This window comes from Zalophus californianus, chromosome 12 (assembly GCF_009762305.2).
Source record: "Zalophus californianus isolate mZalCal1 chromosome 12, mZalCal1.pri.v2, whole genome shotgun sequence".
Taxonomy (NCBI): domain Eukaryota; kingdom Metazoa; phylum Chordata; class Mammalia; order Carnivora; family Otariidae; genus Zalophus; species Zalophus californianus.
The window spans coordinates 48,517,003-48,765,216 of NC_045606.1; the positions used below are offsets into that span (position 1 = coordinate 48,517,003).

Sequence of the window (248,214 nt, forward strand, 5' to 3'; positions counted from 1 at the left end):
TATATGTCATGCTAAATAGACATATCAGGTTACATAATTAAAAAATAATAATTCTAATAGCAGATAGCGTGAATGATACAGCAAGATCTCTTGTAAAACCTTACTAATTTGATGTTGAGCTGGAGTAGGTTAAGATTCACTTTTTTTTAATTTAAAAGAAAATGACTTAATTTTCATCCTTTTCAAAAAATACACAATAAAACATGGCTGATAGAGAATTGTCAATTAGCAGTTATTTGTAACTAACATAAATGAATAAATATAAAGGATTTGTAGTTAAAATATTTTTTTTTGCAACTAGATATTTCCAAAGACTCTATGTATGTCCATGTTTAACTTGGGTATAGCACACTACAAGTATTATTTATTTGCATATGTGCTATTAATTTTCCTTTCGTTCTTGTTATTGACATCTATCTATACCTCTAATGCATGTATAAATATCAATATTAATATTTATCTTCTATTTATTGAGCCCCTTGAAGAAGTACTTTATTCATAGTGGCAAAAATAAATTTGGTAACAAATCCTTTATGAATAGATATTATGAATGTGAACTGGAGGTCAGACTCTGCTAAAATTATCACAATTCACCATTTTGAAATGATAGTTACTAAGGCGAGAAGACAATTATGCAGAGTTTAATTAGATAGGAATATGTGAGTTAACCGGAGGGGGAAAAAAAACCCTGAAATATAATCAGCAATTCAGATGCAAGTGCTTTTTAGCATTTTGAAATAATAACTATAAAGCCACTCTTTCTGTTGACTTTTAATTTGCACTTCTCTGGAAGCCTGATTGTATCCTAGGCCTTTCTTATTGATTGCTGACCTTTTCCTCTCATTTGATGTCAAATCCCATGCCACGAATGCATCATCAATGTAACAAGGCCCAAAACAGATTAGTAAATTGAATGTGACCATGAGAAATAGATCCAATTCTTGACTTAGCAGAGACTACAGAAGTCTTTTCTCTTCTTATTCCATTTTATTTTTCCTAGTACATTCATTTACCAGTTCACAACTAGCAATCAAATCAGTGATGATTTCAGCATATTATCACCAAAACTTTTGTTTCGATGTTTTCTTATAAGAGGGTAGCAACATAGTCTTCTTGATTGTGAAAAGCTATTGTCAGGTCAAGTCCTTTTTATGCCTCAGATTTTGGAACACAAATTTTTAAGATTAACTCTAAGGCCATCTACTAAAGGTGCTATCTAGTCGAGATGGAAGAAATGACTAAAGTGTCTTAAATTTCTATTATGTTAAATATCCTATATGGGGCAATGATAAGCAACTGAAATAGACATATGAAACAATATATTTTGGTATATTAAACCTATGATATATTATCATGAATGTCTCAAATATTAATATGATGATATAATATGATATAGTTTAAGATCTAGTTAGTAAAGCTGGAAGATAAATCAATAGTGGACTATGAATTGTCACTTTATCTAATGGTACAACAGTTAGCATTATTATAAAATCTAAAGATGTCTTCTGTCTTTATATATGTTGAGACTCTTCTACCTCTCATAGGAAAGGGACAATATTAATGTTCTTATTTAACTCACTGTGCCATGTGTAATATACATGTGACTTTTAAACTTGCAATTACAAAGAATACAACCTGCTACAAAAGAGTGCCAAGGACCCCTTCATGCTCAGAATCCAAAAGGGAAAACCCAGAAGATCTTATCAGTACATAACCAAGCCCCTTTGGTTCTCATTTGGAGTTATGGGATAAGTCATTTGATTGAATTGGTACATCGGTCATTTATATATATATAAATATATGTATATGTGTGTGTGTGTGTGTGTGTATACATATATATATATATAAAAAAATCTGGTTTAAGACTTTGATTAAGTTGCTTAATATTATAACATGCCAGACTTGAAAACACTGAAAAATTAGTTTTTGTTTTCTTTGTTGTTTTTATTTTGTTTTATTTGTTGTTTGGGGGGCCATGCAATAGTATTCAAAATTCTCCCAAGATACGATAGTGATTTTTTCACAATTCTTTTCTCAAACTTAGCTGCATGTTGGGATCACCTGGAAAACCGTAAAAACTGCTGATATCTGATTTCTACCACCAGAAATTATGACATAATTTGGATGACAGCCTGGACATTGGGTCTTATACTATCTCTGCCAGGTGATTATAATGGGCAGCATACCTGGCATCATGGGTGTATATAAATATGATATTCTCATTACAATTCACTGCTGGATTGCCACTTAACTTTTTAAATCATCCCTTTGCTGAAAAGATTGTCTCTCTTCCTCTCTCTCCCCTCTTAACTGCAGAACTTTCTGTCAAAACTGAAATGTGACTTATCAAAAAAATCAGTTACTCTGCTACATATATTCTAATTTTTATAAACATGTACCTTTTCCATACATGTTAAAGGCAAGGACAATAGCTTTTAGCAGTGTTTATTTTTGTTAAAAGAAACTTATGGAATTAAAGGTTAAATCACCTTCTGATTGCACAGATTAAACAAAAAAAAGTATTACATATTTCAGCTTTACAAAGCATCTTATTGATTTAAAAAGATCCATACTATTGATAAAGTTCATGATGTCACATATATGTAATAAGGAGACTAAAATATTTATTTTACATATCTACAACATGTATTCTCATATTTCTAGATCAACCACAAATCATACAGGAAAATATTTAGGTACATGGAAAAGCTTCAAAACATAAAAAATTAACATTTTGAAAAAAATCACACGTGAAAGCTCATTAAATAATAACATTGACAAATAAATAGTTCATCAGTTTTACTTATTAGCTGCTGCCATGCATTTCTGGCATTCCGTTCTAAGCAAGGGTAAGCATGCAGGGTATAATTTCCTACTATGAGACTGTCAAAAGCTACAGGGCTGATTTTTGAAGTGAAATGTCACAATATCTTGCCCTCTTTCAAAGGGGATCACTCATGGCTACTAAACTGTTCCCATGAAGATTACAAAAAAAAAAAAAAAGCACCTTTCTGAAGTGTTACTGTGAAGACTCGTGGCAACTATTTTTTTTAACTTTTTAATTTTGAAGGGGTTTTGTTGGGGATGGGAGTGGGGATGGGTTGGGGAGTGCAGGGTAAACGAGAAGCCCTTTTCTGTTTTAAAAAAGTAACGATTCAGTGATGTATACAGTACCACCAGTCTTTCAAGAACCGTGGGGAATTAAATCTACAGGTTGCCTGGGGTTTAAATGCAAATCGCCCTCCTGGATATGCATACATCTTGAAAAACTGGAAAAGGAAAAGCTCTTCCCAAAGAAGGTCCTGATACTTAGGACAGCTTGGTGGGTTTGATCAAAGCAGAAAGCATATATTTTCAAGTAACAGAATAGCAATGGCAGGCTCGAGTCTTCCAAGCAATCGAATCTGTAAAGCAGATGGTTACGAGTCAGTCTAGTTCGGAGAGTCTGAGGTCTAACTCAGGCTGTGCTTGCTGGATTTGCTGGCTCTTTTCCGCTCTCTGTGGTGCTGGGCTGGCTTGGCAGGCGACATGCTCTCAAAGTTGTGACTGGACTCGTTGTGCTGCCGAGTGTACCTCTTACATTTGCAGGCAGTGACCACTGTGATTTTGTAGGTGCGCGTGCTGCCATCTTGGCACTGCAGCTGGATTCTCTGGGTACGTGTTTTGTCATTGACACACCTCCATTCCTGGGAGCTCCTCCTGCTCCAGTACTTTGTTCCATAGCCTCCTCCAATCCAGTTGGGGAGCACAGGCAGGGGCAAGCACTCACCAGCACACACCAGCTCTTTCAGAGGGCTAATGCTGGTGCACTGGCCATCAGAGATGTATTTGGTGGAACGCAGTTCCCGGCAACCCACTTGAACTCGAGCTGCAGGAAACAGAAAAGAATGTGCATTGAAGACAAGAAGCAAATGAACACTTAAAAAAAGAAAAAAGTAATCTGCAGTGACAAAAATTGTATCCAAATGATAGCAAACTGTTAAATAGAAAGTGAACCCCGACTTTATTTTCACAATGCAAAAGTCTGCCTGGATGATATAGAGATACTTTCATGAAAATTATCGGTTTACATGGCTATATATCTTTTGAAACAAAATAAACTAGGCCTGATTTCTGTTTTCATGGATAACGTTAGCTAACTGCTTACTAAAGTATTCGAAAATCCCATTTTTTTTAAGACTTATTCCCCAGCAGGGGTTAAGCAGCTCTTACACTTGTGTAAAATATTCATTCTTCAGTAAGCTAAAAAAGAGCATAACGTTCTTTTTCTCACAGGTCGTATCAGTTAATATTTGCAAGTGCTTTTAATTAGTTTTTTTTAATCTACTGGGAAAATGTGGAAAGTATTTAAATATTGTGGACAATGCATATGCTCTCTACAATATTTTGTTTCAATTAAAAATTCAGCTGCAGAGACTCATACATACGTATGTGTACAAAGTCTGACGTTTTGCATATCAAACTTAATAACTACATTTTAAACATAAATTCCCAAGCTATCTTTTAAAAACAAATATTAAAATGTTTGAAATGCAAAATGTCACTACAACTCAAAATTTGAAGAATATAAAAGCTCCCAAATCAGGAACGTATGGTTGCCATAACAACTTGGCTACATTTCCATGAATTTTATGGCAGAAAAATGCCTAACATGTCTGATTTACAACTGCAAAAGGAACCATGGTGTGTTTGTTTCCTGAACATTGGTCATGGCAAACTTTTTGTTTAGGTATTTGAATTTGGTAAGTATGTTCTCTAATTGGCTGTTTCTGGTTGCATGCCTTATGTAATTAAAACAAAAATTAATCTTGAAATATTTGAGTTTTCCTCTCCATTGCTTTGTTATCCAAACTCGAGGAGAATGGCCTATAACAAACTTGAAAAGAAATCAAAGCTTCTTAACCAGAAAGAATGTTTATAAGTACAGACTGCCGAAATTCGAAAGATAAAAACTCTAAGGATCATTGAAATGGCCTTGCCCTGAAGTGGAAAACCGAAAGCTAATTTGGAGGAGATACTGACTTAGGAGTTGTACTTTGTCTCTCTGCCTCAGTACTTTGGAGGTGAGAGATGTAGCCTAAAGGGATGCAGTAGTTTTAAGACAATTTATGTAGCTACACACACATCCGTACACAGTGCGGGAGTAAAATGAAAGAGCAAACTATTTGGCTGGTCAGTGTGCTCTGCCTGTGTGACTGATTCCAGCTTCCCTTCCTACATTTGCCTTAGGAATGCACCTGGAAACAGCCAGAGATGATTTTGACTTGACTAGCTTTTTGTTCCCGTGTACACAGGGACTCGGCTTTTTTGCAGTGACAGCTCAGTGACAATGAATACCCACCCCATTGCTCCGTAATCTAATAATAAGCAGATTCTTCCTGTGTACCTAAAAGCAACTCTCTTCACGAAAGTCAAAACACCTTGGTTTTCTCAGGAAGACATTAATAGTCATACTTGCTTTGCCTTTTTCAAGGTCAAAGCTACTTTTAGCAGTTGAATGGAGTTGAGATGGAGCAAAAGACGTGGGTCAGATTTCCTGGGCACTGTTTCTCTGTGTCTCTCTTAAAACCTGATTGTTAGCATGGGAACTTTTCTTGAAGGAAAGAAGTGAAGCAAAAGTTAGGAGAAGAAATTTGAATCCCTCCAACTAGTGGTTCATTAGTGTGTCAGTTGAGGAAACAGAAGACAAAACAAATACTTGCTGTACAAAATAGTATTGTCCTGTTATTATTTTAAAACTCTAAAGTCACAAAAGTTTCCCCAGTCTTTCACAGAAATATACAATTACCCAAATCTTGAACTGGTTAATAAGTAATTATCACAGAAAAATATGATTCTCCAGTATTTTTAGATACATCTCTCTTTTACACCAAACATCATCAAAACTCTCAACTATTTCAGTGGACATATTTTAGAAATCTGTGTGAACCATCTTTTTTTCCGGAAAGCCTGTGATTTCCTATACATACTTTGCTTAGTTATGTTTATACACTTTACCACAATTGCACATGTCCTGAAATACACAGAAACCAACCTGAGTTTCAACTATCCAGAACACTTTTTTAAAAAAATTCTCATTTTGCACGATTTTTAAAAAGCAACAGTTTAATTCCTAGAAACATTTTCTTTTTTGGATGCTTGATAGAACTTAAGTACACGCCTGCATTATCAAACCACTGTTTCAGTTATATTAACTTTGTAGGGAAGAATGCCAATCCACACATGCAGTAGATTACTCCCAGATTGTTTAGCAAAATATACATGGTTCAGGTTAGTTAGCAATGAAACAATTCTATAGGAATGTGAGCTAATGCTACCAAAAAAAGAAAAAAAAAACCCAAATCCAGGCAAGTAAAACACACTTACTGTTCCGATCCAGTCCAGTGTTACTGAAATGCCTGCCTCCATTTCTGGCTTGATTCATCGTGCTGTTGCTGCTGGTGTGTGCTGGAACAGGTTTAACCACATGTGAATAAAGGATTTCTGTGGCATCATTTTTAAAAGCCAAACAGCTTTTCATTAGGATGCATGCAAGGGGAATGAGATAGAAATGAATGGCAGGAGGAAGCATGGTGAGGAGAGGATTTGCTTGGCTGAAGAGCTGGTTAATTCCTTTCCTTCTGCTGCTTCTGCACTGTAACTGTGAAATTCCTCCTCAAGGTCCCCTTTATATATCCAGTGAGGTTTGGCGTTCATTCAGGTGTAAAGTTGTATAGAGCTTCAGAGTGAAAACACAGAGAAGGGGTGGGATCCCTACATGACCCTGCAAAAGAATTTTACCAATGGAAGAGAAGACTACAGAAAAGGAGGAGCTTGGTATACAAATTGCCTGAAATTTCAGAGTTGGGCTTCATCAGTTTCTGGGAGCTAAAGCAGTCAGGCACATTCTATAGCAACTCCAGAGTATCTCCCTCTCTGCCATTTCCTTTCCTGAATCTAGTTCACATTCGGGTTTAATTTAAATGAGAATGCACTGCTGTTCATTTGAAGAGATTTACATTCCCTCAGTTGTTCTGTACTCCCCTCAGATTTTAGAGTATTGAGGGTAGGGAGTGGTCTCGTCCCACATAATAGGAGGAATTCGTTTGAGTTTTGTGGGACTTGCACAAAGCACCTATTAAACATATTTTGTTTCTCAAGAAGCAAACCAATATATATTTTTTCCCTTTAAAGTATAAGGCACACGGAGCTCAAATCTGCCCCCTGGACACACTTAAATAATGCAGCTTTGATCTGCATGAGCCGCTGCTCTGCTAGGTAAATTATTGCCAGGGGTTCTGTGTGGAGAATAATGAGCATAGCTCTTTCTGCATTAAAGTGGCTACTATCAATTTTCATCTGGAAAAATATGTCACAATCATGAACATTCATAGCATGATTTTGCATGAGAAAAGCCATTTCTGACAGATTATGGCTTAGCAAATTCAAAATAATTTTTGCTAGGTTTTGCATGTGCTGCATAACACACGTTCTACCTGTATTTACCAAGCATTTTGTTCATTGCTTCCTTTGACTCCGCTGCCCACGTAAGAAATGAGTACTTTCCTGAACTTCTTTATCCACACCTGCAACAGATGTGCCATTTACACTGCGATTCTCCATTCCTTAAAAAAAAAAAAAAAAAAAAATCATGAAATTTCATCTGATTTATGGGACATTTTGACTGGAATAATTACACACTCCGAACCCTCTTTGCCGTTTTAGATCTATTTTTGCCTTTTGTGTGGTTCTGAAAATGACCTCATAGCATGGATATTTTGTATCTCTAGCCTTTATAAACTTTTAACAGCTATCCTATCTATCTACTTACCCATCTATCTACCTACCTATTACCTGCCTATCCATGGTGCCAAGTGGCACTATTGACAAGGAGGAATAGATAATTCTTTGTTGTGGGGTGCTGTCCTGTGAATTTAGCTCTACACCTGGCTTCTACCCTCTAGATGCCATTAGTATAGCCCCACCCCCTCCATTATAACAAAAAATGTCTCCAGCCTTCGGCAACTATCCCCCGCAGGCTAAAATCACCCTAGTGGAGAACTACCGATTATCTATCCATCTATCTCACTATAAAAAGAAAGTAAAATTAAGAATAAAAGACTAATTATTTAATAACACTAAGAAATTACGAGGGTTTTTTAGAAGAAAAGTATTATTATGGTTTTGTTATTTAAAATCAACTACTTGTCTTTTAGAGGTAGATACTGAAATATTCTTCGATGAAATGATACGATGTCTGGAGTAAACTTCAGAAATAATTTGGGAGGGGATTAGTTAGAAATGTGGGCGAGGCAAGACTGGTTTAAAATGTAGTTATTAAGTTTGATATGCAAAATTTCAGACTCTGCACACATATGTATGTAGGAGTCTCTGCAGCTGAATTTTTAATTGAAACAAAATCCTGTAGAGAGTATATGCGTTGTACACAATATTTAAATACTTTCCACATTTTCCCAGTAGATTAAAAAAAAACAATGTCAGGGTTAATGGTTGTTAGGACTGGATGGTGGATATTCTATTTACTCTTGTGTATATTCAAAATTCTACATGATCAAAATTTTAAAAAACTAAAGTAAAACAATTCAATTTAATGTGTATGGCTTAATAACAGATCCCTATCCTAACGTTATATGTAGTCGTTTATTCGAACATCTTTTCTGAAAAATAAGATAGCAGTTTACTGCATGCACATGGAGATTATACAATAGGCATCCATCTAAAATACTAACAAGTTTTTATACTACTTATCAGGGTACTTGATATTAACTATATGAAGTATGTTAATATTAACCATTGACCAGTAGACCTAATGCCTAAAGGAAGTAAGAGGGTCAAAGTAATCTAATCTCTTCCCCATTACCAGTGTGTGTGTGTGTGTGTGTGTGTGTGTAGGAGAAGACACTTTAATTTGCAGTTTATTATGGTGGGTTAATCAGTTTGACTGAATTTATTTATAATTGTTAAATCTGAGCCTAGTATTCTGCCTGATAATACCTCAGGCAGAAGCAAATTAGGGATGAGGGCAATATAGTTGGTGCATGTGGATAGGAAAAATTCTGAGCTCTTAGGTCCAATACTTCTCTGGGGACCAAATTAGAAAACTACTTTGATAAAATAAAAATAATCATAAATTTGGTATTTAACAGTTCTTCTGTCCAGTTTAAAACTATTTCATTAGGAATAACTACAAACTCTAAGATTATGGGTAGAAATATTTGATATAATTGATTAAGAAAGTATTCCCCTGAACAAACTATGTTCTTTTTCATCTCCAAAACTCTGTATGTACATGTTTCTCCTTCTGCTTGGAAAATCTTTCTCTAATACTTTCCTCATTCCCTTCTTCATTGGCTAATACATGTCTTTCCTTCAAATCTCACTTTTGATAGAACTAGAACCAAGGAAACTCCTTTGCTGTCTACCTCCTCAAGTCTGGAGTCATCAGCCCATCCATTGTGTCAGAGTGGCTAGTTGTCTGATGGCTTTGAAAGCCTTGTGATACAAGAATTATTATCTTATGGATAGTGTTGAATAAGTAGATAAATTAGTTGTTCAAGAAAAATAGAAAAAACTATCCTTTCACGTACTCAGAAACTGGTTAATATTTGTGGTAGGCAGTCATAAAGATGGCTCCTAATAATCTTCTACTCATGGTATTTACACCCCTGAAGCAATCTGCTCCCGAATGTGCATTGCACCTAGTCACTAACTGCTAATGAATATAATATAGTAATGAGATGTGAATTCTATGATTAGGTTACCAAAGGACTATGACTTCAGACTTCCTTACTGGCTCTAGCTCTCTCACTTGCTTTGCTAGGAACCAGCTACCATGATGTAAGCTTTCCTGTGGACAGTTGGCACAGGGGTCAAGGAATGGATGTCTCTTACCAACAAGGAAATGAAGTCTTCAGCCAAAGAAACCGTGAGGACCTGAATTCTATCAATAACCACATGGGTGAGTTTGAAAGCAAATCTCACAGTCAGTCTTTCAGGTGAAGCTGCAGCCCTGGCTTAGGCCCTGTGATGTTACAAAAGTCTTTAAGCCAGAGGCATTCACAAAAACTATGAGTTAATAAATGTTGTTTAAACTAAGTTTGGGGGTAATTTGTTACATATCCATAGATGATACGATATTATCTGTTTAAAAATGAAGATATAGTAATTAAACTAGTAATTTTGTGAATAATGTTAGAGCCTTGGAAGCTTTAGATGTGTAACCATTCAATATGGTGACTGGGCAACTTCCGTTCTTGGGGCTTTGAAACCCATTTTCCAGTCCTCAGCTGAGTTATCAATGTTGTTCTGTTATTAACTATCAAATAACAATATAGAATTACTACTATTGGTCTGATGGGCAAAAGCTGGAAAGTAATTTTAATGCTTTACATAGTATTGTTGATCATGTGAGCCCTAGCACTAGAATCAGAAAATCTAAATTTGAATATTATTCCTGCTCTTTATAATCTCTTTGAACTTGGTTATAGTTCATGAAACTGTCTAAGTTGGTTGCTTCATGTGTGAAACATGACCAAACTTACCTACCTCACTCAGGAATAAAAAACATGAAAATGTCTAGCATAAAACCTGGCCCAGAAGAAGTGTGGAAAAAATAGTCACTGAATATGGTTTAAGAGTACTGTTTCTCATTAGAGTCTTTGAATTTAAAAATGAGTTTGGAAAGATTAGAGAAGTCCCCAACAAATACAATTAACTCAATTTAAGGTGGAGAACAAAAGTTAAAAGGAAGGAGATTGTTTAGCTTAATTAAATAAATAATAAAAAATGTGTAAATGTTTTTTGCTTAAAAATAATTAGCCTGACCAATTGTTTCTTTTTTTTTTTAATCTCTGACAGGGGAAGAACCAGAATAAATTTTTATTTATTGAATGCAACAATGACCTATATCTGGTCCTCTGTGGATTTAAACTATGTTCAGAGAGTTCCAGTTAATAAGATAGAGCTTGTTAACTGGCAAAGCAATTGACCATCATCAGTTTAGAAGAAAAAGAAAACTACTATAGAATCCTCAAGCATAAAAATCCTTAAAAAGAGGATGGATTAACATCTTTTATTCATTTCACAGCATTATGTGTTGAGCCCAGTATTTGTCAACGACAGGGCAGGCCAGGGTCTGCAAAGCTGAATGGAGCTTGCTGTCTTCCTTTTCCCAAAAGTTCCTGTTTAGAAGTCCACTAAAGGAATTCCCCTTAACCTGATCCTTCTGTACGATTTTTTTCCTCCCTCATCACCTTTATTAGTTGTCTCTTTATTTTTATTTTGTTTAAATGCTTTTTGGTTTTATTTGTAAAATAAATGTGTTTTTGTTGCTGTTACAAGCTGCCCCAACATAGATAACATTTATTGATATAATGCCCAGTGTCACCTGAAATAAAACCCAAGTGGAAATTCCAACTCCAGTGGATGTATTTCTAGATGGAGTTCTCAATCTTGGCCCTATTGACATATTGGGCCAGATAATTGTTTTTTATGGGAGCTATCCTCTATATTGTAGCGTGTTTAGCAGCATTCCTGGGCTCTATCCATCAGACACCAATTGCACCTCCCTCACCTAATTGTGAACAACAGAAGTAGCTTCAGACATTGCCAAATGTACCCCTGGTGTGCAAAATAGGTCTGGGTTATAAACTACTGGTCTAGGCAAATTCTCCAGTAAACTTCCTAAAAATGCCAGCAAGCTACTATTAAGGAAAACCTCCCATGCAAGCTCTAGGGAGGAGGTGAAGACAGTCAGGGCTTCCATATGATTGTACAAACTAGGGAGAGTAGTAAGTTGTCCTTTCCACTGGCCTTTGCTACCTCCCACGGTAGGAACCGGTGTCCTCACCGTGCGTTCTGCTCATGCAAGTCCCTGAACTCAGTGTGACCAAAGTTGGTAGCATATTAAATAACCTGTCCCCAATAGTGGGAGCTAGAATTAGTTTTGTTCCACAAGCTTGATAGTTGTTCTAAAACCATATTTTACCTGGCAACTTGTTAAATATGCAAATTCTGGGCCTGACCTCAGACCTTGAGTCAGAATCTTCTGGCGTAGAACCCAGGAAACTGTGTTCTAACAAACTCTCCTAGTCATTGTTATACATGCCAACGTTTGAGATGCAGTGCTCTAGAATACACCTGTGCTCTGTCCCCATAGTCTCCATTACGGTTGCCTAATCTGTTTAACTAGGACTCTGCTCCAGATTCTTCTAGTCTGCACAGTCTGATGACAGCCGGGCGGTAAACCTTAGCTCAGTCGGCCAAAACCGGAACTCATTTTCTTTTCCTGTATTTATTTCTCCCTAGGGCCTGGATACTCTTGGTGTCTTCCAGTGACTGATTAATGCCTTGATCCACAGAGATGGACACGACAATTGCTACCTATAGTGAAATCATTGCTCACTAGAAATTTTGGCAGCCATATCTGATTCTCACAGATCTCAGTGTTGACCCAGATTTAGGCAAAATACTTTAATCACTGTGCTTTTGATTGTTGTCCACCAACCTCAGGAGCATTCCACAGACACCTCAGGCTCCTAGCCCTGGCAACATGCAGTCTGGCTTCACTCTTTCCTGGGGAATCTCTTATTCAGGTACCAGTGGGTCTCCTGGCCAAGCCTAAATCTGTTAGGTCCTTCCATCACTAGCAGAGACTTAATAGTTTGTAGCTCCCTGGTATGTCAGAAAACTGGAGAACAAAAAGAACGTAGTAGAGAAATGGGCCCAACACCACTACAGGCTTTTCTGGGAAATTAAGGTGCTGCAGAAATTTCTGATTTCAATTCTGATATATTTTTTAATTTTTTAATTTAATTTTTAATTTTTTTTCCAATTCTGATATTTTTAATGAAGTAATCTGCTTCTAAGTTATGTACAGGTGGAAGCTGTGGTGTAGGGGCCGTGCCACTACCATGTAGCTGGAACCAAGGGTATGTGGTAGGGAATATGGAAAACGAGCGTGACTGCATTGATTAGAAAGGGAGATTGGAGCAGGTCATTGACTTCAATCCTGCTTTGCGGGTTTGGAAGTTTGGATATAATTTGGTAGACAATGGAGAGCCATTGAAGGATGTGGATGTGGATGTGTGTTTATTTTTAATTTCATAAAATAAAAACACCATGTAACTTACACCCGGGTAAAGTGAGAGAAAATTTCCAGTACCCAGAAGTCCCCCTCCTGTCCCCTTTCCTAGTAACCATTTCCTTCCTCCTGGCTAAAATAAATGACTGTTCTGATTTCGGACGTCAGTTACTAATTTTGACTGGTCATTGTTGTATACTATTGCATCACATAGAGATCCACAATGTATTTATCCAGTCTAGACTGGATGGATTCTAGCTTGTGACTATTAAGAATAAAGCTGCTATGAACATTCTTGTACCTGTCTTTTGAGGCATCTATAGATATACATTTTGTTAGATATAACTCTGGTCATAAAATGCATGAGATTGAGGATGTTGTATATTCAACTTTAGTAAATAATAACAAAGAGTTTTCCCAAGTGATCTCATTAACTGAAATGTCCACTAGCCCTGACAGATTTTAAGCAGGGGAAGGCCAAGACCAACACCGTTTCAGGACACTGAGTCTAGCGGCAATGTAGGAAATGGGTTAGGTGGAATTACACTGGTCCACAGGAAGGGGGCACATTATTTCAAGAACTCAGGTGAAAAATAATAAAATCCTAAACTTGAAGGAAAGAGGAAAGCCTAGGAAAGAGATTAGAGACACTGAGGAGGTAGGTTTGCAGGTGGTTGGAAATGAAGACAAAGGTGAAAACAAAGTCTTAAAGCTGGGTGACCAGGAAGACTGAGGTGTCCGGGGAACCAGGACTGAAGAATTTATAGAGTTTAATAATGAGTTTAGGGGCGCCTGGGTGGCTCAGTCGTTAAGCGTCTGCCTTCAGCTCAGGTCATGATCCCGGGGTTCTGGGATCGAGTCCCGCATTGGGCTCCCTGCTCCGCGGGAAGCCTGCTTCTCCCTCTCCCACTCCCCCTGCTTGTGTTCCCTCTCTCGCTGTCTCTCTCTCTCTGTTGAAAAATAAATAAAATCTTTAAAAAAAAAATAATGAGTTTAGACTGGGTTAAGATGACATTAGGGTCCTGGTGGGAAGCCGAGAGAAATGGTCTAAAAGACAACTAGAATCAGAGCTCAAGAAATCTGTCTGGCGACTGACAGCAAGTTCAGTAGGATGCTTTCTTAGAGTATAATGATAGAATTTGGTTTAGAAACCTTTTGTCAGGTAACACTAAGACTTTCATTTACATATCCATTGTCATCTAATCCTGCCCCAGGTTTTTTTTAAATCTAATTCCCTACTTTTAGTAATTCCCAAGTAGTATGAACTACTGTGTAGATATATTTCTACAAGTTTATTAAATGTAAGCCTTATGTTTTATGTGAAACCATAAATAATAAACATCTCTCAACATCCCTTTTTTATTGCCTAGATAGTCACTGGGCTTAGTTCAAGCTTTCATCGTTATTTGTCTGGGCTGCTTCACTGATCTCTCGTCTTCCATTCTTATCACATTAAAATGTACTCTCCACAAAAAGATCCAGCAGGATCTTTTTAAAATGCATATCTGAACATCTCATTTAGGCAAGGGAAGCAAGGGCAAAAATGAACTATTGGGACTTCAGCAAGATAAAAAGCTTTTGCACAGCAAAAGAAACAGTCCACAAAACCAAAAGACAACCGACAGAATGGGAGAAGATATTTGCAAATGACATATCAGATAAAGGGCTAGTATCCAAAATCTATAAAAAACTTATCAAACTCAACACCCAAAGAACAAATGAGCCAATCAAGAAATGGGCAGAAGACATGGACAGACATTTTTCCAAAGAAGACATCCAAATGGCCAACAGACACATGAAAAAGTGCTCAACATCTCACAGCATCAGGGAAATCTGAATCAAAACCTCAACGAGATACTGCAAGCTGGTGCAGCCACTCCAGAAAACAGTATGGAGGTTCTGCAAAAAGTTGGAAATAGAGCTACCATACGGCCCAGCAATTGCACTACTGGATATTTACCCCAAAGATACAAATGTAGGGATCCGAAGGGGTACATGCACCCTGATGTTTATAGCAGCAATGTTCACAATAGCCAAACTATAGAAAGAGCCAAGATGTCCATCGACAGGTGAATGGATAAAGAAGAAGTTGTATATATATATATATATATATATATATTTATAATGGAATATTATGCAGCCATCAAAAGGAATGAAATCTTGCCATTTGCAACGACGTGGATGGAACTGGAGGGTATTATGCTGAGCAAAATAAGTCAATCAGAGAAAGACAGGTATTATATGACCACACTGATATGAGGAATTCTTAATCTCAGGAAGCAAACTGAGTGTTGCTGGAGTGGTGGGGGGTAGGAGGGATGGGGTGGCCGTGTGATAGACATTGGGGAGGGTATGTGCTATGGTGAGTGCTGTGAATTGTGCAAATTGTTGAATCACAGATCTGTACCTCTGAAACAAATAATATATTATATGTTAAAAGAAAAGAAGAAGAAGATAGCAAGAAGGGAAGAATGAAGGGGGAGAAATCAGAGGGGGAGACAACCATGAAAGACTATGGACTCTGAGAAACAAACTGAGGGTTCTAGAGGGGAGGGGGTGGGGGGATGGGTTAGCCTGGTGATGGGTATTAAAGAGGGCACGTACTGCATGGAGCACTGGGTGTTACACACAAACAATGAATCATGGAACAGTACATCAAAAACTAATAATGTAATGTATGGTGATTAACATAACAAAAAAAAAGTCCCTCACCCCCCATCATGCTCATGTTCTCTCTCAATTTCTCTCAAATAAATAAATCAATTAATAAATTAAAATAAATTGTTAGTTGATCCTTTTACTTGCAGAACAAACACCTTCATGAGCCAGCTACTCTCCTTTCTTGCCATTCCGTACTTATTTTTTTTTTAAGATTTTATTTATTTTTTTGAAGCAGAGCGAGAGAGACAGAGCACAAGCAGAGCAGATGGGCAGAGGGAGAGGGAGAAGCAGGCTCCCCGCTCAGCAGGGAGCCCCACGTGGGGCTCGATCCCAGAACCCTGGGATCATGACCTGAGCTGAAGCCAGACACTTACCCAATTGAGCCACCCAGGCGCCCCATATTTTATGCTTCTATCATAGTTTTTCATGCTCACCATTTGATTCAATGCCTTTATGCCAATCATTCCTACAAATTTTCTTTCCATTATTCAAAATTCTGTCCTTGGAAGCCTTTATTGAATATATGGACTAAATTAACAAATAATGAGAAACAAAGGAAAGGACAATTGGGGGAAAAGGAAGCTTTTCTGAACATGAGGGAGATAGGTCACTGAGAATTATGTATTACAATTTAAAATAATATAAAGACATTGATTTTAATCACAGTAAAATCATGGGATTTACATTTCTAACACTAATATATAGTGCAATGCGTTTAAGATCAGTAAAATTATTTAAAGTATAATAAAGTATTAAAGTAGAGAAAAGAACATATGCAGATTTCAGCACAGAATATTATTTAATTTATGAAACTTGAAAGAGAATACTGCTTTACATTTTTAAATTTTCTGAACAAGTATCCTTCCTAATGCTTTCATGCCATTAATAAGAAAATTAACCTGATTACTTCATAATATTTTGCCTATTGAAAGATTTATTGAACAAATACAAAAATTATTCTATTATGGAAAAGAGTCACATCAGATTTCTACCTTTTTAAAAACTGGGGTTAAGAAATTCTGAAAACACACATGCATGTTGTAAAAAATGTCAGTAGTTCATCGGGTAGGATAAAATCCACCTCTTTCCATTTCTCTTCCAACCCCACTGCCCAGAAATAATCACAGTCAATAGTTTCTTGTGATGTTTTCCAACATTGTCTGCATTTACGAGCACATTTAGGTATATGCATATGTGTGTATATACATACACTTATATATTTTTAACTTTTGTCATAAAGACTGGACCATGCTATACATTTCTCAAATTACATTGTATATCTAGTGACCTATGTTGGGCATCTTCATATATCAAAGCATACAGATTCATCCCCTTCCTTTTAACCCTAACATTGGATGGGCTATACGTATGTGACATAAACTATCCATTAATTCTCTACTGATGAAATATTTAGATTGTTTTTAGATGATCTCCTTTATATATGGGGCAGGATATTTGCTCTGAACAATTATTTAGTCCCTGTTTCCCCCTTTTCCTTCATCCAGGCAGTTGGGGAGGGGGTAGAATTGGGAGTGAAGGAGTGGAGTTGGGTATGTGTGCTTCACGAAAGACCGGAAGACAAGTTCTACTCTCTGACGGTGTACGGGACAGGTGGTTAGTCTTCAGAAAGGCATGAGAACCACCTTCTTTAGAGTTTCCAGGAGGGTATGTAATTCCAGAGCCTCTGGACCTAAAGGGAGCATTAGCCTGGACATGGATACCTTGGTAGTAGCCAGTGAGGAATGACTGCAGATGATCAGTGCCTAGAGGAACTTCCCGAGTGCCTTGGCCTTATGGAGGAAATTCTGCAAAGCCCTTGATGAGGCAAAGGGAAGGAGAGAAAGGAACATGAGGGCCAGGGTTCTAAATTAAATCGATTTAAAAATATAAAGAAATGCATGTATATTTTTATGTATTTAGTGTATATTTTCCCACATCTAACCTCCTATCCTGGAATTCATACCATCTTCATAAACATTGGCAATTTCCAAAATACCAAGCTATTTTATATATTTTGATATTTTTCAAGTTGCATTTTAATTCTGGAGACTTTTTATCCATAAGAGGATAGTGCCTTTTCATTGGTCAAAGAGAAAATTCCCATTTGAGATAGTGTTCTTTTATCTTGACATAGTTACATGTGGAATTTTGTGATATCCGTTTGCTCTCTTAAAATATAATTCCAACAAAAATAAACCATGCCTTTACTACTTTAAGGATCTATTATATCACTCTGATTTCACACTGACATCAAGCATAGTTTGGAACACATAATATGAAAAGAAAAGATTTAATAGTTTATTTTGAAGAGAAAAAGTAGTTTCTTTATGAAGAAGCCATGCCTGAATTATGACCATTAATTTTTTGTTTGCCATTGCTTTTTACCTTTAATTGGTACTTTTGCAATCTTTATTGAAGGCTTTAGCCTGGGTTTAAGGTTGGCAAAAGATTAAGTCAATTAAAAAGCTCATGGAAACTATTTAACCATTATTCTCTGATTAAGAAGCATTGATTAAAATTGCTTTCAACAAGGAAAGACAGAGAGGATCCTTAAAATGTCTATGGCTTAGAATTTTATTATGTCAACTAACAGTTTATATTGCCTTCAGGCTTCATTCTGCAGCCTGTTTATATAGCAGTTGGGGGCTGTTGGCCTGACAGTGCTTGGGGAGACAAGGCTCCTCTGTCAAACAGCCAAAGAAGAACTTGAAACAGACTGGGGAAAGTCCACTCCTGCCAGGACATCGCAAGCTGTTCAGTGACCATCTAAATGTCCTGCTGGGTTTGTTGCCATACTTGGTAGTCCCGGGAGTCTGGGTAGCCTCAGAAGTTGAGCAAAACAAAATACAACTGTGCGCGGCCACGCCCTAGGGTGACTGTCTCCGAATACCATGCAAGTCGGAGGCTGAGGCACTTGAAAGGCTTGCATCCCTGCAGATCAAATCTTCCTAAGACTGAGCCTTTAAAGACAACCCTTAAGCACATAAATGTTGTCATTTACAGCACTGTTTCCGTGCTATTTTACCTTTCCAATTCTAAAGGTGGCTAATGCACACGATAATTACAGTTCCTTAAAATTTATTCACTCTGGAGTAGATCAGCTCAGAAGTGTTGGCACAGTTTCAGTGTTCCTTAACAACTGCTTGCCAAACCACTCTTTGATCCAGTGAAATCATCATATGATTCAAAACAAGGCCTACAGCCTTTCAAGAATTCACATCTTAAATCCTCGTCTTCATTGCCCAACCTCCCCATGTTCGACCCAAAAACTGATTTTTCCTTATCAATGCCAAAAGCATGAGTTTTTTTTCCCTCCCATGGGATTAATATGCTTTCTTTGTTCCCCTTCATTTACCACTGTAGCTAACACATACTGAGTGCTTCTTATGTACCAGAGACTGTGGCTCGCCCTGCAGTGATAGAACGAAGCTACCTCCCTTAAATTCACCGCACAAGATAAAGACAGTCAAACGGATAATTACAGTATGGATCTAAGTCAGGGGAGGAGAGAATCAAAGACTAGAAGTAGAGCTCAAAGCCAGTGGTGAGGACCACGAAGATTCCTAGGGGACGTAGAATTCTGAGTGAAGTATTGAAGATCAACAGAAGCAGGCAAATGAAAAAGCAAGTGAAATGCAGTATTCTAGACAGAAGAAATCGTGTGTGCACTAAGGTCAGGCAGTGAGAGAAAGCACAGCCCTGTTTAGAAATGAAAACTGTCTTGTTTGGCTTGAAATGCCTCACATGGACAAGTTAGAAGAGAGGCAGGAGAATTAAGCACTGCAAGAGTATGAATAACCACATTTTGTCAACCTAGGGAGTTTGAATCTTATTCTAAAGTCAGTGTGGGGGCACCTGGGTGGCTTAGTTGGTTAAACGTCTGCCTTCGGCTCAGGTCACGATCTCAGGGTCCTGGGGTCGAGGCCCGCATGGGGCTCCCTGCTCAGTGGGGAGCCTGCTTCTTCCTCTGCCTCTGTGATCTCTCTCTCTCTCTGTCAAATAAATATAATCTTTAAAAAAAATAATAAAGTCCGTGTGGACCCCTAGAACATTTTTGAGCGAAGAAGTGACACAACTGGCTTGGGGTTCTAGATAGATAACTCTGAGGGATTGTAGAAGAATTTTAAATTCAGAAATATTTAGCATAGGGTGGGTGGACACACCTCAAATCAAATGGAGAACTGAGGAGAGAAGCCAGGTTTGGAAACAGGGCTGGGCCGAAACTGAGGGTTCAACCATCACCTCTGTGGGTCAGGACTACCATAAAGAAAGAAAAACTAAGGAGGAAAAACAGAAAAGGACAAGGAAATGGGGGAAATAAGGGGACCGGAGAACTGGAGACAGAAGAGGGGACCAAGAGGGGGGCAAGGGGGAAGTGATCTGGAAGAAACATTTGCTGCACAAATCATAGCTCTCCTCTTGGGGACAGAAGAGGGGCAGGGAAGTCAGAGTCAGGGTATTCCAACAGCGTTCTTTTTCTTCAAAAAGACACAAATTATTTTCTTTAAAAAAAAAAAAACACTTTATTGAGGTATGACTGACATAAAAAAAAAGCTGTACGTAGGTAATGTATATAACTTGACCCCTGTGAAGCTATCATTCCAGTCAAGGCCGTAAACTTCGCCATCACCTCCCGAAGTTTCCTCCTACCTCCTTAATTTTTTAAATTTTTGCCCATGTATTCTCTTTATTTCTGTCCCCGCGTCAGGTTTTGGGGTTTTCTTCATAACTGTGTGTTTTGTAAGTGTTGTCATAATCCTATTTTATGTTTTAGACCGCAGTTGAAATGAGTTTCTTCCATCATATTTTCTAAATGTTCATTGAAAAGCTGCAGAATTAGATCATTGATCTTGTAACTGACCACAGTACTGATACTGTGTAATACTTCTTTCAGTGACTCAGTATTTTCTGGTAATCACATCGTCTGACAATCATAACTTTGTTCCTGTCTTTTCGATATTTTATATTTCCTCCCATCATGTATCGGTATTTATTCTTCTAATTAAAACTTTCCCCTCACCAGTGTTAAAGCAGCAACAATGAGCAATCTTACACTGTTCCTGACTGAACCGAGAAACTCTAGTCTTTCATCCTTAACATTCATGCATGTAGTTGTATTTTAAATGGACACTTTTTAGTTGTCTCTAATTCTTTGATAATTTCAATACACTGGGGCAAACCTCTCTGTGCATAAATATTTGTATTTCTTATTGTTTCCTTAAAATGGGTTCCATGATGTTCAGGACCTGATGTCCAATTGTTTTCAGAGCTTCATGTACAAACTCACCTGCAGTGCAGAAGTTCCACCTTTAAAAGCCTTTAGCACTGCCAATTTTTTAAATCCCAGATATTTAACTAATAAAGAATATTTTAAAATTTAATGGGGGAAGAAATACTACATGTTTTCATTTCTTTGCTCATTACTGCATTTGGTGCTTTTTTTCATTTGTTAATTGGCCATTTTTAATTATTCTGCAAATTATTCCATGTTTTTATTTAGCTTAAGTTCTGAAAGCATAATAAAAAGAATGATTCCTTGATTATTGTATGTGCTCATTTTAGCACTTTGGTGAATAATGCCAATCGCTTTTCAAAAATATTCTATTGTATAATCATCAACCATATGTGAAAATGCCCATTTCTTTCGATCCAACCTAAACCTGAGCAGAATAATTTTTTACTGAATTGTCAATTTAGTAGGTGAAAACTATCTATCTTAAATATCACATTTTCATCTCTAAAACTGTCAATGAACGGGACCATTTTTCATGTTTGGCATCAGATTTTTTCTTCCTTTATACCTTGTCTCTTCATCTTCAAATTGTATTTACTTTATTCTTTCTATTTATTTGTAAGAGGTCTTCACCTATGAAGTTACTAATGCTTTATCATGAATAAAAAGTATTCTCTCAGGTTTTTGTTTGCCGTTTAATCGTGCTGATGGTTTTCCTTGCTCCTTGTCCTGAGCATTCCTGTGCGCCTCCTCGGGCTCCAGCCTCATCTCTTGTTCCAGCTGCTGTGGCGGAGTCCAGTTCCCTGCTGGCGACACCCAGCTTCCCTTGGGTGTAGCCTGAGAGCATTCACCTGAAACCCTTTGCCCCAATCCCCTTGCTTCCTGCTCTGGGCTCTCTCTGACCTCAGAGTAGCATACCCCCAGGAATGCTCTGGTACTCATTTTTGCAAACTGAAAATGTGGAGGAATCAATATTCTCTGGTTACTGCCACCTTTGATGAATGAGGTTTGGGGGCAGTGGAACTTTTTCCTTTTCCCTTCAAGTGGCTGTTTGGAGTCTTCTCAGAATTTCTCTAGGGATCGAGTAATCCAACACACAGAAGGTAGCAAACTGGATTATGTACCCCTGCATTGCCTGTTTTTGCTGACCTATATTCCTCCTTCTGTCACTCACTCAAGCAGTCTGTGATCACATTTCCCAATAAACTACCCACACGTGGATCTCTGTCTTAGACTCTGCTGAGAGGCCACTTCCATTGGGCAATCGTATATGATTTTTGCATACAAGATTTATGTGTGTGGGGGGGCATGATCACATATATATTTCATTTATTTTATGGTTTCTGACTATATCTTAAAGCTTATAAAGGCTTTCCCTATCACCAGGGTCAGATAAACATATATGTACATTTTATTCTTTGTGATTCACAGACTTTATTATAAAAAGTTTATTTGGGATAGGATGCAGGTAGTGATCTTTTTTGTTATGTTCCCCCCTTCAAAAAAAATTTTTTAAAGATTTATTTATTTACTTCAGAGACAGAGGGAGAGAGCATGCAAGCAGGGGGAGGGGCAGAGAGAGAGAGAGAATCTCAAGCGGTTTCCCCTCTGAGCCCAGAGCCCAAATCAGGGCTCAATCCCACCACCCTGAGATCATGACCTGAGCTGAAATCAGGAGTTGGATGCTCAACCAACTGAGCCACCCAAGCACCGCTCAGAAAAAAAATAACGATTTTTAAGTAAATTAAAAAAAAAAAATCTATTGAACATCTAAACCTTTCCCACTGATTTTGTCCCTTAACATTTCAGAGTTTCAGGAGAATTACAGATTAATCAGAAGAGAGTAAGCCTCACATTTCTACTCAACTTCACACGTACCATAATTATGATTTAATTAGCAAAACATCCATAAATGCAAAGATCCACGGAAAAGGAGCAGATACACTAGATTTAGGTGCTTTTGCTTGGCTTGTCAGTCACTGGACTGACAGCTGCTGGTGACCCTCCACACAGAGGTTTGTCATAGCGGAGTGAACGGTCCACCTCCAGCTTTGTTATGAGTCTTAAAGTTTTGGGGTTTATATCTTACATATTTGGGGTTTATATCCTCATCCCAGAAGATCTTACATCAACAACCTAATTGCTTCCATTTATGGACATTTTTATCAGCATGAAATTATCCAACTTTTCTTTTTTTTTTTTTAGAAACCCGATTATCAGCAAGTCTACAGGACAGTACCCTGATATTCACAAATTATATCATTGCCTTCACCTTCCGAGTATCTCAAAAAACAAAACTGCTGTCCCACAGTCATGCACTAAATATTTAGGTGAGCAGGAGGTTGTTTTGGCCTTCAGATCTGTGTCACTGAGCTTTCGATCTATCCCTATGACAGTACTACCAGGGATCACTGAGGCTTTTAAAATATGTTTTAATACCTGACAGAGCAAATCCCTTCACATTATTCTCCTTTTTCAAAATTCATTGGCTCTTCGTGTTTGCATAATCTTCCAGTTAAGCTTTAAAATTACTTTGTCAAGTTCTCCCCAAAATGTGGCAGACACGGAGGTGCATCCCCCCAGCTGCCTTTCAAGGACGGGCTTGTCGCCCATCTGTGAGGACTGCATAGACACCTTCCAACTGGCAATTCCTCTGGGGTCTCACACTTCCAGAGGCCACCTCCATTGGGTAACTGGGAGAAGTGCTACTTGTCAAAAGTTCAGAAACAGCCAAAGTGAAACCCATGAAGCACCGAAGTAGCAATTAGTGAAATTTTATTGTGCACACACTGAAAAGACAGTTTGCAAAAGAGGAATATTCAAGCCAAAATGTGGAATGAGGCTTGGGGCTATTTTGTTATAAAGTAGTCTGCATAGTGAGGAATCAGTGACTGTTTATTCTTCACAGCGATTGGTTATAATAATTAGAATTTTCTTAAATGATAGGAATGGGTCAGAGGTTACCTCATACCAGCCTTGAAAAGCAGTTTAAGTTTCGCTTTTGATTTTCAGAGGCATCAGCAAGAAATGGCCCAGGTCGCATTAGTATTGGAAAATATGCTAATTTAAGCTTTGTTTGTGAGACCACACTGGTTTTTCTGCTCAGGGAATTTTCAAGGTTGGTCCCTATTTGTTTTTATTTTAACAATTCTCCCCTTTTGGCAGGCTGAGAATATGACCAACCAGAACAGCATTAATCGTTATTCTCGGTTAGCACCATGGATGTAGCCAGGCTGAAGAGTCACATATTTGCTGTTTCCATTCGTTGAGTCATCAGGCCGGAGGGCCATGTAGTCATCGTCTTCATCATTTATGTGGTTATTGTTGATTTCACCCAGTTGTTCAATCCTGATGGATACCATTTGTTGGGTGAGTGGCTGCCGACAGGCATTTAAGGCCCCCAAGAGTATAAAACATACCAGAGAGGTTAATCTGATGACTATAAGATCAACAGCCAAGGATTGAAAAATTCCCCAGAGCAGAGACTCCCAGGAACCAAGACTTAAACAATCAAATAACTCAAATGAATTATGATTTTTAAATGTTATTTACACTGGCACAACATGATGTATTAGCAATCATATATCCCCACGATTACTTGGGACAGAATGAGTGTGAGGATATTTTATTCCAAGGGTGGTATTTAAATGCACTTCCACCTAGATTAGGCCTCAATACAATGTGAGCAATCAGGTACTTTAATGAGATGCATCTCTATGGAAACAAAAGAAAAACAAAAAATAGTTTGAACAAATTAAAAGTTCTGTTTGAGTTTGGACAGCAACCGGTTGAGAAAACTTCTAGATGTCAGAAAATTTCACAGCATCTTCAGATGGAGCGAGGGCAGACAGTGACCATTGGACAGATTTCCCTAGTTTGCAGTATAAATGTCTCTGGTGATCTTACTAAGTGGCCACATAGCAACAGGCATGAAGATTGGAAGATTGTCCACACACAAGGTGTTGTGCTGATTTCTCTAAAGTTTTTTTATCAGGCTGTCTAGCTCTACCTTGCTTGACTTCAGGAAAATGACAGTTTTAGTTTTATAGTAATTCCAAGTCAAAAGAGTGGGAGAAAATTGCAAATTTTAGTTTGGAGAGTTCTAGGCAAATATTAGAGGAAATCCTAAGAATTTAGGATTCAGTCCAGTTTACAGGTAGAAAACAAAACCTCAGAGACAATTAACAACCCTAGAATCTGACATCCACAAAGGAGTATTACTGAAACATAATTTTTCTTCTCTTTATAATCATCCCCATTTCTATCAAAGATAACCATAGTAACACTGATCTGTTTGCAAATTAAGTCTAGTTTCAATAAACTTGGCCTGAGTATTTACATACATACAACAAGAATAGTGATTGATCATGTAGGTACTTTTTTTTTTTTGATCACGTAGGTACTTTTAAATCTGCTTTGCTGGAACTTTTCATAAGGACTCTCAGATGCGACTTTCAAAAGCCTCTTGAGGCTAAGAATCCAAGCCAAGGACTTGTCCAATTGTGTCTTGTTATAAGGAAAACAGATTCTTATCAAATTATGCAAATACATATATTGTCATGAAAAATAAGAATATTTAATAAGGGTTTCTGAATTCTGGAAGGATCAGGTAGGGAGAAAAAGAGAAATACTTTAACTTTGGTTACAAAGATACATTACAAAATTACAGGAAGTTATAGATCACTTAAAAGAGTGATCACAACCAAAAAGGCTGTACTTTAAATCTGGAAAGAAAAGCACTGAAGAACCAGCAATATTTTAAATGAAGTCATAAAAATTGTAATATTTTCATCAGTTCATTCATCTTATGTAGTTAATTCTTGTTTTGCTTCATCTTCAGTTAACAGCTTTATAAATCCATCAGTTTTCCATTAGAATTTTAGAAATTCTTACCCAGTTCATTGTTACGATCTTAAAGTTCTCAGAATCTTCTATTTTACAGTACTTGTCAGGCTCTCTTCCATGAATCTCTTTGAAGATGAAGCATTTTATCTGGAGCACGTTTGCAAAAACATCAGAGTAAAACAATAACCGTAAATGACAAAAGACATACACATAGCCACGGTTAAGGATCTTGTGAGAGTTTACACACACACACACACACACACACACACACACACACATACACAGGGTGCAATTGACCAATATTTTTATGACACACATTTTTAAATTATGACTGATAACATTATAACTAGAACACACCAGATTTTTAGGAATTTTATATAATTTATGAATTACTTACTTTAATGATATATATCCCATATATACAATCTAAGAAGATTCAACATTACTTTTTTTTATCTTCTTTGTATAGGATTGGGAGACTTCTTTTTAAAGTCTTTCCTGGTTTTCTTGTGTCTGTTTATATTATTGGTTTCTTTATTATGAATAGGACTTCTTCATTTTATTTTTTATTTGATCCCTAATGTTATAAATTAATTTATAGATAACATTATATATGTTATAAAACATTTTTAAATGTAACTTTACTGAATTCACTTACAAAGTATGCTCATTTAAAATGTTGCCTACGGGGTGCCTGGGTGGCTCAGTCAGTCAAGTATCTGCCTTCGGCTCAGGTCATGATCCCGGGATCCTGGGATTGAGCCTCATATCAGGCTCCCTGCTCAGTGGAGAGTTGGCTTCTGCCCCTCCTCCCCATTTGTGATCTCTCTCAAATAAATAAATAAAATCCTTAAAAAAATAAAATCAAACATTGCCTACATTTTTCCTATCAAGCTTCCTCTTTTCCTTCATCATAATTTTTACCTGGCTTAATGAAATTGTAACTATGATATATCAAAAAGATTTCATTCCAGTTTTCCACATTTAAGAATCATCTCAATAATAATAGCATCCACTGAGTGCCTCTAATGCATCAGGCAATGATGCATGAATGGTCTGGTGATATTACATACAATACTAACAGCCACCCTCCAAGGTTACATTATAACCTATGCTTTTTTTTTCCCTAAAGATTCTATTTATTTATTTGAGAGAGAGAATGAGATAGAGAGAGCAAGCATGAGAGGGGGGAGGGTCAGAGGGAGAAGCAGACTCCCTGCCGAGCAGGGACCCCGATGCGGGACTTGATCCCTGGACTCCAGGATCATGACCTGAGCCGAAGGCAGTCGCCTAACCAACTGAGCCATACAGGTGCCCCATAACCTATGCTTTTTAATAACGCATGTAACTCACCCATTAACTGTTGCCAGCAAGTTATTGAACCAGGAGTCAAACCAGGGATGATTTTATCATAAAATAAAAAAATCTAAAGTCTCTTTAGGCAACATAACTAAACTAAGCCTTCCTGAGTTTGCTTTTACTTTGTCATATATAAATATTTAATAAGTATATACTATATATATATTTAATTTTAATAATATATTTCAATTTCACTACACATACACATATATGAACTCCATGAGTAATTTCTGAAAGCATATTCTTTATACAGCATTCAAACAAAAAGCATAGGGACTGAAAAATTTAATTTCACCTTCACCTTCCTCCCAACCAAATGCCTGCTCTTCTCCAGCAGTAACTCCTATAAACAATTCTCCATATATCCTCAAAAGCCTTTTTTATTAATTTATATATTCACATGGATACACACACACACACACACATGAATTTGCATATATACATACTAAGTTATATATAAATTTATTTATTGTACTTGTTATTCAACTGAATTTATACTTTTGTAACTTGCCTTTCTTAACAATGTCTTTAAGTCTTTCCATGTCCTACAGGAAATCAACTTTGTTCTCTTAAGCTGTTCGGGACCACCTTACCAGCACTCAAGCCTCCTGAAAGGCCAGAGACAACTTAGGCAAGTGTTTGATGAAAACCGGAGCTCCAAAACCAAGTAGAGAATAGAGGCAAATTATTTGGAAGACAAATCTTTGATTATTATAACTAACATTTACATACACACATATCTGCATGTATATATATATATATATATATATATATATATATATGTCAACTATTTCCATCTTACATTAATTTGGTTCACTGGAAAATTAATGAATTCTTACCATATTTTTGTCCCCCAAAACATTCTATCTTGGATATTGCATTATTTAGAACTAAAATGTGGCCATATGTACTATAAATCCAAAATCACAAGCGCTTGTATAAGATCGATTTTTATTCTTCTACCCTTAATAACACAATCTGAATTGCACACATCCCTTCTGTTCATATCTCATTGGTCTCAAAATCCAGTCCACATGGTCACATCTAGCTTCAAGAGGGTTGGGGAAATTTAATATGGGCCATCATGAACCCAGCTACATTTCATTTTCCTGAGGAGTAAGGGCAGAACTAGTAGACTATCAAGGCTGTGCTCAATAACTTCATGATTCAGCTTCGAAAAACACCCATGTGACCACTTTTACAGAGAAGTTTCTTACTTTTCTTCTCCTTGATCTAATCCCTTTTTAAAAATTTCTTAAAATGTAATTGAAAATGCTGGTAACCCAAAATGAGAAACCTAGTTTTATCAAGTTTACCTTTCTTTATCTATTATGAGGTGGATCAATATCTTCATTAGAATGCTCATAAGTTACTCATAGAATCATCTGTCCTAACAAATATGTATTGAGCAATACGTTCTTATGTCAGTTCTAAAAACACACGACAAATAAAGTAACAAATAAGTTCCCAGTGTGCCGTGCATGTATCTGTATTATATAATTTCATCCGAATCATCTGAATTGATAAATATTAGCGAAGAAATAGAAGCCAGGTTATCTACAGTATTTCTATCCTGAAAAAAAGAATTGTGTATTTCTGACTTAATTTAACATTTTGTTATAGCATGCAAAATGTAAGGTCTTTACAAGAGTGAAATAAAACAGAAAGGAAGATTAATATTCCAACAATCTTATAGCCAAGAAATTGTTCACATAATTTATTTGAATAATACATCAGATAGACTGAAATATGTTACACACCAAAATTAATGTGCTTTAAAAGTTAAAGAACAAATCTGACTTGAAAGAATAATATGAAACTAAAATAGAATGAAAAATGAATTTGAAAATGAATTTCAAGAATTCAGGACAGCCTATCATGTTGATTTTATACATTCAAGCCCAGGTATTAGAGGGGAGGCATTTTTTTTACTATGAGTTCAGCTCATCAGTGTGTATTGAGGGTATATATTGATGACAGGTCACAAGGGAAGAGCCTTGGGAACTGACTTTATGGGATAACAAAGATGGCTTAAGCTCCTGCAAATTTTTCCAATAGGGAATTGTTTTTTTTTTAGTTCTGGATCATAAGCAACATACTCTGTCAGATGACATTTGTCCTTAGGCTCTTTGCACCTAAGAGGACACTGACAAATTTATATACATGTTTCTCTCACTTGGCCTCATGCAGCATGATGTGAGTTTCTTCAAGTAGATGCATTTTCTGACACTAGCATTTACTTTCTTGGAAAAGAACATTCAGACAGTAAAGCATATGTCTTTCTGGGTTAAAAATAAAACCTCCCAAGGAATACCCCAACCAGATTATGCTACATGTAATAATTTGCACAATATGCACATCTGCCTCAATTCCCTACAGCCCATCTGCATATTGCATCTACTGACCCAGTAAGCACAGCATTCCATAGAACCATGATGTGTAGGAGTCCAGCAAGGTTCAAAGCAAGGACAAAGTAGACGTGTTCACATTTACTACAGAGTGATAGGTGTGGGGGTGAGGAGCGCTGACAGCCCTGAGAGGCCACACGTCCCCATTTGAACCAGATCTTACTTCCAAAACAGAAAAAAGGCCAAGAAACACAAACGACCAAGGAACCTTCTCATGGCTGTTCTGACTCATGTTATTCCTCTGTGGTCGCCAACTCTATGACACTAAAAAGGCTGATACAGAAGAAAAGGAACAAATGGGGCAACCCATGTCTCCTTTTCTTATCAGCTCTTCCTGCTCGTTAGAATGCCACAGGTAGAGAGCTTTGGTAGAATGCTCACATATGAAGAAGTGAAATAAAAAGTTGAGTTAATATTGGGCAGTGTTTCTACTCTTCTGGTAAGAATGAAATACATAAGCACACACGGGTTATGATATATGAATTGCAGTGATTTCATTCATTCTGCATATGAGCCAAATGCTTCTGTATCTGCATTTAAGACTGACAAGGTATGACATGAAAATGAATAAAATTCATATTAAAATTTTTTTTAAATTTAGCTTTTCTTTGCTCAGAACACATGAAATAATAAAAATAACAACAACAACAAAAAAAAACACCCACCATGACGGGTTGTGAGAGAGACTGCAGAAAAAAGGGAGAGAGAGCTTTATATTTTAGTGACTTTAATGGAAAATTTCCCACTTTTTGAACAAGTGGCCTCATGCCTCGTATTTTCACTTTGCTTTGTGCTCCACAATTTATGTCACTCCTGTGTGAGCCCCAGTGTATGTGCCCCTCAACAGCTCTACAATATGACGTAGACTGTTGCCCTTTTTATGTCACTTCCACATCTGATTCTCTGTACTTCCAAAATGTTTGAGGCACCGGGTCTCCTTTAATAAATTCTTTATCTGTTTAATCTAGATGGATTGGGTTCCATATTTTTGCAGATAAGAATAGCAACAATAGCTAAAATGCATAGATTCTTACTTTATGGCCAGCACATAGTCACATAATAATAAGATAAACACTATCATCTATATTATACAGATGAGAAAATCCAGGGTTAAAAATCAAATAAGTTGTCTGAGTTTCACCAGCTAATATATCCAGGGCCAGGATTTCAACTCAAGCTGTCTGATTCCAGCCCTGTGTGGAGCCACATTTATATTACCATTTGTCCTCTTAAAGATTGTTGATCCCCATGGCAAGAATTTGACTAAGTCTTAAATAGGCACTGTGCCACCTAAACAAATAGCCATTGTTAGGAGCCAAGACAGTAAATGTTTGAATCAAGTCTTATTGCTGAACTCATAATTCAAAGGGACGATCCAATAAACTGTCTCTTCTGAGAACCACGTTGGTGGTGATTAAGAGTGTTCAATGGCTTTTATGTCTCTGGGATTCACTGTCTCTGGATTTTATTTCCCTCGATTTTACATGATTTGACCAGCATATGATTACTGATTAGGAAAGACAGACAATGGGAGGAATTTGGATGGCTTTAAATATAATTACCCACCTCCTTTTCTGTGTTAATCAGAGGTGTTAAAATAGCTTTCTCAGCAAGTTGTTTTCATGCTGCTGGCTGTTACCGTGGCTCTTACTGATGTTCATGCAGACACCCTGGCAGAGTACAAAATCATGTCATTACAACCAATTCTTGGAAGTTTATGCACCAGTAAAGGAGGGCAAAAAATGTTGAGATTGCTGATATTTGGAAGCTTACACAGTATCTACCTGTAGGAAGTTTACTATTCCATGAATCCCTCATTCTGGGAAAATGAAATCACTCTAACTTCGGACACATGTCATTTCAGTCTTTGGATGCTTCTCATTTTTGCTGATACAAGGGAACACAAGCATGGTGTTTTTAAAAAAGGTATGCAACGTACTGTAAAAAAAAAAATAACATGTAATGTGGGCTAAGCTGTGCAAGTTAAAACACTACAAACCACAAAGGTGAGGATCATAGGACAAATATTTCTTTACCAGCAATGGGTGGGATGGTGTCTTTATGATTTATTCTAAAATAACAAAACAATCTGAAACAATGAAGTGTTTCTCTGGGCCTCATGAATATATATGAATTCAGTTCATGACAGAACAAGTCATTGGCTCTCTCTGCCAAACAGCCAAAAGGGGATGATTGATTGTTTTATGCACAACCTCGCAGACTCTGAAGGTACTGGAAAACTGTGATGAAAGGCAAAACAGTGCCAAAAATGAACATAACTCTTCAATAGTATCACAATATTTATACTGATGACCAGAAGTATTTGAGAGCTCAGAATCGCAAACTTCCCAAACTCACTACAGATACCCGTACAAACTGTTTCTATCGCTTCTTTAAACAAAACTCGTACTGCCTTGAAAGTGCACTAGAAAATAGACTTGTTTAGGTTTAGTTGCTGACTTTTTACATAGTGGTGGGTTCATGTTTTCATGAGAATTTTTTTTAACCATAAGTTAATATGTGGTTTATTTTATTTACAGTTGAATAAGGAAAATGTCCCTTCCTGAAGTGTAAATTGCCTAATTATTTTTACTAGATTTACTAGAACCTAAAACTATATCTTCATATAATTAAGTAATCATCTATTTCTGCAAACTCATTTTTCAAATTTATGGGTGCTTGAAATTATTTTTGGGAAAAGGGATTGCATATAGTGGCCTTTATCAATAATTACATTGTCTTAATTTAGATTCCCCCAAATGCAGATCCCAAGACATGGAATTAGATTTATTTGAAGGACAACCACAGGAAGCAGAAGAAACAGGAAGAAACAGGAAGAGGGAGGACAAGGAGAGGCCAGGCCAGGCTTGTGTTCCCGAGACCGCTGCTGTCGGAAACGGAGACTCCATATTGCCGGGACCTCAGAGATGGACAGGAGGCCCCCTCTTCCATTGGAAGGACAGGTGCTGAGTGTTGATCCCTTAGCTACAGTTCTCCATTAAGTTGAGGGTTCCTGCTGGGACGTTAAAACCTTTTCACTGTTGGGCTGCAGAGGTACAAGTTGAGAAAGCTCCCACGGCTTCAAAAAAAGCTCCAAGACAGAAAAGTAGAGACCTTCCTGGCTAGGGGTGCCAGTAAAGTACAAGATGCCCAGTTAAATTAGGACTTCAGATAAAAAATAGTAAATACTTTTTCATTATATGTATTACATGAGACATAGTCACACTAAAAAATTATTCATTATTTATCTGGGCAAACTTTCTTCTTTTCTTCTTCTTCTTCTGTTCCTTTTCTTTTCTTCCTCCTCTTTCTCCTTCTTGATTTTCTAAATCTGGTAACTCTTCTCCTGGCACATGCCTGAGGTAAGATGCTGTCGTCCCGAGTCTGAGATTGTCCAGAATCGTCCACCACTGCCACAGTTAAAATCAGAGGTGGGCCAAGGGCAAGATGAAGCAGGGCACCCAAGCATCTGCTACATGTATTATTTTCGATGCCTAAATCTACCTCACTTTATCAGACAGAACACCACATACCCCGTCCTTACGTATCTTCATTTTTCAGATCACACTTCCACTGCTAATAGGGCTCCTCTTAAAGTCCTCATAAATAATCTTTGATTTGTTTCTAAGCACAGCACCAGTGTTGCCTAACCAAAATTATACAACCTGTTACTTATCTTTTGAGTCCTCCTCAAGTCTTCTTAGCCTTGCTCATGACATCTTCTTGTCACAGTGTCATCCCAGATGCCCCATGTGCTACGGTACGTGCTAGTCCATGCCTTCTAAGGAGCAGATGTCAAGACAGAACTAAATATGCAAGAGATAAATCTGAGGCAACAACACCTGTGAGGGGAATCTGGAGAGGGACAGGGGAAGGGGGTGCCCGTTAGACCCTAATGCTTGTCCCACCTCAGGTGAATGAGAGAGGCAAAGCAAAAGGATGGGAGGGAGAGGCTTGGAGTGCAGTATAGTGGTAAGAGATTTTGGCAGGGCCTCGTGAAGTCATCCTTCAGAGGGGTCCTGCAGCCCACAGAACAGAGCTTCCCATTTGTGACCCTGCCAACTCACTCACTGCCCAGGAATGACTCCTGGGAAGCATGGCCTCGGCGCAGACAGGGATGGACAGAGGGGCACAGAGCTGGCGCCCTGGCTCAGCTGGGCTCCCTGCAACCGCAAACACAGCAGGCTCGCTTTCACAAGCCAGGGCGACACCCCAGCTTTCACCAGAAGGGGTACAAAGCACACACCTGCTAAACACATACTCATTAACTGACTGACTACCCTGTATAGAGATAATTTTGAAAAACACTTAAGGCTCATACGTATGAAACTGAAGTAACCGTGCTATCGGATTTGTAGGCATGTTTTGGGGTAGAGAAATTATGTAGCATTTTTTAAAAAAAAATCACAGCCACTTAGACATCGGCTTCTTTCATCTGCTCCTTCGAGGTGTCTACTCCTTTTAAGTAATAGACACCGCAAGTTGTGGACTGATGGTTCTAAATCCACCCACTGTCCCTGCCATGTCATCTCTGGCTGCCCGACCAGTCTCTCTAAAAGTTAGTGGTTTGAAACAATAATAAGCGTTTATTACATCTCAAGTTTCTGTTGGTCATGAACTCAGGGCTTTTGTTGGCAGTTTTCACTCGGAGTCTTTCCTTCCGTTGTAGTTAGCTGTCTCCTGGTCCTGCAGGCATCTGAAGGCGGGGTTGGGACTGGCGGATACATTTTCGAGGGGACTCACTCATGAGACTGGCAAATTCGTCTCGGCGGTTGGCTGAGGGCCGCGGTTCTCTGCACGGGGCGGTTGAAGTTTCCTCACAGTGCAGCTCTAGGGACCTCCAGAGCAAGTGCTTTAAGAGATGAAGGGAAAGCTGCACATGACTTACACGACTTAGCTTCGGAAGGCACACGTCCTCATTTCCACCACATCCTGCTGCTCACACACAGCTAACACACAAGGGTATGAACACTGGGAGACAAGGATCACCGCGGGCCATCTCGGAGCTCATGTGTACATTAAAATCTCCTGCAGAATATTTGCATCCAGAAGAAATTATATTACAATAAGAGTGCTCAGAGTACTGAAGAATACAGACCGACGACATCTTTCACCAGAGTTAAACTAAGATTCGGTTTTCTACTTGTATACACAGCCAAATGCAATCTTGTTTCCGTGTTCTACCCTTCTAGGAAGGTCTAAAGCAAGGATGTTAAGTGGGTAGCTCAGAAGCAGAGTTCACCCCAAAGTCATATAATGTGCATATAATGACTATGCAATTAAATGCCTTCAAAGGAGCACTGGTTCTCCACTCCGACACCACTCCTTACAATCTTAAATCCTTTAAGTTAGATATTATCCGCCTGATCCCTAAAGGCATTGCAATCCCTGCCTAAGAAGGGGGAAATTATAAGCATAGAAAAGGCTGGGGGTGGGCAGCAGGGGGAACAGAGGGACAAAGTATTCCTGAAGCAAGATGAGTTGGCTGTCCTCCTTCCGGGTAGAGGAAATTATAAGAACAAATAAAATCTTGGCAGTGTCTTGAAAGATTGAACACAGGCAAAAGAGCAGTGGTCTTGAGAGTGAAGCCCGTTAAACACTAAAGTAAGGAAATGGAAACTCCTTCTCAGGAGGTCTTTAGAAATAAGAAAGATTCTAATCTGCCTGGAAGAATTCAGGTGTGGTTTTTCTTAGGGGTAAATGGGTTGGTTTATATAACTCACAAAGTTTCTTCTGTGATTTTTTTGACCTCTTTCTATGACATTTTAAAAGTTAGCACCCGCTCCCCTCGCCCTCCCCACACACAGAGGCCCCTAAGGTGCAAAGTAGAACATGACTACCATGAAGTTCAACAATTCTCTATTCTGGGAAGTGGGAGACCACCCAGGCGAGCAATGATAGGCTACTGCCTAAAATCTACATATTTGGCTTGCTGTAAATTGTCATCTTATTCTTCCATTTGTAGAATAATTGTCAGAGTCTGATCATTAGTATTATTCACAAAATGTTTCTATTGTTTTGTATCTTTTCTCCCTAAAAGTATTCCCTATGCAAAAATATTCTGATTTTTAGAATACCCAATAATATATACGTATTTTTTAAGCTCAACACTTCTAAGTAAGGAAAAAAGAGCTGTAATGTATGCTTTATCCAAGCCTCATCATTTTCAATGTGTGTGTTCTCATGTGAAGAAATCCAATGCTTCTAACATATTCTTCAAATGTTATGTTTTCTTTTCTAAACAAACAATGTGATGATCAATTTCAACCTTATGCCCAGGCTTCTATACAAGTATGTTTCCCATTAAACTTCATCATAACTTTTCAAAATATGTTTCTCAAACAAATCAAGATTCTTTTATCCCTGCATAGCTAAATAGTCTTGATTTAATTTGAGAAAAATTTCCCATATCAGAGGTCAACAGACCTTGTAGATGTGTGAGTGCCACTATGAAAAATGTCAATGCACTAAGGGAAAGATAGACTATACATCTCCTTCTATATTCAAAATCTAAAAACTCCTTAATTCCTATTCTCTTGTGTGATGCTACAACTTTCAATGTGTTCACTAAGTGAGGCTTTTTCTTCTGGCTTTATTGAGGTATAATTGATAAATACAATCATAAGATACTTAAAGTACACATCATAATGATTCAACATACATGTGTATTTTGAAAGGATTCTCCCCATCAAGTTAATTAACAGAGTCATCACCTCACACATTTACCTTTTTTGCAGTGGTGGAAGGGCAGAGAACATCTAAGTTCTACTCTTTTAGCAAATTTCAATTATACAATACAGTGTTATCGACTATAGACACCATGCTATAACATTAGATTCTCGAACCTTATTCATCGTATAGCTGAAAGTTTGTATTCTTTTACCAACCTCTCCATCACCTCCCAGCCCCTGGTAACTACTTTTCTACTCTCTCTGTTTCTATGAGGTTCCACACAGAAACAACACCATGAAGCATCTGTCTTTCTCTGTCTGGCTTATTTCACTTAACATAATGCCCTCAAGGTCTAGCCACGTTGTCCCAAATGGCAGGGTTTCCTTCTTCTTTGTGGCTGGATAATATTCCATTGCATATATATATACCACATCTTCTTTATCCATTTATCTGTTGACAGACTCTCAGGTTGTTTATATATCTTGGCTATTACGAATAATGCTGCAGTAAACATGGGAGTTCAAGTATCCCTTCGAAATCTTGTTTTTATTTCCTTTGGATACATACCCAGAAGTGGGATTGCTGGATCATATGGTAGTCCTATTTTTAATCTGAAGAATTTCTACACTGTTTTCCATGGTGGCTGCACCAATTTATGTTCCTACCAATAATGTACAAGAGTTACCTTTTTTCCATGTCCTCACCAACACTTGAGATCTCTTATCTTTTTGATGATAGCCATTCTATTAGGTATGAGGCGAAATCTCACTGCGATTTTGATTTGCATTTCCCTGACGATTACTGCTGTTCAGCACCTTTTCATTTACCTGTTGGCCATCTTATGTCTTCTTTGGAAACGTGTTTATTCAGGTCCTCTGCCCAATTTTTAAATTGGATCACTTGGCTTTTTTGCTTTTGAATTGTATGAGTTCTTTTTTTTCATATTGACCCTTTATCAGATATAGGAGCAGCAAACATTTTCTCCCATTCTGTAGGTGGCTTTTTCATTTTGTTGATGGTTTCCATTGCTGTGTAGAAGGTTTTTAGTTTGATGTAGTCCCGCTTATTTATTTCAGAGTATTAACTTAATATCCAAGTCATTTACTTTCTTAATTGTGAAAATTTTCAAACTTACAGCAAAGTTGAAAGAATTTTATGGTGAATACCCATATGTCCATTACCTTTTACCATAATCTTATCATTAGTTTTTTACCATACCCAGGCCCATTTTCATAAACATAAAACAACTACCAACCCTTACTCATCATAGTCTGACACACAGGTGACCTTAAGATTTTCTGCTGTGTTACCTGTGTATGCCCACCAGACAAGAAAATTTGGAAAAACTTAATATTCTGTTTTGTGAACTATAATGACAGTAGAATGAAAAATAACAATGACTATAGTGGATTGAAACATGTGAAAATCCATGAATTCATACTAAAACTTTAAGAAAAACTCATTGGTCATCCTTGGAGGTTTCTACTACCAATCCACCGTTCTGAAAATGAATCAATAAATTGAAAAACAAAAAGCGCTTTTTCTGTTGTGCTGGTACGAATGGTATTTCTGGGTAACACATCGTTGACAAGAGAAAGTTATTTATAGAGCTAATAAATACAGAGAGCTAATAAATACAGAGAGACTGCAAGAAAAGTCACCATTTTGCAACCCTTGATGGAATAAAGAAATTAGGCAATATCAAAGGCACTAAACCTTTAGGGAAAAGGTGGATAAGAATGTTACAACAGGATCATCTGGCTGGTGACTCCTGAATCTGCAGATCCTTCTTAGGATCACCAAAAACAGGGACACCTGGGTGGCTCAGTCGCTTAAACATCTGCCTTTGGCTCAGGTCATGATCCCAGGGTCCTAAGACTGAGTCCCACATTGGGCTCCTTCCTCATCAGGAAGCCTGCTTCTCCTTCTGCCTTACAGCTCCCCCTGCTTGTGCTCTCTCTCTCTCTCTGACAAATAAATAAATAAAATCTAAAAAAAAAAAAAAAAAAGATCACCAAGAAGTCAGAAGACATTGTAGGTCCCCTGAATGATGTAATAAGATGTACAAAATGCCATCTATAAAGTATTTCTTTAATAGGATGTTAAGAATTTAATGATCTATTTTGTAACAAATGTGAACCAAGTAAGGAATTTTACACTGACCAGTAACAAAATTGACTCTCTTTTGAGAAAAATGAGATTCCTTTAAAAATTTTTGCAGTTAGCCAATATAAAATTACTGGAGCATAACTTTTTTTTTTAAAAAGCAAGACTTTTTGTTTATTTTAAAAATATACAGTAATCTTATAATAGTGAAAAGTTTTTAAATGATTTCCCACTTCCAGGGATTCTGAGAGATTCTGTATTCTCTCCCTCCTACCCCAACTTCCCCTCATCACCGAGTTAGGAATCTTCATTTAATGGCAGGGGTTGGGGAGACAGCAGACAGAGAGGAAGCAAGAGGTCCCAGGACATCAAAGAGTGAGACGCAGAGGCAGAATGAATGTGGGAGCTGCCCCGAGCCTCCTCTACCTAAAAAATCGCCATTTTTTTTTTCACTACAGTATATAGAGACAAAGCATCAAGGGAATCATGCCCAGACAGATTTCTGGCAGGATCTGCCTATGACTGGAAGAGACAGAACAGGGAGAGGATCTACTAGATCCGAAGCAAGCAGATCAAGGAGAGGAAATAATGACACTCTCAAGTGGGGATTGTAGATTTCAGGTTCCGGGAGCATGCAGCCCCTCCATCAGCCTCTGTAGACAAGCAGGAGCTTTCCCTAAACATGGAGGGCACAAGTGCCTCACTTCTTGGGAAGGCTAAACAAAGCTTCATTGGGTAAGTCACTGCAAGGAGTCCTGGAGAGATTTAGCTGCAGCTTCAGGTTTCTCAGGGGTCTTGTGGAAGCCACAGAGAAATGAGGTCTCACGGATTAGGCAAAGCCTCCTGACAGAGGCAAGAATTTGAGATTAGAGAAGAGACACAAGTGGCCAGAAAGGGTGGTAGTGATGATGAACAGAATAAATGAGCAGAAGTTAGGGCAAGTGCTGCCCAGTGTGCTGATCTGGAGGGTGGAGTCTCTGTAGCAGGCAGGGAACCAAAAAAATGCAGAAGGCTAGAGAAAGATGAGAAAAAAGGAGAGAAAGTGTCAGGGGGTAAAAAGGATGTTAGGGGGGAGAAAGGAAAAGCACATAAGCATGGAAGTAGATACTATAGAGTATAAAGATACTTTATACTTCAAAAATAGAAAACACTTACCCCTAACATACCCTAGTAGAATTACATTGAGGTACAAATATCTAGGTAGACTCAGGTTACTTTCTCCCTAAGATGGGTCATTTTTATGAGATATTCAACTGCTTGAGGTTTTTTCCCTCATAAATGAACACTATTCTTTGCCTTAAAAAACCCTGTAATATAGCCCAATTGTATTATTCAAGGAGAATAAATACAGAAGCAATTTTGCTAGAAGGCTGTTCTTATTCCTTGTTAAGGATTGGCTTCTATTTCAAACTCTGCCCCATGCCATCTGCTCTTTCCTCCCAGCCCGGGCTCAGCATACTCTCTGACGGTGGCTGTCCCAACAACGGACCTGGGTCTCCGCAGACTAGCTGTAGCCTGGTGTGGGAATTCCATCCTTCCCTCTCACCTTTGCTCAACTCCCCGACTCCATTCCAGTGTCTTCCCGATTTTTCATACTTCAGGCTTTGCCTCTCTCTCATTGGACTTTGCAGTATGATTCTATTCACCTAGATGTGACTTTTAAATATTTGCTAGTAGCTTTTCATGCTCTGGCTGCAGCAAGAGAGAGGAGAAGAAGCCCGCACGAATTACAGAATCCTGGCAGTCTTCAGGTGGGTCTGAGCCCAGCTTCGATGCATGTCAGGAGCAACACTATGGCAGGTCAGTCTTTGCTGGGAGGCCCTGCAAAACATTATCTCCTAGACCTTGTTCTCTCGGTCCTCCTGCTGCTAGTTACGGAGGTTACCTGCCTTCATCCGACCCAGCACTAATGTCTAAAAGAGTGATTCTCAACCTCGACTGTCCATCAGAGTCAAGGGGTGGGGCCAGCTTTAACAAATACTGATGCCAAAGTCCTGGCCTCAGGGATTCCATTGCAATCAGTTGGGGTGCTGCCTGGGCTCTGGGATCTTTTAGATCTCCCGATTTTTATCATACAGCCAATGTTGAAAAAACTGCCCTCAAAACATACCCCAGAGTTCTAGTTGCCTAAGTGGTCCTCCACTATTACCAATCCCCCATTCATTTAAACTATGGAGGAAAGTGGACAGGACATAGATAACTAAAATATCATTTACTAATAAAGTAATAATGCTGGAAATGATAGTCAGCCTAAGTGTATCAACATGCATTGGAACAAAGTAGCATTACCTTAGCCCACTCAGATAAATTAACATGTCATCTAAACTGTCCTTTTTGGCTGCAAAAAAAGATGTTCATGTTGTACTTGGCACAATGTAGCACATAGAAAGACTGCGCCTGGGTGGCTCAGTTGGTTAAGTGACTGCCTTCGGCTCCGGTTGTGATCCTGGAGTCCCGGGATCGAGTCCCACATTGGGGTCCCTGCTCGGCGGGGAGTCTGCTTCTCCCTCTGACCCTCCCCGCCTCTCATGTGCTTTCTCTCTCTCTCAAATAAATAAACTCTTTTAAAAAAGACTGAAACCAGAAATAGGTGTATTCACAATAAAAGGTCAAAGCCAGATCCAATTCAACAGTGTTACAAAGTGTATGAAGAGAGGATCTCAGGCAGTAAATAGGGAAGGACCCAGAGCTGTGAGCACAGAATGTGGGGCCACTGATCAGGAACAGGAAAATGGAAAAGACAAGAGACAGTTACTAGATGATTCCAGTGCATTCTAGTGGAAGGAATATTGTACAAAGGCTGATCAGTATCTGCCTACTTGTGCTGTACAAGTATAATTCTGCACCTGGCGGGCTTGCAGGTCCTCATAAAATGTTTCACTTCATTTTCCTTCAAACGTGTTGTATCAGTGGGTGTAGGCTGAGCTATCCTGCAGTGACAAACAATGCCTCCCCCCCAAAATCTCAGAAGATAAGTATCGCAAAATGTCTCAGCCATACTCTCGTCCTCTCATCGGTTGGGAGTAGCTAAGGGGGAAGCTGTCTTTTTGTGTAGTTGTCCTTCGGGAGCCTAGACTGATGAAGCAGCCACCGTCTCAAATGCCGCCCACCCTCATGTCGACAAAATAAGCATCCTGGATGATATTATACTGCCATCTAAATGCTCCCACCCAGAAGTGACCCAAATTATTTCTATTTACAACTCATCAGCAATTATTAGTCACCTGGCCCCATTCAATCAGAAGAGAGCAAAGAATTTAACCACGTGCCGCAAAGGGCGGGGGGTGGGGTTGGGGAGCAGAAATAAGACACACGGCTCAAAGGGTACTACACCTTCACTGGGAAAGAGTCAACTTCTTCCTGTTTTTCACAGACCCAACTATGGACAAAGATACCTCATGTTGTATCACTGAGTTGTATTCACTAAAATGTAATCTTAAGGAGATTTTTATTTTTTATTTAAGTCCCTAGTGCTTAAAACAGTGCTTGTATTATAGGAGAGTTTAAGCAGATTTTTTTGGGTAAATAAAATTCTTGTGAGAAGTAAGAATGGACAGAAAGAAGAGAGCTAATGGTAATGTTATTTAATAAAATCACTATGGCTAACTTGCTCTTCATTATTTCAAAAATCACCACATAAGAAACTTCCAGAGTCAAAGGATTCACCAAAGATATTGGAATAATGCTATCACCACTTCCTCAAATTGCTCCAGAAGGCTTACCCCAATTAAGATCAAGTACAAATTCTGTCATGGACTATGCCCAATATCCCATGTTTAACCACAAATAGCCAAGTCAGCCTTAAAAATTTAAAAAAGGGTGGGGGGGGGCGCGAAGCAAAGAAGATGATCTTGACCTCCGAGATATCGATCTCAAATCAAGTAAGATTTCATGCTCCTGCACCTGGATGGGAAATCACAGTAATTTATATCGATCTGAATTTTTCCTATATTAATCTATAAATTTAACACAACCCCAATTGGACTTTTTTCTCCATAAAATTATTTCTGTTTCAATTTCATCAAGTTTCTAAATTCCATAGGTTATCAAATTTTACCCAAAATGATATTTGCTAAACAGATTGATTTAGGAAAATGCTGAAACTGAGTAGTGAATTTGCTAAGAGATGAAAGCATATGAGGATAACCACACTACCATCTTGGGAGAAGCCTTGGAGTTCTATCCTCTCCCACCTGGGGCCACCGTCAGAGGGTAGCAATGTAGACTTCAAACATGGGGACCTTCCCCCTTTACCAGTCCCCAGGACTCTCCCAGCTATTTTGTGGACCTTGTGACCAGTTAGAGAGGCCTCAGAAGGGCCAGGCTGAGTCTTCCCTCTGATCCTGGGCTCAGGTTCTTGGCTGCATGGGGACAAGATCTGCCCTTGTGCAGTTTAACACCAGCAGGGAGGCCCAGTGTTACTCATATGTTGACAAGGAACATCGTATGATAACTGATATGAAAACAGAAGAAGTTACTATGACAGAAGGGCTCCAAGACTCACCTATTTGACCTGAAATTCTGGAAGTTGGTCCTCGTCGTCAGAAAGTTTCTTTCTGACGATGGTTCAAAAGCAAGAGACTGTCAAATTAACCCTAGCCACTCACTCCCACGCCAAGAACTGAGTCTCAATGCTGTGTGAGGGCCCCCACACCAGCCACCTTCCCAGAACATGATGGAGGTTCCTGAATTCTCCTGAAGCCAGATGAGAAGATTTTGAGTAGACCTTTCATGAGTGAGGGCTGGCCAATCCACAACAGAAGCTCCACAAGGGACAGCTGAGTCTCTGGGACCCATTTGAGCTTTTCCATCTGGTGAGGGACCCTCCACGGTTCCAAGCTCTGTGCAGCATTTATCTGAGATGGGCTGGTAGGCACAGGGTTCCTGCTAACCCTGAAAAGATGAGGGACCCAGCTGAGCACACCTGGCCTAGATATGCCTGATATCACCTTGGAGCTGGTCTGGGCAGCTGATCTCCCTGCATGAAACTGAGATATGAGAGCCCTCGCCTCTAGCCTGTGGGATCTACCCCATCCTCCGAATAGCATAGACCTCCTGAGCATTCTTCTTCAGCTGACCTGTTCAACCTTTCCTTTCTGTTGATACACCTCCATCCCCTGACATTCCTCTTTTCATATCCCAAATTCTGCTCTCCTCACCAGACTGTCCACCAGACTGTGGACATTTGGCTGGAATCTTTCTACCCTGCTTTGGGCATTTATGAGTTTATCCAAATGGTTCTCTTTATAATCCGTAGATGGTCCTTACTCAGTTTTTACAGCAAACATTGTGTGATAAACTAAACATTTTTCCCTGTCAATAAATGCGACTCGATTGCATCATTCTTCAATAGCTGTTTCATTTCCACAGAACGGATGATTCATTAATCCTTTCTCTTCTACAGTTACTTCCCAGTTTTCTCCTATTAAAGATAATACCGCAGTCAGGTATTTTTCCCACAGATCAGCACACACTCCAGAGAGGAAGGGCAAAGGAGCCAGGCTGCCCGGGAGTGGGTCGTGCCTGTTCCACTTCCCCGATGTGTGACCCTGCACCAGGTACTTAACCCTCTGAGCCACATCTGTAGGCACTCATCTGTAAAAAGAGCCTGTTGGGGAAATTTTGCAGGTAACGTAGCAACCTCAAAGATTAATTGCCGCTCAAAGTTGCCTCCTTGCAACGCACTTATGCTGGGGACTGATCAGAGGTACCGTGACATTAACTCGTAAAAAAAAGCAACTATTTTCTTTTAAATTCAGCGTGGGGGCCAACGAGACCACATTCTTATTCTATTTCCAACTTACAGGGATCACTAACCAGTTTTAAAAGTTAAAATGTCCTTTGAAATTGCTATTCTCCATTTCTATAACTTGAGATACTGCTGATGGGTGGGGAAATAGTTATATATTTGTCTTAATGTATGGAAACCACACTTATTAGCTGTCTGTACTATAGTGACAGGGTGCACGCACTATTGCAGCTTTCTATTCTGACACCTTTTTTTTCCTGTGAGTGGAAAAATCTCATTGCTTTTTTTTTTTACTACTTTGTACATAGCTATTTGCCATTCTTTAAATAGATAGCTATTTGTTATTCTTTAAATAGACTGCTATAAAAATTGCATTGAGCAAAGTTTAACTCTTTCTGGAACAGAACACTGTTGGGCCAGCAGTCAGTCTCCGCAGGATGAAGGAGGGCACGGGTATTGGAACCCAAGGGAGTAAAGGAGGTGTCCATCCCTACAGCGGGCCCATACAAGGATTCAGAGCCTCGGCCCATTGCCGGAGCAGCCGCAGGGGTTGGGAGAGGGTAGATGGGAAGACAAGTGTGTACAGTGTGAGAGTTCAAGCCACATGAGGATCATGTCCTTGTGGAAGAAGTGCAGCCAGTGGGTGGTGCAGAAGCTCTAGCAGGGGGAGGAGGGCATCTATGTGCATCTATGTGGGAGTCCAGGCAGATGAGTGTGAACTATACGCTTCCAAACAAAGTGAGGGATGAGTCCACCTGGCAGGGAAACCTGAGAACACATCGGAGTGGATCTGGATTATCTACCGATCCTAGCAATACCACTCCCCCTGCCAGTGACTGATTTTAGGTGGGCATGTGACCCTATTCTGGCCAAGGACACGTGGAAGGGAAGCAGTCAGGAAAACGTTGTCCCTCTCCTAAGGTGAACATGAAGGAAGTCCTCTTCTTCCCCTCAGTAGTGACATATCAGAATGTATACCTGGAGCTGCTACTACTGTCTCGTAAGGGGAAAGGCTAACTGAAAACCTGAAAAGAAAGCCAACATAGAGGAGTGCAGGATTTATTTTATTTGTTTATTTTATAGAGAGATAGCGAGAGAGCACGAGCAGGGGGAGCGGCAGGCAGAGGGAGAGGGAGAAGTAGCCTCCCCGCTGAGCAGGGAGCCTGATGCGGGGCCCGATCCCAGGACCCTGGGACCATGACCTGAGCCCAAGGCAGACGCTTAACCTACTGAGCCACCAGGCGCCCCGAGGAGTGTAGGATTTAAAACGAGCAGAGATCTAGAGCTCTGGTCCTGACTATTTAGAGCCTAGAACTGATCTCCCCCTGGACTTCTTGTTAATGGACGCAAGATATTTCCATGCTGTTTAAACACGTAAAGCTTAGGGTCCTGATATTATAATAAAAACATCATAACTGATGATAATCTCTTTACTCCAAACCTGACACCTGTCCATGACAGTGAGTCTGCTAGTGGCCCTGTGCATGATGAATCAGAAGGACTTACACTCAGGGTTACTGGAAGGAACAATCAAGAGCATTTACAGATAAACAGGATATGATCCAGGGTATGGGAGCTGCCATAGGAAAAAACTATAATTAGACTGTGATTTTCCGATGGGTCTCTCCTAGGTGGAGTTCGAAATGACAGCCTCAGGGTCATTCTATCAGTTAAATAAAGCTTCTTAAATTATCTTAATTAATACAAAGTGTGAACTTGTTATGTTACCATTGCTGTACAGTTTAGGTGTGATCCATATCAAAGTAATAAAATGAAGTTAATAAAAAACAGTTTATTCAAACAAGAATAGTATATGAAGACAATGATGCAGGAGGAAAAAAATAGCTGTAGGGTAAGAAGAAGTTAAGCTCTGGAAGCTAGAATTTCCTAGCAAAGAAACTGTCAAGTTTACCAGTGCAGTAACGTCCTTGGTAAATTTTCTTGTCAAAGGATTTCCGACAAGCAATTCCTGAACTTTTAGAGAAAACATAACCAAAAAAAAAAAAAAGCAAGAGATCATGTCAAAGAACAAAATAATTTTGATAGTAGCAATAATATTCAGCATGGGCCACACCAAGATAAACAATTATGGGAGTGCACATGTAATACTTTGAGTCACTAATTTGCAAATGACAAAGATCGGAAATAAGGGATTTTCTTCACCCAAAGACATCCTAGTTACTAAAGCTATGATACAAAATATAACAAAAGTCAACAAAAGGAAATTGAAAAAGAATGTATAGAGACAGGATGCAGGACATTTTTCACCACCTAATATTATAATAGGTAGATGGATTAACTAACTATACAATCTGACTTCGAAAATATAGAAAAGATTATTTAAAATAATGTTATATAAAGGGCTTAGTTGACTTCCTTTTGTTGAACGGTATTCACACTTTAGTGACAGAATTTTTAAAGTTTATGAGCAAAAGTAGGAATGCAGTAAAATAGTTTTTAGACCACCTACATTTAGCATACATTAAATTACACGACACATTCCTTTTAGTAAATGCTCTTTCTATAACGTTCATTCCAGTTACTGACAGAAGCTGCAAACAGGATTATGATATTTAATTAATTCAAAAATGCAGCTGTACTTCAAGCTCTGGCAGTTATCCAATTACTGTAATGTAGATTTTTAGAGAGAAAGAGAAAGATACAATGCTACCAGAAATAATTTCACATTTTCCTTTCAGTTATTAATTTAGTGGAGGGGAGGGGCAGAGAGGTCAGTAGGCATAAGCTCTAGGCAAGTGTTACAGTAAAAATTAGGGTCAGTGTGGGCCAGACGTAGAACCAAGAAATAACACATATATGTGAAAATGCCATGACATTGTGAGGTTCACCCTCACGATAGTATTACCACATCAACGAACTTGGTTGGACTTTTGATTTAAAGTAGGGAAATCTAATGCAAACTAGCTTAAATCAAAAGGAAAGTATACTGACTTGCATAACCAAACTGCAGTCAACCAAAAGCAGGTGTGGAGCTAGTGGCAAGGGGGGACTACCATTAGACTTGACCTTCTCTTGTTCTGTATGTTAGCTGTATTCTCTTCTACTGTAAATCCACTTTCTATGTAGAAACATGGCTAATAGCAGCTTCTAGGCTCATACACTAATAGCTTAATGATAAGACAATAAAAAGATTTTAGGCAAAAACTCTGGTTGTACTGGCTTCTGTGGTGGACCAGTACTTGTGGCTAGGTTGTGAAATCTAGTTACATTTAGGTCCCCACATTTGGACCAAAAACTGTGCCCAGGGAGGTAGGGTCATGTCCTGCCTATTCTAACTCATTTGTGCTTTAACCAAACTTCTCATTATAAGGATAAAATTCATAAAGACAGATAATAGAATGGTGGTTGCCAGGGCTAGGGGGAAGGGGAGTTATTGCTTAATGGGTTCAGAGTTTCAGTTTGTGAGATGAAAAAAGTTTTTGGAAATGGATGATGGTGATGGTTATATAACAATGTAAATGTACTTAATGCCACTGAACTGTACACTTAAAAGTGAATAAAATGGTAAATTTTAGGGTGCCTGGGTGGCTTAGTTGGTTGGGCGACCGCCTTCAGCTCAGGTCATGATCCTGGAGTTCCGGGGTCGAGTCCCGCATCGGGCTCCCTGCTCGGCGGGGAGTCTGCTTCTCCCTCTGACCCTCCCCCCTCTCATGTGCTCTCTCTCTCTCATTCTCTCTCTCAAATAAATAAATAAAATCTTTTTAAAAAAGTAAATAAAAAAATAATGATAAAGTATAAAAAAGAATACTCAATAGTAATATGCATAGGATAAGTTCTAATTAGTATTAATTAGAGAAGGGGAAGAAACAGTATGTAGAAAATCATCGAGTTATAATGATAACCTGGAGAATGGGAGAAGATATTTGCCAGTTCTGTATCTGACAAGGGTCTAGTCTTAGGAATATATAAAGAACTCTTAGAGCTCAAAAACCAAAACCAAATAATCAAACAAAACAATGTAAAAATGGGCAAAAATCTTGAATAGACATTTCTCTAAGGAAGATACACAAATGGCCAACAAGCACATGAAGAGACTCTCAACATCTTTAGTCCTTAGGGAAATGCAAACCATACTGAGTGCTGACAAGGAACAGGGAAATTCAAACCCTCATACATTGCTGGTGGAAGTAAAATGGTGCAGCCATTGTAGAGAATAGTTTGATGGCTCCTTGAAAAGTTAAACAGAATTACCCTTGACCCAGTAATTCCACTCTTAGGCATACAACAAAAAAATTGAAAACAAGTGTTCCAACAAAGATTTACAAATAAATTTACACAGCAGTGCTATTCACAACAACCAAAAGATAGAAACAACCCAAGTATCCACCAACAGTAAGTGAGAGAACAAACTGTAGTATATCAATATTACTTAGGAATGTTATTTAGCTTTAAAAGGAATGAATTTTTGATACATTGTAAAACATGTATGAACTTCCAAAACGTTCTTCTGAGGGAAAAAAGACCTACCTATATTATTCCATTTATATGAAATATCTACAACAAGTAAATCCATAAATAAAGAGTAGATTATTGGTTACCAGGGTGGGAGGGAGGTAGCAGGGAGGGAGAAACGGGGAATCACTACCGAATGGGCATGATGAAACTGTTCTAGAACCAGAGAGAGGTGATGCTTTCATAACATGGTGAACGTACTAAATACCAATAAATTGTTCATTTTTTTAAAGATTTTATTTATTTATTTATTTATTTATTTATCTGATAGAGACAGAGATTGAGAGCAAGCACAAGCAGGGGGATCAGCAAGCAGAGGGAGAGGGAGAAGCAAGCTCCCCGCTGAGCAGGGAGCCCGATGTGGGGCTCGATCCCAGGACCCTGGGATCATGACCTGAGCCAAAGGCAGACGTTTAACCGACTGAGCCACCTAAAATGCTCATTTTTAAATGATGTTTATGTGAATTTCACCTCAATAAAAAAAAATTTTTTTCTAATGATCATCAGCATATAAACTTTAAGACCCCTTCATTTTCTAGACAGAAAAACCAGGAGCCTTCCAATAAGAATTTCAGTGCTTTTAAGTATAAATACTACTTGACAGGTTATATTCTAATTTCTTAATACTTGACTTTCCACATGGGGTGATTGTTAGGAAAGTGATATCTGCCTTATCCCACTATAGAATATACCTTATGTTTCTAGAGACCTTTTTATCCTTGTTCATGGTATTGGATTATCACTAGCCTTCAATACCTGTTATGTACCTTCTCATTCTAAAAGGAATATACAAGTCACATACATTAAGTAAATACAAGGCCATTGATTTGTATTCAAATAAAGGCAACCAAATATTGATTTCACTGATTAGCACTGAGGTGACTGTTACTGATTCTCTATTCCAACTCACCATGTACAACTTTTCTTTCTTTTCTTTTCCTTCTTCCCCCTCTTTTCCCTTGCTGTTTGCATCCGTCTGAACTCTTGGATGTCCTTGAAAGAAACCCTAATCAAGCAAGGAGAAGCAAAAAAAAAAAAGAGGAAAAACTGCTGGAAAGGCAGAACCTCAGTAGTGATGGAGCCAGAAACTAAGTCTGCATGCACCCCTCACCCATTATCTCCCAATTCTACCACTCTTCGTGTGCTGGCTTTCCATTCCCAGCCCAGCCCCTTTACGTGGCTGGACACATACCTGGCGGCACCTGGTTCACTGCCTTCTCTTCAACTCATTGGGAAGAGAGGGCGCCCCCAACCCGGGCTTCTGGGGATGACCAAATGCATGACACCTGACTCTGGAGAGATGTGACTGACAGCAGTTTATCAGTTCCCTGTCCTCACAGCCCAGGGGACAGGACACTGCAGGCCACGCAGCACTACATGGGGATTGTGCTCTGGAAGACAGTGAACAGCCAGGGCCTTTGGGAGGCAGACTCTGTAGTAACAAGAGGGTGAGATGCCTTGGTTCCTACACAAGAAGGTGATTGGATTGTTGGAACAATTCTCTGAGCTTGCAGGGAAGTGAAACCTGCTACTTTGGGGTAAGCGGCAATTGTATTTGTTCTGTTGGATAAGGATGGTTGCTTGGCTAAGAGATTGTATCTCTAGGAAGGGAACATGCAGTTCAGTCATTTTAGGCCCTCCTAGTTTTAGATATTAAGGCAGCATGTAATACTAACTTCAGGTCTTACACCACATAGCTTCCTTTCCCCTTAATTCCAGCTGGAAAAATCTAGGAGTAATTATTCTGCTTAGCCTATTTTGGATTATATTCCCACCCTTGATACTAGGAGCCTTGAGAGCTATAATTATCAGCCTCCCTGGGCCATACGATCAGGGATAAAGCAGTGCCCCTAAAGAAGGACACCTCTTTTCAAAAGAAGAGAAGATGAGGGCGATCAAAAGACAACAATATAATTCCTAATCACAATTATGTCCCTTCCTTTGCTACTCTCTTCCCTTTCTCTCTCTGCTTCTCTACATTTGTTTTCTTCTTTTTTCTTGTCTTCACCCTCTGTCTTCTCTTTTCTCTCCACCCCCTTCCCTTTTGTTTTTCTTTCCTTTTGCTCTCTCCTCCTTCTCCTTTGTTCTATTCTTTCACTCCCTTTCCCTGATTCCCCCACCGTTTTTAATAGTTCATGCTTGCAAAAGCCACTCACAGCCACCACCTATACAAATAGTAGGAATCTGGTGGCCTTGAGCTTGATTTCTGCTTCTTACTTCATAAGCCAGATCTCTAGGTAAAGGGTAAAGAATTGGGCAAAACCTAAATGAGCTGTTTGTCTATCTTTTCTATCCAAATTTAAGGAAAATTGCCAAACATCTTGGAAACTGTACCCTAATTGTGGAAACACATTTTCCTTCTTTGTTATAATATAAAATGAATTCATGAAACAAAAATTATTTTCTAAAACTTTAGAAGCATTAAACTTGCAATGCAAAAAGCCTCTTCATGTCTTTGTACTTCTTCTGAAAAAGATTTCTTCTGAACTATTTCCAAAATGTAGTGCCTATAATTAAAATGATTGTTGAACTTTTGTCTCCTATTTGTTTTGTGTGAAGAGTTGGTAAAGAAAGCGTCATTAGTAAGAACCTTACAACTGAATAAAGGCAATAAAGGGCACACAGTTATTAGTCAATAAGACAGTTTGGAATTCTGTACCAGGGTAATTGAAACACTTTGGGCTCTAAGCAAATAATAGTAACATCTTTAATGATCCATTTGAATGCCAGTCAGTATCAAGCTGAACCAAACACAATTAAAGTATGTTTAGAGCTATGCGTGCTAACACCATTTGCTTCGTAACTTCCTTTCTTTGGAGTGTCTTATTCACATTCTCCATTCCTTGACAGAGAGTGTGATTTATGGGAGGGATTCAGTCAATTTCAATGCCTGACTGAATGAATGAATGCATAAATGAAGGACGTAGGGCCATGTAAAATAGCTTCCTCATGCAGAAAGAAGAGCTCTTTAAATGGCTTGATGGCCCAAGTCTGGCCACACATGGTAACCCAGGCTTCCTGGAGCTAGTATGGGAGTCTCTTCCTGTCACTATAGTATGTAAATAAGAGCAACAAAAAATCTGTCCCCAAGAATTTTGGATGTCACTGCTAACAGCGATCTTATTATGCAAAACTAATCCAGGCCATAAAGGAAAATGACTTCTAAGCTGAGTCTTCATTCTCTGTACTTTAAAAGTTATGGGAGTATGGAGAAGAAAATCTCAGCAGTTTCAGATGCTTGAGTTAGAAAGAGTCTAAGAGAAACCTGTTATTTTAAGAGGTGAAACGGAACCCCCAACATTTTAAAGTATATATCACATTTGAAAAAGCTTTCACAAAGAGATGAAAAAAAACTTATTGACTTGCTAATAGTATTCATTCAGTGATGGTTTTTTTTAAGTCAACACAACTTAGATTAAGTTGTAGTTTAATAATAAATGTTTTAAAAATTATCTTTCAACTAAATTACCATCTATTATGATAAAAGAGTTAGGTTTATGTTTACATCTAAACATGTGGTTGCATGTAGCTTACATTCCAACAGTAAATTTGGCTTTCCAGATTTAAATATTAATCTGGAAATTGTTAGGATGAGAAATTTTGTCAAATTTTTACTACATATGGTAACAGGGGACAAGAATTCTTTTGAGAAGAACTGAGTTGACCATAGACATATAGCTTTTCAGACCTCTTTGTACTTGTAATTTAAATTCATATATACATATTTAATATACATGTAATACAAAAATAGACATATAAATGTATAATTAGTTACCTATTGCTGCATAACAAATTACTTCAAAATTTAAAAGCTTAAAACAACAAACATTTATTATCTCCATTTTGAGCATCCGGAATCTGGGTGTGGCTCAACTGGGTGCCCCTGGGTCAGAGTCTCCCAGAAGGATACAAGCCAGACCAGGGCTATAGTTATCTGAAGGCTTCAGTGGGGGGGATCTACTCCCAAGCTGACTCACATGGCTATTGGCAGGCTTCAGGTCCTCTCCAGCTTTTGGCTAGTGACAACAATACCTTCTCATGTGGGCCTTTCTCTATGTCAGCTCACAACATGATAGCAAGTTTATCTCAGAGCAGACCATAGAACAAGAGAGAGGGGGCCCAGGACAGAAACCACAGTCCTTTTGTAATCTAATCTCAGAAGTGATATCCCATCCTCCTTCCATATTCTATTTATCAGAAGCCCATAAATCTGGCCCATGTGCAAGGGAAGGGAGTAACACAAGGATGTGAAAACCAGGAGGTAGGGATCACTGGGGATATTTTAGAGGTTGTCTAGTGTGTGTGTATGTGTGTGTGTGTGTGTGTGTGAACATGTATGTATACACACATATGTGCATGCACACACTCACACATATGTGTAAGTATATGTGTGTATATATACACTATACACACAATCCCCACACATTTATATAGAGAATTTATGCTTCAAATGCCTGATTGTGACATCATGTGTATGACAAAACATAGCCCTCCTGCTAGTATTATCAAGACTTCTCTGCCAGTTTAGGATAAATTTCTATCAACAACTCAAGAAGTCTAAATTGAACCCAGTGAAGGAAGGGTTAGTAATTTTAATGATACCACACAATGAACTCCTATGATGGAAATTGATTTTAAAGAATTGTATGACATTTCCACCCAGTTGCCATTTCTAGTTTCAGGCAAGAGGTCTTCTGTCCTAGGCCCCATGATTTAAGAGCCCTGCTCAGGTCTTCCTCTGAACTCACCATCCCCAATCCTGCCCACCCCAAGGGGCAACTGGATGAAACCACCTGGAGTTCTTGCCCCCTCATCTTTTCACACTCTATATCTAGAACCTGATAGGCATGTGCTCCTCTAGGCACAAGGAATAGTTTAAGGGTGGCTATGTGAGGTCATAGATAGAGCTTAGACATGGGACACATTGATCTTGGGAGAAAATGTGAAATCACACAGAAACCAGCACAGGTTTGGAATTGAAAATTATATTATTTGGTGAAGCTATAGTTCTGTCTAGAGGTTTTTAGCTTTTCCAGAGAGTATAGAAATGTTTCCAAACCTGAACCACTTCCTGTTCCTATTCAGGTAGCTATTTGGAGGATTGTGTGTGAATTTTGAGAGGAAATAAGGTATGTAAGGAAGAACTGGAAATGGCTATCTTTCTGCGAGAGTTCAAGAACTAATATATATGGGCAAATTTCCTTTAGAACTATGATGATAAAACATGTCATGGGGTTGTGGAGAGATTGATGCTTCCCTATTAGCTTAGAACCCACCATCCTTCCAATAATTTAAACAATGGCAACACTATCAACATCAGGTGATAGCATGCTGGGCATGGATCCCAGAGATCGGTGAAAGAGTACTTTGGGGACAGAGAAATAAAGTTTATCTCAGCAGTCTGAAGTGTAGCAGGCATTAGCCAGGGAGAGAAAACAAGGGAAGACAGTTGTGCAGGATGCTAAAAGATGACTTGAGTCATTGGGTGACTTCAAGGAATAACCGGGAAATTCTATAGACCTAGCTTGTAGGGCTTCAGTCATTTCGATCTGCATGTTCAAAGTTAAGCAATTAACATGAAATGACAACTCACAGAAAAAAAATACAAAGGACCAATAAGTATTTGAATGACACTCAACTTCACTAAATAAGTACAAATTAAAACATCGAGATAAAATTTTTCTCCAATTAGATTGGCAAAATTCAACAAAATATCATCCTATAGAGAAAGAGACACACATATATACCTCATTAATACCATCAAAGAATTTCACCTGATGTAATACTCAGGATCACAAAGACGCTTCTTACAGCATTGATTATCATAGCAAAAAGAAAAGAAAACTGGACAACATAAACGTCCATCAATAGAGTAATGCATAAATAAACTGTAACAAACATTACAAGGGAACATTATGCAACAATTCAACTCAGTAGTTTGGGTTGAAAGATGGAAGATCATGAGATGGTAAAGAGAAACATGAAAGCTGAAGAACAAATTAGAAGGATGTATTCCATTAAACAACAACTACAACAACAACAAAAACCTACACAGGCAGAAGCAAGTTAGCAAGCCAGTTTCATACATGCTGGCAGATGATAGGAGACTTCTGGGTCAGAGACTAAGGACAGTTTACTACTCACAGTAACAGCACAGCCCGAGTATCAGTATTTGCACCAATTCCAGCCACAAATTCCAAAGGGCAATGAGAAGCAGGCCAGGTGATGTGGTCACGTACGTGGGTGGTGTTAGAGGAGAGGAACACCAAACTTAGAAATCTTAATCTTTCATACTGGGCAGTAAAACCCTGCCTGATCTTATCTTTATTATAAGGGAAGAAGACATTGCCTTTATTATGCTGCTTAGTAAAAAAACAAAAAACAAAAACACACCGACTATTTGTTCAGGAGGTAGACACTACATCTTCCAAGGGTGTTCGTTATAAAAATTTAAAATATAGTGCTGAACAAAGGCAGTCAGTGACTCCTTCTATAAGACTTAGAGTAACCTGAAGGACTCATAGAGAATTACAGGAATTCTCAATATTCCATTTCATTCTCATTTTGTGTAAGCAAAAAAAATTGTTAACTGTCAACTAAAATGATATTTTACCTAAACTTATAACAATGAAAATGTTGACACTGTGCTTATCAAATATCATAAAAAAGATATATTTTTATACATATAAGAATATGTTTTGATTGTGGCTGATATGTTGCTCATTTAATGCAGATTCTCCACAGTAGAAAACGGCTGATAATGATTATTTCATACAATAAATATTTTTCACTCACTTGGAAAAATAGCATCCAGACTAATTATTGGAATTACTCAAGGCAAAATTAAGAATATTTTTTAAAAATTATTTAGCTTTTATGATAACCATCACACCCATAATTTTTTTTCTCACACATTTTCCACTGGAAAATTCTTCTTAAAAAACAATCGCATGTCAACATCTCAACATGAACTTTTACTCTGTGAACAGTACATACTATTTGTCTAGAGGAGTGTTAAATAGTAGATTTTTGAGCTAAACTTCCAACTTGTTCATTTTACTATTGAAGACACTGAAGCCCAGAGACATTAAGTGACTTGAAAATGGCCAACAACTAGTTAATGTCAGAGCTGAGACCAAACCCCACATGCCCTGACTTGGAGCACAGGCTCTTTCTTCTTATCCAAAGCCACATACATGATATGATAGAGCTTTCAAACTGGGGTATGCACACCCCTGCAGGCAATGGCAATATGCCAGGGAGGTAAAGCCACAGGATAAACACAGGGTGTCTTGCTTCAGTGTAAATATTACTCAAAGATTTGAGGGGAGGTAAGGGAGCAACTTTATTTTTATATTAAAACAAGATTGATTGTAAAGCAGAATATACATTTTACATGGATTTTTAAAATTTCAAGCTGAATTCCTCAGGCTCTAATCCCATCTCACACAAGGTAAAAAAAAACAAAAAACAAAAAACTCTCTGCTCACTCTGCTAGGGATACTTCTTTTGTAAAAATTTTGCGCCACCAATATGAGGATTTCTAGGAAGTTCCTTTTTACCAAAAAAGTGCTTCGCTAACCTCCATCTTTGACATTCTGTAATTAAATTTGCATTACTTTAGTCCTTGTGATCAGTTAAATTGTGAATTTTGGGGCGCTTTGGTGGCTCAGTCGTTAAGCGTCGCCTTCAGCTCAGGTCATGATCCTGGAGTCCCAGGATCAAGCCCCACATCGGGCTCCCTGCCCAGTGGGGAGTCTGCTTCTCCCTCTCCCACTCGCCCTGCTTGTGTTCCCTCTCTCTTTGTGTCTCTCTCTGTCAAATAAATAAATAAAATCTTAAAAAAATAATAAAATAAATTGTGAATTGTTTTCAAAGAGAGAATACATTAAGACCTTATAACAAATGAGTTTCTGAGTTCCTTTACTAAGAATAGGGCTTTTTTAAAAATTCTCTTTCTCTTCTTGATAGAGTAAAAAGATTTAAAAAATAAAGGATAAATTTTTAAATGTGATTTCAGTAGACATTAACAGATCAGTAGTTTACTTATGTAAGACACTCTGTAAAAGTATTTTGCATATGATTCTAAAACTCACATTTGTGTAATGTACGAAGTTGAACAAAAAGTATGTATTTCCATTTTTTCATGTAGCAGATACATGAATGATATTTGAAATTCTATAACCCATATTTAACAGCAAAAATGGGAGACAAGAGACCAGAAAATTATTTTATGCATTTTCTCAGTGGATCATTCCTCTCAACTGATTTTTATTTCTGGGATATAAAAACCACTTCAACAATTGTTCTCAGATGATCCCTCCTTCTGTGATAACTTGGAAGACTTCTACCCACCCACCTCTACCAGACCCTAACACATTTCAGAAGTACTAAAAGAGTGTGTGTTTGATTTCCCCGAGACATTTTTAAACGCTCTATTCCAACACCAGCATTTTTTTTTTAATGCAAGTAGCCTGACCTATTTCTAACAGCTACATTTAATTCTAGATTGCAAGTTCAAATTTGGACCCAAGAAACCAGTTCATTCAATTGAATAAACATTTACTGAATGCAGTGTACTAGGCCCGGGCAGAAAATAGTGATGACACGGAGAGAATCCTGCCTCCAAAGTGTCCCAAGCTAGAGGGGAACAAAACTCACATAAATAAGATCATAACATAGCCTACACAAGAGGTTCTAAATTAAACAACAACAACTTGAAGATTGGAAAAAACTTGTCAAATAGTGGCTCAACTTACCCATTTTCTGCCAGAGGGAGGACTTCTCAGCTACTAAACCAAAATGCACTTACCCTTCACTATATGATCAGCCAAGAGTTGCGCCTGGGATCTGGGGCTCCTTGATACTGCCACCTCCACCTGCATCCTGGGACTGGGGCTAGGATGAGCCAAGTAAGACACTGGCCTTAGTACAAAAATGTAAAGCAACCAAACTCAGCAATCAAAACAAACGTCTTATGCAATATTTTTTTTAGAAATTCAAAATTAATACAACAGCATTCATGAAGAGCAGAATGTCAAAATTTTAAATAAGGGCAGGATGAGCAGTCCTAATTTCTTTTTTCTTTTTTGCTTCAGGCTCCGCTAGGATTCTGCAGGGCATTCCTTCACCCCCACCCTCCACATGTGGCCAGTGGTACATCTCATCTTCAGAAAGCTAAGTTTTCTGATATTTAGAGCTCAGATCAATGAAATGATTGTTAGTGGGTGATTGACAATGGGGTGCTCTGACGTAGCTGATCACCTGACCTCTGGCACCCACAGCAAGCTTCACCACACACGGGAGAAACGTGACAGTGTCCTAGGTACGACACGGTGGGCACTGCAGGACTACACGTGAAAACGTCATAGAAGGACTGGCTTCAGAGCTTCCCTAGTTTGGATTGGCTTTTAAAGTCGCCGAGATGGCGGTAGCTGTTGGTAACGGAACAATGAACTGTGGGGCTGGGTTGGGTGGATGGTAGGTGCTGCTCGCCTCCCTGGTGCCCTGATGGCCTGGGACCTGAACCGTCTGCCCCGCATCTCCCTGCACTCTACGAGCCTAGTCAGGGCTCCGGAAGTTGCCCTCGAGATCAGCCGCAGGGTAAGCGTCACCCCCTTCTCCGGGCCACGAGCCCCCCCCCGCCGGGTCCCTGCGCCAAAGCCCCAGCCAGCTCAAGGCTGCCCCTGGGGTCGGCTGGAGGGGGTGGGACAATGGCAGACCCCCGGCCCTCCACTGGGGCGAGAAGTCTGTCAGCTCCAGGGTAGGGTTTGGGGATACCTCTGATCCCCGCTGGTGGACTTAACGTGAACCTTTTCTGGCTTACCACCTGCCGCATATGTAACAATGGCCGTTTAGAGATTAGATAATAAAGCCCTAAATTTGGAGTCTTGACTCTCCCACAAATATAAATAACCCAGAAATGCCGTTCCCCTAAAGTGCAAGTGGACACATGGAGGAGGAAGGTTTCTTTGATGAGCAGTACAAGCAGCGTTGAGGGCAGTTAAGATCGAGGCTTCAAGAACGCTTGAGCGGGAAAAGCTGTCAGAATTGTTGGCCACAGGAGCTAGCCAAGGGCTGAAGAGTTCTAGGAAGTGTCTGGGGAGCCTTGGGGCTGCCCTGTAACTCAAGGCTGGGGCTTCCGTAAGGATCTGAAAGCTACTCACACTGAGTCCTGATGAAGCTGCGGTGCGTGTGGGTTGCATGCAGCTATAGGAATCTATCATTGCAGTACCTGAGTCAGCAAAGAGAATGTTTTCTTCTATAGATTTTCATACAGACTTCACTCTTCTGGGCTTTTATAATCCCACAGTTTTCAAATACGTTTTTTTATCTAGATCCTCAGGAAACGGGCAAGGGAGGAAACCTCTGTTCTCCCTGTGCCAGAATCATCCACACCCCACTTCCATGTTGGATTGTGTTTGGTTCCCTGTTTGGTTAGTGAGTTAATTTGAAATCTGACTGACCCCCCCGTGCCCCCCCCATCAGACAACTCTAATTGTCCGAATTCAATACCTCTTCTGAGTAATATCCTCTACTCCCCTACACAACACTGCAGATTCAAATTCTACCTTCTTGAAATTTGCTTTCTGGGCTCCCACTGTGCTCTTGTTTCTCCTTCTAACTTTGTAACCATCCCTCCAAACCTCCTTCCTTCTGCTTTCGCAGCTTGACTCCCTACTCTCTCTAAATGTGTACACTTCCCAGAGATCGAACCAGGGTCCCACTCCCTTCTGTACACCGACCTGACTGGCCAGGCTGTCCATTCCCAGCCTGATACCTCTGCTGAGCTCCTTTCTTCCACCAGCAGCTTTCTGGTGGACGCCTTGACCCGTGTGTCTCACCAGGACCACAATTTCAGCGTTTCCAGCTCAATTCATCTTCCCTTCCAAGTCACTTCTCATCCCCATATCATCACATTAGCATCACCACTTGTGACTTTGCTCGCCCTTATTCTCTGCCCCATTATTTGCCAGTTTCTATCAATTGTCTCTGCACACCCTCTGTCACATCTGCTCACTGCTCCTTCCCACTTGCCACTCTCCTGGCGCCTTGCCTTGATCGACCAGAGGCAGCCTTGCTTCCTGTCTGCAGTTCTCTGGGCACCTCAGCCCATCATACACATTGCTGTTGCAAAGTTGAGGCCTTGCTGCGTCAAAAGATCCATGGGACCCAGGTGTGCATAGACAGATAAACAGAAAAGCAAAATGTAGTGTATACCTACAATAAAACATGATTCAGCCTTAAAAAAGAAGGAAAGACTGACACGCACTACAATTTGGATGAACCCCGAAGACCTTATGCTGAGCTAGATAAGCCAGTCTCACAAGGATAAATACTGTCTGATTCCACTTAGATGGGTCACCTGGAGTAGTCAAATTCACAGAGAGAGAAAATAGCAGGGTGGTTGCCAGGGGTGGGGGGAGTGGGGGGAAGAGGAAGGGGAAAATGGGCAGTGAGTGTTGAATGCATACAGTTTCATTTAGGGAAGATGAAAAACTTCTGGAAATGGATAGTGGCCATGGTTCCACAGAACTGTACAGTTAAAATAGTAAATTCCGCATTCTATATATTTTACCACAATAAAAAAAATAGTTCAGGGAAAGAATGCTTGTTGTATTCATTTAGATGAAAGGAATATGCTGCTCGTGAAGTTGTATGTTGATTGGGAACTGCAACTGCTCCACCACGGATTCACTGAAATTTGAAACTTCTTGGCACGTTTTTGGGTTCTTTGGTACTTTGACATTAATACTTGTTACTAGATTCATATGAAATTTTTGGTTGGAAAAAAACATACCATGATAAAAAGCTGCGTAAATAAATAATTATACCGGGGATTTACATATTCTGCTGAAAGTTTCAATTTCCTTTTTTATCTCTGAATTTTCAAAGTTTGACTTAAATCCTTAAATATTCATTCCATGGCTAAAATTTTCAAAATTTGTATTAATTTCTGAAGACTAACCTAATAGGTGCTTATTTTAAAATATTCAAATATTATTTTTATTTTTGTCAAATAATTATTTTTAAATGTATTGCTCAGAACATGAAAATCCCACATGATTTCAAGTGATAATTTTATTAACAATTTGGAGTGTGTGCATTTTGTATGCATATAAATGTCATTGGTGGTACAGTTGGTTAAGCTACAGGCTAAGGTCATGATCTTAGGGTCGTGAGATCCAGCCCCACATGGGGCTCCACAGTCAGCACGGAGTCTGCTTGAGTTTCTCTCTCCCTCTCCGTCTGCCCTTCCCACTTGTGCGCTCTCTCTCTCCCTCTAAAATACATAAATAAATAAAAAATAAGTGTCATTGGTAACAAAAATAGTGTTAGACATATACCATCAATGGCATTTTTACTTTTGGATGTGTAGATATCTATATCTATATATTTTTAAGCTACTACACAGGATTCTATTGTGAAGTTACATGTTAATCTAACCTATATTCCCATTAATATGAGGTATATTTCACAAATGTAGATAACATATGCTGAGATAAACAGTGAAAATCAAATCGTGTATGTGTGCACACGCACGCCCTGCTATACTTTGGAGTGCTGGATGTAGAATGGCAGGATCAAGTTAAAAGCACATTTATAACTTTCATAGTGGTTTGCAAAGTTTTAATTCTACTTTGACTGGTCTTTGATATCCCAAAAACTTTGACACAGCTGAGATTGACTGTGTATAGTAGAAGCCAATAGTTTAGATGTTTAAGTTAAACCATCCAGACCCAGATGTGGAAGCCTCCTCCAATAGGCTTTTTCCAAGCCCTAAATTCATCTTGCTCTTTATTGAGTCACAAAATACCCTGATGGAAATGCCTCCACCTGAGCCAGTGAATTCTCTGAGCCCCAAGATTCAGCTTGTGTGAGAAGGTAACAAAGGAAGTTTGGGATACAAATTAGCAGCGACACTTAATCCCTAATATATCTATCTTTCTCACTTCTTTTGATATGTGTTCATCCCATTAAGTAATCTAACTTTTATTAAAAGTCTTCTACTAAATAAAAAAACTCTTGTCAAAATTTCATCAATCGCTTGCTGACATCACAACCTCACCCCCCACAACAAATCCCAACTGAAATTTGGTCACTGTTTTGACTCTGATAATTGTCAGATTCCAGTAGTGCAACAATTATACTTCCCACTTTTATTGTGTCTTGTTAGCTTTAGTCCTTCATGGCAAATTATAGATGGGCTTTAATTTTTCCATATCATCTTAGGCCATGTGGCTTGTAAATGTTATTTTGTAATCTAGCAAAGGCTCTTAAGAAGAAAAAGCAAAGCGCTTAAATTGCTATTGTTGGATTTGTATTTTCAAAACAAAGCCTATGGGAATGAAAATTACTCCCCAGCTAAAATTTCCACGGTGCAAGTATGTTAGTAACTGGTGAAAAATGAAGACACGGTTCCTTTGCAAAGAAAGGGAAATGACATTTATTCACTGATGCATTCGTCTGACATTTATTGAGAACTCAGTGTCAAGCACCTATATGATAATGTGCATTGTATCTTATACTCCACCTGCAATCATGATACCAAATATCTTCCGTAAATATGAATTCTTCATGTTTGAAAGAACATTTAAGAATATTTAAAGACCAAATCACTTTGCCTCATAGAGAATCGAAAACTTGTTTTTGGTGCATATGGACACATATGCATTTTTTTCTCTTTGATTAAAAATTATTTACACATCTGTGCCCAGGCTTAAGGATAATGAAATTCAACCACAAAAATGATTAAATAGTATATAATTGTAGTGTTGGAATTTATCAGTTTAGAGTGGTTGCCTCCATATTCACCTTTCTTTTGATCTTCTTGTAGACGTTATTGTTATTGACTGCAAATGTCTCCGTATTTTTGCTCAATGGAATGTGGCTTGACAGATTAATTATATGTTATCAGGCAGTTGAAGATCAACTAAAGATATGTGGCTTCAAGAGGGATGCTGATGTCTTTGAGCTGTTCCTTTCTCAAAAGTAAGTGTACTTTATATAAGAAGTAGAAGAGCATCATATTATGTTTCACAGATTCAAATGTTCTTTTTTAAAAAAGATTTTATTTATTTATTTGTCAGAGAGAGAGAGAGAGAAATAGAAATAGAGAGCAAGCCCAAGAAGGGGGAGCGGCAGGCAGAGGGAGAAGCAGGCTCCCCCCTGAGCAGGGTGCCTGATGCGGGACTCGATCCCAGGACCCTGGGATCATGACCAGACCTGAAGGCAGACATTTAACTGACAGACACCCAGGTGTCCCAGATTCAAATGTTCTTTTCCATTGTTTTCCCCAAGGGCTGGATAGGCAAGTACCACACTCTAATTACTTTACCATTCATTGGTGTCCACGGTCTCTATTAGAGAGGCAAGATGGAAATGGATAAAAACAAAGATTATGGAGCCAGGCTGAGTTTGAAGCCCAGCTCTGTCTCTTCCAGCTGGGTAATCTTGGGCATGTCATCAACCTCCCTGTTAGGGTTGTCAGGTTTAGTAATAAAAATACAGTAAGTCACATGTGAATTTCAAAGAAACAAATGAATGTAATTTTTCTTTAGTATTAAGTTTGTCCCACACTTCCTTGGGTTTCTCTGAAATTCACATGTAAATGGGTCTCATATTTCATCTGGCAAGACTCCTGCCTGAGTATAGTCATGCTCTCTTCGTCACAGGGTTGTTAGGTGAAGATTAGGTAAGTTAGTAGGAGATAAAAGAGGGCCTGGTACACAGTAAGCACTCAATGAGCATTAATACAGTTAATAATATTATTATTAGAGAATAATGGCTCATTATACCCCTGCATTATAATAATAATCCTATGATACTATACCCCGAGCCAACAACCCCTGTACTATTTTACTAGTAAGTAGGAAACCTTCTGCTTATGTAACAACCTCCTCCAACTCCCCAAGGTGGCAGCCAGCAAAGTGGGTTCTTCTCCTGCAGAGCAGTCACAGGGCCTGAGAAAGAACCCAGGGGTAAGAGGAAAAGGAAGTTATGGGCTGGATGGGACTCTGCCACCACAATTTTTACTTGCCTACAAGTGACATCTGTGCAGCTAGACTTAGCATTTAATAACAATGACCCTATTCCTACTCTTCTTTCCCCCCTTTCATGCCTTTTAATCTCTATGAACTCCATGTATGATTTTAAAATAGGTTTGACATATTTCTACTCACATGTAAACTTTGGAACTCAGCTACTCTTTTTCTTTTTCTTTTTTTGGAACTCAGCTACTTTCTAAAGAAGATGTCCTACTTTATCATTGAGGTTAATCACTTTATCTCTGGTGATACGAGGAAATCCTTTATTAATACACATATTTCTTTTGTTATGTGTATATACATATATACATTTTCAGATTCTAAGTGTGGAGAAAAATATTTATCTTGGTAACAGTCCTGAATCTCTTGGTAGTAAGGGGAAAAATAGCTGGCCAATTTAAGATTTTTAAAAATATATATTTTAGAATGGAACAGGTATGGTAGATAATTCTGAAACACTTATTTTTTTTTAAGAATTTATTTATTTATTTGAGAGAGAGAGAATGAGAGAGAGAGAGCACAAGAGGGTAGAGGGTCAGAGAGAGAAGCAGACTCCCTGCGGGGCAGGGAGCCCAATGGGGGTCTCGATCCTGGGACTCCAGGATCATGACCTGAGCCGAAGGCAGTGGCTTAACCAACTGAGCCACCCAGGCACCCTCTGACACACTTAAAGTCACTCTTTGAATCTTTCTACAGATAGTTTTAGAATAACAATACATATTTTATGTGGTCAAAAGATTGCAACTCTAAGCCTTTCATGATTTTAACAAGAGTACACTGCAAGGGTAAGTAGAGAACGATAAGAAAAGCTTTAAAACACTAGAAAAAAATTAGAAATATTGATCCTCTGATGGTGGGAAATTAATGGTCTTCTCCAGTGAAAGACAATACATTTTATATCCCAAGAATACTAAGTTACCATTTAATCCATCCGGGTACAAAAAAAAAAAAAAAAAAAATGTTTCTCAGTCCAGACACCAATACACTGGGTAAACTAGGTTATTTGCCTGAGTCTCTGTTGCCCTGGGTGTGTGTGTGTGTGTGTGTGTGTGTGTGTGTGTGTGTGTGTGTGTGTGTGTGTGTAGGGAGAGATCTTGTCAAACATCTCCTTGAGTAATCATGGAGAACATATACAATGATGCAGACATACTATTGTCAGCACGAGTCATTGCCATCATTAGTCGAATTTCCTCTTTGTCTTCCATCAGTGTCACCTTGAAATGCAACAGCCCATTATTGATTTCGAACAGGTTTATGTGCAGAACTAACCCTTCTGACCTGAGTTAAAATCCCTTTAAAAGGGAATCACTTTATTACATTATGTAAATAGCTGGAAATTCAGCATCAATCTCACTAGTACAGGAAAATTAATGACATTAATTTGACACAGGTGATATTTCAAAGTATTAATGTATTAAAATATCTTTTCTGGGAAATCCTTGGGGAAATACTCTAAGTGGGGCTTGAGTTTCTCTGCTACCACATAATGATTGTTTTATTTTTCACGGGAACAGATGAAGCCAACGTATTATCTTTTTTGCCCAATGCAATAATTTAGGTGTATCAGGATCTAAATGCTTCTTCCCAGAAATAGGCTACATATCTACAGTGAGAGAGGAGCATGCATTATGTGTATAAGTCTCCTATTAGAAGTTGCTTTGGAAGAGTCTGGAATATTTCATTGTGCCAGAGGAACGCTCAAAGACTAACAGTACCTGTCTAAAGGACGTGTAGTCTGCTTGAAGTCTTTTGTTTGGGATAATTTGAGAATTAAAAAAAAAAAATGGAAAAGGATTAAGAAAAAGCTTCAAATACAAGTAGGGTGGGAAAGAGAAAGACTGAAAGAGGAAGGGGAGGGCTGGATGTTCTTTCCAAGTTTTTATTGAAATCGCAGGTAGTTAACATACAGAGTAATATTAGTTTCAGGTGCAGAATTTAGGGATTCCTCACTTACATAAAACACCCAGTGCTCATTACAAGTGCCTTCCTTAATACCCATCACCTATTTAACAGAATAACAGCTAATAAGTGTAAAAAGAATGAGAGCATGGGAAAAATCAGCATTGTATAATCCCAAATCTTCTGACTGAGCAAGGACCATCAGCTGAAGCGAAAGTGAATAAGTGGTTGGGGCATGAGACGTACACATGGTCGTCGGAGGTTTGCCCACAGATTACTTCTCAGTGACAGCATTTGTACCCTTACAATGAAGAGACTTGGCAGACGCAGCCCAAACCAAGGGGCTGACCTTCCTTCCCCAAGAGGGTGGGACAAAGTGACATTACTTGCCGCCTCCTGTGATGCAGTAATCACCAGCTTTGTTCCTGAAAAATGGTCCACCTTGAAGTTAATCATGAGGAAGCAAGCAGACAAACCGGGAACGTAAGACATTCTATCAGACAACTGTCCTGGACTCTTCAAAAAGTCAATGTCAAGGTAATAAAAGGAGAGTATTCTAAACTTAAGGAGACTAAGGGATTATATCAACTGAAATGCGATGCATGAATGTCAATGGGATTCCGGATTGAAAAAACACAAACTATTAAACAACAACAACAACAACATGAGGACAACAGGGACAACTTGAATACAGAAAAGAATGTCAGATGATATTTTTGAATTCAAATTAATTTTTAGGTGTGATAACGGTATTGTGGCTATGCAGGAGGATGTCCCTGTTTGAGGGATATGCTTGCTGAAGTATTTAGGAGTGAGAGCCCTAACGATGATAAGTCTGCAATTTATTTTCAAATGATTCAGCAAGAAAATTATCAACCAATACGTACATACGTTACATAGATAAGAGAGAGTGACCTAAAGTGTGGCAAAATATTAAACATTATGAGGGCTACACAAACTTTCATTGTATTATTCCTTCAACTTAGTTTTGATATCTTTCAATATAAAAACGTTGTTGAAAGGGGTTTCTTTCATTTAGAAATATTGTTTGCATGATTTAAAAAGTATGTTTTCCTAAAAAATTTTCCTTAAAAATTTCATAAAATTTTCATTAAAGTATTTCAAAAAAATATCAGCTCCTCAGTATCCCAAAGTTAAAAAAAAAAAAAAACTTGTGAAAGGATGTTGCCACAAATGAGTTAATATATGTAACATTGATGAATCTTAGTATTGGTGAAAGGCTTGGAAAACTGCCTGGCACAGAGGGTGTGCTCTCTAAGTGTTTGATGCATAGAGACATGTACGTATACATACCTGACCCGGGCACAGTTTCTGCCCTGAGAAATAAAAGAGATCTGAATATTCGAGCCCACAGCAATCAAGGACCAACTATCCTCAGGGCTTTGCCCGATTTGCTGATCACTCCCCCAAACCACCCCATGCCTGTCCCTTTGCTGAGAAAGCAGCATCAGCGACAAGATTCAGGATCACCTGCACAGTTCAAGAAGGATGGTAATATTTTGACTCCATATTTAATAAACAACAAGGGAAGAATAAAACACTTCACCTGGTCTCTGTCTCCTGGCACACGGTCATTTACACATCTTAAATACAACGTGGCCAAGATCTGGACGAGCCCAAAGTAACAACCTTGCAGACGTTGTCCAAGTAGGAGCCAATAGTGTTTCGACATTTAGGTGCAAATCCAATGTCTTCCACACCTTTCCCCCTCTGCCCTGACCCCAGTAAAATCTTTTTTTTTTTTTTTCAAATTAAGGTCCCAATAAAAGTAATCATAATGAGGTGTAAATTTCTAGTAATGTGATAAAGTGTTTCCTTCAGTATTTCCTTTAAACTGGTTGACAAAAATCTTAATCCAAATGAATAAAGTTTTAATGATGGTATTTCAGAAATGAGTAGGTAGATGTGCCAACAATTTTGAAAGAACAAAGAGAGGCATTTCCAGTTATTCCAAAGTCCTACTATATAACCTACCTTACCCATGAATAAATTAATTGTTGCTAATGTTTACTTTTTCTTTCCTTTCCAGGGATCTGACAGAGGTCATTGATCTATCTAGGTTTAAAAAATTAAAATACTTATGGCTACAGCACAACAAGGTAGTGTTATATTTTATCTTTAAATAGCTCTGTAACTAAATCACTATCTTATTCTCATGTTTATGATGGAATTAATCTTAAAAGTATTAATATTTTGTACTCCCAACTTTAGGTAAGAAACTTTAGACACACACACACATACATATACTACTATATTGACTAGCACAATTTGTGAGATGGTATCAGATTGCAACTTTACTTTCATCTCTCCTGTCCTGTCAAAACTGCCCAGTGGAGGTTATTTCTTCCTGGACTCCTGGAAGGAAACTTCGACAGTCTTAGTGACTTTTCTCATCTCTCTTATGTAATTCAAAATCTTATAGTCCACTGGAGTCCTAGTCATGGTTCCAGTTCAGAAATGAGACTGTCAGGGCTCCTGGGTAGCTGAGTTGGTTAAGTGTCAGACTCTTGGTTTCAGGTCCAGTCAGGAGCTCATGGATCATGAGATTGAGCCCCGAGTAGGGCTTCATGCTCAGCAGGGAGTCTGCTTAAAGAGTCTCTCTCTGCCCCTCCCCCCACTTGCTAGCTAGCATGAGCGCTAAAATAAATAATAAAAGTCTAAAATTAATTAATTAATTAATTAATTTTTTAAAAAGTCTTTAAAAAAGGCAATGAGAATGTTTAGGAGAGTATATTAATTCACTTTCAATCTTCATTTGTAAATGAGACATCTCCCTACATCCCCTTGCTTATCCAGCTGGGGTTGACTGCAGGTGCCTTTTTCATTAGCTAGGAAGGTGTACCTGGTTGTTTTCCTCTCCTTTCCCTCTCCCCAGCCTTACCCAGGGTTGATATGGAATGAGGAGGTGTGGAGGGAGGGCTGGAGAGAAACAAAGTTCTTAATCTGATCTGTACCATCTGGTACTAACAGATCTTCAAAGTCAACTTCTTTTCTCTCAGTGGATTATTCAGAAGTAGGTTTCTTCAACTCTAATTCCTCTTCGCTGGCCACTCCTGACTTCCCCTCCCCTTTTATGCCAGTCGTACCTACAACTGACAGTCCCTGGGCTGTGGCAGACTACTCTCTTGGGTGGGATTCCTTGTAAAGTACCCCAGATCAATATGCCTTCCATGGCCTGGCATGCACTTTCCAGCACTCACACACCTTTGTCCTACTGTCAGAAGCCAAGGGGGGTGGTTACCTCCCAGCTGCTACCCAAGCTGATCTAGTTTTCTCAGGAACTGCCAGACACTAAGCCAACATGTCCCCAACTGCAGGGAGCTCTCGTCAAGGTCACTGAGTATGGCCTTTAAAGCTTCTCTTAGAGGCTAAGGTACAGGAGGCGATGCCCTCCCACTGCCTCCCCTATAGTGGGTGTCTGACTGGGGCTCCAAGTTCCCTCCAAGGCAAAGAACGGGGCTGAACTAAAATGCAAACCCAAACAATCATTAGAGTTAACTAGTCAGTTGGTTATTCTCAACTTTCAAAAATTTGACATTCCAACAGCTTGTATTTTTGTTCATTATAAATTGATGATCCAGTCTGAACATTTTGAAGTTAGACTTTCCAACACTAGTTGATTAGAAAGAAATAATTTCACTTTTCAGCAGTAGTCTGCTTGTCAACAGTAGCCCAGACTCACAGCCCTGAATCCCTAAGCAGCCATGTTTATAAAAGCATTGCAATATTACATGGCATTTTCAGTCTTCTTTTTTTTTTTAACCGACTAAGTGGGAAATGGAAAATGAAAGTGCTTTTCGTATTAAGTGTAAGCATAAGTCTCATAAGCTTGAAATCATTTCTAGGAGAACAAACGCAATTACCTTCAAGACCCAGGCGACTAGCAACTGAAATGGAAAGTGCACGCACCACTTAAGGGCACAGAAGTTTAAAACTCTTTTAAACACCCTGCCAGAAATTATCCTGGGTCACAGTGTGTGACCTCTGATTAGAAAAAGATGGAAGTCATCAAAAGCATGGCACAAATGACTAATCTTTGTTTTCCCTGTGTGCCTCTTGTGAGGGTTCAGTTCTTAAGGAAAGAACATGGGGGAGATATAATTAGGATTTTTAAAAATAATTTTTGACTTTTGGTAGTAAATACCATCCCATCTCCAACCATTGAATTTTCATACACAGATACATTATGTACATAGGAAGGGATTGTATATGCTGCCAACTATTTCACTTTCTTCTGTTTCTGAAGGGCAGTGGGTGGGGAAGGAATGCAACAAGAGGCTGAATTCTCTTCTTGCGCTTGGCTCTTTCAGTTCAACAAACTATATTATTTCCAAAATCATCATCACTTAACTTTGTTCTTTACAATAACAGACTTATTTAGTTCATAGAACGCTGAAAGGATAAGCTATCCAAAATAAGTTTTAAGTGTTACTTGGGTAAGTAAAAAAGCTCATGTGGGTTTTCCTATTGGTCAGTAACTGACTGGTTGCTAAGCTGCCTGAGTACTCACACTCCATGAAAAATTAAAGTCTTAGGGCACCGGGGTGGCTCAGTCAGTTAAGCGTCTGCCTTCGGCTCAGGTCATGATCCCAGGGTCCTGGGATCGAGCCCTGCATCGGGCTCCCTGCTCAGCGGGGAGCCTGCTTCTCCCTCTCCTCCCCGCTTGTGCTCTCTCTCGCTATGTCTGTCACTATCTGTCTCTCTCTCTCAAAGAAATAAATAAAATCTTTAGAAAAAGAAAAATTAAAGTCTTATTCAGAATCCCAAACTCTGGTGAGCATGTTAGATATGATAGTACTTCACCAAAATTCATATGTAAAAATTTGATTATTACTTTTCTTTAAAATCGAGACAGCACTAGGATCACCACTAAGAAGTCATTATACCAGCATAGAAATGGTGTGGAGAAATATGGTGAAAAACATTAACATTGACATAAGAATGTAAATATTTAGAATTGCAACATTTTGTTAACAATGATCTGAATTTGTGATCAGCATTGTTCTTAAACTAGTGAATATCTTAAAACTACCCTCTATCTGGGAAAAATGAAGGCACAAAGTAGTAAAATGAACCCATCTTTGTTGTTTATTCATTTATTCCATCAGTAATTTTGTTGAGGTGTATGTACTGGATATTATTGGTTGTCCATTCAATATCTATTTTCTCTTTTTACCTATCCAGCAGAATCTGGATTTAGGTTTTGGTATATATGTCTCCTTTTTCCTCAGGTAGGTGACCCTATCCCCAGTTCCAGGGAGTGGATCCTGAACTGTCTAAGCCATTTAGTATAGTCCCATCATCCTTGTGAGTAGCTAGTCGATGAATGGGAACATATCCCAATTATGGGAATAGAGACATAGCATCTGCATGGAGGTTTCACGAGGGGTTTCCTCATTCCTAAAAGCAAGCACTAGAAGAGAGGTCCTTCATTTCCCTGATGTTTTCTTGCCTGGATATGAAGCAGGAACCATCCCATCAGCTTGAGAATGTATGTGACATTTAGAAAAAAAGCACAGCCCAGAGAATCATTGCAATACTAAGAGTGAGGCTCTCACAACCTCTGGACCTCTTGGTATGTGAGATAATAAAGGTTCTCATTTATTAATGGGCCAGTTTGAGTCGAGCTCAGAAATTACCTGGAGCCAAAAGCCTCCTATCTGATGTGGCCTGTTCTGTACTTGCATTAGGCCATTGATAGAATATATAACAATAAATGTGATGGTACCTGTTCTAATAATAAAATTAAGGGCAGACGGAATGGCTGTGCTTGTGGTGAGGGCAGAGCATTTGCAAACTGCCTGGAATGGAATGCCAGAAAGTAATAGTCTTGGGAAGGCAATGAACATAGTTTGATGTATTTGGAACCTAACATGCTAGGAGCGGAGGCACTTCTCCCCATTATTACCTAGTGGGTGATCAAACTGGAGCTTCTGGTCTGACCCTGGACTAGTAGATGAAGTAAGTACAAGTTGTTTCCAATGTCCCAGCCTTGCTAGATTTGCTCAGGCAACTCTGGTTCCTTCAGGATACTCTCTGAGGGCTTACTTGCTCCTTGTACTGCATCGTCAGTCGCTAGTTCTGCATCACCTCCGTTTCTGGGTCACCTTTTGCTTGGCTCCCCTCACAGAATCAGTGGGAGGCAGCTGCTCTTAGATGCATATTGACTGAGGCCTTCTAAAGGCTCCCTTCCTTGTCTCATCTTCCAGTAAGCCTGACCGAGGGAATTTTAGGTCACCATCAATCCTTTCCAACCTTCCACGAGAAGTAGAGTGACTTGCCTTTAACACTACAATTTCAAATGGTCTGCTCATTTGATCCATTTGTGTTTGGGCTAATCACCTCAAAAATTTTCTTTTACACATATTCAGTAATGAACTCATAATACTGGTGCCACAATGCTGTTATCCTTTCATTTCTGGAAGAACTAGCAGTCCTTTGGTATATTGCATTTGGCTTAGATTAGAAGAAGCATTTGATTAGACCAAGCAACAGTCCAAAATGGAATCTGAGTTTCTGCCATGTAGCAAAGGCCAAATAGGTGACAAATTTTACAAACCAAATTCAAATAAAAATACCTCTTCTGGCAAAGTCATTGTTTTTAAACTTCATCATCTAAAAAATCATTGAAATACTTATTTATAATAACATGTTCCATACTAACTGACCAGAGAATGCTCCGATTAAAATAAACAAAATCACTTTAAGAAAGATCCTGGACTCATTCTTCTATGCCACTAAGATATGTTACTGTTTCCCAAGATGAAACCAGAGAGAGAGACAAACCATAAGAGACTCTTAATATCAGGATACAAACTGAGGGTTGCTGGAGGGAAGGGGGGTAGAGGGATGGGGTGGCTACGTGTTGGACCTTGGGGAGGGTATGTAGTTATGGTGAGTGCTGTGAATTGTGTAAGACTGATGAATCACAGACCTGTACCCCTGAAACAATACATTATATGTTAATAATTTAAAAAAAAAAGATATGTTACTGTTTCCTATCTCCTAAGCAGTCAGCACATATTGAGAATTTGGTAAATAGCACCATTTTGTATGTATTAGAAAGGAACATTGATGTACAAAATTAGCAAATCACAATTTAAAAAATGAAATAATCTTTTTTAATGTGCTATGTTAAATAGTTGTAAAGAATTCTTTGATTTACTACTTTTTTCCAAGTACCTTTTACAACATACATCATGGAATTTTAGTTGGTTCCTTCAGTAAGGTTTAGGTATCTACATATTTATTTATTCATTTATACATAACATACTTTGGTCCAAAAAGCGATTTAGAGCCACACAAATCCCATAGTAGAGCACAAGAGCTGTTAAAGAATAAAATGAACTAGCATGCATTCCACATAATTTGGGCTCTTACATGTTTCTGTTGCCTCAGGGCAACATTAATTCTATCCTTTATGTCAACTTTGTTGAAAGAATGATATTTTGCCAAATATTTAAAACCTCTTCAAAAAAAGTAAGTCAATATAAATAACCTAAATAAGGCTTCACTGCATGCTTGTGAAATTCATAGATATCTACACTATATATCTAGTTATGATTTAAAATGATTTAACCTTAAAATAAGGTAATAGTAGTACTCATACCTCATGAGTTTGTTGTGAGGATTAAACAGGTATATATTTGATATATATATACCACCGAGAAGATGTTAATTTTAAAATATTTTGAATAGAAAATATTAGTAGTTTGAGCAATGGAAAATTTTAGATTGAGTATTGGAAAATATTCTATATGCCAATATATACAATTTTAGTTGGTTCCTTCAATAAGGTTTGGGTACATATATATTTATTTATTCATTTAATACCAAATATATCTTGTTCTAAAAACAGCTTAGAGCATTTGAAAAATTAAATTATTTTTAAGGTGCTATTTTAAATATTTGTAAAGAATTTTTTGAATGGCTACTTTTTTCCCAGTAGCTTTACAACACATATTATGGAATTTTAGTTGGTTTAGTATTAGTACTTTGCCGGACATATATGTTGAGAGATGAGTTTTCTATTTTTTCCCATTTTATGCCAAATATTTTTGGATGTATTTTATTTGATTTTGTTTTAAAGATTTTATTTATTTATTTGACAAAGACACAGTGAGAGAGGGAATGCTAGCAGGGGGAGTGGGAGAGGGAGAAGCAGGCTCTCCGCTGAGCAGGGAGCCTGCTGCGGGGCTCGATCCCAGAACCCGAGGATCATGACCTGAGCCGAAGGTAGACGCTTAATGACTGAGCCACGCAGGCGCCCCTGGATGTATTTCAAGCATGATTTTTGGTGAAAGACATTGCTGAAATAGTAGAAAAAATAATTTATAGAGTATTTTCCATTACTCTTTAACAATATTTTCCATTACTTCAAAGTATGTTCAAAACTAATGTCTTCTGGTTACTTTATATAGAGGTTCCTCTATTTTAATGAACCCAATTATGATGTACTATATGACAGTTTTTGATTTGAGAATCAGACAGACTTGGCTTTGAATCCTTGCTCTGTTACCTTGAGAAAGTTGTTTAACTTCGCTGAGCCCAGTTTCCTCCTAGGTAAATAGGGATAAAACAAGTAACACAGGTCTATTGTAAGCATCATATTAGATAATGTCTGTGAAGCCATCTAGCTAGGGGCCAACTGATAACTAGCAATTAATCAGTATGACTCTCCCCTCTTTCCTTGACTCTAAATCAGCAGTTCTGAACAAGAAGTGACTTTGCGTGCGCACGCACACACGCGCGCGCGCACACACACACACACACACACACATCTTTCCCTTAAAGCAGACGTATGCCAATCTCTGGAGACACTTTTGATTGTCCCAAGTGGAGTGTGTGTTACTGGCATCTAGTGGGTAGAGACTAGATTTGCTATTAAACATACTACAATGAACAAGACTGCCCTCCCAACCCCAACAAAGAATAATCTGGCCCTACATGTCAATAGTTAGAGAGGTTGAGAAGGCCTGTTCTAAAAGAATGCCTCCTTAATTTTAAATTCATGCTGGCATATTTTTTTCTCCACTAGTACCTCAGGGGCTACCTATAAGAGCTTTACATTAAATGGAAGTACTCTCAGGTCTCTCTCTCTCTCTCTCTCTCTCTCTCTTTAAAAAATAATGGTTAAGTAATAATCGCTCTTGTTTACTGAGCACTTGTGATGTCCGAGCCCTGAACTAAAATAAATGTTTTGTGAAATGTCACATTCAATATAAATCCTATGGTGATCCTTCAAATTAATAGTGTAGATTTTTCTAAATGGATAATTATAACACTATATATATTTTATATATACCATTTACTTTAACAATGGCTTGAGTGTCAGAACAATCAGCATGTCTTCCAGTTCTCATTCCTAGATGTTGACTTCAACAGCTTGCTACACTGCAATATCTATTCAGTCCTGTGAATTCTACCTTGGAGCTGTCTCTCAATTCCCTCTACTTTTCTTCTCCCGCTGCAATTACTCTCCTCTGGAACACCACATAGTCTTCTGAGTTAGTGTAACCCCCTTCTCATTCAACTCCTGCCATTATACTTACTCTCCCTTCTAAACCATGTTCTTCCTTGCCAATTTCTTTCTAAAATAAAATCAGACAGTCAAAGTCCTCTGCACAAAATCTTGTAATAGCTTCCAGGGTCCTCATGAACTAGCTTTATCTCTTTCCACTCCATTCTCCTACCCATCTCACCCAACAAACTGTGCAGTCTTAAAACCCCAGTAAGCATGGCCCAAAGAATATTAATGCTCTTGGGAAAACCATGATTCTATAATCAAGATGAAACTATTGACTTTATTAGTATTCTTCATGTGTTAATAAGTAAGGCAAGAGAAATTAAACCCTTGAGTAATTAGAAATGTTCTGTTGGTGTGTGTTCGGGCAGGCAACTGGAAAAGAAGAGAAGAAGTCATGGTTTCGGCCAGGGTTTGTTGTCTATACTTGTGTCAGGTGTGGCTATCATTCGATCAGGGAGTGGTGAGTGGAAGGAAGGATGGAAGGCAATGAGTTGCCGTCAGGAGGCCAGTAGGAAGAGGAGAAAGGGAGAAAAAGGCAATTGGGGCCCCCGCACCCTCTTTGCGTCGCATGGTCTCCTACCTGGGAGGAACGTAGTCACTCTCGTGATGTAAGAAAAGCTGTGGGAAATTGCTGGTGGTCCTCCTGCATGAGGGCTGACATAATTGGTTGCAGATGAATCTGTGAAATGATGAGATAAGCAGCACACGTGCCTTTTATAGCCTCATAATTTGTGAATGTTGCAAACGCACATTAAAGAAAACGCATTAAAAGAAATCAGTTTTGAAACTTTGCATACAAACCTAAAATAGCTTTTCTGAGCTATGTCTCAGGACTAAAATTTGAAATAAATCCTCTAAATTAGATGCATCGGCATCTATCTGAATCAATCCATGGAAGGCCAAAACAGTTCTACTTAACTGATAACAATAATCGCTATAAGCTTTAATAAACACCTAAAACTAGTTTATAATCATGAACATATACTTCTATATAGGAAGTACTAAGCACATGGTCAGTAACTACTTAATGGGAATATTCTCCCTGATAGATCCTGTATTAGGTAGAAAGATCGTCTTATATTTAACTTACTTGCTGCTTTTAGAAGATACCTGACCCACCTCTATGGCTCTACCATCCTCATAACTCAAACAAATTGTTAAACTGTATAGAGGTTGTAGAGTCAATATATATATATTTAAAACAGAGTTCTCTTTGCGGAGTAACAGTCACTTCTGACCCTCAGTCTAGAGTTGAAGACCCCGTTTCTTATATACGGTACTTAGTGATTCATTTGGGGAATTTTCTAGACTGCTTTTGACTATTTGCAGTTCATAGAACTAAGTTTCGAATCTAATCTTAAAAGTAAGATGTGAGGGGCACCGGGGTGGCTCGGTCGATTAAGCATCTGCCTTCGGCTCAGGTCATGATCCTGGGGTCCTGGGATCAAGCCCTGCATCGAGCTCCCTGCTCATACTATATCCCAGAGGAGGGGCTCCAACCCAGGATCCTGGAATCATGACCCCAGCCAAAGGCAGACCCTCAATGACTGAGCCACCCAGGCATCCCTTTGGGGATGTTTTTAAATTTTTATTTATTTACTTATTTGAGAGAGAGCACATGCACATGAGCAGGGGGAGGGGTAGAAGGAGAGAGAGAATCTCAAGCAGACTCCCCTCTGAGTGTGAGCCCCGAGCTTGGTCTTAGGACCCTGAGATCATGACCTAAGCCAGGCGCTTAGCCAACAGAGCCACGCAGGCATCCCTCAAGCATGGTTTAGTATGCCCTGTTGGACAAGGGCTGATGCTTAAGAATGATTGGAAACGTGGGATGCCTGGGTGGCTCAGTCAATTAAATGTCGGCCTTCAGTTCAGGTCATGATCCCAGGGTCCTGGAATGGAGTCCCACATCGGGCTCCCTGCTCAACAGGGAGCCTGCTTCTCCCTCTGCCTGCCACTCCCCGTGCTTGTGCTTGCTCTCTCTCACTCTCTCTTTCTCTGACAAATAAATAAAATCTTAAAAAAAGGGGGGGGGGTGCCTGGGTGGCTCAGTTGTTAAGCATCTGCCTTTGGCCCACGTCATGATCCCAGGGTCCTGGGATCGAGACCCGCATCGGGCTCCCTGCTCACCAGGAAGCCTGCTTCTCCCTCTCCCACTCCCCCTGCTTGTGTTCCCTCCTTCGCTGTCTCTCTCTGTCAAATAAATAAATAAAATCTTAAAAAAAAAAAAAGATCAGAATTGTACCAGGGAGAAAGTCATGCAGGCAAGAGAAGGCATCACTCCTACACAGATGCAGAAATGGCTTCAGCATTGAGGAGAAAGCCCCTGGCACATACCAGTCCCTAAATAATGTGTGATGCTGAGTTCGTGGGTACGGGGGGCCAGATCTACTGCCAGGGGCAGAACTGTGAGAAGCAAGGTTAGAGCAAAGGGGTGAGGCCAGATTACAGAGGCATCTAAAACTATGCAAGAAGTTTGGGAGAGACAGGATGAGAGGTGTGTCTTCAATTAGCTGTAACATCCTTTTCATCGCAATGCCTTCAAAGACAATCCAGATGGAAATTCATGGCCAGACCAAATGGTCAGAAATCTTCATAAGAGCAAACATCAAGCTTCTATGATCTTATTATAATTTTATAAATATATATGTATACTCACATTTATTTATAGATATATAGATATATATACACATATAATTACTATAGAAAGTATATTATTCTCTTTCATTTTCAGCTCCAGGGAATAACATTTTTAACTAGAAACTATTGTCTGGTAGAGCTGTATCTGAACAACAATGCCATATTTGACATAGGAGGTATGTCTTAAATGGTTTCTGCTGATTTAATAGATTTTCAATTGAGTAATAACTGGTAACTATCGTACTGCTAATGGTATGCAAAAATCTGTTTGAACATTTCTGTTGAAAATATGTGATGAAATCCATTTTTTAAAATGTCCTTATTTACACTTCATTTTGAAAAATGTGCTTCAGATTACAGTGTTAATGTAATATTGTCATGAGCCTTATTCAAAATGTAAAAGAATCTTTTTTTTAAATAGAAGTTTTGCCATTCTCCTGCACAGTTAGACACAAAGTGGGTATTAGGGAAGCAAATTTTAATGATATTTGGGAGCATTAATAAACATAACTTTATAAGTGGTCTTAATGTTTTCAATGGCTATAATTTTTACCAGCCAAATTCTTTCTCTTTTCACTCTGAGTTAATTTTACATGTGTAACTATCTCTAAGTTGACAATTTCAAGTCAGGTACAAAAGTACATGATTTACTAGGATCATGATATAAAAAGAGATACAGCACAAAACATTTGCTTTAAATATCATGTATCATAGAGTCAAAATGTAAATTTTACGATCCACCATGATTCTATGTACCATGGAGAAAGAAAATCTTGCCAATTGAACTATGATGTGGCTATTGTAAAGACACAACCCACTTTCATTTCTGTTAAAAATGTGCGAATATGTGAAATTTAGAATCAACAAAAGTGATATGAATATGTGGCTTCCTGTTGTGTAAAGAAGATATTAAGCTGAGCAATCTGGGAGAAGGTATTGAGTTAAGTGAGCAATTTTTCCCTTGATTGGCCTTATTAATCTAACACTGACAAAACAAAACACAACAAAAAGAAGAGTAAGGAAAATAACCCCTCCGAAATCAAACAAAAAAAAATCATTGCTACAGAGAAAAAAACAGAAAACAATAATAGTGGAAAGAAGTTGGCTCTACATGTCCACATCACACTCAATTATTCGAATTCTTGTGCTTTGTTGTATTCTTAATGATAAATCACATTATTCTTAATAATGACTCCTTGTACCAGCTGAAATGTATTCTTTGCTTTTGTTTAGTTAGCATGTTTAATTAACATTAAAAAATGTTTAAAATCTTGTAAAAAAATGTCTTTCAGGCCTGCACTCTCTGCCTTCATTGTACTTACTCCTGCTACACCACAATGAGCTAACAAACATTGACGCCACAGTGAGGGAATTAAAGGGGATGCCAAATCTGAAGATCCTAAGTATTAGTTTGTTTGTTTCTATGGCCATAAGTTAAAATAGTAATAACACAGGGCGCCTGGGTGGCTCAGTCGGTTAAGCATCTGCCTTCAGCTCAGGTCATGATCCAGGGTCCTGGGATCGAGCCCCGCATCGGGCTCCCTGCTCAGCGGGGAGCCTGCTTCTCCCTCTCCCACTCCCCCTGCTTGTGTCCCCTCTCTCACCGTGTTTCTCTCTGTCAAATAAATCTTTAAAGGAAAATAGTAATAACACAGAGGACAGGTGTCATTTTTTAGTTTAAAATCGATCAATGTTTATAACGAAATATTCTTTTTTTTTAAAGATTTTTTTTTTATTTATTCATGAGAGACAGAGGGAGAGAGAGAGAGAGAGAGAGTGAAGCAGAGGGAGAAGCAGGCTCCCAAGGAGCAGGGAGCCCGATGTGGGACTTGATCCCAGGATCCCGGGATCATGACCTCAGCCGAAGGCAGATGCTTAACCATCTGAGCCACCCAGGCGCCCGAAATACTTAAATATTCTTGAAAATGAGACTTAATCTTACTCTCTTTTAAAACATGTTGTTGCAAGAATAACAGGTGGAAAAAATGTTTTGAGAGATGACATGGCATGCCAAAGGGAAGTGACGAAAGCAACAAAGTTTTACCTGTTTAAATCTGTGTGTTTGGTTTTATCTCAGAAGTAAGTTTTAGCACACATTCTGTGATTCCATTTACATGACATGTCCAGAATAGACACACCTATGGAGATAACCACACTGAGCACTAACTATTTTTAAATACATTCTTGTTTGTCCAGGACTGGAGGACAGAGAGGACTGGGGAGCCATAGCTGAAGAATAAGGGGCTGGGGGTTCTTCTAGGGGTGATGAAACTGTTTTACAATTGACTGCAGTGATGGTTGCGCATGTCTTCGAATATACAAAAAACATGAATTATATACTTACAATGGGTGAATCATGTGGTATATGAATTATATTAATAAAGCTGACACCAAAAGAAAAAAATTAAGTTTTTTTAAAGTTTTCCAGTGGGTAAACAGCAAATTTTATTCATGTATATTGAATCACACCCAGCAAGGAGGGGACCTACATAGTGGAAGAAAGTGTGAAATGGGTTGGAAAAATAAATAATACAAAGTTCTTGCTCAATAAGCTTATAATCTTGAAGGGTAAATAACCCATGCACGATTGCAACAGAGGATAAATGTTTCTGGGTGTACCAAGGGAAAAGACACTCAGACCGATGAGTGGGTTTCCGAATTTGAGAGTTAGGAGACTTGTTTATATAATGTCATGAAATAGATGTGGTTTTTTTCCTATTCATTTTCTATTCATTTCTCAGAATTGCCTGAAACAATGTTTTGAATATGTGCAAACTGGTGTTGATGGTGAAGGTTCTGATCAGATCGATACATAGAGTAATTATAGTTTTCATATGCTTTCAGTGCTAATCAGGAACATCTACTATGCTGAGGAAAAATGACTCATGTGCTTATACGTAGATTGTTCAAACCCAAATATTAAAATTATACCAAGTTCATGGGAATTCCATGTTTTTTGTTGTTGTTGTTGTTAATCTAAAATCATGTTGATTTTTCCCTTTGGAAAGAAGTTGGAGACAGATATTCACAAACATACAATAATCTGAGTTGATTCCCACATCCCACTCTCCCCTCAGCATATCCACTCAGGCCAGAAACTGGGCAGTTGGTTGAGACCATCCACCCTCCCTCACCGTCCTTACTCACTCACTAGTTACTATGTACCTATCACCAGCCTTTCTTCTCTGCTTCCCCCCATTTAAATGGGTTTTCATTATCTCTGGTTACTTCCCATCTCGTTCTTCTCAGAGCACAGGTCCAAGGGGCGCATTTCTATTGACTACACGCAAGATGATGTCCCCTGGAGCTGGCAACATGGCCGCCTTGCCACCTTAGACATCTTTTAACATGCAAATAATCCCATGCTTATTTTTGAAACATGGTAAGGTCTATGAAAGACTCAGGACTGGCCCGTGTACTGGAATTACCTGGCCCTTGTGTGCTGAGCAAACACTTCTGTGATGAAAAGACTGACTATGCTGGATCTGGAACTCTCATGTATCTTCATTTTTCCATAAAATGGGCTACTAGCTTGCTCTCAGGATCACCTCAAATATTAAGCTAACTCTGTAAGACATGTTTTTAAAGAGCATTTCTTGACATTAATGATATTTTGAAGCAACGACAAAAACAAAAATGGTTTTACTGTGGATTATGTAAATTAGATGATGAATTAAGATGCTCACAAACTAGAAAGTCTGCTAAGTAGTAAATAGATTTTAACAATGTAACTGACATTTGAAACAATAATCGTTATAACAACAACATATTTGAATGTCTTTCCTGTTGAGAAAATGCTTTCTTATTATAGTCTCATTTAAATCTTCACAGCAATCCTATGATGTGATTAGAATGATTTCCTCTTGAGTGGTGGGAATGCAAATCTCTGAGTTTTAACCAAACGACTAAGAAATGTCGAAACTTAAACGCACGCCTTGTTTCTTTGTTTCACATTTATTCATTCACTTGTTTAATAAATATTTATCATTTATTCATTCATTCAGTAAATATTTATCATGCATTCACTACGTCACACTCTAATACATGGGGACACAGAAGTCCCATGGTTTGCGGTTTTATAACTTTCAGCCTAAATACTTTTAGAGAGCTGAAGGAGCTTGATATGAAACTAATTGGATGATGTGCTAAATGTAAGAACTCAATAATTTGAGCAAATTTATTTTACAATACAAGATTTGGAAGTTAGCAATCAAGGTTGTCCTATCATAGTCAACAGGATTATGCCCTGAACGAAGGTCCCTGGCCCGGGAGTGAGTGGAGTCTGAAATCCAGTCCATGCCTCCCTTGTTAAGCGTGTGTGCACAAACACAGAATTGTGTCAATCCTGAGGTGGGGTACAGGAGTGCCTTTTCTAGTTTTCTGAAAGGCTGTTCTGCCAGCCTGGTATTATAATGTCCCTATCGTTACTTGTCACAACAGTTTAAGTGACCTCTACTTAAAATCATAGTGATTGTGGCAGACCGCCTCTGAGATGTTTCCTGTCCATAACAGAATCACCATGATTCTTCAGAGGCTCTTCAGGTTCTCCTCTCTCTTCGGTCTGCAGTCTCAGTTCATTTGAGGAGGAACATTGGTGTTAACAGCAGTGGCATTTAATAAGGAACTTGATCCTGTACAGAAACTCTTCGTGGACAAGATTAGAGAATACAGAACAAAGCAACAGGCGTCTGGAGGACCCGTTGATACTGGCCCAGAGTACCAGCAAGACCTAGAGAGGGAGCTTTTTAAGCTCAAGCAAATGTATGGTAAAGCAGACATGAATACGTTCCCGGACTTCAAATTTGAAGATCCAAAATTTGAAGTCATCGAAAAACCCAGTCCTGAAGAAAGAATGTAAAATTTATTTGGTAATTTGTCCTAGATTAGTTGTACAACTGTATCAGAATAAACATACATTTCTCAGCAGTAAATAAATAAATAAATAAATAAATAAATAAAATCATAGTGATTGTAATTCAAGTTACATAATTACAGTGGTTCCAACTGAGAATCTTCGTAGCGAGATCTTTTTTTTGAAATGGAGCGAATGCTCTGTCCAATTTCCCAAAAAAAGCATTTTTAGAAAAGTTTTGGTAGCAAATAATGCACACTGTGAACACTTGACCCATTTTGGTTAAAAATATTATATGGGAAAAAGGTTCTCAAATGCTAGACTACTAACTGTATTTGGGCAGTTATGTGCCCAGATTCAGTTTCTGTGAGCCTCATTTGCAATCACGGATTAGATTCAGCTCATTAATTGAGAGATCCATGCACTTTCAAGTGCTAAAATTTTTGCCTTTTCAAGCCCTAAAACCATATAAAATGCTCAAGTGTTGTTATTATTCCACTCCAATTACAAGGTCTTCAGAGGGTGAGAAAATAGCCTGGAGGGGAAACCTTTAATCCATTTCAGCATTTTCCCCTCCACTGGCGTTTACGGGGAGGATTTCCAAGAGATGGCCCAGGAGACACGGGGCTGGGAGCTTCAGGGAGGCCCAACCCAGCTGCGGAGTGTGAGGTCCTGGGAACTGAATTCCCGACTTCCAGGCTGAGTCAGGAGGGCCCCGCCTCTTCTCTCCAGGCGGTCTACCTTTCCACACCCTTCCTCTCCACCTTTGTTTTCCTCTTCCCTCCCTTTCTGCAAAGTCTCTCTAAGTCAGGATCTACTTCCTGGCTGATGACTTTCCCTTACCTCCCGTCTCTCTGCCTCTTGCCCAGCACATGGGGAAAACACCACCACCAGCAGCCACAAAATACTTACATTCTCCTGTTCCTAAAGTTTTACTCTCCTCATTTCTCTCAAGTTTTCTTTGCTTCATTAAGCTCCACTGTTGGAAAGTACACTTAGACACCTGCATTCCTTAATTTTTAAGAGTTACTTCCTAGCAGTGCTTTAAGGATTCACCATAAGAGACAGAGTGCCCCTTTCTGGAGAGGGTCTCCATTTTCTTCAGGTTCTGCTCTTAAATGTTTTCTTTCCTTCTCCACTTGGCCCCAGTCCACTGCTGACCGCAAATGGCCAGGGGCTGAAGAGGGACACTGAGACCAGGGTGGGACTATGATCTCAGTCTCTTCATTTGAGCCTCTACCTGAAATGCCCTTCAAGGTGGGACAACTCCTCCCAAACAACAAGACAGAACAATCACCCAATAAAAAGAGCCAACTGTGTCTTTGCTGTTTGTGTTGAGGAAGAGAATATTCTGACCCCTCCAACTCTCTTCATCCCCTGCTTTAGTCCAAGCTCGCTTTTCAAAAATCGGGGATGATTTCTGTATTCAGTACAAGCATATGGTGTGCAGTGGCCCACAGATTTTAAAGCAAGATGGTGTTAACAATGGAGATGCTGACCTTATTAAGTAACCTTGAGCAAAAACCTCAAAAATCGTAGTGTCTGACCATTGACAGCTAAACTCACTCCTACAGGCTGTTCTGCATAGACATAGAACACAACTGCTTTTAACTTCTCTGTATCATTTTCCCCATATATTAAAATGGATGTTTTGGGGCACCTGGGTGGCTCAGTCTGTTAGGCATCCGACTCTTGATTTCAGCTCAGGTCATAATCTCAGGGTCATGGGATCAAACCCCGTGTCAGGCTCCGTGCTTAGCAGAGTCTGCTTCTCTCCCTCTCTCTCCCTCTGCTCCTCCCCATGCACTCTCTCTCTCAAGTAAATAAATAAGTCTTTTTTAAAAGTGGATGTTTTGGTACGTTATCAATCACATCCACTTTCTTCAAAGGTGGTCTTAAACCATCATTTAAATGATGGTTCTTAATTTAGCTTTTAAAGTTTTAAAAAATTGAAGTCAACTGTTTAGATTACCTTTTTTCTCCTCTGTTTCAATAATAAGTAGCTTCATACATGTGACTCATGTAATTCAAGCTTGTGCAGTAAGGTAGTACAGACATTTTGATATATTATTGGATAGATGTAAATTGCTTAGACTCAGAATCCCAAATTAAGATAAGCAAGACAGTGCTGGCGCCACCGAGGTATACTCTATAAGTAGCCTAGAGGGAAAGTGGATTAAATAGTATTAACCTATTGAAAGTGAAAGTGTAAGCAATTTCGCTTCATAGTTTCTAAAGGAATGTACCCATACTTCACGGAAGGCTTTCAGAACTTTCAGACACAGGAAACCGATTTCATGTCTGAGAAACTTAATTTGTGGTAATTTTATAGCATAAATCAAAAACTCATAAATCCAAAATGTTAAATGTTTAATAGTACAAAGCGGGGGGAAGAGTTGAAAATAAGATTACTTCTTTCTAAAACTTAAGAGCAAGGAGAAAAGTGAAAAATCATAAAGGTGAGATGCCTCTCAAATTATTTAATTCTATTTTTTTAAGTTAATTTAAGCAGAGGCAGAGCTAACAGTCCACTGTTCTGACCTGCTGTCCCGTAGATTTTACATTAGGATGAGATAAACGGAGGGCCACAATAAGCGCATCAAGTTTTCAGTATTGGCGACACGTTCTTAATAAGTCATGTAACAGCAGTAAATCTAAATTTGATGTTTTGTTTCGCTGAAGCTAGAACGTTTTCAATTTACATAAAGAAGTGGCTTAACTAAAGACTAGGAGAAGAAGCCAAGAAAAGAAATGAACTAGGAATATTCTCAGAGGGAAAAGAGTATGAAGGGGATGCAAAGAGTGAATGTCATTCGTACATGTCCTATGAGCATCCTAGGCAGATTTGACCCCCGGCTGCTTGAACGCACAATAGGGTAATGAGTTGTCAGATGTGATTCTCCAACACAGCAACCGCAGAGCAGACTTCTGCAGAAGACTTTGTGACTTTTTCTTCCTCCTGTACTCTCATTAACAACAATTGTGTTTTGCTTTTCCATCACTGAAGGAGGTTCTTTTCTCTTTTTGGCTCAAACTACAATGCATGATCCCTGTGGATCTTTTAAAATCTGTCCTTATTACTGGTTTAATATACATCCGTTCTATCTGTCCAGTAGTTATAATTATTGGTTACCATTTTAAATTCCTTCCCTTTAAGATTAAAATGTAAACCCTTTTTGTCACTCAAGAAATCTTGCGAATCTTCCATTTCAGTGTTCCTCTCCTTTCCACCACTGCATACACATTCCCTCTTTTTAAATTCTTGGTTGCTCCTGGCTCTCCAGTTTCTTTTATGCCTTCCTCATTCTGAGAGCTTTTGTTTATGAGCTACCAGGTGTCTTCCATTGCTTGATTTAAGTCCTTCTAAAGCTCAAGTTTTCCACAGGGAAGAGCGATATGGAATGATTTCATTAGCCAGAAAAGTTTGTGTTTATATGATAAATATCAAAATGTTTTATAATCTACAGGGAAAACATCTACGTGATTAACTTTTTCAGTTTTTAGCAAAAATTCTTGTGCTCTAAGCACGCCCCCGTCTTCTTTATGTTGCCAATTGTTCTTTCCTGGGCTTCTAATGATTAATATTTTCGTGCTTTTATCAAGCCTCTCTCTATTTTACAGTCAAACGTCACAGCACTACTCCTAAATTTAATATGTGCCATAAATGAGCCCCGTTCCGTGATGTGATCATACAATGGCCGGAACTCTTTCTACTACTGCCACCTAGTGGTTCTCCTCCCCAGACGTACTTTCCCAGAAGTGTCTGGAAATTGCATGTAGGCAGAATCGAAGAGCTAAAGATACCCACGTGGCAATCATAAAAGTGTTATTTCACATTGTATTAAAGTAACCCTGTTTAATATATCTAGGGAAGAACAGAAAAGAGACTTTACTCCTTCCCTAAAAATGAAACTCTCACGACTTCTAGGTGAGGGTTTTTAGAAATGTACCTACACGCGGACACGTAGGGCGTGTGACGTCAGCCACGCCAGGAGCTCTTCCACCTGCGCTTGCCTCCCACCTGCAGCCACCCGCAGAGACAGCATGATTCATTAGCGATTCCGGCTCCTGAGCGAAGGAGTCAGAGGCACGTGCGTGTGGCCAGAGGGAGACACGATGCAAGATCAGCACCTGCTCAGCTCAGCTCCTGCTGAGATCTGAAGCGGCTACTGGCCTTTACATACTGCGAACTCTGTGCAAGTTTTTTTTTATTTTTATTTTTTATTATGTTAATCACCATATATTACATCATTAGTTTTTGATGAAGTGTTCCATGATTCATTGTTTGTGCATAACACCCAGTGCTCCATGCAAAACGTGCCCCCTTGAATACCCATCACCAGGCTAACCCATCCCCCCTCTAGAACCCTCAGTTTGTTTTTCAGAGAACATCGTCTCTCATGGTTCTTTCCCCCTCTGACTTACTCCCCCTCATTCTTCCCCTCCTGCTATTTTCTTCTTTGTCTTTTTTCTTAACATATGTTGCATTATTTGTCGCAGAAGTACAGATCTGCGACTCAACAGTCTTCTGTGCAATAGTTTTAAGTAGAGAAAGAAAAGGATATGAGGTCAGTGGCCTGCATCTCTGCCCATCTCCACACCGCACCTGTGTGATCTTTGAGACTGGAAGAAGAGAACCAAGTGAACAAATGAAAGAACAGGATCAAGACCTCCACAGAAGGGTCGCCTGGGTGGCTCAGTCAGTTAAGCGCCTGCCTTCGGCTCAGGTCATGATCCCAGGGTCCTGGGGTCGCTCCGCATATGGGGCTCCCTGCTCAGTGGGGAGCCTGCTTCTCCCTCTCCCTCTGCCTGCATGTCCCTCCTCTTGTGCTCTGTGTGTGTGTGTGTGTGTGTGTGTGTGTGTCAAATAAATGAAATAAAAAGACTTCCACGGAGCTGTTTTCTTGCTCTTCCTTTACTAATTAACTTAAGGACATGTTAAAATTTTCCTCGTTTGTGGTAGATTTGGGTCAACACTATGTCCCCAGTATCTTGCACAGTTCTTCGTATATATATAGTAAGCATTCACAAAATATTTGTTGAATGAATGAATTTCACAAATGGGAAATAAGTGCTGCTCTGAATAAGTGAGATGAGTGGGGCCACTGGTTTGGTCTATGAAGCAGAGTTTTACATGTTCATACGTTTTGTATTAATTCTGCAATTTCCTATATTTTATCAAGTGATAAATGAAACCAGTTTTGAAATCTGACATCTTAATTTGGATTATTTCTTTGCAGCTCTCCACCAAAACCCTTTGTGCCAATATAACCTGTACCGTCTATATATAATCTGCCACCTTCCGGAAGTAGAATTTCTTGACCGAAAACGTAAGGATACCTCTTGCAGAGAAATATTTGAAAGGCAGTCTTATAACTCACTAGTTTAAAAATTCTGAAAGTCTTTGAAAATAATTCTTTGTAAGTGAAAGTTTTTCAATGATTTATTTTTGAAATTTTTGTTCTGTGAAATTTGCCCTAGGTTAGGAATTCATTTCTCTTGATCCCTGTATTGAAAAGGCCATCTAACTGAGTGTGAGAATAGGTCTCCTCATCCTGATTTTGACATGAATGTGTTGAATCATCTATTCATCTATTCCCGGCATTTTAGTGTTTTATTTCAAAAATGAGAGAATTGGCCTAAAGCTCTTAAGGCTTATTTAAGTTCTAAAAATTGTATTCTTTGAAATTCTGTAAATATATATATATATTAAAACATATATTCAATGATAACTTCTTCATGAATACATCTTAAACATTGTAGATCAACTAGTATGTCTGATTTATATAAGCCACAAAGATAATCAACCTCACCTCATTATACTTTACATTTTGGGGGAGCCTCTTTTACCTCCAAGTATATTACCCATCTCTCTACCTATCTATCTCTATAAGTTTGAACAGTCTTTTTTTTTTTTAAAGATTTTATTTATTTGACAGAGACACAGCGAGAGAGGGAACACAGCAGGGGGAGTGGGAGAGGGAGAAGCAGGCCTCCCGCCAAGCAGAGAGCCTGATGCGGGGCTCGAACCCAGGACCCCAGGACCATGACCCGAGCCAAGGCAGACGCTTAATGACTGAGCCACCCAGGCGCCCCTCTTTTTTTTTTAAGATTTTATTTATTTATTTTGACAGAGAGACACAGCGAGAGAGGGAACATAAAAAGGGGAGTGGGGGAAGGAGAAGCAGGCTTCCCGCTGAGCAGAAAGCCCAACGTGGGGCTCGATTCCAGGACCCTGGGATCATGACCTGAGCCGAAGGCAGACGCTTAACGACTGAGCCCCCCAGGCGCCCCCATAGGTTTGAACATTCTTAATAATTAATTACTAACTTCCTAATGATGATATATAAAACCTACATTTATTCCTGTTATTCCTCACAGCCCTGAGGAAATGAAGGAATATATCATAGTTGTGATTTCAGTCATCCATGGTGATGTGTTAGAAAGTGTTTGGGGTGCATTAGGAGTATCTGTGCCTTGTGGCACGATGGCATATATTGAGCATCAGTAAGATTATGGAAATAACTTTGATTGCCCTTCATGGTTTTGACGGGGTGTTCACATATAGCATAGCTCAGATAAACACATAATTGAAAGTGTTGAATTGTATTCTGAAAGCCTCTGCATTTCTATAATGCTATGCAATAACATTACTATTTGCATTTGTCAGAAGTTACAGAAGATGAAAGAAGAGCAATGATTACCATTTTTCACCATGAAAGAACTCGTATCATTCAATCAATAGCATTCAGAGGAAGAGTAGATGCCTCATGGAATCCTAGAGCACCATTTAAGCAAAAACCAGCCCAGAGAGTACCTCCAGGTATTTTGAAAAAAGAAGAAAAATGAAATTAAAATTCCTCAGACTTAGGCTAATTTGATTGTAATAGTAACTGCAATTTATAATAAGCAAAGCACCTACATAGTGAAATGAATATTTTCCAATTTTATTAGTCTAATTAAAGCAATATGCAATTTTATCTTCATGTGTTTAAATTATTAAATTAAGTGAAGTAATGTGATAACAATGAGATATTATCTTGAAGTTCTTCAGTATCTAGTAGGCTCAGTAAATAAGCTGTGGTTGTTACTATTACCACTATCACTGGACAATTTCACCAATTAAAGCTATAAGTTGTTGATAACATGGAAAAAAAGTATTAAGAAGAAATAAAGATCATCTGCAATTCCTTCACCCAGAAATAATCGCTGTTAATGTTTTGGTTGGATTCATATACACAGTCATCATATATAAGTATAACTTGAATATCTTCAGTGATGTTTCATTTGTTGGAATTGAATTTCTTCTATGTAACAGAAATCCAAGTTCAATGACTTAAGGAAGCAGAGATTTTTCTCACACAGCAAAGAGTACAAAGGTAGGGTATTCAGTGCTAGTGCAAAGTTCAATGATATGACCAGTGTTCAAGAAAATATCTATCTTTTGTTCTACTCTAAGTGTGCTTTTCGGTTACAGGGTGGCTGTTAAACCACCAGGCATCACAGGATGTAAAAAAAAAAGGTGCAAAGACAAAAACCTTCCCTCGCAACACTTTGCCCCAGAGACAAACATAGGTTTGCAAAAAATAAACCAAAAAATATTTTCTAGAAGTGAAGGAAAAAATGTGAATTGGGAAATAATTTTGAAGAAATTACCCAGAAGGCAGACTAGAGAAAGCAAGAAATAGAAAATATTAGTTAGCTGTTGAGACAAGGAGACACTGGAAACAGAAGGTCCAGTATCAGCTTATTTTTCCTGCAAGGAAAAAATAGAGAAATTGGGCAGAGGGTGATGTTTGAACTGATAATGACTGAGGATTTTCCAAATTTGATAAGCTATGAATCCTTGGATATCCAAAGACATAAATAATGTACAATGATGGAAATCCACACCAAGGGCAAAATGATCTAAAAGTAGAATGCAAATGGACATTACCTATAAAATAACAGTTTATAGATTCACAACAAGCTCCCCAATTGCAATTATAGAAGTCACAAAACAGTGATCCAAGACCTTTAAAATGCTGAGGAAAAGTAATTGTCAACCAAAAATTCTACAACTAGCTAAGTTAGTCAAAAATGAGCAAGAGATAAAAAAAAAGATGTCAAAATCAAGACTTTCCCCTCAACTTTTTAATGCGAAATTTTCCTAATACAGGAAAACTTGAAAGAATGTTAAATACCTACATATGCCCATGTATAATTTAATTATTAACATTCTGCCATTTTCACCCTTCATATATGAGGCTTTGCCTTTTTATTCATGAAGGACCCCCTCAGAAGATTCTAGTTACATCTGATTGGACATCACCAAACTCAATGTAAACTGGAAAACATCAAAATACCACTGAACCATTTGAACGTTTCACTGGTAGACATCATGACTCTTCACTCCTAAATAATTTAGTCTATAAGTTTAAAAATAAGGATACTCTCCTATATGCCCACAATGCTGCCATCATACTTAAAAAAATACTTTTTGTACTCGTATTATTTAATATATAATAATATTCAAAGCTTCCCAGTTGTTCCAAGATGGTTGCTATCTGCTTTTTCAAACCAGAAATCAGTCAAGGTTCATAATTACATTTGGTTGTTATGGACCTTTATTCTTAAATTTAAAGTAGATTTCTAAATTTGTTTCCATGCCTTTTTTAGGGACTCGGCCAGTTACACTGTAGAATGCATCAATTTGTATCATTGTTTCTATGAGGTGTCATTGAACTTGTTTCTTTAGCGACTCCATGTCCCAGAGAATGGAAGAAGTGTCTGTAGGACATGTTCTGGATGCAGAAGCGTGTAGTGTAGCACAGTGGTTCTCAAAGTGTGGTCCCCAGACCAGTAACAGCAGCGTCACTTAAGACCTCGTTACAAATGCAAATTCTTGCCCCCAAAGAGATCTACTAAATTAAAAGCTCAAGGATGGGACCCAGAAAGCTATGTTTTAACAAGCCTTTCAGGTGATCCTGATACACACGCTAGTTAAAGAACCACCAGTGTAGAGGCAAGAGCACAAGCTTTGGGATCCAGATTACCCTAGGACTGAATACCAGCTGTGTTAGTAATTAGAAGTTTTATTAATCTGGACATTAATTTGCTTCAGCTTTCTGATTTTTAAAAATAGGGACCATATCTTCCTCTGGCTGTGATGACACTTAGTATGGAAACATTGCAACACCTGCTCAGCCACCTATCAAGTGCATGATAAATTGAGCTGCTCTTAGTCTCAACCTTGGTTTTCCTTCAACTTCATGTTAAGATGGCGCAAACTGAATTTTATCGGATTAGTGCACGTGAGCCATGTCGTGCTAGGAAATGACTCTCTGGATAGAACATCTCCACTCCTAAAAATAGCTTACACAATAACAAGCAATGTTAAGACCACCCCCTCTGTTACTCGGTGCTACAGTTGTTACAGGTGTAAGGAGGACCGCTGATCACCATGTTTAGCACTTTTCTTTGGTGCAACCAGATTGCTGAAAAAACCATTAGCATTTTATTCTCTTTACTACTTTTCTGTATTAAGCCTCCAAAAACAAAATCAGAGAAAGAAAGAATAGGGAGAATGTTTTATTGCATTTGAGAGTTGTTCTTAATTCATAGCTACGTTGACTATAGCCCTCCTAAAAATTGGCATGACTCTAATCTTCTCATTTCCTACAAAATGCCGGTATGACATAGCAACTAAATAGTATTTTTATTCCAATACTTTAGCTTGGCTTACTTTAGCTTATCTTAATAGCTGACCATGTATAATGAAACTAATAAAACCCGCTATGTAGGTTTTTAAAATATGGCTTATAGTTTTATAGTTTCTATATTTGCTTTAATATAAATCTCATCTTGCTGTGACATGAACATTTAGGATTCTGAATTCTTTTACTGGAAAGAAACCATACCGAAAACTGTTCATAAGGCAATTTTAACACCACATTTTAACACATTTTAATTTCATTATCTTTAATCTTAAATTGGGAAAGAAACCAATTATATTCAAATAGCTTGAGAAGCAAAGGTCAACTTGGAGTTTCTTCAAATCCCAGCTATCCATACTTGTCAAATACATGAGTAAAACACAGGCACCTGTTTCCACTAATGTCTTTGGTGCTTATTGCATGATAACCAATAACCTCAGAATCAAAATGCTGTGGGCTTTTATATGGCTTTAAAGAAGTAGATATTTGCAGGTTTCCCACCAGCTACCTAAATGGGGAAAGACATTAAGGGCAGATTAAAAGAAATGAAAATAGGGGCAACTGAGTGTCTCAGTCGTTTAAGCAGCAGCCTTCGGCTCGGGTCATGATCTCAGGGTCCTAGGATCGAGTCCCACGTTGGGCTCCCTGCTCAGTGGGGAGCCTGCTTCTCCCTCTCCCTCTGCTTCTCCTTCCGCTGGTTCTCTCTTTCTCTCTCTCATGCTCACTCTCCCTCTCTCTCTCTCAAATAAATAAATAAATAAAATCTTAAAAGAAATGAAAATATCAATAAAATTTTTAAATGTCTACTAGTGGTCCAAGTCAAACTGCTGCATTTCTGTGATATTTGCTCTTCTCCCCTAAACAAGACAGAACTCCAGGTGCTGAGACCAGGCTGGGGGATGATGTCCCAGAGCCTGGGCCTAGCAGCTGAGGCATGTGTTAGGAAGAGTGAAGGAGAAAACCAAAAAGAAAGTCGGGTAGACTGTTTAAAAAATGGTAGTTCACCACAGTGGGTGAATCCACATATAAGGCAAAAGGACAGATTCCAGAGAAAAGTAAAAACTAAAAGTTTTTTTTTCTAAAGGTTTATTTATGTATCTGAGAGAGAGAGAGGAGTGGGAAGGGCAGAGGGAGAGAGAGAAAATCTCAAGCAGACTTTGCGCAGAGCATGGAGTCTAACGCAGGGCTCGATCTCACAACCCTGAGATCATGACCCGAGCCAGAACCAAGGGTTAGATGCTTAACTGATTCTGCCACCCAGGCGCCCCCAAAATTAAAAGTTTTGAACTGGGGGATCGAAGGCTCAGGAAGCCAGGCTTTAAAGACATCTCTGATTCTGGGTAGGAGTGACACCAGGCATACCCCGAAAAGCAAATGCCAAGTGTTCTTTGTGCATGAAGCCTCAGAGAGGTACCAGAGGCCAGTGTGAGATCTGGAGATTGGTTGGGAATTGAGAAAACTGCAGAGTCAGAAGAATTTGTGAAGGCGAAAATCAGCAGTCAGCAGAGCATGCTGTGGAAGCCAGGTAGGCACCATTTACATAGAAAATAATAACTGGGGGCCACTGGCGTTGTGCCATGGAGTGTCCTGGGCTAAAGACATAAACTAAAACTGGGGCGCCTGGGTGGCTCAGTCAGTTAGCATTCCAACTCTTGATCTCAGCTCAGGTCTTGGTCTCAGGGTCGTGAGTGCAAGCCCTGTGTTGGGCTCCACGCTGGGTGTGGAGCCTATTTAAAAAAAAAAGAAAGAAAGAAAGAAAGGAAGGAAGAAACTAAAACCACTTTCTTAGGGAGACATCATAAGGAAAAATACATTCCAGAGAGATTAAGAATCTAAATGTAAATGAATTAAAAAGTACTGAAAAAAAAAACTTTTATAATTCTGAGAAGGCCTGTCAAAGCTTTACATAAAACCCAGGGCCATAAAAATGAAATGTTGACAGATTTAAACTACATATAAATGAAAAGCATTATATGATGTAGGAACAAAATTAAAAGACATAATAGAAAGAAATCTTTGCAATATATACAATAGGCTCCCATTATATTAAAGTGTTTCTATAAATCAATTTGTAAACTCCAAATTAAAAAAGTGACAAAAGCTATGGACAGGGCATTTAGAGAAGGAAATAAAGGTGTTGTCTAATGATCAGCCTTACTAGTGAGCGAGTAAATGCAAAATAAAACAATGAGATATTATTTTCATCCTGCAGATACATAAAAGTTGAAAAGGTTAATAAAAGTTAATAATTAAGGGAGAAAAAGCACAACTTGTATATTATTGATAAGAGTGTAAACTAGTTCAACTTTCTTGGAAGACCACATGGCAATAGGGCAGCATCCATCAACATATAAAATGTGCAAATCATTCAACATAACAATTAAATATGAAGTCTCTTTTACAGAAGTATTTGCACCTAAGAACAAAGATTTACATGTAAAGCTGTTCATTGAAACATTTTGTGTAATAGAAAAAATAGTGAAAGTACTCTGGTCCTTCATAGAATATTAAGTTATGATACATTCATACAATATGAACTGTTGTACTTGAGAATTATTCTATGATAAATTGAGTATAAAAAATACATCATGGAGAAATGTAATGCAGAGTACTAACAAAATTGGAACTGGGTATATGTACGTGTGTGAGTACACATGTGTATGCACATAGGAGGCTGGAAACATACATACACAACTCTCAATAGTGATACCTCTGATAAGAGGGATGAGAAAGATCAAGAGAAGTTTCACTTTCTACTATTTTCCTGTTTATATTCATTATAAGCAAAAGGTGCACTTTGTAACTTAAAAAATGTAGGAGGGGCACCTGGCTGGCTCAGTTGAAAGAGCATGGGACTCTTGATTTGGGGTTGTGAGTTCAAGCCCCACAATGGGTGTAGAAATTACTTAAAAATAAATAAATAAATAAAATGGAAATTCTAAAAAAAAAAAAAAAATGTGTAGGAAAAGAGTCTGGGGAGATCCAAAAGGGAATGGGAGCCTTGGGTGACCCATTTGTGAAGGGAACAATGCCATGAACTCCTCTCATAAGGCAGAGGCTGTGTGCTCCCTGCTGCTTGTGGATTGGCAGGACTCATATTGTGGGCTTCGGTGGCCCAACAGGTGCTGGTACGTTCCATGTCTAGCCTGGCACTAGCCTTTGGAGAGGAATGAACAAAGCAATGACAGTCTCTGGAAGATACCATAAGAAATCCCGGCTTTGAGGACTAGCCTTTGAGCTCCCAAAGCTAGGGAAGATGGAGATTCTTGTGATCTAGGATTTGTTTATTCAATTTCTTTGAGGTTAATGCCAAGAATCCAAATGGTTTAAACTGCCCTAAATATTTCTCCTCATTCGGTCTGTTAGTCCATTTATAGATGTGTGTGTCTATCTGAAAAAAAAAAAAAAAGATTGGTTTCTGCATGAGACTCAATATCTTAATTACAAAAATCCCCACTTGGATTCCACTGGTAACTTAATTGATTAAGCATTCTGTTCTCAGAGTTTTGAGATCTGTATTGAATTAAAGAATTTGCCTCAAAACCTAAGGCAAACCCGAGGCACTATATCTAACAGAAAAGTTCAGTTTGACTTTAGGTATCAAGGCATTTTTGAAGGATTGAATTATTCATCTAAATAACCATTCAAAAAGCAGAGAGTTGTGCTCTAGACTTTTCCTTGATAGCATTGTTCCATTGTTTTTAAATGCTGAATAAACATTTGAAAAATACTGATTTAGAAATGTATTTTTTTTAGATTTTGCATTTGCGAATAATGTAGACAAGTAAGTATTTTTTTACCTTTACTTTTATTATCAAATTATTTCATGACTGTGTTGACTTTAAATTATCTTCAGTTCCCAAAATAGATTTTAATGAGTTAAAAAATGAATAACTTCAATAGATCGGGAAAAAAATGCCATCTTTCTGTGATAAATAAGCTCAAGCTATTTATTCATATTTGATATACTTATGTTTTTAATATTATTATTATAACCAGGAAAAAAATGAAAGGCTGATTCAATGCATAAAAAATAAAACCTAAGACTTACTAGCAAATTACAAATGTTTAATATTCCTCCAAATATGTTCAGTGAGAGCAGTTATGTAGATTAACATTTTATATTTTCTGGAATTTATATTCTCAATAGCAAATACTTCATTAAACTATGGAAAACATTTCAAATTCATGAATATTGATAAACTTTAAAAATCATCATTCTTTTTAGATTTTGCACTTCGGTATTTTTTTCTTTGGATTCAGATTGAAAAATATTATCCCCAAGCACATTTATAAAATAATAGCAAAATGTAGAGAAATTTTAATGTTCTAACAAAATGTTCTTAAGATAATAATAACGCATACGACATCTACAAATATTTTAATCATCTCATTTAACACTGGTTTCAAATCATAAACACATTCACGTGTGAGATCTAAATGGAATAGCCAATCCCAAATATGTTCAAAAACTGAATTTTAAAAAATAAACAATATATATGGTAAAACTAGCATTCCTTATTCTACAAGTCATTTGTCGGTAGAGGCCCAAAGTTATTTGTTAGCGGTAGGAGGCTAAAAATGGCATAGAAGGGGGGGGCGGAGCAAGATGGCGGGGGAGTAGGAGACCTGGATTTCGTCTGGTCTCAGGAATTCAGCTGAATAGGGATCAAACCATTCTGAACACCTACGAACTCAACAGGAGATCGAAGAGGAGAGTAGCAACAACTCTCTGAACAGAGAAGCGACCACTTACTGGAAGGTAGGACGTGCGGAGAAGTGAATCCGAGGCGATATTCGGGAGGATAGACGGTGGGGGAGGGGCCTCCGCCGGCCGCTTCTGGCCAGTGATAGAGCCGCGGAGCACAAAATCGGACCTTTTAGAAGTCGGCTCCGCTGAGGGACGTCACTCCAGTGGCTAAGCGGGGGGTGGAACCCTCGCGGGACAGTGTGGTCTCAGGACCCTCGGGGTCACAGAAAGACCGGGGGTGCCTGAGTGTGGCAGAGCTCCCAGGTATCGGAGCGGGGAAGCCGGCTGCAGAGACGGAGCCGAGGCGCGGGCTCTCAGCTCAGGGTTGCCATAAACTGTGACCCGCGGCCCAATCGGGCCACTGCTCCTCCAGCAGGGACCCAACAAGTGGCAGATCCGGGGAGACTCCCCTTCCTCCCCGGGGAGGAGCAGCGCGGGAGCGCACCGCAGGGATCTGCTGGGTTTGGAGACTCCACACGGGGTCGGGTGCCAGAGATAGAAACACTCGGTCACGGGCCGGGTGAGCACGGAGTGCGGCCGGAGACCGGGGAGACGGGAGTGACTGACTGCTTTTCTCTGGGGACGCACTGAGGAGCGGGTCCCCGAGTTCTCGGCTCCTCCGGGGCAGAGATTGGGAGGCCGCCATTTTCATTCTTATCCTCTAGAGGAGCACGGAAAGCTTGCAGGGAACAAAAGCTCCTGAGAGCAAACCGGAGCAGCTTGCTTAGCCCGGACCAACAAGGGCGGGGCAATTCCGCCTCCGGCAAAGACGTTTGGGAACCACGGCAACAGGCCCCTCCCCCAGAAGATCAGCACGAACAGCCCACCAAGAGCAAGTTTACCGATCAATGAGAAGGGAGAACTCCACCACTAGGGGAATACTGCACATAGAATCCATGGCTTTTTAACCATGATTCTTTAGTCTTTTCAAAGTTAATTTTTTTCACTTTTTTTTTAAATTTTTCTTTTTCCCTTTTTCAACCAACATCTTATCAATCCCTTTTTTAAAAAACGTTTTTATTTTTCATTTTTAGAGTCATAGTCTATCCCTTCATAGTAGTTACCCTTATTTTTGGCATATATATATATAAGTTGTTCTCTGTTTAAAATTTTGAGATACAGTTTCTTCTAAGAGATCAAAATATACCCTAAATCTCTAGTGTATGGCTTTGTTCTAGTCTCCTGCCTGATCACATTCTCTCCCCGCCTTTTTTTCTTTCTTTTTTTTTAATCCTCTTCTTTCTTTTTTCAAACAACTTCTTACCAATTCCATTTATAAAATTTTTTATAATTTTCATCTTTACAGTCATATTCCATCCCTTCATCGATTCAACCCTTATTTTTATACATATATAAATTTTTCTTTCTTTAAAATTTTGGGAGGCACTTTCTCCTAACAGACCAAAATACACCCAAAATCTAGTGCATGGCACTGATCTATGCACCAGCCTGATCATATTTGATCATATTCTGGTTTTGTTTTTATCTTTTTCTTTTTTTTTTCTCTTGCTTTTTTCTTTCTTTCCCTTTCTTTTCGCCTGGTTTCAGGTCTTTTCTGATTTGTTTAGAGTATATTTTCTGGGGACGTTGTTACCCTGTTAGCATTTTGTTCTCTCATTCATCTATTCTCCTCTGGGCAAAATGACAAGATGGAAAAAATCACCTCAACAAAAAGAACAAGAGGTAGTACCGACTGCCAGGGACCTACTCAATATGGACATTAGTATGATGTCGGACCTAGAGTTCAGAATCATTTTTTTAAAGGTACTAGCTGGGCTTGAAAAAAGCATGGAAGTTATTAGAGAAACCTTTTCTGGAGAAATAAAAAAACTAAAATCTAACCAAGTCAAAATCAAAAAGGCTATTAATGAGGTGCAATCAAAAATGGGGGCACTAACTGCTAGGATAAATGAGGCAGAAGAGAGAATTAGTGATAGAGAAGACCAAATGATGGAGAATAAAGAAGCTGAGAAAAAGAGAGATAAACAACGACTGGATCACAAGGGCAGAATTCAAGAGATAAGCAATACCATAAGACGAAACAACATTAGAATAATTAGGATCCCAGAAGAAGAAGAAAGAGAGAGAGGGGCAGAAGGTATATTGGAGCAAATTATAACAGAGAACGTCCCTAATTTGGGGAAGGAAACAGGCATCAAAATCCAGGAGGCACAGAGAACCCCTCTCAAAATCAATAAAAATAGGTCAACACTCTGATATCTAATAGTAAAACTTGCGAGTCTCAGAGACAAAGAGACAATCCTGAAAGCAGCTCGGGAGAAGAGATATGTAACCTATAATGGTAGAAACATTAGATTGGCCACACACCTATCCACAGAGACCTGGCAGGCCAGAAAGGACTGGCATGATATCCTCAGAGCACTAAACGAGAAAAATATGCAGCCAAGAATACTATATCCAGCTAGGCTGTCATTGAAAATAGAGGGAGAGATAAAAATCTTCTGGGACAAAGAAAAACTAAAGGAATTTGCAAAAACGAAACCAGCCCTACAAGAAATATTGAAAGGGGTCCTCTAAGCAAAGAGAGCCTAAAAGCAGCATAGATCAGAAACGAACAAAGACAACATACAGTAACAGTCACCTTACAGGCAATACAATGGCACTAAATTCATATCTTTCAAAATTTACCCTGAATGTAAATGGGCTAAATGCCCCAATCAAAAGACACAGGCTATCAGATTGGATTAAAAAACAAGACCCATCGATATGCTGTCTGCAAGAGACTCATTTTAGGCCCCAAGACACCCCCAGCTTGAAAGTGAGGGGGTGGAAAACCATTTACCATGATAATGGTAAAAGAAAGCTGGGGTGGCAATCCTTATATCAGACAAATTAGATTTTAAACCAAAGACTGTAATAAGAGATGAGGAAGGACACTATATCCTACTTAAAGGATCTAGCCAACAAGAAGATCTAACAATTGTAAATATCTATGCCCCGAACATGGGAGCAGCCAATTATATATGGCAATTAATAACAAAAGCAAAGAAACACATTGACAACAATACAATAATAGTGCGGGACTTTAACACCCCCCTGACTGAAATGGACAGGTCATCTAAGCCAAAGATCAACAAGGAAATAAAGACTTTAAATGACACACTGGACCAAATGGCCTTCACAGACATATTCAGAACACTCCATCCCAAAGCAATGGAATACACATTCTTCTCTAGTGCCCATGGAACATTCTCCAGAATAGATCACATCCTAGGTCACAAATCAGGTCTCAACTGGTACCAAAAGACTGGGATTATTCCCTGCATATTTTCAGACCACAATGCTTTGAAACTAGAACTCAATCACAACAGGAAAGTCAGAAAGAACTCAAATACATGGAGGCTAAAGAGCATCCTATGAAAGAATGAATGGGTCAACCAGGAAATTAAAGAAGAATTAAAAAAATTCATGGAAACCAATGAAAATGAAGCCACAACTGTTCAAAATCTTTGCGATACAGCAAAGGCAGTCCTGAGAGGAAAGTATATAGCAATACAAGCCTTTCTCAAGAAACAAGAGAGGTCTCAAATACACAACCTAACCCTACACCTAAAGGAGCTAGAGAAAAAAACAGCAAATAAAGCCTAAACCCAGCAGGAGAAGAGAAATAATAAAGATCAGAGCAGAAATCAATGAACTAGAAACCAAAAGAACAGTAGAACAGATCAACGAAACTAGGAGCTGGTTCTTAGAAAGAATTAACAAGATTGATAAACCCCTGGACAGACTTATCAAAAAGAAAAACATGATCCAAATCAACAAAATCATGAATGAAAGAGGAGAGATCACAACCAACAGCAAAGAAATACAAACAATTCTAAGAACATATTATGAGCAACTATATGCCAGCAAATTAGATAATCTGGAAGAAATGGATGCATTCCTAGAGATGTATCAACTACCAAAACTGAACCAGGAAGAAAGAGAAAACCTGAACAGACCTATAACCACTAAGGAAATTGAAGCAGTCATCAAAAATCTCCCAACAAACAAAAGCCCAAGGTCAGATGGCTTCCCAGGGGAATTCTATCAGACATTTAAAGAAGAATTAATACCTATTCTCCTGAAAAATCTATAAAGAACTTATCAAACTCAACACCCAAAGAACATATAATCCAATCAAGAAATGGGCAGAAGACATGAACAGACATTTTTCCAAAGACATCCAAATGGCCAACAGACACATGAAAAAGTGCTCAACATCGCTCAGCGTCAGAGAAATCCAAATCAAAACCTCAATGAGATACCACCTCACACCAGTCAGAATGGCTAAAATTAACAAGTCAGGAAACGACAGATGTTGGCGGGGATGCGGAGAAAGGGGAATCCTTCTACACTGTTGTTGGGAATGCTAAGCTGGTGCAGCCACTCTGGAAAACAGTATGGAGATTCCTCAAAAAGTTGAAAATAGAGCTACCATACGACCCAGCAATTGCAATACTGGGTATTTACCCCAAAGATACAAATGTAGGGATCCGAAAGGGTACGTGCACCTTGATGTTTATAGAAGCAATGTCCACAATAGCCAAACTGTGGAAAGAGCCAAGATGTCCCTCGACAGATGGATAAAGAAGATGTGGTATATATATACACGATGGAATATTATGCAACCATCAAAAGGAATGAGATCTTGCCATTTGCAACGACGTGGATGGAACTGGAGGGTGTTATGCTGAGTGAAATAAGTCAATCAGAGAAAGACATGTATCATATGACCTCAGTGATATGAGGAATTCTTAATTTCAGGAAACAAACTGAGGGTTGCGGGAGTGGGGGTGGGTTGGGAGGGATGGGGTGGCTGGGTGATAGACATTGGGGAGGGTATGTGCTATGGTTAGCGTTGTGAACTGTGCAAGACTGCTGAATCACAGATCTGTACCTCTGAAACAAATAATGCAACATATGTTAAAAAAAAAAAAAAAAGATAGCAGGAGGGGAAGAATGAAGGGGGGGAAGTCGGAGGGGGAGACAAACCATGAGAGACGATGGGACTCTGAAAAACAAACTGAGGGTTCTAGAGGGGAGGGGGTTGGGGGGATGGGTTAGCCTGGTGATGGGTATTAAAGAGGCCACGTTCTGCTTGGAGTGTTATGCATAAACAATGAATCATGGAACACTACATCAATAACTAATGGTGTAGTGTATGGTGATTAACATGACAATAAAAAAATTAAAAAAAAATTCATTTGAAATAAAGGGGATGTCATTTCTGTAAAAAAAATAGCATAGAAAAATATGGCATTTGTTTGAATGAAAATTTCACTGTGGCTTAATGGATTATTTTTTCTGACGTAATTGCCATTTTTGCAGAACTGTGTTCGACGACCCAGAAGATGCTGTGTTGGTAAGGTCCGTGAAGAGATCTGCTATGGGTATTACCTCCCTGAACTGGGACACAGTTCCAACACGAGAGGAAAAATACCTTGATGAGAAAGACAGAGAACCTGCTCAAATGCTCACAATTACACTAAGATAAACCCTAGTATTTCTAGAAATCCTAGTGAATTTCTGTTGTTTATTAAACTTCTCTGTGATTAAGCATGTTATATATTTCTTATATTATTTGAACCACGTAAACGTAAGCAGAAACACCAATAATATAATCCCTACACATTTTATGTTTTTGTTAAAGTAAAACGTGTTTAGAGGAATGTACACAAATCATTAAGGGTTCAGCTCAACCAATTTTCCAAAAATGAACATGTTCATGTAACAGCAGTCTTGGATTGGGAGAGAGACTATTACCAGCACGTGAACGGCCTCTTCATTCCTGTTACCAGTCCTATTCCCTATTAGTAGCCACCCTTGAAGAGGAATCACTGTTATGAATTCTGAACCATAAATTAATCGTGTCTGTGTTTGAAAGGCATATAAGTGGACTCAGAGAAGTTGAATTATTTTGTGCCTGGCTTCTCTTACTCAATATTATAAAATTCACTCATGTTGTTGCTAGAAGCGGTAGCTCTATCATTCTCCTTGCTGCACGGCATTCCATTGTATGATGATACCACATTTATCCAGCCTCTTGTCTTTCCATGTCGCCTTTGAAGGCATTTGCCAGTTACGGGTATGGGTTAATGATGTGAGCGTGGCCTCGCCGGAAGACAGAAGCTCAGGGGAAAGAGAAACCAGAAAAGCTTTTAGCAGTTGCCTGGTGCTGAGAGACAAAATGCCTTGCTGGTTTTCCCCGGCTGGGCTAAAGAGCTAGATCAAAAGCTTACAAAAAGCAGAGTGACATCTCCTCCTGCTTAGACCACCACCACAGTGTAACACAGACAGGATAGAGACACACTGGACAAGTGGGGCTGAAATCAGACAAGGGACGGAAGCCCTAGAGGGAACAGTGAACTGTCCCTGAGAATCTCTAACCTCCTTTCACCTGTGGGCACTTCCAATTCTATACAAAGCCAGGGTCTGAAAATTCAGGTATGATCCCTGATGGAGGTAAAGAACAGGCAGAGATTTGGGCATCAATGTGGATGAGTGCCTCAAGACAAAAGTGATAGTGTGTGGCTTCCAAGATTTGGTCACAGAAAGGATCGGCATGTTCTCTTATTCTCTCTTCTGGATCGCTTATTCTGCAAGAAGCCAGCTACCATGTTGTGAGGACATTTAGGCACTCCTCTGGAGAGGCTCAGCGGGAGGAACTGAGGCTACTTTCCAAAAAGCCAATGAGGGACTCAGGCCTGTTGCCACAACCATCTGAGGGAGCTGTCCTTGCCAGCAGATCCTCCAGATCTCATCAAACCTTCAGATGACTGAACTTCTGGCCAAAAGCTGCTCCACATCCTCCTGAGAAACCCCAAGCCAGAATCACCCAGTTAAGCTGCTCCTATATTTCTGGCCTACAGAAATTATATGAGATAATGCTTATTGATGCTTCACGCCGATACCTTTTGGGGTAATTTCTTACACAGCAATAGATAACTATTAGGATAACTCAGTATAATCCATGGTGGTAGAAGTATTTGTGGTAGGTAAGGAGGCTTTGTGGAGTCTTGCAAAGTCTAAAAAAGTCACGGTACAGTCTCAAAAGGTTCTTGAATAAGGCCATATTACCTTCAGCAGAGAACTGATCATTGTTCAAAGAGCAGCTTCAGGCATGCTACTTCATCCACCCCAGTACTAAGAGCCTGACCAACAAACATCAAGTAACTTTGACCGACGTTACTCACCATGAGCTGAGTCCTATCAGCCCCATGAGGCAATAATGTTGGGTAGGCAGAGCAGTAAGCTATTTCATGATGGAAAAGGTGCATTTGGGATCAGATTTAAGCTGGCCTGTAAGTTGCATAAGCAATATTAATTTTGAATTAGATTGCAGTAAATTGGATATTATAATCCCCAGGTTAACAACTAAAAGAATGGTAGAAGAATGTGTAGCCTGATATTCTATTTTTAATCCCACAATCACTGAAAAGGATGAAAAAGTATTCCAATTCCAAAAATATAGCTAGCGAATTTTAATTACTCTCCTTTTTAAAGAACTAATGGAAATAGGTCTCCTTTGTATGAAGAAAAAGATTTGCTTTAAAATGCACTCCTCAGTATTTAATATTCAGTAATGAAGGGCTACTGAATGGCTGTGATTTTGAAAATACTGTAATAAATACCATTTGGGGAGAAACACAAAATAGAAGACAGGGATCCTTACTTAAGTAACCTAAACTCTACCAAAATGCAACACACAATTGAGAGGGTGTTTTAAATTCTTTAAGCAACAGAGAATCGTTCAAGCTGTTTCGAGTGAAAGTCGATTTCAGTATCTATCAGGAGCTCTCATGACCAGGAAACCAAAAATACTATTTTATAGATCTATACAGGGTAGCAGCTAAAAGCTGGGGCTCTGGCATCAGACTTAGCTTATCTCTTCACTTACTAGTTGTTACTTGGACGAGCTAGCTAAGTTCTCTAAGCTTTCATTTCCTCTTATTTAAAATGGTAATCATAATTCATAAAATTTCAAAGATTAAAGTTAGATAACGGATGTAAAGTGTTAGAGCGGCTTTCTCAAAGTTAGCACCTGACAGATGTCAGCTAATACTGTGATTCTTATCCCTAGAGCAGTTGTGCCCTTTAGGAACTATGCCTGATATCATAGACGGAAGGTTTGTGTCCCCACCCAAAAAATCGGTATATTTTAATCTAACCCTCAACATGATGGTATCTGGAGGTGGGGACTTTGGGACCTAGTTAGGTCATGAGAGTAGAGCCCTCACGAAGGGGATTAGTGTCTTTTTAAGAGGCCAGAGAGCTGGCTACCTTTTTTCCACCATGTGAGGACAGAGCAAGAAGACAGCCCTCTGTAGACAGGAAGAGGGTCTTCACCAAACACTTGGCTATGATCTCATCTAGCCTCCAGAATTATGAGAAATACATGTTTATTATTTAAGCCATGGTAGTCTATGGTAATTTGTTACATAGCAGCCCAAAGTAAGACACCTGGTGACACCTGGTGTATTAGTCAGGGTTCTCCAGAGAAACTGATCTAATAGGGCATATGCATAGAAGGAGAGTGACTTGAGAGAGTGATTTATTTTAAGGAATTGGGGGCTGGCAAATACAAAATTTGTAGGGCAGGCCAAGGCAGACTAGAAATTTAAGAATGAGTTGATGTTGCACTCTTGAGTCTAAAATCTGCAGGGCAGGCCAGGAGGCTGGCAGACCTCTGTTGGGATTTATTTTGATCTGTAATGTTGGTGTTTCCATGCTGTCAGTTTCTTCGGCATCGTGACTGGGATACATGAGGCAAAACAAAACAAAAACAACAAAAAAACCAACCCTCAGAGAACAAACGAAATGTCATTGCCTGGATCCTGAGATCCTCAGCCAGTCTGCCTTCTTTCTCCATCTTACAGAGAATCTTCTTATGTTTGTTTGATATATGTCCAGGGATTTTAGTTTTACTTAGCAGAAGGAATAGAGAAAAGTATGTCTATTCTGCTTCCCAGAAGCAGGAGTGTTCAGATTCTTTTTTTAAGGATTTTATTTATTTGAGAGAGAGAGAGCACGAGCAGGGGGGAGGGGCAAAGGGAGAGGGAGAAGCAGGCTCCCCCTTGAGCAAGGTGCCTGACATGGGGCTCAATCCCAGAACCCTGGGATCATGACCTGAGCCTAAGGCAGATGGTTACCCGACTGAGCCACCCAGGCACCCCAAGAAAAGTTTCTTGACAGCATATTGAAAATAATTCAATAATTGAAAATAATTCAACATGGCTAAAACCAGAATGAATGGGATGACCACCTATTTTGATGGTATAATAATGGAAACACCTATTTGAGATTATGTATGACGAAGGAAGGGATTATAATCAGAACCAACCCCATTGTCTCTTAAACTCCATTTTCAGACCATCTCTTCCCTGAAATACAAGGGTGGAAAACTGTAAGGTTGACATGGCTTATACCTGAAGTCCTCTTCATACCCTGGCAGTTATAGTGGTATTAGATTCTGATTCCTGTCAGCATTCACTTCAACAAAGGGAAGAAATTCCTCTCCATTGCCACATGTCTCAGCTTTCCTATTTCCTCCTGCTTTTTCATAACCTCTATGGTATCCGAAAACAGGCATCATAATGATAACACAAAATGGCAGTAACGTGAATACAAAAAAAAACACAAAACAACAATTAAAAACCAGATAACGCACATGAAAACACTGGTGAGAGAGGGCAGCCTAGCAGGATGATTTTATTCGTCAAAGAGGAATGTTTCTCAGTGTGTAGATGAGGTACCTTGACCGGTGAAGAGAGGCTTGTCATGAGTGACAAGTTTAGGTGCAATCGCCTGCTGAATGCCTACCCAGCTAACCCTTCACACTGAATTCACTCACAGGAAGTCTTCATGCAATAGCATGCCAGAGGGCGTGCAAAGGTGCAGAAAAGTCACTGAGTGTAACCAACAGGAGAACCAGCAAGACAGAAGAATATGATCAGCGAAGTGAGGTGGGTCGTCATTTTGATTTGCAATTTTACACATGAAAATACTTCTAACTTTGTTCTCAAGTATTTGCTGAATTTCCTAAAATGTAAGTTCTCCAATATTTCTCTAATATTGGCCATCCCTCAACAGCAATAAGCCAGGAAACAAGATGTGGAGGTGGTTATATCAGTAGGCATGATTTATTTTACAATCATCACAAGAAACTCTGAAATACAGCGCTGTCTTCGGCAATCAGGCCCTAGCTCGGCCTCCGTACTGCCTATGCTAAAAACGGGTGTGAGCACATTCTAAAAGTGACAGTTATAAATCAGTTTCTGGGCAAGAAGAGCCCCATGAAAAGCTTACAGGAAGAAAAAAGCCTTTCAAGTGGAATATGGCACATGAATTGGTTTTATAACTGGGGACACACTATGTTTAGCCATTATTGAATCAGAGATTTCATGAAACAGCCTTTTTAATGCACATGCTGAGATAATCATGGCTATGCCTTAGTTCTGACACTTATGAACGTTACAAACACTGTAGATAAAATGTCACCGCAGGAACTATATGAAGTTCAGACTGCTCAGGATCATTTCTATATAAAAACTACAATGAGCTGAACTGTGACAGAGCCTGTAACATACAACTTTTCTTCATTTCACTGCATCTAAGTAAGTAGGACTTCGCTATTCTAAATGCTATTTATATGCATCTTATTCACATATAAGCTATGATCCGTTTAACTACCCATGTCAGTGGCTAGAAAATTCTTCTTTCCTGAAAATATCTCTCCTACACCTGTTCTGCTTGCCCCTCTGTTCCCCAGAGACTGTATTTCTTCTTGAAGGGGATCTCTTTTGCTTTGAGAACAACTGCTGGGAAGCTGGCCTCAGAAAGGGAATTAAAAATGTTTCTGCGATACTTTGAAATACAAATTTCTCCCTTAGACTATCTGTCTGACTACAGTACAGAAATCACTGGGAACTCAGGGCATGGTAGACAGAGCTTTGCTTGAAGGCCTCTATTCTAGGAGACATGGAATCCTGCCATGGTGCCATGCAGGGGTCACAAGGCATGAGGACACAGTCACGTGAGCTCTCCAGCTACCTGCCAGGGCACAAACCGTCCACACCAGCACCTACGCTGCCTTTCACTCCTCAGATTCCTGCCGACCTGAAGGAGCATCCCGAAAGCCTTCCAACCCGCCTCCACTCTGAGGACAGTCTTTCTCCCCTTCCACAGACTCCTTCGGCTGACAACTCTCTTGGGAGACCCCCGCTTCAGCCTCGAGCTGCTCTGCACGAACACAGTTAGAACTGACATCAAGTCCGCCATCTGATAAAAAGAAAAAAGGAGGGGAAAAAAAAGGTCATTTTGTTGTTCCTACCACGTGTCAGTCTCTCTTCTGGATGCTTTCCGAATATGAAATTATTGAATCCTCACCACAGCCACATGAGGTAAATGATCCCTAAATAATTATCATTATTATCATGATTTTTACAAGTGCGGAAATGGAGAAGAGAAGGGTTTGGCAACTTCCTCAGAGCTTCGCGGCCAGCAGAGCAGCAGAACCAGGGTCTGCACTCAGGCCTCTGGCCCGGCAGCCAGGCCTTGAGATGGACATGCTCGTCTGGGAGCTGCCTTCCAAGACGGCTCTGCCGTGAAAGAGCTTGAGGCCTTTGGGTAGGTAACTGCCCACGCAGGGTGCTTTCCTCACCTGTAAAGTGTGTGTGTGTTGGGGGGGGGGGGTGGTTAATAAAGCCTCACCTGCACCGGTGGAGAATAAAGGTGCCTGTGACATTTAGAAGAGTGTGCGGCACCTGCTGACGCTTACCAACCGGGAATTCCCAATCTCCGGACCATCTTACTCACTTGGTAACAGTACCGGAGGTCAGCCTCTGTCCTCCACACACAGGCTACAGAAGTTTGGCCCAGAAAACAGGAGACGCATGGCAGTCAGAAAGCCTGACGATTCTCTTATAAATTTATTTATACGAATTAAATTTTGTACAACTCGTTCAATCTTACTCCTAGTGTTTCTCACGCAGGTGGTGAAGGCAATGCGGTCTGCTGAGGGGTAGAGGTGGAAGTGCTTTGTATCAGTCAACTGGGCAACTTCTCCACAACAGATGCGCTCCGCAGAACGTACGATATATTCTCCAGGATGGGGCGCAGGCGTGGAGGTGGTTTCCACTATAGTCTGTGACTCACTGCTGAAGCAACTCACTGTTTCTGATGAAAATGAGTCATACACCTCACGAGGGAGGGAGAGGAAAAGTAATGTGGAATTCAATGCCCAGATACTTGGAGAAAACTTATCTGTACATCTGAGCTGCAATCTAATCTGTAATTTATAAATTTACTCTGTAATTTCACCCACAGCTTTGGACTTTAATTAAAAAAACTAAAGGCTCCCAACCTTAAAATCTTTGAGTAGCCATTAGGGGAAATTTAATTATTTCCTTAGTCAAAGACCTTAACATCCCTTGTCAGTCGACTGTAAGTGAACATTCATTTCGAGTCCCACTGTTGCGGGGCATTCTCGTGAGTCAGGAGGTAGAATACGGAATAAACCATATTCCTTAGAATTCCATACCTCTCTGTTTTCCAGCAACTTCTAGGCTAACCCTATTCTATACATTATCCCAACAACCCCAAAGAGGGACATATTTAAATGTGATTCTTATATTGGTCAACTCCAAGTTTCCTTGGTCCCCAGAGAAGACTCAGTTCCTTGGTGCCTGTGTTAATATCATTAATAATATCAATTCTATTCCCAATGAGAAGCAGTATGAGCTCGCTTTTTATATACATACTGTTTTCCTCTTCACTCTTTTCTTTGGCAGCTTCTGATTGTTGTTTTTCATAAACGTCCTTTAGATCCTTACAGATTTTCTTATGTGCAAACCAGTGTGTTTTCTGGCAGATTTGATCACAATATATAACCTGAAAACAATTGTAAGTTTACTTCATTTCAAGAGCTGTGATTGCGTGATATTCCAACCAGGACATTACACCAAGAACCATGCTGTAAAAAATGTTGTTTCCTATGCTTTCCTTTATTTTTATTTTTAAGGTTTATTTGTTTTGAGAGAGAGTGAGCAAGCGAGATCGGGAATGGGGGTGGGCAGAGGAAGAGAGAATCCCAAGCAGACTCCACACTGAGTGTGGAGCCCAACACAGAGCTTGATTCCATGATCCTGAGATCATGACCTGAGCCGAAACCAAGAGTCAGATGCCAACCAACTGCGCCACCCAGGCACCCCTGTGCTTTCTTTTAAAACAGTGATTGGGCACTAATTTATATTTGTAATTTTTAGCTTATGCATTATAACAATGGATATATAATAAGTGGTATACCAAAGACTCTAACAAATGATTTATGAAGAACCCCCTATGTGCCAGGATTGTACAATGACAAGGAAGACATAGCTGTCTCGGAGGAAACTAGGGTTGAGAAAGAGCTGGTTGGAGCAGCATGGAGGGAGGCTGATACCCAACAACATGATTCACATCCTAGTACAGGTTGTAACAGCAACAGGGGCAGAGAGGAAACAGTGACTCACTCTTTATAAAGGGAGTCAGTCGACAGAGAAATGGGAAAGAAGCATTCCAAGCAGAGAGATCATCTCGTACAAAAATGCAAGAAGGGAAGTGAATTATGTGTTCAAGGACAGCAAGGAGTTTCTGTAAATGGAGCTTAGGTTTTTTGCAAGAGTATATGCCAAGCACTGTGCTAAGCCCGTATATACAGAGGACACATATTGTAGATTGTTTCATTGGTCCCGATTCTTTATTTTTCCCTTCATGTGTACACTTTCTCATGAGATTTCAAAGTTCTTTTCACCGAAGGGAAGGAGAATTCACCTTAAGTTTGGCTGTGTGACTTGTTTGGGCCAAAGGAATTTGAGAGCACGACAATTTCAAGACTAGACTTCTAGGACCTCCTGTGTTTCTACTTGTCCCCTTTTACCTCCGCCACTGTTACTAGAACAGCTCAGCCTGGCCTGCTGGTCCAAGGAGGATTAAGAGACACACGGAGAAAAAGTGCCCTGGCTAACCCCAGCCAACTGCCAACATGGGAAATTAGCAAATGATTGTCGTTTTAAGTGTTTTACATGGAGCAACAGTTAACCCATGTAGATGGTCTCAATGAATTCTCACAGTGCTAACCCCATTTCACATACAAAGAAACTGAGGTTCAAAGAAGTAAGTAATTAAAGGAGATGAAGCTGGAGAAGTAGGTTAAAGCAAAATGTGATGGGTATTATTAATATGCTGAAGAATTCCAACCTTGAAAACAACAGGAGATTAATATAATTAAATAAATTAATTAATATAACTTATAGGGTAATGTGAATGTACAGATGAATGCTTGTGGGTAATATCTGTGAGGAGAACATATGCCCTTTACAAAGATCATGCTGGCAGAAGTGGGGCCGGAAGAGCATAAAGATTGGTGGCAGTAACAAGGGAGTTGGAGTTTACAAGGAAGAGATGAAGAGTTTGTAGTTCAAGTGAGTTTGTAGTTCAAGTCACCATCAGAAGATCTAAGATGGCATATTTATGAACTGCCCTGTTCTAGGCTCTCATATCTGCACCAGCCTCAATCCCTAATGGATAATCTTTCTCTCATTCATTCACTCATATTCTTTCTTTCTTGGAGGTGGTCTACACAGAAGCTGGGTCAGCCTGGAAGTTTGACAGAAGATAGGGCACAGAACTACACGGAACTACATCTATCCCATACTGCTCTTTCAAAATTACTTTTAAGTATTAGATGCACAGAATTAGAATTTATATTAGGATGTATTAGAAAACTAATGTCAACCATTATACTTAGAGAATATCAAAAGTCAATTATCAAGTTGGATATGAAATCTAAACCAGATTGATGAACTTCAAAGAACTTCATTCTTACCATCTTGCAGACGGAACATCTTTTACTTGCTCCCTTTTCTCCACAGGTAGTGCAAAATTCCACATCCACAAAACCCACCTGACCCGTGATGGCTTGGGTAAGTACAGAGAATGCAGTGGGATCAGAACCCTAGAGTAGGTATGAAGGAGAGGAAAACACACTTTAAAATCACCGTGGAAAGACTACAGAGATGACACTCCATGAACAATGTTGTCCAGAAGCAGGCACACAAGAGCCAAAGTCCTGAAGGCTGGCAGTGACACAGACTTTATCTAGGAGCATGGCTGTTAGCGTCAACAATGGCTTCAGAAAAGAATCAATGGCACAGCTGAAGAAGGACATGGAATCTTTCTTGTCACTGCCAGGTGGCAAGAGCTCTTTCTTGTCATACAAAATCTTGTCACCTACTTTGTTAAATAAGAATTTGCTTAGGCACCAGAGCTCCTCCCATGGAAAGATAATCAACTTAAAGACAAACAGGATGCTTTACTCAACATAGTCTGTAAAATCAGAGACATTTAGCTAGTCTTCCAGAAGTCACATTATACGCTGGCAAGTGATAAAGCAAAACATCTGTAAGAGTATATTCTGTTACAATGCAGATGCAACACTTAAAGGCAGCCATGCCTCACACTTCCTGCGGAGCTCTGTGACAGGGAGAAGCCGGAGGGAACCCGAACCTCTGCAGGAGGGCCCAGGCATCAGCACTATCATTAAGTGCCATGGATGATCCTCCTCATGGCAGCCAACCCTGAGAATTACCCTGCAACAGGAAATAGTGAGTACTGCTCCAGCGGCTTGTAAACTTGTGAGTTTAACAAAACCCATCAGGAAGTAAACGGCGGCTTCCTGGGACATTCACAGCCACAGGCACTCCAGATAAATACAGTTTTCCAGAGAGAACATATAACTCTTAAAGAACAATTTTTAAAGAAAGAAAAGTTTTCGAAGATGCATTATATCCTCTCTTCTCTCTATTGATAAACCTTTTCTCCATGACTCAGATCACTAGGATAAACACTAACAATTACACTGCATCATCTCAAACGACAATTATTCTATGATACAGGGCTATGATGAATTGTTCAACCCCACACTGGTCTGCTTTGACTTTTTTGTAAGTACTCTGGGCTATTTTTCGTTTTGCTGTTTTCCCCTTTGAAGGTGGAATGTCAGCTACCACTTGTTAGTGTTGGAAACAGCCCACAGCTGGCAGTGCTTGTTGCTTCTCTGATGTCCATTTCCCCAACTTCTGCACTAAGAGAAGCGCAACTTCATTCAGAGTAGCAAGGTCTAGACCAGCCGAAACTGCTCATTTCCCCAGACAACCTGTGAAGCTAAGAGGGTTCACACCGCACAGGCAGTACGTTTCTGGGAGAGCTTGTGTTGGCCAGCTATAAACCCTCTTCCTTTACTTGCCTGCCTGGGGTAAAAATGTGAGCTGGGAGGAAGAGCATCCGATGCATTGCAGCCCTGAGGTCATAAGCACGTGTATGATAATCTCTATGGCTAAAAAATATTGGGTGGAAAAAAATGGGAATCCATTTTTGAGCCACTGTGACAGATCTGGTCTGCCTACCTCTACGCTTCTGAGTATATGGGAATGAATAAACCCTATTGATTTAACTCACGGTTAGTTGGAGTTTGATATGTGTACCAAAACACATTCATAATTGATAGACCACCCTCATAATTTGCTAACTTTAATCTTCCAAAAGCTCAAATACCAAAGAGTCAAGTGTATTAAAAAGGAAGGGTAAAAAATCTCTACATGAAATCATGGAGAACTCTCTGGGATAAATCAATGCATGAACTTCATGAAATCATCTTGTCTCTTCAGGTCTTTCTTACTGCGTGGCTCTGAACAGATGAGTCTTAATGTATGGAGGAGCACCAAGAACCCACCTCTCCTCATTTGCTACCCCGAGATGGATGGGACAGCCTAGAGAAGGCAGAGAAGAACCAACATTGCCGGAGGGCGGGGAGGAAGCCATGGATGGGACTGGTGTCCGGATCAGCTTCTTACCCAACAGACAAAGGCCGATAAAGGATTTGACTGAAATGTAGAAAAGCATGACTGGTGTCGATACGGTGAACAGAAATGCGTTCAAAACAGGGAAGTCAGGGAGTATCTTATGAAATACTACTTAAGTAAATATATGATAAAAGGGCAATAAATAATTTAAAGAACAGAGAATAAAGTTGAAATCTGCTTCCTATAGCTGGGAAGTATAAACGGAATTTTGGTAAGTATGGAACATTTATAATCAGAGGCATTAAGGTGGAATATGAGCAGCTGGGATATACTTTGAGACTCTTTATCAGGACATACATTGAGCCTCCCCATGACTCATCCCTTCACATCCCCACAACCAGAAACCATCAACCTAGACAATCAATTCCTACTTCCATCTAGTGAGGGACTTTGTACTGGTTTTTCACGAGCTGCAAGTGTACATGTGTGTATCTGTATTACCCACCTTTACAGGTTTCACAGAGGTCTTTAAAATGTAATTTTCCATGTAACCATCTACATTCCGACATAGGGGAATACTATTTATTAAACCATGAGCTATATAAAAATGAAAGAAGGGGACCAAGAGAGGGGAAATGGTTGAACAAAAACAGGGTTAACAGGCATACCTATCACTATGTCTGTTCCTGAAAACTGTCTAAAATAACAAATAATTATTTCTCTACTACATAAATAAATTATTAATAAATTAATGCTAAAGAGAACTTGCCTCTAATTGTACAAAATACGGTAATTAGGTCTTACTGGTAGAGTTAACTTAGTTATGAGGGGCCTTACAATTTCAACAGGAGCAATGCTTCGCACCAGCTGCTGGAGGAGTGTGGCTTCACAGTAAGGAAATTTTCTGATACTTTCTCTTATGATCTTTTCTTGATATACCGGAAAGCCATCTGAAGCTCGGCCTTTTAACAAGCTGAAAGATATTTTTTTAAAAAGTAACTGGAGTTGAGTATCTAAGCATTTCCTCCCAGGTGAACCCATGAACTTTTAGTAGTTTCTATGCTACCTGAGATTTTCACTGTCTCTTCCAATCATGATGATAGACTTAATTCAAACTGCTGTTCTACCTGCAGGTTAGGCTAGCCCTTATCAGGTTTACGGGCCCTGGGATGTATTCATAAAAGGGACCCCTCCCATAAAACACACTAACCGCCATTATCGGGGCAGCTAGTTACTTATTACCATGCCAGTTATTTGTACAAAGAGTGAAAACTCTCATTAAGTTACACCCTTCTGATACAGTTCACTTTTCTCAGTAAACCTATGCGGGAATTTGACCCCTGATGGTCGGAGGACAGGGATAACACGCAGCTCTCCCAGGTTCAGTACTGGAGACAGGCGGAGTGCCATGATGAACTCAGAGCAACAACCTAAGGCATGGCATACCGGTCCTCAAAGTCGGACTTGGGCTACTTTCTACATCTTACACATGCTACCTAAACTTCTCCAAACTTCAGATCCCTCACCTGTAAACTGGGGATGACAAAAGCATCGTTGTAAAAAGTAGAGAACTGGATAATCACTCAACCTAAACATAACACTGCTCTTGTTTCTTGCAGACTAAATGTGAGCCCAACAATAACAAGTACTGCTAAAATGCTTTATTTTTTAATCTACGAGGAGGCTTCACATAATAAAACATTATCCATTTGAGTATATTTTGCACATGACATGGTAGAAACGGTACCTTTTGACCAGAGTGTCCAGTTTATTCTCTCCACCTTTTAAGAAGTTAATGCATTTCTGAAAGATACAGCTGATGTAATGCATTTTCATAGCCAATACTTCATTCATGTCTCTTTGCTTCATACATTTCTCACAGATCAAATCCATCACCTTGTAGCATTTATTCAGAGCTGCTTCTTCTGCCAGCAGAGGATTCTCATTTACAAGCATCACGATCTAGAAGAAATTCCAGTGAGCTTAGAAATTCCATGAGACACTTTTCCATGTACATATTAGATACTTAGTTTTGGTTGATGTCAACAGATTACCAAATAAATTCTTTCTCAGGGTCATATGTTTACTATGTTAATTCAAATTAGAATGCAAATTGCCAATGATCAAAGTTATAAAACTAATATAGAAGGACCTCGGCATCGTGAAGTCTCCTGAACTCTGTATATCTAAGTTATCCCATGATCTGCCATCAAGCAAAACCAGGGTGTCAGTATGCTACCCAGAGTCATGGTTTTAGATTCTCTGTTAAAAGCACTTTTACTGGGGTGCTTGGATGGCTCAGTAGGTTAAGCATCTGCCTTCGGCTCAGGTCATAATCCCAGGGTCCTGGGATTGAGCCCCACGTTGGGCTCCCTGCTCAGTGGGGAGCCTGCTTCTCCCTCTCCCACTGCTGCTCCCCCTGCTTGTACTCTCTCTCTCTGTCAAATAAATAAATAAAATCGTAAAAAAAAAAAAAGCACTTTCACTAAAGATAAACATGGCATATTTACGTATCCTTTATATACAGAATCAAATCACCAAGCAATCACTACTTCTGGCTAACATTACAAGAATTTCATGGCTAGGAGTACTATAATTCTCATTAATTCTTATTAATTATAAGAAAATGAGATTTTTACAGAAAGATGTCTAAAAATAAAAGGTGTATTACTTTCCAATTAACTACATTTCTCTGTGGAAATTTTTATGATATGCTTCTAATCATCTATGGTAATGAGAAAAGGTCAAAGAGGAAAGCAAATTAAAAGGCTTCAAGGAGGAATATTCGACAGTTATCAAATCTGATGCATTATGAGTCCCACACTTCTCATATAGGCACAGATTTAAGCACAAAATCAGTGTCATAAGGAGTACTTTTTTTTATTGGCTTTGTTATTGGGTAAAATTACCTACCTGAAGTAGGTCTGAACAGGGCAACTGTAAACATCCATGGTGACATAACAGTAATGTAAACACATGTGTAACAGGGCACAACTGTATGCACAGGGCAGAAAGTCAGTGTTTGTTAACCTATGTGCTATGGTGAAACACCTATCCTGGGGAATGTAAATGTCAGGGAATCACAGACAGCAGATTTCATGAATTAGATCCTTTTCTTCCAACAGGAAGGAAGATCATTTGTTAACTTCTGTGAATCCCATGCCTAGCCTCCTACCTGGAAATTTAACAAAGATTAAGTGTTCTTGTGAAATGTATAATGAGAAGCTTTGTTGGTAAATTTGCCGACGACTTTCCCTACAATAACATGTATCAAAAATTAACTTTTGGCAGAGAAGTCTCATTAATTACATGTTTATATTTCTACTGTCAACTGTAATCATTTGAAACTGTTCAATATTTTTGTGTAAAGCATTTATAATCAAAGCACAGGATCTTAAACTTACAAGTAAAAACTTTAAAAAATCTCAGAACCCAGACTAATGGTTTTTTTTTCTTTGTTAAGACATTAGGCTTTACTTACTTCAGAGTATACACCACTATGCCCAAAGAAAAATGATATGTAACCACAGCTCTACTACAAGCTTAATGAAACATTTCCTAGATACGCACAAAAGAATAATATTTGAACTAGCTTCCTTCCTCTAATTTCTGCAGCATTATAAGTCATCCATTATAAAGAAAATCTCATTATTATCGAAGAGGAATAAATACATTCCATTACGCAGAAAAGCCTGATACAGCTCATCTCCCGAAGAATGTTAGAATATGTTTATATAGTGGCATTTTGAATTCTTTTTATTTTTTAAATACCCTCTAAGAAAAAATTACCAAACCAACAATTCTGGGCTTAAGAAAGTTAATAATCAAAGACAGGATCACTTGTGTACGTCTGTTTCCTGACCACTTAGAGACTGCTCAATTCTGTTGTCATTTTTCCTGTGATTTTGGTTTTTCTCCTTTCAAACCTCTGCATTCTGGGCATCAGCACAACTGCCCGAGTCCCTGCTGACAACAAATATCCCTGATGCTACAGGAGCTGTTTACCCTTGCCACAAATGCAGATGTGTTAAGTGCACTGTAGTGAAAAGGTGCATTGTGTATCGAGGAGGATTTCCGTGCTGCTTTTAAAAGGTCTTTGACTCTATAGAATGGCTGTTACTTTTTTATAGTACACCCCAGGAAGACCCTCTCCGGCTTGGAAAGGGGTAAAGCAATGAAAATAAGGCACCACAAAAGCACTGCACAACTTTTATCCAAAGTGTGGGGGGAGGGGGGAAAGATTTTCAAGTGAATAGATCATTTATACCTACAAAAAACAAGGTCTGGTCTGAAGAAAGGTACTATAATCATAGAATAATATCTCTTATAAGACCAAGTGTACTAAAAAAAATAGAATTTAGGCTACTTCGGTTTCTATACCTTTACCATTGCCTGTATAAATACACCCTTATTCTAATTTACTCAAATAGGTGCTCTTAAAGATAATTAGAGATACACTAATTCTTAGGACATTTAACCTTGGGAGTCTAGGTTCCTTGTGAACATCAAAAATTACTCTACAGACTCAATTATCGCAATTATTGAGATTAGTGCAACCTCAAAGTGTAGAAACATAGATATAAAAGACAGTAAATCAGAAAAACACAGGGAATTTCTTCAAATCTATCTAAACCCGAAGATCCTATAATGCTCAGCACAGAGGGAGAACAAGGACCTATAAAACCACACACATTCTCTACATTGAGAAATACTATATCCCTAGGAAAAATCCTGTCTTCCCACCCCAGCCTGCCCCACCACTAAGAGAAAGAGTGCCATGGACAGGGAGAGCTCCTATATGGAAGTTCTCTCTTCGCCCATGTATGCCGGGAAAGGAAAACAAAAAACAAAACACCACTGATACAGAAGAGGCTAAGTATTTTTTTTTTAAAGATTTTATTTATTTATTCGTGAAAGAGAGGGAGAGAGAGAGAGGCAGAGGGAGAAGCAGGCTCCCAAGGAGCAGGGAGCCCAAGGCGGGACTCGATCCCAGGCCCCTGGGACCATGACCCGAGCCGAAGGCAGACGCTTAACCATCTGAGCCACCCAGGCGCCCGAGGCTAAGTATTTTTTAAAGGTTAAATTCTAAGTTCCATATAATCACCACCATAAATACAAACATATGGTTCACGGCTGAATTTCTTTCTTGCCCTCTTAGGATCACAAGTGTTACCTCCTGGGGTTCTTTCAGAATGAGAAGGACAATATTTGAGTTTTGAAAAATAAAAACAGAACAGGCTCCACTAGTCTATCTTCTGGAAAAGGCTCTGAGAGTTTGTCATCTCTCTTGCTGGCCCAGAAAAGTAATTTGGGTGGAAAGCCACAGGACAGGTATGTTTTGTTGGTTTGTTTGTTTCTTGAGCTTCAGAGTCTGTATGCTAAGGCAAGCATCAGTAAAGTAAGAACAATACATATAATTTGGAACTTACATCTTCAAATGAGTGCCAATCTCGAAAGAGTTACTTTATGAGAACTGTCCACTTATTTTAATGGTATTTGGTATGTTCCACAGACTCACTATAATAGACTTTAAGGGAAATTTAATTTTACTGCCTTTATAATAACATTTTGTATTAAGGGAAAATCTCAGTGTTTGATCCAGTTCACCACCTTGCTTACCAAACAGTCCTGAATTACTATCAAATCTACACATTATGAATGAAGATATAGATGAGTGAAATTTCAAAAAGAACAGCATCACTGTAGCATACACAGAGCTTTCTGTAATGATTCATTAAGGAAATCATACTCACTTGGATTGATTTATAAAAGATAAAGATTAAAAAAAACATTTTGTAAACCAGGTAAAAAGGGTATATGTAAACTATGAAGAAAAGAGCAATGAAAATAGTTCAGAAGCTCCTGAATAGCTCCTGAAGTTTCTCCGTTAAGCCAAATGAACTTCTGGGTTGGTTTAAAGTTTGAAAATCTGTGTGATTTGACTAATACTGCAAGAACTATAACACTTCAAGGCATCAAATAGCTACTTGAATTAAAGTATGTGCTCGTGATCACATTTCAGAACATTTCCTGGAAGGATAAATATTGTAGTAGAGGCTGCTGATTCCCCACCCAAATCCCCTTACCAGCCTAGGTACCTGGTCCCAGCTTCTGGAGTGTTGGCTGCTAGGGGCTCAGAGCTGCCTCCCGCTCTAAGGAACTGCCTTCATCTATCAGAAGCCACCTTCCTGAGCACTACCTGGAAGCCTGTCCTTACCTTCTGGGGACAGGCTTCAGCCAATGGCAACTGAGTGGTCCAAAAGCCTGGCTCCCTTGCTTCCCTGGAGCCACGGACAGTCCAGAGCTCCCAGTGAGGTGAGGTGGAAGGCAGGCTTCAGCTGAACCCATCTCTTTGCTAGCTCTTCCTCCTAGTCTAGCCTGCGTCTCTCACTCTCTCTCAGGCTTAAACCGAGAGCAGTCCTTCACTGTGCCGACTGAACGACAGAGCCCCCTATCTCAAGCTCTGTATCCACAGAACCCAATCAAGACAACTACGATCTTATATAATTAAGAGCAGTTTAAACTCTGAAGGAATATTTAAATAAAAAGCAAAGACCATAAGCACGACACTACCTTGACAGGATGAAGATTGGTTGTGGTAATAATTTTGTGCAGTGGGCCCGCCAACTTTGGAGGCAGTTTTGGCTCTTTATCCAGCCCCTGGGGTTTAGTGTAATAATCCAGTCTCTCACGAGGAAAGAAATTGTTGATGACAGTCACACAATCATGTTGACCTTTTAATAGAAAAACAGGAAATTTGTTATTGTATTATTCAAAATATGACATTTTCCAATTTTTTATTAATTATGTTGCTGTGTCCTTATGAAGTAAACATGAATCAACTTCTTTAATTTTCAGGAGAAGTGAGTAGAAGGGGACAAGGAGAGGGCCCATGTTTTGAGGAACATTTATAAGCATGCTTTGTGAAGTCCAAAACATAATCCCCTTTGAAAGACACAGAATCTACAGTACATATGAAGATTATGTGGATTACAAAAAAATGGGAGTTCAATTTGTAACTGACCTTAAATATTTGATAGAAATTGCTTGTTCTTAATTAAATCTAAATGCCTCTTCTTCCACCCCTACAGAAATGATGGTCATTCTTCCCTAAATCAACAGCTGGCTTTCTTTACACAGAATATAAATTTATTCTATATAAAGCTAATTATTATTATTATTACACTAATCTCCCCTCCCCTTGAATTTGAGAAAAGCTTGGCCTCTTTGTGAAATGAATTAGGGAAAAAGCTTTTGCTGGCATAAGCTCGGAATTCACATTACGGCTTCTTATAGCTCCCTATGCCACTTGTCTTAGACATCTCCAGAGGTAAAACTTGTTCTAGGAAAGCAAAACTGTCCCTGGAGAAGTTGGTGACCTGAACACATGTTTCTATCACTTCCCCCTTCCCAGCTCCCTCGCCACTAACTCCCTGGGGCAGGGAAGTGGCCGCTCTAGGCAAACAGGCAGAACCTGGCAGGGCACATTGGCAGGTGCAGGCTCTTTTGGGATCTCTATCCAGAAGGCAGAGGGACCAGCAGCAGAGAGTTCTGAGACCAGGCATAGGGGCTCCCAGAGAGTGGTCTGCCCTGGCTGGCCCATGTGGCCCCAGTCCACTTGTGCATGGTCCTGGGAGCATCTGCTCGATCCTGCTGACAAAGTGACTGCACCGTGGGTAGGGTAGACTCTGGTACCTGAGGCTGGCAAAGGGTTCTGCTTGCCTGGCAGGTCTTGGGAGTTCTATACCCACAGGTATAGAGACTGTGGCCCTTCTCCTCACTGCTCCATAACCCCTGTCAGCTTGACCCAGCTGCCTAGGAGATAAGGAGTGAAGTACCCAAGGGGATCTAGCACCATGGAAGACTTATGCACTGCCCCCAACAGATGGCTTCTTTGGTGGGAAGTATACTTACAACATGGACCACAACCACAACCAAACCATAACCATAATCACCAAACAAGAATACTTAAATTAAGTAGATCAATTACAAAATGTAAAGTTTCATGGACTGCTGAAAGATTCAAAATTCTAAAATTAATAGACAAAAAAAGGAAAAATTAAAATAAAATTAACAGATAAACTGAAAGAGGGAATCCAGTTTACAACTGAGGACTAAAATAGTAATGTAGAAGACGAAGTGGATGAAATATCTAAAAACAGAGAAAAATGAGGAAGTGGAAATCATTATGGAAGAGATGAGAGCTGAAGGGCAGATCCAGGAAATGTAAAGGTGAAAAATAGTAGAACTCCCTGAAAGGAAAAGAGAAATGGATGGAGAATAACTAAACAAATGATAGAAGAACACGTCCCTGATTTGAAGGGAAATTTTAGTAGTGATCACAATCTCATTTTTGGTATTTAATGCTGTTCTTAAGTACTGAAACACCAGGGTTTTGTTTTGTTTTGTTTTTCCTTTTTGCCTTTCCTTTTTTTTTTTTTTAACCAGAAAGCTCTGATATAGGTATCTTGAGGAGAAGCCAAACAATAATAGCATTCATTAAAGATATGAAGTGCTCTGTTTAGCAAAAGATCATCTCTACCTCCATAACGTTCATGAAGGGAAAGGCAACAACAATGAAGCAAATCCCCTACTACAAGCAGGACATGAATATGACGGCATCAAAACTGACACAGGTCACTGTGTGTGGGAATTTACAACGGTGCAGGAAGGAACCAGAGATGAAGACAAACTACACTGTTTCCTTAAAACACAATCTACGTCCGGCTTCAATAAATAGATGTGTGATGCTATTTAATAAAAAAAGTATATATTCTAAAATAGCTCCTACAAGGGGGGGTGGACGGTAGGGTAACTGGGTGATGGGCATTAAGGAGGGCACGTGATGTAATGAGCACTGGGTGTTGTATGCAACTGATGAATCACTGAACTCTACCTCTGAAACTAATAATACACTATATGTTAGTTAATTGAACCTAAATAAAATTAAATTAAAAATAATATAGCTCCTACAAAAAATCAAAATCGACAGAGAATGAGCTGAAGATAAAGGAGTTGAGGGAAATATGGAATTAGCTTGTTACTCTATTTTCTCATCAATCTCTCCACTAATATAGTCAGGAAAATCCCTCTGAGCAGTTGGCAATATTTGTACATAAAAATACCAGCTCCATAACAATGACACTATCACAGGAGTTGAGGTCTCTTAAGATTACACCTTTGTAAGAAGGACAACATAATATTACTTTACTTTTACTTTATTTCAGGGTTAATCATTTTTACATTTTTTATATTTTAGATAGCGCTTAGATTATTTTGATATTTTAACTGATCTGCTAATAATTTTTCTTTTTTTTTAAAGATTTTATTTATTTATTTGAGAGAGAGAGAATGAGAGATATGAGAGAATGAGAGAGCACGAGAGGGAAGAGGGTCAGAGGGAGAAGCAGACTCCCTGCCGAGCAGGGACCCCAATGTGGGACTCAATCCTGGGACTCCAGGATCATGACCTGAGCCGAAGGCAGTCGCTTAACCAACGAAGCCACCCAGGCACCCTGCTAATAATTTCTATTAGAGTGATATATATTTAAAGTTCCTAAACTTTTACTTAATTTATATTTAAATGTTTATAATTGAAACAATTAAATATTTAGTTTTACTGATGTCTAATTTAATTAATGAATTCTGAATAAAATACAAATAAAATAGTACTACTATTATAGAAAATAAATGCTGGGCAAGGGTGGGTGGGCAGTGCATCTGGGGCCAGGATTATCATCGCTAGACTTGAGTCCTCCTGACTGAATGGGCTCACTGAGTCAGTCCTAGGCAGGATAACCAAAAACACGCACATACACAACGAAACACATCTTAGTAAAACTTTTTATTTCTTAGGATAAACTGAAATTGAAACACACTTCCAGAATGAGATATGGAAAGTTTATAAAGGAAAATAAATTCTCATTTCCAAGCATTTAGAAAAGTGTGAAGTAACTTCTACATACGACTGAGGGAAAAGAACAGTGATACAAGGACTGTGAAGCTAGCCCTGGTACGACTCACATTTCAGAGAGAAACAGAATCTCAGTTATGATGGGTTTCAAACCATATTCAACCTATAAACCATGCGAGAAGGTCCTGTTACCCAAACCTAAATGGGAACAGACAACTGAAGGTGGGGCAAAGGAGGAGAGGGGCATGGACACCAACCCTTGGCAGCAGAGATGGTTAATCTGAATAATGGGTGGTGGCAACTTGAATGAGGAATTGTCTTGTTGACTGTGAGGATTAGTCAAAGGGAAGTAACCCATGATGGATGACATTCAAATAACATTTTGGTACTAAAAATACCAAACCCTCTCAACCAAGTCCACAGCTGGTGGCAGTGGTGGAGGAGGAAAGGAAAAGCGTGTTGTCTGACGAGGCAAAAAAAGAGAACGTGGAAAAATAAATAAGTTGGAAGGATTTCCTCACGTTGAAACTGCTAAATGGGCAAATGCAGTGCCTTGGGGGTGGACCACGGGGGATAGTTTTGTTCTTGCTTTTAATTAACTGACAAATACGGGTTTAACTGAGAGTGTTGTGAATAGGAGAGTAAGCATTAGTGGAATGGGAAAACATTCTCGATCTTTCAAGTTAATAAAAGAAATAAATGTACTCTAACATGACCAGGCCAGGCACATTAAGGAAACACACACACACACACACACACACACACACACACACACACACACACACACTACACCCAAGCACAAGCAAAAACAACCACCAAGTAAAACAAAGCATAAAAAAATGAGGTGAAAGAGGAAGAATGCAATCAAGTTTATCAGTAATCATATATATGTACAAGCTGAGTACCTGTTAAAAGCCAGAGACTATCATTTGGGTTAGAGAACAGAGCACACCTACATGGGTTTATAGACATATAGGTGTAGTAGTAGTTACCCTACTAAAATGAAATAATAAAGATTTAAAACAAAGAGATGGGCAAAGAGATTGACAAATGCAAAAACCCAAAAAGTAATCAAGAATGGCTATAATATGCAACCTGGTGCAGCCACTCTGGAAAATAGTATGGAGGGTCCTCAAAAAGTAAAAATAGAACTGTCCTATTATCCAGCAATTACACTACTAGGGTATTTATCCAACAGATACAAAAATAGTGATTCAAATGGGCACATGCACCCCAATGTTTATAGCAGCAATGTCCATAATAGCCAAAATATGGAAAGAGCCCAGATGTCCATGGACTGATGAATGGATAAAGAAGAGGTGTGTGTGTGTGTGTGTGTGTGTCTGTGTGTGTACACACACAATGGCATATTACTCAGCCACCAAAAAGAATGAAATCATGCCATTTGCAACGACCTGGATGGAAGTAGAGAGCATTAATGCTAAGCACAATAAGCCAGTCTGAGAAAGACAAATATCATGATTTCACTCATATGTGGAAGAAACAAAACTGATGAACACAGCAGAAGGGAAGGAAAAATAAAATAAGATAAAAAGAGAGAGGAAGGCAAACCATAAGAGACTCTTAACTATAGGGAATAAACTGAGGGTTGCTGGAGGGGTGGGGGTGGGGGATGGGGTAACTGGGTGATGGGCATTAAGGAGGGCACTTGAGGTGATGAGCATTGGGTGTTACATGCAACTGATGATCACTAAATTCTACCCCTGAAGCTAATAATATGCTATATGTTAACTAACTTGAATTTAAATAAAATCTAAAAAAAAAAAAAAATGGCCTATCAGAAAAAAAGTAGAACTAAAAACTGAAACAAGACAAAGAGTGGCATTCAGCAATGGTAAAACCAAAAGCAATATCATAAAAAGTGAAGAGCTAAAAATATTTCCATTAAAAATAGAAAAAAACAGACATGCCAATTTTCACTATTATTATTTCTTCTTACTTTGAAGCCTGGAGCTAATTCAAATAGAAAATAAATGAAACTGAATAGCTATGAAACCGAGGATAAAAATGACAAAGAAAAAAACAAATCAATAGCTTTCTCCTTATTACCCATAACCAGCTACAAATGACAGAGTGTGCAAGTGGTGGTGGGAATTCTCCTTACAATATGGGTAATAACTACCAACTATTTAGAAATAAACTTGAAAAGAATATAGTTTTTTTTAAAAAAGATTTTATTTATTTATTTGAGAGAGAGAGAGCACAAGAGGGGGGAGCGGGAGAGGGAGAAGCAGACTCCCTGCTGAGCAGAGAGCCCGATGCGGGACTCGATCCCGAGACTCCAGGATCATGACCTGAGCCAAAGGCAGTCGCTTAACCAACTGAGCCACCCAGGTGCCCAAAAAGAATGTAGTTTTATTTAAAAAAAGATCTGCTGTGAGGGAATCTAGTGAGTATGACCAAAGGAACAAAAACAAGCAAAAGAAACAAAAAAGCAATATTTAGGCATACCACGCAATTGAATAGGATGTCATATCATACAGTTGCCAATAACTGCAAATAATTACAAAACCACTTAATGAAAGTCCAACAAGAACCAAAAATAAAAAACAAAAAACAATAAAAAAAATGGGAGGGAGGAATGCATTAAAAGAGGAATAAGTGAAGGGAACACTTGCTTTAAAGTCAATGTGATCAGACAATGTGGTATTAATATAGAAAATGACAAGCAGCCCCATGGAAGAGAATATGAGATCCAGAAATAGATAGCAGTATTTAAGAGAATTTAACTTAACACAAAAGTGGTATTTCACTTTCAGTAGGAAAGTGCTGAGTGGTTTCGTAAGTGGTACTATCACAATTAACTAAATATACAGGGGAAAATGAACTCTAAGAAATCAAATCTTGAAAATACAAAAAAAAAAAAAATTCTGAAGGAAATTTAGGAGAATACTTATCTAATCCATGCTCAAGAATTCTTTTGACAAGACAAGAACCATGGAAAATATAAAAGAAAACTAGGATTATTTAAAAATAAATTCTCTATGGCAAAAGTTCCCATGGAGTCAAAAGAAAAATATATAATGAACTATTTGAAACACATTTGATAGACAAAGGATCAGCATCCATAATACAAATAAAGCTCCTCGGGGCACCTGGGTGGCTCAGTCGTTAAGCGTCTGCCTTCGGCTCGGGTCATGATCCCAGGGTCCTGGGATCGAGCCCCACATCGGGCTCCCTACTCGGCGGGAAGCCTGCTGCTCCCTCTCCCACTCCCCCTGCTTGTGTTCTGTCTCTCGCTGTGTCTCTCTCTCTGTCAAACAAATAAATAAAATCTTAAAAAAAAAAAAAAAGCTCCTCAAAGCAATTAAGAAAAAAGACAACCCAAAGGAAAAATATGTAATGAGTATGAGCAGCCATCCACAGAAGAGAAAAACATAGATGACCAACAACAGAAGCAGCTGAATTTCATGAATAATGGGGGGAAAGCAAATTCACAATACACCATCTTTTCAACTATCAAAAATGAAAGATTGAAAACACCCAGTTCTGATGAAGATGCTCACAGGAGTATGAATTGCTATGCCCTTTTGGAAAGCAATCTAGACTTACACTAAAATTAAAAATACAGACCCTGTGTCTCAGCCATTTTACTTCTGAGAGTATGTTTTACACGTATTAAAGCGGTACTATGTAAAAATATAAGCTCGAGGATAATTATTACATTATTTATAGTGATTTTTTAAAATCGTGCCATTGGGGCACGTGGGTGGCTCAGTCAGTTGGGCATCCAGCTCTTGATTTCAGCTCAGGTTACCATCATGGGACTGAGCCCTGCATCAGGCTCTGTGTTCCGCACGGAGTCTGTCTGTCCCTCCCCCTCTGCTCCTTTACCACCCCCTCCCCCGCTCATATGTGCTCTCTCTCTGAAATAAAGAAATAAATAAAATCATTAAAAAAAAAAAAAAACACTGTAAAATTTATCCTTAGGGGAGAGCTAAATAAACTGTGGGTACCTGTATCATGGAATATTAGGTAGCTGTTGGAACAACTGAATTTAGACCTGCTGAGATGAGAGGGACTTCCACAGCACACTGGTCAGGGAAGGAAACAAGTCACAAGGAATATATCTGTATGATAAATATTTTTTAAAAGATAAAAGTCTTTTTTAAAAGAGAAGAATCTTGCACACGTGTGCACGTATTTATATAAACCTTTCCACTTGCGGGCAACAAAAGGGGACAATGACTTTTTGAAAAGACTAACCATAATGGAAAATTTAATGTCGACCAAAAGGGTTTAATCTTTGTCTATGAAATTAATCTATATAGATTAAAATGGAATGAAAACATCACTCTTATTTCTCTTATTATAGGATGGGATTGTGGACAATTTCTACCTTAGATTTTTATGGATACTGTAGTGTTAAGAAAAAGAAAAGGAAAAGAACACTGTATTGTATTTGAAATAACAGGCTCCTCAACTTCCAGCCCTGTGAACTGAGGAAAGTTACCGAATCTCTGTCTGGGCTCTGTTTTGCTACATCGTGGACATAAATGAAAACTTGCAGAGTTCAGGAGAACTTCCTATGATCAAATTGCCAGGCCTCATGGCACAGATCAGAAAACAGGAGGCCTGTGGAGGGAAGGGATTTGCCTGTGATCTTGTAATGACTTAGCTGCAGACACGAACTAAAATATGAGAATCAAGATTCCTAGATTAGTCTTATTTTCCCCTTGTACTGACAGCCTCGACACTGGCTTAGAGGTGAGTTGGGGGCAACCAGGGAGCCCCTAACGGTAGGAGATAAATTTTATTTCTCTGACGTTTGCACTGCAAGGCCATACTTTTCTCAAATCCTCCTGAAATCGAGGCAGAATAAGAATATTTGTTCTGACAGAGCTGTCACAGAGTGATTCACTGACTATCTGACTTGATCACTGGTAGCTACTATTAGTAGTTTTGAGATAATTTAATAACAAAATTACTGCCTCCTATATCAGACTAATTCCCACTATATTTCAACTTAAATGTACTTTCTCTTGAAACCCCCTTGGAATAGGATAAAAGATCCCTCTCTATGATATATTTCTATGAAACCCTTAAGTTGTCCCTTGGAGTATATTTCCACAATGCCTGTCACTGCTGTTAGTCTCTAACTGCCATGAATACGTGGATAGCCTCTGTCTCGTTCAGCACTGTAACCAAAAGCACCTAGAGGGATGCTTGGTATAAACACTGTGAACATTAAGTATTTGTATAATGATTTATTAGTCCCACAAAGGCCACTTGCTGCATTCCCAATAAATCAGATGTTTACATATCTGCTTGTCCATCTCTAGACTCTCCTTAACTGCCAGCTCAGTGGGACCAAAATACCAATGACCAAATATTCACGCCATTCTCTTCCAAACCCCTCATATTATGTCCAGGAACAGGATGAATATACCAAGAAATACTGGGCATACACAATAAATGTTTGTACTTGAGGAGGATGATAATGAAGCAGGATGAAGGAGGATGATAATGAATATCTATATAATATAATAATATTATATTATTATTAATGTTCCTTTCTAGGAAAAAATTGCATTGTTGACATTTTTTATTAGCAACAGTAACTGATGGCATCTATTTAGTGCTACCTCTAAAGCTCCTTAGGTCAATATCTCATTTAATCCTTTCAGGAACCATGAACCAAGTTACAATGAGGAAAGTGAAGGTCAGAATGATTAAGTAACCTGCTATTGAGTGGCACAGCCAGAATTCCAAGTGAGGATTACTGACGTCACAGTTCATGTTCTTGACTTTAGGTTAAACTACTTCCCTCAGAGAAATAAAATATACTCATTCAAAGCATTTAACTACAACCAAAATGGCCCCACTATTCTTGGTATCTCACAAAGTGGAAATTCCAAATAACCTCCTCATTTTCTCCAAAGTGTCACTGGATAGTTCGCTACGTCAGACAAAACCTAGCAAACTGTAAACATTTTGCTTTTTTAAAAAATAAACATGACAGTATTTGTACTCTGAGAAGCAAAGTGATATTTTTTCATGGAGGACATTTTGGATAAAACTTAAATTTTAAAGCTGCCATAAAAACTCACCCACAAAGGCTGCCATCTGAGCTGCTGTTCTTCCTACAGAGTTGACAACATCTGTCTCGGCACCGGCCTCCAACATTACCCATGTGATGTCTTTGTTACCTGACGTTAAAAAGGAACATGTCAGTTCATACTAAGGAATGCACAATTCAAATACCTCCTAATTTATATGGACGCTTTTTCCCCATCTAGTTTTAGGTTTCTATCTTGTGAACATTTTCATTTTTTTCTAAAATGTAAATCATAACCACAGTAAAGAGGAAAATGATACCAAAAATCCACACAGAAATTAACCTCATTTTTTTTGTAAAACCCCTCCAGGCAATACACAAATCGTATGGAATTATCACTTTTTTTTTAACAAAACATATTTTTCTTACAGATAATGCTTAGTATAAAGTCAAAACGAAAAATAGCAACAATAAAGAGAGAGAAAATGAAAAGAAGTCTCCACTTAGTATCTACTAACCCATCCCAACCCTCACACCTATAGGTCCTGGGATAATGATTTAACAGGTGATCATCTCTCTTTCTACACTCTTTTCTCTCTAAACATCCATTTGCCTTTATTCTATTTGCATCCTATCACTAATGTAATCATTACAGATATTTTGCTATTATAAACTATACCCAGTGACCAGCTTTTTCCATTAATTTTAGCAAGTTCCAACTATCATTTCCTTAGGAACAGTTCCTGGAAAACACTGCAGAAATCAAAGTTATGCATATTTTAAATGTATTTTGCCAGGCTGACTTCCAGCAAGATTGTGCTGATGTGCATATCCCAAAATGGTGCAGAAAAGTCCCTACGCCAATGCTGGACATTATCACTCTTTCTCAACCTCTGCCAATACGGTAAGTGATAAAGATTGTTTATTCTTCTAATGTGCCTTTCTTTGTTTATTGGTGAAAGTGTTTTATATCCTTATGAGCCAGCTGTATTTCTTTTGTTTTCTGTTCAATTTCGGTCCAATTTTCTATTGCAGCACTTGTTTCTAAATGATTTATGAGACCTCCTGATATATACTGATATGACCCTTAAAGATATGTAATAAATATTTTCCTTAGTTTTTTCATTTGTATTTTACCCCATATATGGTATATTCTATATTTAGAAATGTTAAAATTATATATAATCAAATTGGTCAATGTTATCCTTTTTGAATTATACATTTCATATATCATATTTAGAAATGCTTTCCTTTTATTTCCCAAGTTTTTATTTAAATTCCAGCTAGTTGACATATAGTACAATGTTAGTTTCAGGTGCAGAATTTGTTGATTCATGTCTTATATACAACACCGCTCTTATGTAATGTTGCTCATTACAACAAGTGCCCTCATTAATACCCGTTACCCATCTAGCCCATCTATGCCCCCTGCCCCCCCCATGCTTTCCTGTTCCAGGCTTATAAAAATACAGATTACTCCTTTTAAAGTGTGAGAATATTATATTACATCTTTATTTTCTTAAAAAAAAACTACAATTATAGATAACTCCACTTAATTTTAAATGTTTCCCAGTTGTTTTTATTTACAAATCATAAGCAACATGAATAAAAGTTAAGTCTCTAATTGGATCAGCATAATTTAGTACATAAATGTCAGGGAAGCAGAGAGACAGCTCTATCATACCAGCTGTTTTCTCAAGATAACAACAAAGATGTTTTCAGATTACTTCAAAACACAAAGATACAGTACATCAACAGAACTGTAATAAAAAAGCATTTAATTTAAAAGTATGTATGTACTTATACCAAATATGTATGGATGACTAATATTAATATATTAGAATAAATGCTAAAACTTCACCAGAAAGTGCAGCAAACATGAGGGCTGTGTACCCATGCTCGTGTTGATGACAATTTACATCAGCTCCATGTCGTAAAAGTAATTTGCACATATCAAGTTTTCCTTTATAGGCAGCATGCATTAGAGGAGTCATTCCATTCTTTAATAGAAAGGAAAAAAGTATTAGTTTTACTTATTTACCTTTTCCCCTGTGAACAATTCCTGCAATTACTTTAAAAACAGAAAAGAAACATGAATTACTAAATTCATCTTTATAATCTGTAAAGTACTTTTATGTTGATTTCCTAACTTGGATCTTCCATACACTGCTGAGGAAAAACGATGGTTTTGTTACCTGATTTTTTTTTTTATTATAGGTTAGCAAACAGATTCAGAGGAGACTTGCTCAACCTCACATAACCAGTAAAATGGCCAGGCAGGCACCAAACCTAGATCATGGGGGCTCTCATCTCTACCACACATAGCTCCTGGGAAAACAAATGAACCAACAGATACAAATGCATAAATATTAAAAAAAAAAAACTCAAAACAATTAGAATGCTTGTCAAAGAGAAAGTATGAATGAAGTATGTTATATCCACAACATGGAATACCATGGAGCTACTGACTGAAAGCATCTATATCTAGTGAACTGGAGAAATGTCCACGCATTACCGCCGATGAGAAAAACAAGATGCAGGAAATGTATATTATCATGATATCATTTTTAAAATAATGATCCTCAAACCACATGTATATTTTGATTACATATATGATTTGACCATATAAATGACTGTATAAATATCGAGAAATGGTTGGTAGTATTTACACTACATTGTTCAGTCTCCATATGTTTTGTACAGATCCAGTGTAACATCCAACCTTATTTGTTCTGGGTATCTGATACTATTTGGTAGATAAATGAACAAGCTGTTCTAGATAAGTGAATTTTCAAAGTAAACCAGGACAAACTATATAAATGCTGGCATTTCAAAGCTGTTTTTGATAAAAACCTCTCTAAAACATAAAATCTTTTACTGTGGTAAACTTCGGAATACTAAAATACTTTGAATTGTTATGATTCCACACTATTATTATGAACATAAGCCATCAATATTCTTTTTTTTTTAAGATTTTATTTATTTATTTGTCAGAGAGAGAGAGAGCAAGATAGAACACAAGCAGGGGAATGACAGAGGCAGAGGGAGAAGCAGGCTCTCCGCCGAGTAGGGAGCTCAATGTGGGGCTCGATCCCAGGACCCTGGGATCATGACCTGAGCTGAAGTCAGATGCTTAACTGACTGAGCCACCCAGGTGTCCCAGATTCAGATGTTCTTTTCCACTTTTTCCCCAATGCTCCTGAAAATACTTATGCAACAGGATGCTGGGGGGCCTGGGGAACTGATGCACCCGCCTTCAAGAACTCCTCAAGTTGTTTCATCTTCTCAGCTCCAAGGACTGGATGGGCAAGTACCGTGCTCTACAAGGATGATGTATTTCAAGGTTGGGAGTGGCTCGGGTGGGTATGGCAATCAGGATCTCACTATACAGACGCAGCTTTGAGGAAATGGAAATGAACAATATGGTTATTACCTTTTGAATGAGGCAAAATGTATTCAGAGCATGACTAGGGTGATGGCCCCTGAAGGATGCTATAACCTGGACGTAAGAAGCTAGCATGCAGCCAGGGGGGTGGGGGCAGGACACAGTATAGGCAGGTGGGCAATCACACAGCAGTCCCATCCTACAAGGAAAGGTTATCTAGCTCTGAGTGAATAAGCCTGACACTATAATACTGTCCTATATGTAAATAAATCTAGAGCAGCATTCAATACAATGAGAAAAGATGCTTAAGAACGAAGGAGATGTGCAAAATTTTTGGAGGTTACGTTGCAAAGTGTCCTCACCTGTTTATGTCTGCTTGTGTTTTAACTGTCCTCTGTGTTGATCACTTCTGTCCATTTACCTGTCTGCCTCCCTGCTTCCTGATCCTGTTTCCTCTTTTTTCTCTTTTTTTAAATTTCCTTTCTTTCTCTTTGCTCTTTCTTACTTACCAGCAGTCTAAATAGGGATTGGCTTTTCAGAGCCAATCCATGAGAGCTTTTTAAAGAGGCAATGAGCAAACCCAATCATATCATTTGCTAAGCAATTTCTGAAATTGTTATCTTTGTCATGTCTATAATGCAGTGTATGTTTTTCCCATATCAAGTTTCAGTGCTGGGCTGGTTGATTCTGGGTAATAGAAGCCAAACATGTGCTAAGTGATAATTTATAGTAAGCTTTTCTTTTCTTTCTATTACTGAGGTAAAAATGACATACAACGTTATATCAATTTCAGGTATACAACATAATGATTTGATATTTGTATATATTATGAAATGTATAGAAACTTTCCAAGTTAAGGGGATATCACATATACTTTCTTATTTTAGTTCAATTTTGGATTACAAGAACAAAAAGAATTACAAATTTTGAATGTAATTTTTACAATGCATTATCTTAGTTACAGTACTGCCTGTTATTTGTGGAAACATTTCAATGGGCAAAGAAAAAAAGTAGAAAAAAGAGTATATTCCAGTATAAATATCAAGAAAAGGAATTGAATAATTTAAAATACTATCAATCTACTAGACATAGAAGAGAATATTCCCATGTTCAAAATAAACTGAAAATGTCTTGTTCTAGTTATAAAAATGGAACAAGTTAGTATCAGTTAGAAAAATAAAATACCTAATGTCCATCCGTGCTCAAATTAGAAAAGAAAAATAAGGTTTCATAAAATGCTATCATAATGTTATATGTAATCCATCAGTTTTTTTTTTTTTTAAAGATTTTATTTATTTGACAGAGAGAGACAGCAAGAGAGGGAACACAAGTAGGGGGAGTGGGAGAGGGAGAAGCAGACTTCCTGCTGAGCAGGGAGCCTGATGCGGGGCTCGATCCCAGGACACTGGGATCATGACCTGAGCTGAAGGCAGACGCTTTTCAACTGAGCCACCCAGGCGCCCCTGTAATCCATCAGTTTTAAGAATCACTTTATTTTCATATTTTAAGATCTCTGAAATTGAGTTGTATTTCACAAATACTAGAATCTTACAAATTATCACCAATCTCCACCCCCTTCATTTTTTTAATATCTCTGAAATCTGGATGAGTCTTAAAATCCATGGCATGTTAGAATCACTGAAACGCCAAGAGTAAAAATCCTCACTTCCTTGTCATTTCCCAAAGGCAATTTTGGAAGAAGTCTGCTTAACAGCATGAAAAACAAGCAGCTAAAATTCTTTAGATATTAATGACCCTAAAAAGAACTGAAGCTTCTCTCCCATAATTCTTAAATGAAAGAATTTATCAATATTAGCCTATTATGTTACAATTCTGGATCATTACCTAAAGCATTCATTCATTCAGCAAATATTTATTGATTACCTAATATATGTCTGACACAGGTTTGTGCGCTGTGGGTAGCAAGGAACTAATTCCATTCCCCTCCAGTATAGGTCGTTGACATTTAAATTTTAGTTGAGGTGACAAGGCAGGCGGTGATACAAGTACTCTAGGAAAAGAACATCGATAAGAGGGAAACAATGCCAGAGAGCAAGAGGAGATTATTATTTGAAAAAGGACAGAGGAGGGAGGGTCAGAGGGAGAAGCAGACTCCCCGCTGAGCAGGGAGCCCGATGCGGGACTCGATCCCAGGACTCCAGGATCATGACCTGAGCCGAAGGCAGTTGCCCAAGCAACTGAGCCACCCAGGTGCCCTATATTGAAAGATTTTCTAAAACTAAACCGTCCTATCATTTTTGGAGAAACCTTACTGGGTTATTTATGTCTAATTATTCTTTTGATATACTACTGGATCAATTTGCTAGTATCTTACTTAGTGTTTTTGCATCTGAGTTATAAACTGAATTGGGCCCAAGGTTTTCTTTGGCTTTTTCCTGTTTTGGCATCAGTGTTATGCTAGTCTTATCAAATGAGTTGGGTATCTTCCTGTCTTTTTATGAACTAACAGTATAATCTGTGTAAAATGAGAAGTCCTTGAAGGTTTTGTAACGCTTACTCAGGTTTGCAGCTTTAGAAAGTGGTTGGCATTTAAATACATTTACACAAATGTTCCTTAATTATTCTAGTTTTCTGGAATCTCATATTCTATATGAGATGAATATATTCATTTTTATTTTTCTATTAAGTTACTTTTATATAGGTTTTCATATGTATTGGCTTAAACAAAAACTTATGAAAATTTCCTTTATAATTGCAGTCATGCTCTCTCTTAGTTTCTTGGTGTTTATTTCATTATTTTCTGGCTTAGACTTTTCAAACTGTGTCTAATATTTTGGTCTTGATAACTTTGTTTTTTCTTTCATTTTTAAATTATTGAGATATAAAATTCACATACCATACAATTCACCCATTTAATACACACAATTAAATAGTTTCCAGTATATTTGCAGAAGTTATACAAGTATCACCACAATCAATTAGAATATTTTTGTTACCCTCACAAGAAACTACATACCTATTATCAGTTATTCCTATTTCCTCCCCTACTCTCTGACCCAGCCTTAGGCCACCACTAATCTACTTTCTGTCCCTATAGATTTGCCTATTTTGGACATCTCCTATAAATAAAATCATATAATATTTAGTCTTTTGTGACTGGCTTCTTTCACTTGGTAAATATTTTCAAGATTCAACCATGTTATAGCACTTGCCAGGACTTCATTCTTTTTTATGAACGAATATTCCACTGTATGGATATACTACATTTTGTTTATCCACTCATTAGTTAATGGATATTTGGGTTGTTTCCAACTTTGGCTAGTAAGAATAATGCTGCTATAAACACTCATGAGCAAGCTTTTGTGTTGATATATGCTTTACTTTTCCTAGGTATATACCTAGGATTACTGGGTCATATAGAAAAACTCTATGTTTAACCAATGGAGGAACTGACAACCTGTTTTCCGGAGTGGCTGCATCATTCACCCACCAACAATTAATGAGGGCTCCGATTTCTCCACATCCTCACCAATACTTGTTATTATTTCTTTTATTATAGCCATCCCAGTGGGTATGAAGTGGTATCTCACTACAGTTTTTTTTTTTAAAGATTTTATTTATTTATTTGACAGAGAGAGACAGCAGGAGAGAGAGAGAGAGAGAGAGAGAGAAAGAGCACAAGCAGAGGAGTGGGAGAGGGAGAAGCAAACTCCCCGCTGAGCAGGGAGCCCGATGTGGGGCTCGATCCCAGGACCCTGGGATCATGACCTGAGCCAAAGGCAGACGCTTAACAACTGAGCCACCCAGGCACCCCATCTCACTACAGTTTTGATGGCAGCTAATATTGAGCATTTTTTCGTTTGCATTTCACTTTCATTTTTTTTATAGCCATCCCAGGGGTATGAAGCGGTATCTCACTACAGTTCCCTGGCAACTAATATCAAGCATTTTTTCATGTGCATATTGGTCCATTTGAATATCTTTTTGGAGCAGTATCTATTCAGATCCTTTGCCCATTTTATAATAGGGTTGTCTTTTTTATTACTGAGTTGTAGAAGTTTATAATAGCTTCTAGTTATAAGTCCCTTATCAGATATAATTTGTAAAACCAGTCTGTGGATTATCTTTTCACTTTTTTAATGGTATACCTTGAAGCATAAAAATTTTTATTTTATTTTTTTCTTTTGTTGCTTGTACCTCGTGGCTTTTTTTTCAAATGTTTATTTCTATTTTAGTTCACTGGTTCATTTCCTTTACCCTCTGAGTATAGCCTAATCTTTTTTAAAAATTTCGAGTTAAAAGCTCAGAACACCACAGATTGAAAGTACAATAATAAATGCTGCAAAATTTCCTCTATCACTTTGGCCATATAACCCAGATTTTGATAAATGTTAGCTTTTGATAAATGTTGTTTTCAGTTCTAAATAGTAGACAATTTCTACTTCTATTCCTTCTTTAACCCAAGAATTACCTAGAATTAAAATAAAATTTTCAGGTTGTTTTGTTATTTGGACCATATTTTTGTTTATTTTCAGTGTATTCTACTGCATTAGGTGAACTTCTTTGAAATTAGCTAAAATTTCCTTTACAAGATAGTATAATACATAGACTATTCTTTATCAATGTTCCACGTACAGAAAATGTACAATTTTTTTTCCACTTTACACACAGTGCATTGACTGTCAATTAGTTATCCAAATTTTCTGTTCCCTATATTACTGTTTTGCTACTTAATCTGGTGGTTTCTTAAAGGTATCATTGTGACCTTACAAATTTCTCCTTTGAATTCTATCTTTTTCTTCATGAATCTCAAAGCTTATGAGCTCATAAGGAAGGCTTAAAGCTACTATATTCTTGGTGGGTTATTAATTTAATCTATGAGAAAAAGTCATCTTTTTAAAATTTTTTTGCTTTAAACTTTATTTTGTCTGACATTAATTTTGATACACATTTCTGGGTAAAGAGGCAATAAAACCGCTTCCCCTCTTGCATGAGCAAGTGATGTTCATCTAGCTTTCTAGCACTAGAGCCACACTGTATAATAAAATAGACACTAGCCCCACATGGCTAATGGCTGATACTGGACAGGTCAGAAAAGACACTGCCATCATTGCAGAAAATTATTTTGAAGAGCAATTATTCTAGGAAGTTGAGTTTAGGTTTGATTAGCTTACCCTAGAACTAGAATTCCCGTATCAAAAGTATGCACATTTAAAAATGACACATATTCTAAAATTTTCTCCAGTGTGTGAGGTCAATTTACACCTAATCCATTAGTATATAAAAGTCCAATGTTTCTCAAGAAATGGTATGATTTGGTTTAATTTGGACTTATTTGATTAATAAAATTAAACATGTTTTTATATGCTTATTTATCTTTTGTAACCTGTCTACTTACATTTGGTTTAGAGATTAATATAACTTAAGCACAAATGCTAGAAAACTGTTACCATTACATTTCATATATTATTCATTCTTATAAAAAGTAAAGCACTTTATTCAACTTTTTAAATTTTACCTCATCCAAACAGTTGACACGGACATTCTTGCTGGCTAATAGTGTTCCGGCTTCTTGGACAGTACCTTTAAAAAAGAAAAAAAAGGAAGGAAGGAAGGAAAGAAAAAAAATGCAAAATAAGGTTATTTATCATTACAACAGAAAAAAAAATCTATCATCATGGAAACAAATGTTAAAGGGTTATATGTAAAACTAAAACTAGTCTGGTTAGATCGTTAAGAAATAAAGCATCAACACATAGTATTTTTCCACCAAATAATTATCCAGAAGAACAGATTTATAGAAACTAAAATAGCTCCATCTTGTTTTTACTTCCACTGACCTTAGGGTATATTAAATTGGCCATATTTTCCTTTTGGCAATGATACAATAACCACAAAGCATAAATAAGACTTAATACTGAAATCTTGAAGGGCATCTAGTCCAACCCACCATCTAAACCTTAAATTCCAGTCAATCTAATAATTGGAGTTCTAAGTACAGTCAGTATTTCTATACTCTGTCATCACCAGACCCTGCGAATTGATGGCAGCATACTTATAATAGAATTCTTGGTTTAGAAATGCTTAGGTAAACATTTCTTTGAAGGCTGGTTCCATAGAAAAGTGCCTTATGGTCAGTACTCAGACTGTCATAATGAATGTCCTCGAACATAAACCTGAAGGTTAGTCCTTTGTAAATTTGGAAATAAGCTATAATTGGGCCACAACCGTCAGGTTTTTCCAGTCTTCTGTAAGGCATACTGAAACAATCAAGTAGTTGCAAGAGAGAATGTTGCTATTATCATCGTTAATAATAGTCAGCTACTCGTTCTGCCAAAAAATTTCTGATTTGACGGGGAAAGGAACAATGAAATTGAACGTTCTCAGGAAGAAAGGAGATGAGCTTCTTCTCCACAAGGACATAAAAGAATAGGAGCATCCCACAACTAGGAGTTTTTTCTTTCAGCTGAAAATTACAGTTTAAGAACATGCTAAAATCTGCTAGTTTTCCAGAGTTAAATGTGGAATGCAGAATAAAGATTAGTATGCTTCTCTCTCCCTCACCTGCTCCTTAGGCAAGTCGTCTGGTTGCCTCACACCAACAGGGAACAGAGAAATGTCTCCTAGATTGACAGAGAAATAGCTCTGCTGGGGGAAATGTGTCAAGTGAATGATCTACAAGTCCCTGGATTCTGACAGCACTATCTTGTAAATAGTGCATTTTTCTGACCCTGTACTCCATCTGAGGGCAGTTAGTATCACGGGCTGAAGGGCTACGGAATGAATGGGGGAAAGCTCTCAAGCATAAGGAAGTTCTATGTGGAACTTATCCATATCTGGCCTTCTCATCAGAGACTTTCTCCTACATCTTTAGAAAGGAATGAAAATAGAACAAAAACTCCGGCACCCCAATTTTACTTCAGGGAGATGCTTTGGCTGATTTCCATTATCCACTGAGAAACGACTGAAATGATGTTCCATCTGATCCGGAGATGTTTACACAGGAAAGGGAGAATACTATAGGGGCTGTGAGCAGGCCAAAGCATGCTCCGTGTTGGGAGAGGGTGGGGGTTATAATAATAAACATTGGGCTCACGTGAGAGAACAGGTCGATAATTCTACAAAATGTTTAGCCCAATGGCCAACAGTCTAAGTTAAATCTGTCTTGTCAGGAAGCCATTTAAAGTAAGGAAATTAAGATGAGGCATGCACACATATACCACTGAATATCAGTTAGCCTTTTAAAATACAGGGACCAAGATGAAAATTTTTTTCTCAAACAAATTTTGGAAAATAGATGAGCAAAATACCCAAAGAAGAAAAACTTGTGATGGACTTCTAATTTTATTTTCCTAATTTAATGACATCAGTAGAAAATTATAGAAGGTTTAGAATACACTTAAATATGCACCATTTATCGTATTTTATACCTCAATATAGTTGGTTAAATAAACCTTATTGTCTAAGCCTATTTCATAATTCCTTTTATGTAAATAATGAAAAAAAGTAGTAAATTCATTACTTTCTCATTAAGTCCACAATCCCAGAGATTTCAGGTACTAAACAAGTAATGAAGATCTTCTGGTTTATACCCTTAAGGAAAGTTTAATTTATTTTGAAATAGTGCTTCCTCAGTGCTTAACAAAAAAGATATCAGAACTTAGAAGAATGGGTCAATCTGCATGTAATATAAGCCCACTGGATGTGCTTCAGTGATTTCAATTTTCTCTTCTTAAATGTCATTGAATGGGTGCCATCATTAACTATGATATGAATGGTATATATGAAAGAACTCAGTTTTATCTGGAACTTCTTCTTGGCATTTCTAACAAATATACACTCTATAAACTACCTAGCATATGAATTCACTTGAAGAAGAAATCATTCTAAAAATGTCCAGGAGCAATGTGTAGTATTCTCTAGATGGTTAAGTATCACTCACAGTCTGCTTAACTTCTGAAGGCTCTGACTGACTGAAGAGAGATACTCAGTAATTTGCTGAGTTTATTTTGGATTGGCCAAAATGACAGGTCATACTTGGCCGAAAATTTATTGTCAGTTCTAAGTACTAGTGCTGACTAATCTAGTACTTCCCAAAGTCGAGAAATATATTAAAGGGGAAAAAAAAGAATTAAGAACTCTACCCACCCACTTTAAAAAAATGTTTCTTATGAATATAAATATAAACTTTGCTTAGGACCTTCATTCCATTGTAAACCAAAAAATATTTTACAAATTAAATGCACACAAAACTACAAAATCAATAACATTTAGAATTTAAAATGAATTTAACTTGATAGATGATACTGTGAGGCTGAAATTAAAATGCCTCTAGAAGTGACTATGGTATGGACTGCTATGGTTCTGGTTTCATTTTTTGTTTAGTTTGTTTTCTTTTCTTTTTTTAAATTTTATTTATTTGACACAGAGAGAGGGAGAGAGAGATCACAAGTAGGCATAGCGGCAGGCAGAAGGAGAGGGAGAAGCAGGCTCCCCACTGAGCAGGGAGCCCGATGTAGGGCTCGATCCCAGGACCCTGGGATCATGACCTGAGCCAAAGGCAGATGCTTAACCAACTGAGCCACCCAGGTGCCCCTGTTTAGTTAGTTTTCAAGTCCAGTGTATTTCTAGGACTACAGGCCAAATGCTATCTCTCCTTTGCCACTTATTTCCTGTGTAACACTGGACAAGTTATCTAACTTCTCAGTTCCTCAGTTTCTGTGTCTATAAATTGGAGATCACTGTCTTTACCATAATAACAGACAAGACAAATAGCACTTTAAATGCTTTACAGACACTAACTCATTTGATCCTCCCAACAATGTTAACCAAGGAGAACCAGAAGCTCAGAAACAGTAACTTGCCCAAGGCCACATCACCAGCAAAATGATTGTGGTAGGATTCCAAATCAGACCTGCATGGTGAACCAACACCCCATGTAGTCTCTCATCATGCTGTTGCTTAAAAATAATTCCTAGCTCATCAAGATCAAATGTATCAACACATGTAAAGTGCTAAGAATTATGTGGCTCATACCAACATTCAATAAAGGCTGACTATAGTTGTTATTTTCTCATATCTCCCATTATTTTTCTTTAAGAGTACAGTGATGTCCCAAGGACCTTCACTTGACAAGAATGTATCACAGACTTAAGTCCATCTCAGTTATTTTCTCATGGCTTGGGCCAATGAAATTGGTGAACCACGTTGTCTCAGCTCGAATGCAACTTGATGTCGTGTGGACCTAGAAACATCATAGTACTAACCAGACTAAACTTGACATTAATTCTCTTTTACACCATCTTTAAAATAAAAACTGGTGTACACCTAAGAAAATATCCAAGGATCGCCCCCCATCCCTTCCAGAAACCCACTTTATAAAACTGCTCACTTGTTTATACTTTGAAAAACTGATAGCTCTGGACTGTTTAAAAGCAGAATGTGTGTGGATTTTGAGTGGATCCTGTTTCCTTTTGCCCAGCACAGTACCTGGCACACAGCGGGGGCTCACATGTTTTTTGAACTGAATCCCAGAGCCACTGAAGGAAGGGAGAAATTACCCAGAGATAGGAAGAACAAAAGACTGCAGTGCCAAAAAGGTCGGCCAGAACTGTGCAGAACAAACAATAAAAGCATCAACTCCATGTCCCACAGTTCTAGGCAAAGAAGACTTACGATAAATGTAGCTGTGACTGACTTAAAATTGTTGAGATCAGATGAGGTGGGCTCAGCTCATCAGCACCTGTTGCGTTCAAATCCGATTTTTTTTTCTCTTTTACATTTAGACTTCCCTTGCCAGTATGAAGAATAAATTTGCCTTACTCTCTGGGGGATGCAGATTTGAGTCTGGCTGCTTAAAAGAAAGAAGACTGGAAACTGGGAAGCCTTTGTGCTGCGATAACTGGCCTCTCTGCCATTCCAGGGCAGATGTGGCTATCTCACTCTTGAGCGTCAACCAACCACCTTAACTCTGTCCGCAGTCCCACCCATGCCCATCCCCGAGCAATGACTGTGCAGGAGAAGTCACGTAGTCACGCTCTTGGCACCTGCCAGGTAACGGGACTCAGCAGGGAACTCCTCTGGGACACCCACTCGGGGACTGAAGGAGAAACATGGCTTCTGGCTCGTCCCGGCGGCCTACATCTCCCTCCCCAGCACCCGAAGGGGCGGAAGTGGGACAGGCGTTGGGAGAGTGGAAGGGAAGGCGCAGAAGAGCGCCGGGAGAAGATCGAAGCTGTGCTAAGTGCGCCGAGGGCTGTGGACGCCTAGTCTACCTCTTCGCTTCCCTGCGGGTTCCTGCGGGGGCCGGGGGCTTCTGGAAGGAAGCCGGGGAGGCCCGGACGCAGAACCCTCAATGTAGCAAATTACAGACCTAGTTCTGTGCCCTTATAAAGAACCCTTCTCCTTAGGAGTTCCCTCCACCCCCAGGCGGGGGCGGGGACAGCTATGGGATCCAGATCTTTCGGCCTCCGGAAGTCGAAACGGCCCTTTAGACACCCTTCTAAGAACCTGAGGCCACTGTCGCCAAGACAGACTGTGGTCAAAATCACCCGGAGAGTTTCGAAGAATCCGCACCATGGGACCCACACACAGAGGTCGCTCATTATAATCTAAGCTGGGACCTGGAAATGTGTATCTTTCCAAAGCTGGTCTGGGAGACGAACCCCTGCAGCCTCCGCTCTTGTCCCAGCGTCTCGTCCCCCTCCTCTCCGCCCCCGCAACCGGTGCCAGACCACTGGGAGAAACGCTATTTCCCGGTGCGAGGCCACGAACCTCGCACAACCGCAGTGGAGGGTCAGCCCGGCCAGGGGCGCCCCCAGGCCTCCGCCACGCCCCCAGACCAGGCAGGCAGCGCCCCGTTGCAGCCCAGCACCCATACCTTTCCCGATGACTTCTAGCAGCTCCTTTTCTTCCTGGGTCAGCTCGCCTTTCGTTATATGAACCATTGCTCCCGCCAGCTTGAAGATGATTGTCTCTTTGGAGGTATTAAAAAGAAACTGTGTGTGTGTGTGTGTGTGTGTGTGTGTGTGTGTTAGGAATGACAACCGCAATGGGGCAACTCGAGACCAGGACGCTGAGTAGCCAACCGCGGAAGCATTCGAATTCTCTCCTCCCTCCCGCGGGCTGGCGAGCAGCTGGCGAGCTCCGGCGAGCCGGGAGGTCTGTCGCTGCAAGCCCAGCGACAGTCACCGCCCGCCCGCGCGTCATTGGCCAGGCCGGGAGGAGGAGCTGCAGGAGGCGGCAGCGAGAGACTCCTACTGGAGCAGCCTGGCAAGGAAAAACCCAATGGAGAAAATCAGAGGGGGGAATCAAATTCCTCTTCCACGTTCCCCACCCCCTTCCTGCGCTCTGTTCAGACATTTAGACACACGCAATATTTAAATTCTCTCTTCAGAAGTTCCGGGTCCGCCCATGGCTGCTCGGGGCGTGCAGAGGTCCCTTGGCTGTCTCCAGAAGCCCCCACCGTTTTCCCAGGAGTGGCGCAGCCCGGGCCGGGGGCGGGCTGGGAGGCGGGGCGGCGCGGGAGGCGGGGCTGCGCCGGGCTCTGTGGGTCGATGTCAATGTGTCTGTCCTTCACTCCTCCATTGTCTGCCGCCGCCACTGCCGCGGGTGCCACCGCCGCTGCCGGAATCGCCGCAGCCTTGCAGCCTCGCGCGTCGCCGCTACCTCCTCGGACAGGTGAGAAGCAACCCAGATGGGACAGGGGAAGCCTGTAAGGCTGCGGGAACCGCGGCCGCCGCCCCGCCGGGGGCTTCCATCCGGGCGGGAGCTGGCGGGCAGGAAGCATGTGCCTGCTGGGGTGGCTTCTTGTCCCCCGGTGGGGAAGCCTGCCCTCTACCCCAGTACCATCGCATATACTGCGTATCAGTACCCCAGATTGAAGATTCTCCACTTGCCACATTTGGCCGCACGGGGAGACCCTGGGACAGCGAGCCGGCGGGGGCGGGCCACGCGGTGGGAAGCGGCGGGTGCATATCGTCTCGTGCGTGGCACCGCCAGATGTGGCTTCCCAGAGGCGGGGACTGGGGCTTGGGGCTAGGGGTGGGATGGGGAGGAGCGCTCCCCAGTGCGAGCGAGGTGGACGCATCATGAGAATAGTCTCTGAAGAAGGTATTTCTCTTTTGGCAAGCCTCGACCGTCAGCCACCCCCCTTACCCCCCTACCCGCGCTGTCCAAAACACACACACTACTTGTCATCTCTGGCCTCTGTGGAAGCTACAGAAGAAAACCGGATCTGATCGCCCTATGGTGCCTGTTAAGGATGTTTGGAAGCAATTTACACTTAAACTAATACTTCGTTTATGAGAGATGGCCTGGGGGGGAAGGGGGAAAGGAGGGCCTCTGCTCTGCTAGAGTTCCCAGTCTCTTTGTAACTCAGATCTTGAGGTTTATGGAAATAGGGAGGGGAGGGGAAGGGGGCGGAGATTAAATTGGTGTTGCTGTCTATATATAGTCTTAGATTAGCCTCTTAATCCAACCTTGATTCAACTGTAATATGTTGCCTCGAGCTTTGAGCTTCCACCATAGGTAGCTAGGAGGTAAAGGCAAGTGTGTACCCTCTTGTGGCTCAGAAGCAAGACTTGCTGGCTAATACGAAGTCAGTCATTCCTCCAGGGCGCGCATCCGTAACATATTTACGGCCTCAATGAAAGCTTCTTTAGAAATTAGTGTTTATGTGTTACTGTTGTTTCTCTATGGACTAGTATTGATTTTTCTTCCTAGACCCATGTACTTCAAAGAGAAATACTTGAATAATCATCTAGACTTTTTTGTTGAGCATCCCCACCACCCTCTTTCTCTCCACAGTGCCATATATGAAATGAAATGCATTTTCTTCTGGCCTTATGCCTTCGATCTTTCTTTCTTTTCTTTTCTTTTCTGCTTTCCTTTTTTTTTTTTTTTTTTTGGCATTCACTAACACTTCTGAAATCCTGGAAGATGTTCATCATTATTTCCTGCATTTAACAAAATCTTTTCTAAACTCCAGCTGTTTTCTTTTTAAGGCTTCATCTTTACAGGCTGGGGCAGATCTGAGCCAGAACATCTCACATGAAAATACTTTGTAATTATTCTTCTCAATGTATAACAAAGAAACTGTTGTTTGATGATGCTTTAATAATGATGCGGCTTGTTCAGACACAAGTAGTAAGGCTTTTGAGAGTGACCAATATTTTGTAACACTTAAAATGTTGTTACTGCCACAGTTACAATTGATTTAAAACACAGAATCATGCAGAAGAAACCCACTAACCTAAGAAAATGCTTGTAGAGTAACCTCCTCTAACATGTAACCGAACATCTTATGGTGGATGTGTGTCCAGAATTGGGTACTTCATTGCCAGTATTTCCATCTCTTGTGCCACATTGGGGCCATGGTTACTTGAAGGTCACACCTGTTTGTCTCACTGAAGTTGTTAGTTCCTGGAGGATAGCAACTTGTTACCTATTTTCTTGGTGCTTATTGGCATCTGGTTGATATTTAGTCCTCTGACTATATGACTTCAGTACATTTAGTCAGTGCCATTTAAAGACAAAAACTAACATCTACAAAGAAATGCAGATAAATAATATGTTGTTTAAATTCTTAGAAACAGATGTGTAATGGATAGCATTCATCAGATGGATTAATCATTTTGTACAGAGTAAATATTTAATGTAGGAATAAGATTAGCTAATGAGCATACCTTAAAGTTGATCAAGGAACTTTTCTTGTACTAAGAATGTATTAGAAGTTTTATTGGTAATAAAATAGCTGCCACCTACTTATGGAGTATTTAATTTGTGCCAGATATTCTAGCAGATGCTTTCTATGGGATTAAATTTAACCATTGTTAGAGTGACCTGAATTAGCCAATGTAATCTCTCTCTCGGCAAATAAGAGGACAGAAACTAAAAGAACTTAATAAATTTGCCCACCAGTTAGGAAGTGTCAGAGCCAGAATTGGAACCCAGATGTGTCTCCAAAACCTTTTCTCTTTCTACGATTTTCCGTCTATGTGGCTGGCAGTAAGGGCGAAATTATATATTCTTTCCACTAACCAATAGATAATACATTCACGTGGTTCAGCATGCCACAGGTACAAAAGCCTCCTCCCTACCTCTTTTACTAGTCTTTTCTCTGCATGCCCTGCAACCACTGATATCTGTTTCTCTCATATCCTTCCTGAGATATTTTATGTGTTAATGGCTTATATGTATATTCCCACTTTAGGACAGAAAATGGAACATAGAAACAGACTTCCACACTGCATAATAATATTTGCATGATGCTTCGGTCTCTCTTCTGTTTCTTTTGTCACCTTTTTAAAAATAATGTTTTCTGAAACGTCTGAAATTTTTGTGTCTCCTCTCTTTTCTATTACTGCCACCCTAGACCTCTTCTGGCCCATTGCTGTGAATTCCTAAGTAGCCTGCTTCTCTCTCACCTCGAGCCCATGCGCTTATTCAAGGTGCCACCAGTTCAGTGAACCTTGAGCACCCATCATCCCCCCAAGGATGAGACATACTCTGTAAAGACAGAATTGATTCACTTAAAACGTGTGAATAGCTTTCCACTGGCCACAGAACAGAGGCCCAGTTCTTGCTTGGAAGGCTCCATCTTCTGGTCCCAGCCTGCATTTCCAGTCAGCCAGCCCCTCCCACACACTCTAAAGTCACCACACTGCTGGGTCCCTCACATGCCAGTAATTTCCACCCCTTTGTCCTGTTTTTCTCTTCCTGGAATGCCCTCCCTTCCTTCACCACTAAGTCTCTTGTCTTCTCCTCAGATCTGATGGACTGCTCAACTTTCAAAATACCACTTTTTTTCATGATCACCTTTCCCACCTTATCCAGTGAGGGCATCACAGATGCTAGGAAACACATTTCTTCTTGCGTTTGAGGGAGATAAGTAAAAATCTTTACACAGGAGTCGCTGGTACCATTATTGGCATGCTCTAAGCCTCTCCTACCTTCTTAGGAGCCCTAATGCCTCCCCACCCCAATCATTGCTTCTTCCTCTGGCTCCCCATGAAAATACCTGAAGCAGTACCTTTTCATGACATGCTGGTATAGTTCTTATGAATCTGTTTGACCCCATCTCCTTCTCAACTCTGAATTAACTAGGACTAATTTATCCTTGTTTCTCAAAATCGTATCCCAGTGTCTGGCACCTAGTGTATACTCCATGCTTGCTGATTTGAATTTAGTTTGCTCTCTAAGTTATTTTAGGTGGATTTGTTTCCCTACTTGACTAATCCTTCCTGGCCATGTGAGATGATGTGGCACCGAGCACACAGAGCCATAACCAAGGGCAGAAGGTCTTTAAATGTTTCGTTCTCAAGCTTCTTGACACACTGATTGATGAATGCTGTCAACCAAGAAAAAAAAATGGTTGATTTGCACATGTTACAGATTTTGCATACCATTCCTGGATTTCCCCCATTAAATCCCCAGACCTCCAACTCTCTGCTTTGAGAGATTGCTTTTTCCTTTTCTTTGCAGGGGAATAGCTCATTTTTGAGCATTGTATCTTTCCGGGTAATGTTTCCTTGACATTTGATTTTCTTAGGTACATTTTTTGACTGAGAGAGTATTTGATGCTATTATGGAATTTTTTTTACATTTGAAAAAACTATTGTAGATATATTTTTAAAAGATTCCTTGTCTTTTAGAGATATGTATGGAATTATTTAAGGAGGGAAGTATATGACATCTGAGATTTGCTTCAGTATAATTCTGTGACCATGGAGGATAGACACTGAGTAAGAGTATTAATAAGGAAATTGACTTGTTAACACTTGAAGCTGGATGATGAGTACATTGACTTCATTAAACTGTTCTCTCTACTTTTGGGTATGTTTGAACTTTTCCATAATGAAGTTTTTGAAAGGAGAATTTGGAAGTATTACAACCTCTAAAAATTGTCATTGTTGTTTAACAAAGCAGAAGAAATAATATGAATACAAATGTTCTTTCTCTATACTTGGGGTTTAGCTTATGCAATTATTCATTTAATGTTAAAAGAGTTACACCTCAATCTGCAAAGGACTGTCTTGTGAACAATGCATTTCCATAAACTTTTCATATCACATTTTAGCTTCTCCACAAAACTAAAAGGTAGGTGGCATTGCTCAGTGCTTGTGTCACAGGCTTATGAATATCTCACTGGAAGCTAATTTTCATCTTTTCTGAAAAATGACAAAGTAATTTGCAGACAGCCTGAACAAAGGGTACGAAATATTTAATTTAACTGAAAAAAACAAGATATGAATGGAGATACTGGTTTTCTTCTATGTCTCCTAAACCATTTCCCAAAAAAGAAGTACCAAAACTGTTGTGAGCAATATCAGCATTGTTAGGACAAGTATATTAATGTAGGAATAGAAGGGCCAGACAGAACTTGTGCCTACAGGAGTCTTACTCAGGATTTGCTTAAACTAAATGCTTATTTTCACAGTTACTTCCTGGATTCTTACAACTTTGTAACTTAATATTTCCTGATGTTTATGTTTCTTTTCTTATGTTTTGGACTTTTTATTTATTTTTTTTTATTTTTTTTTTAAAGATTTTATTTATTTATTTGAGAGAGCGAGAATGAGAGAGAGAGAGCACATGAGAGGGGGGTGGGTCAGAGGGAGAAGCAGACTCCCTGCCGAGCAGGGAGCCCGATGTGGGACTCAATCCCAGGACTCCAGGATCATGACCTGAGCCGAAGGCAGTCGCTTAACCAACTGAGCCACCCAGGCGCCCTGTTTTGGACTTTTTAAATGTTAATGTTTCCCAAGGCCAACATGGACTTTTTTGTATCATTTTTGACATATCTTCCCAGACTTTGAAGGATTTTTGAAGATTTACTTAGCTTCAAAGTGAAGTAGTCTAAGGACAATGTAGCCAATCCATTATCACTGTCAGATATTGTTGAAGCAGAGATTAGAATATCTCCAGCTTCAACTCATATTTATATTAACTATATTGCTTTGCATTTTAAAACTCTAGGCCTCTGCCTCTTATCTAAGTATAACAGAACTGTTCCAATAATTAAAAATAGAAAGCTATTTCTGCATCAGAAGGAAAAAGTATTCCCTTTAATTCCCAATTAATACATTTAGGCTAGAAAATTGGTGGTTTTGTCTTTTGCCATTTGATTGTCTATTGTGCAATTGTGTTAAACCCAGAAGACAAAGCAGCCCTTTAAACTACATTGATCACCCTCTGAGCAGAATCTCTTCCTGGTCTGTTGATCGTGGAGTAAAGCAGGCCCAATAAGTAGCTTCTTCTGATCTGGTAGGAAATGATTATGGATGGTCTCTGGGAGACAGCCAAGCACAACCAGAGCTCTGGGAATTGGAGGGAGAAAACCATGGCTCCAGCTTCTGGGATGAAATGTATTTTCCAAAGCAATCTCCCTTGCTTTCAGTTTCTTCATATATATAAAACAGAGATGCTCACCAAGCTTATAGGGTGACTTTGAGGATGCTTGAGGATACCCTGTACTGTAAAATGTTATATAAAAGCAAGTTGTTACTTTTAGGGCCAATTCTGTCGTTTACAGTTGGGAAAAACACAATTATAGGCCAGTTGATAAAACATTTCAATATAAAATTGTATTGACATTAGTATTTGCTATACACCTATCTTCCTCGATTTGGGAAGATAAAAATTATTTTGTTAAAGATTCTGTTTATTTGAGAGAGAGAGAGAGAAAGAGAGTGAGAGAGAGCAAGCAGAAGCAGTAGGGAGAAGCAGAGGCTGAGCAGGGAGCTGGACCTGTGTGGCTTGATCCCAGGACCCTGAGATCATGACCTGAGCCGAAGGCAGACATTTAACAGACTGAGCCACCCAGGCACCCCACGATAAAAATTATTTTTAAAGAGAGAGTCATAAAAGATATAATTATATCTCAGAATTGGTATGTTAATAAGAAAAATCTTGGTGTGCATCTGTTATGATCAATAAATCCCAAAGAATAAGACATGATCTTTGTCCTCAAGAGGCTTATACTATCCTTCAGGAGACAGGCCAATCTGTGGACCAGTAGGGACTGAATGAAGTAATCCTCCTAAAGCTCTGCCCTGTTTATGTCAGCCCACAGGTTAGATACCTTTGAGAACTCTTTGCTTGTTCAAGTGGCTTCCCTGGCGCCTGCCAATCTTTCAGCTCTAATTGGAACAATGTTGTTACTCCTCTACCCACCCACTGGCTTCCTGATCCTGGAATGCCCTCCTCCACCCATTTCTGCGTATCAAATTTTACTCAGATCCTTCTCAGCTCAAATGACCCCTCCTCCACACAGCCTTCAATCTCCAACCAGAGCTGTACAGACATGAGTATGAATTCCAGAATGGGTGGAGCTCAGTGGGAGGGCTAATTCCTGGAGAAAGTGAGATTTTGAACTGAGTCTGGAAGGATTGGTGAATTTGGCAAGCCAGAGAATGGACAGCATTCCAGGGAGAACAACCCCCTAGAAAAACAATTATAAAAAATATTATAACATTATAAATATTTATAAGATAAATATGGGCTACAGTTTCACAGCCAACCATACTGGAACTTGCAATGATTTCACTCAAAAACATGTTTTCCTCAATGTGTCAACTTTTTAAGATCATAAAAGTAGTAGATTATATTTTAAAGTACACTTTGATGGTGTTCTTGCTCTCAAGTACTTTATAAAATGTGATATCACATGTTTCAGACTAAATTCAAAATCACAAACACCTGTCTTCTGCATTGGTGTTAGCAGGAAGTTGATAATAGATATTAAAACAAACAATGGAAGAGAAAATCATACATCTATTAGAATATTTTGCCCTTAATTACACAGTGATTTGAAATTATTCAAAATAACTAGAATATAAATAGCTAGAAAATAAGTAGGAAATTCTTTGTGAGGTTTATTTTTTAAATAAAATCTATCTGAATATCTGATCCATGGAATTATTTAAATCTGTACCTTAAAGAAATTTTAGGACTTTTTTACTCTTTCAATTTGACTTTTTTCCAATCAGACTATTCCGATTTTTTTTTTCCTACTTTTACTCAGTGGAATGCTGAAACAGTTAAACCCAAGAGATAGGACAGGTATTTAATAATCAGATTAATGTGAATCATTTCAATGCAGGATTATGGTTGTCATTAGGAGTTTCAGCAGCATTTTCCCTTGGTATCTATTAGGGAATAAAATACTTGAAGGTTCAGAATAATTTTTGGATTTTTAATATAAAATGTGCAAATATTAGCAGGATATACACAAGAATACTTTTCATTCTTAGCTCACTCTAATGTTGCTATTGATGTCATGGGTCTCTTTAGTAAGTGTTTTTTGGGCAGTTAAATGCCAAGTGGAATGATTTGACTTGTTCTGAATTTGGCATGTGTTGAGTGAAGAGTGCCAAAAAATGTTCTGATAGTCATATTTGTAAACCATCTATTCTGATAGTCATATTTGTAAACCATCTATTTTGAAAATAAAGGTTTAGGTAACTTACTGAATGAACTATTCTTTTGGCAAATGCCAAAGAGACAATGCCTTTGTTATTCTTTCTTGATTTTTAATATCAGGTGTATCTTTTGTTTATGTCAAAAAAGAAAAATATAATGATAATATGTAAAAAAGCATAATGCCCCACATTAATATTGAAGATAGTGTTTTGGGGCACCTGGATGGCTTAGTCGGTTAGGTATCTGACTTGGGCTCAGGTCCTGATTGCAGGGTCCTAGGATCGAGCCCCGCACTAAGCGGGGCGCCCACTCCTCCCTCTTCCCCTGCCCCTCCCCCGACTTGTGCTAGTGCTCTCTCTTTCTCTTTCTTAAATAAATGGGTTCTTTAATACATACATACGTATATACATAAATATAGTGTCATTTTGGGCTGCCTTTAATTTTCTTAATTATGCAAATAATATTTTAGTAGGAAAACAATAACTTAAATCTGTGAAAGATGTAGAATTATATTTTGTCTATTCATATTTCAATTTATTTTTATGTTAGATGAGGACTTTCAAAAAACAGTTAGATGTACTGTTATCTTTGAAGACTTCTAAATAAATCATAATAAAACCCTCAGGCAGAGGTAAGTAATAAGAAGGAATACCAACTCTTATAACACTGCAGAGAATACATCATAAGCCACTGTGAGGTGAGCAATTTTAGAATATCCTACTGTCATCCTGTTCTTGTACATTCCCACAAAGGACTTTATTACTTTTCCAAACTAACTTCAACAGCTTCCTGGATTTATGATCTTTTTTTTTTTTTTTAAAGATCTTTTTTAAATCAAGTTAGTTAACATATAGTAGTATATTATTAGCTTCAGGGGTAGAATTTCGTGATTCATCAGTTGCATATAACACCCAGTGCTCATTACATCAAGGGCCCTCCTTAATGCCCATCACGTGGTTACCCCATCCCCTCACCCACCTGCCCTCCAGCAACCCTCAGTTTGTTCCCTGTAGTTAAGAGTCTCTTATGGTTTGCCTCCCTGTTTTTATTTTATTATTCCTTCCTTTCCCCAATGTTCATCTGTTTTGTTTCTTAAATTCCACATATGTGTGAAATCTTATGGTATTTGTCTTTCTCTGATTGACTTACTTCGCTTAGCATAATACACTCTAGTTCCATCCACACCATTGCAAATGGCATGATTTCATCCTTTTTGATGGCTGAGTAATATACCATTATATATATATACCACATCTTTATCCATTCATCAGTCCATGGACATCTGGGCTCTTTCCATAGTTTGGCTACTGTGGACATTGCTGCTATAAACATTGGGGTGCATGTGCACCCTTGAATCACTATGTTTGTATCCTTTGGATAAATATTTAGTAGTACAGCTGCTGGGTCATAGGGTAGCTCTATATTTAACTTTTTTTTTCTGTTAAAGATTTTATTTATTTATTCATGAAAGACAGAGAGAGAGAGAGAGAGAGAGAGAGAGAAAGGTAGAGGGAGAAGCAGGCTCCCAAGAAGCAGGGAGCCCGATGCGGGACTCAATCCCAGGACCCCGGGATCATGACCTGAGCCGAAGGCAGATGCCCAACCATCCGAGCCACCCAGGCGCCCCTATATTTAACTTTTTGAGGACCCTCCATACTGTTTTCCAGAGTGGGTGCCCCAGCTTGCATTCCCACCAACAGTGTAGGGGGGTTCCCCTTTCTCCACATCCTTGCCAACATCTGTCATTTCCTGACTTGTTAACTTTAGCCATTCTGACCCATGTGAGGTGGTATCTCATTGTGGTTTTGATTTGGATTTCCCTGATGATGAGTGATTTTGAGCATCTTTTCATGTGTGTTTGCCATTTGTATGTCTTCTTTGGAGGAAGACATCTGTTCATGTGTTCTGCCCATTTCCTGACTGGATTTTTTGGGTTTTGAGTGTTGAGTTGCTAAGTTCTTCATGGATTTTGGATACTAGCCCTTTATTGGATATGTCATTTGCAAATATCTTCTCCCATCTTGTCAGTTGCCTTTTAGTTTTGTTGATTGTTTCCTTTGCTCTGTAGAAGTTTTTTATCTTGATGAAGTCCCATGTGATCATTTCTAAAAAAAAAAATGGCATGTGTTTTTCTTAGTATAGAAGGTAATAGAATTGGATTATTATAAACAGGAAGGAGAACCCCACATTGCTGGGACAGAGGAAACTGCTGGCTAGGGGGAAGGGACTCGGCATCAGTATTCAGGAGTGTGAAGATTATGTTTTTGTCAGAGGTGAGCCTCTACAGGAAACAATATGATAATCAGCTTCTGTAGTACTACAAGCCATGGAGCCATAAATTTCCTATTACTTACATGTCCCTGAGGGGCAGGGCTTCTGCTAATTCCTCTCACTAAAGATACATGTTTTTTCCTTAATAGAACTCCATGGAAAACGATTTGGCATTTGGGAGGCAGCATATGCCAATTCAATTTATGCAAGTGCTGAACCAGACTTGAAAATTAATATTTATGCTTTACTCTTTCTAATTCTAAACCATAAAATCTATGAGGTAAATAATGAAAAAGCTGCCTTCGAGTATCATAAAAATAATTGCCCAAGACATGGCGACAATTTTGGTTGGCTTTTTGGAAAGTGCACTAAGTGGAGATTGGGTTGATTAGGTTCTGGCCCTGACTATTCGCTGAATGTAAGCCTTCTGATGGAAGGAATGTTTTGCTTTCATCTCTGCTTTATCACCAATGTTAGGATGGAATGTATGACCTCAAGCAAGTGGTGTGATACCTCAGAGCCTTCTTGGATTGTTAGATGAGGGTCTAGTGTTAGGTCCCAGGTTTTCAAAGTGTTCCATGCTTCATGGATATCAATTAAGAAACACCTATTTAATTATTAAAGCATTAACAAACACAACTGCAGCTCAAATGCATCGTTTGATCACTTTAACATACTAGAGAACCTTACTTCTTGTTAATTCACACTGCCTGGCTTTTGTGCAATGCTTGGGTCAAATCTCCACCTGCTAGAAAGGGAGCACCATGCAAGTTTTTTGGCTGGCCCCTGTTGAGTTTCTGTTGACTAGTACCAGTCATACGCTTGATAAATAAATACAAATACATGATTCTCTTTATGTTTAAACTTTTAAAAAATGTACTTGAGAATTTATAGCTCTCTGCTGTTTTGTTTGTTTAGTTTTTGTTTTTGTTTTTTTTTTTTTTTAATTTGAGTTTGTGTAGTCCACTGCTATAAAATTATGTCGGGCAATACAATCCTGTATCATCAGTGTGCTGTGTATCATTAGGTCCTGGGCTTGGCTTTGGCATTTCTATCCAGTTCATGCTCTGCCCATTGTGAAGTACTCGTGTGTATGGTAAGTGTTTTTTGTGTGCAACCCTTCAAATACGGCTTCATCTGCTAGACAGGCTTGGGCAGGTCCCCTCCTGGGAGGATGAGGCAGGAGTGGCTTGGTTGAGAGAACTCAGAAATGTGGAAAGTTGGATGCCTGCCCACCACCACCTTTGAGCTTCCTGAAGGTCCATTATCATGTTTTTTAAGCAAATGATCCAAAGCTAAATTCTCCCACTGGTTATTTGTTGGGGATATTTTTTTTTTTCTAGAGGATCCTATTTTCCTCTCCTTGATTAAAATCCTGAGAAAAATGAAATATACTTCAATCCTCCTTGTCATAACAACATCTTCTGACTTTCCACTTGAACTAGTAGTCATATATACTCTCATCAGTTTTGCTTTTGATACAAAATCGGCTTTAATAAACTGACTTACTCTCTGGCATTTGGCACCACTCCCTGCTGATTCTTCTTTTTTTAAAGACTACCTTTTTAGAGCAGTTTTAGGTTCATAGCAAAATTAAGAGGAAGGTGCAGAGATTGCCTGAATACCTTCTTCCTCCACACATACATAGCCTTTGCCATTATCATCATCCCCCCACCAGAGTAGTACATTCGGTACAGCTGATGAATTTATGGATCATTTGATAGCACATGGTCTGACATATCTTGGGTTCCCATCGTAAATGTTCAAGCCATTTTCTTTTCTTTTTTAATATTTATTTATTTGAGGGGGAGGGACAGGGGAGGGAGAAAAAGTCTCAAGCAGGCTCCAGACCCCAAGAAAGTGATGTGAGCTGAAACCAAGCATCTGACATTCAGCCAGCTTGCCACCCAGGCCCCCTCAGCCCATTTTCTATACACATGTGTGTGTACTTGTTGACATATATGCATAGGCATTTTCTGAAAGGATACATAAGACAACATTAAAGTATTTATTTTTTCTATGGAGTGGGATTCCACTTAATGAACATGAGATCACAAATGAAAGTTGGAAAGTAGTGGTATTTATTTTTTCACTTTTATGCCCTTTTGTACTGTGCTAGTTTGGGTTTTTTTTTTTCCATTAGTGTATTAGTAGTGCTTTACAGCTTAAAAGAGCTCAATAAAATAAAATGTTTCCAATTTTCCTAAAGTGATGCATTAGAACACATGGCTTTTAAAATAAAGATCCTAGAGGATGTCATTGAATCAGATTTCATCACTGTGTGTTCCAATGCAATTTTGTTAAAGTTGTTCTTTGTTGTGATATTAGAAAAGATGATAGATTGGATTTAAATGTTTTCTGCATGTATGCACTCCCCCAATGGAGAATTAAGCAATATGTTAAAATGTATACAGTGGTCATTACTTAAAGTTAGAATTATAGATATTTTTTCTCCCTCTTTTTTCCCTATTTTCCCTAAATGTGCAATAATGGATTTATGATGAGCTGATTTTATTATCAATTTTTAAGGAATTATTTTCTCTATAAAAAGTATTTTTTCACACCTTATTCAAGTAATCAAGAAATATGCATTATAATATATAAAATATGTAACCATATATTAATGAGATAAACAAATAATGGGTAACATAAAACCATATCTTGGTAGATAATAACCCTTCCAAATAATCATTTTGTGAGATTTTGTATTTACTCTGTTGATAATATAGCTGATCAAAAATGTGTTTTGGGTGGGTTTTTTTTTTTTAATTTATTTATTTAATTATTTATTTTTAAATAATCTCTACACCTGACGTGGGGCTCAAACTTACAACCCTGAGATCAAGAATCACATGCCCTACCAACTGAGCTAGGCAGGCACCTTATCAAGAAATGTTTTAAATTGCTTTTTGAAAAAGTATATTCAGGGGCTCCTGAGTGGCTCAGTTGGTTGAGTGTCTGTCTGGCTCTTGGTTTCAGCTCAGGTCATGATCTCAAGGTCGTGAGATCCAACCCCAAGGCCTACATGTTCAGCACGGAGTCTGCTTGGGATTCTCTCTCTCTCTCTCTCTCTCAAATAAATAAATAAATAAAATCTTTTTTTAAGTATATTCATTGCCTTTGAACACTATATAAAAGAAGGAATTTAGAAAAATATTAATTAAAAGGAATTTTGATTAATGACAGCATAATTAGTTTAATGTACAGTTAGCCTGTATGGAAGGAAGAAAGTAACTTGATAGGTAAATTCTGGAATATATCTTTCTAAATCACTTACTATATAATATTTTGTACTTGCATGTTTTTTGCTTTGATGAATTTTTTTTTAAAAATACAGGGAAAAATAATGGGCTGTTTTATTTAAAAATTTTTTAAAAGCCTTTTCTGTTCAGGAACCGTAACTTTGCCTTTAGGTATTTGTTTTGAAATAGTAAAAGTTAGAACTTCCTCTCTTTAAAAACCTCACATCTTATTTTGCATGCGTACATACACATTTTTTTTTCTGCTGACTATTCTTTCTATGATGGTAATCTTTGATAATACTCAGTTTCATTTTATATACTTCTCAATCTCTCCTCAATTAAGCCTGTAACATAGAAGACTATTTCCATGGCAGGAATAATACCCATAGTGCAGGGTATGGTTAAGCAGGTCATAGCTGGCTCACGCCAAGGATTTTCTGTAGTCTCTGTATGTAGCCGTGTAAATCCCCATTCTGATGTTACAGTAAGGGTGTTTGGGGGGCCTATTTTCTTGCACATGGGACAGTCGAATACAAGGAGATATATTAACCAGAGTAACATATTGTAAGCACCTTCAAATCAAGATTTGACTTTTTGCTTTATTTATTTGGTTTTTTACTGGAGTGTGCAGTCCATATACAGCAGGGTCATTTCCTGCTTCCCAGCTAACCAAATTCTGTAGGATCTGGGAAGTTACAGTATAAAGAATCCCTGTGTTGTTTAAGTGTTTAAGCCCCCCAAATTGTTCTCCTTGCTCAGCTTCATTCACTGAAATCTGTAGGACTTCCAGTGTTTGCCTTTGCTTCTTGGTTCTATACGTATATATCCACTTTATTTCTGAACCATCTGAGAGTGGGTGGCATACCCTTTGCCCCTTATTACATCAGAGCGTGTTTCCTTAGAAGAAGATACTTCTCATAAAGAGCCACAGTAAAATAATAAAATTGAGTGAATTTAACATAGATACCATACTTATCTCCATAGTCTGTACTCCAGTTTCATCAATTGCCCCAGTAATGTCATAAGTATATTAAGATATTTTTACAGGGCCGTACAGCATCCAGTCAAGGATTGCATGCTGCATTTAGAAATGTCCTTTTGATTCTCCTTTTATTTGCTACAGTTCTTTGATTTTTATTTTTAAGACACGGACATTTTTGAAAAATACAGGCCAATTGTTTGGGAGAATGTCCCTAGATCTGCCTTTGTTTCCTCGTCATTAGATTGAGATCATGCATTTTTGTTTGGAATGCCACATAAATAATCCTGTTCTAACTGTAAGGGTCCAGAGCCCTGTGGTGTCTGTTGTCCCTGGGTTTAAGGTGTTACCTTGTTTCTCCACTGTGGAGTTACCATTTTTCTTTTTGTAATTTTTGTGAAGATGCATGAGGCGATCTGAATATCCTTTTGATCATCAAGCATGCCTGCCCACATGCACACGTGTCATGGCACTGTTAGTATACCTTGATGATTCTTGCAAGAATCAATTTTTGCTACAATGATTGCAAAATGATGTTTTTCTACTCCATGTTTCCTTCTCTATTTATCAGTTGGCATTCTACTGAAAAGAAAACTTTCATTTCTTCCCAATTACTTTTCCTTTCCCTTGTGCACTGGTATATTTGCTTTCTCTAAAATAAATGAGTGTGAACTTGTAGATTCTTACTTTATTGAGTGAGTTATGTTCCATGCTGTTTTCAGTTACTTTAATGGCCAAATTGTCTCAGCTGATGCCAGTGGATTGTCCTCAGGATGGTTTCTATGTAGGTTGATCTATTTTTATCTTTTTTTGTTGTTGTTGTTTGTTCAAAGCAGTTCACTTTTCTGACACAAGACATGTCAGGATCATATGGAATCTTCCGTGTTCCAACCTTGGAATGAGCCATTTTATCCAAGAGACCTTTGTTTCTTTTAGTAGGAAATGATATTTAGATCGTTTATCATATTTCTCTTTATGCACAGATAGTATGATTACTTGTGACCCCTTGGGGATTGGTTTAAACTTCAAAAGAGGTTAAAGTGTTTCCATTTAAACACATAATTTTTCTAATTAAAAAGTTATATATCTTTATGTTATAGAAAATATAGAAAAGTAGTGTAAGAGAAATAAAATGCCCTTTGAACTCAGTGCTCATGTTGACCACTGTTGAGTGCTAACGTGCCTTATGTAGCTTAGATCATACCATATATATATATATATATAGAACTTGTTGGGTGGTTTTTGTTTTGTTTTGTGTTTCGGGTTGTTTTCTTTGCTGTTTCTACTTAACATATCACTGTTTTCTCCAAGTCTGAAAAATTAAACAATGGCAGTTTTCAGTCATACATTTTATCTTTTCTTTGTTGTCTCTCTATTCTCACTACTGTGATATCCAAAAGTAAGGAAAATTTATTTGCTCATCCTCCTCTTTTTCTGCCTCCCTCTTCAATCCTGTATTGTTTCCTGCCCTCCATCTTCCCCCCGATTGTCAGAGGGTGTAAAATCATCAATGTGGAAAGACGGCAATTAGTATTAAAGACTGCGGGAAGCATTTATTTTGTATACTAATTGCACCTTTGATTTTAGTTATGACAAGCTACTCAGTGATAAATATGTTTTCTCTAAAATTAACATAATGTTTGGCAAACAGAAATAAGTCACTTGAGGAATTATCTGCCTGGTGGTTGATCTGTATGTGCACAATTTTTAACTCTTGAGAGCAAAGACCATCTCTGGTTTTGGTCCCAATTTTTTCCTTTTTGGTGTAGGATTTTCCACCCTTGGCACAATTAAAATCTTGGACCAGAGAACCCTTTGTTGAGGAGGGATCTCCTGTGCCTTGTCCATTACTTAGCAGCATCCATAGCATCTACCTACTAGACATCAGTAGTGTCCCCACTTCCCCAACATGACAAAGTAAAGGTCTACAGACATTGCCACATGTCCCCTGGGGGGACATAATGACCCCAGAATGAGACCGCTGTCCTTAACACATAAGCACCCCCAAAATACAAATTAATAAATATTTAAACCACAGCTGCCTAATCTTTGGGCATTTCCTTGTCTTATACCACCATTTCCTCTAAGTTCTCAAAATTTATGGTTTGGAAATATTGTAGGTATGCAGTCATCATAGTGCTGTTGTCTGGTAGACAAAAGTTCTAAGTGTCTTAACTTACCTAGAACAGAGGCTTGGGGGCATTTTGCTATTAAAATACTTTGAAACATTATATTTGAGGGACTGGTTTTCTAAAACCCAAAGTGTGCTACAATGTCTGTTGTGTATGTGTGCTTGCATCTTTCCAAGTGTTGAGAGACTTAAGAATCACATCAGCAAGATTAGACCATCTGTAACGTTGAATGAATATGCCTGATCAGTTATTAAGGGAAGGGAATGATCTGGGAGAGATTGCCTCTGGGGAAAAGGGAAGCCCAGAGAAGGGAATGTACATGCCCAGGGTACTTTGTAGAAGTGACTGTAAGCAGAGGGCATGAATTGATAGGATGAAAGCATTTTAAGGTTTTATTTTCAATTCTTGACGGTTTTCTAAATTAACTTCACTAAGAGGAAATAAATAACATTACACATTATCTTCATTTATTTCTATGAAGAGGTTGTATGTGATACTTAAAATGTAATTTGTAGAATATTTCTAGTTTTGCTAAAAGGAAAGCGGAATAGCAGCATTCACAAACAAGGTAGGTATACTACTAAGTTTAAGGTGTGAAATTGTTTGGGAAATGTAATAATGGAAATTTTATCACGATGCCTTTACATCTTAAAAGATTTAGATGAACAGTTAGGTCTTCGTACTCTTTTTCAAAACGTAATTCCTTTGGGCATTGGTCATTCTTTCCTTGTCAGGTGGTTGCTTAGCACAATTTAAGTTTCCGCCATTAATGTCCCTCTGGAAATACATAGCTGTAAATTTTTGAGGAGTGAACTATTACTAAGTTTGGTTCTCTTTAAGAAAGACTATTTTTGTGCTTTTATACTAGTAAGGATAAGAAAGAGTAAAGGGATATGAATATAACAGTAATATTTTTGTGCTGAAGAAGGGAATGTCTGATTTCATTTAGAAACATTTTTCTTATATAGGTAGGCTACTATTTTAAATTTCATTGTTTTTTTTTTCAGTTATAAAAACTAAAACCTACATAGAATTTGCTTGGAGATACAGTGAAGCATTTTGTAGAGGCTGGGTGATTTTGATTATAGAGAAGCTGTTTGGTACAAAATCATGATAAGGACATTAAACAAGCTTATGCTATTCTGGGCAACAAAGTATAGTGTTATTGTAAGCATTTATCTGGTCTGTTGCTTTAGAATGTTAGTAATTTACACTTGCAGAGTGCAACTTAATTATTTTTGCTTCTTTTGAGATGATTGTTATCAACCCAAATGACTCCTGGACATGACAACTTTCTGTAAAGGATTTTCTGTTGTATGTTCTTGGAGTTTTAGCTTTAATGGAAAGGAGAATAGTTTATAACTATGGGCAATTTTTAGTTTGCTGTTTTTATGGTACATTATTTTGCTCATTTGGAACATAGAATAAAAGGTAGTTCTTGAAAGTTACTCCTAAACACAAAGTACTTCCTGAGAATGTTGCAATGAAGTGGCTGTTACATTACTAGGTTTGTGTGCTAGTGTTACTGTATCTTTATGAAATACTTTATACTTTGGAGATGATATTGTTGCCCTATAACTTTTATTATCTTAGAATTGAAAGTCTTTTTTTCCTTCTTGCTGCCTCCAGGATTATTTACTACACACAGAGTTTCGCTTTGTTTTTTGTTTGTTTGGCTTAAACAACAAACATTTATTCCTCACAATTCTGTAGGCTAGGAAGTCTAAGATCAAGGAAGATACAGATTGAGTGTTTGGTAAGAACCCACTTCCCACTTCATAGATGGCCATCTTCCTGCTGTGTCCTCACTTGGGAAAGGAGCCAGAGAGCTCTCTGTGGTCTCTTTTATAAAAGCACTGATCCCATTCCGGAGAGCTTCACCCTCATGACCCAATCCCCTCCCAAAGGCCCTACCAACTTCCTAATACTATCACGTTGGAGGTTAGGATTTCAACATATGAATTTGGGAGTTGAGGGGGTTGGGGGTGGGACACAAACATTCAGCCCATAACAGAGGCATATAACGTCAGATCATCCCATGATTAATCATTTGATTGTTAGGTTCAGGTGGTGACCTCCAGATATCATTAAGGTACAGTTTCCCTTTTGCAATTAATAAGTAAATTGTGGAGTGATTCTTCAGCACCATGTGAATGTGCTTTTCCCCTAACAACCTTTTATCCAATGGTTTTATTTATTTATTTATTTATTTATTTATTTATTTATTTATTATGAGTTTTGCTTTGAAGTTTGGTATTTTTTTTCTTTCTCACGATAGCCACCTGGTTTTGAAATTCAGGCAAAATGCTCCTCAGAGCCATTTTATTAAAAAAAAATTAATTAAAAACTTTCTATTCTTTGGATGTATTTTCACCTCTTTTATCAAAATGAAATGCGTTGGGCCATAATGAATTCTTTAGAACTGGGTTGCCCAACGTAACCACTAGCCATATTGGCCATTTTCATTCATTTTTTTAAACGATTTTATTTATTTATTTGACAGAGAGAGACACAGCTAGAGAGGGAACACAAGCCCGGGGGAGTGGGAGAGGGAGAAGCAGGCTTCCCGCCGAGCAGGGAACCCGATGCGGGGCTCCAACCCAGTACCCTGGGATCATGACCTGAGCCGAAGGCAGACGCTTAATGACTGAGCCACCCAGGCACCCCTATTTTCATTTTAATTAATGAAAATTAAATACATTTAAATTCCTCAGTTACACTAGCCACATTTCACGGGCTCAAGGACTACATGTGTCTAGTAGCTTCCATATTAGACAGTACAGATACAGAACATTTCCACCATCACAGACAGTTCTGTTGAATACATGGCTTTAGAATGGGGGATGGCAAACCACAGCCTGAGAGCCCAGTCTGATCCACCACTTGTTCTGTAAATAAAGTTTTATTGGAATAACTTGTTTACATATTGTCTATGGCTGCTTTCAGGTTCTAACAGCAGAACTCAGTAGTTGGAACAGATACCATGTGGCTTACAGCACCTAAACTATTTTCTTTTATCCCTTTATAGGAGATGATTGTGACCCCACTTCAACATATGCATATTCATAAAGTTGAGGTGGTTTGAATAGCTAGTTATATGTATATATTAGCAGTATAACATATGATATAAGGCAGATTTTCATAGTTTAGGGATTATCCAGACCAGAACTGTCATCCCCTTATAGGAACAACAAGAAAATCAGTCCTTCCCTGCTAGATCAAATTCTTTCCAAAATGAAGGGAATTAAAGAAGAAAAAACAGGCAAGACAACACACAACATGTCAATCTACTCAAGGTGTGCTGGGCAACTGGCAGAATTAGTACACAGTTGCCAAGAGGCCAACCCATCTGAGCTGCTGGCGCATTGTCACAGTTGGGCCCAGAGTCAGTTGGGAGTAAGGAATAGAATCTGCAAAGGACCCAGGACAGTAAGAATAGTAACACAGGAGGTGGGTAAAATTTTATTTCTTATATTTTAAACCGAGACATCTTTCAGTTGGGCCTTTCAGTTTAGTTTATTCAAAAAATGTTTATTTCATTAATAGGGTGCTTAGTTTTGAACTTTGATTGATTGAATCTTTTTAATATTTTATTGTCTTTTCTCTTGTGGAACAGCCAAGAAATTTAGTCTGTGAAATGACATGGGAAATATTTCAATCCAGTCGTGTTTTACCATTTTGCATACAATTTTCTTGTAATACTATTTTAAACCATGGAGCTTTTCCACTGGAGGGGGGGGACATGAGCTTATTTTTATTTTGTCTGTGTGTTTGGCTGATAGTTTTTTGAATGCATATATAGGCTCGGCTGTACCCCAGATAAGTTTTGTCTCTGAGGATTCTGTTAAACTGATTTAACATATGCATCTATACATACCTATGTGTATGTATTTTTAGTTAGTTGTTTTCAAGTTGTGAATTGTAGTGCAATCTAATCAAAATAAACATTTGACATTGGCCTAATAGAACTGTCTTTGTTATTCTTCTGGCCTAATAGAACCGTCTTTGTTATTCTCCGTTAATTTCCCAGGTTGAAACTAGCACAGTTTCTTATTCAAAGTGCCCTTGCTTCTCTCCCGCCAGGGCTTCAGTGAGTGCCTTATGAAGCAGATTATAATGTAGCTGGGAGGGCTAAATTTAGAGACAAGCCAAGCCTCTGCTCTAAATAGTAACAGCTAAGCGATAGAGACTTTTGGTGAACAGAGTATCTTCATTTAGTCTTTCAATACCAGTAGGTGAGTTGCTGTTGGTGCTTGTTTTAATTTTTGCTGCTGTGTCTGTTACAATCTTTGTATGCTTTTTTGTTTAAATGTTACTATGTTGTTTTCCACCTGTGGTATAAGGAGCGTATGCAAAATAAGGTCACAGAAGAGACCATGAAGAAACAAACTTTTGTGTTTAGAACTGAAGAGATTATAAATGGAGCTAAAGATTTTTAAAATAGAGTGATTCTCTGATCGGTAGGCTGTGTTTTGTGGTAATTCCTCATTAGCAGAAAAACAGCAACAAAATGCTAAGGTAGAGTTAGAGAATTCAATGAGTTTATATTCCGACGGTAAAATAAAACTTTTAGAGAAGGCTCACACTTTAAAAATTTTTTTTATTGATTCCATAATAGAGACATCTTTAGCAAAGAGTAACTGCAGCATGTTCACCTGCTAGAAAAGCTTCAGACTACCTGGAGTCTGTTTTTGTTTTTATAATACCTCAGTATGGGACACCATTTGTGGGGGTGACCAGGGAAGGCTTCTCTGAAAAGGAGGCGCTCGAGTGAGGGCAGAGAGTGAGCCATGTGAATGGCTGGGGAAAGATCCTTCCCAGAGGAGAGGCAGCTTTCTCCGGCACATTGGAAGAAGAGAGCGGGACGGCTGGGGCACAGTGAATGAGGGGGAGGGACACAGATGGCCGAAACGTGATCAGGGAGGGAGCCAGGGCAAGAAACATAGCACTGCATTTAGATCTCATTCTTCTGGAAAGCTTCATAACTTTCCATTTGATGGCTTCTTAGAACTTATTTAACCAGACTACTGTTTATGGGCATTTAACTTCGCAAGTTTTTTTGTTTTTTTGTTTTTTGTTCCTTTAAAGATTTTGTTTATTTGACAGAGAGAGACACAGTGAGAGAGAGAAACAAGCAGGGGGAATGGGAGAGGGAGAAGCAGGCTTCCCGCCGAGCAGGGAGCCCGACGCGGGGCTCAATCCCAGGACCCTGGGATCATGACCTGAGCCGAAGGCAGACGCTTAACGACTGAGCCACCCAGGCGCCCCTAACTTTGCAAGTTTTTATTCAGCAATGCTGGACTCAGTCCTTTTGTACACACGCACTTACACGAGTGCACACAGGCATAAATATGCATATTTGTGTGGGTAAAATGGCAAAGTAAATTTCTAGTGAAAGAATTTGTGGACTACAGGTTATGCACATGTAAATATTTATATTCACCAAATGCTTCTCCAAAGTACTGCGTGGAGTTTATTCCCTCTGTCAGAGTTTATGTCTGTGGTCGTTTTCCCTATGTCTCTTGTCAACACTAGGTATTCTTAAATTTTAAAAGTTTTGCTAGTTCAACAGTTACAATTATACCTTGCTTTTAAAAGTGTATTCAGGGGCGTCTGGGTGGCTCAGTCATTAAGCATCTGCCTTCGGCTCAGGTCATGATCTCAGGGTCCTGGGATCGAGCCCTGCATCGGACTCCCTGCTCGGCGGAGAGCCTGCTTCTCCCTCTCCCACTCCCCCTGCTTGTGTTCCCTCTCTCGCTGTGTCTCTCTCTGTTAAATAAATAAATAAAATCTTAAAAAAAAATAGTAAAAAAATAAAAGTATATTCAGTATAAGTGAGGTGGAACGTATGCTTATTAGCCATACATTTTTATGTGAACTGCTTATTTGAAATAATCTTTATTTTCTTTGTTTTCAGAAATTTTATGAATAAGCATCAGAAGCCAGTGCTAACAGGCCAACGGTTCAAAACTCGGAAAAGGGGTAAGGTTGTGCTGTGCATTTGTGTGTGTATGGGGGTTGGGAGAGCGGGTGACGTTCTAAGCAAGTTAGGAGATTTGCGGAAGGATTAGAATTATCCTTGTTTCCACTGAACCTCCCTTGTTCTGTTCTTTTGAGCTCTGGATATAGAATCTGAAGTTCTGCATTCAAGCCTTTGAATACTTCTTTACATGTTTGATTTTGGACAAGTCATTTAACTCGTCTGAACTTTGTGTCTTTATCTACTAAAGGAGGATGATTCTATCTGGTCAAGGTTTCCTCGCTCCTGTGAGGCTATGAAGACAATAGATAAACTCTACTGTTTTTGACATCCAGCATTTGTATTGAGTTTTGCTTTCTTTGTTGTTTTTAAGGAAATGTTGAGAGCAGAGATGGTAAAACTTAGGAGAAAAGGAAGGAAGGAGATATTGATGAGTTTTTACACTTGAAAATTTAAGAAGTCAAATTAAATTTCATGCCTAAATATCTTTAAAGCTCGGGATATTTTCACATTCTTTTATTGTGGAAAGGTAGTGATAGACCCCATTTGATGACTGGTAAATTTATTTGTGTGAGTGACTTCTTTTTATGTTATGTTCATCTTACCATCCTTTCTGTGTAAAGAATAGTTGTCAATTTTTAATCAGTTTTGCATAATTATAAAGAAGTCCTTTTGGACTTTAAAAAAAATAGTTGAGCTGTAACGTGGTAAGGAAACTTTTTTTAAAAGGAAACATGATATGAAATTATTATGTTGACTAACACTGAGGACAATAACTGAAACATATTTAAGAAAGTATCATGCAGAAAGATGAATGACAATTAGATATCTCTGTGAGGCCTCACTGCTGATTGCAAAGCTTGATGGCAGGTAATGGTCACCAAGTGCTAAATTGTTGAATTGATAGCCCATAGTATATGGCTTTTGGCATTTCCAATGTTGAGGTAGCCCCTGCAACTTATGCTGTCTTGCATAAGTACTGTGTGTCTGCATAAGTAGCAAGTCTGGCCTTGCAGAAGGAAAGGAAGTCTGAATGCAATCAGTGGTTTGGAGTAGAAGAGTTCATGAGAGTCACTAGATAGCAGTGGAGGCTGAATTTAGCTGTAAATGCTGCTCGCTGGGAATTCACATTCCTACTAAAAAATGAAAATTAAAAAACTATAAAGTAAGCAAAATGTGGTTATTTTGTACAGTATTTTTGTCTTGTGCTTTCCCCTTTTCTATTTTTTTTTTGTTTGTTTGTTTGTTTTTCATCCCTGGCTCATCCCTATAAACTAAGGCACATGGCCTGAGCCATCTCCCTCTGCTTGGTCCTCATGTGGGTCCTCATCTTGGTCTTACAAATTGTGTCCCCACTACATTTCCTCATTGAAATCCAGATGTTGATATCAATACAAGGCATTACAGTCAATGTGCCTTCATTATCTCATGGTTAAAAGCACTCATGGGGAAAAAAAAATGATGTGGATGATTTTAAAAGGACTTCGTCAGGAAGGAATGATACAGTTCAGAAAGGTAATTGTAGTTAAGGTATTGTTGAGCCCGGTAATGTGATAATATCTAATATATGCCCAACTGTGAGGTGCAGAAAGGTTCTCCTTCCCCTGCCCACTGGGGGAACATGTTAATCTCAGACCTGGATCCCCAGCACGAACAGCTTTATCCGTGTGATGCTGATTCATGGTAACTGAGCTGAAAAGCCAAGAGAGGGCCCAAGGATTGCACAACAGCCAACATGACTCAACAAGTAAACTGGCTCTTAGAGTCAGTCTTCAGTTTTGAACTGGAAAAGTTTTCTCTAATTCTGAGCTGGTTTGTCTCTGATTCATTCAGTGGGTAAGATTGTGCCTGTGTCTTTCTGCTCCTGGAATACCCAGAGAGAACTACCCAGAAATATATATTATTTGTCAGTTGATCGGGATTTATATAACTCAGGTCTGTTGGGGATTTCAGCAGCGCTTGAGCTATTTTGTGCTAGACTGCTGGCTGGGGGGAGAAAAATGGAGTCAGCCTCATTTTCTACACTTCATACTAGTGAATTGCCTCCTGATGATTTATCATGCTTTGGCTTTTCTTTTGCAATTATGATAGGGCTGACTTAAGATAAATGGTTGGCAGTTTTGTAGAGCTGAGGCAAAAAATCTAGTGAGGCTATTTCAAGGTCATTTTCATAGGCTGTCTTCTGAGGATCTGTCTTCAGTTTGAAACTGTTTGCTAGCAAAGCTGATAATGCTCTTCCATGCCAAGTTAGTAAAAAAAATGTATTTTCTATTGCTTAACATCAAAATTAAACATTATGATAGGACACATCATTTAGAAATCTACTTAGACTGTTTTCCTTTATGAAATATACACATTTATGATATTTTCTTCAAAGAAATTATGTTTTTTAGTGTGGCTTGTGGGAATTTGAAACAATGGAAATTTCTCCCCTGTGCCATTGTTATGCTTGGCTAAGTGAAATATTTAATAACTGAACTCGCCTCCCTATAAATTTTGTAGAGAAATTGCATTAAAATTAGTGAAAATAGGAGAGAAAAAAAATAACTGACTACAGGCATCCAGAGCGCCCACATACCCTGGGTTCTCCCTGAGACTTTTCATCTGTCTTGGCAGTTTTAAATCACTCTTAGATCTATAATAAGTGTTAACAACTAATCTAGTAAACCTTTGAATGCTGAAATATGTATGGTTGTAAATATATATATATATGTAAATATACATGTCTGTGTATAATTAGAAAACCCATGGTTGTTCTAACTCGTTTACTATACTTAAGCAACATTCAAAAAAGGATGTAGGTTTTGTTATTTATCACTCACTCAGTGGTAGGAAAAATGTTATATTAACCAGTTACTTTGGTTCCCAGAGAAAGCAGTGTGTTTAGATAACTTACAGGCATATTTGAGCATCAGAAATAAGCCTGTTTCTCTATGTCAGTATAAGGGCCAGCGTGACTAACTCTCTAGTGTCACACTTGTGATTCACCAACACAGTATAAATTTGAGACCCTAATTATATACTTCCCGCTTCAAGGGAGGTTAGACCTGTCAAATGGAAACGCAAGGAAGTAATAGCGTATTTTCATTAGGATTTTGTTAGTATTTTTGCTAGACTGTCCTCAAGTGAACTACAAAGTACATATAATGTCTAGTTTCTGATAAAAAAGAACTTTGGGGTAAAATATTGTCGTGTTTCCCCAAATTTTCATCAGTGTTCTTGCCATTTTCTTGTTGGGGAATTTTTTATTCCTCTGGATAGACATGTTATCTTAGCAGATAGGAGCTTCTTTTCAGCCTGCAAAACAATGATTAATCCTAGCATGCCATCACAACTTCTTAAGATGCCCAAGCTACGAGCCATCATCCTCACCTAATGCATTATCACTCACTGTTGAAGTATCTTCAGCTGTGACTTGCTGTCTTCATCCTCTCATTTCCCTCTTCCTTGGCAGATCTCTTAGGAAGATAGAACTGAAATGAAGGGCTTTATACAAACACAAGTTTTTGAGTTGTCTCTCTGATTCAAAACGAAGTCCTCTGCGTGAATTCTTAGCATGGTCTAGATTTTTTACCTGTTTACTAACTTTCATTTTCCAATGCCTCAGAGTTACAATTTTCGTATCATCAAAGCCTGTTCTACCGCCTGAGTCAACATTCAAGTATGTCGTAGTGCCGTTGCAGGAATGGCCTCAGTTGGTTTTGAAAGCTGGTTACGAGACAATAAACAACTTGTGGTGGTTTCGCTTCTCATGTTCTCATATAACAGGAAAGAAAACTTTTTCTGCCAAAGGGGTTAGGAGAATTACTTTTTGGCTGGACCCGGAGTGGGGGGTGAAGTGTCCTCCGCTTGCCATTGAGTTCGTCCTGCGTAGTCACAGCTCCCCCCTCCTCCAGCTTCTCATCCTCTGGAGTTCCCGTTCTCGTCCTCCCCCTCCACAAAACAAGACCTGAATTATATTTTTCCTGCAGTCAACATTTGCATGTTCTTGGCTGCATGATGTTTTGCTTATGGCATCAAACGGACTTTTCTCTCTTGCTCGTGAGATAAATCTCTTGTTCGTGAGCGTTCAGGTTACATCTGTCTTTATGACATCTTACCCTGTGTGACTCTGACCGCTACTGGGGATGCCATTCTTTGGTTCTGATGCTGTGGGGTTAACCCCTTACAGCCCACCCCTTCCTACTAGACCGGTATAAGCAGTCTGTACAAACCAGACAGGTGCTATTCTGGTGTCCAAGTAGTTTTTTAAATGTATGCGGGTCCCGTGGTTTAAATAGTCAAACCATCCTGCAAGACATGTTATAGCAACAGCAAGTAGACTCCCCAGAGGAATGCCTTCTGCTCTTTATATGCTTCTTTTAATTTTACGTTCACATAACCAAGTAACAGTCTTAACATGGTTATTTCCTGACTTTTCTGGGGGACGTATTGTATCTGCACTTGATACTACGGAAGATGAGGATTGAGCTCTCTTCACTGCCCTATCCACCTGCAGACCTCTTCTTTTTACTGTAGCAGGGTTTATTTTAGCTAGACCACTGTGCAGGGTTTCTGTTACTTTGACTTTGTTCGTGCTCTTCAGAGTTCAACTGTTACTAGATTACTCTTCTTCTGAACATCATTTGGTCTTTGAAGTTAATGTTTCATCATTTAAATGTCATAATTTATCCTTTTTTGTTGCTGTTGTTGTCAGTGCCTTAACACTACTCAATACCAAGCTTTCCCTTCGTTAGGTAGACCTTTAAATACAGAAACTTGAGGACTTCTTGCCATATATCACACTACGCTATCAGAGTGACAAACCCCCCCAGCAGCTTGCCCTCTAGGCCAGCAGTGCAGCTCAGGATGTGAGATGTTTGCAGTGTCTTTTCACCGCTGTCCCAGAGAGTCCTGTTGCCTGTCTCCGATTTTTTTCTCTTTTTCCTGGGATCTCATGACTTAGTAAGATCATGTGATCTTCTCTCATTTTGGTGTGGAGTGTCTGCTTCAAGCCAGCTTTTTAGAAAGCAGTGTATGAGAAACATCATTTTTGAGGCCTCGGATGTCTCAAAATGCGTTTATTCAGCTTTTACACTTGGCTGACAGTTTGACTGAACCCCGGACTTAGAGTTTGGAAACTGTTTTCCGTCAGAATTTTGAAGAAATTTCTTCTGGTTTCTAGTATTTCTGTTGAGCAATTTAATGTCATTCTGGGGCGCCTGGGTGGGTCAGTCAGTTAAGGGGCTGCCTTCAGCTTAGGTCATGCATGGTCCCTGGGTCCTGGAATCGAGTCCTGCATTGGGCTCCCTGCTCAGCGGGGAGCCTGCTTCTCCCTCTGCCTGCCGCTCCCCCTGCTTGTGCTCTCTCTCTGTCAAAAATAAATGAATAAAAATCTTTAATGTGATTCTGTTTTTGATAGTTTATATGTGATTTGGATTTTTGCCCCTGAAACTGCTGACAGCTGCTTTGTTCCCAGCATTGAGATTACGCGATAACGTTGGCATCTTATCACGGGCCCGCTTTGAATCCTTGTGTGCAGAAAACTCTTTACTGAGAAACTCATGTCCTTCAACTCTGTAAAACTTTTCTTGAAATTTTCAAATCATTTCTTTCCTTAAAAAAAAAAAAAATTCTCAGGGCACCTGGCTGGCTCAGTCTGTGGAATATGTGACTGTTGATCTCGGGTTGTGAGTTCGAGCCCTGCACTGGGTGTAGAGATTACTTTAAAAAAATATAAAATCTTAAAAGAAAATTTCTCATTAAAATTATTATGTGGACATTTGACTGGTGTGCCCTTTTTCTTATTTTTTTGCTCCTATTTTCTACGTCTTTTTTTCTTGGCTTTTTTTTCTAGTTTCTAAGAGATATTCTCAGCTTTCTTTCTCAGCTCTTCTATTGAATTTTTGACTTTTTCTATCATACTTTCCATTTCCAAGAACTCTTTATTCATGAAATGTTTCTTCTTTTTTAAAAAAGCATTTTATTCTTCCTTTCTTCTTCCTCCTCCTTCTCCTTTCTTAAAGTTGCAGTGTGCACTTATCTCTCTAAAGGTATTTATGATGGGATTTTTGTAAAGTTTCTGGTTCATCCTTTGCCCCTCCCTTTCCACATCCAAACTCATTCTCTAAAGGGGGAGATGAAGGTGAAGTCCTGTGAATTGAATCCTACCTTTACCTTTAATTTAGTCATTTTTTTTCCTGCCTCTTCTGACCTCTGGTTTGTCATCTTCACTTCTTTTCAACAGTGTATGATCCTTGCTTTGTTTATGATCTAGCTCCAGGGGCTCCCGGCTGGTTCAGTCGGTGGGGCACGGGACTCTTGATCTCGGGGTCATTCATATTCAAGCCCCACATTGGGCATAGAGATTACTAAAAAAAAATTAAAATTAAAAAAAAAAAAGATCTGACTCCAAACTGACCTTCCACAACAAGTCTCTCTTGAGTCTGCTGAGGGTAGGAAACTCCATATACCCATATCCCTACATCCTATGAAGCCCTTTCAGGGGTTCTACAAACTCAAAACTATTTCCATTAAAATACTCAGATTTTATGTGCCTCTTTCACACATTCACTCATGGTGTATGGTGGTTTCCCAGAGACTACATGATGTGTGATATCACAACAGATTGCACACAGTGGTTAAGGGAATCCATCTCTCTTGCTATTAAGCCAGGCATTAAAGAGATTAAACAAAGCCTGCCTTCACACTAATTTTTTTTAATTTGATAAATACTTTTAAATTTTCTGTTTTAATTTCTATAGAGTAAATATCCATAGATATAACCTCCTTACACAAAAAAGCTTTCTGGAATCCTCAGTACTTTTTAAGGGTGACAGGGGATCATGAGACCAAAATGACTGAGAACATCTGCTCTGAAGCTATAAATATACATATATAGTTCATGGTATATATTAAATATTTAAGTGCCTTGAGTAACTTATCTTGTAAAAAGAAATAAGTGTGGATATACATGTGGAGAAAAGGAGATCTTCATGAAATGTTGGTGGGAATATAGAGTGGCGTAGCCACTACGGAAAACGGGATGAAAGTTCCTCAAAAAATTTAGGGGCACCTGGGTGGCTCAGTCATTAAGCGTCTGCCTTTGGCTCAGGTCATGATCCCAGGGTCCTGGGATCGAGCCCCGCATCGGGCTCCCTGCTCTGCGGGAAGCCTGCTTCTCCCTCTCCCACTCCCTCTGCTGTGTTCCCTCTCTCGCTGTGTCTCTCTCTGTCAAATAAATAAAATCTTAAAAAAAAAAATTAAAGGGGCGTCTGGGTGGCTGAGTCAGTTAAGTGGCCAACTCTTGATTTCGGCTCAGGTCATGATCTCAGGGTCCTGGGATCCAGCCCACATTGGACTTCACGCTCAGCAGGGAGTCTGCTAGAGGACTTTCTCTTCCTCTCCTCACCCCCCTCCTCCACCATGCACACACTCTCTCAAATAAATAAATAAATATTTTTTAAAAATTTTAAAATAGAACTACCATATTATCTAGTAATTCTACTACTAGGTATTTATCTGAAGAAAATGAGAACAGTAATTTGAAAAGTTATAGGCACACCTGTGTTCATTGCAGCATTTACAAATAGCCAAGGTATGGAGGCAACCTAAGTATCCATTGATGGATGAATGGATAAAGACGATGTGGTATATACATATATGCAATAGAATATTATTGATCCATAAAGAGAAAGAAATCTTGTCATTTGGGACAACGTGGATAGACCTTGAGGGCATTATGATAGTAAGTCAGACAGAAAGACAGATACCATATGATCTTACTTATGTGTGGAATCTTTCAAAACAAAACAAAACAAAACAAAACCCCCAAACTCATAGATACAGAGAACAGACTGGTGGTTGCCAGAGGCAGGGAGTGAGGGGCGGGCAGAATGGGTGAAGGTAGTCAAAAGGAACAAACTTCCAGTAATGAAATAAATAAGTTCCAGGGATGTGAATTGCAGCTTGGTGACTACAGTTACTGATACTGTGTGGTATAATAGAAAGTTGCCGGGAGGCTAAATCTTAAAAGTTCTCGTCACAAGAAAAAAGAATTCTAACTACATATGGTGATAGATGTTAACTAGACTTACTCTGGTAATCATTTTGCTGCACATCTGAAACTAATATGGCAGTTATATAATGGATACATTGATAATTGAAACTAATATATGTCAATACTAGGAGTAATAATGAGTAATAATAACAAATAATAAAGAGATGTCCCTCTTTTATTTCCTCCCTCCTAATCTTTATTTTCATGTGTATATTCTCCTTTATTCTTAGGCGGTTCTCCCTGAGTCATTTTCTTTATCCTAAATCAAAGAAAATTTTAAGTTTTGATTGTTATACTTTATTTTTTCTCAGGTGGTTAGGGTTAATAGATTACAGTGGCCTGTGGATGACAGAAATGATCAGTTATCAGTGTTATTATGTACTAGATAGAGTTAATGTATTTTTGTGGCCCCTTTAAATAGGAAATAAATAATTTGTTTGAACAAATGTTCAAACAAGGGGTTTCAGAAAAACTTAGTTGTCTTCCAACTTTTAAATAATCACACTGTCAAGTAAAGAATGATGAACAAAGGAAATGTATGGTTGCATTTGGGAATCGGATGTGTTAGTAAAAGAAATAATTTCGTAACTTACTTATTTTAGATGAAAAAGAGAAATTCGAACCCACAGTCTTCAGGGATACACTTGTCCAGGGGCTTAATGAAGCTGGTGACGACCTTGAAGCTGTAGCCAAGTTTCTGGACTCCACAGGCTCAAGGTTAGATTATCGTCGCTATGCAGACACGCTCTTCGATATCCTGGTGGCGGGCAGTATGCTTGGTAAGCCACGCGCTGTAGAGTCTTCTTGTAGTACTTGAAATTCCACTGAAATACTTCCTTATGAGGTAGAATCTTTATAAATTTACATTTATGAGAGTTGATAAGAAATACAAATGGGAGTCTGTACAATTTTTACCTCGTTTACGAGTTGGGATGGTAGTAGTGTGGCTGTAGAAACAGTTACTGGTTAAGAAAGGCATAGAAATATCGATTTTTTTGTTGTTGATGTCACCCCACAGCCACTTTGCTTTATAGCCAAAGGCCAGCTTCCCATGTGTCCCTAATTCTTAAATGTTTCTGGAGCAGACGGAGGAGGAGGAGTAAGTAATTCATGCAGTAGAGTACAACTTTGTGTATGTCTGCTAGTTCCTTCCAGTATATTTAATCAACCCCCAATGCCATAGCACCTTTTCTTTTGACGCCCACCCTTTTTTCATGCAGTGAAATGTAACTGTGTCAACAAGTTTAAAAGTAATTCTCTGTTTGTCATTAAATGCTATTTAATCTGTAAATAATAAAACGTCAGAAATACAGTTCAGATCTGGTTTTTAAAAAATGTGTAGTTGTGAGTATAGAGCTAAAAGGATTAAGGATAGAAGTTTTAAAATTATTAAAGATAGGTTAAAAGCAGAATAAAAATTAGGGAGCAGAAGCATCTAGGAAGAAGGCTTTAGAATACTATTTCAGTGACGTGGTATGTTGATCTAAATGTTGATGAGATGTCATAATGACCCATTGTTTCTTTTATAGTTATCCTTAGAACTTAGTTTTTATAATTAGTTCCTGTGGTAACCATAAATCAGGAGGAGTCGTCAGACCCCTAGGCTAGGGATTTTCAACTGCCTGGGGGCATTTGCAAGTGTGTAGAAATGTCTGGGTTGCTACGAAGACTTGGTAGTGGAGATAGGTATGCCTCCTACTTTGCTGTACAGGGGCTATTCAAAATAACTAAAAATGGCCCTGTCCAGTGTGCTATATCAGTGCCTTTCATTGAGAAGCACAGTTTAAGCCACCTACTTAATTAAGGACAAGGTACATACTTTCATCCATATTGAGGTAGAGCCACACTTCAATTCCTCCCTCTGAGAAATCTCTCCGTTTGGCGACATGGCTCCACTTAACTCCCAGGCCCCCTTTTGGTCTGTACTGCTGCTTTTCATGACGTACCACGTTAGTTTTGTTGCTGTCATTGTATCTAAAGATCTCACATTCTCACTGCTGATAATTCAAGTCCAAGTATAAGAGCTATATCTCCCTTTACCCAGAGATAACTTGTTAATATTTTGATTAATTCCCTTCTATCAGTCTCTTTACCTACACATGCTAATTTGTGAGAATGGGATGATATTTTACAAGTGTGATACTCTGCATGGCTGTTTCGTATTTATTCAACAATATGTTGTTGCCTTTCATGCCCAGGGGTGTTACCTCGGATGATTCCAAAAAGAACCAAAATCATACCGATTTTGAAGCATACTTAACTTGTTCCTTGTTTCCTTTATTATAAGTAAACAGTATCTGTATACACACAGATTTGTACTTGTATCTGATTATATCTTTATATATTTAGCAAGGGATTAATGAATTGAAGAATAGAGATATCTATATCTATCTTTGTCTTCCTATCAGAGAGAGGACTGGCCCTCAAAAGGAAGATCCTAATTAACATTTTACCAAAAATCATGGGTTCCTACCTGTTTACATACACCTTTAACAATAATATTAGGTACTCTCAAGCTTGTCAGTTTTTTTAAATTTTGCCAATTAGGTAAGTGATGTTTTCATTCAAAAACTTTTAAATCAATAGTAAAGTTGAACATTTTCTGATGTGATGATTGGCTTTTTGTATTTCATTAATTATGACATACTTTTATGGATGTACTGGTAAATTCTACACAAGAATAGTCTTCAGCGAGTTTTGGTTCTTGCCAAAGTCACTCATGACTTTAATAGTGAATCCTATAGACCCTTTTCAGTTCTTAGGGCCCTCCTGGCAGCTACTGCTGACCCTCTGTCATTCTTGAAATGTTTTATTTTCTTCCCTTACACGAGACCATTTCGACTTGTATTTCTCTGGATGCCTCTCACATGATTCTTGGGTTTCCATACTTACTGCCCCCACGTATATATTAAATTATCTGTACACTTTGCATCAGTAATCTCAAATCTTCATTAACCGTCTTTATAATGATAATCAGCAAATTTATATCTGCAACCCAGATTTTGCTCCTTTGCTCTACATCCATATATCCAGAAAGGTAGGGCAAAGCATATGGTAAGACTTAGGAGCACAGTTGTTACAACCCCCAGATATCCACCAGGGCCAGACCTATGATGTAATGAAGAAAGCCAGCCAGGCACATTCTTTTTACATAAACACTTTGTTTACTTAGTGACTATGGGAATTGTCTTCATACCCACCAAAAAAAAAAATTTTACCTTCTTCCATTGTTCTTAAAACAATAGTCATCTTGGTTTTTCAGTTGTGTTCTTTGTAGAGTAGATACAAGAACTATTTTTTCTTTTACTTATATTTTGAGGAGAACAGCAGGCTCACCAAAATTTTAGAAAGGGCAATTAATACTTGATTCCGGTATCAGGGGGAAAAAAAATTTAATGAAGCTGTAGCAATATTATTAATGTATAACAAATGTTTTATAAAAGAATGCAGTTTTTTAAAACTTACCTCTTAAGAGAAAACACTATAGTTTCAAAATCAGACTTTTCAGTTATGTAACTTCTGTCAGATAGGAGTCATTAGCCTAGAGTTTTTAGAAGATTATCATCTATTTGATAATAGATTTTTATTATAATTTTATTAAATTTTGTTCCAGGTGGTTGTATTCATTACAGAGAGCTAATTAAATCTTAGGCATAAATTAATTGCATGAAAATAGATTCCTGAAGGAGCTGACTTTTCTGAAAAGTAATTTGCTTATTAAATGGTATGCTGGAGTCTGAAAAAGGTTGACTAGGTATAGCACTTTCATCCAAAGATCTAAAATCACAAGTTAAATCAAGGCAGTTACATAAATGCATAAAAGAAGTGGCTGGTGCAAGTATATCTTCTTCAGATATTTGTTGAGTGTATGAAAGGCAGTAGTCTAACTTGGCTTGTTGAACCCCCCTCCCCTAATTACAATGAAGTAGAGTGAGAAAACAAAAACACCTAGTGTTGATTCTGTTCTTCTAATCACCCAGTGTTTGTAATGGCCATCACTGAAACTTCCAGAAGGAGCCTTTGAATGTGCAAATTTGAGTCATAGAAAAAAAGACATTCTTTTGTTCTAGTCCATTTATTCCATGATATTATACAGGCCATGGGGAAAAAAGATGAGAGAGAGTAAAATACCCTCTTTCCTAGCCGACACCGCTGCCAGGTCTTCCAAAACAAATAGTGAGGAGTCGGAATGTAGACTGATCAACCCTACATGGATAACGGCATTAGTGGAGGAGGGAACAGTCTTAAAACCTACTCACGTAGAAACTAGCAAGGTCTGCTACAAGAGCCAAGTCTGGCCAACCTCCGTGTTGGTGAACTGGAGTCCCGCAAAATATTATTAAGCCTGAAAAAGCGAACCATGTCTTGAGGTCGCACACACCAGGAACAACATTGAGAATAATTGAGTCCAGACTTAGAGTGACAAAGATTTTATAGTGATAGGATCCTGGTAGAACATTAATCTCACACACTATGGCAGTACTATAAAATGGAACCACCAGTTTGCTTTATATTAGAAACATACACAAATATGTAACAACGTATGCATCTACACATGCACCCCATCCTATGAATTTTTATGTGATTCTAAATTTTTACATCTACTTTTACTGTTCTCGATGTGCAGGAATTGATCTGTTCTGCAAATGGCTCCTCTCATTTCAGTATTGTCTTAATCATTACCTTCCTCTTTTCAGCCCCTGGAGGAACACGCATAGATGATGGTGACAAGACCAAGATGACCAACCACTGTGTGTTTTCAGCAAATGAAGACCATGAAACCATCCGAAATTATGCTCAGGTAGAGCCCCTCATTGAGAGATTGTTGTGTAAGAAGGGGAACATTTGAGCAGGATTTAGGGAAACGGTGGGTTCAGAAATTCTACAGGCCACTTTTCTAATAGGAATGTTAGATTGCTCTTAAACCTATGAAGAGATACTCAACTGCATTCATAGTAAGGCAGTGGGCATTAAAACTTTGCAAAGGTAGACTTTTTTTACTTTTCACCCATACAGAACACAGAGAATCAGATGCTCACATAATTTTTTTTTAATTTTATTTATTCATCAGAGAGAGAGAGAGCAGAAGCAGGGGGAGCAGCAGGCAGAGGGAGAGGGAGAAGCAGGCTTCCCGCTGAGCAGGGAGCCCGATGTGGGACTCGATCCCAGGACCCTGGGATCATGACCTGAGCTGAAGGCAGGCGCTTAACTAACTGAGCCACCCAGGCATCCCATAGATGCTCACATAAATTCTTATGGGAGTATAAACTGGTACAATCCTTAGGGAGAGCAATTTGGTACTATCTTTTAAAACTAAAACTACACACTCCCTTTGACCCAGCAGTTCCGCTTGTAGGACCTTATCCTGCAGATAAGCTTGCATGTGTGTAGAATGACACAGACAGTGAGAGTTATCTGTGTCACTTGTAAGAGCCTCACGGCATGGAAACAGCACAAAAGTCTATCAGCAGAGTACTCGTTAAAGTTTTCTAATTCATATTAGTAGATTATCGTGTGGCTATTCAAAAGAAAGAGACAAGAAGGTGTTTGTAATATGTAAAATCTGTAAAGGAATCACATCCAGATTCAATAAAGAACTACAAGTCAGTAAGAAAAGGACAAGCAGCCTATTAGGAAGGGATGTATAGGCATTTCGGAGGAGAGGAAACACAAGTCTCCCCCGAAACAGATGAAGACATCTTCAAACTTATTAGTAATTAGGGAAATTTCAATGAAAATCGTGAGATACCCTTTTGCATTCATTGGATTGGTAAAAAAAATAAGAAGTCTTTAGGCCCTAGTGAAGGTCAGGAAGTGGTGGGACTGTAAAATGGAACAGCCTGGTAAACATGACCTTGTAAAGCTGAACATACCTGCGTCGTGACTAGCTGGTTTGGGATTGGTGTATTCCTGTGCTGTCACTGGCTCTTAACAGTCAGGTGTTATTCTCAGCTAGACTAGGAGTGCGAGTCCCAGGACTCGAGTGACTGTGCAAACTGGAAAGCAAGTTTGCTGGATTTTGATACCATTTATTCTTTTTCTTTTATTGCATTCTGGGTCATTATTCTTTCCTCATGGGGCACCAGTGTCATTTTTACCCTTGAGCTCCATCTTGATCGTATTAAGCGATAAGCATGCTAAAAGTTTTAGATGAGTGCTTATTATGTGGAATATAAGAGAAAGGAATTAGATTCAGAAATCATTTTCAGTTATAAAAATAGTCAACATTTATAAAATCTCTATTTAAATAAGAACACTGTATTATTTTATTCAGGCTACCATAATAAAGTACCATAGAATGGATGAAGAATGGAGAACTTTATTATTCCCAGCTGGGAAGGCTGGGGAGGCCCGATCAAGGTGTCAGCCAGTTTGGTTCCTGGCGTAGTCTCTCTTCTGGCTCTTAATAAGGCCATCAGTCCTATCAGATTAGGGCCCCACCCTTATTTAACTACCTCTTAAAGTCCCTATTTGCAAGTATAGTCACATTGGATGTTAGGGCTTCAACATATGAACTTAGTAGGAACACAAACATTCAGTCCATAGCAAACATCATTCCACTTAAAAAAAAAAAAAAAAAAAACAGCCCAGAATTCCACTGACACAGTTGCAAACCCTCCTTGAATGTTCTAACTAGATTGTGGGGGCCAGTAATCTTTTATTACTATTAAGTTATACCAATTTTTGCTTGTCTGCCAATAAACATGTTTGTGTCGGTCTAAGAGTAGAATATCCCTGAAGTCTGCTCTCCTCTCCATCATATCCATGGTCTTTGTGATGATAAATGCAGCCCCCTTTATTTCAGTTGTTTTTAATCTCTGCGTCTCACAGTTTTAACATTATGGTATTTTCATCAAAATTAGCTTTGATTTCTTACCTGTTTTACTCTTGACTAAATTTCTTTTATTCTACATTGATGTAGTCATCCTTTTTTCCCCGCAGGGGTCATAATAACTCCTTTGAAATGCTTCCAGTTCTTGTATCACAGAATGCACATATTTAACTACAATTTTTTTATTATTATTATTAGAGGCCCATGTTGTGGTTATGGTGACTTTCTACCCCTATTGTCTTTTATTTAAAATTGTTTACATAATATTGAATGGTTCTCTTTTATGTTTAGGTCTTCAATAAACTCATCAGGAGATACAAGTATTTGGAAAAAGCTTTTGAGGATGAAATGAAAAAGGTAAAAATTCAGTTGTAGTGCTTTATCTGTTTAAAGTAATGAAATGGAGAGGGACAAAAATTTTACATATACAGTGATAGTGCAGACGTACATGGACATAGTAAGTTTTTAATGTTTCTTGAATGAATGAGTGTGACAGAGCATTAGCTAATAGCTATGGGGAAAAATACATGATTAGCCTAGACTTTGTTCATTCATGTTTAATGTAAGACAGCATGCTTTATTCCATAGGAATGGTTTTATAGCATCTGACTCCTGACCTCGCAGGGCTTAAAATAAAAACTAGAGATTCCAAATATGCAAGAAAAATGATTATATCAAGCGAAGAGTTGAGGTATGTGATTTAATCAGTTCAAGCATGTGAAATAATATATGGACAGCAGCTAATACCCAGCAAAATTCTTTAATTTCCAAAAATACAGTTTAGCAAAGGGAATAAAAGCATTTCTTGGGAGATAATATGTGAATGTCAACCTCAGTGGTGTTTGTCATCTGTAAAATAGCTGCAATAAGATGACATACCTCATGGTTTTGTAGGAATAAACGAGATAACATATAAGGTGGTTAATAGAGTTAAGTGGCCTCTAGTAAGTAGGGAAAGAAATAGTAGCACCTCATTAAAGAAGCCCTGCTTTCAGTAATTGCAACATGTTCCCTCTTCCAATTTCTAACTCGTGTGTGTGTATATATATATATAGCACTCACTACATTAACTACGTTGCTTTATCATTGTTTCCAATTTTAGATATCTGCCTAAATTATAAACCAAGGGAGTAAAGGAACTATAACATCTACTTTGCTACTTATGTACTTGCTTCCCCCTATTCAAAGTGAATACCTAACCCCCTCCCCCCCAAAAAAGTGGATCCATACATTATGGAGGATTGTGACAGTAAAATCTTGAAACAATGAAGGGTAGCCACTTAAATTGATTAGGGAGAATGTCCATGATAAATTGGAGAAGGTGCAAAGCAGCCGGTGGTTTAACCTCAGGCAAATTACTTAATTTCTATATGCCTCGGTTTACTTTTCTGTGAAATGAGGATCAAGGCTTTTGTAGGTATTAACACACAAAAAGTATTCAGAAAAATAGCTGGTACCCTTGACAAGTTTTAGCTGTTACGAATGTATAATTCAGTTAAAACAATACATGTTTATATATATAGTTATATATAGTATGTAGACCTATATAAGTTCATTTAAAAATCTGGAAGGACACCCATTAAACAGCTAATGTTAATTCTAAGGAAGCAGGATTAGAGAGGAGATCACATTTTTATTATTCTGTAGTGGTAGATTTTACTCTTACTATCGTGTATTATAACTTTTTTAAATAGGAAAAGATTTAAATGGGAAAAAATGTGATCTATTACATTGCTGGGTGCCTACAGAAAAACAAGCACTTGATTAAATAAGGGAATGGAAATAATGGGGGGAATATGTAAAGCATTTAAATAAACACTTTACCACTTTTGTCTAATAATACCATTCATGTTTTACTTCTCTTAGCTCATTTGCTCCTTGAAAACTTCCTTAGCTGTTGTATTCATGTGATGATATTCATATGTTTTCAAGAACTATTTATTTTTCACAGTATATCCATTTTTCAGGGAATGTTCTGGAATATATGCAGCATCTGATTTTAACATTGATTAATATAATTGATCAATGTAAATATTAATTTAAAAAATCTAACTGCACTATTTTGTTATAATGGAGTATTTCTAATGAATGTGGGTATATTGATGTGCTTAAAAAGTAGTGTTTAAAAGTTTATTTTGGAAGCCATTTTTCCTTATTCACTTGAGTCTTAATCATCTTTACAATCAGAGGAAAAGGCCAGATTGATGTGAAGTGTCTATGATTTTGTCAGTCCTTTTACTCTGCCTCCTTCCTGGTGTTCCCTGGAGCTTTACCCATTGATGCTCTCATTCCCTCGGTGTTTCCTTATGCACTTTGAAGGTGACTTTGTCTTTAATTCATTGAGACTTTAATAGGCATAACCTGGGAGTGAAATGGACTAGTTTGATTACAGCTCTGCCACGGACTCAAATATCTAGTCACATAACTTAGCTGTAACGTAATAATCCTTTAACTGTCCGGGATAGTAAATTAATATCGCCCTACGCGATGCACAGAGTTAATGGCCTTTTGTTGGTGCCAAGTAATGAAAAAAGTCAGCAAGGCCCCAGTAGTGATAGTGAGCCCTGGGGATCTTGGTAACATGCCCAAGGACTATGGAACCGAGAAGATAGTCCTAGAAGAGGGTCACAGCACTAGGTGGGTGCCTTAGGAAAGAGCAGGGCATTGCACGTGACTCAGTACTCTTAGAATTAAAAATGGGAAGTGGGCTATAATCCCCTTTGCTTTGGTTTTCTTTTAACCATTCTGGGGTTGCTACTTTTCCAATTACCCCTCCAAAATTGCTCTTTCCAGCTCGTGTCCCTGGCCTTTTCTCCATTAAGAACTTGGGTCAGATCCTCCATTACTTGATCACCAGAGCTGGTAAAGCTGCGTGATCCAAGAAATACCAAGTTTGAGTCTTGTTATTTTTAAAAGAGCATCAAGAACTTAGGAAACCCCTTCCTCACCAAACAGTCTTGTTTTAAAGAGTATTATATGCTCTGAATTCAGAAAAGCATATGCTGATGTCAAAGCTTATTGACTTTTTCCTGTTTTTTGTTCATTGTGCTATAAGAAACCCAGAGAAAATGGGTAGATGTAGTGGGGGGACCCCAAAAAATGAAAAATGTGAAGGACAGTAATCTATTTCAGTAAATGTTATGCTCAGCATGTAAAACTTACCCTTTGTTCTGTACAAAGTCAGATGTAAATTTTTTATGTAACCTATTCCTACTGTTCTCCAAAGATCTCTCTTTGTTCCCGTGGATGTTATCTATAGCTACGTGTAGGTAAACTTGGAAGAAAGGAACCATGCCTGAGAAAGTCACTTTCCTTAGCATCCGGTTTCTAAGTGAACAAATGTATGTGTTTCTAATGAATGATAACTGTGCTGTGCATCTGATCAACTAGTTCTTCACCATCTAGGCATGCATGTGTATTCTGTTTGTTATTTTCCTACTTTAGTCCTTTGCTTTATAGACATGGTTTCTTTTGTTTGACCCACAGCTTCTCCTCTTCCTTAAAGCCTTTTCCGAAACAGAGCAGACAAAGTTGGCAATGCTGTCGGGGATCTTGCTGGGCAATGGCACCCTTCCCGCCACCATCCTCACTAGTCTGTTCACCGACAGCTTAGTCAAAGAAGGTAATTGCTCTCGTGTTTTCGTACCTGGCAGATGTAAAAAGTAAAGCCCCATGTGGTTAGAGAAACACCAGCACCTCTTCTTACCGTGTTCTGCTACCCACTCATCCTCCATGTAAGAAAATTTGTGTTTATCTTTAAACAATACAAATTGTACCTGTTTCTTGTAGGGAATTGGAAGAAAGAATATACACTTGTACAAAGACAAAAACTAATAATAAACTGAAATTTAGGGTGTTAAGACTTAATGCCGAGATCAAATACCCTGAAGTTGATTCAGTCTAAGCTCTTTCTCTCAATTAAGTTGCTACTGGCATATTTTGCTGGGAAAATGCTTCATTGTGCTTTGTGGGACATTTAACCTTTTTGCCCTCAGGCACAAAATGCCAGCATGTAGCACCCACCTCTATTTAGTATAACATAAAAAGGCCCCTTCATGTTCCCAAATGCCCCCCGCCCCCGCCCTGAATGTTTATTTCCCTGGTTAGGACCATTCTTCTAAACCATTACTTCTCAAAATCTTGTGCTCACATGTTCATTTTGATCACAATTTAAGATAGTCATTATCTCGGTTTTAGAAAGAAAGTCCAGATGGTTGCATCAAAGTGTTGCTTTAATTTTAAGGCATTAGGAGCTTGATAGGCATGTATACAATCACTTGGTTATAGAATACAACAAAAGTGGGCTCTTGGAGGAGGACCATGATATTCCAGTTATAATGCAACACAAAACAAAGAGTTATTTTTTCTTAAAAATAAAAGGGCTTTTGTGAAAACATCTGTTTCTTCTTAGAACTTAGTTTTTCTCCTACAAATGTTGAAGTCCCAGCCTCGTTCATGCCTGCAGTGAAATGGATTATAGTTTTCTTGTAGCTGAAAAAAGATTAGTAAATTGAAAGTCAAGCGATGTTATTTATTTAGGGATTTTCTAGAGTTTTTGACTTAACATAGATTTATGACAGTTCAGATTCTGTGATTGTTACTAGTGTGTTGTTAATATTATGACATTTTAAAGTGTTTTCCTGAAGAGCATTGGTGATATTTCACATCTTATTTATGTTGTGAGCCATTTTACACTTAGATAAAACAAGGTAAAATGTAAACAGTAAATGTTAATTATATTAGATTATCCTAGCCTTTATAACAGAAAATAATTATCTTTCCGGTTGTATTAAAATCCTTCGTGATATGTACAAGTTCCTTTGCAATGTATCAGAAATAATTATATAGATGGACAGACAGACAGTGATGAAGCAAGCATAAAATATTAACAGGTATAAAATTTAGATAGTGGGGGGCGCCTGGGTGGCTCAGTTGGTTAAGTGTCTGCCTTCGGCTCAGGTCATGGTCCCAGGGTCCTGGGATCACGTCCTGCATCAGGCTCCTTGCTCATTGGGGGTCTGCTTCTCCCTCTCCCTCTGCTGCTGTCCCTACTTGTGTTCTTTCTCTCTCTGAAGTAAATAAAATCTTAAAAATAAAATAAAATTTAGATAGTGGGTATATGAGTGTTTACAGTTCAGTTTATTCAATTTTTCTGCATATTTGAATTGTTTTTATATATTGAAATTTGAGGAAAGGGGGAGAAGAAAAGTACATTTGCTATGGAGGTGACAGTGCTTGTGTCATATAGTTTTTTCTTGTACTCCACCATCTTTAGAGACTAGAGGCTTAAACTTTTGCTTCCTAAATAGGAACATATTGATAAATTACACTTTTTTCCCAACCCCACACCCAACAAATAGCTTTGGAGGATAGATTTATTCCACTCAGGAAAATCTTGAGTACAGAGAAATTTCCCAAATTTTCCAACAAGAACCACCACTAATGCAAAGTGATAGGTTTAAGCCAAGATTTGGATTCCTAGTTTAAAACATTACTTTATTTCAAGTGAAATACAGATCATACCACATTTTAATTTTTATTTTGATTTAATGACATAAATATATACTAAATTTTACACTAACTTGGTGAACCGAGAGTGTTAAAAACTCATGTCAACAAATAGAAAATCCCCCAGCTTGTAGCACCTGTGTTATTGTCCTAGCCATAGTTTCTGGTTTTTTTTTTTTCTTTTTTGACTAGTTCCTCTGCTTATTCAAATGAAGAAAATTGGACCAGGTTAGTGTTTGTATAAATGATATATCAACTGGATGCTTTAACCTGCAACTAACTCGAAGACAAGACTCAGATTGCTGTATAAGAACATTTGTTGGCATACAAGAACATTTATTTCTTATGTAACAAAAAAATATAAAAGTCGGGTAGACTTCAGGGTGAAACAATGTCATCCAAGTCTTGGATATTTTCTCCCATTATTTCTCACTACCGTTCATAGCATCAACTTCACCCCAAGGATGATTTCCCTGGTCATTGTAAGATGTCTGCTGGTACAGTTATGGCCCATGCTTTCTTGTTCAGATTCAGTGGAAGAATAATAATTCTCAACATAGGAGAATTTATCTTGCCTTCAGCTGATTGGCTGCCATAGGCCACATGACTACTTTTGGCCAAGTAGCAGTTGCCAGGGAAATGCCCTGGGCAGATGGGCTTCCGGTGAGGTCTCTAAACTAATCATTGCAGAAGGAGGTGGTACCAGGACTTGGACTAGAAGTCACCTAGCCTAAGCAAAATTGGAATTCTCTTAGGGAAGAGGAAAGGGGAATAGAGCTTCTTAGACCAATAAGAGTGAAGCCTTCAATTGAGAAAAATCAGTTTAACATTTCAACTACATTTTAACTCTTCATTCAGTAAATGCAACATTAACTTGGAAATTTGAAGTGTTCACAGGAGAACTGTCTACTAGTGATTGTCACTTATATTTGGAAATAAATCTTAATGTCAGTATGGATATGTAATTGAGTGGTTTTCTGATTAATATCACTCTTTTAGTCATCTCTTTAAAAATAACAAGAAAAAAGTTCAATTTGATACAGCATCAATATTTTTATAGCTTAACTCATAAGTATTTTCAAGTGCTTTTTACAAAAGTAAAATTGTAAGGTAAATAGTGTCCTTCCCTGTATAACTTTATTTATATCCATCACTATTAATGGTTCTTAACTGGTATCATTTATCAGCAAATTAGTTGACATGTTACCATTTCATTTTATGTCTCAAGATTTGTTTGTTGTGCCTCAGGATCATTGTGTTATACACGTGAAATATTGGTGAGCCACAGGGTGAAGGAGAGGCAAAAGACACTAGAAAATACTGGGCTTTTAATGTGTTTTGAACCAAGGTAAAAATAAATAAATAAATTTACAATTATACCAGGTTGGAATCAGGGAGACCCACTTTGAAAAATATTTTGACTCTTTTTCCTTCTCATGAAAATGCTCTCTTTTAAGTAATGAAAGTAAACTGTGCCTAATGAAGAGAATAGAACTGTACCTACAGAGCTGCTTTGCCTCTACCAAATCAAGTCTCGGAGCTCTTAACTCACTTCAGGACACCTAGTGGGCAGGGTGGCCTTGTCCATCGTCGCAAGTGGTTTTGCTTAGGAAAGGAGTGAAACTCACTTTTTTCTTTCTCTTTTTTTTTTAAACAGGCATTGCGGCCTCATTTGCTGTCAAGCTTTTTAAAGCATGGATGGCAGAAAAAGATGCCAACTCTGTTACCTCTTCTTTGAGAAAAGCCAACTTAGACAAGAGGCTGCTTGTAAGTGTTGTCTAGACAAGGGGTTGTATGCTTCATGCTTCGGTTGTGGCTTTGACGATGCATGACAGATGTTTGGGTCTGTGTTAAATTGGAACGTGGTTCCTTTTATTTCTGTATATTTGGCAGATTGAAACGAATTCCATCTCAATCTTTATTAAAAAAAATGGAATGATAAAATTAAAGAGACTAATGAGACTTTCAAATTTTGTTGTTTGTTGAGACTGAGTTAACATTTATCAGAATTAACACGTTCTTTTATAACTAGTAACTATATAGATTTGAAGTTGTAATATTAAAAAGTCCCATCAATCCCACCTAATTAAACATTTATGTGTTAGGTTAGAGATGGATGACACTGATCTCATGTAGTTGTTGATTTGTTAACTAAATAAAAGCTTAAACAGGATTCCTTGTTTATACCAAAATACTTGGAAATACTTAGGTATATAAGAAAGCAGGTAAGTTTATTGTGGTTGATTTGAAGCTCTGATGATCACGATTGATTATATTTTTATTTCTCTGTCTTTGTTTTTCCAAAAAAAAAAGCAAAAGAAATATTTTGTTCTTATATTTCTATCTGCTCCCTAAAATTTCTTCCTGCTAGAAGCAATAGCTCTGCAGATGACAGATTTCTCCAAGTGACGTTGCTTTTACAATCTAGAACAAAGTCTAAAACTGAAAGACACCCTTGCCATCTTCTGTTCACCTGGTCTCTCCTCTGTTTTTCACTTCTGAGGTGTTCCAGTGTGCACGGGTATCTGTCAGTCTGTAGGGTAATTCTAAAAATGGGCTCTTCCCCTCAGGAAACCCAAGAATAATTTTAACGGTAAATGCTTATGCTTTTACTTTCAATCACTTAAAATTTCTTTGTCTCTTGAAGTTTACCTTAAAAGAGCCCTTTTGGGTCTTTAAAGTCTTTAGAATGCGATAAAGAAGAAAAATGAGGGCGCCTGGGTGGCTCAGTTGGTCAAGCGACTGCCTTCAGCTCAGGTCATGATCCTGGAGTCCCGGGATCGAGTCCCGCATCGGGCTCCCTGCTCCGTGGGGAGTCTGCTTCTCCCTCTGACCCTCCCCCCTCTCATGTGCACGCGCTCTCTCTCTCTCTCTCAAATAAATAAATAAAATCTTTTTAAAAAAAAAAAGAAGAAGAAAAATGAAAAAGTGTAGAATCTAGTTAATTTCTGCCGCTGATAATAATTTTTAGTCAGCCTATGTTTGAGTGCCTACTTTGTGCCAGGCATGGCCCTAGAAGCTGAGGAGGCACGAGAGAACAGGATAGAAAAGTTACCTGCCTTCAAGAACCCACTTTCTCATGGACTTAGGGTAGATCCTTGTATACAGAAGGAGAAATCATAAGTGACTAGGTGGGCTGAGCAGGGTGGAAGTTTACGTGAAGGCAACATATTCTTCTTGTCCCTGAGTCTATAGATGAGCTGTATCTGGGCCAGGTCTCCCTGTGATCCATACACCTTTCCATTCTGAGACCCAGCCTGCAGGAGCACCTCCCATGTGGGCCCTTCTGTCCTCATGGCGAAGGACAGGAACACAGAAAACAGAAGTGAATCACTCCAGTGCATTAAAAGCTCATCTTCTACTGGCCAAAAGAAGTGATAGTGAATCCTGGCAGGGGGGTGGGTGGGAAAGTTCATTCTATCATAGCCTACTATTCCACTTCCTCAGACAGACACAGCAAGGAGGGGCATCTCTCAATACTTATTTGAAGGAGAGGGACCAATGATTAAGAACAAGTATGCAGTCTATAACAACTTGCCACAAAAGACTGTTACTAATGCGTGCTTCCTTAAAGATGTCAATAGGCAGAGCTCGGTTAAACTAATTAGGTCATGTCATAAATTTTTTTTAAATGTCTTTCCTTTTTTGAAAAACACATCATTTAACTGTTCCTACTAGGTTTCTGTGTCTGCATATATTTGGGGTATGAGAAGCACAGGTAGAAGTTTCTACCAGAAACACTGTAAGCTCGGGGAGGATAGGGTAATCCTCTGTGAACCCTGCCACCTGATGTTTGCTAACTCAGTAAGTGAATGAGGAACTAGAGGGTCAGTTTCAACATCAGGGAGAAAATTTTTGTTTCCTTAACACAACAAAATTCTGTCTGGCTGTACTAGTACATTTTAGGGGAAAAAGCGTATCTCAGAGTGTAGCAGTTACTCACTTCTGTAATACAGAAGCAAGAAAAATTTATAGCAACTCTGAAAAGGGGATGGAAGGCAACTGACGAAATCAACCATTAACTAATAAAAAATTAAAAGTGCTATGAGGAAAAGATTAACTAGGGAAGCTCTAAGGAGTGTCAGAGAAGGATGCAGTTTTCAGTGGTAGGGGAGGGTCTCTCTGACAAGGGAACATTTGTGTAAAGACTTGAAGGAGGTAAGGAGTGAGCTGTCTAGGTATCTCTAGGCTTTGGGGCATGGCATGTTGGGGACAGAAAGAGGAAGTGTTTGGTAAGAGCGAAAGTGTAGATCAGCTCAGTGAAGTAGCAGGTCCCATATCATCTAGTAACTTTGGCTTTTATTCTGAGTCAGATGGAAAGCCTTCGGGAAATTCTCAGCAGAACTGTGCATAATGTGTTTAGGGTCTAAAGGGGATCACTTTGGCTTTACTTTGGGAATAGACTCAGAAGCAAGAGCAGAAGCAGGGAGACCTTAATCTGATGGTTGTTTGTACCTGGATAGGGTTTTTCTAGCAAACACAAACCACGTTCCAAGCCAGTAAATGTCATGATAGGATTCAGACCGGCTCGACTTCAGTTTAATCTGAATAATAATCTACAATGTATTATGTGCCATTTATTAGGACTTTGGATATAGTTCATAAATAAGCCACCAGTAATATATTTGATGCCATATTGCTCTGAACATAACTTTAGATCAAACTTTGCCGTCCCATTCTTCCTAAACTGAATATCGAATGCCGGCATGGGGTAACAGAATAATTACCAGCTATGGGTGCACTCAGCTATGTCCTTAAATATATCTGGCTGCATAATTTGGGTCAGGCTACTTAGCCTTGTAGAGACTTAATTCATCTTCTGTAAAAATTTTTACTTTACGTAATTATGAGGAGAGTGCCCACCGCATTTTGATTCGTAGAAGAAACTCAAATTTGTTCCCTGCATCCCAAATTTGGAAGACCTCTTGAACGGGAGAACAAATGTCATGGCAGAATTTTAGTCTGATATGAAATGTTTGCTTTAACATGAATGTGTGTTTAATAGCTGCTCCCACCAACTCTTCTGACATTTTAAAACTTATAACTCAACAAGGGAAGTTTTGGGATGATGATATAGAGAATATTGAAATTTGAGTCCTGTCATGGAAGGCTTTGGCTCTGTCCCTGTACGTGGCAAACCTATTACAGATTTTTCTACTGAGATTTTTTACCAGAGCCATATAGACACTGACCATACATGTGCAAATCTAACCACCATAAAAGTTTGGATCTATTTTTTTAGACTGCAGCAGTCTGAAAAATGTGAGCGCTTTGAAAACTGTCTTAATATCTTAGTTGGGTGTTGAAATCACACAGGATTAGAACATGACTAAGTGTTACTGAGATTCTGCCAAGCTGTGTAAGGTAAAATGGAAATGAGGTAAAAAATATGCAAGCAGCCATGGTGTATTGCTCTCTTTAAAAATTTCCAACAGAATTATGTAATGAACTGAAGAGTTTGGTAAGGTGGGTTTAGATTAGATCTTACTGTGACTTCATTTAGAACCACCATCATTAACAGATAAGACAAAAATTCTCTTTAGCTCCAAGCTAGTTAGCATTTTCTCAGAATGTGAATAGAGGTTCTTGAGGTAATAGTCAATGTTTTTCTAGCGTTATCTCAAATCATCTCAGCATTATTAAAACTGACTTTTGTCTATTAACTCATAAGTTATCATGTTATTTGCATTTAATTTAGCAAGATTACTTTTGTATTCATACATGCTACTCTCTGATTAAAGTGAAAAAAAAGTAAATAATGGTTCAAAATGGGTGAAGCCAGTTTATGTAAGTTGTTTAGCATTTTTTTCGCTTTCTCTGTAAAACTGCCTAATTTTAGAAGGTGCTTAGCGAATGCTCAAGAAATATACCCAAGATTTATTCTTTTGACAATCATTCTCTGCTCTCGTGTTCCAAATATGAGATATTCTAAGTGCTGCTTTTTTTTAAGATTTTATTTATTTATTTGACAGAGACACAGCAAGAGAGGGAACACAAGCAGGGGGAGTGGGAGAGGGAGAAGCAGGCTTCCTGTGGAGTAGGGAGCCCGATGCGGGGCTCGATCGCAGGACACCGGGATCATGACCTGAGCCAAAGGCAGACGCTTAAGGAAGGCAGATGCTTAATGACTGAGCCACCCAGGCGCCCCATCTAAGTGCTGTTTTAGTATGAAAATGTTGTCCTTTAGGCTTGCTGAAATTTGAACGGTTTTTTTGTGTAACAGTCTTCTTCCTTTTGTCTTTCAGGAGCTCTTTCCAGTTAATAGGCAGAGCGTGGATCATTTTTCTAAATACTTTACCGACGCAGGCCTGAAGGAGCTTTCTGACTTCCTCCGCATCCAGCAGTCCCTGGGCACCAGGAAGGAACTGCAGAAGGAGCTGCAGGAGCGTCTTTCTCAGGAATGCCCAATCAAGGAGGTGGGAAACCATCGGCTTCCATCACCACAAAACCCATGCATGAGAGGAATAGCATTGTGTCGCACAAGCTTGACCTTCCTAAAAGAGACCTCCATTTGTCTACTTATGTGAACTTTGTGTACTTGTGTATACCATTTAAACTAGCTCAGTGTCAAAGTTTTGATTCAGAATCCTCTAGCATGTTCCAGAAATGAATGGTCATTTCCACACAGTTGATGTATTTTATCTGGCTACTGTGATGAGCAAAATAAAAATAGTTCATCTACCAGATAGAGTTGCCATCCACTATTAGCATACACCATTATGTGGTGGTTTTTCCATTTTATCGCAGATAATATAATATGGTTAAGTATATGGTTAGTGTTTGAAATCAATGCTGGGTATTTCATGGATCACTGTGTATGAATATGTAGAGTTTTTTTCTTTTTTTTTTTAATTTTAAGACAAATTTTGATGGATTTTGAATTCATATCATGGGAAAAGACCAGTTGGACCAGTGGCTTGTTGGATCACACTCACTGTAGCTGGGTATCCCTGTAAATGTAAATACTACATTTCTTTTATAACAGTAGTTCATAGAGCTATGACTGTATCTTTTTAATTTTTTAAAAAACTCCTGTCTGCAGAAAACTTCCTATTTGAACTTTAACATTTTTACATGATAATCCAGAATTAAATCAGGTCCTTCCCTTTTGCCATTTGCTTCCAAGTCCCAAACCCTTAGCACTCTGCATGCTCTAAGCCCCACACGGCACCTTACGTGGTTTGAATGGAGAATTCCAGGCCGATGCTATCCAGCAGATGGAGGTGGTGGGACAAAAAATATTTCTAAGTCTCATGGCAGTAAGGTCAGCAATATATTGAGTAACATTTTCCAAGCAAGAACTTGAACATGATTTTCCATGGAGGGAAAAAAAAGCAAAACCAAAAAACACTGTGATGCTTCTGGACACAAAGGTGTCACCTGTCTTTGCAGCTTTCTTCAGCCAGCTCAGGCACTGGGACTTCCCAGTTCCTTCTGTTCTCGAACATCACTTAACCCATTCCTGACACCTCTGTATCCCAGGCCAGGACGGGGAAGAAAACAGTGTCTTTTCACTAGCGAGCAAGGAGGGGGAAAGAGCTGTGCTATTCACAAAATAATAGTATATTTGACATAGATTATGGTGTTTAATCACTTTTGAGGACCTAACCTGTCTTTGTGATTGTATTTCAAAAGGAAAAAAAAATTTTCCAAACAAGTTTGATATAAAATATATTAAGCTGACCTTTTATTCCATGCCATCAGATTTGAGGATAAATTAGAAAATAACCCATCCAGAGTTGCTGCATTGATATGTATCATATAAAAAACATTGCCTTTGCACTTGATAGTTTATTCACATGGGGCATGAGGGTCATCAAAAGTAATCATTAAGGAATAAATTGTGGTGAATGGACTTATACAAACCCAAACCATTATTCATCAAGGGGTTTAAAGTTGAGAGTCGGAGGTAAAGATTTACAGCTCCGTTGCCTTGTTGAAACCCCAGGGAATCAAACTGGCTCAAGTAATCAGCTGTGCGGGACCCAGAGGGGTTGCTGCAAGTAAAAGAATTACCTTCTCAGAAACAAAGAGTCCCTCTTATTTCCTCTTCCCTAGCATCTCCTGGCCAGAGCCGAACCTATTAATTTTTGGACTAAATATAAATGTGCTTTGAGAACAAATCATTGTGTTTTTCCTCCCTCTTGTAATATGAGAATAGGTACCAGGAAAGGAGGGACAGAGCTGAGTATTTATCCACCCAAAGCCTTTTACTAACCAGGCACGGTGAGAGGGAAACTCCCATCTGCCTGTTACTCTCTGACCCCTTTCTCCATGAAATGTAGGTGGTGCTCTATGTTAAAGAAGAAATGAAGAGGAATGATCTCCCGGAGACAGCAGTGATTGGACTTCTGTGGACCTGTATAATGAATGCCGTTGAATGGAACAAGAAGGAAGAACTGGTTGCAGAGCAGGCCCTTAAGCACCTGAAGGTACAGGGTCAACAGGGAACAGTCTTGGCTGCAGACCAGTTGCAGCTCTTAACTGTATGCATGACATGTGCGTTCTAGCTGCAGTTCACCCAGGTTTAGGCCAAAGATAGATTTCCTGGTGTTTTGTTTTTTTTTTTTTTTTTTCAAATTTGCCACTACCTGAAATGTCTCAGATGTAAGGGCCTATGAAATATATTGTAGAGTAAGTTCTTACTAAATACAATGTCAGGGGCACCTGGGTGGCTCAGTTGCTTAAGCGTCTGCCCTCGGCTCAGGTCATGATCCAGGGGCCTGGGGTGGAGACCCGAGTCAGGCTCCTTGCTCAGCGGGGAGTCTGCTTCTCCCTCTGCCCTTCTCCCTGCTCATGGTATCTCTCTCTCTCTCAAATAAATAAATTAAAACATCTTTAAAAAAATATAAACACAATGTTGGAAAATTCACAGACTAATCATATATTCAGTATTTAAAGTGAAAAAGAAATATGGTCTAACTATTGTTTTTTGTTTTTTTTTTTTCATTCTGCACGATCAAAGTTCTTGGTAATATTTTTAAGTAGACTACAGATTGGTATTAGAATTTGAGAAGTATCTGAGTGGCGGAAGAAATCAACTCATTGTGTAAATTGCATGTTTTTGTGCATGGATACATCTTTTTGCTCTTATTGTTGTCTCCCTACAAAACTATATTAAGATGAGTAAAAGACTTAGATCCTTCCTACAGAGTTTACATTTGAACTGATAAGTCAAAGACTACCTAGTAGGAACTAGGTAGAATATAGATTAAAGATAACTCTCAGTGTTTAGAACAGAGCAGTGATGGGACGCCTGGCTGGCTCAGTCGGTTAAGCGTCTGCCTTCAGCTCAGGTCATGATCCCAGGGTCCTGGGATCGAGTCCTGCATTGGGCTCCCTGCTCTGCGGGAAGCCTGCTTCTCCCTTTCCCTCTGCCTGCCACTCCTCCTGCTTGTGCTCTCTCTCTCTCTGACAAAGAAAATATTTTTAAAAAGAAAGAAAGAAACACAGCCGTGAGTAAAATCTGCAGGTCAAGTTGATCTGGAAAGGCTCCTCAGAGGAGATTCTGTTGAACTGTGTTAAGTCTTAAGAGAAAACAGCGGCTGTACATCAGTGACTAGAAACAAAGGACAGTTGGGACAAAGGGAATAATGTGAACAAAACCACAAAGATGACCTGGGGGGCGGGGGTTTGGGATGTCTGGGGAAAGAGAACCCCACACTCCACCAATACTAATCTGGCCACTCCAAGGCCTCACTCTACCTTCTTTTTTTTTTAAATTTTATTTATTTATTTGACAGAGAAATAGAACCAGAGAGCACAAGGGGGAAATGGCAGAGGGAGAGGGAGAAGCAGGCTTCCCGCTGAGCGGGGAGCCCGACACGGGGCTCAATCCCAGGACCCTGGGATCATGACCTGAGCCGAAGGCAGACGCTTAACGACTGAGCCAACCAAGCGCCCCTCTACCTTCCTTTCATAGTGCCCATTAGACAGACGTAGTAACACCACCTTTAAAAGTCAGAATTTCATATTTGGTCTCTTCTTTTAGCGGGTTTAGTGAGAGAAATCTGGTAAGATGCTAGGATAAAAAATTAATTTTGTTTGGACACAGTGTTATAATAATAATAAGATAGTCCTAAAAGTGAATGCTTTCTAAGCACATCTCCAGATTTCTGTGATTCAAGTATTGTTGGCCCTGTACCACCCATGAAAATTAATGGTTGGTTTTACTCCCCACTTCTGTTCCAGCAATACGCTCCATTGCTGGCTGTGTTCAGCTCCCAAGGCCAGTCAGAGCTGATCCTCCTCCAGAAGGTTCAAGAGTATTGTTACGACAACATCCATTTCATGAAAGCTTTTCAGAAGATCGTGGTTCTCTTTTATAAAGGTATCTCTCCATGTTGCTTTACCACTATGTTTCCATGTTTTATTGAAGCTCTTTGAGACCCAGTGCAGGGGATGAGGCAGAAGGGGACGTTGGGGGTCCATGCTAATTTTTGCAGGTTTGAGTGAGGCAGCCATATTGTGTGAAGAGAGAAAGCACAAATGCCATATATACATGATGAGGCCCCTGGGCACATTGCCAGGAGACTGGTGATAAACCGGTTATTATTTTTGGTGGGGAGGGATGGTGAAGAATACCGTAGTAACAAAAAGTAATTAGGTTTGCTTTTGAATTGTAAGGATTAGCTCTAATAACAATGACTACCAAAGGCTGCCTATAGTATATTCAGACCTTCTCAGGTGCTATAAAGCTGACTAAAATTACTGAAATAATCAGCTTTTTACTTTGTATTTTAATTATTTGGCCCAACCATTCTCCTGTTTTTCAATGAAATGACTATTTTTAGATTTTTCACTTTACTGTCTTTTCATTGTATTTGTAAGGATTAGGTTGTCGTGACAACTGGCACTACCTTTAATAAATGAACACTATTAGAATTTTAACTGATCTCAATCTCTACACCTGTAGTATATAAAAAATGATCCTGGACTATTCTTTGGTCTGGGTTCATGCAGTTTTGTGGGGGGCGGGGAGGGGGGAGGTGCACAGAAGAAATGATACATTTTGAACATTATAAAATGCTTATTAGAAGGTACTGCAATCTTAAATGGCAACTTAATATTAAAAAAAAAAGTACAAATTAACATCAACCAAATGGTTTTTTTCTTTTTGATGTGTTCTTAAATTTGTCTCTTTTGAATGATAATTTGGGCATGTGGAGTGTAAAAAATTTTACATTATTGATTAATAGCTATTTTTAAAATGTTCGAGCATCTCACAGAGTTTTAATTGGCCGTCCAGATTCTCCAGATGTGTAGATCTTGCCCACGGGTGTTTGGGTGATACTTTACTCTCTCGGCATTAAGGTACTCAGCACAGTTTCTATGTCAGGAGGAGAATGTGCTGATTGCCAAGTCCCACCTGAAGTTCAGTAATTGGTGTTTTTCTCTGGCCAGATCCAAATGAGGTCCTCTTGGACATGGTCATGAAATATCAACATCCTAAAACTAGGGCTTAACGGACGCCCAAGGTGACCCATCAGAACAAAACCTGCAGGTCATATTGCCAACCCACCTGTGGTACCCGGCAGCCAAGAAGGAGAAGCCGAGCCCACCCAACCCGTGGCCATTCTGTCTACACTGGCTGACTCCATTGTAAACTGGTAGAGAGACCTGTGAGACAGGTTTCACATTCACTTAGTGAGTGGCCATTTTCCTCTACAGAAAAGCAAACTGTTAATTAAACTAGTAGTCTAAGCACACAATTTACTTTCTTGTCACTTAATAGCTAACCCAACTAAACAGTGTCTGTAACCAAATCTTTTTGTAACTGAGACATACTTGTTTGAGCCTTATCTGCAGGAGCACCTCATTTTATTATTGGATTTACTTCACTCACACACACACAACTTTTTGTCAGTAATGGCATCTATTAAAATCCTTTTTCAAATTTCTCATTTTAACCATTAATGCCAACATCTTCCCCATTGTGCTCCTTACAACTACTGATAACAGAACTGGTTGCTTTGAGTTATTTCCTATTCTTCAGCCCCAAATGCTAAAGAACAGTGACCTGACCTTATAAAGTAACCAAGAAGTGGGTACCAAGAAGTAAAAAGAAGAAGTATTAGCTCTTCCTTAGGCCATTGATTTACTAGGTGGTCAGTTTTTAAATAATCAAAAATCAGGTCTGTGGAAAGTATGAGCAAACCCAAGGGAACACAGGAAGGTGACAACATCAGTTTTATCCTGGCTTAGTTATTTTTGCAGATGAAATCAGGGTACTGTAAAATGGCAGCTGAAAATACATCACTGAGAAGTGAAAACTAAATGTTATTTTCTAGGTAATTTCGTAATTTCCCACAAAATTATACATATAGTCTGTTTTTCTGAACGAAGTAATTACATTATTTTTTTCTCTTGGAAACATGGAATCCCCGAGGAATGATTTTTCCATCCTGCTGTTAAAAGAATTACTGTGTTTACCTTCTTACCTTTTTTGATAGTAGTTTTTTCTTTGACCTAATTTCATCTGACAAACACCTGTGCACCAGGAGATGTACTTTTTTCGTTTTTACAAAGACTTGGACGTTCTTTTTTTTTTTTTTTAAGATTTTATTTATTTATTTGACAGAGAGCACAAACAGGGGGAGCAGCAGGCCAAGGGAGAGGGAGAAGCAGGCTCCCCGCTGAGCAGGGAGCCCGATGCGGGGCTCGGTCCCAGGACCCTGGGACCATGACCTGAGCTGAAGGCAGACGCTTAACCAACTGAACCACCCAGGCACCCCACACTTGGATGTTCTTGTTCTGTGTTTTATCTGCCTAAAAAGGCGTGCTGAACAGTGTGTATGTATTAATGCACTCTCCTCCCAATGCTGCTGCGTATATGAATCACCTGAGAGCTTGTTAAAACACAGATTCCCTGGGGATTCTGGTTCAGAAGGGCCAGGGTTGGGCCCGCAAATTTGCATTTCAACAAATTTCCAGATGATGCCAAGACTTGGTCAGGACCAGTGGTCTAAAGGGTTATTGACTGACAGATGTGAAAAATTCTGTGAACTGTAGTAACATATTCCAAAATTATACTTCTCATTAATTCCATGTACACATACACATTCAACAGATATCAAATAGTATCTTGTTTGCTTCTTTTATGTAGTGATGTGGGTTCCTTTTATTTATTGTAAGGAACATTTTGTTTTAAAGCACGTTTTTTAAAATGTAATAGAAATAATTTCTCTTTTCCCATTTAATCTCTCTGTTTGTTATGTACACACATACCTTCCCTGTATTTCTAGAACTTGAGGATAACAGAAACTTGGAGATATGATTCCCCCTGTCTCCTTGACAAACCTAATTATTTTAAATGAATGCCATTATTGAAAGATTTTTTTTAACATGTAAATAAGGGAATAAAAGTGAATAAACTGTAAATGATAGTGCTGAATTTCAGGAATGAAAGAAAAAAGTAGAGATTGGTCCTTTAGTAAAGATTCACTTTCTGTATTAAAACCTAGATTTTTATATGTCTGTGCAATAGGAAAAATATTAAGTCCATCACTAATTTTCAGACATCACATTATTCACTTCTTAAAATAATTTTTCTTCCTTTCTTCCTAAAGCTAAGTACCATATTCTTAGCATGTGGATCTGAAAAATATTAGTCTCTTCTCAAGTACTGTCAGTACCTCTATCATGGATTGTTTTATTTGCAGATATTTCTTAGGTTAAGTTCTGTTCCTCATGCATATTTTTCTGAAAGAAACTTTATTTTCTCATCCTAAAAAAAAGTGAGTGAGCCTCTCACCATATATTCTCAGCATTCTTAAGGTAAATTATTTTTGACTTGTGTCCCTTTGTGACATCCCTAATAAGATGTCTCTTAAATTCCAAGTGACATGGTTTGGGGGGTTTTTTAAATATATTTTTTAAAGATCTTATGTATTTATGTATTTATTTTAGAGAGAGAGAGGGTGCATGCGCGTGTACAAGTGCGTGAGTTGGTGGGGGGGGCAGACGGAGAAGGAGAATCTTGGGCCGACTCCATGCTGAGTAGGGAGCCTGACGCAGGGCTCAGTCCCACAACCCTGCGATCATGACCTGAGCCGAACCAAGCGTAGGATACTTAACCAACTGAGCCACCCAGGCACCCCACAAGTGACATGGTTTTTAACTTAAATATCTAAGTAATGTTCCCTACAGCTTTGCCATTCTTAAACCATTTGTACTATATTTTCTCTTTGATCTTCGTGGAAACCCAACATTTAAGTTATAACTCTGCGAATTGAGAAATAATGTAGTTTTCTCATCAAAATGAATTTGTCCATCAGACATTTATGAAATGCATAGTAGATGGCAGGGCTTCCATTAAATGCTGGAAATGAGATGATAAACAGAACAGTTCCTGACTTCCTAAATTTCAGAGTGTATAAGAAAACCAAGGTTTACAGTCCCCATTTCATTTCTAAAATAAGACTCACACAGAGGGTGATGAGAAGTGATGGAATGTTGGAGGAAGGGCACACAGTATTCGGCCAGATAGAATGGAGAAAAACATTTTGTAATCTGAGGGAATTCTACATGCACTTATAGAATGTTTTTCTTACTTTATTTTTACTGATATTCTATATTCCTAGCAGGCATTTCTGGGAGATCCCGACAAACACTGTTGTTTTTCAGTGTTAATGAACTCCTCTCATACTTTTCCTTAGTGGGAGGAAAAAAAGTTCTCTCTTTATACCTCAGGAAGTTCTCTCCTCTTTAGATTAGACTTTTCACTAAACAAAAGTTGAGTTTTTTCTTAAACTTTTTGTTATTTGTGCTTTGCCTCCAAAGTTGTCCTGTGTGGTTTCTTTTGTCTCTTTTTTATTGTTTATTACCTGGTACTAAAAATTTGGTTGCACAGCAAGTGTTCATTACTAAATTAGGCTCTTCTAAGAACTCATCTTTGCAGTTGTCTCATTTTCTGTGGACAGTGCATCTGATAAGTGTTACCTAATGATTTAGGGTCTGTGGTTGACAAGAGTTTAAGTAGTTGCATGGCTTCTTTCAGCCTCTGTGGGGCAATAAAGCACATGAATGAGCTCTCAATCTTCGAAGGAAAACCTGAAACAGTCACCTTCCCGTGCAGTCTAATTCAGCTTTCCACCATGAGCATTGTATTGCACACAGTTCATTAAAGTGAGGAGATAAAATAGCATTTTTCTGCGTGTTTGTTATATTTTAAACTCCATTTATTTTTATAATAGTAATAGTTCTATAGTACTTGCATATAATTGATAAACTGAAAGACATATGTTGGGTGTACTTGCTCAAAATTGTCTTACTGATAGAGAGTGTGAGCAAAACAGTTTGGAAATTAAGTGTTCTAAATCACAAGCATCTTGGGATGCGTGAGTGGCTCAGTTGGTTAAGCATCTGCCTTCAGCTTAGGTCATGACCCCAGGGTCCTGGGGTCGAGCCCTACATCGGGCTCCCTGCTCAGCGGGAGTTTGTTTCTCCCTCTCCCTCTAGTGCTCTCCCTCCCTCTCTCTCTCTCTCTCTCACTTTCTCAAATAAATGAATAAATAGCATCTTATCAAAAATAAATCACAAATATCTTAAAAATATTATAAAGACAAATTATATGAAAAGGACTTTTAAAATCCATATTTGAGCCAGTAAGTGTTCTTGGGAAATCAGTGCAAAGCAGCCTTGCACAAGAACAAGTCACTTCCTCGGACTGTGAAGTATCTGCTCCTCACCTCTACAAACCCTGGGCTTTGATGGCAAGTGGCAGGAAAGTTCTTTCATCACTGTGAGTGGAGAGCGGGAGCTGGAAATGGAAGCTAAAAGACCAGAAGCTAAGAGTAATTCTATAGGGCTCCTGATTTTAATTTTTACACCCAGTTCTTATGAATGAGTAAATCCAGACTTTCTTCTTCTTTGCAAAATGTAGTGTATATAATGATAAAAATAAAGAAAACAAACGATATTTTCTAAAAGCAATCGTGGGCACTTTCAGTCAATTCAGTCTCTTCCACTGAATCCAAGCCAGTCATTAATTTTGAAAAAACTTTAGGTTTTGGTTATGAAAACATCAGTGATGATTATAGTGAAAACACTATCAAATTATTTGTCATTTTTGTAAGTTAAAATCATATTTTAACTGCAAAAACATTATTAGCATGATTTATCAGCATTTATAATGGATTGGGCAGGCATTAGGGACAATAATAAATCCTTTTTATCTGCTTCCCATCTCATTTCTCACTCTGAAATCCCAAAAGAGAACCCATTGGAACATTGGCAATATATGTAGACAATTATTTTCATATTCCCCTTCCTATTCTTAACATTAAATAGTCTAAATTAATGGTAACTTGAGGGTTTCAACACATCTGTGAAATTTAGAATTTAAGGTAATGGGTAGTTAACAGATAATGCTTTTTGCTGGAAACCTGTAAGAAGTCTACCTAATGCCTCTGTTTTTCTCTTAATGGAGTAACAAGGAAAATATTACTCTTATGATTTGGGAAATTATGTTATAGGTAATGCATGTGACTTAGTGGTAAAATAAACGTAGAATTTTGAGTAATATGTGTATTGGTTCTATGATACACCCAGATAGCTCATCTTCACATTTAATTATTAATAACATTATTACATTCTACTTATGTGGTTTTATTTGCCTTTTCTTTTTCTCCTAAGAGAGTAAATCCCCTTAAAAGCCCAGTCATTGGAGGTTGCTGCTTAATCAAGACGTGTGTGAAGTTGGCAGAACACAGAGTGTTCTGAATTGCTGGAATTGCTGATTCATTTGCAAAATTACAAAATAACCCACTTTCCTACCAGCACATTAGCACTGGGAAGGATTTCCAAGTCCCGGTAGTGATTCACAGATAAGCTTGCAATATATCATGCCTGATGAGATGTATATCATCATCATCATCATCATCACTAAAGTATTTGCTAATCGAATTCCCAAAATACCGCACTGTGCTATATGGAAATGAGCTTGGTTCCTGTCTTCTTGATAAATTTCAGATATGGATTTCTGTGATAACAGAGCTTTTGATATTTAAAGTAAGTGCTTTCTATTAAATTAGAAGACATAAAGTTGCTTTAAAACATGACATTTATGTAGTAACTTTGAAATCTCTGATTTGAAATTGTAGCTGATGTACTGAGTGAAGAAGCAATATTGAAATGGTACAAAGAAGCACACGTTGCCAAAGGCAAAAGTGTTTTTCTTGACCAGATGAAGAAATTTGTTGAGTGGCTACAAAACGCAGAAGAAGGTATGATTCCATTTAACAACTTTGGTGGCCATTTAGCACACACTTTCTCATTCTAACTTAAGGTATCTACTTCTTCCACAGATTTTTCATGCTTTCCTAAAACCAAAGTTCTTAGGGTGTTTTCCATATCAAATATCTTGCCTATAAACTTAACCTTCCTTTCTGAAATCAAAGCAATGAAAAGTTCTACATGGTAAAAAAAAAAAAAGAAAGAAAGAAAGCCTGTTAAATTATCCATCCTAATGGGGGACAAAGGAATAAATCATTAGCCATTGTGAAAGGAAAAAAAAATTGGCTTACACATCGTAGGATTATATAGATTTTTATAGCACCTTAACCAGTTGACTGGTACTTAAAATGGGAGCACTAGGTGGAAGAATAATGGACGAGAATGAATCCCACTAAGCATGAAAAGTTTATTTTAGATGACCCAGAAGAGTAAAAGTAATTGCAGTCTTTAATAATATTTATGAGCATGCTGCATTTTTAGAAAGGCAAAATTCATTGAAAAGCAAAAAGGAGCCAGAGGTTGCTACTGCCCTCACGTATTATATGTCTGTCTTCCCTAGTAAATGCATGCCTATGGCAAAAAATGTCTTCTGAGGGTTGGGGTGGGGTAACAGATTAGAAACTCTTTCATGACTTTATTTAAAGGAATCTCTGGGGGCACCTGATTGGCTCAGTTGGTAGAGCATGAGACTCAGGGTCATGAGTTTGAGTCCCACGTTGGACATAGAATGTACTTAATAAAAATTTTTTAAAAGGACAGGTGCCTGGGTGACTCAGTCAGCTAAGCCTCTGACTCGTGGTTTTAGCTCAGGTCATGATCTCATGGGTTGTGAGACCAAGCCCCTGAATCAGGCTCCACACTCACCGGGGAGTCTGCTTGATGATTCTCTCCCTCTGCCTACCCCCGCCCCCATTGGTGCACTCTCTCTCTCTTTCTCTCTCCCTCAAAATAAATAAATAAGTTTTTAAAAAAATTTTTTTAAAGAATCTCTGAATAAAAACCCTGACTTTTCTCTCTCTTCTCTCCCTAGAATCCGAATCGGAAGGTGAAGAAAATTAGATGGCTCAAGAAGCACAAAACCTAGGCTACCACACAACACTTTTAAGGGGAATGCTGAACCATCTGAGAAGAGAAACTTGGCTTCTGTTTTCACAAAGGAGAAAAAAAAAATAGGCTAGGCTTCCCCTGTGCAGAGGGGGAAATGGTTTTTGTTTTTGTTTTGTTTTTAAATGGAGCCCTGAGGCATCAGCTATTACACTTGGGACTCTACCTCTCACTCACTATATGCTAACTTAAAGCCATTCAACAAGGAGTCAAATAAGTCAAATTGAGAAATTAAATACTCAACAGACTCCTCTTTTTTAGCTGTATTTTTCAGGTACTGTGTGGTGAATGCCCCCACTGGTGTCTATAACAGGGCCACTTTGGTAGTTGTGTATCTGCTCGTGTATGTGATTTGACAAACCAGTTTTTTAAAATAAATGGCTTTTTAAAAATCTGGGCTTATATTCTCAGAGCTTTTATTTCTTTAGTGCACATGACCTCTTACGCAGTTGACCTTTCATTGTTATGCTTTTTTCCTCCCCCCAACATTGTGAATGTTTACGTTTCTTGTCATCTATAGGAACAACCCTGTTCCTTTTACCATCATTAAGTAGCACATTTCACTTGTCTTCATACTGAAATAGAAATCGACCCAAAATACATGCACATTAGCACTAATACCATGAATTGATAGTATTGATAATTATTAGGTATGTAAATTTATAGTTCCACACTTTCATGTTTTCCTCAGCGCTATTTCTTCCCTGTTTGGAGGAGAGCTAATTGATATACATATGTATATAGATCTTTGTTTATGTTTATCACTAGGTGAGTTTAGTCTTTAAATTATCTTGTCCTCAGTAATAACAATGAAGCATCTTACTTATTGCAAAAGCTCATAGTTTATTACATGCTTCTTTCTTAACTCTTGAAAAACTTAAGGACTGCCCCTGTTGCTATTAGGACAATGGTTATCTCCAAGACGAACATTTTCTCTGAGTAAGAGTTGAAACAAGGAGGATGCATGGCAAACAACATTCAGCAAGTGAAGTATATAAAGAACTTTATCACTGTCATGTCATCATCCTGTATCAAAAGACAGTTTTCTAGTTACCTATGTGTCCTCAGGAAGAAGAGGAAATCTTTTCCCTATGACTTAACCACATTCTTAAATCTGTAACATGATGGATTCCTTTAAACACTCAGCCTTTGATTAATTCCTTTCTTCCCATTAGAGTATTCAAGTTCTCTCTCCCAACAATGGACAGAGAAATATCAATTTGAATAGATCCTTTTGAAAAAGCATCTGTATGTGAGAATGTCATTTTCATTACACAGGAACTAGTAAGGGCAGAATAACTAAGCCAGGAATAAAGAGCTTTACAGCACCTTGAAGTGATTAGAATACCACTGGATGTACATATGTCTTGTTCTTTCTTGAAATTCTGCTGAGCACTGCCCCTCTTCCAGACTAGATTTCTTTTCCAGTCTGTCTGTTCACAATTGCCCTGCTCTTTTATAAAAGAAAATATTAACTCCTCATCCTGTTATGGTACCCTGGGATGAAAACCACCTGGAACTAAACAAAGGGGATAATTCTAGAATGCGTCGTTCTTCCAGAATAGTCCTGTGAGGGGAAAGCAGGAACCTGAAGAGAGAAGAGTCTGATACCTTCCAGGCCATTGATACATGACAAGCCTCCATTTATTTAGCTACCCTTTCATCTAGCTAAAAATTAGAATTATGAAGTGGTAGCCACATACTAGACTTCACGGTAATGTGTTTATTTGAATGGAAAAAAATGAAAAATTTTAGTTGGAACATAAATTTGGCCATCTAATTTGGTAAGTGCTGATTGCCAATTAGGATACATGGCATATTTCAGAAGTGGATTAAGTTAAATATGTATCTGATATTTTGACAAAATAGATTTATTAAAGGTAAAATTTTGAAAATTAATGGAATTTGTAATAAAAATTTTGTCAATTTTTATGTCTTATTTTATATATGTGATGTTTAATTTTATACATCAATGTGTAAGACAATTTCCCCTTTCATTTTAGGGGATCTCGAATAAAAAGTGTGTTAGAGAATATTTGGCTTTGTTCCCACTATATCAAAGGTGACCACACTGAGACCTAGAAAGGCACAGTTGTCCAACGCCTTAAAGTTAAGTGTCCAAGATGGAACTAAAGACCTAGCTTCTGAGTCCCACACCTGTACTCTGCTGTGTTCTGCTGTCAAATTAATGAAAATATGATTATTTTCATTTTCTTCTGTCAAATTAGTGAAAATTACAGTTCAAGCAAGTGGTTTTTTTATTTTTTTTTTAAGATTTTATTTATTTATTAATGAGAGACAGAGAGAGAGAGAGGCAGAGGGAGAAGCAGGCTCCCAAGGAGCAGGGAGCCCGATGCGGGACTCGATCCCAGGACCCTGGGATCATGACCTGAGCTGAAGGCAGACGCTTAACCATCTGAGCCACCCAGGTGCCCAAGCATGTGGCTTTTTTAAACTAGCAGTTTTATTGAATAAAATCTGGAGACATCAGAAGATCAATTTTCTAAATTATAAAATATAGCAATGTTAGGATACTAAATACCTAACATTTTTTAGCACAGAATATTTTTCCCAAAAGGAATTAACAGAATTTGAGATAGTGATTTTAAGGTAAGCAAGCATGGAGGGGGGAAATGCTCAAATAGCAAAGACTTACTGCATCAATAAAGAAGATATGGTATATATATATATATTTGCCATTTGTGACAACATGAATGGACCTAGAAAGTATTAAGCTAAGTAAAATAACAAAGACAAGTACCATATGATTTCACTAATATGTGGAATCTAAAAAACAAAACAAATGAACCAACAAAAAGAAGAAACAGACCCATAAATACAAAGAACAAACATGGTTGCCAGTGGGTGGGGGATGGGTGAAGGGGTGTGGGAAATACAGGCTTCCAGTTATGGAATGAGTAAGTCATGGGAATAAAAGGTACAACATAGGGAATACAATCAATGGTATTGTAATAGCATATGGTGACAGATGGTAGGCACACTGGTGAGCATAGCATAATAATGTATTGAGTTGAATCATACTGTACACCTGAAAGAATGTAATATTGTATGTGTGTCATTTATACTCAAATTATAAAGGCATCTTAAGTATTTTTAAAACTGACAAAAGTTTCTGGATAGATCACAAATTTTCATTTAATGTTAAAACAAAACAATGAAAGCACTAAAAGAAAATGTAGGAAATACCTTTATAACAGGCCCAGAAAAAGCATAACACAAAGCCCCCCCAAAAAATCTGATTATAAAATGTCAAAACTTTTTCCATATTGAAACAGTCATACATGAGTAAGGAACACTAAATGTATGTGGGATCAGTAGAGTGTCAAAAGATTAGATGAAAATGTTTTTTATAAAAATAATAGAATTAACAATACAGCATAAATAGCATCTATAAATCAATAAAAAATTGAGAAAGTGCAAAGTATGAAAAGTCTAGATGCCTAATCCTACTGTTAATCAGAGATGTGCAAAATAATAAGATAAAGTATTTTACTTACTGTGTTGGAAAAAATTCCTAAAACCAATAATCAGCAATGGTCTGTGTGGAAAAGAATATGGGTTCTTTCCTTTTGTACATGGCCTTTAGAGTTAAAATTTGGCAATAAATATTAACACTTAAAAAAACGCATATCCTTTGACTCAGCACTTCCGCTCTGGAATCCATCCCATAGGTATACCCACAGACATTTGTGCAGCGATCATTCTATTAATAATGAAACTGGAACGGGGCTCCTGGGTGGCTCAGTCGTTAAGCGTCTGCCTTCGGCTCAGGTCATGATCCCAGGGTCCTGGAATCGAGCCCCGCGTCAGGCTCCCTGCTCTGCGGGAAGCCTGCTTCTCCCTCTCCCACTGCCCCTGCTTGTGTTCCCTCTCTGTGTCTCTCTGTGTCAAATAAATAAATAAAATCTTTAAAAAAGAAAATAATGAAACTGGAATGAACTGAGACATTCTTAAAATGTCTCTGTCTAAATGTCTGAGGTGGTGCCTGGGTGGCTCAGTCGGTTAAGCATCTGACTCTTGGTTTCAGCTCAGGTCTTTATCTCATGGGTCACAGGATCAAACCCATCCTGCGTTAGGCTCGTGCTCAGCAGGAATCCGTTTGCATATTATCTCCCTCTCCTCCTTGCCCCATGCTCTCTCTCTCTCTCTCTCAAATAAATAAATCTTAAAAAAATAAAATAAGATGTCTGAGAAAGGAACTAGTAAATTATGATAAATCCATATCAGGGACTGAGGTAGACTGAAAAAGTTGTTCATAATATATCATTAAAGGAAAATACAAGTTAAATAGAATATTTTCCCCATTAAGGGGAAAATTATATAAAGCTGTGTTTATATAATGTACCTTTACAAATACATAGAAAGGGAATGATGTTTTCTAATATTTGTTATTTCTGCATTAGTCGGGCAGAGCTGGAAGAAGGAGAAGGAGAATTTTCTTTTTACTCTGTATATTTGAATTTCTTTAGAAAGAACATGCAATACCTTGTTAATTTTAAAAATTAATGGATGTTTATTTTGGAAAATATAAAAAAGCTTTTGGAAGAAACTATACATAGTTTTTTGCCACAGAGATGAGCACTTCCAATATTTTTATATTTTTACAAATATGGTTTTGCTTAATTTTTTAAACAATAAGTCCTTTCTACATCAATTTTATGTCCTGCTCTTTATTAAATATTATTCTGTAACATTTTACCACATCAGTAACTCTTCAAAAACATGATTTCACAATACATATAATTGTTCTTGCTATGGATGGGACATATTTATGACTCTATGATTCAATATAAGATATTTTATAACTTTTTGCTTTTAAAAATAACCATTCAGGGCGCCTGGGTGGCTCAGTTGGTTAAGCGACTGCCTTTAGAGTGACTGCCTTCGGCTCAGGTCATGATCCTGGAGTCCCGGGATCGAGTCCCGCATCGGGATCCCTGCACAGCAGGGAGTCTGCTTTGCCCTCTGACCCTCCCCCCTCTCATGTGCTCTCTCTCTCATTCTCGCTCTCTCAAATAAATAAATAAAATCTTTTAAAAATAAATAAATAAAATAAAAATAACCATTCAAAATATTTTCCCGTAAGTCTTTGTTTATCTATGATTATTTAGAAAAATAGAAATGGAATTTGGGTCAAAGAATTTGAATATTTTTAACACAAAGTGGTCTTATTTTCTGAATTTGCATTTATACATTTGAATGCATTTTACTCCCATCTTGAGATAGTTCAAGGCAATTATCATTTTAGTCAGAAATTTTAAAACTGTTAGCCTCTAAAGATATGAAAATTTAAGCTTCTGAAATTCAGCAGATCCAACTTATAAAATCGTAAGAGTAGGGGAAAGTAAAATATTTCATTTTTAAGCCAAGAAAACCAGCAGAAAACACCTCAGGTCTTGCCTGGCTATAGAATCGTCTGATTTGAGCCGCTGTGGCGTCCTCAGCTCAGCTGATTCAACATCTCTGAACTTACCTTCTCCGAGCTAATGGCAATTACTTCTCTCCACTTTTGAAAGATGGTAGGCTTCAAGGTCCCTCCGGATAGATGCTTCTCCACTGCTCTGACCCTCTTCTTGTAAAATAGATGTAAGTAAAGCATTTCTTCCATGAGAAACACCTTTTCAGAGCTCATCTTTGCACATTTAAAATCTCTACACCTTAGTTTTGTGTGTTTCAATGATTCATCGGTAAATAAATAAAAATGCATAGTTTATGGCTTGAATAGAAACAGCACACCTGTGTAACTAGCCATCACATGAGACAGGGAACATTAGCAGAGTCCCAGAAGGGCCCCTATGCCGTTGCTGATCTCCACCTTCGCCTCCTCAACGTAAATCATTATCCTGCGTTCTGACAGCGGAGAGTCATTTGGCCTGTCTTTGAAGTGGATGCAGACAAGGTTATTTTGTTTATCCCTTCTTTCATTCAACTTTGCTTTATCCGTTTTGTTGTTGTCCTTTGTGTTTAGTTCCTTTCTGGTATATAATTAAGTGAACACAGTCTGTCTACCGACAGTAATACCCAGCTCTTTCAGCAAGAACATGGGAAACAGGGCGCCTGGGTGGCTCAGTTGGTTAAGCGAGTGCCTTCGGCTCAGGTCATGATCCTGGAGTCCCAGGATCGAGTCCCACATCGGGCTCCCTGCTCAGTAGGGAGTCTGCCTCTCCCTCTGACCCTCTTCCCTCTCGTGCTCTCTCTCTCTCATTCTCTCTCAAATAAATAAATAAAATCTTTAAAAAAAAAAAGAACATGGGCAACATGAGAACTTTTTTTTTTTTAAGGGAGGCAGGGAGGGGCAGAGGAGGAAGGAGAGAGAGAATCTTAAGCAGGCTCCACATCTACTGTGAAACCTGATGTGGGCTCCATCCCACAGCCCTGAGATTATGTCCTGAGCGGAAATCAAGAGTCAGACACTTAATCAACTGAGCCACCCAGGTGCCCCGAGAACATTATTTTTTTAATGAGCCAAAATGTTACACTATTTTATTTTGGCACAGAGAATAATATCTGTTTTTCAGAGAGAGTTTTGGAATGCACACATTTCCTCACGGTAGCCATTGCAAAAAGAAAATCATGCCTGCCTTCTCTGAAGGAGTAGTCCCATTTTTATGTGGGCAAGATCGATTCCTTAAAAATTAAATCATAGATTACTGTGGCTTCAGTTATGTGTTCTGCCTACCACATTTTGCTTTTGCTGCTGTGTAGGCAGAGGAGTATAGAGATGAATTTGGGATTGTTTGGCTTGAGCTTGGAGGCAGCATTCTGCATTAATTAGCTGTTTAACTAATTAGCGAGTCACTTAACTCTTGGTATTTACTTTGCTTAATTGTAAAATAAGGGCCTGGACACGATCATGCCTTAAACTGGGACTTCACAGTACACACCACCCAATATTATATGCAAGACTGTTTTCAGCAGATTCTCTGAGTGGTCTGTGACTTAAGAAAGGTAAAATATGATTAGGCTAGGGTGATGGTTCTCAAGCCTCAGCATGCAGCCAGATCACCTAAAGGTCTTAACCTGGATTGCTGGCTGTGCCTCCCCCCACCCCTGCACCGGGAGTTTCTGACTCAGTTGGTCAGAAGGGGCAAGGTCTGCAGGCAAGTTTCGGGTGATCACTGACCCTCCTGGTGTCAGGACAGTACTGAGAACCACAAGGGCAGATGGTTTCTAAGGCCCATTCCCATGCTGATTTCTGCCGTCTCTGATGTCTTCAGCTAAGGAGGTGGGTTGTGTTCTGCTCAGCTGTGTATCTTTGATGCATAGCTTGGTAAGAAGTTGGTGTTCAGTAAATGTTGAATAAATAACTGAGCGAATGTGCCTTAAGAATTTCCTTTTAAAGGTTGATCATAAATTCATTCTAATGTTTTCCTATGCCTTTTTTTTTTTTTTTTACAAGTTCAGCATTGGGACCACAGCCTGACTGCTACTTAGTAAGAATTTGGATTATTGCACTCTACAGAAATGCATCATTATTAATTGTGTCATTCTCTAAAACAGAGCCAATAACATGTGGGCCCATAACGTACAAAATGATCCTGAAACATCCCTTATCTGTTTCCAAAAGAAACAAAAATACTTTGTTGTGAGTATTGTCTAGCCAGACTCCATAAGAGTGCACTGTGAGTGTTGACAACACAGTGTTGAACAACTGTGAGCCCCTCAGCCCACACCCCCATGCTAGAACAGATCTAAGAAAGGTAAAGTCTCACTGGGCTAGATCATTAGCTCAGAGCTTCTGACCAGCCCACCTGGGGTGGGGCCTGGGGATTTGCATTTCGAACAAGTTCCCAGGTCCTGCTGCTACTGCTGGTCCAGTGACCACACATTTAGAACCACTGGGACAGGGGCGCCTGGGTGGCTCAGTCATTAAGCATCTGCCTTTGGCTCAGGTCATGATCTCAGAGTCCCGGGATCAAGCCCTGCATCAGGCTTCTTGCTCCACGGGAAGCCTCCTTCTCCCTCTCCCACTCCCCCTGCTTGTGTTCCCTCTCTCACTGTGTCTCTCTGTGTCAAATAAATGAATAAATTCTTTAAAAAAAGAACCACTGGGATAGATGGTTTCTAATCCCTTGGTAACTGGGATATTGAAGCAACCCAATCCCATATAATGGAAACTTGAGTTGGACTAGCTTGAAAGCTTTTGAATTTCTATAATTTCTTCCCTAGCTCTCTCAAACTCCTGTCTCCTCTGAAATTCTCAAGTATTCTTAAGAGGTGTGAAAGAATGTGAAACATCTCAATTCAGACAGTCTTCCCTTCTTACAGGAGAAAAAAATCCGTTAAGTAAATACTGGATCCTTTCTTAGCATTCTCTTTCTCTTTGAACAGGAAAACCCCGTGGTTTTCTATCCGTGGAACCCCAGAACCAACAGCATCAGCATCACCTGGAAGCTAGAAATGGATATTGTCGGAATCCTCTGAGGATCTGCTAAATCAGAAATTCTGGGGGTAGACCCTCCAATCTATTTTAAGCACTCTGGTGATTCTGATGCAGGCTTAGTTTTAAGAGCTGCTGGCTGGACCTAAACTTCAAGTGGAAGACCACCTTGGCACACATTCCTAAAGACATAGGGTAGGAGGACAATTAGAACACAGGCAGGACCAGGCATTGGCACAAATAAGAGGTTAGTGAGGTGAAAAACATCACTTTTTTGGAGGCTGATCAGAGACTGAAAAATATCTCTGGAGGCAAGATGATCTGGTATCCTTCAGTGCTATAGGAGGATAGAAGATGTCAGTGCCCCGTAGTAGCTATAGGATCTAGATCAAGCCATGGAAGTACCTGGCAGCTGATAGGAACTCATTCCCAAGTGTGTGGGAATGACTTCTGAAAAGTAATAGTTCTTCTGAACACTGATTTTTTTTCTTTTTATCTTCTTATTGAGCAATGAAATGAAAATATATTTCATTTTTTCTTCTTTCCAATATGCTCATCACCAAGCACAGGTTTTGTAGTAATAAGCAGCAGCTTTTCCAAATGCAATGGCATCTAGAAGATAAGTATTCCCAAACATATCTCAAACTAGACTTCTGGATAATGGAGAGGAACATAAGGGCAACAGAGTAGTGAAAGATGAATTCCATGTGTACATGCATAGATAGGAGAATTACATTTAGGCAAAGTAACCTGTAACAAAAGATTGGTAAGGGGTGCCCGGGTGGCTCAGTCGGTTGGTCATCCAACCCTTGGTTTCAGCTCTGGTCATCATCTCAGGCTCCTGGAATCGATTCCTACGTTGGGCTCCACACTCACCGGGACGTCTGCTTGAGGATTCTCTCTCTCCCTCTTCCTTTGCCCCTGCCCCTGCTTGCTCATTCACTCCCCCTCCTCTCTCTAAAATAAATAAATCTTAAAAAAAAAAAATTGTGAAGTTCTGATGCCACATTACTGCTGGGGATAAAATAACAGATGAACTCGCTGATCATTGATCTTCTTTTGGCCAAACCTTAAAGTTTTCCATGGAGCTTAGAGAAGCTGTTTGTTTACTTTGCCCATATGGCCTCTATAGTCTTTTGTTCACATCAAAACCTGTTTCACGTCATAGCATGTGAATACTCAGTGGCTTCTGAAATATTATGAACAATGGCAATGGCCCAGGGACTATTTACAAGTGCATTTTAAAATTTCCAGATACTGGGGCGCCTGGCTGCCTCAGAGCATGTGAGTCTTGATCTCAGGGTTATGAGTTCGAGCCCCATATTGGGTATGGAGATTGCTTAAAAATAAAATCTTTAAAAATAAATCATTTTTTAAAATTTCCAGATATTTGTTTTTTTAACATGTTATTGCTTTCTACCATAATTTCACTGTGGTCAGAGAACATACACATTGTGATTTCAGAGCTCATACGTTTATTGAGACTTGTTTTATAGCCCAGCATGAGGTCTGTCTTGGTGAATGTACCATGTGCACTTGGAAATCATGTTTAATCTGCAGTTGTTGGATGGAATGTTCTATAAATATATATGAGGTCATGGTGGTTGATGGAGTTGTTCAGAGATTCTGTCTTCAATGATTTCTTTGTCCAGTAATTCTATTAATTGCTGAGAAAGGGGTATTAAAATCAACCTTGATTGTAAATTGTCCATGGCTCTGTTTAATTTGACCAATTTTGCTTCACATACCTAGAAGCTCTGTTATTAGATGCATACACATTTATGATTGTTATGTCTTTCTCATGAATTGGCCAATTTTCATTATGAAATGTCCCTTTTTACCTCTAGTAACGATCTTTATCTTGAAGTCCACTTTATCTGATAGTATAGCCTCTCCACCCTTTTAGGATTCTGTTTGTATGGCATATCTTTTTTCATCCAAGTTATCTGTGTCTTTGTATTTAAAGGTTGACTCTTGTGCATGGCATAAAACTGAGTCCTGCTTTAAAAAAAAAAAAATCCATCCTGATAATCTGTGCCTTTTTAAATGGCATGTTTGGTCCATTACTGATATATTTAGATTTAAGTGTACAATTTTACAATTTTTTCCCTATTTCTCCCCTCTGGTTTTTACTCCTCTGTCCTTCTTTCCTACCTACTTCAATATATTAATTGATTTTTTTTTAGAATTCCATTTTAATTTGTTGCCTTCTAGCTATACCTCTTCATATTATCTTTTTAGTGGTTGCCCTGGGGATTACAATGAACAAACACAAATTTTCAGTCTATTTAGAGTTAATATTGTAATACTTTACATAAAATATAAGTACCTTGTAACTGTACAGGTCTATTTACCCTCTCTCCCATCCTTTCTTGTAATGATTGTCATATATACTGTGTCTACAAACAGTAAACACTCCAGAAGTATTATTACCTTTTGTTTTAACAGTTTTGTGTGTTTTTTAATTAAAAAAAAACTTCTTGTATACCTATCCATTTATGTACCATTTTGGTTAAAGAACTTGTTTCACCGTAGTCTGCCCTCCATTTTTTTTGATGAGAGTTGGGGGGAGATTCAAATCAATGTTTTGGAACTGCCCCCAAGCTCAAAGCTTTTACACACACACACACACACACACACACACACACACACACACACACACTTTTTTAAAGGATGGAGGAGACACCCAGTGCTCTTGTCTTCCTCTAAGTGTCAACTCCTCCCATTGGTTGCCCCTACCGTATCTGCCTGATTTTTTGGTCCTTCTCTAGTATCTTCAAATAATTGTTTTTCTTACTTTGTTTGGAGTTTGAAGTTGTTACCTATAGGGAGTTTGGTCTTATAGACACTACTTGGCCATTATCAGAAGCAGGAACTTTAACAATGAATTCTTTTAGGAATCTTATTGAACAGCCCACCATTCCAGCTTGTAGCTCTATACATATAATACCCACACCTATCCTTGTTCATGTATATATTTACTACATGTAAACTTTTTTTGACTCTGTTATATTTGTCTCATTAAAAAACCTGGAAAAAAATCAAAAACCCTGTAGCTTCCACATCTGGAGAGCTAATATGAGAAACAATGTATCATGTTATTGTTAATGGCTTAAAGGGGGTTCAGACACCTAAAAGATAACAAGGAAGAGCCTATGTCTGCTATGAACTTGGCATCTGACTTTACTAAATTCAAACAATAATTCACATTCTATCCCATGCCTAGATCCTACTCGGAGCTACACATGACAGTCAGTTAACTTATGTTCAGTTGATTGCTCACATCTCCAAGGAAAAGGCTCTGGTTCTAGAAACCCTTTTTTACTTGAAATATCATCTCCACTGGGCATTACTTACTTAGCAGAAGCAAGAAAAGCAGATGTTTTATAAAAATAATTTTTAAGGTCCATAGGACAGAAATCTCTATTAAAACTTAACCAGGAAGGTGGTTATGCCCTATAAAAAAAAAAAAAAAAAGAATCAGGGACTGGGAATTATGCTACTATGGAGAAGAGAGACTTCCTTGAGGTCATAATTGATATAACAGAGTTAATATCACACAGTGAATGAGCATCAGTATCACACCATGGGAGATGAGGGCAGTTATCAGGCCTCTGATTGTTTTGTATCCTGATAGGCACCTTTAAAAGCTATTATACCTTGTTATGTTCTAGTTGATAGGAAAAACACAAAATTATAAATAATGCCTTATTTCCTGGTAGTTTTACCAGGAAAACTGGTAACTTTAAAAATAGACTGATAAACTCTAAAAACAGACTGATGATAACTTTAAAAATAGACTGTGGGTTTCATTACATTACAGAACTTATTCAATGACTCAATTGTTTTTATTGTAATGTGATATCAAGATATAAGGATACCAAAATCTGTGTTGGTCAGAATTCTACCAGAAGAATAAAACCACTAGGAGATAGATGATTGATAGATAGATCGATCGATCGATCTATATCATTCATTTATTCTTATAATAGCTTTGGAGGATTATGTTTGTTTATGTTCAAAATCTGACATAACATCATTTTTGGGACAGGTGCATCATATGTGATTTAAGAGACTATGGTCTCCCCCTCCAAAATTTTTTTAATTAAAAAAAAAAAGAGACTACGTGCTGTCTGTTCTTCACTTTTATGTTATCTTCTCTTGACTTGAGTTACTTCTCTTGCAAAATCAGATGGTTAGACATGATGAACTCTAAAATTACCTATCTTTCTAAGTGTGTATGATTCCATAATTCCAAGCATAAGACCTGAGACTTGGAGATTCTCCAGAACTTCTTTCTGACCCCTTTGAGCCCCATCTCTATGCCCTCAGAACACCGCAAAAGAATGTTATAATAGAAAGATTTAAAGGGCTCCTGGGTGGCTCAGTTGGTTAAGCGACTGTCTTCGGCTCAGGTCATGATCCTGGAGTCCCGGGATCGAGTCCCACATGGAGGGGGGGGTCCCCGCGGGGAGTCTGCTTCTCCCTCTGACTCTCTTCCCTCTCATGCTCTCTCTCATTCTCTCTCTCTCAAATAAATAAATAAATAAAATCTTTAAGAAAAAGAAAGATTTAAAGACTCACTAATGCCACAAACCACAATTTTTTAAAATGCTCAATAAAATTCATAAAAGCCACTGACCAGTTCCTCCACCATCCTGTAGTTAAAAATAGTTAAGTCAAATGTTAATTCCTGAAGTTGCTTTAGATAGAGGCCAAAGGTTTGTTTGTTTCTTGCCCTTGTGTTTAAAAGAAAAAATATTTTCCATAGACAATGACCAACAAAGTTTCAAGTAAACAAATTAATTCCCCAGAGGTTTTTACGATGTGCGCATTGTTTTAGATGTGGGGAAAATATTCCGGTTCTTGAAATCATGCTGAAAATAAAGAACGATTCTAGTAGTGAAAGATTTGCAAATAACTAAATGAACAAAGTAGATGCCTCTAAGGTTGGACTGCAAAATATGTTAGAAATGTGTACATTCAGGAAAAGTACATAGAACTCATGCAAGAATATGCGGATTCAAAAACAGCCAAATAGCGGTAGCAAGTTAACTCCTGGCAGAGTTACAGCTGGGCCGGCTAACTCCCGTATGAAATGTGTGTGCATTGTCAACACCCCCACTCGCAACACATTTTTGTCTTGGGTGCTAGTCTTACTTCCTTCTGACATAGTCTCACAAGGGAAAAATGAAGAGCAAAGGGATCTCAGGGTAGAGAGAACTGAAGGGATGGGCAAAGGAAGAATCGGGGCTGATGGAATGAAGCACCTGCTCTAGTGACCCACTAACTTTCCATCCATCTCAGTTAGGAGTTGGCCTCAGAACACGACAGGCACTGTTTCAAAAAAAAAAAAAAAAAATCATAGCCCATTTTCTAAGAAATATGGAGTAGGTTAGGTAACTCATGGTACATTTTTGACTTTAAAAAACTCAGGTGGTAAACTTGAATTGTTCAAAAAATAGTGAACTAAGGAATACAGCCTATTTGTGTCCATTTTGGAAGGCCGCTCTGCTCACCACTATACCAAGGCTGTACGTACTAGTGTCTGGAATAAATTGGATTATTTTTCTCTTTGCCTTATTCACACTGAAAAAAAATTTTTAAATTAAAACACATAGTGCTAAAGATCTGATTTTTGAAACTTGATGATGTGGAGGTTTGGAGGTGGTGCTAGCGTCTAGAATAGTAAAACCCAGAGTGAACTAAATATAACTTCATGCCTTGCCTTATTAAAAATCTCTTCTCTTACAGGCCATCTTTCAGCAGGATTTCAGTAGAAGTAAGCCATAGACAATCTGGGCTCTGAGCCAAATAGGAAACAGGATAATCAGAGAGAAACCTCAAAGATCGATATTTAATTAAGGAGAATAAAAGTATTGCAGTCGGGAAACATTTTTCATATCAATTTGGTCTGATTGTTCCAGACTTATCTCGAAACAATAAAGGTTCAAGATGAGCATATTCTACTCAAATTTATGGGAAACTCAAATGACATCAAGCGGTGATGAAGAGTAGTTGAAACTTACTGATTAGTGTCACTAATTGGATTTAGGTATTACCATTTCCTTGAATTGTCCTCTAGAATGTCTGTCTTATTTCAAATTATTTTGTTAGTGTTTTTATTATAGTGAACAGCTTTCTAATGTGTATCTGAGGTCATCACACGTGGGAGAAACCCAGCTATTTATTAGAAGGCAGCTTACGCAGTACCATTGCCCTCACGTTCCAACCACATTTTAGGCTACTGACACGAGGCACTTATGTAAGCAGTACTGGCCTCACAAACACACCTAAAAGCAACACCACAGGCAACATGTTGGGATCCCACAAAGGAGAAGAGTGAAAGCTGTCTGCAGACCATTCTTGTGTTAATTTCCTCCTGGTGCTGTAACAAATCACCACAGAGGAGGGAGTAGAACTGTGCTCTTTGTGTGGGCTCTAGAGAAGAGTGCAGATCCTTGCTTTTATCAGCTTCTAGAAGCTGCCTGTCTTCCCTGGCTTGTGGTCCCTTCCTCCCTCTTCAAAGCCAGCAACAAAGTCTCTGTTGTGTGCATCCTGCTCTCCCTCTTGCAGGACTCCGGTGACTCCCTTACACCAGGATAATCCAGGACGCTCTCCCATCTCAAAATCCTTACTTTAATCACATCTGCAAAGCTTCTTTGCCCCATAAAGAAACATATTCACAGGTTCTGGAGATTAGGACATGGGTATCTTTGGGGGGGGGGTGGGGGCACGGGATGAGCAGCATTATTCAACATACAGCAATGGTCAAAATGCCAATAGGATATAAAGAAGCTTGGTTATAATGCTCACTCACAATGAACTGTTATAAGAGGAAAATGATTAGCCCAGGGTACTTTAATTCAGCCTTGATTAAGTTAAAGGAAAAAAAGCTACTGTAGATAATGATTCTGAAAGTGAAACCTGAGACGAATAATGAAACAGTACTGAAACAAATTAACTCCAAGAAACTCAAACACCAGGTCAGTCATTACTATATGTTTATAGAAATAAGGAAGAAAGATTAAGAATATTTAGCCCTTATTTGCCATAAAAAGTAAGTTAAATCAACATTCAATCTGTTCCTTATCATCCTAAAGTATCTTAGTTTGTTTACTAAAAGAAGGGAACTTCCCCTAATATTTCAGTTTATTTTTTTATATTTATATTTAATATTGTTTTATTAAATATGCTCTAAGCACTGTTGACCTTAGAACTATTTTGTTTTATGGAAAGCAGTGTTTGTGAAAATATGTGTTTTGGGGAATTGTGTTTGTTCACTTGAAGTTGTAAACAATGTTTGTTTCAGGAGGTTGAAATGACTCACCAGCCCTCATGATTACTGTAACTTAACTGATCCTGTTAGAAGCAACTCAGCCAATAGAAAAATTAAAGTTTAGTCATTTAAATGAGGAGAGTGTCCCATAGCCTTCTTATTGGTAAAATTTGGTTTTGCAAGTAAATACTTTGTTGATTTTAAAAAGAGTTGTCTTCAAAACATAACATAAAATTCTTTATTCCTCAGTAGCACAGTATTTTTGTGAGTCTTCTGACCTATCAACAACTTCAATAGTGTGCAAGTGAATCTTAAATATGGATATCCAGTTGTCCCAGCATCTCCCTTCCTTTTTTAGATATTTGAAATTTTTCATAATTCAAAGTGAGAAAAAATTAAGTTATTCTTACAACTATCCTAAAATATACACTTAAAATTTTATTTTAGACTCTACTGGGAAGTATTGCCAAATGTAATTTTGAAATTTCTGGTATAATGCAAGTGCATTTCAAATCCACACAAACTTCTAAAATGTCAAGTACTTCAAAATCATGTTGAAGCTTTTATTTACCACATGGATTTTAGAGCAGTGGCATTTCAGCTCACCTAAACCTACTAGGGAACACCCTCAGCCAAAAAAAACAAATTCAGGGAAGCTCCAAAACATAGGTTAGCTCAAAAGTCAGAGTGACATTTTAAGTTTTGATAATCTGAGAAGTATGAATGCTTCAAAATCTTAAAAAAAACAAAAACCAATCATTTGAAAATGGATCATTCACATTTATTATACTTTCATGCAGCACTAAGAAAGTTTGAATGATACATTTTTTGTTGTGGTAAAAAGCTCGTAACATAAAATGTACCTTCTTCACTGTTTGGTAATGTACAGTTAAGTAGTATTAAAATATATTTACGTTGTTGTGCAGCCGATCATCAGAACTCTTACATCTTGCAAAATTGAGATGCTGTATCCAATAGACAACAACTCCCCATTTCTCCCTTGCCCCAGCCCCTGGCAATCACCCTTCTATTTTCTATTTCTATGAATTTGACCACTGTAGATCCGTCAGAGTAGTGGGATCATATGGTGTTTGTCTTTTTGTGACTGGCTTATTTCACTGAACATCATGTCATAGAAGTTCATCCACATTGTAGCATGAGTCAAAACTTCCTTCCTTTTTAAGGCGGAACAGTACCCCACTGTATATGTGTTCCACATTTTGTTTATCCCTTCATTCACTGACGGACATTTGGGTTGCTGCGCCTGGCCATCGTGAATAATGTTGCCATGAGCGTGGCTGTGCAAGTATCTCCTCCAGACCCAGCTTTCAATTCTTTCGGATCCATATCCAGAAGTGTGATTCCATCTTCAATTTTTTTGAGGAACTGCCATTCTGCTGTGCATAGCGGCGGCATCATTTTGCATTTCCACCAGCAGCGCACAAGGGTTCTAATTTCTCTGCATCCTTGTCAACACATGCTATTTTTTGTTTTCTTTGTTGTGGTTGTTTTTATAGTAGCCATCCTAACAGGTGTGAGGGTTCATACCATTATGGTTTTGATTTGCATCTTCCTAATGATTAATGATGTTGAGCATCTTTACATATGTGTCTGGGCCAAATGACATATATATATTAAGATTTTATTTATTTATTTGAGAGAGAGCGAGAGAGAGCACAAGCAGGGGAGGGGCAGAGGGAGAGGGAGAAACAGACTCCCCACTGAGCAGGGAGCCCGATGCGGGGCTCAATCCCAGGACCCCGGGATCACGACCTGAGCAGAAGGTAGATGCTTAACCCACTGAGCCACCAGGTGCCCCCCAACAATATATTTTTAATTTAATCTTTTGTTTTAGTCAGTGTCTGCCACTAAAAAAAATTAACCATTAATTTTCCAAATATTTCAAAGCTAAGTGTAGAGAAATTAGGCTTCCAAATGATACTCACTTTGTAAGTTTGTAATATCTGTACTACTGAAGGTAGTAAAACTTAAAACTGAACTAAGGCTTTCGGGATACTGTGTGTACAAAAAGATATATTCAGGCTTACCATTTGAAGCTGTAGCTGGTGAGAGCCCCCGCTGCATCTCCGTGCTTCTCGGTCCCAAACAGCCACACCTGGAACTACTTGACTTGCTTCTACCTGGAATATAATACCTACGGCTCCTGCCTGAGCTGCTTGTCCATGATGGGCGTCCATGATCACCCTCGGTAGCTCTCCCCTGCGGTAGACGTCCAGGTGGCAGAACACCTCTTGGACATCATCAAGGTATCAGAGAGGAGCGGTGAGTACCGATGTCATTCATTTTGTTTATTGTTTTGGGAGACCATGGCATGCACTTAAACTCTCCTCCCTTAAGGAGACCCTAAGGCAACTGACCAGGGCTGGAAGCCACCAGACTGGGGCCTCCAGTGGCCCCAGAGCCTCCCTGGTCACCAAAGAGCTGCAGATGCCTTGTTGCATTAGCTAACAGAACCTTCTTCTTTCCGTCAGTGTGATTATTACTTTGCTCTTCAATATGTGTTTATATTGGAGCGCCTAGCCAGCTCAGTTGGTAGAAGATGCAACTCTTGGTCTCAGGGTCTTGAGTTCGAGCCCCATGTTGGGCGTGGAGCCTACTCAAAAAAAATTTTGTTTGTATTATCAACGTTATTGTTCTTCTGCAAGCTGGTAAAACTTTTGAGATCCAAACTGCTCTAGACTTTTGAGTATTCAGAATACATCCAGCATCTTCTTGGCTTTGATCTCATTAGAGAATGCATTAGCTGACAGCTTTGTCTAAAGGCTAATAAAGACAAACACAAAGAAGGCAAGTCATGATAGTATTCTGAATTTGCCATGGGTTGTTGTGTGTCAGTGGGCCCAAATCTGTAAAATGTGACTTGCTAGTTCCTTCTAAATCATTTGAATACCCTGAGTGGTACATAAATAATTGAATAGTGACTTTTAATGAAGGCTCTGTAGTGAAAGCTGCTTTATGCAAAATTAAATGCTTTTTAATAGCTAATTTAGAAATCACTTTTAAACACTGTAGGTACCATACCAGGAAACTCAGCAAATTACTAATTTGATTTGGCAAAGTGTTCTCAGATGACATTTAGGATTCAATTTCTTTTTGTAGATGAGTGTTGCCTTTCATTCACAAAGCTCAGAATTTTCTTTCAATTGCCTATACTTCTCACAAAAGAGAAGATATCAAGGGAGAAAACATAGACCACATCATATATTAAATAATATTTTATGGTAATGTGAAAAAATAATATAGCCTATGATCACCTGGGAACTAAATGATGTTTCATTACCTTATCTAAGTGTTATAGATACTAAAGGTAACTAGGTGTTAGGGATTGAACTGTGCTCCCTATTCAAATGCTGGTGTCCTAATCCCTAATACCTTAGAATGTGACCTTCTCCAGAAATAGGATCACTGCAGATGTAATTAGTTAAGATGAGGTCATTCTGGAGCAGGGTAGCCTCCTAGTCCAATGACTGGTGTCCTTACGGCATGGGGGAAATTTGGACACAGACACAGGGAGAACAAGATCTAGCAGAAGCCAAAGAATGCCAGAGGTTGCCCACAAACTACCAGCAGCTGAGAGAGAGGCATGGAATAGGTTATCCTGCACAGCGCTGAGCAGGAACCAGCCCTATGACATTGATTTCAGACTCTCAGCCTCTACACCTGGAAGACAATAAATTTCTACTGTTGAAGCTGCCCAGTTTGTGGCACTTTGTCATGGCAGCCCTAGCCAAATATTATAGACTGAATGCTTGTGTCCCTCAAAATTCATACTGTTGAAGTCCTAACTCCCAAGAAGTGGGGTCTTTGGGAGGTAATTAGGTTTAGATGAGATCATGAGGGTGGGGCCCCTATAATTGGATTAGTGTTCTTAGAAACCGAGACATCAGAGAGCTGGCAGTCTCTCTCTCTCTGCCCTGTGAAGACACAGTGACAAGGTGGCCATTTGCAAGCCGAGAAGAGAGCTCTCAGTAGAACCCAAACATGCTAGCACCCCAACTGTGGACTTCCTCAGATCTGTGAGAAATGTCCGTTACGTTAGCCACCCAGTCTGTGGGAGTTTGTCATAGCACCCTGAGGTGAATAAGACACCAACTAATACTATTAGGGAATCCACACGGAACTCTGAGGATGAAGCACCAGCAGCTCTGTTGGCTCTCTGGAACCAAGTTTACCTAAAAAAATCTTTTAAGGTATTGGATAGAATTATTATGAAATGTCAACTTTTCAAGCATCCTAAAATTGGTCAGAAATTGCTTTTAGAAACAGATGAATATGACAAATACTATGAAATACGCAGTACCGTACCATTTTCCAAAATTCTTCAATATTGGAAATGTTGTCACCCAGAGCTAATTTAAACATTTGCTAAATTAAAACCTATAGTAATCAAATAAGGTTTCTATAAATGTGACTAGGCAAATAGAATTTTCATTTCGGTAATTATACTTAATTTCCTAAGGCCGAATAATGATGTTCTCTTTTAATATCAAAGCAGCTATTATTAATCTGACTTTATAGCTGATGAACCAGCTTAGGAACGCTAAGTTATCCAAATTTTTACAGAAAACAAGTCATGGAAATCTGACTTTATTTTCTTTGACTTGACTTTGCTTTCCCACAAATGCTCCCCCAAGCCTCCCTTTATTATAGTCACTATTACAAAAGTTTATTAACTTCTCACAGGGTCACAGTTGAATGAGATGAAAGTTATTTCATAGTACAATATCTCATATACAAAGTTATGCAAATTACTTAGCCTGTTACAAACTTGTAGTCACAATTAGATGAGAAAAGGCATATAATATGCCTAGCACATTGTCAGGCACAGAGTAAGCACTGACTACGTATTAGTTAATAATAGCAACAAGATTCTTTGAATAATGGATAAAGAGATTTATGTTATAATAATGGGTCATTATTATGTACACTGATAATAGTTAACAAAAGAATGGTTAAAAAAGGGGGGAAATAAATCTTTGGCCTATGCTAAATAAATTTCAAAATATATAATGTTTTCTTTTTCTTTATACCTGCACACCTTTGTACTTTTACCTGCGTATCAGTAGGGATAACCAAGAAAGTTGAGCAGAGAGACCCAGATTGCTCACGGAGGCCTGGACGGCTGTTGGACTTGGTGTCTACAGGTGTTTCACGATGTGTCTCATTCTCCACAGTTCCCCTGAGATTAGAAAATAGGTTTCCAAGCTGTGGATGACTATTGGTTGACTGCCCCAAGATTGCTTCCTGTGCATTATTTGCTGTCTGGAGGTGCTCAATATATTGAAATGTGCAGCTCCTCATGCAGATGACTGAGCTCATGATATCAGATGCCTGGAAGGATGAAGGCTATGCATTCTTCTGCTGGGTTATGATTTTAGAAGTCCCAGAAGTTTCCTTGGTGAGTTCTAGAGCCTAGTTAACTGTGCCATTGCCAAGTGGCTTAAGCTGGATTGGTTAGAAATTATGCCTCTGCTATCTTCCTACATAATTCTAGGTACTACATGCTTACCCCCCTTTTTTTTTTACACTTACTGTTTGCCATAAAAAAACTACATTGTTTTTTCATGGGTAATTAGATTATTAGGTGATTACCAAAAAAAAGACTAGATTCCTCTTTGATTGTTTTAATATCTTTGGGCCAGAATAAAAGTGGCAGAAGCATTTTATATTTCTGTGAGTAGCCTGTGAAACAGAAATGACTCAACTATCCTTACTGAATAGAAACTCTAGTTAAATAGCTAATATAATACTGGGGGAACTTTAGAAATGTCCATGGGGTAGAAGGTAAGGATGATTCTAGATTGTATAGCTCCTCAAGAAGAGACGGGTTGGTGTTGCTGGACCAGGAGATGGAATCACTGAAGGATGTTAGTGATTGGAAATCTCCTGCTCCCTGGTGTCAGCGGGTGACTCCAGTGGTATTCTTAACTGTCCTACCTCCCCTCCAGCTCATGTTCTATGAGCTACATCACATCTTGCGTGACAGATCTCTGCTTTAGAATAACACTCAACAGTAATCCACCAAGACCTTCTGGGCAAACAAGCACATGCTTTTATAAAGGAAGATAATCTATCAAAAACAGACTAGGTAAAAGCACACAGATTACTAGGAAACCTCAGTGCTACACCTACCCAGTTGGATCATGTCTAAAGTTTCTTACAATCTTGATGTCCTCATCCTCAGCTCTTCCCTGTTAGAGCCAAACTGGGAATCATGAGGATTTATCAATCTTCCGGTCAAGAGAATCCCATGGATGCTGATACCATGTAAAGAGGAAGCTCCACTTTTAATCATTTGTTTAACAAACATCTAGTGTTCGACGACTAGGAGACCCATACTGTGATCCATGGTGGGCCCTCAGCACTAGGGAGACAGACCTAGTCTGTGACTTCGTGGAACTCAAGTTTTACTGGGAAAGAAAAATATGTAAATACAAAAATGAATACTTAATTGCAATGATTGGAAATGGTTTGACAGAAGAATACAAGTTGTTAGAACATTTATTAGATGGACCTAATTTAGTATGAAGGTAACATTTAGCTTGGGAAACAAAGGGTGCACGGAATTTAGTCAGGTCAGCATGACAGGGAGGTGGTGCAGGGAACAGGTACGTGGGGTTGGGGAAGAAAAGATGGGAGGATGGATGGTTCTAGGCAGAATGAACAATGATCCCGCGTGAAGGCCACACAGGAGACCAGATTCGATGTGGCCTAGAAACAGAAAAAGAAAAACGGTCAGTGAAGACACAGAAGCAGGGGGAGTTAGCGGAGGAGGTTGAGAAATGAGCCTGTAAAAGTGGACTGGGCCAAATTAAACAATTTGGGTTTTATTCTTAGAGCAAAAGAGATATCTTTTTTTTCCAGCTTTATTGAGATATAATTGACACAGAACATTGTGTAGGTTTAAAGTGTGTAACATATTGACATGATACATTTATATATTGCAAAACGATTACCCCCAGAGCATTAGTGAACACCTCCATCCTATCACATAATTACCATTCTGTTTTCGTGGTGGGAACATTTCAGGTCTACTCTCGTAGCAACCTTTAAGTATATAATACAGTATTATTGGCTATAACCACCATGCTGCACAAGGATCCTCAGAACTTAATGTTATAACTGCAAGTTTGTACCCTTTGACCAATACTTCCCCATTTCCTCCATTCTGACCCTGGTAACCATCAAGTCTAAGAGAGATCTTGAAAGCTCTTGAGCAAGAGTGAGTTCTAACCAAATGTATGTGGAGGATGAATTGTAGGAAAAGAAGAGCAGAAGAAAAGAAGCTGGTCCAAAGACCATCCTAGCAACCCAGGTGCATACAAGGGGGCACTGAAGCACTGTGAAGACAAAAGGGACCTGGGGAAGGAGAAAAATTTCCCAAAAGTAAAATCAGCAGGACTTGATGATGGAATGTGGGGGTAGTGTGAGGTACGGCAAGATGTCAGGAGGTTTTTCGCATGAGTCAGTGGCGATGATGTTTGTTTGCAGTGATGAAGGTACCTTGGAGGAGACGGCAGACCCAAGAAGAATGAAGTTGAATTTTGGGGAGGTATAAAAATCAAGAGTTAGGGGCGCTGGGTGGCTCAGTCATTAAGCGTCTGCCTTCAGCTCGGGTCATGGTCCCAGGGTCCTGGAATCGAGCCCCACATCGGGCTCCCTGTTCTGCGGGAAGCCTGCTTCTCCCTCTCCCACTGCCCCTGCTTGTGTTCCTGCTCTAGCTATGTCTCTCTCTGTCAAATAAATAAAAATTAAAAAATAAAATCAAGAGTTAAGTTTGAAGTAAAACAACACATGTAGTTAAGTGTGTAAGTCAGAAGAGAACTGTGGTCATTTAGACAGTATTCAGTATGACAGGAGACTAGCTGATCACCTAGGGCAGAGGTACTCAATTCTGGATTTTCATTAAGATCACCTGGAGGGGTGTGTGTGTGTATGCATTTAATATGGATGTCCAAGACCCAGTCTGAAGCAATTGGCTCAAAATATATTGAAGCAAAACCAAGAAACCAGTATGTTCAAAAGCTTTGGGGTGCCTGGGTGGCTCAGTGGGTTAAGCATCTGCCTTCGGCTCAGGTCATGATCTCTCAGGGTCCTGGGATCGAGCCCGGTGTCAGCGTCAGGCTCCGTGCTCAGCGGGGAGTCTGCTTTTCTGGATGCCCCTTCCCCCACCCCCACTCGTGCATTCTCTCTCTCTCTCTCTCTCTCTCTCTCTCTCAAATAAATAAATAAAACCTTAAAAAAAAATGTGAAAGTTTCCTCAGGTGATTCTAGTAAGCCACTAAAATTAAGAATTATTGGCTAAGATGAGCAGAAAGCTAAAGTTAAGTTATTTTTCACCTTATGTTCAAATTTTTTCATTATCTTGTGAGTCTTCGTGCTAACATCCCCTAACTGATGATAACTTCGTTTCCTCATAGATGGTTTCTCTTGTCTCCATTATCCTCGTACCTGGGTTCTTGCTCTTCCCTAGTGCCTGGATTAAATCTGGGGTCTAACAAGAACAACCACATTTTACAATGGAAAAAATCAAAATCCGGGACATCATCCGTGGGACAATTTGAAGGTTTAAGGATCTTCGGAACAATGACTATTCAGAGGTCTCCTTAGAGAATGAATGCCTGTAGACGACATTACCAAACACAAGAATCACAGGGGAAAGAACAATGCTCTTGCCATGCTGTGTCACATCTCTTTTCAAAGGCAAACATCTCAGATGCTGGGCTATCTTTTACTCATTCTAAAGAAAAGGTGGACAGCCTCAGACCCTGCCAGTACTTACTTCACCCCATCACCTCTGCTCTTAAGTCACTGTCAGTGCAACCAAAAGAGTAATTTCCTGCCTGGTGAGCTGCTGTGGCTTGAAAATTTAAGTATAAATAACAAGTGTCAGAAAGTCTTTAATCAGCGAATTAGCATTTCAAAAGATCAAAGATTATAGACCTTGAAGTCTCTCTCTGCTCTATAGAGCTGTCACCAGGCTAATAGTTCAGATACTCCTGTCTCCTTCCTTCCTGTCTCTTCGTAGCTGTCCTGTGGCTCAGAGTGTGGCACCCCTCTCCAACCCTGCCCCGCCAGTTTAAGGAATGTGCTGCTCGTTCCTTTTCCCTTTGTGGTTTTTCTATGAATGTCTTTTTCTATTTTCTGTTCTTGTCCAGTTGTCTTTTCTCCTGTACCTTTCATGACACAAATGTTTATTGCGTATCTACTCTGTTTTAGGCTCTGTGCCAAATTCTGGATATTTAACAAAAAATAAAACAAATATGAGCCTCGCCCATGTATGTATATATCATGTTTGCATTTTCCCTTTCCTTCAGTCTGTCTATTTTTCTTCCTACTTTGCTAAAAAGAAAACCACAGGCTCAAAATGGCATCACTTAGGTTAAGGCCGCAAGTCAGTAAACCAAGACTTAATACCTAACTTCACTGCAGTTTCAACCCCCCAGAAATGTAACCTTTAACTAGCCAACATGGGAATTTCCTGGTCAGCACTAGGAAACGTACTGATAGTTCCCTTCTGTTTCCCTTAGGAGGGTGACCTTGCCTACAACAATGGAATCTTTGCTAATAATTTCCTTTTTTTTACGCCCTCTCTACTTTCAGAAACCTTTCTTTTTCTGTAGTCCTGGAAGCTTCCCTCTACTTTCTAAAAAGGATGCTGCCTGATTCATGAATCAATTAATAAAACCAATTAGATCTTTAAAATTCAGTCAAACTTTTGTTATTTAACTTCTTATGTCTACATTAACTGACTATAATGTGGCATTAAGTTCTTTAGAAATGCAATTTATGTGTATTGAATCTAATCTCCTCCCTTTCACTGTGCCATGTTTTAATGCTTTTTTTCCTTCAAAAATTAAAACAGTCACTGAAGCTAACTGAGCAGAGTCTGGGATATTGTCTGGTATTCAAGCACATTAATAATTCTCAGTAAAATATGTTAAAATTATTCACATCAAGTGGAATAAATAAAAGACTACACTTAGTCTCATGTCATTTTAGGTTGTTTTGCTACAGAAAGAATCTCTGCACCAGACTTATGACAACTTTATAATTTTCAGAGCTTTTCAAATTTTAGAATAAGAATAAAGGGCTTTGGATTTGCCCAGCACATGCCTGCCCATAGTAGACATTCCTAGAAATATGTGTTGAATGAAATTTCATCTACTTTATTTTCTTGGACACTAAAATAAAATATGTACATCACATAAAGTTAAATATAGTTAAAAATAAGAGGCTTGATTCTCTCTGTTGAAAATAAGAGATTTTCCTCCCTTTCTTTTTCCAGAAAAGTTGTAATTGGAAGTACTTCTCCTCTCTTTGAAAAGCATAGAAATTCTTTTGAAGACTAGATTGGCACTTGGTCAGCGGTATGAAAGAGAATGTGTTTTTCAAGGACCTGGGAGTCATCTCCTTGAAATGTGAACATCAAGGGAGATAGGACCCCTCTCTCTCAGTTTCCATGGGATGATGGTAGCCTAACGTAGGTGGGCACCTTGCTCCAAGTTGCAGAACTACTTTCTGTCATAAAGATAGATGTTTTTCTTCTCGATAAAGCCAATTAGCTAACATAGATGGTCACCCCATTACCAGGTAAAGTTAGGATGAACTATGTGTGACAGATGGTGTGGTCACATCTTCTTAGTTGAGGACTAGGTATTATTTTTCTTGCAAATATGTATATGGTGGGTTGTGTCTGCTTAGCTCCATAAAGGCATGTGAGTCCTTTCTGTTCTTGCGGTCACTTAGAGAGTTGCCTACGATGTGTTTCGCATCCTGGTTTAATGTTTATTCAGTAACAACAACAACAACAACAACAAAGATGTTTCTCTACTACCTTTGTGGAGAGGATTTCTGGGTTGAAAGAGGATTTTGTTTTAATTCTATTTCCCCAACAATTTATACCATGATATAGTAGCCACATTTTAAAGATAATGTTCAGGGGCACCTGGGTGGCTCAGTTGGTTAAGCTTCTGACTCTTGATACCAACTCTGGTCTTGATCTCAGGGTTTGAGTTCAAGCCCTGTATTGGGCTACAATGCTGGGTGTGGGGCCTACTTAAAAAATAAAGAGAATGTTCAGCCAATTTTAACTCCTTCTTACCAACATTTTTGCTTGCTAATGATAAATTTCAGTTAATGGTAAAGTAACTCCTTGCATATAAAATAAGGGCAGTTGATAGGTGCCACTTGTAAAATTAATATGTGTACCTCTTAAATATTGCTGCGTAAGTCAGAGACTGCTGCGATGGAGTGGGTAAGGGATGATATTTGAGTAAAATGAAAGAAAAGATAAGGAAATTTTCTGAAGTCAGTAACAAAAGGTAAAGAGAGAAAAGGAAAGGATCAGGGCTGAGCTTGTCTGAGAGGTTATTTAATGAGTGTGATAGTTAATTTTATGTGTCAACTTGACTGGACTAAGGGAGGCCTAGAGGGCTGGCAAAACCGTATTTCCTGGTGTGTCCCCAAGTGTGTTTCCAGAGATTAGCATTTGAATTGGCAGACAGAGTAAAGATCTACCTCACCAAGGTGGGTGGGGGTCATCCAATTGTTTGAATGCCTGAATAGATCCGAAAGGCAGAGGAAGGTCAAATTCACTCCTTTTGCTGGAGGTCGGACATCCAACTTCTGTGGAACCTTGCACATCAGCACTTTTAGTTCTCCAGTTTTCAGACTAGGACCTAGATTTAAACCACTGGCCCCTCTCTGATTTTGGGGTCTTTGGACTCAGACATGCCATTGGTTCCCTTGGTTCTCAGGCTTGAGACTCAAACTGAATTATACAAAGGCTCTTACTGCTTTTCCAGCATCAGACAGCAAATAATGGGACTTTTTGGTCTCCATAATTGTATAAGCCAATTCCTATAAATAAATCTCCTTCTCTCTCCCTCTGTATGCTATTGGTTCTGGTTTTTTTTTTTTTTTCCTGGACAACCCTGACAAATACAACGGGCCTCATTACAATGTTCGTGTAGAGTTACGAATTTTAATTCAATTAAGATCACAAACACATGTGTTCTCATGTAAACTTAGTTTTATCCAGGCCTTTGAATGAAGTTTAATTGGTCACCTCACTGCATATATTTGAACTTACTGTAAATATTGTAGACGTGCAGGTATTTTCTGAATTTAAAATTCAGAAATATCTTTGGTTGTCCAGAGAATACTTGACTCAATGGCCTTATGAAGACTTATGCAAGCTCCTGTGTCTGCAAGTTCAGAGGAAGGACAGGGCTTCAGGATTGACTAAATCCAGTGACTCAGGCTCCATTTCTTTTTTATTCTATTGGTTGTGATTTCTTTATGTTACCATCATCCTCAGGCTTATCACAGCATGTTCCATGCTTTACATCTGCCTACTATGAAAGGAAACTTTTGCCCAACTATTTCAAGCAAGACTACTGAGATTCTCCTTAATTGGACCATTTTTTTTTTCACATGTCTACATCTGAATCAGAGCTGCTGGCCGAGGGAAAACTATTAAACCACTGAAGACTCATCCTTATAGACAGAATGAGATTACCTTCCTCTGTGTTACATGTGCTGCTTGGGAAATTAATGTATACTTTTATCAAGGGAGAAGGTAGTTGGAGTAAATGGATAGTGGGGAGGTACCCAACCCGTAATGTATAGTATAGGCCAACACATGTCTGTTACATAAAATTGTACAATGTACAATCTACCAAGGAACCCAGGAATTTGCCATACTAGATTCTATAAGGTTGTTTTAAAAAAGATTTTATTTATTTTTGAGAGAGAGGGAGAGCATGAGCGGGAGAGGTGGGAGAGGGAAACTCAGACTCCCTGCTCAGCAGGGAGCCTGATGCGGGACTTGATCCCAGGATCCTGGGATCATGACCTGAGCTGAAGGCAGACGTTCAACTGACCCAGAGCCACCCAGGTGCCCATGTTGTACTAGATTCTAGAGAAGACTCAGGTTATGCCTTCTTTGTGTATCTTCTCATACCAGTATTATCATAGTTGCAATGAGTCATTACCATGTGATATGCCATGGGTGACAGGAACAGTGCTGACTATATTTGGTTTTCTGCGCAACTTCATGGTCCCTTGCAGTAGTTACTTTAGAAAACGATCTATAAGAAGTTGCTGGGGCATTTAAGACGGGGGTAAGTTTGCCATGCTCCCTCTTCCTGTGCAATGAGAACCTTAGAAGCCTCCATGTTGGGATACTCACATCACTAGAGGATAGAGCCTCCATGAACCCAAATCGGGTTACAGTACAGAGCAGAAGCCTCTTCTGTCTCTGATGGGACAGCATGAGCAAGAAATAAACTTTGGTTTCATTAATCCATGAGATATCCAGGTTAATGTTACCACATTATAACCTAACCTATCCTGATTAGATATTATGTTATTATTACATCATACGTGGGATTATCTGAGTACTGTTATAACTTTCAAGTGTTTTTATCTCCTACTTATCATGCAATATTTATATTGGTGGATGTCGACTGCTGGTTTATTGAAACATTTTCTCTTTATGGTCCAATCTTTGTCTCTTTTAGAGCTATAAATTAATATATAAAACATCCTTTCCTTACTCAGCCTTGCCACTGGGTCTATAGTTTAACAACAGAAGTATATGTTACTTCTATGACTAAAATTAAGTTTTTTTTTAAAGACCATCTTTTTTTTTTTAAAGATTTTATTTATTTATTTGACAGAGAGAGACACAGCAAGAGAGGGAACACAAGCAGGGGGAGTGGGAGAGGGAGAAGCAGGCTTCCTGCCGAGCAGGGAGCCCTATGTGGGGCTTGATCCCAGGACCCTGGGATCATGACCTGAGCCGAAGGCAGACACTTAATGACTGAGCCACCCAGGTGCCCCTAAAATTCTTAAGTTTTTAAGTCTGAGTTTCATGCTTAGGATTCAGTAACTACTATAAGAGTCCACTTAAGAGCAATAAATGAGTTACACTGAAAATACTGCTTTGTTGCTCCTAAGTTGAGAATATATAACAAGGTTTTATAGTCACATACTGCTTTCATGTTTTTAGATTTTTTTCTATATGTTTTATCTCATTTTCTCTTCACTGTGATTTAATGAGGTATTACAAGAAGAGTATAATTGCAGGTTATAGATGAGTAAACTGAGGGTCAGGCTTAACCAAGGTCTAATCCGTGGCTAAAACAAGATTTATAGACTCCCAAATCAGTGGTATTTATATCGTGCCACATGTCAAAACCACTTCTCTAAATAAATATAATAGTCATATTTCCTATGATTTTCTAAAAAAAATGAGGCAATAATTAGGCTTACTTTTAGCAGCATAAACTTATTTACTGCATTTTGCCTTAAGCTAATTGGCTAGAACTGGAAGTTTACTTTATGCTTGCCAAGAAACACAAGAATGATTGAAAACTTTCTTATTTGTGCTATTTTGTAGGTAAACTCCAAATCTAAAACTATGTATGTATAGAAATTGGCATTGGAATGTTTTATTACACAAATGTTAATTATGAAAAGCATTTATTTTCCAACTGAAAGCATAAGTTTACAATGAACATAGTTTAGGACCTGGCAGGGTACTTAGCACCGTGTATTAGATATTGTGCATGGGGTGGGGAGACAAACCCACCCTTAGGCCCCATGAGTCACTAGACAGATTCAGAAAGGTTGTTATATGCATGGTTGTGGTTTATTACAGTGACAAGATACAGACTGAAATCAGCAAAGGAAAAAGGTGCATGAGGAGAGACCCAGGATTAATCAGGTACAAGTTTTCAGGAGTTCCCTCCCAGGGTTGTCTCACAGGGACACACTTAATTCTCCCAACAATGATGTGTGACTGCCAAGTGTTGCCAACCATGGAAGCTCACCTAAGTCTCCATGTCCAGGGTTTTTATTGGGGTTCAGTCATGTAGATGTTCAGTCAAGTGTGACTGACCACAGCTCAGACTCCAGTCCCTCCCCTGTCCCCATCGCCTGCCAGAACAAAACAGATATTTACTATAAAAACAACATAGTCCATGGCCTCAGACATACAAACACACTTAGGTAAGCTATTCTAAGGGCTCAGGACATCTCCGAGGAACTGGTCCAGGGCAGTCCTCAAGACTGGCTTTTCTTTGGAATGCAGGGCTTGAGTGACTCAGGCCTGCACAAAATAATGAACCCTTTTGTCCCTAGATATAGACTGGGACCTGGAATTAGAACAAAGCAACTCTGCTGTGTGCCCAATAACGAATCCCTAAAACCTCAACTTTGTGATCCTTAAAATGGAGTAAATAACATATTATAATGATCTCATTGGAGTATCATAAAAAACAAGTGAAGGAATAGATAAAAATAAGTTTTATAATTTATACTTTATTCAGGTGATTATGGAAAGTAGGGGCTAGAAATCTTGTAATAAACACGTGGCAGTGGCAGTGTTTTGTTCATTTGTTTATTCATTCAATATGCATGAACCGAATGCCTAGAATTTGCTGAGACTAGGAGAGAACAAAACGTTAAGCTTTCCTAATTTGCTTCTTTTTCTCACAAAATTTATGATATATTAATAAAGCATAGGGAGATAGGTGAAAAGACCTGGGAACGTTGTGATAAAGATGGCAATGGGGCTGGTAGATGTAGTTGCTTCGATGAATAATGTGACCAGGTTCGTGGTGTTCACCAATTATTCCAATTATTCGATTCATCTAGTCAAGGGACAGTGAGCAGAAGGTGCATGGATCCCTTCTGACTGGAGACTTTAACGGCAGGTGTATGTTCTCCAGGCTCTTGGGTCACTGCATGGAAGACAGCTGTTCTGACTTCGAATTTTGCATGTGTGAGCAGGCTAAAACCTGAAGTGAGGAGGCTAGTTTTAGAGGCTAGCACAGCAAGCTCCAGGAAAGCTATCCTGAATGGATGGAGAGCCTGGGGATGAAGGGTGGGGGTGGGGTGGAGAAGAATATAAATAAACCTTTTCGCAGGCTTTGGGAGGGATTCTAGCAATGTGTTCAAATAGTTCAATGTTTTTGTGAAATTTGAGAACATACGATATTTTAACCCTAATCAGCTGACTCTCTCTACGCCAACTTCCCTCTCTGTTAATCTGCTCCTTCTTGTTGAATGGTTTTGTAGAGGCTGTCAACATATTTGGATTTGAGTTAGGGAAAGCGGAGTTGGGGATATATTTAGTTTGGGTTTAGTGTGAATAGTTTTGTAGCCTGCAGCCACTTCCATATGTAGTTAGTTATTCCATATATATTTCATATATAGTTTAGCCAGTCCCGTGTAGGAATGGCTTCCAGGAAAATTCATATTGACACGGTGTCACCTCACTCCATGAAACATGAAGGTGCAGTGCCAGAAGTCATAGTGTGTTATAGATTTATCCTATAGAACCCAGCACAAAAAGAATATGAAAAAGAAAGTTTGTGATGTATATAGGGCCAGAAGTCCATAGAAAACTTTTTCAATCATCAGATATGTAAAACTGTAAATGGCAGATTTTGTCTCAGCCACACCTCATCAAAATGGAAGTTTTCTCCTATCTGAGAGAAATACATAAAACTCCTGATATTTCACTACACATGGATATCAATGCAAACTTATTGAGTGTTGTCAATTCAAGAGTATTTAAGATTATGAAATGCCTTGAAATGAAAGAAATTTGTTAGGGGGTAGCAGCTAGCATCAAAGATAGTCCCCAGTGCCTGGTGGGGGCTATGACCTTGTATAAGGGCTAAGTCTCCTCCCCTGAAATCGGGGCTGGCCACATCAGGGTTTTGACCAATCAAGTATGGTAGATCTGATAGAGGTGACTTCTGAAGCTACGTTCTAAGTAGTCTTGCAGCTTCTGCCTGGATCTCTTGGAAAATGTACTCCAGGAGCAGCAATACATTGTGTGAGAAGTCCAATTACCCTGAGATTGCCATGTGAGGAAGCTCATGCTAGTCATGTGAAGAGCCTGTATGCCCCATCTGCTTCCACCATCCCAGCTGAGGTTCCAGACATGTGGTGAGGAAGCCATCTAATATATCTGGCCAGTTTGAGCCTTCAGATCACTCTAACATTTGCCTCCAACTGATAGCAACAAGATGAGAAATCTCAAGTGAGAAGTGCCAAGCTGAGTATACAAAACACACAGAACCATGAGAGTTGATAACAAATTATTGTTTTAAGCTTCTCTGTTTTAGGGGTAGTTTGTTAGGTAGCTGAGAGATAACTGAAATAGAATCACTGTGGTAGGGCGCCTGGGTGGCTCAGTTGGTTAGGCGACTGCCTTCAGCTCAGGTCATGATCCTGGAGTCCCGGGATCGAGTCCCACATCGGGCTCCCTGCTCAGCAGGGAGTCTGCTTCTTCCTCTGACCCTCCCCCCTCTCATGTGCTCTCTCTCTCTCTCAAATAAATAAATAAAATCTTAAAAAAAAAAAAATCACTGTGGTATAATTAAAGACAGCCGCAAAATCTTTGCCACAATCCTATCAAGAGTTTGGGTCTATTTCCCTCTCCTCTTGAATTTGGCCTGGCCTATGACAGCTCTGCCCAGTAAGTCCAGTGGAGGTGATACTGTGCCAGTTCTGAGTCCCATCTTTAAGAGGAATGTTAGTGTTCGCCTTGCTCTTAGAGCACTGAGCCACTATGTGGTAAATTCACAGAGACCACATGGAGAGACCCTGAAATAACATGGAGAAAGGATGTCCCAGGTGAACCCCAGCCTGTAAGGATGGACCCTCCAGACCAGCCTGGCTGCTACCTGAATATCACCAAATGGCCCTGTCAGTACCATATGGAGCAGAAGAATTGGCCAGCCAAGCCCTGCTCAAATACTTGACCTATAAAATTGTGAGATATAATAAAATGTTTATTGTTTTAAGCTATTAAACTTGGGGGTAATGTGTTCTGTAGAAGTAGATAATGATGAGGGGTTTTCCCCAAATTTATATAGCATTACCAATGATGAATTGTGACTGTAAGTTGTAAAGCAGAAAATGCTCATCTAAGTTATTCATAATAAAAGAAATTTCAATCAACCATGCTAGAGGAAAGATTGAATTATGCTTCTATCCTTTTTGTGGAAAATACTACAAAATGGTTGTCATATAAAGAAGAGAGTAAGTAGACAAAATGTAGGAAAAATGTATTATAGAGTTGTATAAGGTGGTTAATAAAACAATGTGATTTTTTTGGCATTTTGTGAGGTTTGTAGTACATCATTTATTTTAGAAATTTAGAATTTGTTTTCTTTTTCCATTTTATTTATTTATTTATTTAATTAATTTTTTTTAAAGATTGTATTTATTTATTTGAGAGAGAGAGAATGAGAGAGAGCACGAGAGGGAAGAGGGTCAGAGGGAGAAGCAGACTCCCCGCTGAGCAGGGAGCCCAATGCGGGACTCAATCCTGGGAATCCAGGAGCACGGCCTGAGCCAAAGGCAGTCGCTTAACCAACTGAGCCACCCAGGTGCCCTCTTTTTCCATTTTAGACAATTATTTTTTTATACCTAAGTTCATTTTTTTTTTTTTTTTTGTACTTTGGTATTCTTTTTCTTAAAGAGCTCCTCCAAGTTTTCAGAAAACTGAGGTCAAGGGGAAGATTTTACAAGCTTCCAAAGAGAAAAAAAAAATACAAATTATGATAAGCAAATTATCAGGAGGGGCGTCTGGGTGGCTCAGTCAACTGAGTGTCCGGCTCTTGATTGATTTCTGCTCAGGTCATGATCTCAGGGTTGTGGGATCAAGCCCCACTCAGGCTCCATGTTCAGAGTGGAGTCTGCCTGAGATTCTCTCCTTTTGCTCCTCCCCATGCTTGCACTCTCTTTTTTTCTCTCTCTCAAATAAGTCAATAAAAAAAAATCTTTAAAGTATCAGAAATCAGAAAGACTGTGGAATTTTCAAAAGCACTGCAAGATAAATTTATTAGAGAAAGACCTTCAAACTTATAAGGAGAAACAATTTTCAACCTGGAAGTCAATATACTAGGAGCTGTTAATAAAATGACGAAGAAGAATGAAAATATTTTCTGACCAGTGTATAGTCTCAGAAAATTTACCATGGTCCTTATTTCAGGAAAGTTTTAAACACTGTGTGCCAGTATATTTAAACTTGTGTAAACAGGATATGACCTAACTCTGGCACACTTTTAATTCCCAAAACTAGGTCTCTTTGCCCTAAATTGTACCTGGTAGACTTTGCCAAAAATATCATGAAGACACAGTTGGTACTTTATGGCAATAACGGCTAATATACAAAACCCTCTGATGTGAAAAGACAAGGGTCAATTTATCAGCTCTATTCATGAAAAAACAGTTACTGTGCAAGTGAAAAATTTGTGCAAGAAACCAATTTTGAAAAATACACATGGTTTTACTATTTTTTTTCTAGAATAACAAGAACATTGTTTATGTAATATAAAATCTGAGATTACTTCAGGCTGTAAATTTTTCTCCCCTCTTCCACTATTTCACAGTGTAATCACAAAGGGATCCTCTAGGACCATGACTCTCACCCCAGGAGTCCCCCTTTACCATTTTCTAATCACTCTTTCCACACATACCTCCTCAAATACTTCACTCTCCTGACATTTATGGTTCTCAATCCCTTGCTTTTATTTCTAGTTTGACTCTTTAGCACTCATCTCTAAATATTGCATTAGAATTGGTGTTTTTGAGCTTTACATAAATGGAATCATACAATATACAGTCTTGTATTTCTGCTTTCTTTTAACACCGTGTTTGTAAGACGTATCCATATTGTTGATGTAGCTGTATTTGGTTCACTATCACTTTGGAGGTAGATTTCCATTATGTGATTGTAGCATGATTTCATTATCCATTTCCAGTATTGATGGATATCTGAGTGTTTCCAGCTTGAATGATTTCCACAGTACCAGGAGCTGCATTATACTATATCAGTCTTACTTTTACAACTCATAAGCTGTTTATAGATAAGAGGCAAAAAGATACTTTTTAAAAAAATTTAACATTTGGTCGCCCTTATAAATGTCAGGTTTCCTTCCATTTTCCTCAAACATAATGACAGCTTATTGAAATAAATTCAGTTGACCCCTTTAATTGCATCTTTTCCTATTCATTTTTACCTATTGTTCTCTGATATGTGTGTATTAACTAAGGCAGTATTTTTAGCTTTCAGATATAAAAAGTATGCATTTACTGAAGTAGCCTTTGGACTAAATAAATACAATACATGCGGATTTACAATACTCAAAATGGAAACAGACTCAGGCCTTAGAATTAATAGAGTAGATTTCCAGAAAGTTCTTTCAGGTGTGATGGAACCTTAAAAATATCAGTGTATTTCAAATTGTACTCTCATTGGTACCTCACTAATATAGCACATGAAAAAAAAAATTTGGAAGGGAGGATGTGGAGAAAACAGAGGCAAAGAGTAAGCGGATTATCCCATCCTGAAAGCTGATTGTACCCCCTCATTAGAGGCAGCTTGATCAGTGGTCTGGTTGGATTTGTCTGGCCGTCAAGCTGGATTTGCCCATTAGGCCCTGGAATTGTATGCAATGCTATCATAGCTGAATATGCCATTAAAAATAGTCACAGAAATTCAGAATTAAGATTTTAATGCCATAGCATATGACAAGATGGTCCTATATATGCATACTTTTAGTCCCATTGACATCAAATGGAAGGAAAAAAAAAAGTTGGTAAAAACGACAACAAAAAAAAACTTCAAGTTTAATTTGTGGTCAGAAGAAAAAAATTTTCTGTAAATGAATTGTTATTTGAAATCCTTTGGCATAATAATAGTGAAACATCCTGCATAGCAAAAGGGAAACTATTATTGTAGGATGGGAGAATATGTTGCATTCAATTGCTAAGGTCTGGCATAACATCAAAAAGGATAACACAGGGAAAATAGCAGAAGAGATAGACTTGGAACGAGAGGAGCAGCTATTGATCAGCTTCTTTGTCTTATTCTTGGCCAAGAAACTCCCTTCTTATGCTTCACTGAATCCAAAAATTCAAATCATTTCAAAGGAAAGATTCTGCAGTTCTTTCCTTTATTTGTCCTGGAGACAGAAGAATATCAGAGGAATAATGGATGAAAAAAATGTGTAATAAAAAATCTATTAGTCATTAGAAATCATTTACCTGGATCAATTTTAGTTAAAACCATTAACAGACATTTTAAAAATTTGTATTTGATTTATTTAGTAATATTTCAGGAAACATACAGGGGTTTAGCATAGCAAGGTGTACTGTAGTTGAAGTGATTTTAAATTTGCTATATCACAGATATTTTATGTGACTATAAAATGTGCATGAACAATTTCATGTTTATCTAATTTCATGTTTGTATTTCTGAGAAGCCGAGGAAGTCTTTTGGTAGAGCAGTTAACAATGCTGTACAAAAGCTTAGGAGTCATTTTGCTTAAGATTTATTGAACACAGGGCGCCTGGGTGGCTCAGTCGGATAAGCAGCTGCCTTCGGCTCAGGTCATGATCCCAGAGTCCTGGGATCGAGCCCGGCATCGGGCTCCCTGCTCCGTGGGAGCCTGCTTCACCCTCTCCCTCTGCCTGCAGTTCCCCTTTCTTGTGCTCTCTCTCTCTCTTTCTGTCAAATAAATAAATAAATAAATCTTAAAAAAAAATTCTATTGAACACAATGAAGTCCTTGTATTGAATTATTTAAAAAAATGTTGACCTTAAACTTGAATGGCAAAAAAATAATAAAAAAATAAGACAATGTCAAGCTCAATTTAAACCATGAAGAATTTTTATTTATTTAAGTTTTTATTAAAAGTTTTTAACAGCCTTTTTTTTTTTTTTTTTTTTTTTAGGTAAACACTACACCTAGCCTGGGGCTCAAACTCATGACCCCAAGATCAAGAATCACATGCTCTACTGACAGAACCAGTCAGGCACCCCCATGAAGAGTTTTTAAATGGTTGTTAAAACCTGAAATGGATTACCCAGAGGAAGTTAGAGTATTTCCTTCCCTGATAAATGATGAGGACTGAAAAATTGAAAGATGGTTTGAAATGTGACTACAGAAATATTTTTAGGACATAAGGGGAAAATGTAGTTAGAATTATTTTTCAAGAAAATGCCCCTGTCAGATCTATTGTGGAGAGCATAATTGAAGCTAGTCTCAGTGTTATACTTTGATATCCATCATTGCATTTATGCTGATGTTTCCAGCCAATGACTGAGTGTGGTAGGGATACTGAGGCAGCTACATTCCAGGGGAATGTGCTAGATTTTTTGGACATATGACCTTGGCTCAACGACTCTTTTCTGGCCTTGCCAAATCTTCTTAAAACTTCCCTGAAGTCTAACATCTTTCTCTCTCCCTCCTCCTTCATCTTTCTTCTTCCCCTCTGCTTCCCTCTCTCCTTCCTTCTCTCTTCTTTTCTTCCTTCTCTGCTTCACAGGGCTCAGATCTCCATTATGTTCTGTTAGCAATCACAACTTCCTGTAACTCCTAGGAAAGCTCACAGATGTGTCTTCCAATAAATTTCTTGCACATCTCGGGCGCCTGGGTGGCTCAGTCGTTAAGCGTCTGCCTTCAGCTCAGGTCATGATCCCAGGGTCCTGGGATCGAGTCCCACATCGGGCTCCCTGCTCCGTGGGAAGCCTGCTTCTCCCTCTTCCACTCCCCCTGCTTGTGTTCCTGCTCTCGCTGTGTCTCTCTCTGTCAAATAAATAAATAAAATCTTTAAAAAAAAAAAAAAAAAATAAAAAAAAAAATAAATTTCTTGCACATCTCTTCCAGTCCTGGTGTCTGCTTCTCAGAGGAACTGGACTAATGCATAAGAATGCTGTTTCCCTGGCTCAAAAAAAAAAAAAAAATTAATTAAAACAAAGGAGTAGGAGAAGGAGAAAGGAGTGTACCAATCTTCTGAATTGTTAAAAAATCATTTCATATTAAAGATTTATTTAAGGACCAAGACATTACATGTAAAACTGATTAAATTTAGTTTATCTTTGTTACTCCCATTTAAAAATTGTTAAAAACAGTTTGCTTAGGAGACCCAATTTTTAAAGAAAATAAATTTCAGTTATCCATTCTATTGATTTTTATGGCCAAAGATAAATTTATTGTATAAACATAAAACTTCCTCTTCCACTTAATAAAATATAGTCTCTTATCTTAGTCTCCATTGAAACTCTCTGAGAATTACAGTCCAATGTCCTGTTCTTTTTCTCACATAAACAAAGGCAATTTGTAGGGCGGCTCAAGCGGTTAAGCATCTGACTCTTGGTTTTGGCTCAGATCATGATCTCAGGGTCTTGAGATTGACCCTAGTTTGGGCTCCACGCTGAACACGGATCCTGCTTGATTCTCTCTCTGCCCTTCCCCCATCACTTGCTCTCTCTCTCTAAAAAAAAAAAGAGGGGGGGACAATTTGTCAATAAAGTGGCAGTTGGGAGGCATAATATGGAAAAGGACATTACTTGTGGCAGATTTTATTCTTCAAAGATACACTGCAGTGTTTCCCATATATGTGCTCTTCTGTAATGTGACCTTACAACCCTCCCATCATAGGTGGAGTCTGTGTTCCCCTCACGTTGAATCTGGGCAGGCTCATGCTCCTTTGCTCAGTAGGGAATGGTTGAAATGACCATTCTTAGATCTGTGGGTTGATATCTGTTACTAAATTTGGAAGATTCCTAACCATTATTCTCTTTAAATATGTCTTCTGTCACATTTTCTTTGTCTTAACCTTCAGCACACACACTACTCGATTTTGTCCCACAGATATCAGAGGCCCGGGTGCATTTTTTTTTTCACTTTTTATCTTTGTGTTTTAGTTTGAGTAATTTCTTTTGACGTACTTTCAACTGATTTTTTTTCTTCTATTTTATCCAGTTTGCTTAAATCACATTTAAAAATTTTTCTGAGTGTATTTCTCATTTCATTTAAATTGTTTTCAACAATTTTGATCTTTCTACTGAAACTCCCCATATATTCCTGCATGTATTTCACTGAATCCTTTAACAAATTTGTCACATTGAGTTTTTAGGACCTGTCTGATAATTCTAACATCAGGATCATCTCTGGGTCTGATTCTATTGACCATTTCTTCTTTTGACCATTTTTTTGATTATCCACATCTTTCATAATTTTTGATTATATGTCAGATAGTATATATAAAAGAACTATTGAGAATGAATTAAAGAATATTTACTCCCAGAAAATGGTACATGCCTTATTCTATCAGGTTGCTACTCCAGGTGCCTAACTCAGTCAAAATTATAGTTGAGCTGGGTCAGAATTTGTTACAATTTTAATTAGATTCAATCAGCATTGGCTTCAAATATTTTTGAAGGCATGATCAAGACTTTTCTTCGACAGGAAGGAGGTCTGTGTAGAGAGCTCTTGTACCTTATGTCCAGTCACCAGCTTTCTGAGCCTTGGAAGGTCTCTGTGCTTTACAATATAGTTGTTACCATTTTGTTTGCTGGGGAGTGGTCTTTGTTCTCCACTCATGTTCATTCATGTCCTTGTGAGATTTCTCCTTATCCTGCTGTTCTGTCTCAGATTTGGAGGGCTGTTACAGTATACCATAGAGGGATTTTTCTCTTCTGCTACTCCCTTAGTCTTCAGCAGTCAGTGCCTTAGATTAAAGACCTGGATTGCTCTGTAGGGGTCTTTCTCATCTTTCCTGTCCTGACCCCAGCTGTTAACCACTATTTTTCTTTTTTGGTATTTGGGAAAGATCTGTGAATCTTGAGATATTTGGGGAAAGAGCACTCTTCTCTGACCACAGACTTTGTTGTTTTTGTTTTGTTTTGTTTTAAGATTTTATTTATTTATTTGATAGAGAGCGAACACAAGCAGGGGGAGCAGCAGGGAGAGAGAGAAACAGGCTTCCTGCTGAGCAGGGAGCCCGACATGGGGCTGATCCCAGGACCCAGGGACCATGACCTGAGCCGAAGGCAGCTGCTTAACCAACTGAGCTACCCAGGCGCCCCTGACCATAGACTTTGAAACATGTAACCCTTGTACTAAGTGAAGGTTCATGGGTTAAAGCTGGCAAGTAGTTTTTGACTCATTCTGCGGCTGGGGCCTCCTGGAACTGTCATACTAGTTCCCATATGGGTGTTAATAGATGGTTAAATGATCAACTAGTTTCTCTTTGTCTCTCATTCCATGGAGTCTGCTTTCTGCAACCAATGCACACAAGATAAAAGCAACTGTGAACTTTTCTTCCTAAGAATATCTTATTTCTCCCTGGATTTTAGTTCTTTTAGGTGTCTTTGGGTCTTCAGTTCTCTGATAGTTTTTTTTTTTTTTAAGCTGAATTTGTAGTGTTTCTGGCTCATTCTTGTTCAGATGGGACTAAATGGTGTTCTATAAATCCTAAAGAGAAATTCATTATGTTCATTTTTTTTTTCTAATTTGTAGTAGTTCCTCAGTTTTCTCTATTAAAGCCCATAACTCTTATCAGACAATGCTTCTACAGCTACAGCTCTTGCTAGACTTTTGTAACTGTTCCCTAAATTGCTGTTCAGACTTAAGGGAAATCACAACTACCTGTTCTTGCTAGATCTGAGCTGCTCCACTATCCTTTGTTGGCTTCCTTTAAATTTGTCCACACTTTTAAAAATAATCTCTTTATTAAATTCTTTTTAATTATGCTATTTCAATGAGCTATATCCTTCCTGCTGGACCCCTCACAAATATATTGGTGCCATTTCTCTGAGATAAAGAAAGAGATTCAACCCACACAGAGATAGGAGAAGGTATTGTGAAGAAGTCAAAGAAGAGTTGCCATGGTTGGGGGAGCAATGTTGGCAGCATCCAGGAATGAGAAGAGGAAAAATAGATCTCCCTGCTAGTACCTCCTTAATAAGTCTCTGGCTTTTAAAATGGAAAGCTGAGCAGCACTGTATTGTTTGGGTTGGAAGGTCATTTTCCAGATTAATTTTTGGAATACTTCTGGGTGTATACAAAAGGTTAATGTGTAATACAAAAGCAAAAGAATCAGTGGAGCCTTCTTGGTGTGGCGGGGTTTGGAGAGGTAAGGAGAGGTTAGAAGAGGTAGCAGAAAATTAAACGAACGCTATTTTGATCAGCTGCAGTGTTCTGTTTAACACATATTTAGCATTTGCTATCACATAATTTACTCAACATGAACCTTTAGGCTCCACATAAGTATCTGAACATTTCTTTATATAAAAGGAACCTTTTTTTGGTAGAAGGTACTAGGAAACAACCAAGCCTTTATTGGCTTAGTTTACTGCCTGGAACATAGCAGGTATTAAAAAACTGTTAGATTTACTAATACTAGCTGATATGTATTGAGCACTTACATTGTGCCAGGCACTGCAAAAAGTGCTTTACATAATAACTCAATTTATGATTGAGGATTCTGAGGATACAAGATGTATTTCCACAGTAGACACTCAATAGTGTTAATGGACTGACTGAGGTGAAGACTATCATTTAAAAAAATTTCACAATCCTTACTTGTGAAAAAAGAGAAGCTTATTGAAAATCAAGATTCAAAGACAAAAATTATCTCTCCTGATTTTCTCTTGCATGCACATATTCATAGTTATTAGTATTTTGCAAATCCCATAGAATAAATTTGACCTGACAGGAGTCACATTTATAGGCCATGTACTTTACCTATTTTCTAAGAGTAGCAGAGATTTCATTCTCTCCTTTTATTCTTTCACTTATTTTCTTCCTTTCATTTT

General features: G+C 38.7%; 4 protein-coding genes, 1 long non-coding RNA gene and 1 pseudogene across 27 annotated transcripts; 4 read left to right on the top strand and 2 right to left on the bottom strand.

Moving 5' to 3' along the window:
• Positions 1-2,493: 2,493 nt before the first annotated feature.
• Positions 2,494-59,419, bottom strand: SOSTDC1 (sclerostin domain containing 1). 9 transcript variants are annotated; one of them, XM_027574234.2, is made up of 8 exons: positions 59,333-59,419; positions 57,400-57,485; positions 49,498-49,593; positions 31,154-31,257; positions 25,869-25,967; positions 7,486-7,604; positions 6,367-6,763; positions 3,453-3,868 (listed from the first exon to the last, which is right to left on the bottom strand). In XM_027574234.2, the coding sequence occupies exons 7-8, from the start codon at positions 6,569-6,571 to the stop codon at positions 3,453-3,455; spliced, it is 621 nt and encodes a 206-aa protein (XP_027430035.1). In that variant the 5' UTR covers positions 6,572-6,763; positions 7,486-7,604; positions 25,869-25,967; positions 31,154-31,257; positions 49,498-49,593; positions 57,400-57,485; positions 59,333-59,419. The 9 variants fall into 9 exon arrangements, with proteins under 9 accessions (XP_027430032.1, XP_027430035.1, XP_027430030.1 ...); XM_027574229.2 differs by lacking the exon at positions 59,333-59,419 and adding an exon at positions 17,464-17,557 and having other exon boundaries at positions 57,400-57,818; XM_027574233.2 differs by lacking the exon at positions 59,333-59,419 and adding an exon at positions 17,464-17,557 and having other exon boundaries at positions 7,476-7,604; positions 57,400-57,818.
• Positions 57,934-114,681, top strand: LRRC72 (leucine rich repeat containing 72). 8 transcript variants are annotated; one of them, XM_027574221.1, is made up of 9 exons: positions 57,934-58,190; positions 62,425-62,579; positions 67,584-67,653; positions 77,812-77,893; positions 79,010-79,120; positions 87,810-87,899; positions 89,240-89,392; positions 96,021-96,048; positions 102,346-102,569. In XM_027574221.1, the coding sequence occupies exons 1-9, from the start codon at positions 58,065-58,067 to the stop codon at positions 102,509-102,511; spliced, it is 981 nt and encodes a 326-aa protein (XP_027430022.1). In that variant the 5' UTR covers positions 57,934-58,064; the 3' UTR covers positions 102,512-102,569. The 8 variants fall into 8 exon arrangements, with proteins under 8 accessions (XP_027430022.1, XP_027430023.1, XP_027430028.1 ...); XM_027574222.1 differs by having other exon boundaries at positions 62,506-62,579; XM_027574227.2 differs by lacking the exons at positions 96,021-96,048; positions 102,346-102,569 and adding an exon at positions 113,721-114,681.
• LOC113911529 lies at positions 79,085-82,575 on the top strand (annotated as a pseudogene).
• ANKMY2 (ankyrin repeat and MYND domain containing 2) lies at positions 107,111-144,481 on the bottom strand. Of its 5 annotated transcripts, XM_027574218.2 has the most exons (12): positions 144,013-144,089; positions 138,652-138,716; positions 135,057-135,183; positions 131,649-131,787; positions 129,840-129,938; positions 120,429-120,589; positions 115,603-115,817; positions 114,693-114,828; positions 111,881-112,009; positions 109,776-109,905; positions 108,988-109,191; positions 107,111-108,294 (listed from the first exon to the last, which is right to left on the bottom strand). In XM_027574218.2, exons 4-12 carry the CDS (start codon positions 131,779-131,781, stop codon positions 108,110-108,112), a joined length of 1,392 nt encoding a protein of 463 aa, XP_027430019.1. In that variant the 5' UTR covers positions 131,782-131,787; positions 135,057-135,183; positions 138,652-138,716; positions 144,013-144,089; the 3' UTR covers positions 107,111-108,109. The 5 variants fall into 5 exon arrangements, with proteins under 5 accessions (XP_027430019.1, XP_027430017.1, XP_027430020.1 ...); XM_027574216.2 differs by lacking the exon at positions 135,057-135,183 and having other exon boundaries at positions 144,013-144,475; XM_027574217.2 differs by lacking the exons at positions 107,111-108,294; positions 135,057-135,183 and adding an exon at positions 108,326-108,875 and having other exon boundaries at positions 144,013-144,481.
• Positions 144,482-144,665: 184 nt separating this feature from the next.
• Positions 144,666-206,268, top strand: BZW2 (basic leucine zipper and W2 domains 2). Of its 4 annotated transcripts, XR_003516548.1 has the most exons (13): positions 144,675-144,812; positions 167,097-167,161; positions 175,800-175,976; positions 179,895-179,998; positions 182,321-182,386; positions 185,516-185,651; positions 189,195-189,304; positions 193,783-193,953; positions 195,823-195,969; positions 197,729-197,867; positions 204,173-204,547; positions 204,640-204,762; positions 205,803-206,268. XR_003516548.1 is itself a non-coding variant. In XM_027574336.1 (12 exons), exons 2-12 carry the CDS (start codon positions 167,104-167,106, stop codon positions 205,829-205,831), a joined length of 1,260 nt encoding a protein of 419 aa, XP_027430137.1. In that variant the 5' UTR covers positions 144,666-144,812; positions 167,097-167,103; the 3' UTR covers positions 205,832-206,268. The 4 variants fall into 4 exon arrangements, 3 of the variants coding, with proteins under 3 accessions (XP_027430137.1, XP_027430136.1, XP_027430138.1); XM_027574336.1 differs by lacking the exon at positions 204,173-204,547 and having other exon boundaries at positions 144,666-144,812; XM_027574335.1 differs by lacking the exons at positions 144,675-144,812; positions 167,097-167,161; positions 204,173-204,547 and having other exon boundaries at positions 175,800-175,914.
• Positions 206,269-221,210: 14,942 nt separating this feature from the next.
• On the top strand, positions 221,211-239,444 carry LOC113911944. The gene is made up of 3 exons (XR_003516641.2): positions 221,211-221,263; positions 223,667-223,839; positions 239,188-239,444. It is a non-coding gene; the product is annotated as an uncharacterized LOC113911944 (long non-coding RNA).
• Positions 239,445-248,214: the final 8,770 nt, after the last annotated feature.

What these genes read in the sequence shown, in the direction of transcription:
- BZW2 (XM_027574336.1), top strand. Translation starts at nt 167,104, where the DNA reads ATGAATAAGCATCAGAAGCCAGTGCTAACAGGCCAACGGTTCAAAACT. An exon ending in AGGCCCTTAAGCACCTGAAG is followed by an intron (nt 195,970 to 197,728) that starts GTACAGGGTCAA and finishes CTTCTGTTCCAG; the next exon opens with CAATACGCTCCATTGCTGGC. An exon ending in CGTGGTTCTCTTTTATAAAG is followed by an intron (nt 197,868 to 204,639) that starts GTATCTCTCCAT and finishes TTGAAATTGTAG; the next exon opens with CTGATGTACTGAGTGAAGAA.
- SOSTDC1 (XM_027574231.2), bottom strand. Translation starts at nt 6,571, where the DNA reads ATGCTTCCTCCTGCCATTCATTTCTATCTCATTCCCCTTGCATGCATC. An exon ending in CACTGGACTGGATCGGAACA is followed by an intron (nt 3,869 to 6,366) that starts GTAAGTGTGTTT and finishes TGTTTCCTGCAG; the next exon opens with CTCGAGTTCAAGTGGGTTGC.
- LRRC72 (XM_027574221.1), top strand. Translation starts at nt 58,065, where the DNA reads ATGGTAGGTGCTGCTCGCCTCCCTGGTGCCCTGATGGCCTGGGACCTG. An exon ending in AGAATTTCTTGACCGAAAAC is followed by an intron (nt 87,900 to 89,239) that starts GTAAGGATACCT and finishes TGCATTTGTCAG; the next exon opens with AAGTTACAGAAGATGAAAGA. An exon ending in TTTGCGAATAATGTAGACAA is followed by an intron (nt 96,049 to 102,345) that starts GTAAGTATTTTT and finishes CCATTTTTGCAG; the next exon opens with AACTGTGTTCGACGACCCAG.
- ANKMY2 (XM_027574216.2), bottom strand. Translation starts at nt 144,079, where the DNA reads ATGGTTCATATAACGAAAGGCGAGCTGACCCAGGAAGAAAAGGAGCTG. An exon ending in CCAATCTTCATCCTGTCAAG is followed by an intron (nt 115,818 to 120,428) that starts GTAGTGTCGTGC and finishes AATTTCTTCTAG; the next exon opens with ATCGTGATGCTTGTAAATGA. An exon ending in GCATTGCTCCTGTTGAAATT is followed by an intron (nt 112,010 to 114,692) that starts GTAAGGCCCCTC and finishes TACCTACTCTAG; the next exon opens with GGTTCTGATCCCACTGCATT.